General features: G+C 36.4%; 2 protein-coding genes and 1 long non-coding RNA gene across 3 annotated transcripts; 1 reads left to right on the top strand and 2 right to left on the bottom strand.

The window, feature by feature from the left end:
- Positions 1-71,156: 71,156 nt before the first annotated feature.
- On the top strand, positions 71,157-72,263 carry LOC308339917 (quinone oxidoreductase-like protein 1; the record flags this gene model as incomplete). The annotated part of the gene is given in 3 exon segments (XM_080798980.1): positions 71,157-71,603; positions 71,607-72,242; positions 72,246-72,263. Coding segments are annotated over 3 exon segments (1,095 nt in total). The 5' UTR covers positions 71,157-71,162.
- A 4,849-nt stretch (positions 72,264-77,112) lies between these two features.
- On the bottom strand, positions 77,113-96,083 carry LOC308340034. The gene is made up of 6 exons (XR_013966578.1): positions 94,490-96,083; positions 84,982-85,026; positions 83,142-83,243; positions 82,291-82,501; positions 80,765-80,841; positions 77,113-77,892 (listed from the first exon to the last, which is right to left on the bottom strand). It is a non-coding gene; the product is annotated as an uncharacterized lncRNA (long non-coding RNA).
- A 37,906-nt stretch (positions 96,084-133,989) lies between these two features.
- IKZF2 (IKAROS family zinc finger 2) lies at positions 133,990-278,569 on the bottom strand. Its single transcript, XM_080799527.1, has 8 exons — positions 278,392-278,569; positions 276,852-276,900; positions 275,944-276,048; positions 182,633-182,899; positions 176,047-176,214; positions 149,041-149,178; positions 140,785-140,928; positions 133,990-135,017 (listed from the first exon to the last, which is right to left on the bottom strand). The coding sequence occupies exons 2-8, from the start codon at positions 276,883-276,885 to the stop codon at positions 134,296-134,298; spliced, it is 1,578 nt and encodes a 525-aa protein (XP_080655653.1). The 5' UTR covers positions 276,886-276,900; positions 278,392-278,569; the 3' UTR covers positions 133,990-134,295.
- Between the last annotated feature and the right edge of the window lie 9,789 nt (positions 278,570-288,358).

The raw sequence follows: 288,358 nt of genomic DNA, 5'->3' as shown, positions 1-288,358 counted from the left end.
GATATTATAACTTTAAAAATTATTTTATGGCATCATCCTACAAAAATAACATTAGAAAAGCCTCAGGATTCTCATAAAACCAAACAAGTTTGCGACAGAAGGGAGGTGAGAATTATTCTGGTTGTATAAAAAACAGACACCAAAGGGCCAAATTACAGGAAGGGAGATAATTTAGGAATTTTATGGGGTCACTCATGCAAGACATGACGATGGCTTGGACCAGGATCCTAGCAGTGAAGAGTATGAAAAGTGGTTGGATTTAAGATACAGTTTGGAGGTGGGTGCCTGGGTGGCTCAGTTAAGCACCTGCCTTCAGCTCAGGTCATGATCCTGGACTCTACTTCTCCCTCTGATCCTCTCCTCTCTCATGTTCTCTCTCTCTCTCTCTCTCTCTCTAAAATAAATAAAATCTTAAAAAAAAAAAAGATATTGTTTTGGGGTGAGGTGATTTACTGAAGGATTAGGTATGGGGTATGAGGTAGAGAGAGAAGTAGAGGATAACACTTAGGGGCTGAATGATGAGAAGAACTGTGATGGTGATGTCACCTATTGAAATTGGAAAACTTTATGTTGCAAGTTAAGTAGATATTTGCTAAGCAGTCTGGAGAAAAATGGTATTCCAAACAAAAACAACATCATGTGCCAAGGCATAAAGGTTTTAAAAAGCCTGGCAGATCCATGGAAAGAAAATGGGTTGGTTATATTGTTAGAGAAATAGAAGACATGGGTAGTACCCAATAGGATAGGACAGGTTGTCATGCGGCTAAAGATATTGCCACGAATTAGTTTCCTGAGATTGAATTTGATCCTCTAGGTTGGTGAGGGATTATGAGTCTTGAAATGGTTTAAAACAACTAGCCTTCTATAAAATAAATCAAAGAAATTAAAAATAAAGAAGCTGTGGCAAAATAATTTGTTATGCTTATTGAATTCATTTATACATAGATCTCAAAGCTAAAAAATGGGTAAAGTCAAATTTATAAAACAGAATATGAAAATGATACAAATACGATAAATGAAAAAAATATGACCAGCAAGAGTCAAATCGAATGACTTTGAAGGGCAAAAGTGAATTATAATATGTAACACTTGCTCACTAGTTTTTCTGAAGCATTTCTAGGGACTCAATCCTCACAAAACACGTTGAGGTATCCGTTATTATCCTTGCAGTATAATACAGTAGGGCAAACCAAAACATGGAGAGCTGAAGAAATCTGCTCAAATTTATACACAACTTTGAGTGGCAGAGTAGAATTTTAATGTGGCATTTGATTTCAGAATTTACAACTTTTAACTATTATTCAAAGGGATAGTCTCTGAGAAGGATTAAGATCTTTTACAACAAGGATTCAATTTATACTGAGTGAAACTGAAGCATGATCTTAAAAGACCTTCTTAATGCTTTCTTTATGAAGCCATGTTTATCTGAAGTTCAATAACTACTACAGTTTTGGGGACGCCTGAGTAGCTCAGTGGGTTAAGCCTCTGCCTTCAGCACAGGTCATGATCTCAGGGTCCTGGGATTGAGCCCTGCATTGGGCTCTTTGCTTCCCCCTCCCCCTCTGCCTGCCTCTCTGCCTACTTGTGATCTCTCTCTCTGTCAAATAAATAAATAAAATCTTTAAAATAAAATAAAATTAAAAATTAAAAAATAAAATAAAAAATTAAAAATAAAAAACTAGTTTTAATCTGGTTTCTGTTTTTTTATATTGAATTCCTTTTAGTTACAATTAAATCAAATACATTTCCCTTAAATATTCCATTATTATAAAGTTACTTTGACAAATCTCCTTTCTCTCACTATATCTCATTTCTCTCTATATATGTGAGGTATACCTGCAATTTGGTACATTTGTGTTTGGGTATGTATAGTGATTTGTTGCTCTTTTTCTTCATATTTGTCTGTATTGATTGATTTTAAATAATGGAATTTGTATCATTTCAATAAATTATAAATTCATTATTATAATAAAAGAAAAAATGGTTGAGTGGGGATGGGAATGAGAAGATCATATCTTTCATGATATTCATTTATTCTATTCTTAAAACTGTTAAAAAAAAAAAAAAAAACTTGTCATCTCCAACCCAGAACAAATCTTTTTTTCTAGGTTATACATATTAATCCCATATGTAAAAATAATAACTGTCCAGTTTTATCTTCACTACTTGTAAAAATTTAAGTACTTCATCATTCACTAGTGGGGCACACATAGATATTGAGACAATAATGGAAAACACTTTATACAAATAGTGAACTAGGGAATGAATTTGCTATAGTCTTGTGGTTACTGAATTATTTAAAGAAGTACAGTTAAGTCCCTTGAGTAAAAATCTGGTCACTTGTGTAATCAAGAGAAAAGAATAATGGTCTGTAATGAGAGATAATGGTGCAGAAAAAATAATACTGAGAATTAGGGATCTGAAGTCTAGTCCTAATTCTGTAACTAGACTTACAATGATGTGGCCAAACTATTTTTTCTGGGATTTTGTGTTCCTACAAATTAAATGGTGAAACCAAATACTCTCAATTTTTGATCTAAAACTTCGGATTAAGCCTTGGAGATAGAGTATGTGCATTTACTTCTGCTTTTTCCCCAAAATGAACAATATGAAATAGGCCTATATCTTCACATGATACAGGAGAAGAAAGTGTAGCAAACAACAGAAGTCAAAATTTTGGAAAGTGTATGGATGAATGGTAACTGACTTAACAAAATACAAGGAGTGGTCAGGCAAGGTGAACAAGAAGTAAGCTGATACCCCTTGCAGAATGTTGGAAAGGTTTAGGAACTTCCCACTTCAGGTACTTCTCAAACTACAGGGTACACTGAAAAATAGGATTGGTTAAAATTTGTAAATAGTTACATCTCCGGATCCTCTCCCTTTATTTATATTCTCAGGCTACTAACCCATTTTTAGTCCAGCAGTAGACTTGAGAATTTCTTTCTGGAAATGTTGCCCAAGACAGTATCTGTATTCAATGAATCAGACACTGAGGGTGGAAGTAAAGTGACAAAAATATTAAATAAGAGTTCTACATACTGAATGATCAGGTTCTCAATACCCCTTCTACTCTAAATGTAGGGCTTTCAGCTTTTTAAGAGCTTACTATTTTTTTAAAGATTTTATTTATTTGAGAGAGAGAGAGAGAACAAGCAGGGGGAGAAGAAGCAGACTCCCCAGTGAGCAGGGTTCCTAATGTGGGGCTCAATCCCAGGAGCCCAGGATCATGACCTGAGCCAAATGCAGATGCTTAACTGACTGAGCCACCCAGGCACCCCAGAGCTTACTTTAAATAAACCTTATGAAATTACCAATTCTCAACCATTTCTAACCTACAAAAATAGCAATTTCATATGATTCAACTTTACACACACACAAAAAAATCAAAGGATCATTAAACATTTGAGAAAAGTCTCAAAAAAGTCCAAAACAAAAAGAAGAAACAGACAAAAGAAAATCAAAACAAAACATATAGAAATAATTATTAGCTATTACATCGAGGAAATGAGAATAAGACATATAATTTTTTTAAAAGCAAAACCAGAGATCATGAAGGAAATATTGAAAATTTAAAAAAATGTAATAGCATAAATTCAAATTTTCATGAAAATAAAGTTGGGGGAAAAGTGAGACAATTGTATAGAAAGTCTAGGAGATATAATTTTCAAAACTTGGAATTTTGATGAGAGAGAATGAATTAAAACTGTACAATATTTCCCAGAACTAAATAATGTCAGTTCCCAGATTGAAATGACTTTCAAGATTCCATACAATGATTTAGAAAAGACTTATACTAAGGGATTCTTGTATAATGTCAGAAAATTATGGATGAAGAGAAAATCATAAAAACTTTTGGAGACAGAAAAGAAAAAAATCAGACTATATGAACATAAAACTTATTAACAGCAACATTGAAAATTAGAAGGTAATAACACAGTTTCTTCAATGTTTTGAGAAAAAAAAATTTCCAATCTATAACTCTCTACTCACAGCAACTATTAATCAAGGATGAGTGTAGAATAAAAGCATTTTTTAGACACGGACTCAAGACATTTATCTCTTATGAATAATTCTTAGGAAGTTTTTGGATGGTATTTTCCACCAAAATGAGGGTGACAACCAAGAAAAAGGTGAAGGAATGTATGAGAGTGTTGGAAGCCTTGGGGTGCTACCATCACTGAAGGCCTGGAGATGAAAAGTCCAGACTGTAACTGGATAAAACAAGAGTCTAAAAGGCATAAATTAAAGAATAAAATGATACTTAATTTTTTTAGTATGTTAAGTGGAGAATTTTAGCTTTGTTAGAAAACTAAGAGATAAATTAATGGTTGGTATATAAAAAGTAAACAAACAGGAGTGCCTGGGTGACTCAGTCATTAAGTGTCTGCCTTCAGCTCAGGTCATGATCCTGGAGTCCTGGGATCCAGCCTCGCATCAGGCTCCCTGTTCAGCGGGAAGCCTGCTTCTTCCTCTCCCACTCCCCCTGCTTGTTTTCCCTCTCTTGCTGTGTGTCTCTTTCTCAAATAAATAAAATCTTTAAAAAAGAAAAAAAAAGTAAACAAACACAAAGGCAAATATAAACTTCAAGAAAAATAAAAAGTTCTATAAGAAAATGCAATTATCACTGTATTGTTCATCTCTAAATTATATTTACATAATAATAATTTTGATAATGTGAGCTCCAAGTATTTATGTAACTCCAAATGGTGAAATATCTCAAAGAACAGGAAAAAGTGAAGAAGGTGTAAATATGTGTTGGATGGAGTGATGGGATAGGGGTGCACAGAGCTAAATTCTTGTCTCTTGTAACAGGAAGTTCATAGATAGTGTCTAAAATTTAAAAATCAAGACTAGTAATAAAGCATGTTGCTTGGAAATATAGAATTAAATACCAGAATATATAGCTAAAAATGTTGCTGATAGTTGCCTTAGAGTACAGGGAAATAGAATAGGAATGGATATGTCAGGGTTCTGCTCTTTTTATTATTAACTCAGTAGTTTATAATATGACTTTTGAAACATACACACACTTATAAGATCTCTTCCAGCATGTGTATTTTACTTAAATATTCATATATCCATATAAGCAATAGCACATCTGAAAATGTGCCAGAAGAATGTGATCTTTGGAGGCAAAAAAACACAAAAAACAAAAAACCTGAAACATTCTTATGATATATCTTTAAAGCAAGAAAAGAAACATAGAATGATCAAATAGAAGTTAGATCAGCAAGCATCTAGCCTTTTTTTTTTTTAATATTCACCAGATAAATTCTGTGTCACTAGGAAATCCTGATACTAGTTCTAGAACTATAATAGCAGCAATCTCAACTTGTCCCTCATTTCCCCAGTAATCCACTTTGCTGAAATTTAACTGAGGTTGGAATCTGCCATCCGTTCTAAAATGATGACTTAATTTATACTTATTATAGGACCATTGCCTTATTCACCGATAATCCAAGTTGCAAGTGACAATTTGATAATAGATTATTTGGATATTTTGTCCTCTGATACCCTTCCCCATGGTACCACCTCATACGACCTCCTTTGGTCTAAGTGGGCTTTCACTGATGAGCTCATAAGGAATGCTACTATTTAATGACACTTAGGTTCTCAAAATACTTTTCTCTGTTAGAAGAACACCATACGCACATGTGCAGTTGCACACATGCACATCTTAGAAATAATATGTCAAAATGACAGTAAATCATAATGGAACGCATGGGCTCTATATCTTTTTGTTTTGTCTCTATCACCAACAGGTTACTTATGTCATTAATGCTTATAAAACTGTCTAATCCTTTAAGCCCAATTAAATTATTTGTTATAATTATTTCCTACATGAGTGATTTTTGTACATTATTTAATACTACCAAACACAAAATTACTCTTGTTACTTTTAAATTAATTCATAGACAACTTCATCAAGTTTTCTCTTGCTCTTTTATTTAATTAGGAAACATTAAAAATGTGCATCCTGAAAGGTTTTTTTTTTAAGATTTTATTTATTTATTTGACAGAGAGAGAGATCACAAGTAGGCAGAGAGGCAAGCAGAGGGGGAGGGGGAAGCAAAGAGCCCAATGCAGGGCTCAATCCCAGGACCCCGGGGATCATGACCTGAGCTAAAGGCAGAGGCTTAACACACTGAGCCACCCAGGCGCCCCCTAAAAGAGTTTTTTATTCATTTTTACCTCACACTTAAATGAGACCTTGGCAATATAATCATCACCTAGCAAATATTCAAAGTACACTGAAGGTTTGATCATTCTTTCACTAGCTATTGGTGTGGTTTAATCTGTATTAAAGATGAGACATTCTTACACTACTTGAATCATCACTATATAGTTATCTTAGAATATTTTGTGACCTTCAATGATAGTTCTTCCTTATAGGAATCATCCTCCTCCCAAAGGAGGTAAATTCAGAAGTTACTATTTCTTGCATCATATCAGTTTTTCTCTACATGGACCCAGTGTTATGAAAGTTTTCACAAAAAGAGCTACCAAACTGATATTTCCTATCTTTTGCAAATTCAGAATTCACTGAAACTTGGATTACCACAAAAAGAAATAATATCAAAATGTAGACACTAGAACAAGGTGTTCACAAGGGGATTAGATTGAGAATTGAGGGTCCAGCTGCTGGAATGTAAGAAAAACAGACAATAGATATGGATCATCAAAATATTCTGAAGGTTTAATGATTCCTCTACTAGCTCTCAATATACATTAATCTATGTTAAGACAGGGAAGTTCTAACACAACCTAAACTATTGTTATAAACTTTTAAAAGAATATTTTATGATTATGAAAGGCAAAGGGAAAAGAACTGTGTAGTCAGATAAATCAGTTATGGTAAGTGGAAATGCAAGAGCTGTGCTTCAGCAGATATTCAGGATCTTTGCTTAGAAAAGAACTAGAACAAGAGAAGATGTAAAGCAATAAAGGAAGAGGGTTTGTCAGGAGGCTTTTAGATGAAAAATAAGTTGGGGACAGATGGCTTACTTATTAAAAGTACATATGCTTAAGAGACTATGGGGCATAATATCTGAAATAAGAATTGACCTAAACCATCTCAGATTTATATACTTATTTAGCTTTAACACAAACACTAGAATATTAGCCTACTATAGTTCAGAAGCCAAACTGTCCCTTTATGTAGTATTTTTTTTTTCTTAAGTGTGTTAAGAGATCTTGCATCAAAATCCCATAATTCACTTGGTTTGGAATATTCCCTTTATGATTTACTTTGTAAATTGTAAGTGTTGGTTTGTTTTGTTTAATTTTGTTTAATATATTTTACTTATATTTCCCCTAAGGAGTGTACCCTATATTCTATGATACCAATAAAAATTGCTGGTATAGTCACTTCTTAAAGAAAGTGTTGACAGTTCTAATGAACTCTCATATGTCATTATCTTATGCAAGTTTCATTTTTGCGTATTTATCCTTAATAACTACAGAGGTAGAGATTATCAGAATTCCCATAACACATCTAATATGGCATAAGTTTCACTTTTGCATTGCCTATTAAATCATAAATTAGCAGGGTACAAAAATTAGACACATTACAATTTGAAAAAAGAAACCAAAATTGTTAAACTATTTTTTAATCACAGAGTAATATGTAATGATGCACTGGGACAAAATGAAAGGTAACTGCCTTAGGGGACTGAGAAAAATACACCACTACATTGCAAGCAAAGGCATAAATATAGACAGGCTGACGGGAAATAAAAGCCCACCTTCTACTTAGTAGCTCTGTCATGCTCTTAACTGAATTCTAGTAAGACCACAGCTCGTTGATTGCCAGAAGAGAAGAGCTACACACAGACCCATCATATAGTGAGGCACCATCTGTTGACAGAATGAATAAAAACCACAAATAGGACTGATTAAATCTGCATGAATTCCATACCCAAAGATGAGGGAGGAAGAAGCAGGGAATCAAGGTAAGGGCAGTTACACTCCCTCCTGTTTTCTATCTCTGGCACTCTCACATTTAATTCTAACAATTGTCTTCCAAATTAACTTTTTTCCTATCACCAGACTTACGGAATATCCAAGTGAAGAAAAATTAGATTTGTTTACTTTTTTGCAAGAAGAGTAAATACATTTTGAATGAGTCTTTAACCTGGAACATATCTCAAGATGTCTTCACTATCTCTTAGGACTCAAGAAGTCATTATTTCCCCCTTGTTAAAAAAAAAAAGAAAAGAAAATGAAGTATTTTAAGATTTTACCACCTGCAGCTAGAACTTTGTTTATAGCCTCTTTATTATTTAATTTTAGATTGCCTATATATCCTTAATGTGAAGTACAGGGAAAGATGCTTATAAAGGCAAAGAAATTAATGAAAGGATATTGGAGAAATAATTAACTGAGGATCAAACTACTTTTCAAAGATGCCAAGTAGAGTCATGAGTACAGCATAGGTAAGTTCGCCACAAATTCTATTCTATCAACATGAACAAGGGTAAGAAAAACCTTTTTGGTTTTGGTTTGGTTTGATTTGGTTCGTTAATGCAAATTGTCCCACTAACCTGCTGGTACTTTTGTTGTTACAGTAAAAGAACAGTGAAGTCTGTGCTTCCAAAGAGGCATTTTGCTTGCTGTTCTGTCCCTTTAAAGTCAGTAGCTTTTCTAAATTCTCTGGCCAACCCTAAATAAAAAATTCTGAAGGAGGTGCTCCTAACTCTTCAGAAATCCATTAGGCTATAGGACTGAGCTAATCCTGTAAGTGTTTTACTGCACAGCAGAAGTATGGTGGCTTTGGTGGATTATGTCTTAATGCCCTAGCGGAATTTCTCTGAGCTGAGTGGGGGTGAGGGAAATGTTCTCTGTGCCCTCCCCCTGAGAAGTTAACTGCTCTAAAGTCTAGAGAATATGATGATTTTTGTTTTCCTAAACAAACTCTTTCACCTCTTTCCGTTAGCTTATACATTACAGAAAAGCATGAGGGTGCACAGAGGTAAAAGTAACCTGATTTTATTCATTCATTCGTTCATTCATTCATTCACTTATTCAACTATTTTTTGAACCAATATAGGTGCTTCGCTGGGTGATAGAAAACACATGGAAGGAAGGAAGGGAGGAAGGAAGGGATGGAGGGAGGGAGAGGAAGGAAGGAGAGGAGGGAGGGAGAGAGGAGGAGCAAGGATGGGTGGGAGGGAGGGAAGGAAAGAAGGGAATGGAAGGAAAGAAAAGGAAAATAGAAAGAAAAGAGGGAAGAAGGGTGGGAGGAAGGAAAGAGGGAAGGGAGGGAGGAAGATGTGTTCTCTGCTGTCCTAAAGTCTATAACCCAGAGATGGAGGCAGACACTAAACATTGCACAAATATAGCCCAGTTCATTGTTTTTGAGTTGGATTAAGGTCTAAGAGAGAAAAGCACTCAGTGAGAAGAAAGTATATAACACAGAACCCGGGGCACCTGGGTGGCTCAGTCGGTTAAGCATCTGTGTTTGGCTCAGGTCTTGATCCCAGGGTCCTGGCACTGAGTCCCTGGTAGGGCACCCTGCTCAGCTCTGCTCCTTCCTCTGCCTCTCCCCCAACCCTGCTGGTGTGTGCGCTCGCGCTCGCTCTCTCTCATAAATAAATAAAGTCTTAAAAAACAAAAACACCAAGACCCTATCTGATACCATCTTTCGTTTTTATACAGTTTATAAAATGCCTTCACATGTGAAATCTCATTAAGTACAAAGGACAACGCTGTGAGGAAGGGAGAGTGGTTATTAACGTCATTGCCTAGATGAAGGGCCAGAGGCTCTAAGGCTAAGTGTTATTTCACCAGGTTGCACAAACACGGGAACACAGGGCCAAGAGCAGGCTCAGGTCTCTCCAAACTCCTTTCCTCCTATCACACTGCCTGTCATTTTCATGTGGCCGTTTTTGAAAATGAAACATTTGAGGAAGCTGTTGGTTTTGTTAGTTTTCCCATGCAAGAGTCTCCCCCAGAGAAAAAGTGCCTCTTAACATAGGTTTTTGTATTTAATCCGCTTGCCCAGAGTTACCCAGCTCTCTTCAACCTAAAAAAATAGTGGCAATTTGGCTATAAGAGTCTTCCTACTTCAAAATTTTTAAAAAGCTGCATAACTAATAGTGTAGTAAGAAATAGCACCTTCTTAGCTTTTCTACTCTTTTCTTCCCCCAAAATAGAAAAACATGAAAATAATCATATTGGTTAAGTATTATGAGTGGAATTGAAAATTTTCTTTGTGTCAAATTTAAGCTTGGAACAGGCAGGTTTATTTTATCCTTTTTAAATTGATATATTATAAAAGTCATAAATATATATCTGATTTTTTTTGGTAATAAATTAAAATGATGGAAAAAATGTGAGAAAACCTAGTTGTCTCACCTGGACCACTTTTTTTCACCACAGGTAAACACTGGTAACCTTCTTGAATAGGTTAACACTCTTTGGTGCAGATTACTCCAGAAATTTGTTTTATGTGTTAATTTTACTTTAAAATTTCTTGATATTATAAACAATCCCATAACAAATATCTTTTGTTCGTATTTTTGTGCATATACATAAGAACTACTGTACAATAGATGTCTAAGGGTAAAACTGCACATCAGTATTTTTACACATATCGAATACTAAAATTCCCCTCCCAAAAGTATGTACCATTTTATACTACTTCTTGCATGTGACTGTCATCCTTTTTTCCCCAGCTTTATTGAAGTATAAGGGGCAAATAAAAGTATAAGATATTTAAAGTGTATGATGTGATGATTTGATATACATATACACTGTGAAAGGATTCCCCCATCTAGTTAATTAACATAGCCATCCCATCACACATATACCTCGTTTTTTTTTTGTTTTTTTTTTTTTTTATTTGTTTGATAGACAGATCACAAGTAGGCAGAGAGGCAGGCAGAGAGAGAAGGGAGGAAGCAGGCTCCCTGCTGAGCAGAGAGCCCGATGTGGGGCTCGATCCCAGGACGCCGGGATCATGACCTGAGCTGAAGGCAGCGGATTTAACCCACTGAGCCACCCAGGCTCCCTACCTCGTTTTTTTGTGTGTGAGAACATTTAAGCAAATTTCGATTATACAATACAGTCAAATATACTCTCCATGTTATAAGAAGATCCTCAGACCTTATTAATCCTACAACTAAAAGTTTATACCCTTTTACCCAGCCTCTCCCTATTTTCCCCATTCTCCAGTCCATGGCGGCCACTTTTTTATGCTCTTTTTTTTAAATGAATTCTTTATTTTTTATTAACATATAACGTATTATTAGCCCCAGGGTACAGGTCTGTGAATCGCCAGGTTTACGCATTCACACACATTCACCATTGCACATACCCTCCCCAATGTCCATAACCCAACCACCCTCTCCCTACCCCGCTACCCCCAGCAACTCTCTGTTTTGAGAGATTAAGAGTCTTTTATGGTTTGTCTCCCTCCCGATCCCATCTTGTTTCATTTTTTCCTTCCCTACCCCTCAAACTCCCCACCTTACCTCTCAAATTCTTCATATCAGGGAGGTCATATGATAATTGTCTTTCTCTGATTGACTTATTTCATTCAGCATAATACCCTCTAGTTCCATCCATGTCGTTGCAAATGGCAAGATTTCATTTCTTTGGATGGCTGCATGGTATTCCATTGTGTATGTATGTGTGTGTGTATATATATATATATATATATATATATATATATATATATATCTCACCTCTTCTTTATCCTTTCATCTGTTGATGGACATCTAGGTTCTTTCCATAGTTTGGCTATTGTGAACATTGCTGCTATAAACATTCAGGTGCAAATGCCCCTTTGGATCACTACATTTGTATCTTTAGGGTAAATACCCAGTAGTGCGATTGCTAGGTCGTAGGGTAGCTCTATTTTCAACTTTCTAAGGAAACTCCATTCTGTTTTCCAGAGTGGTTGCACCAGCTTGCATTCCCGCCAACAGTGTAGGAGGGTTCCCCTTTCTCTACATCCTCGCCAGCATCTGTCATTTCCTGACTTGTTAATTTTAGCCATTCTAACTGGTGTGAGGTGGTATCTCATTGTGGTTTTGATTTGTATTTCCCTGATGCCGAGTGATGTGGATTTATGCTCTGTTTTTAAGTTCAACTTTTTTTTTTTATTTCCACATATAAGGAATACCATGCAATTTTGGTCTTGTCATATTTCATTTAGCACAGTGCCTTCCAGATTTATTGATGTTGTTGTAAGCAACAGAATTCCCTTCCTTGTTAAGGCAGAATAATATTCCATTGTGTGTGTGTGTGTGTGTGTGTGTGTGTGTGTGTATTTACATTGGGTGTATATGTGTGTGTGTGTATATCTACACATACATATGTTACATTTATGCATTCATTTTTTGATAGACATTTACGTAGCTTTCATGCCTTGGCTATTGTGAATAATGCTGTAATGAAAGTGAGGATGTCATCCTTTTTAATGTTTGTCATCTAATGGCAAAAAATTGTCATTTAATTTGCAGCCACCTGATTACTAGTGATATTAAGTGTTTCATCACATGATTCTTATTCCTGTATTTTTTCTTCTTTGTATCCTTTGCTACCTTTTCTACTTTTTGGTTGTTGTGGATGATTTTTGTTTCTCATGAATTTGAAAGGCCGCTTTATAAATTACAGATATGTATAACTTGCATGTGTATAAAGTGTATGTTGAAAATATTTTCTCCCTGTCAATTGTCAATTCATTATATCGTTTTTGCACCATAGCTATACTGTACATTTTTAGGCAGCTGTGTGGCTATTTCTTGGTTTTGTGTGGTTGCTTCTGGCTCTTTAACATTCATTCCACATATTTTAGGAAAACAGCTTGGTTGTCTCTTCCCCATTTGATCATTTGATGGCACCATTGATCAAGATGCCCTGCCCTCATATAACCTATGTGCTGAAATGAGACCTATTTTCTATTGGACAAAATCCATTTGCTTTGTACCAGGGAACAAGACTCTTTTTCTTCAATATGGCCATGAAACATCTGCATCATCATTAACCTTCCACAAGCTAGCGCCCATCTCTATGAAACTCTTCCATAGACCGACAAAAGACAATCAAATGTTCACACTTCCATAGAATCAGACAATTGCCAGAGAGTCTGCTAGATAACACCCAGTATTCTACTGAAAGGACACTCAGTAATCTTCTTCTTGCCCTTTTCAAGTCTTTCACAATAATAATCCTTGAGTCACTGCTTTCACCGTCTACACTGACCAATAGAGTTAGGTGGATTCTGTGATAATACATATTCATTATGAAAACAGTGAAATAAGTGATTCTTAATCTATTCTTCACAGATGCATTAATTCACACATTTTACAAATTCAGCCATGTGCAAGACAAATCAAAATTAGTTTTTATAATATCTTTTAACAAGCATAAATGGAAAGATTGTTTTATTTGTGTATAAAAATATGTACTTTAGACGAGTAAACTGATTTATTTTTTCTCTACTACTTTATTTTTAAAAAATGAAATAATTGCCATGATTACCTCAGAGAGTTATTGAAAAGATTACCTAAGATAACATATGTGACATGTTTCAATGTATAAATTACTTTACAAAAGCAAGTTATTTTCATTGCAATGAAGCCATATATACTAAAGAAGACAAGCAGGGGGCTGGGAGCCAAGAGGCTTGAATTCTAGTATTTTTTCTTTCATAAAATAATTGTTTAAATATGAGTAAGTACTAACACTTTCCTTATCTGTAAAATAAGAGAATTAAAATCTTTGATTCTTTCCAGCCCAAAATTAATTGCATTTTTTTAGCACATTAGTAGACAATAGAAAGGAAAAACACAAAGGTAATTTTTTAAAGGAAATCAACAAGCATTTATAAACTGCCTAGCCCTGCGTTCTAACAATGAATAGCACCTAGATCTTGTCCTAGAAGAGTTTACCCTATTCTTAAATCTGTGCCTAGTAATAAAGTACATTTGGGAAGAAGAAAGAGGATCAGAGTGGGTCAAGGCAAGGACAAGCTAGAACCTCCTGGCATCTCTGCATCTGTTCTTTCCCACATTTAAGTAACGACCTAAGGAGTTTAATGGTTGCTTCACTACTGACAGCCAAATTTCACATAAAATGTCTGTCTAGTAACCAATCTTAATCTGAGAAATATAGAAAAGATACTTTTAATTTAGCTAAGTTGACAGCGTGAAAGCACCATGATCATGTCAGTTTGGTGTCTATGTCCTCCTTTTAACCGTATTTACGTCCCAAGTAAGAAAATAGCAAAATCGTGCTTCCATCTAATATGATGCAACCATCAGTTTTACAACCAAAAACATGCTAAACCTTTCTCCAAAAGAGAATATAAAATCACGATGTCAAAATTTAGATGATGTCCATTCCTTTCTGAGTCACCTATTGATATCTCGTACTTTGTTTTTTAATTTTTTTTATTGTATTTATTTTTTTATTAACATATAATGTATTATTTGTTTCAGGGGTACAGGTCTGTGATTCATCAGTCTTACACAATACAGAGCACTTACCACAACACATACCCTCCCCAGTGTCCATCATCCAGCCACCCTATCCCCCCTGTCCCCCTCCCCTCCAGCAACCCTCAGTTTGTTTCCTATACTTAAGAGTCCCTTACAGTTTATCTCCCTCCCTGGTTTTGTCTTGTTTCATTTTTTGCTCTTTTCCCCTATGATTCTCTGCCTTATTTCTTAAATTCCACATATCAGTGAGATCATATGATTATAGTCTTCTCTGACTGACTTATTTCACTTAGCATAATATCCTCTAGTTCCATCCATATCATTGCAAATGGCAAGATTTCAATTTTTGACGGCTGCATAATATTCCTGTGTGTGTGTGCGTGCACACACGCATGTGCACATGTATGTACTACAATCTTCTTCAACCATTCATCGGTCAATGGACATCTGGGCTATTTCCATAGTTTGGCTATTGTGGACATTGCTGCTATAAACATTGGGGTGTAGGTGCCCCCTCAGATCACTATATTTGTATCTTTGAGGTAAATACCCAGTAGTGCAGTTGCTGAGTCTTAGGGTAGCTCTATTTTCAACTTTCTGAGGAACTTCCATGCTGTTTTCCAGAGTGGCTGCACCAGGCTGCGTTCCCACCAACAGTGTAGGAGGTCTTCCCTTTTCCTGCATACTCGTCAACATCTGTCGTTTCCTGATTTGTTAATTCTAGCTGTTCTGACTGGTTTGAGGTGGTATCTCATTGTGGCTTTGATTTGTATTTCCCTGATGCTTCCGGAATTTGAACACTTTCATGTGTCTTTTGGTCATTTGGATGTCTTCTTTGCCAAAATGTCTGTTTATGTCTTCTGCCCATTTCTTGATTGGATTATTTGTTCTCTGGGTGTTGAGTTTGATAAGTTCTTTATAGATTTTGGATACTAGCCCTTTATCTGATATGTCATTTGCAAATATCTTCTTCCATTCTGTCAGTTGTCTTTTGGTTTTGGTATCTTGTACTTCAAATTGATTAAATGATATATAGGGTTAAATCATATTAATATATCTTATTTGATAGGGAAATTAGAGGGGAGGTGGGTCTGGGCTATAAACAGTCTTGTTTGTATTATAAGTTGCTATATTTTTTCCTTAATTTTTATCATAGAATGTAAGTACTAAGGGGCTCTACAAGGAATCTCTTGAATTCCAGACATTCTCCTTAGCCACCTTATGTAGCCAGAGCCCAGTTTCCCTTTACAGTCATGATCAGTCACTCCAGCCAATAGGGGAAAAACCTGATTTTTTTGCTTTTTTTGTTCACTACATGGAAAGTCCAAGATAGAAAAGTGACATGTTCAACTTTTAATATAATGAAACCATTTCTCCATTCCCTGGTAAAAGCATTTCTCCCTTGGGAACAAAGATCTCTAGACCAACAAAGCCCAGAGTTGTGGAGATGGAGAAAGAATTCTGCTAGTGAATCATTTGAGTAAGAGTGAGAGGAGCTATTTCCCTTTCTACCCCTTAGTTCCAGAGCCAAGAATCCTGACTATGGAAGAAACAGCAATATTTGTCAGTGATTTAGAATATATACCACACCTTCAAAGACATTTCCACAGCCTCACAGTGTGCCACCAGCTGGTTTTTTGGTAAGAATGGTGTGTGAAATGTCATGGTTATAATTAATACATCCTGTAAGCACATGGATGGTGGTTTTCACTGAAGTACTGGAGAGAGGAAAGGTAAATCCATATCTAAAGAAGTGCATATTCCATTCCATAATGGAAGTAATACAGTGTAATCTACCTGCTACCATATGACTAGTTGATTTCCCTGAGGAATGATGCCATGTTAAAGCTCAATAATGGTTTCTGCTCTTGGCTGGTTGGACATTTAGCAGTGACAACAGCCAGATTAGCCTTGGTGAATGGAAGTTCATGTTGTGAATCCATGCATAGCATTCATCCAGCTGCTGTGTCACTGTGTTCATGAGCTCACTGGTCAATAATAGAGATGGCTAGAAAGAGGCTGACTGATATTTACGGAAGAAGTCATCTTGTACACCATCCTCTGCTAACGCTGCTCATTGGTGATTTTTCTCATTTGACACAACTATCTTCATACCTTGTACCCATTCAGAGAAATCTATCTATACATACGTTCCCCAGTCCTAATCTCCAGTTTTCAAAGTTCTTGCATTGTATTCCTTCCAAATCCATGACCATTCAGCTAAAATATTGGCCACTACTCAGGAAGCAATGTTGATCCACATCTCTGGCTATCTCTCCTTCTAGGCAAAATAAACAACCAGGAACACTGTTCAGCGCTCAGCCCACTGGGAGGATTTCTTTTCTCTACTGTCCTTTACAGTTCATCGCAGGACAAGGCAGTAGTGCTCCAGCTGGCCATTTTCAGGGAATTCTGGAATATTGTACAGAACCATCTATAAACTGGGCTTCACTTTTCTTTCTTTGTCAACTAGTCATTGAGAACTCCACATGAGATCATAGGTGTAAGTAGAGATGAAAGACAATGTAGCCAGTGTAGGGGCCATGGACATTTACCACTTACACATGCAATTTATTCATTCAAGACTTACTTGAGGCTGATATTTTATATATCACCTTTATTTTGTATCATGACGTGTGCCTCTATACACACTCAAGTTAGGGCTTGCTGGCTGAGTCACAAAACACATAGTTTAGTTTCTATGGTAACTTAGTGGCTCTTGTTCCTCCAAGTGGCTCAAATGTCCAGTGTCTACTAGGACTGAAATCAAACTAGAAGTTATTTCTCAAAAGAATAGCTATCTACAGACGGTGATATACCTTTCTCTCAAAATCCTAAAGGTCTGCACTATGATACATCTATATAGGCTTACTAAAGACCGTACCTGCCACAGACATTTCAGACACCACTGGATCTCCTGGTCAGATGGACCAAGTCACAGAATAGCTCACACAGTATCTTAGACCTGTGGCAAATACTTTTCTTGTTCTCTACACCATTCAAAACTGGCAACCTTTCAGGTTTCTTACTGAATGGGTTAAAGTAACATACCCAGATAAGCCCATCAGATATTGTACCTTTTTCTAATTGGTAGGAGATACTAAATATAGCAAATCTCCTTCACCTTGAGACAGTTATATGGATATGCTCCAGACCAGGGGATCCCTTGAAATTTCTCCAAGATGGCAGGGTTCTGAATTTTTGTGGGATTTCCCATGTTCTGGAACACATGTGTCTAACCAAGGGTCATAAATAGCTCATGCAAAACATCTTAAGTACTTCATACTTTCCGGTTCCCAACAGTATGATATTCTCAATGTAATGAATAGTGTTATGTCTCCTAGAATTGAAAGCTAATCAAAGTCTGAAAGTGAAATTATGAAAAAGAATTATAGAGTTGATAGAGCCCTAAGCTAGGACAGTAACAGTGTATTGTTGGCTGTGCCCACTGAATGCAAACTTCTTCTGATGGTAGCAAAATGTATCTTCAGAGAATATAGCATTGGCCTGACTGGTATCTCTGTGTGTGTGTGTGTGTGTGTGTGTGTGTGTGTATGCACTAGGGGATGTGTATGCTTACTCCAACAATAAAAACCACAACAGGAATAGTAGCTACCATTGGAGTCACCAGCTAACTAAATTTGTTATAATCCACAGTGATTCCTCTAGATATACCTATCCTCTGCATAAGACAAGTTGAATGGGGATATGGTAGGAATCACCACCTCTGTACCTTTCAAGTACCTGGTGGTGTCCCTAATCTCTGAAATCTTTCCAAGATTGCAATATTGCTTTTGGTTTACTATCTTTTTATGCAGAGCCATTGCAGTGGCTTCCACGTGGCCTCTCTTACCTTCATAGCCAATGTAAGCATTCCGAAAGTTGCTGAGTATATCCATTCCAACTGTATATTCTGAACCTGGGAAGAAAACTCACAGGGAGCATTTGAGAAAAGCCTTTTAAGCTTCTCAGTAAATGGGTTAGAATGCTGGGCTCATTGTATTGAGGACACTGTGGGTCCAAGTCAATACTCCGTCACTTACCTGACTTCCCTAAATCCCTATTCTGCATGTAGACCATTGGGTTTCCAAGGATTAATGTCATTTTAGAGACAGTATCTAGTAATCATGAACAATCTGATTATTTACCCTTCTCCAATGAATATTCATACCAGTAAGTATCCTTAGTTCCCTTTAGGGAAGACTAGGAGGGTGAATATCCTATAAATTTTTGGCTATGTAACAGTAGTTCTTCCTTTAGAGGATCTGATCTTCCCTTTGTTCAAGGTAATCTGAGTCTTAAATCAGCTCGAATCTGGAAATTGGTTGAAGGATTAATCATTCTTCCCTCTTGTGGTAACTCAAGTCAGACTTTTGTTCACAATACTTAGAGCTTTTCTACTTTATTAAGTAAAACTTTGGTAAACTTCCTTGATTTCAGTCCTAGGAACATTATCATCATCTAATCAATGCCAAAGATCTCTTGGTTAAGTCATCGTAATTACTACCTTAGCTCTGCTGCCCATTATGACCATCACATCCACATTGTCTTTGATGATTATGTTGCCACTTACCTGTTGCCATCTAGGAACTCCCATTATCTCCACTGAATTCCAGAAATTCAGTTTTATGGCAAGAATTCCCTTATTATTCCTGGCCTATAGACAATATCTAGCACAGAGCTCTTCTTGGATTCCAGAGCTCTTCTCATGAGTATGTGTTTTGCAGCTTTGGACAACCTTTTTTTTTTTTTTTAATTAAAATATAATGTATTATTAGCCCCAGGGGTACATGTCTGTGAATCGCCGGGTTTACACACTTCACAGCACTCACCATAGCACATACCTTCCCCAATATCCATAACCCCATCACCCTCTCCCTACCCCCCTCCCCCCAGCAACCCTCAGTTTGTTTTGTGAGACTAAGAGTCTCTTATGGTTTGTCTCCCTCCCGATCCCATCTTGTTTCATTTATTCTTTTCCTAACCCCCAAACCCCCCAACTTGAGCTTTGGACAACTTTGATAGAGGGAGTGTCCTCTTTACCTTCCCAAGTTGAGGAGTGTATGAGCAGGTCTTATATAATAAATTCATTTTACCTTTCTAATCTTCCTAAGCCTTTGGATATCTTTCTATACAAGTCATCAAGAAAGCTCTGGCATTACAATTTTATTTCTTGTAAATTAAATTTGGGTCTAGTTTTTAGTCAACCAATTAGCCAAATTGTTAGACTCCATCTTCACTGTTTAAGGTGTAACCATGAACCCAGAGTCTCTACACAGTGCACTCTTAGAAACAAATTCAGCTTGATTCACTAGTATTTCCTTCTACCCTAGTCCAATTTGCTTAGCTGAGAATTTAAAATTTCAAACACATCATTTTCTTTTTTTCCAAGTTTTCCAATGCATTTAAGAGCAAGTACTCCATCCCATTATGTACCTCATTTTCACTAAAATGTTCCATAGCAGAAACTTGATCACCATAAAGCCTTGTCTCCTATAGACACTTGATTATAGATGTCAAAAGTGAACATTTAAATAACTGTTTGTCAGTGGATTACTGGCATTCCTTTTACAGCAGTAAAAGCCCACAGTAACACTGATGCCTTTAAATCCAATAAGATCAGAGAACCAATTCCAGATACTCATCTTTAAGTTTCTGTTGCCCTGGAACCTTAAGGTTTTCATAACCAATGGCTTCAGCATTTAATGTGTAATTAGGGAAGCAGAACAACTTTATATTACAGATAAAAAATTTATTATGGTAATTACACCTTATACAATTGTGAAAGCAGCTGAGGAATAAAGGTCTGGAAAATACCAGAAAAAAATTTCACTGAATACCTCTGGAATGAGTGAACCAGCTAAGTTTTTAGGAAGCATGGTCACCGCTTCTGTGGACCATAAAGTAGGCTGGTACAAACGTCTGTGGAAAGCGTGTGGTCCTTTATGGTCGTTGTTTGTGTACTTTCACAGCAAAGCATCTGGTGGTGGGTCTGGCATAGCTCTTGATCAGAAGTACCAAGAGTTGGGAAGAACTTGATGCAAAAAGGGGGAAAGCAATAGCACAATGAAAAAAGTGCGTGCAAAGTTCCCAAGGTAGGAGAACAGTTTTTGGGTTATTTAAGACAGTGAAGAAGAGCAGTATGGTTGGAAATAGAGAAAAGAATAAAAGGTTAATTCAAGATGAGATTGGAAAGATAGAAATGAGTCAAATCATAGATAGTCTAAAAGATTTGTAAGTTATTGTAAGGATTCTAATAATGGGAAACCATTAAAGGGATTCTAAAATGTGATCATTATCACTATCATCATATTTACTTACTTAGTACCAGGGACTATGGTAAACATTTTATATAATTTTTCACCTAACATTTATTGAGCATCTGCTATGCTCTGGATAATATGCTCTGTACAGAGATTCAACAGTGAATGAGACTGTTGAACACAGATGTTCTTAAGTTTGTAATCTAGTTAAGTATTGCTGCTTTTAATCTTCACAGTAACCCTATGTGGTAGGAAAGTGAGGCATAGGAAGTATTAAGTTAATCCAACTTAATTAGGTTAACCTTAACTGAGGTTACCCAACTAGAAATTTATAGGATCAGTATTCGGACCATTCTCAGTCATATTTCCATGGCTACTTTTAAGCAGTAGTCTGTCTGTTAGGTAAACACTCAGATAAACCAAGGAATAAATCACCAGGATATGATTAATTTCTTAATCTCTTCATGGTCCTCAGATCTGTATTCCTGTGTCAGTGTGTTCATCTTCGGTTATGAATTTCACTTGAGCAAGGAAATGAGACAGCCTTGAGTATGCGAAGTGTCCTTTGCAGAATTCAGAACAATTACGCTTACCAGCTCTCTCGATTTTTTATGTGCGTGGTATGCACACAGAAGGTGCTTGGCTGTCCATCATGAGACTTGAAGTTTCACATTATATTGGACTGGGCATGCTCACTGGAATGACACATCCAATTTGGAGGCTTCTTCTCGGAATCACATCATTTTGTCATGTTCTTTTTCCTAAAACAGGAAGTGAAATCCTATGTACTTTTGTTTGTTTTGTTTGTTTCTGAAAGTTTTTCACCGAGTCTAAGAAAAAAGAGTTAATTTAATTCTGCATACGTTGAACCAGCATTGGGCAGATAAGAATCTAAATTTGATTGTCATAACTGTCAGGCCATTTAGAAACCAAATAACTCACATCCTGCTAATTGCTTTTATGTTCATTTATCCAAGAGACATGAGTCATCTCTCACAGAATCCCAATTATGAATGACTTACACCTTGTTGATGACAGAGCTCTGTGTTATTCTTATAGAAACTTTCCAAGGTGTATATCTTTCTAAATAATTTTAACTTTCTCTGATTTTAGTTTATCTGATAAACTTGCCTTTCTTTCTCAGAAATATGTGACCTAGGGGCTTAACCTTGCCTGCCTTTCTTTTCTGTAGCCAAAGGGTTGCTCAAAACCCAGGAAAACTGAGTTCCTAAACTTTTTGCTATAAAAAGTGTTGATGCTATGATGACAGATTAATCCAGGCACATGATTGCTGAAGATCTGTTTTAGAAGCGTGCAGTTTTAGTAGGGAATCCAAAAATACCATGAAAGACAATAGAGACATAAAAATCATGTAGTGCCTATTTGAGTCTATTGAAACAAGGGTCACCACATGCTAAAGCAATCAAGTATTAAGAGTCTAGATATACTTTTATTAATTGGGTATTAAATACTATGGGGAATTAGTCCAAGATTGATGAGGAAGAATCAATATAAATGTAACTCACAGAATATATTGTTTTCAATATTTTTCTTGCTATTTTATTTTATTTTTTTAGATTTTTTTTTCATTTTTTATTTCTTTTCAGCGTAACAGTATTTGTTGTTTTTGCACCACACCCAGTGCTCCATGCAATCCATGCCCTCCCTAACACCCACCATCAATATTTATTTGCACAAAATGTCTGCTGATTCAGATTCAAATGTTATCCACTCACACATGTACGTGAACGCACGTATGTGCATACTCCAGAATTCAGCAACAAAAATGTTTGATCCTTTGGTTTTTCTACATTTCATAGCACTGGAAATGACAACTTTAACCCCTACCATGCCAATATTTCTGTCCATCCTCATGCTCAAATCAATTCTAGCAAACAGAAGCTCAAAACCTGCAATATATGCTTGTTTATACTTGTTCAGGCCTATTTTTGACAAATATGTCTTGGTTTAAATTTCTTTTATACCATCAGCTGTCCATTCATATTAAGTTGTCAGAGAAACATAGGCACAAGGACAGCTTTCCAAGATTTAAGCTATAAGGACTAATCCTTGATTCTTCTAAAATAACTCTCAAAGACTTTCTATCCTACATATCTGGGAATTTCACATTAAGGAAAGATTGATGTATGATTAAAAACAAGGCTCATGTATTGATTCAGCACAGGGAGTGGTAGTACAAACTGTCTGGAACATTATTCCAAATGGGAGGATCTAGCAATAGGGATCAATCTTTCTGCTGAGTCAAATGTTGGCTTCTCTTCTGAGAATTCTGATATATGGGTATAAGTAAATGCTATATAAAGTGATAGTTTTTTAATGTGCAGATCTAGCTAGTAGGCACTAGTAAAACTATTAAGTTATTTTTCTTTAAATGAGCAACTTTTCTGGTCTTATTAACATTTATATTTATAAATTAGTATTTATAATTTATAAGGCACCCCAAGCTTTGATAAAATACAGGAGTTCTGTTTTCCGCAAGTGGAAATAAGAACATAGATAGATAACTTAAGGTTATATGGTTTGTTAAAGGCAGAACCAGTAGAAAACAATGCCTACCCTATTATTTTAAACTGACCACAGTAAATCATACCCTTTTGAAAAGAGTCATAAATAGGACTTCAACTCCAAGCCTGATATGATTTCTTTATCATATTAAGAGTTCTTAGGAGCTTAGTCAATTTCTCCCATTTAAGCCTCTCTATATTCTATGCAGTATAAGTTAATTTTTATTTGATGCTGCATTAGGACTCTCTGGAATTAAACAATCTCTACAGAGAAAATACTAAATTCTCTAAGTAAATTTTCAAATTATCTGAAATATTTGATTAATGGCTTTTATGGAAAGAGAATAATTTCTGTCTTTCTCTCTCTCTCTCCCCATCTCCCCCTCCCTTCCTTCCTTCCTTCCTGTCTTCCTTTTCTTTCTCCTCTTTCTATTTATCCTTCTCCTCCTCCTCTCTTCTTCCTTTTCAGCCTTATTGCTTATTAAGACAGGGGATCTCATTACCTTTATAAAAAGTGGTTGTCATATCAAACAAACTACCACATTATTATAAATTACTCTGTACACAGTAATATAGATTCCTTCCCTCACATCCCTACTCATACTCTCCCTGCTGTCTCATTCTTAACCAAGAAACAAGTATATCATGACACAGATAATAATTCTCCTACAATGCAGGGACTATCAATGTCAATCTAAGTCACTCTAGGCCATTATAAATTCTATATGGTAAAGAGGGCTTTATTATGATAAAAGACATAGGATACTGTGTTACTGGTGTATACATTTATACCAGAATCCATACTGCAACTCTGGTTAGAAGTTTAACTTCTGCATTTATAAGTAAATAAAAATCTTACTGCAGGATCCTTTTATCATAGTAAATTCACTTCTTAAAGCAAAAGTTTATTAAGAATATTTTAAAAACCAGTCTGTAGCTATGATCAGGAACCAGGAAGCATGGTAAAATAGACAACAATTGGTAAAGCAGGACTTCGTTACCTAGCATTGGGGCAGGATCAGACAGGCTAAGAATCTCTGGGCATCATGCTTCCTGGTTGTAAGAATACAAGCCAATCGTAGGAGCTCAGCGCTGGGCCCAGAGCAGGATGAGTGAGTGGGAGAGGTCAGGGCCAAGTTGGAAAACAAATGCAAGAGAAAAATACTTGATTTGTGACTCTTTCATGAAGCCACAGATACAAGGAGTTCTTAAATGCAATAAATTTTTATCACTATGTATGAAACAGCCTAGATTAATAATTTACATTAATTAAACATCTTTTGGCATTAACTGGAAATGTATTTGTGATGATTGGCATCAGAGTTCATTCTTTTCATAGATTAAAAAATTATAGAATTGGTATGACAAACTGTACAGATTATCTTTCATTGTTCCTGAAATATAAGGACAAATTATAGTGTATTATTATTATAGCCAGTAAAGGAACTTCACTCATAAGATGGCGACCACATTTCAGAATCTTATTGATAAGTTTTAACAAGGAAACACTTCTGAAAGTAGTTAAGTAAGCAAAGGCATAACCATATGCTCTAGATTTCCCTTACATTTAATGATACTATTGGTAGAACACCTAAGGTGAAGTGTAGAAAAATAAATTCATTCATTCATTCAGCCATAACTCCATCAAATAGGAGGTGTGGATTGGAGACACAGATTTGAGGTGATTAGGCAGTGCAGCTGTGGATCCTGGAAAAAAAATTGCACCATAGTTTCAACTCAGACAAATTTTAAAACCAATAGTGTTAATGCTACTAACAGTTTAAGTAAAGTGAAGATTGAGAATTGATCTTTGGATTTAGCAACATGAGGATTGTTAGCAGCTTTGATAGGAATAATCATTTCTTTCTAGTAGTGGGGGCAAAAGACTGGTTGGAGTAAGTTCAAGAGAGAGGGGGCGGAAGTTAGAGGCTGCAGATGTCTTCCACACTTCCAAGGACTTTGTCTAAAAAGGGAAGGAGAAAAATGGGACACTAGATGGGGTACATCAGGTCCTAAAAGAACTTTTAAAGGTGGGAGAATAACAGCTTGTTTGAATGCAGATAAAAAATATCCAGAACAGGGGAAAAATTGGTGATATAGGCAGGAGAGAGAACAACCACTGGGATGATATCCCTGAGGAGGCAACAGGGGACTGGCTCTAGGTCCTAAGTGGGACAGTTGGTCCCTGTTTGGAGACTAGACGGTAATAGCAGAGAAGACTTTCAATAATAGTTGTGAATAAATTTTAAAATGTTTAGTAGGTTCTTTCTCAGAATTTTATTATTTTTTAAAGATTTTATTTTTAACTAATCTCTATACCAAATGTAGGGCTTGAACTCAACCCTGAGATCAAGAGTCACATGCTCTACCAACTGAGCCAGCCAGGCACCCCAATTCTTTCTTGGGATTTTAATGTCTCACTGTCTTCTTGTATGTGTCTCTATATTCCAACTTGTTCTTTTGTAAAAGGGGCAATTTAAAATATAGTTCAGAATTAGTGTGAGCATCGAAAAGGAATGAACTTTCACCCTTTCAACTTTCATTAATGTTTATGGGACATGTACTTAGACTGTGTGAAAGGCAAATTGCTTTTCGTCTGATACTTCTGCAAACTATCCTCAAATTAAGACATCGTTAATGAAATATCCAATAACAGAAAGACACAGAGAATTAACTCTTTTCTGGGACGTTCTTCACAATAGTTCAGGGGATCCTGAAACAGGTAAGAAAAATAGGAAAATAATTTTCTCCCAAGATTATAATTCTTTATGCCTTTTTATCCAACAGACTGCGTGACTACGTGTAGATTGAGAATATGTTGTTAATAAGCATGTAGTGCATTATTACCAAAAAGTTAAGCATTGCACCACTACATGAGAGAAAAGATCTTGTATCTTTGAACTTTTCAATGAGGACTGTAGGATCATTTCCTCCCATGTGAATCGCTTTGACATTTACAGAGTTCATGGAAGCAAGAGAAAGGTAAGTCCCATTATTGTAAAAGGAAAATGCCATAACTCTCATGGAATGTTCCTGGATTTCTGCCATACAGAGGAAGGAACTTGCAGTGGATGGCAATAAGGAATAGGTGTCACTCATGTGATGAGTAGCTAACCAAGCCACTTAAGGTTTACAGTCATGAAGGCAATGAAGTGTCAGTCTCGGCACAGTTTGGGTTCCAATGCTAGTAGCCCTGACTACATTCTATCATCATCTATGCAATTCATGATCCAAAGGGATTAAGAGACTCAAGCCATTCCTTTGCTCACTCCCGAAAGAGTAAAACAGACATTGGTAAATATTTGTTTAAGAAAGATCCTTTCTGATAAGCAAACTGGATGCCTTTTCAGAGTAACCACAGAAATAGGATTAGAATTGTCTGGGTGGACTAGAGGAGGTGGTTAGAGAAGGGAAGTTGGGTGTTACCATGGAAGTCTGGAATCCTGCTCTACTGGTGGGTTAGCCTCTGCCACTTTGGAATCTTTTAATTGCCACAAAGCCCCATTTCTGGTTAAACACAATGGAACTCATTTTGAAAGGAGGAGAGAGAGGAGACAACGAACAGAGAAGTAGCTTTCCTATTCAGGGAAAATGGTAGGCAGCTAACACTTCAGAGCCTGGGAAAAGGTTTTACAATCTCTGGGACTTAAGGGTTAGCAGGGCCCCTGTACAGTGTCATAGGTTCTTCGAGAGAGTGAAAATACAGTATCTGAAACCTCAATAAGGCACGTGAAAAGACCCAATATATTTGGAATTACCAATTCTATAGCTCAGGCCACCACATTAAGAGAAGACGGAGAGAGGAGAGACTGTCTCAAGTTTCCTAGTTACGCATGGCATTTCTGGCTTAAAAAAAAAAAAATCAACGTTTTACCCCCTCCCCCCATTTTATTACAACCAACCATCTATCTATTTGTCAAAGCATTTCTAGCCTACAGTCCAGGCTAGCCAGATTGCGCTTAGTTGAGTGCCACTGGCTAAATTGAACACCCTGGCTTCCTTGTTCTTGAGTATGAAGGAGAATAGCAATCAGAGGTGCGATGCTCTAGTTCTTTTTAATCTGTTTTTAATTATAGCATAAACACAATACACACACCAATGGGGTGATTTCCATGGATTGTTCTGGCAGGTATCAGCTGGTTTCCAATTGAATGACTTATTTTCTTCCTTTCTTCCTTGCAACCCTTTTTTCTTTCCCTGAAGGAACACTTTATTTGAAAGGCCATTGTCCATATTATTAATTACTTTTTATAGGTATGAAAGAAGTTTTAAATTTAGAACAAGCAAGATAAGGCAAGGACTATCTCTTTTTGTAAAAATGATACAAAGATGGAGAAATAAGTAACGATTTTTATGCTTTTTTTCAAAAACGATTTTTGAAATAATTTACATGTTATGTTTTGGAAAATTTGTATTTCATAACGATGAGGAAAAATTAAACTGTAATATTAAACAAGTACAATAAGCAAATAACATGGGCTCAAATTCCATGATTTTTTATTTCATTATAGGTAGGAACTTCCCCCTTGTTCCTGTATTATTGTAATTATTATTAGTATATTACTATTATTATTACTTTAAATACATATATTTTAATTTATAAAATACTTTTATATTAATATTTTATTTTATCTTTATAAACATATACGTTCTCATTATTCCCACTTGATAAAGAAACAAGAAACTTGGAGATTAAATGACTTGCCAAAGGTCAGAGAGTTAATAATAAGTGGAAGAGTCAGAATGTGGATGTAAGACTTCTAGCTCCAAATTTAGTCATCTTTATGCTACAAACACTGTAAAATTCTCACTATTCTTCATTTTCATATTTTTCTCCAATTTCCATGCTCTTGTTATCATACATAAAAAGTAAATAGATGAATCCTGGGTTAATGTTTCATTAAGTCTACATTTATTAGCTATCTCCTTTATATATGCCTCTCATCAAATATTTCTGAAGTCTTTCAGGCAAAATTTAACTTATTCAGTTAGGATGTTTTATTCACTCTATCTCTACTCACTCTATCTAGACCTCGATTTCCAAATCTACAAAATGGGAATGATAACTGTAATTCTTAGAATTATTTCGATATGATTGAAACAAATATATCTTCACTCTTATGCTTTATTTTTCATTAGAAATTAATCACAAGCATTTACTAATTTAATTTCTTATTTTGTAAAGAGCTGACAAGATTATATTGCAAGTGTCATTAATAGTCTAGGCTCAGGGCATCTGGGTGGTTTAATCAGTTGAACATTTGACTCTTTATTTCAGCTCATGTCATGATCTCCTTGTTGGATCCAGCCGCCTCAGGCTCTGCTCTCAGTAGGCTTAAGATTCTCTCCCTCTCTTTCAGCCCCTCCCCTGGCTTGTACACCTGCTCGTTCTCTTTCTCTCAAATAAATAAATCTTAAAAAAAAAAAAATAGTCTAGGCTCTCGTCCAAATAACTTGGAGGTAAGTTTAGAAAGATTCATAGGGAAATATTTTTCAAAAATGAAAAGAAACAACACGAGAGAATAAAGGAATTCCTTGTTTTTCTACCATGTGACAATTAGGAAGGGTTAGCAAACATTTACATTTTTTAAGAATAATTACATTTTGGGATGTTGTGAAATTTCTAACTTAGCTTGACCTTTTGGTGTTTGAGTTTGTCTGCTTTTGGCATGAGATAATTTCCTGACTTAAAAGACATCAGGCAGTTCTTTCCAATGAACATTTTAATTATTCAAGTTGCATAAATGACTTGAAAACATATGGAATCAATTTCTAACACAATAGTCATTGGTTAAAAAATTGTGAGAAAAATGTTTTTGCTATAAATGAATTTAATTTTCTTGAACTTCAAATTTCACGGGCTTGAAGGCAGGCAGATTCCCAATAGACCTTAAGCAATTCAAATAGAGTTGACCATAATCTCAGTGCTAATATGAACTGTTTCTCATACTATTAGCTTATACTGTGATCAGTTTGTATCTACACAATATATTTATTTTATTTTATCATTGCCCTTTCCTTATCCTCTAAAACACATTCATATCAATTCATATCAATCTTGAAACTGATGCCAGAATTCTACAAGATAAATCATACATGCTACAATCCATAGAATATCAAAGAGCTAAAATATGTGATTTGTGCTGATGTTCATTTTGCATGGACTCTTAATGAAAAAGAAAATAGTTCGTTTGATAATTAAACCAAATTGTGATGGCCACGGTTTAATAACTCACCAGTATTTACTGTGCTCCAAACTTCTCCATTTTATGATTTTACTACTTGTCTTCTAAGTATAAATTCCAAGTCATTGGGAGCTATAACCCTGCTGTTTTCCCACTTATTTTTCTGTCATTTCACTTAATACCACTGAGCATCATGTGGATTGCGTGGGATTATTGCACTTGGTATGAAAAAGCTAGTGGGAGGACAGCAACAGTTATGTTGAAATCAAAGTCTGGCATAAATGCAAAACCATCTTCCAATTCTCTCCCATTTCCATTTTGGCCCTACTATCATATATTATTGCTAACACTGATTTTGTTATCACTCTGAGTGATTTAATTCTGCAACACATTAATTTTAAAAATCATTATATTTCAATTGGTTTATCCTTAGAACTTTAGTAGAAAATACATCATCAGATTTGAAATGGTGAGAGCAAAGCAAGGTTGACCATTATGTTAATCACTGGTCACCAAACTCTCCACTATAAAGATTCAGTCCATTGATTTCTCAGTGTGGATAGGAATATAAGTGTCCACAGGATTAAGACTCATTTTGTATTGTTCATTTGCATTTACAGTTGATTCTTATTGTTTTCAGATTCCATATTTATGAATTTGCCTCCCCACTAGAATTTATTTATAATCCAAAAATCAGGACTCACAGTGCTTTGTTATCACTTTTGGAAGTGCGTAGAGCAGGGACAAATGTGAGTTATCCAAAAAGCATATCCCCAGCTGAGGTGGAAAAAAGTGATATCCTGCCTTCTTATATCAGCTGTCGTTTTGTAAATATGCATCCTTTTCATGATCTATTTCGTGTCACATTTTCTACATTTTTGTGTTTTGCTGTGGTTTCATGTTTAAAATGACCGACCCACAAGCATAGTGATGAAGGGCCATCTACCGTTCCTAAATGCAAGATGGCTATGATGTGCCTCTGGAGAAAGTACATGTTTTATTTTTTTTTTTTAAGATTTTATTTATTATTTGACAGACGGAGATCACAAGTAGGCAGAGAGGCAGGCAGAGAGAGAGAGAAGGAAGCAGGCTCCCCACTGAGCAGAGAGCCCGATGTGGGGCTCGATCCCAGCACACTGGGATCATGACCTGAGCCGAAGGCAGAGGCTTTAACCCACTGAGCCACCCAGGTGCCCCCGAGAAAGTACATGTTTTAGATAAGCTTCATTCTAACCAGGGTTATAGCGCTGTTGGCTGTAAGTTCAATGTTAATGAATCAACAATAATATTAAACAAGATGTCTTTAAACAGAAACATACCAAAAAACAAGGGTATATATTAATTGGTTGATGAAAATGCAATGAAGCTTTTAGGAACCTAACCTTGTATTCTCCCTAGGAGCAATGGATTAGTATTCTTGGCCATGTTATTGGACGGAAATGCCACAAATAAGGAGAATTTATCATATGTAGGACATTTCATCATCTTGAAAAAGGGACACATGAGAGTTTAGAGGAAGATATTACTATATGTAAGTTTTTTAATGAGATGCTATGCCCATCATATCCTCCCTTTTAAAAAAAAATATGACTTTTAATTGCTTTGAAAAAAAAAAAAAGCAGTTCTTAGTTATTATTTTACCTGTTGGTAGGGTGTCACCTGCAGCTATTTCCTAATCTAAAGCTCAGCAGAGTGACTCGTTCAGAGTCCACTGGAAGCCAGCTGGTGGTCGTGGCACTTGAGTGCCCAGGAGTGCCCTGCAGTCTTCCGGATTGGCTACATCACTAATATGACAAGCACACTGCCACCTGCAGCGGGAAGAACATAAATGGGTCTAAATTCAAGCTTTACCCATTCGTGCTTATACAATCTAGAATGAGCTATATATACCTTTCTGAGTTTCTCTTTCTCTCTTCCTCTGTAAAATGAAGACAATAATACCGATTTACAAAGGAAATACTTTTTGTTACTAAAACCATTATCTAGAAACCCATAGCCGTGGAAGAACCTTGGGGGTGAGATGGGTGGGGAACCAAGCCGCTCAGCATTTGCCCCAGTTCTGTCTTTCTGGGAGGTTGTCTCTCTTTTACTACCACGGCTAACATTTGGGATCTTCTCATGCCTAACTTGTAATTCGTAGTAGTTAAATCAGAAATCTGCAGTGTGTAAACGAGGCTTCCCTTATGCTTTTGTCTTTTCCATCCTTGCGTCCTTTTTAAATTTTTTTTCCTTATTATTTAGTAAATCCCTTTAAAATCAGCAACCTAGGAAAAAACAAATTTCCCGTTGTGCTAATGAATTTAATTTGGGATTTCTGGCCAGGTAAAGAATAGAGCTGGAAATAGAAGGTAGACATAATATTGAGGGTAGCAATGTTAATGGGGCGACGCCCAAGAAACATTAGGGAACAAAGTTGAATTTTTTCATTAGGCATAATTTCCTACTGGTAAGAGTACCCAAGTGGTTGTCACAGGGACAGGATATAACAATAGATATAAAAGTGTTCAGTACAGTAATATGGCACATCCTTCTGAAACGTTTTGACAAGTTTAAACACATATGCTAAAGTTAGATATTTTAAAGTTTTTTTCATAAGAAACCAAATTGTACTAGAAAAAAGGAGAGTGATAAGATCATTTAAAAAGTGATACTGATTCCATCCATCGAGTTCAAGACAGAGAAAGTAATATAATCATATAACTTCTTAATGAAATCCGTGGCAAGGATAATTATCCCTGTTTTACCAGAGGCAAAGAGATGTGTGCACATTTCCAAATCATGGGTAGAGTTTAAATTAGGACTGAAAACTTTCAGTTCCCATACATAACCAATGCTAAATGAAACTTGTTGTGTGAATTAATGTTGTTGGTTGAATTCTACTGCTCCCTCAAATATGTCACATTTTGTAATTTTTAAGTCTCAGAGAAATCTGTTTGTGCTCTTTGCAAGACAATAAAGAAAAATACTTCTGTAAATAGTGTTAAATGACTCCTGCTGGCTGGTGGAATCAGGGAAAAGGGAATGTTAGCCACCAATTTATTTCCCGATTCAGAAAATGACTCACTGTGGAACTTCGTGAACGTTGCTTAACCTTTCAGCATTCCAGTTTGTACAGCTGAGAAACAGGGATAGTATTTGTCCCACCTTAGAATGGTAAATGCTCTAAAAGAAAAAAAAAAATTAATCTCATATCAAGGGACAGTAAAGCTGGTTTTTCATGTACTTGAGATATCACTGACACATTCACAAAACAGTTTCTGCCAAAGTTGTATGGTTAATGCTTCCAGATCACCTCCCTAAACACCACATTGTGCACTGAACTCTTTTTATCCTGCCCTGAATCAGAATGGTAATTGCCGTGGGGTGTGTTCAACATGACTGATGAGACGCATCCCGCAGCCTGTATCACCGCCTATGCCAGAGAGCTTTCCGCATGGTTGTCAGGGAAGACAAAACTCAACAGAAGGAGAAAGATCCATACGGTGGGAATAAACTTTCTCCTTGAATTTTGATTCTGGAAAATATGATGAAAATTATGAATGAGCCAATTTCATTTACAGTCTTCCTGCCATAATGTACAACTGTTCTGTTTCCCTCATATTCTGGATACCATAACTTAGGAATAAGATGAACATGTCCTCTCTTGTGCTTTTTTTCTCCTTCCCCTCCTTATAAATTTGGCTTTCTTTTGTTTCTAAAGAACAATTATTTACAATAGTTAGCTCAGGATCTTCTGGTAGCTGTCGCTTGACCAATCGATATTTTTGCCCATTATTCTCCCAGCTGGGAATTATTGGAGTTCATTAAACTAAAGTCCCTGTGTCCCTTCAACTTTTCTTCTTGATCATCTATTGCTTATATGGAGTTTTAGTTTTAAGTGACAAATTCCAGTATGCCTTAACTAGGTTGAGACAGAATGTTATTACCACCAAGAGACAACAAGCAGGCAGTAGCAAACCTCATGCTCTCTCCTTTGGCTAAAGTCCTCCTGTATGGAGTGTAGAAATGACACCAAAAATAGGTGTATGGAATAGGTGCAGAATTCACACACACACACACACACACGCGCGCACACACACACACACACACGCACACACATGCACACACATAGCCAATGGGGCTGTCAAACACAACTGGACAACGTCAGGACTCCAAATTGAAAAGTAGTGGAGAGAAATAAGGCTGTTTAGAAAATAATTAAGATTTCACATTATGAAAGCAAAGCAGACTTTTCCAAATGTAAAGTTGTACCTTGAGAGGGCAAAGAATAGAGTGACTTTCTGAAACACCATGTACCCATTGCACAAAAGAACGTTTTCTAATTTTATATTAAGCTACAATTTCATGCCACTGCTTTCAACGCACTGTGACTAGCCTTGTCTATAAAACCAGATTTGGATTTCGAAAATTTGGGTTCACAACCCGTCCCTGCACGTCAAAACAGAGTTGTTAGTGTTCATATGTGTGTGTCGTGAAGTATGGATATCTAAGCATAAATGTTAAATCCGTATGTGACTAGAAGTAAATAAAATGGATGGTCATTGTATAGCGAGCACACTATCAAGGTGTTTAGATATTGTTAACATGACATAACGTACCCAGAACACATAGACAAAGCTTCAAGGGCAATATTGTTCCATGCCAGGATTTTCCAACCTGTTTGCCTTAAAACATATGAGATATTACTTTGTACTGCCAAAAAGTTTCTTGTTCTGAGAATTGCTGCTTACTATGTACACCCTTCTCTTGGAAACTCATAATATATATTTGTCTATTAAATAATCCAAAATTATGTAGAAGGCAGTAACTTTCTTTAACTCAGCCTTCCCCAGAATTAACTTGACCAAGGACCATCTTTTATATTTTTTATTTTTCTGGGAATATCTAATAGAACCTCTCAGACCCTCCAAGACAGTTTGGAAAATATATTCTATAATTGAGGTTTCAATTCCCTAAATGTAGGTTGAACTTCTGACTCCAGTCTTTCACCGGTGATTCCTTCAACACATTCTAAGCTGTGTATTTAAATTTTAAATGCAACCAACTTCCCTATTAGCAGAGACCTATTTTAGGCGTGACCCTGGGAAAGGATTAACTAGAATTCCTTTTTCTTCTGAATCTTCCTTTAGAGAATTTGTGGGCAAGCAGTTTCCTCATTTTGATGGTGAGCAAGCAGAAAGTGTTTGTGTAATTGAATCAGTGTATACCAATATCAGAAACTTCTATTTTCTACAATAAAGAGTATTCCAAATGGCAAAAAGAAAGAGCTGATGAAATTATTTTTCCCTTCCTTTTTACATGTTCTTTTGAAAGAGTATCTGCCAAAGACAAAAACAAAAAGACATTGAAGCGTCTCATCTGCTTATCAGGTTTATCTGCCAGTCCTGTGCTTTGAGCGCAGAACTGTCCCAACCACACACGTGTCTCTGGAGATGTGAATTAACAGTGAATTTCGGTTGCAGGAGCTGGAATGTGGTCTAGCAATTCTCTTAAAAAAAAATAAAAAGAAAAGTACATAAAGTTTTCATACTACTTTCCTCGACGAATATTAGCGTGTTTTGTTTTTCCTCTCCCCACTCCTTCCCCTAGTCCAGTCTCTCCCTCTTCAGAATAACTGAGGTTTCTCTCTTAGTTTTGTTGTTAAGCATGAGTTTGCTTTCACTTTTTCAGGCAGAATCACAGAATCTCAAAAGTCCGTTTTCACGTAAATTTTCCTCTTCCAAACTCAAATCCTTCCTTCCACAGGTACATGCACTTCATTACATGACACTTGTGTATTTTGGAGGTATCTTCAGCGGAGTAGTGACATTCTCAAGTGTTTCAGCCCCTATTTTATTTTATTGTTTTAAGATTTTATTTATTTATTTATTTATTTACTTATTTATTTATTTGACAGAGAAAGCGATAGAGAAAGCAAAAACAGGGGAAGCAGTAGAGGGAAAGGGAGAAGCAGGCTCCCAGCTGAGCAGGGAGCCAGATGCAGGGCTTGATCCCAGGACCCTGGGATCGTGACCCAAGCAGAAGGCAGACTTTAACCAACTGAGCCCCCCAGGCGCCCCTCAGTCCCTGTCTTAAAGGTGGAGGACAGAACATGGAGACCAGGTGACTTATGCGTTGTCATATAGTGAGTCAGCAACTTCCCTGGAAGAAGGAGGCGTTTTCTCTATCCATTCACACAAAACTTTTTTTTTTTTTTTTCGTTTTCTGTTTTTGCCATGAACTTTGTAACCATCGTCAAATATGTTTAGATGAGTTAGAGAAACACACACACATATACACACACACATATGTCTTTGCAACACTGCAGCATTATCCTTGAATTTTTATGATCATTCAGTTAGCATTTGTACCAGGTCAGTGCTAGTTTCCCTGTTATGCAAACCCACACCCATACTAAGAGACTTTAGGTTAGGAACACAGTGATAATATGACTACTTGGTTTCGGTGTTCGTGCATAATAAGCCCCAGGTCATTTCCAGAAAAAAAATGAAAGATTCAGAGGACAGCCTCACCAGTGAAAATGAGCACTCTCCCCCCACCCCGCACCACTTCTCTCTCAGTAATGAAGAAAAAAAGCAACCATGAAAAAGGGTCAAGAGAATATTGAGTTATGGGATATCAACAGTAGACAATGAATTAATTCTCCATTAAGTCAAGAAAGTTGTAAAGCTAAATTTTCAGTGCATTGAATAAGTGGCTTCATGAGAATTCTGGGTGCTTAGGGAGAGGGAGTACACCGAGATTAAGAGACATGTCATCTCCATGACAGCTAGGGCCACCCTGCCCCTTGAAATTTAGATGATGCTTGTGCAAAATCCCACAATTTCAAGGCTTGTATACTTCCAGGACTGCTCCTGTAATTTCCATGGAGTAAAAGCTGCCTCTGTTTCTGGGCTCCTGTGACCCTACTGTGGTCCCTGCTAAGCACAGAGATAATATTCAGACCTTCTCAGATTTCCACCAAACACCTCCTCCCATAAGAGATGGATGGATGGGACCCAGCATATGGGTGGGTCTAGGGAGGAGTTTTTAATAGAGTTTACATTGAAGCAGTACAAATACTTCTAAATCAAACTTTAAGAAGCCCCATTCTTAACTACTCAAAAATATCTTTTATTGTGCTCAGACCTTCTCCTCCTCTGCGCCCCACCCTGCCCCGGAAATCAGGAGGCATTTTCGCTTGCCCTTTCAGCCTTGTAGTTCCCAAACATCATGTCACTCTTTTCCCTTTTTTGCACCAGTCTCACCCCACTGCCCACCCCCTTCTCATAAACCGTAACAACTACTTTTCACTTCCTCAAGCTGAGAGGTAGAACCTTCTCTCAGATGCCCACCCACCCCCTCAGGGTCTCACTTTCTATTCCAAGCAGCCCATGATGGGTTTTCCCTAAACAGTGGGGTTCTGGGGCCACCTCTTTACAGATGGAATGTCACCCATGTCACACAGTTTTGCCCAGGGCCACTCACTATTTCTTCTCTCTCAGAGGCGATGCCACTTAAAGGCAAATTTTGTGAAAAAGTTTTTCATCAAATTCAAGTACTCAGAGTGAGACTTTATTCTTCCAAAATGTTGCAATTTTGGTGAATTAGGTGAGAATTGGGATAAGAAAACTTACCCCACAAGTGACTCAATTATCCCCACCAAGCACACTGGCTGCCCTGTAACAGGGTCGCAAGATGGGGGTGGAAGGGTGTTACAAGAGACCAGAAGCTCTAGAGCTACATGGTCCAGGTGTGAATTCTGGCTCTGCTGTTGCTGTGCATCCTGGGGCAATTCCTTAATCTCTAAGTACCTCAGTTTCTCCATCTGTAAAATAGTAGGAACCCCCCCCCCTTGTTGTACAGACTAAATGAGTTAATATGTATGGAGCATTTTGAAAAGTACTGGGCACCTATACATGTGAGCTGGTTTTGTTTTAATTTGGACACATGACAAAAGACTAGAGAAAGGCTGGGCAAAACACAGACAGCAACAGAGCTCCTTTGGCAGAAGTTTTCCCCATGGGAGGTAAAAGAGATGGTTGATGTTACTATTGTAAGAGTTTGGAAAACTCCACTCAGGAATTAGTCCTTTGGCAGGTTCTGTGGTTATAAACTTTTGTAGGTTGAGATCCTAATGAGGAGCTAGGGGTCTCTCCAGCCCCAGTATTTTACAACTGGGCTTTTTTTTTTTTTTTAAATTAATAAACAAGGCTTTATTTTATGAATGAATTTGGGTATTTTCACAAAACTAGATCCCAGTTTCAATTGAAATGGGTTTCTATGCCTGTCATGTACTAATATTTTATTTTCTGAACAAAGTGAACCTAAAAGTCTTTGAGAAAAAAAATTAAAAAGCATCAATGCATGTGCCTAACAGAAGTCTTGCTCACAATCTCTCTGAAGAATGCCTGTCTTATAATCTCCCATCTATGGTGCCTTGCATATAGTACTGCTCAGCAATTACCATTTGGTTTGATGTTCATCCTGAAAACAAAAACAAAAACAAAAAAAAACCCTGAAAGATCTGTTTTAAAGACCTGTTTTTAAAAAACTAGCAAGTTCCACACAGGCTTAGCAGCAGCAGCAACAACAGCAATTTAGATAACTTTTCCATCCAATTCTGGGGAGACTTAATCACTTGGGTTCGTATGTTAATTTGCTGAACTCCTAACCACGCAGGAGCATTAGATCAGGGAGTAGTCAGTGAGAAAAGAATATGTTTGTTCTCATTTTCAAGTGTCCTAGGATAAATTGTATTCTATTCACTGGTGCCAGAAAAAAATCAATACAGATCATAACAGTAAAAATATTCATTATTTGTGAAGGAGAAAGAAGCAGAACAAAGCAAAACAAAACCCCACAGCGCTGGGGAACGACAGATAGTGAAAGCATACCAGGAGCACTATTTGTACAAAACATGTGAAATATCCCCAGATAATTGTTCAAAAGGTGGCCTTGAAGAATACCTTTGGTGTCTAAAATTTTAAGTGATTTGCTTAATGGTCACAGACAATTCGTTCATTTTTCTGTGTCTCATTGTTTGCCTGGAGTGATCACATTTAAGATGATAAGAACCAACATTTTTTAGACGTATTTCTATGTGTCCAACACAGTGTATGCAATTCACACATATTCGTTCCTTTCATTTTTACAAAAAGTCCCATTAGAAAACTACTCTTATGCCCATTTTACAGATGAGGAAACTCAAGCCAAAAAAATTTTTTTTTTTTTAAAGATTTTATTTATTTATTTGACAGACAGATCACAAGTGGGCAGAGAGGCAGGCAGAGAGAGAAGGGAGGAAGCAGGAAGCAGGCTCCCCGCTGAGCAGAGAGCCCGATGCGGGGCTCGATCCCAGGACGCTGGGATCATGACCTGAGCCGAAGGCAGCGGCTTTAACCCACTGAGCCACCCAGGCGCCCCCAAAAAAATTTTTAAAAAAACCTCATCCAAGGTTATGCAGGTAGTAAGTAGTGGAGGTAGGGTTCAAAGGCATGTGCCCAGGTTCTAGCATCAGTAGTACTACAATACTATCTGATTTATCAGGCCCTAGTACATGCCAGGGCACCATTGTATTCATGGCCGTTGTGGTTGAGGCAACATTTCCTGGTTGGGCAAACTGAGCGTGAGCTTTCTGGTTAGAATTTTAGGGAGAGTAATACAAAGGAGTCCTCTCTCCCCAAGGACCATGAGATGTCTAACCATTACAGAGACCTCCAGAAAGCCACTCACTGAACAAACTCAGGAAAATCTGTCTGTTAAATCTTAATATCTGACTGGACATTCTGGAAAACCAGAGACAGAAAGTTACACTCTCCGTGATAGCTATATTCAATCAGGAGCCATAAGGTCTTTCTATTTAAGTGCTGAGAGTTGGGGATTCTCTTAAAGACTGGGGCGCCTCTTGTCTCCAGTGCAAAAAAGTGAGCCAAAGTCTATATGGTCTTCTTCAGGTACAAAGACCCAGATGATTTCAGACTCCATCAGGAGGCCTCATTTACACCCTGGATTTTAAGGCATCATACTCCCTAGTCTCATTTCCCAGGTCCCATTTGTGGGGCAATTAGAAAAACTCTCCATGGATGTTGGGTGCTTTGAAATTCTCAGTTGGATGCTTCCTTGTGAATGTACAACAGTCATTTTACTTTAAAGCCATTTGATTATTCCCAAATCAGCAACTCTGTTTCATGACAACATCTTTGATTGTCACTTGTTTTTCTTTGAAAAGAGTAATTTCCAAAAGAAAGTAGGTGAAGGAGTTATTATAAAAGCATATAAAAATTTGGGATTGTGTGATGGTTATTTTTAAGCAAAAGGCATAGGAAAAACAAAGCAGAAAAGAAAGGGAGATTTTAGTTTCCTCAAAAACTACCTTACAAAGTCCCACCTTAAGTCCGGGAGTATCAGGTTAGAGTAGTTCTGAAAGGATTACCTGGCCCTCAGCCCTTGGGAATTCTTAGCTCTGTGGTGTTTGTTTTTGTCTCCCAACAGAGGTGTGGTATGAAGGGGTCAGGTAGAAGGTGAGCAAGACGTTAAATGCTCCATTTCCTCACTGTGAAGGAACACTGCAGTCAAACCAGGTGAGCTGAAATAACTGGATATGTTTCTCCACCGAGCTAGTGTTTTGATCAAACACTTCCTCAACAAATCTTACTCCCTAACTTGAGCATTCTTCGCTGCTGCCAGTTATAGGAGTATGAATGTAGTCAAAACACCTCCGAAAAAAGACAATGGCAAAGAAATAGAATGATCTCGTCTGTTTTCTGTAAAAGAGATAATTCATACTACACTATCTGGACTTGAATGAATTGGATATTTGCAGCTTGATTTCATAAAGAAATAACTTGGATGAGCTTTTAATATTTAAAAATCTGATGGTTATAGTAACTAGTAGTGATATAGAGACAACGACCACATATTTAGGGGGAAACAATTGTTGAGGAAACCAGGTAATGATGTTGAATAGATTCTAAGCCAATCTGGGTTTTAGTTCCCTAATCTGTGAGACAGGGGACTGGACTAAATTATTTCTAAGAACAATCTTGCTCTGAAAACTCCGACTGTATCTGGATATCTCTTAATTCATAAACATATACTATAAACTTAGTCACTGAACAAAAAAACAGTTAAGCAGTATTATTTATATTTCACTAAAACTGCTTTGAGAACCTACTTTTGGTTTGTAGACAGAATAGAGGAATAAGGGATTTCAAACACAAATGGCATTTGGGCAATGAAAGATGGACACCTATATTGCCTATCTGCCTTACCAGAACTTTCCTAATGGCTATTTATCCTTCACAAGTTCCCATATAAATTATCAATTACCTGTAAAAAGTATTTCTAGTAGGACACTTTTATTTTCCCTATTAAAATGAGTCCAGAAATTCAGACAGTCTAAGAAATGGGGACTACTTGGAGTTGCCAGTGTAATCAAATGCCCTTTGTGCAAGAAAACTTGCATATTCTGAAAGGATTGTATCCATTGGCTGACAAGTTCTTGAGCATAGGAACCCACTGACACAGACTTAAGTGGAGTGGAGTGTATTGCTAAAAGGAATTCATTCACCCAACTCTTTCACTCTCACCCAGTTCACCTCCTACGCTTGCCGCACCTTTCCACCTTTTTCCAAAGCTCCTCCTGTTCCAGTTAGGTTTCAAATAAATATTGGCATCCTCATCCAACAGCTAGTACTGAGTGTACCTGGAAGACAGTCCAGTTCACTGGAAAGCACATAGGCTTTTAGTAAAAATATATCTTCCTTTGACTTCTCTGCCATTTACAAGGTATGTGGCTTTAGGCAAATTACCCTCCTTGAGTTCAGTTTCTCCCCTACATAATGGGCATAACAGCATCTACTTTGCAGTGTTACTGTGACTAATAACTAATCTAAGGTAAATGGAATACTTGACATCATAATGGCATTCAGTACATTAATTATAGCTAGAATTAAGAAATTATCTTTTTTTAAGATTATATTTATTTATTTGACAGACAGAGATCACAAGTAGGCAGAGAGGCAGGCAGAGAGAGGGGTGGGGAAGTAGGCTCCCTGCTGAGCAGAGAGCCCGATGTGGGCCTCGATCCCAGGACCCTGGGATCATGACCCGAGCCGAAGGCAGAGGCTTTAACCCACTGAGCCACCCAGGCGCCCCAAGAAAGTATCTTTGATAGGATTTTGAATGAACATATAATTTGATCATGTCACTTCCTACTTTAAAATTTTAAAGAGCCCCTCCTTGTTCTGAAACTTCTAGTCTTCTTCATATAGCTTACAATGTCCTTCCTGCTCTGATTACTGACCTCTCCAGTCACGTTACCGAACCCACACCTCCCACTGCGCTCCATGCTCCAGCCATACTGAGGGCTTGGTTGTGGTTGTTTTATTATGCTGAGAGAAAATGCATTCATGCTATTCCTTCCGCCTGAAATGTGCTTTTCCTGCTTGTCTAACAACTAATTCCTGGTCACCTCTTAGCTTCATTTAGTCAATAGACTTCCTGAACCAGCCTAGATTCTGAGTTACCAAAACAATCTGCATTTCTTCTGTCATAGTGCTTACCGCATTGTTCCACGATCTCCTGGTCAGGTGTCTATATCCCTCTTACGCTGTGAGTTCATCGAGAGCTAAACTGTGTCTATCCTGTTACTTCACCATAGCCCAGTAACATGCCTGGCACATACTATGCAATCACTAAATAAGTCAGTAGACAAATGAATGCGTAGACTCCAATTTCCACGTCTCCATGTGGCCAGTTATATGGCTTCAGGCAGCCATGAGAAGGATATGAGCTTCCGGTTTCTTTCTTACTCACCACTTCCTTTTTGACTAGGAAAGGAGCATATGGATTAAGCAGAATGCTTAATTTTTAAGAGAAATTCTGCAAATTGGCAGAAGACTGTTTAAGATATTCTTTCCAGGAAGTCAAGCTTGAAGAAACAGCCTTGATCAATGGAAAGAGTTCATTTTTATCAATTTCATTATTAAAAATATATAGTATATGTATGGTATGATTTCAGTTAATAAATATGTGTATGCATACTTATCCAGGGGGGAAAAACTAGGTAGAAATACTGGAAAGAAAATTTGAATTTGACATCTCTAATGTTTGTTTTTTTAATTTTCTTCCTCATGTTTTTCTGTCTAGTCAAATGTACTATAATGCTCATGTATTAGTTACGTAATTTTTCTACTCAAGTATAATTAACATACAGTGTTATATTAGTTTCAGGTGTATAATATAATGATTAAACAATACTGTATATTACTCACTGCTCATTGTAAGTGCACTGTTAATCCCCATCACCTGTTTCACCCATCCTCCACCTCCTCCCCTCTGGCAACCACTCGTTTGTTCTCCATAGTTAAGAGTCTGTTTTTTTCATTTGTCTCTTTTTTCTTTGTTCATTTGTTTTGTTCCTTAAGGTCCACATCTGAGTGAAATCATAGCATTTTTGTCTTTCTCTGATTTTTACTGCATTTTCAGATCTCAATTTCTTTACAGTCTTTCCAGATAAGACACTTGGCCAAAGAGAAAGTTGCCTCTCTCACGTTGAGCGAAGCCCTTCAACATTTACACAGTCTGAGATTTATTTTCTCTATCCCTTACTATTATCTTGGGGTTTTCTGTTTCCTAATTTCCCTAATTGCATTAACTACTCTCTAAAATTAGAAGTTTGCTTTTAAAAGATTTCATGGTTTCTAGGATGTCATTGAACATTCTTCCAAAATACTATTGACTTAATGAATTTTGCATAAGAAGATACTTTCTACAGGAAATAAGCAAGAGTGCAGGTCTGTCCACTCAGAAGACACAGATAATTAGTTCTTGACCTTTTTTTTTTTTTTAAGATTTTATTTATTTATTTGACAGAGAGAGTGAGAGAGAGCACAAGCAGGGGAACAACAGGCAGAGGGAGAGGGAGAAGCAGGCTCCTTGCTGAGCAGAAAGCCCAAGGTGGGGCTTGATCCCAGGACTCTGGGATCATGACCTGAGCCCTAAGCAGACGCTTAACTGACTGAGCCACCCAGGCTCCCTAGTTCCTGACTTTTTAGACCATTCTAGCATTTGGAGTTATTTTACCAATTACAATGAATGACAAATTTTAAATTAGGAAAACAAAGTTCTCCTATCTTTTGACCAAATCAGAAGTTGTTTATATAAAGTGTGTTGCCTTTAAAGACAAAGGAAAAATACAATCAAATAATAATGTTGTGTTACTAGATCATCAGTGGGTTCTTTCTAGTCCACTAACATAATTTTTAAAAGAATATTTGAATAACTTTGATCTAATCACAGCAAATTTCCTGCTCAATAGATGATGAGAAATTTGCTTTTAAATGGGAAGGTCGGTAAAGATTTTTCTTTTTTCCTTTTAAGACATGCCAGTGTGTTAGAAATAGAAGAAAAGATAGAATAACACCGTTTTTAACACTATTTAAGGTTTAAACAGTACATCATCAGGTATTGTGCATCATCAAATCGATGTGTTTTGCTGGTGAGTATTGCCTGCTGACAATTCCTCTAGTTCATACCAATTGTTTTTGAAAATAACAAAAACAAAAACAAAAACAAAAACAACCTCTTAATTTTTGTTATTACCAGGAAGAGAACATCTCAGTTTTAGGAAGCTCTTGGAGAGGACAGAAACATTTTCATGGAATCTGGAAATGGTCAACCAGATATCCCCATAACATTTTAGAAATGACCAGCCTTCCCAGATGTAGACCTAAGTCCTGACCTAACCTGAAAATGACACAATCATATTTTCTGAGTTTTGTAATGCTCCTGTACCTGAGCTAACTGGCGAGGATAGGAGAAGTTAATGCCATCACTCTGACCCTCATTTAAATCTCATGCTTCCGGGATTCATGAAGAGTCAGAGCATAATTGTGCCTTGAACACACAGTAGGTACCTCAGTGGTTTTTTGTTTGTTTGTTTGTTTGTTTGTTTTATTTGTCAGAGAGAGAGAGAGGAGCGAGAGTGAGCACAAGTAGACAGAGTGGCAGGCAGAGGCAGAGGGAGAAGCAGGCTCCCTGCCAAGCAAGGAGCCCGATGTGGGACTCGATCCCAGGACGCTGGGATCATGACCTGAGCCGAAGGCAGCCGCTCAACCAACTGAGCCACCCAGGCGTCCTTTTTAAAGGTTTGGTTTTTTTTTTTTAGTTTTTTTTTTTTAATTTTTTTTTTATTTATTTGTCAGAGAGAGAGAGAGGAGCGAGAGTGAGCACAAGTAGACAGAGTTTTAAAGGTTTTTTTTTTTACCTCAGTGTTTTTTGAGGTCGTACTTTAATAATTGGAAAGCCAACCATGAGAAATCTAGCTAATGTTTGCCTCACTGCAGCTTGAAGCCACATTCAGCAAACCCACTCAGAATAACCAGGAGAGCCACTTAACAAGCAATATGAAGTCTTAAAAGAAAAAGAAAAAAGGTATGCGAGCGATGTCAAAGGCTCTGATTTCCAGATATAGATGTGCCCTGACTTTTTGTCACTTTTCCTTTTCTTTGAAAAATGGGAATAATTCTTATCACTGAACCATCGGAATATTGAGTAGACAATAAGTTAGCACTTACAAAGGATTTAAGGTGAAGGGTGCTATGTGGGTTCAAGGTATTTGTTAATGTTACTACTCAATCTATTTTGGCCCAACGTTGAAACAAAAGCAACTTCTATTACAAATAATATGTTGCTAAAATAACCTAAGGAAAGGAGAGTAGAGACACCTGGGTGGCTCAGCTTGCTAAGTGTCTGCTTTTGGCAGGAGTCCCACATCGGGCTCCGTGCTCAGTGAGGAACCTACTGAGAACTACTTCTCCCTCTCCCTCTCCCTGTCGCTCCCCCACTTATGCACTTGCTCTCTCTCTCTCTCGCTTTCTGATAAATAAATAAGTAAATAAAAAGAAGGAAAGGGAAAATAAATGAATTTCCAAAGACAGATAGTTATCATCTGGATTATTGAGAATTCATATTGAGGATATAAGCTTTGAACACTAAAAATAATGTTCTTTTAATTTTTAAATATCTTTAATCAAAGAAGAAACATTTGGGGAAGAAAAATAGGTAACATATTAGTACCTGTTTATGAAGAGGTGACATTTGTAGGTACACACTAATAAATATGTTTATAAAGATAGTTTTTATGGCAAGACTGTATTAAGCAGAAGTTTACTATAGCAAATTTTTAAAATGGTATATCTAACAAAAGGTGCATGTGTGAACTCAGGTAAACTTGAGCAGGTTCATTTAAGATCTTAGACACAGTCCAAAGTCCAGAAATATGTATGTATGTGTGTATGTGTGTATATATACATAAATTTGTCTAATATAGGTTATATTAATATGTCAATCATTTATCAGTATAATTGTATATCAAATATCAATGATATATTAATATTATATAGCCTATATTAATACATGAAATATGTTAATATATTTATTATTATATTTATAATAATGAACACTGTGTGTTGTGTAAGACTGATGAATCACAGACCTGTATGCCTGAAACAAATAATACATCATATATTAATAATTAAAAAATAAAATAAAATATTCTTAAAATAATAATTATGTGTGTGTGTGTGTGTGTATGAATTTGAACTGAAAACAGATATGATGTTATAACATCTGCCTTTATGTAGCCTTTCAATTAGCTCCTAAAGGCTAAACTGCTGCCTTTCCTGCTCACAGGTAGCTATTAATGATAGGATTGCATCCCCAGAAGTGCCTCATCTAGACTCCTAACATTTCCTTCCATGTAGAGGAATCTTCACTAGCATAGCAGTCCTGACAATTCTGCCCTCAGGAAAAAAACAATCACTTAATTTTATTGAGCCCTTCTATCTCCCCATTCTCCTGGGAGCTAAGTGCCTACAGAAAGCATACAGTCCACTCTGTTTTGGACCCAAAGTTTTAGAGGAGGTCCATGTTGTACAAAGCTGGGAATAGGGCAGGTAAGTCTGTCTCAATCTGAAGTTCAGTATTAGTAAGTCCATTTTCCAAAATCAGCTTTATCAGTGAGAAAATTTATAATTTGTTTTCCATCATCTTACTATCTTATTTTCATAATTTGATTTCCATCCATCTCACTGTCTTATTTTTTCATTGGTTCAGACTCAGCTGGGAATAGAAATATCCCTTATCTTGAGCCCCCTAAAGACTCCTCAAACCCACAATACAATGGGAGGTACACACATACCTGCCTTTTCTAAACCAAAGGAATGAAAGAAAGTCTAAGTCCCCAAAGGCTTAGAATAAAATATTATGGATATAAACTCACTAAAATTAAACTCTGCCATTAGAAAATGGAATTGGGTTAGTTTCTTGTAGTTACTGGAACAAATTGCCACAAACTCAGTGACTTGAAGCAACAGAAATTTATCCTCTCACTGTTCTAAAGGACAGAAGCTCAAAATCAGTTTCACTGGCCCTAAAGCAGGGAGTCAGCAGGGCCGTGCTGCCTCTCAAGACTCCAGGGGACAATCTGGTCCTTGCCTCTTCCAGCTTCTAGTGATTGCTGGCTTTCCTCATTCCTGGCTTCATCTCTCCATGACCACATGATTTCTTTCTCTTCTTTGTGAGTCACATCTCCTTCTGTCTCTCTTTTATAAGGATATATGTGACTACATTTAGGGCCCACTCTGATAATCTGGGAACATCTTTTCATCTCAAAATTCTTGACTTAATCACTTATGAAAGGCATTTTTCCTTTTTCTTTTTTAAGATTTTTAAATTTTATTTATTTGAAGGAGAGCAAGAGAGAACGTGAGTGGGGTGGGAAGGGGGAAGGGGCAAAGATAGAGGGAGAACCTGAGCAGAGAACCTAAAGTGGAGCTTAATCCTAGGACCCTGAGATCATGACCCAAGCCTAAGGCAGCTGCTTAACCAACTGGGCCACCCAGGTGCCCCTGCAAAGGTCATTTGTCTATCTAAAGTAACATTTATAGATTCTAAGTATTAGGACCTCATATCTTTGGGGGACCATTTTTCAGTCTACCATATTAATTTCAAGAGTCACAAATAAGTCTCATTTCCTTTCCCCCTTTTCTCTATATTCTGAAGTTCTACAATTTAAGATTTTTTTTTAATTTTTTTTAAGATTTTATTTATTTATTTGACAGACAGAGATCACAAGCAGGCAGAGAGGCAGGCAGAGAGAGAGAGAAAGGAAGCAGGCTCCCTGCTGAGCAGAGAGCCCAATGCAGGGCTCGATCCCAAGACCCTGGGATCATGACCTGAGCTGAAGGCAGAGGCTATAACCCACTGAGCCACCCAGGCGCCCTACAATATAAGATTTTAAAATACATAGTTTTACACCACAGTCTTAGAGAATCAAGGCAGTCAGTTCATTCTAGAGTTGGACCACCCAAATGATATTTACAAAGAATATATCATAAGATGATCACCTTTTCTGTGCATGTGTGTGAACTGCCAAATTTTCAAATACATGCCATGTAATTTTCTACCTGAAGTGTAGTAAAGTATAAACTTAAAAATGTAAATGATTTCTACATTTATCCATTCACATTATAAATTCAGGACCAAAGTTGTTTATAAACCTATTTTTAAAATCCTGGTCGAAGCATTTGCTAAAACAGTTCAAATATTAAGTCTTTTTTTTCCTTTACATAGAGCATATGATGGAATTAATCATAATTCTGATAGGAATTTATAATTTACTATCAAATTGTAAAAAATACTCATCTTACAGCTAAGAACCATTGACTTCTTAGATATACTCAATTTCATTTTACTCTACTTTCTTTTTTTTTTTTTAAGTCGTTGACTTTATGTTGTCACGTTCCAGCAATATTCAAAAGATTTGCCACTTGACAAGAGTTACTGCTTGCAGAGGTGAGAAGGAGACAAGTCCTGGTGAAAGGTAGGCATAGAGCTAAGCATTCTCACTGGCTAGGAAACTTATACTCAAGACCACAAGCGCACTTTTCAGTGAGGGAAGGCTATGCTGTGATAACATATACACCTCCAAATTTAATGTCTTAGGGAACAAGACATTTACTTCTCTTTCAGACAGCAGACCAGAGTGGGAGTTCCAGATCAGGGGCAGCTCAGCTCTATTCAGTCATCCAGTGGACCAGGATGACAAATCCTCCATCATCCTTTCAAAGTGGCCCTGGTCACCTCTCTCCCAGGAAGCCAGAAGGTAGACGTGCAAAAGCACATCAGTACAAGAACTCTAGCACCTTGGCACGCCACACCGCAAAAGAGACTGGGAAATGGAGTTTAGCTATGTGCGCAAGAAGAAGAGGAGAAGGAATTTTGGTGAACCGCTTTCAGTCTTTGCCGCATGCACTATACAGATTTCTGCCTCAACAAAATTAAAGATAACTATGTAAGTAGTAATCATGGGCATTTAGGGTTATTACCAGCATGCATACCTGTGAACAGTAAGGATTTATTCTACTCGAGCAACTATTTATGCTTAATCTCAGTAGGGAAAGGGAAAAAGATAGAAATGGTTTATTTTCTTTTAGTTATCTCATATATTAGTTCATATAAATTGTCTCAAGTGATGGTAGCTCAGTCTTTTTTCTAAGTAAACTTAAGTATTATATAATATATGTTGAGAAGTTTTTCTTTCCTCAGTTCTTCAGCCCACTGAGGAAGGAAATAGGCCAAGGCAGTTAAACTTCTTTTCTCAAAAGGCCTAACTATTGGTCCAGGCCGAGTTCCAAGAGCGGAGACAAGGAACGGTAACTAGTGGGACTGTCCTTTTGCCGAATGAAGAGACGAAAAGAAGAATCCCAAGTCTGTTTCCCAGGCACAGGAAGGACCGGGAAGCAAGGAAATCTCCAATTTTCAAGTCCACTGAGCAGAATACAAGAACAGGGTCCAAAACAAAGAGTTCTCCATTGAGAACCGGTGGGATGGAGTAATCAAGTCCCACAAACAGGCTGAGCCTGGAAGGAAGCCCAGAAGCAACGGCATTCTTGGGAGGGAAGTTTCTCTGGACCCTTAAGGAGCTGAGACTTTGACATTCCAACCCTGCCTTTAGCTTGCGATTTGGCTCTTCCTTCCATGTGGAGAGGAGTAATGAAGCTAAACCACTCCCAGTATGAGAATGCCGATTCATGACAAGTCATGAAGGGAAAATAAAACAAAGCAAAACTTTACAAACAAAATGAGTAGAACCGCCTGTAAGGCCTATGAGAAATTAGCCTTCATGGAAAAAAGGTATTATAGCATGGCTTGGGATTTAAGTACAGTGAATTCTAACTAAAAAGAGTTTGACTCAATTTCCTGTCCTTGCCACTGAGTAGCCTGTTACCTTAGGCAAGTGATTTACACTCTCCAAATCTTGGTTTGTAAAAAAGAGGTAAAAATACTACCTGACTCATGTTTTCTGGGTGTATGTGTGTGTGTGGATTTCTTCAGGATTTAAATGAACGAATGTTCAACTATACTTACTGAGGTATAGGTACCCAACAAATACCAGTTAAAAATATTTTGAAGAATGTTTGAATATTTTTCTTTCTGTGTTTCTGGGTATAAAAACTGCCTTTATAGCTATTAATTAATTGATTAATTAAACCATTTGCCATGACCTCTTAGGCTCTATTGAGGGTAGGGGTTAAGTTATGACAACTGACCTATCTAACAAAGTAATATGCTAATTTAAGAATGTTCCTTCTCGACATGAGTGTTCCCTGCAAACCTAGGTATAGTTCTAAGCTCTTAAGGAAATAAATACCAATAAAAAAAGATGACGTAGTTCAAGCAATGTGGAAAAACCATCCACAGTGATATCTCTCAGCATTCTTTCATATTTCTCAGCATATGAGTTGTATAATATGCCAAGAATTCATGATTCTCTGCAATTTATTTAATATTTCCAAAATGGGCCATCTTTCCTATCATTACTCTGTCTAGATCATTATGAATTTTATTTTCAAGGACTTCTAGTGCTTTCTTAGGAACCCATCATCACTGGGCCTGCCAGTGCATCTTCTGGCAAACTGTGAGAACAGCATTTGTTGGCAATTGTGAGAACAAAAGAAGATTTTTTTAAAGGTGATGAAGCAGAAAGGGAAAGCAGATGCCCCTGAGGAACAAGGAAAAATGTCAAGGGAATTTGTCTATCTTCTTGGCATCCTGAGGCCTGAAGGTAAGGGGGATGTGCCAGGTTATTGCCTCATGAAAAGCAGAGAGGGAAGGATTCCTCTGATTGCTCACAAAAGATGGCTTGGAAAAGGAAACGGACAGTCTTAGAGAACAGGAGTTGCCACATAAATTGGGAGGCAGATAAATCTCAGATAAAATTGGGAAGTGATAAGATAAAAGATTTCCTAAATGCCCTGGAAAAATTATTGGAATCTTCAAATTATTACAAAATTGTTTCATAATAATTATATTAACTAATATTTATTAAGTAAGTATCTGTTATGTGCCCAGTACTATGCTAAGTACTTTGCATGCTTTCCTTTAGTTAATACTGTATCCCTAAGAGGTACACACCAATATTGTCCCCACTACACCGACTGGGAAACTAACGATTGTAGAGGTTAAGTCCTCAGACTTATGTGACTTTATGGAATAGTATAGAGCAAAAATCACATATTCAGAACCTGGCTAGGAAAAGAAGTTGTTTATGAATGTATTTTTCAGTGATACCTAAATTGTAAGAAAACTTTGCTCTCATCCTCTTGGATGAATTGATAACTAGTTTTATGTCTGGAAAGACATGTTTCTCTGAGGTCACGTTGCAGCACTTTCAAAAGGGTTTCCCTCAAGGGTGTTTCATCTATTAGTATCAGCAAAAGTATCTCACAGAATGACTAATTTTTAGTAATTGTGACCGGCAAGTCTTTGTTGAGTCATTCTCTTCAGAAATAACACCCTGATTCATCAGATCTGTTTTTAACATTAATTATAGTTAACATCTGACATATTCTTTACCCTTTCTTTACATCACTGAATACTAGAGAGAAAATAAGACCAGCCTAGATCAGATTATTGTTAAAATAATAATTATTAGTGATTTAGGATGAAAATGGGATTACTTCAACAGCTCATGATATCAGATATGTCTTATATTTCATAAGATAAAAAAGAGCAGTAAGTACTTTTTCTTAATGCTTAATGTTAATGTTGTCCACAAATTGCATGGTACAAATTATATGCTTTTACATTAAAAAAATATTTTAATGCGATCATTCTAAGAAGTGAAATGATCAGTAAGGAAGCATCAACTTAAAATTAGCTGTCTTTCAAAAGCCTTGTGAAACTAACAAATGACTTACCATGAACAGCTGAGATTTCTAAAAATTGTCACTACCATTTGCATAATAAAGTGTGTTTTGGCCTTTAATTAAAAGCGGTTAGTTTTTGAACTTCTAATGTAGGTGTACAGAAAGATGTCAGCAACACTGGATCAAATAGACTAATTTTTTTTCCAGACTAGTCCCTTTATAATATTATTGGCACATCATATTACACTATTTTCAGGTGTACAACTTAGTGATCTGATAATTTTATACATTATGCTATGTTCACCACAAGTGTAGCTACCATCTGCCCCATTACATCACTATTATAATATCACAGACTGTATTTCTTATGCTCTGCTTTTTATTCCCATGACTTACTCATTCCATAACTGGAGGCTTGTATCTCCCTCTCCCCTTCACCTGTTTTGCCCAGTCTCCCCACCCACCTCTCCTCTGGCAACCATCGGTTTGTTCTCTGTATTTATAGTTCTGATTCTGCTTTTTGTTTATTTATTGTTTTAGATTCCATTTATGAATGTAATCATATTTGTATTTGTCTTTCTCAGCCTGACTTACTTCACTTAGCATACTATCCTCTAGGTTTATCTATGTTTCTCAAATGGCATGATCTCATTCTTTTTTACGGCTGTGTGCTATTCCTGTGTGTGTGTGTGTGTGTGTGCGCGTGCGCGCGCGCGCGTGCGCATGTACACACCACATTTTCCTTATCCATTCATCTACTGATGGACACTTGGGTTGCTTCTGTGCCTTGGCTATTGTAAATAATACTGCAATAAACATAAAAATAAACATAAAAATAAAAATTTTTTCTAAAACATTTCCTTTGAACCTCTCCTTTCCCCCCAAATACCATAAATCACTTAATCTCTCTTCTTTTCCTGCAAAGCCTTAGTATGTACCAACTCCAGTTTTAGTCCTTACTTACTTACTTACTTACTTCTCCATACCAGCCCTTTTTTCTTCATCAGTGGGCAGTCCCATGTTGCTTCAAAGGTGGAATCAGTTTGCCTCTTAGCTCCCTCCAATGCTTTTATCCTTTTGATGCATTTATCTTTTTGAGTTAGTGTTTTCATTTTCCCTGGGTAAATACCCAATAGTAGAATTACTGGGTCCTGTGGTATTTCTATTTTGAAAATTTTGAGGAACCTTCGTACTGTTTTCTACCCCCACCAACAGTGCATCAGGGTTTCTTTTTCTCTATATCCTCACCAGCATTTGTTTTTTCCTTCATTTTAGCCATGTGACAGGTGTGAGGTGATATCTCATGGTTTTGACTTGCATTTCCCTGATGATTGGTGATGATGAGCATCTTTTCATGTGTCTGTTCTGTTTACCATATATATGTCTTCTTTGCGAAAATATCTATTCAGGTCCTCTGCCTATTTTTTTTTAACTGGATTGCTTGTTCAGATAGACTAACTTAGAGAGAAAACTTTTCTCCCCCCTTGATAAGACAAAAGTGCCTGTGGTGAATATTTCTTGTTTTTTTAATAAGTTTAGCATCCCTTTCCTTTGGTTTGATAATGCCTGGATATTGTCTGATTTTCTGTGGGATCTGACCATTCCCTTCATATACTATTGTGGTGGGACCATCAAACTATGTGCAAAGAGTGGGTTGGCACTTCTCCCCATCCCTACTCTCACATGCCAAGACCAATGAGATAGAAGTCCTAGGACAGAACACGTTTGGAGCTGAGTCTTTTGATTACAACTCCCCAAAGAGATTGTCACTATTTCTTCACCCAGATCCCCGTTACAGCTCTACTTCTGTCCCTCTGCACGTCTGGTTGTACTTCCCGTTTCTCAGGTATTGGGAGCTAGTCTGCATTCTGGCACTAAATTCCACTCCTCTTTATGTTAGTCTGTTTCTGTTGCTTGACTTAAGTGGTATAGTACAATGTCCTTTCTTCTTTTACTGAAAATCTTGAACACATTTGCTCTTTTTAACCTCCTAAATGAGGTCAAACCTTTCCTGAAAGTGTTTTGATCTTAACAAATATAACATTTTCTGTTACAATGAGCTCTTTTTGATTAAAAGAATCATACCAGAATCTAAACTGTCATAACAAGTAACTACATATAGTAAAAACAAGAGTTCTCTCTCATTCTTCATTCATTTCTTCTAACCCTCATTATTTTGAGTTCTCTTCACTGGAAAAACAGTTAAACAGAAGGTTTAACTATTTTGTATGTGAATTTGTTTCCAATTCTTTCTTCTAGAGTGTTTGTAGAGCCAACAAGGGGTTGTTGAAGGCTCTCTTCTCAGATATTGAAACAGGTAAGAAATCACCTTTCTGTATTAGGCTAACTTGTGTCCTAAAGATATACCATAAGGAAGGAAAGTATGTTTTTAGACAATTTGGATAAAATTCATTTAGATCTCAATTCTTTGGCCACTTGGAGTTGAAAGAGTTAGCAGCTTAAGGTTTAAATTGATGAGTTCAATTGAACATAGATCCAGCCACTCACTGAGGAGTGACAGTTACCAGGTTGGGCATGCGGATTGTCTCCCCCATGAGCAAACGCACTAACGAGGCTGAGATCACCCTAGATGTCTCATTATATTCAAAACCAAAATCCATCATATCTAAGGTTTTTTAAAAATCACAAAATATACACACAAAGAAGTGCATAAAACTGGTAAGTACATTTTAAGAACAATTATAAAGGGAACACATTCAGAACAATTTTTACATTCATTATATTCAGTATTTTATATTGGCAAACTGAAAGCTTCCCAAGACTTCCAAGACCAAGGTTCCGTTTTATGACCCTTAGTCCTTGTCCTTACCCCGATCAAAGCACTTATCCTGTTTTTTCCTATCTATCCGGACCTCGCCCCTACCAGTGTTTACACATACAGCTCCTTAAGGATATGGATCATACATTATTACCATTGTATCCTCACAGCTGGGCACAGAGTTGGTCGCTTAGTAAATCATGATAATAAATGAATGAAAATAAATAAGTGACCCATCACTGTCTTCAAACAGCTCCAAGGAAAATGGGAGGAGATAAACTACTAAACAACAATTAAATACAATTTGCTAAGTGTTTTGATAAGGAGGGGGTGAGAGTCACGAAATTGGCACCCGTGTCAACCACAGCTTCCTGGAAATGGTGCGCTGAGCTTTAGTGGAAGAGCAGGTGTCAGCAGTTGAGAAAGCGACGAGAAGGAGTAAAGTGCAGGAGGAGCAAGAGACCTAGTAACTTGAAACGCTGTTAAGAGACTAAGGCACAGTCTAATCAGGGGTTCTTAATCCAGACTCTGCAGATCCTGAAAGGTCCCTGAAGAGAATATAGAAAGTTCACGAACTTGGATGAGAAAAGAAATAGATCTCTGCTTTCACTAACTTCTAACTGAAATTTAGCATTTCTTTTGATTATGATATAGGTGACAAATACAGTAGTAGTGATAACCTGTGACTTTGTCATGGAGACATCAAAATTTCATATCATGGTAGAGATGTTTGCAGATATCTTGAAATGCAGTTTACACTCATTTTTAATTTGATGTGGCAATAACAGATCTTTAATGTTTTAATACATACACATTAATTGTGCATATACAAATTTGTTTTTTGATGTTTAGATACTTATTTCTCTATAATTCATTTCCTTTCTAATTATATGTATTTTATTTTATGCATTTAAATGTTTAAAAATATTGTTCTGAGAAGGGATCTATCAAATTCTCCATATTGACAAAGAGGTCCAAGACAACAAAAAGGTCAAGAACCTTTCATGGTGGGAGTCAGGGAACAGGGTTTTTAGAGGGAAGGATAAACGGGAACCTTGGGGCCAGTCCTGTCACCTGAATAACGCACTCAGTCCTGGGAGAGAGATTTTCCCGCCTGTCATTATTTTCCCTTGTATGGGCCTCACCCACCATGGAGGCATGATTTGCACTTAACTTTATCTAGACAATCAAGGCACAAACTTGCTAACTAGTGATTTCATTATACCAGGATACAGTTTAAGATCTTTGAACCAAGTTCCTTTTGTACAAGTTACAAAGAAAATCATAATTTTCATCATAATAAATTACATTGAATTTATACATGATCTCTTCTTTTTTCTTTTAAAGATTTTATTTATTAGAGAGAGAGAGAGCACAAGAGAGTGGAGGGCAGAGGGTGAAGCGGATTCTCCGCTGAGCAGAGAGCTATGTGGGAACTGGATCCTGGGACTCCATGACCTGAGCCAAAGGCAGTCAGTCACTTAACCAACTGAGCCACCTCCAGGTGCCCTACATGACTTCTTTTCAACCAAGTTTTCCATCTACTATGTTTGTCTTCATAAACAGGTCCTTGAAATAGAATAGATATACAAGAGAACAAGAAAAAGAAAATATGACACAGAGGTTTTTAGAGTTGATTGACTTACTTAACAAGTGCTGAATGTCTGCTGTGTACTTTATATATTATGTTCAACAATGGAATGATAACTGGAATAAAAGACATAATTTCTAACTTCAAAGCTCATTTTATTCTATATATGGAGCCAAACTATGTGTCTGTGAAAGAGTATGAGACTGTCTATCAGTATAACTGGCTACAAACATCCAAAGGAATGTACTTGAGGAAAGTAATATTAACACACATAGAATTGGTGATGCTTCATGGGAAAGGTTTGTGAGCTCCCCTTTCAAGACTGAGAGTAATAGATGAACTAGCAAGTATAGAGCATTTGGCAAATTCTGAGCACTGTGCTAGTCTAGCATTTGCCAATTTCTCATTTAATCTTCTCTGTAATTTCATTAGACAGATATTGTTATTAATCTCATCCTGCCCAAATTTAGGAAGATTACATAAGTCCTTCAAGGTCTTATAGATGTAGATGACAGATCCTGCAAGTGAACACAACAGAGAGCTCTTAAATAATTAACCTCCATGGGGACCAGGACCCAGTCATTTTCTTCATGTTCTTCTGCAGCAGCTAGCACAGGGGTTGGTATACTTTAGGTGCTCAAAAGTTTGTAGTTGAGTGTATTTTAATTAAGTCAGGACAGAATGGCTATTAAGTGGTAACACTGAAATTCAAGTTAACTTCCTGTTCATTCTTTCCATTAAACCCAGCACTCCAGACAACTAACAGCAGAAACAGAGACACAACTACACTTCGTTACAGCCTCTCTTCACCCTAGCTCAGCAACGAACAACAGCAAATTACGTAAACATAGAGAGGGGGTGAGAGAAGCACATGCCTGCGTGTGTGTTTGTGTATGTTATTTACCAGACACTCTTATTGATCATTTAATTTCTTCTTGTCTTCAATTTCTTCTTATTACCCATATTTATTACGTACCTATATTTACATACCTATATTTATTACCTATAGTTGTATAGGTATCTATATTTATCACGTTGTACCTATATTACATTGTTGTTGTTGTGATGTTCTGAATATGTCCATGTGAGCATATGCTGGATTTTAGTCTCATTTTTATTTCTTTATATTTACTTTTTACTTTATATTTTACAATATCCTCTCTCCATAAATAATATAGGCAGATGACAAATTGTTTGTACCTTTTATTTGTGTCCAAAAAGACTATCCCCCTAAATATATCACTCACTTATGTTTTATTCTTTTCCACCTAGGGTCTGGAGAGGAAAACTGCAGCTCTTGATTTCAAAAGACTTGCCACTTGGTTTCCTTGGCATTCCCACCTCTATGATTCCTCTCCCTGGAGAAAACCCAGTTGTCAGCTTCAGGTTGAATTGCCTAAATCCTTGACTTCTTCCTATGAGGCTTTTACTGAGGCCAATTACAACTAATATTAGCATTTTATAAATAATTACATCAAATGCTTCTCAGAATTCAAATTTTAGGATGCCATCTCTCTTAATATTAGCAAAATGGATGTTCATATTGTTTCCGACAAACTCGTGATGCTTACCTATTCTGGATGAATTTTGGTTTCCTCTTAAATTTTGCTCTATGATTTTGCAAATTTTTGACAATCCATTCCCATGACAATATTTAGGAGGCCAACTGCAGGCAACTATTCAAAAACAATTCCGGAAGGTATTCTCTTGCTCCCAGCCCATGCCTTATTTCTTCAGTGGCTCCTTGATTCAAGCAGCATTAAGTAAACAAAGGATGTTCCCTACTCAAAGAGGGGTCCTCGAAACAGCGTCTGTATCACTTGGGAATGCAGAACTCGGGCTCTACCCAAGCCTAATGAACCGGAAACTGATCTACATTTTACCCAGACCCCCAGGTGATTTTTAAAAGGTTTAATCTAGCACGCTGAGACTAAATGATTGGTGGTGAGCACTCAGGGATGCATTGTTGAGATGAAATCCTCAGTCAGATTTGGGCTGGATGGAAAAGAGTAATAGAAGTGGCAAGTGATAATGTCATGACTTTAGGAGTGGGATACCTTGATCGCACCTGTCTTAGCTTTCCATCATCTTCTACTTGATCAAAACAACTTTATCATGAATTTCCTCACAACACATACTGTCTGATTTGGTCAGGCCAAACTTTGCATTTACATTATCCTGCAAATGTTGTGTGTTTTCACTTATTGTATTAGTCAGGGTTTTCTAGGGAAACAGAACCAGAAGGATAGAGACACGTAGGTAGGTAGATAGGTAGGAAGATAGATAATAAGAAAGTGGCTCATGGAAATTATGGAGGCTGGCAGGTCTTCCAGGAGCTGCAGGGTGAGTTAACGTGCTGGAGACCCTGGAGGGCTGATGGTTTGGTTCCAGTCTGAGTCAGAAGGCCTGAGAATCAGGAAAGCTAGTGGTATAAGTTCCAGTGCAAACGGCTCAAGACTCAGAAGGAGCCAGTGTTTCAATCTGAGTTCAAGATCAGGAAAAAAGCCCATGTCTCGGTTTGAAAGCAGTCAGGCAGGAAGAATTCTTTCTTTACTCTGAGGGGAGGCTCAGTGTTTTTGTCCTATTTAGGCTTTCATTGGATTGGATGAGACCCAGCCGTATTAGAGAGGGCAACTTCTTTACTTAGTCTGCTGACTTAAATGTTAATCTCATCCAGAAACAGCCTCATAGAAACACCCAGAATAATGTTTGACCAAATATCTGGACACGCCATGGCTCAACCAAGCTGACACATAAAATCAAACATCAGAATGTCATGTTTCCATACTCTGGGATTCTCCTCCTTCTACTACACATCTTTTGAGCCATAGCTCAAGGTCTGTGCTTCCTGGGAGGCTTTCCCTAACTTTCCTTTGTGAATTTCCTCCTGATTCCCATTGCCTATAGCACTTGAGGAGTCAATATCATATGCCAAGGCCAGGGTAATTTACTATCTTTCATTTTCTACCTTGTTTTTGCTGTGTTAGATTTGTCTCTACCTAAATAATAAAGGGGGAAATCTTGCCATACTTCCACTGCAAACTTCACAGTGCTTAGATTATCCCCAAATCCTGAGAAATTGATTTTTTAGTTTTCCCACTTCGGTTCATAAAAATATTTATCTTAGTGCTTTACTAATTAAAAAATACTTGAATATCTTTTCTACAAGAAGTGCTTACTGCTGAAATGAGCGTTGTTATTACACGTGCATTAACTGCGACCTTCTTGGAGATAGCCATGATGTTGAATTTGTATAGCATCATTTTTTTAAGTTCGTAAAATGACATCAATTTAGATTTTGTCTTAGCTTGGATTCCTTCACTGACACAGGTTTTGCTGAAAGAGCCTTGGGAGATAGTGTGTTCATACATATAGCCTACATGATACTGGGTAGGTAGCCATTTTACTGTAATGTCCTAGAGTCGCTACAGGTGGGAACTGGGAAAGGAGGTTAATGGAATTGCACAGAAAGAACCATGGACTGCGTAATGAGAAGGTTCATTTTTTCAGCCCAGAGTACATGCAGCCATGGACGTTTCCCTCCCAAAGGAGTTTAAAATGTCCACTGGTTGGATTGCTTCAGCAAGTCACAGTCTGACCATGGTAGAAGAAATGAAATAAGGGTTCCATGAGAGTCCACAGCTCTGAGCTTATAATGCCTGTGTCCTTTCACTCCAGGGCAGTCATTAGTTCTCCTCAGCACACCTGGAGGAGAGTGATGACATGTAGACGGAGAGTCAGGAGGTAGGTGAGAAGGGACAAATGGGTCTCTGTCAATATCAGACTTTTGCTGTTGATGAATCTTGCTGCTGAACCCAGGCATTGACACAGGTCCTCATAGCAGCTCTCAGGGCTAGGTTAGTTACATTCTCTCTGGCAGTGACCCCTGGGCATTAGCTTCCTATACTTTGATAAACTGATTCCCATGCCCATGCCTCTCTCCCTGGAACTTTGCCCTCTTAAAAGAACTTATCCTTACTTACCTAGATGGTCATACTTAAAGGAAAAAAGAGACACTGAAGTGCAAAGTGGGGGGAGGGGTCATATACTATATATCTAAATACTTAGAAGTTTAGACCAACAAATACTTGACTGAAATATATTCCTATCTATGTCCTTGACCTAGAAAGGCAGGTTCAAGTATAAGATGCATTGTAGCCCTTTAGGTACAGATATGTCTTCACTAAAAAACAGTTACCCTTAACCCAAAGCTTAGGAGATGGCACAGACTACTCTTTGGAGGATGGACAAGCCAAAGAGGCCAGTGATGTCCAGTAGGTTCAGTGCTTGTGTTAGGTGGGAAGTTCTGAAGACTCTGGAATCCAGAGAGTCGTCCTAGAAGAGAGGCCATGGACTCAGTGGAAAGGGATACAACCAACAGATAACTAGAGTCAAATCTCTAATGCAGAAACCCAAACTAGAGCATTGTCTAAGGTCAGTCTTGAGGCATGGGAGGCAGACGGTGGCTCTTGTACATTAGTACAAAACTTTCACCACAGCATAGCAAGGAGGATACAGAGAAGACAACCTAGAGGAAAACTCACACATACACCACTCAGGTCAGAGAGTTTAAAGCTTTAGTTTCAGGAAATGTCCACTCAAAAGCGTCTGGTATTTTCAGCTGATATCAGGACGAATTCAAGTCCTTCCCATAGGGGAAAAAACATTGGGGAAAAACTCCCTATATAAAAAGTGCGCTCAGTGTCAAATGTATATGTAAGAAGTCAGACTTCCAGTGATTTTTCATTAAAGCCCCTGAAGCAAGACGCAGTTTCCCAGAACAAGACAGGACCTAGAGAGGAGAATTTCCAGAATTTAGAAAAAGAAGAATCCAGACCATCTGAAGTCAGAAATTATGTTCTTGGTTCCGGATCCTCTTACATATCCTTATGGTTTACCGATAGCAAAATGTAGATCGTTCTCCTTTCAGAACCAGGGTTCAGTCATTCTGAATATATCCTGTTATCTACCTGAATCCCCCAAGTCATATTATTTATAGATACTTACACCAGCCCGGGAAAACCTCTCCTCTACCAGCTCAGGAAAACCAGTTATGCCCATTTTTTCTCTGTTTTCAGTGACTTCAGGATGGTTGCTCGAAATTGGCATGAGCGGGAGTACATTTTAACACCATGGAAATTGGCAAACACTGCAAATCAGGGTTTGTCTTTCCCTGGAGAACCTTGTGTTACAAATTGACTAGCATACAACTGTACCTAGGCCCAAAGTGGGCAAAAATATCAGATAACTTGCTATCTTACTTAATGATGACAAATAATTTCTGAGTAGGGTATGTACTTACTACACACAGAAGCCTAACTTATATACTTGTATCTAAATCTGATTCTAATGGATATTTTTCCAAAAATTCTTTAGATTTTGTTTTCAAAGGTTAAAAATGAGAAATATCAGTAATTAAAAATTGTCAGTGTTATCTCCCAGATTACTTTGTCCAAATGTGATTTTAAAAGAATAACGTGTTTCCTAGGAAGATAATAAAAACTAGTTCTGAGTTTTAAAAACACAGGGGAAAAAAATACCCCGAGCCTGGTCAGAAAGTGCTACTAAGCTCTTGAGAGTAATTTTGAACAGTACAAAGCCGTTCTAATATTGATGGTTTCACTCTAGGGTTTGTTTTCAGAAACTGCCTAGAGCACCAAATCCAAAAAAAAAAAAAAAAAACAGGTGTGTGTGCATTTCCTCTGGGAGTCTGTCATCCCTTTGGTTCCCCTCTCCTGAAAGAAATTTTTAAAAATTCAAGTTTCCTCCTTCGAGTCATGCTTCAACACGCTGAAGGCAGACGCGGCACACCTGCTTCACCTTCCCGGCACGTCGCTCACCAGCAGCGGGGAGAAGGCATGGAGAGGGAGCGGTGACATAATGATCCTGGTGATCAGCCCCTGAAGAACTGGGAAGGGCCTCGGCTGTTCTGTGTCTGAAGGCATAAAGTTGCAAAATTTGGGAAAGTCAGAAGTACGGGGAAAACTAGCTATGTAATTCCTTTACGGGGAAGAAGGACTGAAAATTGTTGTTACCGTTTGTCCGCTTTCGGATGTTTGAGAATACTAGATTCGCATGCCCTGACCCCGTCCCTGTTCTCATTTATTTGCCACATCTGTGGAGAAAACCACAGATTAGAAAGAAATTACCTTGACAACTTCTTTCACCCAAAGAGCTGTGTAGTATTTTCTCAGTGTTCTAGTCTATACTTGCTCCCAAAACACATTTGTGGTGTGGGATTGGGAAGTTTCTGATTTGAATTTAACAGTTCTGACGTGGCTGTGGTTCAACTGTCTAATACAAAGTAAATATCTTGATTTCTAATGAAATTTTAAAGAATAACTATCTCCTTCGGGGCAAGCATTACAGTGTTGACAATTCACTGTAGTGCTTTTTATTTTTTTTTTTAAGATTTTATTTATTTATTTGACAGAGATCACAAGTAGGCAGAGAGGCAGGCAGAGAGAGAGGGGGAAGCAGGCTCCCCGCCGAGCAGAGAGCCCGATGTGGGGCTCGATCCTAGGACCCCGGGATCATGACCTGAGCTGAAGGCAGAGGTTTAACCCACTGAGCCACCCAGGTGCCCCCACTGTAGTGGGTTTAATAACGGGCCCCAAAATGTCCATATCCTGATGTTCAGAACCTGTGTATGTATAATGGTCTGTGGTTAAAGGGACTTTGCAGGTGGGACTAAGTAAGGGCTTTTAAATTGGGAAGAGTATTCTGGATTATCCAGATGAGCGCAATGTAATCACAGGTGTAAGAAGGAGAGGGGAAGACCCGAGAGGTTTAAGTGTTGCGCTGCTGTCTTTTAAGATGCAGCAAGGGGCCTAGAGCCAAGGAAAGGGCGAAGAAATAGATTCTTCCCTCCAAACTCCAGGAGGAACGAAGCCTTGCTGAAATTTTGGTTTTAGCCTGGTGGAAGCCATCTCAGACTTCGGATCTCCAGAACTGTAAGAGAATAAATTTATGTTGTTTTAAACCACCAATTTATTACAACAATTGTAGGAAACTCCTATATTTACCAAGCAAAACTTAAAAATCTCTTCAGCTTTTATGGGGTAAATTATAGCTGCAGTCCCCAAGATTAGAGACCGTGTATGTCTACATCTCACCCCACACTGTTACTTGTCAAGGTTACATGCAAATCACTATTCAGGTTTTATACCCAAGGTACTTCTGTTTCAACAATGCTGTTTTGATTTGAATGCCAAAGGATAATTTTTAGACTTAAGGAAAAACATACGATAGCATCAGTAGACACAGACATATTTAAAACACTAACAGAGATTTCACTGTTGAAGCAGATAGGTTGTCAGTTGATTATGATGACTTTTCGATGAGTAAAATCTCACATTCTGTGGAAATGGAGACTGTGTTTGTGTGTGTGTGCAGTTAGCTGGAAGGATTATAGGAAGCAATAGAAACCTATTTTAAGAATGTTATCTAAAACTTCAAGGGAAGTCTAAGTTTGATTTCCACTACCCCACCTCACCCCACCCCCACCAAAGAAAAGAAAAAAGATGGGGAGCGGGGTGCCTGGCTGGAGGGAATAGCCCAACTCACTGGTGTACATGCTGCGGGGAGGGAAGCTGGTAAGGCACCAGCAGAGCGATCTCTTAAAGGGCCCGGGCAAATGAGGCAGGATACTTCAAAGGAACCGTAAAGCCAAAGAAGAATATAGGTTTTTAACCGACTTTTCCCGACCTGAAAAGCCATAAGACCAAACAAAACAGAACTTCTGTGGGCAAGAGGCATACCTTGGAGAGAAGCCAGAGGCAGCCACTGGAGCGATACTTGTTGTTTTTAATGTTTCCATACGGTGGGTGGGTATGGGTCCCTTGGGTGAATGAGGAAGGAACAGGCAAAGGTGGCGATCCTGTTTGCGGGGGGGGGGGGGGGGGAAGCGTTTCTGATGTTGACTGTGAAAAAGGCAGAAATAAGATAACAGAATCTTAGGTGTTAGATGGCTGTTTTTTGAAATCTACCTTGATGGGATTTGGGGAAACTATCCAGATTTGGGGACGGAGCAGCATAAATCCCAATTGGTCAGTTTCTCTTTAGCAAACAGAGAGCTTGTAGAGGTCTCTGGACACAAGCCTCCGAACTGTATGATGAGCCAAGTGCGATAGCAAGTAGGTCCTGAGCCCATTTGCACCTGGGGTCGAACTGGTGTGTGAGACCCTTAGAAAAGCAGTACCTGTTGTCGGTTTTCCAGTAAATACCAAAAGCTAGCAACTCCCCTCTGGTTGAATAAGATGAGGGTGTCCAGATGCCCTTTCCTGGAGGGGTACATTCATTTTCTCTCTTGATCCGTTCATTGCTTTGGACACCCTATTCTTACTTTGCAGCAGTGACCAGGGTTCTCTGTCTCTTCCACATCTACCTAGATGGCCAAGCTTTTAAAAAATTCTGTATAGGAACAGTATGCATCCTGCCCATGTTCTTTTTTTTTTTTTTTTTTTTTTTTTTTTTTTTTTTTTTTTTTTAAAGATTTTTCAAATTTATTCATGGACAGAGAGAGAGATCACAAGTAGGCAGAGAAGCAGTCAGAGAGAGAGAGAAGGGGTGGGGGGAAGCAGGCTCCCTGCTGAGCAGAGAGCCCGATGTGGGACTTGACCCCAGGACCCTGAGATCATGACCTGAGCTGAAGGCAGAGGCTTAACCCACTGAGCCACCCAGGCGTCCCCCTGCCCATGTTCTTTATCCACTTCTCCATCCACACTATTAAAACCACTCAATTTAGACCCCAGAGTAGTAGTTTGAAAACTGTATTATTTCACAGATCCCTTTAAAAATCTAATTTAAAAAAAACAACCAAAAAAAAAAAAAAAGTGCAACCCTCTCACCACACCCAAACAGGCAACTCTCCTTACGCACGTAATTATACACCAAATGCCACCTATATTTGCAGGAGTTCATGGACCCCCTCCAAAGCCCGTTTATGGAAGCCCACGTGAAAAAGGCCTGGCCTCAAAGGATTGTTTCACCCTGTGTTAGGGTTGCCAAGAGCTTTAAAACTGGAGAGAAGGAGTGCAGTGATGCATGTGGCTTTTCTTTTGAGATAGCTGGGATCTCTCCATGAGCAGTTGAGGAGTCGAAAAGCAAATAAACGTCAACAGTTCTGAATCCCAACATTGTTTAATGACAACCTTCCCATGTTTGCCGACTTGCTGCTTAACAACAATCCTGTTGACACTGTGTAAAAAGCTTTCCAGGTCCTCCCAGGTAAATAACCTACTCCTACTGATCACCTGGCTGCCCAACTGAACCTTTAATGCACCCAGAATTCATGAAGATGAGTCATTCTCTTTGCCAAATGTACCTTGATATGTAAACGATTTTACTCCTTCACGAGATCTTTTCATGCACTGATCTCGGCAAAGACGATGACAAGAACGCATCAGCTTTAAGTGAAACTCTGACTAGAATGAAATTTTTCCATGTTTGTGAAAACTGCGAATACCTAAAGTTTCGGAATCATTTCCGTTTGTATTGCTCGAATAGGTTTAGCACATGACATTCTGGACAGGTGAGAAGATTTTGTCCTGCTACTTCCTTTGCTGCTGAAGGGAAATCTCTCCCCAAGTTAAGTGAAACTCAGGGATGTGCGAGGAGGTAAAGTCGTGACCGAATCATTGGTTCGTTATAAACAAAGGGGAGAATGGTAGGTTTCCATAGAAAGAAAAAGAATGACTAACACTTAAAGGAAGCAGAACTTTGATGTAGAAAAGACAGTTGTGGAGGGGAGGGCAGATGAGTAGCCCTGTGCCCTTGCAGGCTGCGGCCTCCACGGCAAAGGTAACCTGATCCCTCTCAGTACACCTGGCTAGAAGCCCAAGGCTAGAGCAGAGAGCTGATGAAGGAAGCAGGGGCTGGGGCTCGGAATTTGTTGGATTGGCTAATCAGGCCCTTCCCTAACAGCCAAGAAGGAAACGGATTACCTGTGGCTGTGACTAAGAAGCCCATGGCCAACAGGACCAGTTACCTGCATAGTATTCTGCCAAGAAGTATAAGAATAGTTCCAGCCTTCACGGTGGTTTTACTCCAGTTTGGAAACAGGTGGGAATGCCTGGGGAAAAAAAGCCAGGTCACAGTTTTAACTTTAAACAGCAAATAAAGATAGAAAATATTTCCCAAAGTCAAAAGTGATTATATTGCTGGAAGTAACCTTAAATGGCAGAGCTCAGACTGGAGGTAGACACATCATCTAGGATTGATTCTGGCATAAAAATAAAAGGAGCCAGGATTGGAACTGCATAATGAAGTTTTTGAGAACATAAATTATATGTTCGATATAATTTAATCTCCCCCCTGCTCTCCTATGTTATAGATGAGGGGCTTCACAGAGTTTGAGTCACAGTATGAATGACCTATGATCCTATGGCCAGTGACAAACCTAATGGGCTCCAGAGGCCCCCAGGACTAGTTCGGGGACCCTGGAAATAGAGAAATGGATGTAAGAGGTATTGCAATGTAAGGCCAATTGTAGATTAATGACACCTGAAGAAGTGCCAAAATAGTGAGAAGTTGTCATATGGTAACCAGGTATTGGCAGACTTAGAATGAGTTTTGGTGCCTTTGTAGGGTTCTTTTTAACTTTCTTGGGTTAGGAGCCTCATTCTTAGAAAGCATATTCCAGTCTTTCTTCCTGCAACCATGCCTACAGGAGACCAAAAACAATATAGTGCAGAGGTTTTACCTCTACAATATCAGGAAAATGATCTATACCGTTCCTCTTGTTTAATAGAAAGTTCTTAGAAATGTCATTCAACAATTTGTCCATAATTTGACTGTTTTTAAAATGATGAGTTCTCATTATTTCTCACTATAAATTGAGCACAAATTTTAAGCTAGGCAGATTATTAGATTCGAATATCCACATGAACTTTAAGGAACTGAAGGTCTAAAAACCTATAGTAAAAAAGGACACCTTGACTTGGTTGTTAGTATTTTTTAAAAACTCAAGTGGAACCTTTTGCAAGGTTTTTAAAATATCATATTCTACAAAAGCACATAAGAGACTTCTAGGAATTTTTCTACGGTTTATTAAGGAACTTCGTTTACTGGAATTTATTATAGAATTAGGAAAAATTGAACTTTCTGGAGTATCCAAAAGGTCTCTGTTCTCCGAATTCAGAGTTTCAGAATTCAAAATTCACTTTAAATCATTATCCCAGATGTAATTTTTTTTTAATTTGCTATAGTAAAACCCTTTCGCCATAACTACTATTTTCAGTGCTCTGGATACAGCAAGAGTGATTAAGATGTGCTTTTATAAAAAGTGGATCCTAACTCAAGAAACTAAAGAACCATGAAATTAGTTCTAGATCATGTTACTACATGGTTATACGTGTTAATGCACACATGTTAATATGGTTGGTGCCCTTTTTAAGTATAGCTTCTTCAATTATTGTTTATCTACATTTATCTTTGCCTTACATTAAAACACAGTATCCACTTGGCCATTTAATGGGGTGATACACGGCCACAGGAGAATTACCTGGAGCCCAAAAGTGAAGCACTCTATTAAATGACTCCTAAAACAATGTACGAAGAAAGACGTCGACACTGTTCTTTTCATTTTTGTAATTTTCTTTTTATGTGAGAAATTAACTTTACATGACTGTCTAGGTACTTGAATAATCAAATAAACTAGTTGAAAATAATCCAGTGTAGTACATGAAAGCATTTTGACATGAAGTGTCTAAAGCATTTTAGACTCCTCTGAAGAGGAATATGATAAGTAGCAAGTGTTACATCAGTGTAATCTGACTGTTAATTACCAAAGGATAAAACCTAATCCAAACACTGACTTCACAAGAGGCAAAATGTACAGAAATATTATTGGAAATTTTATAAGCTATAAACTCAACACTGCAAGAGCATTTTCAGAGAAAAACACAACATATTGTATCACTTAGGTTTTAGAAATATGGTGGATGGACTTTCCTGTAGAGATTGAAATGAGAAACAGAGAAAGAAGAAAGTGTATTGCGGTGTTAAGGACGATGACTGTAGCTATTTAAGGACCAGGCCTTTTTTCCTAAGCATGAAAAAGGCAACAGCAATGACCAAGCAAGTGTCGAATTTGTTCTGCCAGGATTTAGGAATAAACTGATAAAGTTCCAAGCAGAATGACTCTGCATTATCACTCCCATCACCGAGAAACTGTTAGGACAAAGCTTCTCGATTATGTTTCCAGCTGAATTATCAGAAAGTGCTAATCAGAGCACTAACTTACCCTTCAGAGAACTTCCATATTACTTATGGTATTTAGACAATTCTAATTCCAAACAATGCAGAGCAGCTAGGAAAGAATCAGAGTTCACATTCAGTTGCTGGCCCTTGGAACTTACTGGAGCCAAACTACAAATGCCAACACCTTTTCTTTGTTCTCCTTTTTGTTAATCTGTACCAGTCATTTGATCACAAATAGGTTGAATCTTTTTAGGTTAATACAGATATTTAGGATTTTTGTTTCATTTGGTTCTTAGGATTATCAATTCCTAGCTTCTATTTTGTATTCCTCTGGTCCTATAAATTCTAGGCTTCTTCGAGTCTTCTCATGTCCCCATGCCAGCTGCAGCTTCTACACTCCTCTGCTGTTATGTATATCCATGGCAAACGGTCTAGTTGTATACGTTTCCATTGTACCAATAGATTGAAAGAAAAAGGGTAAAACCACTCAGAGTTGAAAGTATAAACTTTATCAGAAATCTCCTTAGGTATTAAAATCTCCTTAGGTATTAAAAACCTTAACATTTTATTCAGGTCATACAATGAGTATTAACTATTATGATTCCATTAGTGCTACACATGGCATCTTTTTCTGATCACAAGAATGAAGAAATATGACACATTCACAAAGTAATGTAAATTCAAGATTTGGGTGGAATAGAGTAATTATCTAATCACAAACACAGACCCAGTTAGAAAATTGTTGAGAAAGGGGAGGGAGGACAGAAAACTTCCATTTGGTCTCTAAGAAAGTTTCATATAATCTTTACCATTACTTTTGTGGGAAAAGAAAAAAACAACATTGTTAAAAGCACAGGTCTTATTAAAAATCAGAATCTCTATTTTATACTCATTTTCAGAAGTCAAGAGAGCTCAGATGAAAGAGAATACTAGCCTGAGTTGAGTATCTACATATTCTTTCATTTAATTAATCAGTACTCACTAAAGAGGAAGGCACTTGAAGTGTAAAAGCCGTTCCTTCTTCTTTCTTGTACTTCAACCTGTAAATCTAAGACTAGGCACTTAAAAAAATATTTTTTAGGTACCCACTTATCCAGACAAACATACAAACCCACTGGTGCCTTTGTGCGTGTGAACGTATCCAGTTGTTAGTGATGTTGTTAATGGAGAGGTGGTACCAAAGGTAGGCAGAGAGTAGAATTTTTACCTGTAGAAGTTGAGACTATTTGGCCAATTCCTTTGAAATATGGCCCAACTCTTGATATGTTCATTAGTTCATTCATTCATTGGTTCATTTTATTTCATTAAAATCTTTACTTAAAATCTTGATTGAGAACCTACTATGTCCTAAGCATTGCCTTTAGCAGAGTTAATCTCCTTTTAAATACTAACTAGCAAGCCATAAAATTAGCCCCTGTAATTCTACAGAGGAAGTAACTCAAATATACTTGAGTTTGTTTCACTAATATCAAAATAGTACCCTGTTTTTGTTTTGTTTTGTTTTTAAAAATACTGGCAACTGAATGAATAAAAAAGTGGCATATACATACAATGGAATATTACTCAGCCATCAAAAAGAATGAAATCTTGCCTTTTGTAATGATGTGGATGCAACTACAGTGTATTTTGTGAAGCAAAATAAGTCGGGGGAAGAAATACCACATCATTTCACTCATGTGGAATTTAAGAAACAAAACGGATGAACATATGTGGTGAGGGGGGTGGGGATGGGTAGAGAAGGAAACAAACCATAAGAGACTCTTAAAGATAGTGAACAAACCAAGGATTGCTGGACGGATGTGGGTGGGGGATGGGCTAGATGGGTGATAGACATTAAGGGGGGCACTTGTGTTGAGCATTGGGTATTGTATGTAAATGATGAATCACTGAATTCAACTCCTGAAACCAAGATTGCCCTGTATGTTAACAAATTAGAATTTAAATAAAAATTTGAAGGAAAAAAAAAAAATAATAGTAGAAAAAAATACTGTCTAAACTAGATACCCACCTGAGGGTTATTAGTGTTAAGTTAGTGGTTAAATTGTAGCACAGGAGCAAGCTTCTAGGCAGTTAAAAAAGCAAACTGGGGAAGAGAATGCAATGAATAAGTACACTGTAATTACCTTTACTTTGAAACTCCACCTAAAGGAAAGCATGTCTCCTTGTATATCTCTTCTTTGTCTCTGAGAAATAGGACCTGGTCTTTAATGAAGTTCTGTATCTCTCTTATCCAGATTGGGAGCTTGGAGTCTGAAATACACATCTTGGCAGTTGACAAATACTTTGAAAGGAAAATTTGATGAATTTTCCCTAGTAAAGTCAATTCCCTTTAAGAAACTAGAATTATGGGGCGCCTGGGTGGTTCAGTGGGTTAAGCTGCTGCTTTTGGCTCAGGTCATGATCTCAGGGTCCTGGGATCGAGTCCCACATCGGGCTCTCTGCTCAGCAGGGAGCCTGCTTCCCTCTCTCTCTCTCTCTCTCTGCCTGCCTCTCTGTCTACTTGTGATCTCTTTCTGTCAAATAAATAAATAAAATCTTTAAAAAGAAAAGAAACTAGAATTATGTTTTATATGTAAGTACATACACATTACAAATTGTATATCTTTTCTCCAGAAATGACTTGTTATTTTTCTTTGTGAGACGTGGACTGTAGAGTGTGATCTCTACTTTGCCATCAGAGTTTTGCTCAGGGAAATATGACCATATCTGAGCTTGCATGGCATCCTTCCTACTTCTAGTCCAGCCTGTTACTGCTGGAGTATCCCAGGCATAGTTAAGGTATGCTTTTCAATTCAAACAGAATGCATTTCAATCTTATCTCACATACAGCAAAAACCTCATGTTCCTCAGTTTTTCCAGAAATTCTGACAGGAGAAGTGAAGAGAGGGTAAAGGTGGTGTGTGTGCTTTTCCTGGTCAACCCTGGCTCTGAACGGCTTATTATGAATTTGTTATAGGAAAAAGGACTCCAAGATGGTGGTGGCGAAGACGCAGGCCGTTGGGGCAGCTCAGAGGCAAGTGACTATGAAAGGCTTATATTTTCAAAAGAATTCTACAAATGAAGAAATAACATTTGTATTTCAAGAAAGGGAAAATCTTCCTGTTATAGAGGATAACTATGTGAAACTTCAAGTTAAAGCTTGTGCTCTGAGCCATATAAATATGAAGCTTCTGGCAGAAATGAAGACGGAGAAAGATTTCTTTCCTGTTGGGAGAGAAATTGCTGGAATTGTGTTAGACGTTGGAAGCAAGGTGTCGTTCTTTCAACCAGATGACGAAGTCGTCGGAATTCTGCCCCTGGATTCTGAAGACCCTGGACCTTGTGAAGTCGTTAGAGTGCATGAGCATTACTTGGTTCACAAACCAGAAAAAGTTACATGGACAGAAGCCGCTGGAACCATTCGGGATGGAGTATGAGCCTATACAGCTCTGCATTATTTGTCTCATCTCTCTCCTGGAAAATCAGTCCTGATCATGGATGGAGCAAGTGCCCTTGGTATGATAGCTATTCAGTTAGCGCACCACAGAGGAGCCGAAGTGATTTCAACGGCAGGCAGCCTCGAAGACAAGCAGTGCCTCGAAAGACTTAGGCCTTCTATAGCCCGAGTCATCGATGTATCTAATGGAAAAGCTCACGTTGCTGAAAGCTGTTTAGAAGAAACAGGTGGCCTGGGAGTTGATATTGTCCTAGATGCCGGAGTGAGATTATATAGTAAAGATGATGAACCAGCTGTAAAATTACAACTACTACTACATAAACATGACATCATCACACTTCTTGGTGTTGGAGGCCATTGGGTACCAACAGAAGAAAACCTGCAGTTGGATCCTCCAGATAGCCATTGCCTTTTCCTCAAGGGAGCAACGGTGGCTTTTCTTAATGATGAAGTTTGGAATTTGTCAAATGTGCTACAGGGAAAATATCTTTGTATCTTAAAAGATGTGATGGAGAAGTTAGCAATCGGACTTTCTAGGCCTCAGTTGGATGAACCCATTCCATTGTATGAGGCGAAAGTTTCCATGGAAGTTGTTCAGAAAAATCAAGGAAGAAAATAGCAAGTTGTTCAATTTTAATTTTGTTCTTTCTCGGACCTCAGTTGGATAAACCCCGTCCAGTACTTGAAGCCAGAGTTTCCTTGGGAATTGCTCAGAAAAGCCAAGGAAGATAAAATCAGATTGCTCAGTTTTCCTTCTGTGAGTCAAGACGCTCAAAGTTATTTAAGGTTTTTGAGAAGTATTTGGAAAAATTATTGTATGAATGGTCAGGACAGTTCCGTAATTAACATGTAAAGGGAATAGGCTGAAATTCCTTTTTGCTTGTTTTGATACATTTTCCTCCATTATAAAATTCTTTCCATGAAGTTAAATAAATAAATAAATAAATAAATAAATAAATTTGTTATAGATTGTGATCCTTTCCCCAAGTTGTATCTGTACTGTCCCTCATAACCCCGAAGCAAAATACAAAACTATATCCTTGATGTCTCCCCTAAAATAGCATCCTCCCTAGTCATGTGAATATATAGACCTTTTTATGAAAGGTTTGGGGATAACTAGGAGATGGATGTAGTTAGCCTTATCATGTCTCTTTTTCTAAACTTTCCCCAAATTTCTGTTACCCTCATGTGATTATGTAGAGCAGTTACACTCTCTACCGTTGCATCACCAAAACCGCATCAATATGCCAGCCTATGCAATGGGCTGTCTACTCTTGCCCTTTCCTTGGACTGGTACCACAGAAATTCACTGAAGTTCTAGCCTTGGCTTTATTCTGCCCTCCCTTCCTATCCCTAATAGACTCTTCAGGGAAGAGAACAGCATTGCTGAATTTCTACTGATAAGACTTTTGTCATTCCCCATGGGAACCAAAGTAGCTCTTACAGTTTGGGTTTTAAAAACCATTTGTTTCTTTCTCCATTGTATTAGATGGTCCTCAACTTTGGAGATTTCTTTTTTTTTTTTTTTTCACCACAGGATCACAGATGAAACCCTTTCCATATAGACTGGCTTGCAGACCAGTTATGGGTTGCCCATAGTTATAATCTCAAGATCCAACTCTTACTGGTTATACCAAGATACTCTAATTAGGGAAGGGAAGGAAACTTGGAATTTCGTAAGTGTCTGCTCTATGCCTAGGATGACAGATTCACGAAAACTGAACAAAATAGGTACCAGTGTTTTAAATTTTATAGATAAGGAGGCTGAAATCAAGAGAAATCATTTATATAAAATCACATGGCCAAGGATTGGACCCAGACCTTGTGACTAACAAAGATGTGTGCCCTCCCATAATATCCCAGTACTAGGAGAAAAAAGATGTTAAACTGTAATTTCCAAAGTATTTGACCCCTCAGCTCTGGGAAACCTTGTTTCCAGTCTTTCTCAGCCTCTCAGATTCTCCCAGCAGGTGATAAAGGCACATTGTAAATTGGCCAGGGGCAAATAGCCTCAGTCTTAAAGAGCCCTTCCCTGTCCCAATCTGGGGCAAATTCAGACGTCTATTTCAGGAATCCACCATTTAGTACTGAGTTAAGAAAGATGCTAACATCAATTGGAAAATTATATATTTTTTAATATTATATTTTAATTCAGTTAGCATATAATGTATTATTACTTTCAGAGGTAGGATTTTTTTTTTTTTTAAGATTTTATTTCTTTATTTGACAAGAGAGCTAGAGAGAGAGTACAAGGAGGCAGAGAGGCAGGCAGAGGCAGAGGGAGAAGCAGGCTCTCCGCTGAGCAGGAAGCCCAGTGCCCGGCTCAATCCCAGGACCCTGGGATCATGACCTGGGCCAGGCAACTGCTTAACCAACTGAGCCACCCAGATGCCCCTCAGAGGTAGAATTTAGTGATTCATCAGTTGCATATAACACCCAGTGCTCATTGCCATATGCCCTCCTTAATGTCCATCACCTGCTAACTCCGTCGTCCACACACCTCCCCTCCAGCAACCCTTAGTTTGTTTCCCATAGTTAAAAGTCTCTTATGGTTTGTCTCTAGAAAATTGCATATTTGAAATAAACTGAAAACTATATTTTTGGATTGATAGTTTGGGAGGAAGTGAAAGTACAATTTTTTTGCAGACAGGGGGCATGAGGTCTGGTGGTAAATGTGTACATACATGTATCTTTAAGGAGATACAAATCCACTCATCCTGCCATGTCTTCAGGAAACCACATAAGCAAAAAATGGAGAAATGTAGCATTGTCACTGCCCAGGTGTTTGTGTACAAGTGTGTTGTGGTAAAATATACACAACATAAAATTCACCCTTTTAACCATTTTTGAATGTACAATTCAGTGGCATTATGTACAATCATATTGTTGTACAATCCACACCACTCGCTATCTAGAACTTTTTTATCCTCCCAGACTGAAATTTCATACTGATTAAAAAATAACTCTCCAGTCCCCCCCCCCAACAGCTTTCAGCCCCTCAGGTACCCCTTTTCTACTTTCTGTCTCATAAAGTGAAATCCTACAGTGTTTGTCCATTTGTGCTAGGCTTGTTTTACTTTGCATTATGTCCTCAAGGTCTGCACTACTGTTAAACTCCCCTTTGCCACCACTGGATAATGGCAGCAACATCCATAGGATGAAATGCTCATGGCTTGGTCCTGTCCAGGAATAACAGAGATGGAGAAATTTGATAAATATGCAGATTAACCAAGCAAGAATAACATATTTGTTCTCATAAACGTTGGCACTTGAGCAGATCAGCAGAATCCAGAAGGACAAAGAGTTTTGCCGATGCATTCTGCAATGTGTATGGCAATATTTTAACAGTAGGAATAAGTATTAAACTTAGATTTTTATTGATTAGCTTAACAAAGACTTAAGAAGCCCCTACTATATTAGAGCTACCAAGAGAACGAGATAAAGATCCCATCATCAATGAGAACAATGAAAATTTATGTTCTTAGACCTATCAGCCGCCATCCTTATGAGCCTCACTAGGAGATGATATATACAAAAAGATAACTAAAGGGTTAAAAATAAAGGTTTTACTGGTACTGTCAATGAATATTATTCCTAGAGAAGAAAGTCATTTTTATTAAAAAGGAAGCATTGTGGCTTAATGTAATGGAGACTATTAAGAACAATGTATTTCTGGCAAAACAGTGCTTAGAACCCAGTCAACAAAACAAGCCAGGCTGCTGTAAAAAGTTAAAATATTTCATCAATTCCAAGACACGTGCTTCTATCTCCTCTTACATCTCTAAAATCAAAAGGTATCTTATAATCTATAGATGAAATTGGGTAAATAGAATAAAGTAAATTATTTTTGTTTCTTTCCTGGGGTGGTTTGTTTGATGTTTTTTGTTTGGTTTCTTGGGGCTCTGTTTTTAAGAACTTGTTTATGAGTCTTCCATTTGCTGGTGTTTAATGGTTGTATGAGCCTAGAATTGAAATGGTGCAAAATCCTGACCTTTATTTTTATTCTTTGTTCTGACCATCCCTGGAAGAGTGCAGCCACTGAAGCAGAAACAAGGTCTGGACATGTGTACCTGAGCCCTCTCTGTGCTGAGCCCTCTCTGTGGAAGGCTCTGGAACTTCTCTGCTTGTGTTCGAAACTTGTATCTTGAACCTATCTAGCTGTGTCATCTGGGACAGATTACTTTAACTTCTCTGTGACTCCATTTCCTCAAGTGGTGAATGATGATATCTACCTCATAATGTTAGGAGGGTTGAGTGAGTTTAGTATAAGTAAAACACTCAGAATAATGCCTGGCACATACTCGTCCCTCTCAACTGTTGGGTGTTACCATTGTGTTTTCCTTCCTTACTATCTTGGGTCTTCCTTCTCTCTAGGTCCATGTGTTTAATTATGTCCCTTCTTTGGGACAACTTTCAAAATTATATGTTCAGCAGGGGCCTTCCCACTGAACTCCGGATATTTACTTCCTCGGATATCTAAAGGTATCTCAAAACTAACAGATCTACTAAATAGAATTCCTAATATTTTTTAACCTTAATCAGACTATTCCTCTTCCAATTTTCCCAGTTTCCATAAATGGTCCTAGATCATCCTTTAAATCACCCACTTGGTCTATCACACTCCACATTCAAGTTCTTAGTAAAACCTGTCCATTCTACCTTCAAAATCCCTCAAATCTGACCATTTTTCATGACCTCCACTGCATTTACTCTGGTTCATACCATCAGCTCTCTTGAAAAACTGGATGAGCGTCCTACTGATTTCTCCGCTTCCTTCTTCCTTACTTCCTAGACTCTTTCTCCACAGTGGTCCCTTTAAATTGTGGCCCGTTATCCCGTTTCTCTTTTGCTGAAGACCCTCCAGTCATTTTCCCTCTGCCTCCGGTTAGGCCTAAGGCCTAGCACAGCCTCTTGGCTGGTACTTGATCCGGCCCCACACTACCTCTTGTGTCTCCTCTTTCCCCTTCTTACTCCGCTCCAGCTGCTTTGATTCCTTCAAGTGGCTCGCGTACCATCCTACGCTTGCTAGTCTCCCTTCTGACAAACGTCAGGACGGCTGGCCCCTGTATTTCCTTCAGGTCTCTTATCACATGAATCTGCCTTCCCTGGTCCCAAGGTGGAAGAAGCATTCACTTCCCTCCCCCCACCCCACCCCGGTACACTCCGTTGCTTGCTTCACTTTCCTTTGTTCCCTTTCACTCATCAACGCCTGATACATTATCTATTTATTTGGATTTCTCCTAGACCTAGGACATTTTGTACAGCCTGTATCCCCAGGGCCTACAACCGTGTTTGGCACATAATAGGGGCTCAGTAAACATTGAATAAATGAATAAAATAATGCATCCCTTTGTAAGGATGACTTTGTTGGGATCCTTATTTGAGTGGCTGGATTTCCCATTGCCCATGGATTTATGTTTATTTGATGGATCTGGAAGATTTTAAGATTGGGTTAAGAAGGGGTTTGCTTTTTTTTTTTTTTTTCCCCCTCTCCCAGCTTCCTTTGGAGATTTGGACACTGTTTCTCTTACTCATTCAGAGCCAATCAATGTCACCCTTTAGTGTGCCAAAGTGGTTGCTGAGTGATGAGACATTTCATCCCTCTGGGAGCTGAAGATACTGCCTATGCAGCATGTACTGTTGCTGCTGGCTATGAGTGAAAATCTGAAATTGATCAAGCCACAATCCCCTACGAGGGAGCACAGGCAAGGAACATTCTGACTCTGGGTCAGTTCATAGGGCCTTTCAAGTCTTCCCTTCAATACTGACATGGATTTTTTAGTGCTCATGAAAGCAAGGCACCCCAGAGGGTTTGCTTCAAACACACGGAAGCATTCCCACAGAGCTTCAACCACAGCTCTGCAGAGAGGGAACTCGGTCTCTCCGGTGACGAAGCTCATCATATACCTTTACAACTTAATTTCCAATAAAATATTATTTGAACCAAGAGAAAAATCCCTTGTGAATTTTACTGTTAGAGCTGGAGCAGTTAAGAACTCTGCTTTTTCTCGTTAATGGGACTTTGTGCTTTAGAACCGATATAATGATTGTCTAGCGACGTGATGGTTTTAGTCTGTTCAGGCTACTGTTACATGTGGTGTAGACTGGATGGATTAAACAAGAGAAATTTATTTCTCACTGTTCTAGAGCCTAGGTGGTCCAAGATTAAGGTGCCCATAGACCTAGTTCCTAGTGAGAGCCTGCTTTCCGGGCGTGGAGAGAGTCCCCTTCTGGCTGTGTTCAGATGATCCTTCTTCACTGCACGCCTGTGGAGAGAGAATGAGAGGCTTGTCTTCTGATAAAAGCACTAATCTCATCATGAGGGTCGCACACTCCTGACCACATCTATACCTAATTACTTCCCAAAGGCCCTACCACCAAATACCATTACATGGGCGATTAGGGCTTCAATACCTGAATGAGGGGGAGGTGGTTACTAATACTTAGCTCATAATTATTGAGCTAATTACTAGCCAATAGCATTTAGGCAAGTTACTCAACTTTTCTAAGCCTCAGTTTTCTAAATCTGTAAAATAGCTACATCGCTGAAGTCCTCTTGATACAGTACTTAGGAAATTGTCTCTATAGAGCAAATGTTCATTTTTATCTTTTAAATATCTCTATTTACCTTTTGTAATCACTAAAAATATTCAAGAAAGTATTCTACTTACAAAGAAATATGCTCTAATTTTTACTTCTGATTTATAATGAATTAAAATGTAAAATATACTATCTCCCAAATGGAAAAGGGCTTTAGAGGTTTCCAAGCTCTTATTTTAAAGTACCAATTTTCATATTACATAGGAAATTTAGCAACTGTTATTTTATAAACATAGAGTGTAAAAATTCTACTTTACACTTAAATACTATAGTTTATTTTTATCAATCTAACATGAAAATAGAAAGCGAACATGTTCTGACAAATATATTTTTTTCTCTTCAGTGAAAAGCCTAGCTAAGTTGTAGGTATACTGATACTTAAGAAATGGTACCTTTACCTCATCCCAATATCTGTATAAACTTTAACATAAAATGAAGTTCATGACAAAAATGTTAGTATTTTAACTTTTTAAATATTAGTTTCTATTTTTAACATTATCACCTCCTTCATTTGCCCGATTTCTACAATTTTTAGTGCAGACAATAAGAGCTATCTTTACCTACATTCTGTTATCTGCAGTGGTCCCTTTAAGTTGTTAATCACTGTTCTATCACTCTTTTGCTAAAATAACTGTTCACTGTCTATAGAGATTCAGTCATTTATTAATTGGGGCTTTATTTATTAAATGCCTCCTGTACCAGGCACTGCTCTATGTGGTGAGTATATAGAAATCCCCTTGAATAAATTAAATTCCAGTGTGAAATGATAGATCATGCAAACAACCAAGACTATTTCAGATTTTCAAGAGTGTTTGAAAAAGCTAAAGAATAGTAAACAAGGGTAGTATATATTCCTTTAGATAGCTGGTCAGGCGAAGAGTCCTAGAGGTGGTGTCATCTGAGCCAAAATTTGAACTGAACTAACCAGCTAGGTTTCAAAAAAAAACAAACAAACCGGGAAGAGTGCCACGTTGAGGAGAGGAACAAACCTAAGGCACTTGATGGCAGATAAGAAGAGTTTAGCATGTTCAAAGGCCAATGAGTAGATCTGCAGAGTTGGGAGCATAATGAATAATCTGGAAGGAAATTGTGGGTGAGTTTGCAGGAACCAGATCATAGAATGTAATCCAAAAGAGAATATTGAGATTTTGTTAAAATTCAATCAGAAGCCAAAGAAGAGTTGTTTTGTTTTGTTTAAAGATTTTATGGATTTATTTGACAGACAGAGATCACAAGTAGGCAGAGAGGCAGGCAGAGAGAGTGAGGGGGAAGCAGGCCCCATGCAGGGCTTGATCCCATTATCGTGGAATCAGGAACTGAGCCCAAGGCAGAGGCTTTAACCCACTGAGCCACCCAGGTGCCCCCCAAAGAAGAGCTTTAAGAAGGAAAGGAGGGACATAATTTTACTACATATTAAAATGATGAATTTGACAATTGTGTGCTTAAGGTGCAACAGAGGAGAACAAAAGTGAAAGCTGGGAGCCTACATTTGTGACTATTTCCAGCATCCAGGCTATAGGAAATGGTAGTTTCACCACGGTGGTAACAGCAGAGATAAAGGGAGAAAGCACAGGCTCCTAGATTTCCAACTTGAGCAAATGAGAAATTAGTGGAGGTGTGAAGATAAGCCCGGGTTTAAACAAGATGGGAAGGTATCAGGAGTTCTGTTTTCAATGTTTGTTTAGAAGATACCGGTAGAAATGTAAAATATACTGTTAAATATGGGTCAAGGATAAAGACATAGTTAGGAGCTATTGGCATCTGGGTGAAATGTAAATTTGCTGGGCTAGGAGAAAGTATAACTAGAAGAGTGGGCACCTGATCAGACTGTGGAGCACGCCAGCATTTAGAGGTCTCCTTCATAAAAGGGAACTAGCAAGGAATGGAGATGGAGCACTCAGAAGTAGGAGAAAAACCAAAAGAATGTCTTTGAATAATAGAAATGATTATGAGCAATTCCTGGGCCAGATACTGTTGTAACTGCCTTAACCTAAATGAATCCTTAATTTCAAGATGTAGGTGCTGTTATTACCTGTTTATAGGCAGGAAACCAAGGCACTGTGAGTTGTCATTTTACCCAAGTTTACACAGCTCATAAATCACCGATCTAGGACTCAAAGCTATCTAATTCCAAAGGCCATATCCTTAACTAGGACCTGATATCGACTCTCTGACTTCCAAATGAAAAGTAGCTTTCCTACCCTCTTTAAAAATATGAATGTGTCAAATGTCACTGGGAGACAAGATAACAGGAAAGTATACTTTGGATTTGTAACACGGAGATAAGTTATTTCAGTGGAGATAATTTTTCAGTGAAACATTGGTAATGGAAGAAGGATAAATGGAGCTTAACCAGAAAGAAGGAAGCAGGAAGTGGAAACCACAGTGTTAAAGTTTTCTCATGCAGAGTTCTATTGCAAAGCAGAACAAAGAATTGAGGCTGTAGGGAGAAAGGGATTTGGGACGCAAGAAAGATGTGCTGGTTATGCGGTCTGGGAAGCAGACCGTGAGGTGAAAATAGAAGTACTAGAGACTTACTGGGATAAGGTCTCTGAAGGAAAATGAGGAGGGGGCAGGTAGGTGGGGAGAACCTCTAGATGATACATGTCTCATTCCTGTGAAAAGAGAGGGGAAAGAAAAGTGGGATTAGGTGGGGAAGAGACCATGGTGCAGCTCTGAGGAAGCCTCAGCTAGCCTAGCTGGAGAGCTCAGTCAGAAAGTTGCCTGTAGGGTCCTTCATGAGGCAGAATGACAAGTATTTAGGAGCCTTGTTATGCTTAGACATTGGCTAGGGTTATCTGGAAAGAGGCTCCCCTCGGCTTAAATGTAGGACATCCTAAAAGGTGCTGTGGCTATAGGCTGTCAGCTAACTGAGCTTCTAGCTGATCAGTAAGACCTTTTTTAAAGACAGACCTTAGTGACAAACCTCCATGGCTATCATATTAGGGTTATTTGTTTTGTATATGGGCTTTATAATATTTGTATGCTGATGGGAATCAAAGTATAAAAGAGAACACAGCTACTCAAAATGTATAAAAAGTAGAATGGGACTGAACTTTGTCTTGTTGATGCCTCTAACACCAACACTTTGGGTAAAAGAAAAGTTTATCCCAGTATTTAAATGGTGCCAATAAAAGTATTTTTAATGATTCTTATCCTAGGAGCTATCTCATTGAATAACAATTCTGATCACTCAACTCCTACAACTCAATAGCAAAAAAAAAAAAAAAAAAAAAAAAAAAGGAGGGGGGAGGGAGACAAAGGTTCTGAAGATAGACCTCCAAAAAGGACATAAATGGCCAACAGGTTCATTATCAGTAATCAGGGATATGCAAATCAAAGCCAGATAAGATATCACATCATGGCTGTCAAAAGGGCTATTATCAAAATTAAAAGTGTTGGCAAAGATGTGGAGAAATTGGAACCCTCGTATACTACTGGTAGGAATGTAAAAATGGTGCAACTACTATGGAAAACAGTATGGAGTTTCCTCAAAAAATTAAAATTCAGTTTTCCAAAATAATGAAAAGAAAAATCTCAAAGAGATATTTGTACTCCTGTATGCATTGCAGCCTTATTCATTACAGTCAAGCTATAAAAACAACCTAAATGCCCATCAACAGATGAGTGGATAAAATGTAGTCTATACATTAGAATATTACTCAGCCTTAAGGAAATCCTACCACATGAAACAACAAACAGGTAAATTATGAGGACATTACGCTAAATGAAATACTCCAGCCAACAGAAGGACAAATACTTTATGGTTCCATTTATATGAGAAATCCTTACTAGAGACAGAGTAGAACGGTGGCCAGTAGGGGCAGGAGAGAGGGGGAAATAAGGAATTACTTTCCAGTGGGTATGAAGTGTCCATTATAGAAAACAAATTTCTGGAGATCTGTACAGTATAGGACCTATAGTCAACAAAACTATATGGTACTTAAACAGTTAAGAAGGTAGATCTCGTGTTAGGTGTTTTTCTACAAGTTAAAAGTATTAAAAAAAAATTCTGGATACTCTTTAATAAATAGAGCGAAGGTTTATAAATCAGTGTTCCTCACCTGAACGCACGTGGCCTAACACGCAGGCGGTGAGAAATAAAATTCTGAGTCGAACATGCCCACGTGCTTAATTTGCATGTCTCAAACATCTGGAAAAATCACATAATCAAATACGAACTTGATGTTCCTTGTGAGTACACTCGGTAAATAAGTAAATGTCATCCAAAGCTTTTTCTTTCTGTGTCCATGGAATGGTGATATGAAGATGCAACTGAAAGTTTTAATGACAAGACACCAAGGTAAATTGTGCAAGAGGTCACTCAACGAAACTGTTCTTAAACTTTAGGAAACCCTGCTTGGTACTGAAATGATGATAAAGTGTTCAACAAATACAAGTCAAAAAGATTGAGACTTTATTCTGTGCAAAGCAGTAATCTTGTCTGCCTAATTGGATACAAGGTCAATTGTTTAGGCTGCAAAAAAGAATTAGGGATTTGTGTACACACACACACACACACACACACACACACACACCCCAAAATGGAAAGACCTTCACAGATTACCGAAAAACAGATGCAACTTTTTTATATTAGATCATAGTATGTATACATTTTTAAGTCCATACAGTGTTTGTGAAACACTCTTCTCTGAGCTAATGGGCTTCCCATTAGAAGTAATTTTAGAGGTTACCAATTGCTTGGGGATTCTTGGTGAAAATTATTCATCTGAGGAAGCATAAAGGCAATAATATAGCAGGTATATAAAAATATTCACAGTCACACTGTGTTCCTTGGGAATTTAGATGGCTAATCCCATAAGATTAATAGTACTTGTTATGTAATACAGAGAATGATTCCAAAACAATAGAAGTCACCAAGGAATAGTAAGAGGGAGTTAAAAATGAAGGGAACCTTGCTCTTCTGATGGACCTGGAGCTGTTGGCGATCTTGGCCGATGGTTGCCAGCACCATGTCCTCTTCAAACCAACTTAGATGCTAATTTTGTTGAAGAACCTGACAATGGAAGACTTTAGATTATTCAATCGCTTGTTTTGTTTTAACACCAGAAAGATCTCAATAGAGATGACTGACTCCTTACTCTGTGTTGCTATAGCTAGTTCAGCTACTACCAGGTTATCTGTGTGGGAATTACTAGTGGTAGTTTTAGAGGGGAAAACAAGACCGAAAAACCTTTAGGTGTCGTGGTTACAGGCACAAAATTACTACCTCTGTGGCCCTTAGAGAAAATTGACATTGCACACACTTGGAACAGCAATATGCTCCTTTGACTACTTTGCATTTGTGAGGGGATTTCCCTCCAGAAGGTGCAAGGAGCTCCGCATTCTGTCAGGCTCTCAGCAGCACCGTGAGTGCTTCATTTACATGAAGACCCAAGGAGTGAGATAAAATAGGTCTCAGACCTGTAAGTTAGGAACAATATTTCTGCAGAGCAAAACTGATTTTGTGTGTTCAGGCAACAGGATTAAGTTAATGCCACAAGCGCTTTTTGTGAAAGGTAAACTTCTCCTGGCTGAAGAGAACAGCAATAATTATTCAAAATTCCTGAAGTAGGCCAACCATTTGTCCAGAGGGCAAAGAAATCCTGCTTGACTGGCTTCCACTCGAAACCAGTGTCAAGTTCCTGACCTTATGAACTCCTCAGAACAATATTAGGTGGAAAAGGAGGGGCTGTTCTCTTTAGCTTCTGTCTCTCTCTGTCTCTGTCTCTGTCTCTCTCTCTCTCTTTCTCTCTCCCTCCCTCCCTTAACTAGAGCCAGCAATGTGGCTATGTTTGTATTGGCAGTCACAGATTATTTCTCAGAGGGAATCATTATATTTGATAACAGACTTTCATTCTTTATAAGTTGGATGGTATTTTTCTTATCCCCCCCCCCTTTTTTTTAACTGAGAATGTTCCTTAAGGAAATCCTTTCTTTCCTTACAGTGGGCAATGATTGTAGAAGAATATGTACATTGCTGAATCTGACCCTAAAAGTTTACCCTTAAGAAGACCTTGCTGTGTTAGTGATCTTTTGCCTTTTCTAGTGTTTTCTGGGTGGGACTGGTGACAGTTGGTCTCAGAACTGGAAAAAAGGGAAGAATTAAACTTGGTGGCTCTTAACATGTGGTATGTCACAGGTCTCACTGGAAGATACACTCCTGACGGAAAAAAAAATTATATGCTCATAAAAAAAATATAGCCTTGAGAATTTCAGGACCCCCTTGACATGCACCACTTGACCTCACCACAAAGGTTATGAATATAAGTCCTGTATAATGAAAGGGTGGAGAGTCTTACCCTACTCTATCAAGTTTTGGAGGACTCTGGATCCCCCACCATACCACAACTTATGGCTGAAGGCTTTGGGTGTTGTTATGTAGCTCCATTGCTCTGAGCTCTGCCATCAAGAAATAACAGCTGGGTCCTCAGTAGTAACTACATTCTTCATATGTGCTGGTTATAAAGCAAATGCTCTACCCTATATTTCTCCAAAGGTTGAGTTCTTAAACCTTCAACCACAATGCATTGCAAAACTCACTTGGAGCACGCAGGAGCTCACTTATGAGAAGACACAAATGATTTCAAAACTATCTCTAGCTGGGTGGTTTTGCAGTTGCCTCTATGAAATGATCTGTCGATTTTAACTTTAATCTTAGGGAAAGCCTAGCCATATCTTGATACATTCTTCATAATCAGCTTGGATAATACTTCTGAATTTAAAGATTAAAAGTATCCAAAGAATGAACTAACCTCTCACTTCTTGAGACAATCCCTCCAGGGCAGGCTGAAAGTATCCTGGGAAGAGCAGAAAGGGAAAGCTTATCATTTTTCTATCCAGAGTGTCCTGGGCTGTCAATTCAGCAGCTTTTACAAGAACTAAACCTGCTTTAAAAAGGGAGAGAGAGAGAGAGAGAGAGAAGTTTAAAAGTGTCGTACCATTAGCTATTCTGATTCTAGTCCATGCCAGGAAGCAAAGGTTCTTATTATACCACGTTCTATTTTTGATCTAATCCCTTCCAGCAGCCTGAAGTCTCAGCATAGTAATGCTGGGGAAATTCTTTGATGCTAATGGGAAGCTTCACTGCCTTGCCCCTTAAGTTAGACAAACTGACTGTCACTAGGAGTGTCATTTGGGCTCAAAAGAGCCAGGGATAGGAAAAGGGAGCATCTGAAGTAGTCTCTGTGGAGGGTACGGTAGCAAGTCAGAGCCTCCTGTGAAAGTTCCCCATGGTTAGGTTGGTGATACAGAATGAAGGTGATGTGTGTCCCTACTCTGATCCTTTAGAGCCTCAAGACAACCTGGTATACATCCTTCAAATGCCCAGATGGCACTACCTTTACTTTCTGTGCATGCAATAGGATATGGGAAGAAAAGTCACACTATACAGCAGTTACTGAAAACAGTTCAATAGAACACCAGGCGTTAAAACCTGGTACCCTCTTGTCATGATAAAGATTGTAACAAGAACAGGAAATGGCACAGCACAAATCCGTTTGCGTGATAATCATCTCATGAATGTAAAGAGCATAGGAAATGGAACAAATGTAACCCATTCCATTACCACCTTCAAACGGTAACCTCCTTGTCCTAGTCACATGCCCTACTTATGGTCCTGAGTAAAGAACAAAGGAAATCAAAAGGTCGACTGACCCTAGAGACCAAAACAGCCCCCACATGTTTGTGAGTGTGTGTGTGTATGTGTGTGTGTGTGTGTGTGCATCTTTCCTCCTCTGAACTCTGTTGCATTAGAGAATTCCTTATAGTTGATTCCCTAACTTTGACCTGAATGAAGCAGTCAGATGTGTGGGAAACAAAGCAATGTAAAATCCAGACTCATTTGGGAACCCACACACTCCTCATCACCGTTTCTCAGAGTTGAGGAAACCCTGACCTTCCCCTAAGCAGAAGCCATGAACAAAGAAGGTGAGCGGATGACTGACTGACTGACTTTCTTTCTTTCTTCCTTCCTTCCTTCCTTTCAAGACTTTATTTATTTGAGAGAGCTAGAGAGCACATGAGCTGGGGGAGGGGAAGAGAGAGAGGCAGACCCCACTCTGAGCAGGGAGCCCGATCCTGGGGCTCCCAGGACCCTGAGATCATGACCTGAGCCGAAGGCAGACACTTAATGGATTGAGCCACCCAGGCGCCCCTGAACAATTTTCTTCCTTCTGGTCCTCATTGCTTCCGCAGTTTGGTAAGGAAAATGGAGCTCTGACTCCCGGGGTGTCCTCTCTCCCCTTTCTAAAGATATTTGCAGCTTGATTTGGGCTTATCTAAAAGCAAAGAGAAGATCTCAGTAACAAAAGTAAGCCACCACTGATTGAGGTCAGTCAGGCCAGGGCAGAGTTGGTGGTGTAATCCTCCAGTTGTGTTCAACCTGGCCAAGTTTTCCAGGCGGTTCTGTTTCCCTTGGAAAGCTCTTTAAGTGACACTCTGTGAAATTTATAATAAATCCTCTTATCCCAAGATGACTGCTTTAGTTGTGAAAGGGAAGAGTGAGAAATGATGGCTGAGTTTATCAAATACCAAAGGAGATGAAAGCCAGATTGCCTGGGGTACTGTGTCCATACCCTGCCACAAACAAATCACTCACTCTGCTCAGCTGGCTAGTAACTTCTTACATGGCATCCAGGGAATTGTACTACACCTTTTCTTCTACTGGGAATTTGTTCAGGCAAGCAAGCCTAACAATGCATTTCAGGCATCCTGGATGCCTGTCCCTTCCTGATGATAACCTGATTACCAAATGGCTCTGGCTGGCTAATAAGGAATGCAACAGGGTTATATGTCAATGCGCTGTTGAGAGATTCCAAGTGATTTCATATCTTAACATAATGGTTGGTGGCTTCCTTATCAGATGCCATGAAAAAGTTTTCTGTGAGGTACATCCATTTCCTAAGTATCCTAGCCTGATGCCCAAAACAGATTACATTGGAATTATCTTTACAAAGGAAAGAATGAAACCCTACGTTTCAAATGGCCTAAAATTACAGTGGATTTCCTACATGGGGAAAAAAGGTGTACTGGAAAACTGGCTACATAGTTTCTTTTCTCTAATGCATTCCTAAGGGGGTTTAACTGATTTTATATGATTATGGTCAATCAGAACAATGTGTCTGTTTTCCTCATTTTAAAACATTCTATAATTTCTTAGGGATACCTGGGTGGCTCAGTGGGTTAAGCGTCTGCCTTCGGCTCAGGTCATGATCCCAGGGTCCTGGGATAGAGTCCCACATTGGACTCCCTGCTCAGCCAGGAGCCTGCTTCCCCCTCTGCCTGCCCCTCCCCCTGTCTGTGTACTTGCACATTCAGTCTCTCTCCCTGACAAATAAAATATTTTAAAAAATCTTTTAAAAAGTGATATGATTGAGATAACAAGCGTGTAGGCCAAATTATTAGATCAATCTATATCTTCTAAATTTTAATTTTACTCTTTTTATCCTTGTCTTTTTCATCCCCAAATGACCAGCTTATATGTATATCTTTATAGCACAACTATTTCTTTGCATTCTTTCACTATTCTATGGAAGACATTGTGGCTGTTTAGAAAAAAACTAAAGTGAGAGCAAGATGAGGAACCAGAATCTCAGTAGCTGGGTAGCCTGGGGTCATCCCTTGGCAGTTTGGAGCCTCAGTTCTCTCATTTGTAAAGTGAAAATGGGTCTACTTGATATCCAAGGTCCCTTCTGGCTCTGAAATCTAAGTAAGACACATTGGGTTTTTAATGAAGTCTAAGTCCATGACATGGACATCACCCATATTAGTTGTTGACATTGGTTTGTAGATTTTTAAAAAAATGTTTTATTTATTTGTTTGCCAGAGAGAGAGAGTGAGAGAGCCTGAGAGCACAAGCAGAGGGAGCTGCAGGCAGAGGGAGAATCAGGCTCCCCACCTAGCAAGGTGCCCGATGCAGGACTCAATCCCAGGACCCTAAGATCATAACCTGAGCCGAAGGCAAACACTTAACCCACTGAGCCACCCAGGTGCCCCAGTTTTGAGGATTTTTGATGAACATTACATTGATTTTTTTTTTTTTTGAGGAGCACATTATCTTCTTTTTCCATGAATATTAAAGCTCTGTCTCTTATTTCTTGCATATATTTCTTTATCTTTATAGGTGAGAGGTACTTAGTTGCCCTCCATGTGTATTTATTTGCTCAGTGTCTATTTTTAAGGACTAAAGACATGAGAATAGGAAAGAAAATTACAGAGTGAGTTATATGGAAAGTTTGTAAAGCACAGCGTGGACCTATGATAGAGACAAGGAGGGGGTTTTATTTTGTTAGTTAGGACACTGCACGTGAAATCTGCAGAGTAAGAGGGTTACATGTTTAGGAATGTAATGAATGAAAAAGAGTTTGTATATGTGAAGCTCTGAACTATATTTGGTGAGAGGGAGGCATCGACTTCTGCTAAATCATTGGGCCCCAGTTTTATATCCACGAATAATAAACCATTCTCTGGATTTATCATTAGAAAATATTAGAACCAACTGTGCAATTCTGAGGCATGAACTGCAGTCACCTTTCCTAAGATAGATCAATGCCGTCTATACATAATCTTGAAATACCCCTCACTAGAGCTATCCAACTGCCAGGCCGCTGCTGTTCTCTGTCATCTGCTCTGTTCCAGCACTCTCTTGGGTAACCCAAGTCTGTTTCAAAGGCTTTCACACTGCGGAACCAGAGATAAGAACTGTCTTAAGCTTGCACAGACAATAAATGCCGGCCACAGCAAGGTGCCATTTCCCACCCCAGAAGTGGTCTCAACTGAAAAGGGAACTTTCTTTGATCTTATCCAGGGACTTCATGCCATTAAAATTACTCCATTTCGGCATTCTATTTCCCAATGCTACAGTCATCTTGTTTGGTTGGCTATTTGAACACTTGAGGTCGCCTTATTTCAAACTACTTCTCACCTAGACAAATAAACTGGGAATTCAAAGCACTCATCTTGTGGTGTGCAAAGGATTTAGAGACCACCTTGTGTGCAAAGACAAACTGGTAACGAGATGTCATCTCTATTAGTAGCTTGTGACCAGCCTACCTCTCTGGGAATCAGGTGGTATCTTCTAGTAAGACTTTAGATATGTGATTTTCTCCTAAGTTAGTCTCTGGTACCAAGACACCTTTGACTAAACTAACAAACTGGTGGTGGTCAAGCAGATCTGACTTCATTAGGAAGTCTGTGGAAAGGTTAAGGTTAAGAAGGTTAAGAAGGTTAAGAAGACTGTGGAAAAAGTAAACCAAATGTTACAAGGTATACTACTACCACCTACTACAGAAATAACAACTAAAAGGATACCACTCCCCCCAAAAAAGATCCTCCCAAAGATTGCATTTTCATTGCCCCACTTGCCAAAGATGATCAGAACCCAGATGAGAAATGTTCCTACCACAACACAGGATAACAAAATATAGTATAAACAATAATGTAGAGTATCATATTGCTGTACTTTTGGTAATCCGTACCAGTCTGTTGGAAAGATAGGAGACCAAATTAATGGGAGTTGTGATGATGATGAGAGAGTTGTAGGCAAATAGAAGGTCAGTGTTTGCCATCTCAACTATGGATCTATGCACCTGGTCATAGGTCAAAATAGGTTATATTTATGACCCACATACAATATGTCTGAGTGTTTGTTGCTTATATGCATGCATTTAAGCTATGGGGAGAAGCCTAAGGTATGTTAGAGGGAAGTCTGTATATTTGAGATAATCTGATAAAAGTCAAATTAAATACATATCATATTCACATGTTTGTATGTAACATATCTCAATTCCTTTCAGTCAGGGAAAAGGGTGCATTGGTTAAATTGGAACCGCGTGTGCAATGTTACCTCTGAAAATGGCCCAGGGGCTCCATGTGTCTTTACTAAAATGAGAAAGTCTCTATGAATAAAATAGATTTTTTGAGCTGAGTATTGAAGAAAATTTAGAAATGCATGCAGACGAAAATGTGACTAAAGGAGAAACAGGGAGAAACAGCAGTAGCTAGGTATGACAAGGGGAATTTTGCTAGATGACCTCAAAACCCGAATTCTCAGAGAATTACAGGATTCCAGCAATGGAAACCAGTTAGTAGCATTTAGATGAACATATCTACAGAGAAGAAGATCTTGGATATGAATGGTGAACCAAGAAACAGCCCCAAATCAGTATAAAATAAGAAAACATAATACATACACTAACTCTGACATTATTAGGGAATGAAATTTACTGGGTTCTGACATCTCTGAATATTGCGGGACCAGGAAAGACTGCTGCTAGGGGTCAAAGGCTGGCTCTGTCTAGAGCTAACTAAATGAAGCATTCTTCACCTCTTTTTCCTCTTCTCCACTACATATTTGGAAATGGATTTTCTTCTGATGTTTAGTAAGTAAATTATGACATACAAAACAATGATGGAATAAATCCTCTTGTTTTTCTGATTCAAGAGGAACTTCCATTTCTTGCAATGTCTCGTATTAAAAATGTTAACAGAGATGATCAGGGAGAATACAGAATAATGATTAACAATTATTAGGCATCTTCGGTGTTGGGTACCATGCAAGGGGCTTTTACATATGCCTTCCTATATATTTAGTTGTTACTATTCCTATATAGATATTCCAGGTCATCTCTTTCTGTTTTAAATAAATACCACATATTATGTATAATATTCACCCACTTACTGAAGAAATGATTTAAAACAAAACCCAGTATGAAATGGCAGGCACATGTGAATGGAGGTCTTAAGAAAAACTGAGAAATTCAGGGATTTTTTGGACAAGTTTAACATAAAGATAGAGCTGGGTACCTGGTTAGTGATTTTATTAAACAACAGAAAGGATCTAGCAAAGGAAGGCCCTCATGCTGTTGTAACTAGAAAGTTCTATAAGCATACATGGTTGGATTTAAGAAACAATATTAGGACAGAAAAGCTAGAATTTTGCATCATTTGCTACAGTTCTGAGACATTACTGCAATTATTTCCATGGGGGTAATGAGCAAATTTTGTGGACGATTAGGAATCTTGAGCAATATTAGCATAGATGCAAGATAATCTTAAGCAAGACTCTTATTTCTGTACATAACTGGAAAAACTAGGTCTTTATCTTAAGATAACCTTGATTGGAAGATTCACTAGTTATAAAGGAATTTCAGGTCCACAAACACATATTAAGTACATAGGTGTATGGACCACTATGCCCATTCCCAAGGGGCATCAGACTGAAAACCCAAAAATCATTTTCTCTAAATGCTTCGCATTAAGATTGAAGATTCTTACCCCAGAAGAGAAATGCCAGTATATTAATTAACTCTTTTCTAGGCCCTTTACACGGGGTCTGTTTATGTAGCACCTAGGATCAGATAAGACAACAATTCCACATTGTGTTAAGTGAGTAAGAAATGTTTCCCATTTTTTCAGATTAAATTTGAGCCACAGTTGCCAAACACTGTCAGGTATTGTACCTGGGGGGGGAGGGGGGTAATATATATATAAATTTCTGCCCAATATTACATTCTGTTTTATCTTCAGTAGAGCAAGCTGAATTAGAATTTCTAAGATTGCTAAGTGATATTATAATAAAAAAAAAGAAAAGCGAAAAAATTAATCTGCTCTAGGTATGTGGTGTTCTGACAATGTTTTACTATTTGTAGAGCAGGTTTTATACACTGCCCATCTTTTAAATAGGAGAATAAATAATGTGGTCATAAGTGTGTAAGCAGGAAGTTCCCTGAAAGGAAGGCTTCAAATATGTGTTAGAATCAGCGGGGAGAAGTCCCCAGAAACTTTGTAGTTCTTTCTGGTCCCATCAAATGACATATTGTGTTGAGAATTTCAGGGCCTATCTCTGCAACCAATATAATGCAGTCAAAAATAAAACCCAAAACTGAGAATAGGCAAGACTACGAATGGCATCTGAAACAGGAGAATGGCTCTCTAGAAAACTTCTGAAAAATATATTCAAGCATTATTAATGCTTAGCAGTTGGATGAAAAATTCTTTAAGTTTTTCTTTACTATAATGCATCTTATTACCTTTTCAGTGCTATTTCTCCTAGTGTCTTCAAGTTTAATTGAGCTTAAATATATGATATGTAAGCATATAATTCATGATTTGGAAATGCAGAGAAGCAGAAGTTCACAAATTGTGGAGAGAATAGAATATCACTTGGCATTTAGATGAAATGTTTTCCCTCAGTGTACTTTCAAATCCATTACCTTGTTTTATTTTAACAACATTCCTAGGATATGGGTAATTTGGCCTTTAGAATTATTCACATTTTACTGTAGAAAATGAGCTTGCTACCTGCCCAAGGAGAGTAATACAGAATTTATATTCAGACTACAACTCTATCACCTTGACATTCTTTCCAGTAAGGGTTGCTGACTTTGAGAAGTAGAAGCAGGATGAACTTCAACCAAAATGTGGCAATGACTCCAAAAAGAAGAAATTATTTTAAAAAGAGAGACAGGTGGCTTGACAAGTGAAGATCATACAGTCTCATAATCCTCTGGGTTGGTTAGGTCAGCATTTGCAAACTAACCCCTCACTGATGCTTTAGAGAAATCACATTTTCTCTTATGGCATTTTTTACACATATTATATGCTTTCAAAAATATTTTTTCCTACATATATCAAAAAGAAGCTTTAAAATATTTGGGTTGAGATGAATTATGATACAAATTCCTCCGGACCCCTACCCCTGCTTTTTTTCCCCTAAACCCACCATTTTTATCACTTCCAACCAGAAGATATAAAACATTTGACAAAACGAGGTGGCTATCTTTGTAATATCTCCTATGTCCTTCTTAGAAATATTGCCAGTATGTGCCATGACTTCTGTGTGGCTGTGTCATGTGAATTTATACTACCTTCTCTTAAAAAGCAGTGGTTATTATGGGGCACCTGGGTGGCTCAGATGGTTGAGCATCTGCCTTCAGCTCAGGTCATGATCTCCAGGTCCTGGGTTGGGGCTACCTGCTCAGTGGGGAGTCTGCTTCTCCCTCTCACTCTGACCCTTCCCCCGCCTGTGTTCTCTCTGCCTACCTCTCTCTAAAAAAAGAGAAAAAAAAAGGTTGTTATGCCAGTTAAGACAGATACTACTGTGAAAGAGTTCTTTTCTAGGCATTTTCTTAGTTTTTAATTCTCTAGAGGAAAAAAAAAAAAGGCTTGTTAAAAAAAATAATAATAACCCCAAAAAACTGGTGGGGCAGGGGCACCTGGCTGGCTTAATGGAAGAACATGTGACTCTTAATCTCAGGGCCATGAGTTTCAGGCCCATGTTGAGTGTAGAGATTACTAAAAAAAATAAATAAATAAACTTACACTGGTGCCTCACCCATTTTTTTTTACCTTACCAATTTTTAAGAGATGTGCTATATTTTGGGTATGAGTATATAAGCTCGTTTAGTGAGAGTTATACTAAAATTTCAATTGACAATACTTGTGATTTCTGTTTCTCAAATGTGAAATCATGGTTTTACGTTTGAAAAATTATTGCTACTTAAGTTGTTAAAACGAACCAAAAAACCTCCTTCAACTGGTTACTGAGTAACTAAATTTTTCTTAATTTTTCAAGTAACCCAGGTGAGTTAAAATTAAGCTAAACATAAAGACAGTGACCTTTATAGTTGAGGTTCTAAATCTCCTTTCAAAATTATTTCCCATGGCAAGATTTTAAGTACTTGAAGTGTTAGGGGTGGTGACATCTTATATTTTTGTCGCCCCTCCAATAATCATCTGTTACAATTCCAGACCAATAATAGATGGTCTACAAAGGTCTGATGTTTAAAAAACAAATGCTTGTATCGTTTACCTCTTCCTTGCTCTCCCTAATGATTTATTTTTGCCAAGAGCGCACTGATGGGAAGTTATTTCAGTGTTCATCAATTAAAACATTTAAAAATTAAACATTGAGCTTAATGGGAAGGAAGAGGCTAGAACTGGCCAATAAGAATAATTCTAAAATAATGAAAGTGTGCAGCAGGAGTAGTTGTCAGTGTTAGGCTTGCAAGGAAATGATGAGTGGGAATTTTGTGACACCTGACTAAAAATCAATGCTCCAGGAAGTTGATATAATAGCTTGAAGCTGGAAAAAAAATAAGTACAGGGGAAATCAAAGCTGACATGGTAAAACTGCCCAGAAAGAAGTGGGTAGAATAATGACCGTGTCAAGAAACTAATGGATCTAATGAGGCATAACGCGATGGCCGAAAGATCTCATGTCTTCTAAAACAACTAGTTAATTTAGCTAATTTGCTTACTCACCTTCTCTACTCAGTCTCTTGGGAACACTGTGGTGGTCCTCTTCTATCACACTTTGTATCATTTCTCAGGAGACTCCTCAAAATAACAGTTAATATTAGAAAGTTCCCTTGGAAAAAAGAAATATGTGTTAAAAATAAGGCCTTTACCTTCTTTATTAAAGTGATAACCATCTAACTCCAAAACAAAATCCCAAAGTTGTTTTTTTGTACGAGAAAATACAAAGAAATGAGAAATGAAAGTAAAATGTATTTTTTCTGGCTCCAAAAGATCAAATTAAGAGGTGGTGCTTTGCACTTTGTTAAGAGAAAGGAATGTGAAAGGTCGGCATTTGTGTTATATTTTCTTTACGTTAAGTGATTCCCAAAGTCCTGTTTCGGTTGGAAAACTTGTTAGTAGCTTCCTTCAAGTCCTTCTGACTTAGAAATTTTGAAATGTGTGTAGAAATGACTAAGAGAACACTACTTGAAAGGGATTCCAAAGACTTTTGGAATCTGCCAAGCAAACTCCTTAAAACTGCAGTAGAGTCCCTTGTTTTCAAGGTGGCATTCAGTGTCTTTCTCCGAAGCTGGTTTAACTTGGCTGGAGGATAAGCATCTCTTAGTGAATTAAAGGGTCTCAAAATACAAGAGATGTTTTATCTTGGATAAGCTGATAATTTGTCCTACTTAAGCAAGTCATGCAAATTTCCTTACAAAACTCCGTGCTCGTTAGCTCATAATTAGGGTAATAAATCAGGAATCACCAAACAGATCAGTGAAAACATCATAGTGTTAGTGTGAGCATGAGCTTATCCGGTAGGACCCAGTGGAGAGTTTGCAGAAATCTATTCAAATTCTGAAGGCAAGGCTCTGTGTAATTATCATAAATTTAACCCCCTGGAAGAAGAGGAAGAAACAAAGGCCAGAGGAGGGGCAGGAAACCACTTTTTAAGTCCCTGTGAAAACTGAAACTTCTAAATGCATTTCTTAATATGGAGAATTCTGATAATTCATAAATATATTTTAGAACTATCTTCCAGTGGGTCTCCCATGTAAGTTGTCATACATGAACATTTTTGCACGTAAGCCTTGACCACACTGCTGGGGGAAACCAGTGGCCTGGAGCTACTAGCAGTTCGTCAGAATTCACATAGTGAGTCAAAATATCATGTCAAGAAGAAAGCCCTAGCACAGGACTCTGCAAAGCAGAAAGCCCACATCCCACCGTCAGTATACCGAGTTCTGGGCTGGACAGATAACTATTCTAGAGATGAGAAAGAACTGGAAAGTCTCAGGAAATTAAGCAATTCTGCTTTCTCTTTCTCTCAACACAAAAATGTTCACTCTAGGCAGCTTATCTGTACACTTTTAATTACACCTTTTGTTCTGCTTTGTTTTCAAACTGTTTGCAACAGCCAGTTTGCAAATCGTTTACAAATATGTCCCCTCCTCCCTTAAAGCTCACATTAACTGATACCAGTCTAAGTCATGCTTACACCTGCTGTGTGTTTTCTGTTCACTTTAGAGCTCCACCCAACTCGTCCATTTTCCTCCTCATTCAAGATTCAGAAAAAGTTGATTCATGTCAGTACCACACCATGTGATTGACTAAAACTAAATTCAACATTTGGGTAAACATGTCTTCTCGGTAGAAGAATTGGGAATTGCCCTTAGACTCCTTACACATGTATTCGTCCTAATCTGGGTGATGCTTAAATTAACTGAATTTCTTTGTGTTTTGTGTTACTACTGAGAAAAGTGGTACGCTAGACTCTGAATTTTTCCAGTCTTAGCTGAGGAAAGAGGATGGACTCTTCAGGGATTGGTTTGCTCCTTAAACAAGATGTTACCACTGAAATGGAAATCCTTCGGTTATCGATTTGGTTCTGGGGACTAGAATGCAGAATTTTCGCCAAGATGGAGCTATTAACAATTTAGAAAATTAGAAATACATGTCCTGTCTTGGAAGAGACAACAACAAAAAACCTATGCAAACAAGTATGACATCTTTTTATATATTATCCCGAGAAAGAAAGCTTCTGGAGAGAAGACGACAGTGGAATTTTAGCGTATGCTAATGGATGAACAGAAAGATACTCATCATGTAATATTAGCTGAAAGACCAAATCTGCATAGTGGGCACAGAAGTATTTTTTGTTTTGGAATTAACTCCTCAAAAGTTGCTGGTAGTCTGGCTGCAATTTAAAATACTTAGAACAATATATATGGGTACGAGAACTAAATCCAGTCCTCGTTAATGAATTGTGTTGGAACTTGAATTCTCTTCTGGCAGCTACCTTTAATAAAATCGATTTAAATATTGCGTGGTTCATTTCCCCTTTCTTTATCAAGGATGTGACTACTATCCTATCCTTCAAGAGCTTTTACCACTGATTTACACTTTACCGATCTATTCATATCTTGCTTCTTGGCCTTTCGGCAAAGTCAAAAATTGCTGCCAAATGTTCATCCATTGCCTAGAAGTCTCCAGACAAACTACAAAACAACTGTCAGTTTTTCAAACTGGATGAAAGACCCTGCTATTTTCCAAAATACAGCTGTAAGCAGCATTTCTCCCCACAGAGCCACAGGCACCATCCAGTGGTGAAGAGTTTATATCCAGATTGATATTGAACCAAACGGGAGGTGGGGGGGGGGGCAGAGATATTTTTTTCAGAGCTAATATAATGGAAAAGAACTGCCTTTAAATGCCTTTAAATACTACAGGCTAAATCATACACATGAAAGTATAAACGTGATAGAAAAAGTGTAGAATTTTTGTAGGTTCCTAGGTTGTGTTGTCAGCACTATGGCTTGAACAAAATGAGGGGCTAAATCCTGAAAATAGACCCTCCCATCCCCCAAATGCCCCCACCTCAAGTTTTCTTTCCAGTAGATCATTTTCCTATGATTTATTGTGTATCCTAAAAAGGAGAACATACAGGGACCTTTTACACATTTAGATACTTTGTATTTATTGTGGGGAACTTGGACAATGCACCGAAGGATAATCTAGGCTTCTTAGGGATTCAATCAGTGACTCCTTTTGTTATTTAGGACAAAAGATACTAAATGCGTGGAATCTTTTTAGTTCAGTAAACAAGAATCATTAAGTACCCAAAATTTGTCTTTGAATCTCCTCCCCAATTCTATCCTTTTCTCCTTCTGGGATGTCAACTACAAAACTCTCTGCCCCTTCTCCCCTTTACGCTTTCATGTGAGCCTTGCTAATATCAGCATGGTGTTTTCTTCAGGGGTTTTGCATTTCAACACTTGCATGGAACTCTGGAATGTAAAGCTTTGTTCCTGTGACATGTCAGTTTATACTACGCCTAACTTAAGGGACAGGCTCTGAAAGTAAACTTCCTTCGTTAAGTTTATGATGGAGGACGTGGTAGGTTTCTGTGCTCATCACCATACTCTTTTTGCAAGAGATGGCTCTACCCATTTCCAGGAGGTAAAGATAATAACGGGACTTGAAGGTGGTTCGGTACTCTTCTAGTCAAAACTGAGACATAGAACTCCTGGTGAACAAGAAGGGTTTTATTCTGCATTAAAGCAGGGCTCACCGCTTTTCTCTCCCTGTCATGGTGCCCATTGTCCTTCAGATACAGAAGCAGCTGGGAACATGTGGAAGATACATTGGTCCTACAAGGCTAGCCATGCGTAGGTCATGCGCTAGTGCAAGCGAGAGCAATTTTCTTTTTCATTTAGACCAATTCAGGAAAAATTTATAGGCCACGTAAAAAAGTCAACATTGAGTATAGCTTCATTTGGTCTTTTGTGAGAATAAGTATACTCACTCAACTTAGATTACCCATTTAATGTCAGTGGAAAAAACTGGAGCCACTTCTTAATTACTAACATGTTGAGATTTGTCATAATGCACAGCAATTTTCTAATTGCATCCTGAAAACAGGTCCTCTATCACATGGAAAAAGTCAGGAAGATTACAAAACTGAGTTAGGAGTTGTTCATCGTTGACCTGGAATCTGATCCTCTTTAAGTCATTCGGAACAATTAATGTCAGAATTTCTGTGAAGGGAGAATTAATTCCTTTGGAAGTGAGGACAGAGAGTTTCAAACTTGAGTCATGTGAGAAGAGTAGGCATTGAGGATGTGAACCCAATACTTAGTTTTTAACATGAGGGCAAATGTCAAGATTATCTGATTCAGATCACACAGACAAAGAACCACCAGCTCACTTGCATAACTTTTCAAGGCAGTTAGTAGCAAAAGCTTGGGAGTCCGACTACTTCAGTTTGATAACTAACTGGCTCCGGTATCTACCTACCTCTTTCCCATAGTTTTTGTGTCTACAGAATTGGGATGGTTTTATAATACCACCTCATAAAATCATTGCAAGCGATAAATGAATCTTCTCATACATATAAACCTCTCAAACCCTTTCTTGTAACTGAACTGCCCTCAACAAATGACAACTTCTTCAACTCTTCTTCAGTGTGAGGCATTTTAATTTTTCCTCAGAACTTTCCTCATGACTAATTTAAAGAATATAGAGATATCTTCCATTACTACAACATTTGTGAAATAGCATCCCTATGAGTTGCAGAATTAAAATATATTTTTATTCTTGTTAAAGTTTGGGTCTTTAACACGAACTTAGGCCAGACTTGAAAAGCTGTGGTAACTCAGCGTGTTGCACAAGCATTTCAGGCTTGGCTAAGCCTTGAGGAATGGGAAAAAAAGGAAGTGGAAAAGCCTTCCCCATTCAGAGATAATACTTCCCCACCCTGCTCATAACTCAGACAGATCTGTATTTGACTAGGAGAGGGATAAAAGGAAAGATAAGAAAAAATAAGACTTTTCTTGCAACTCAGCCTTTCTTAGAATTTCACTTTCCACGAATGCCTTCCTTTCTCTTTCTAGCGCTCTGCCTATCACTGAAGGCCAAAATCTTCATGAAAATTTCCCAAGTTACTCAGCCCACAGTCACCTCTTAGTCTCATAAAATTCTGGCATTTATTGTCATTCCATTTATTTGGATATTAATTTCAAGCCACACTCTGAGAACTCCTCTGCTGTTTTAATACTGTGTTATTACTTTTCCTGTGTTAATATTTTGCTTCCCAACTAAATTGTGAGGAACGTCAAGTTTCTGGAAGGTAACTTTTTCTTTTTTAATTTAGTTGACCAAAGAAAGAAAAGAAAAGGTAATACAGAAAAAGAAAAGTAAACATTGTAACTCAGAGGAATTTGCCAGAACAACTCAAATACCAGCTTTGCTCCATAAGCCCCACCCCAAAACTAAGCAGGACTGAAATGTCCAAAGCAAAGCCATAACAAAGCTCAGTAAATATTTAGCTTGTCTTGGACTCTTGCAGTAGATTCCTAACTAATCTGCTTGCCTCCAATCTCTCCTGTCCAATCCATTCTCCACACAACTGCTCCAATGATCTTATGTGAGGCACTCAATGATTAGTTAACTGAATTCATTAAGCATATATTTTGTGTAAGGAAAAAGTTACCTTGGTGATGCAAGCAATTCTATCAATGTTATGCTGTAAGTAAAAATGTAAAACTTTGGCAATTTAAAGCATAAGAAACTTAACTTAGAAAACAAGGTTTTAGGGGCGTCTGGGTGGCTCCGTCAGTTAAGCGTGTGACTCCTGATCTCACGGTCATGAGTTTAAGTCCTGCACTGGGCTCCACACTGGGCATGGACTCTACTGAAAGAAAGAAAGAAAGAAAGAAAGAAAGAAAGAAAGAAAGAAAGCAAGCAAAGAAATAGTACAATAGAAAAGTTTTAGTACAATGTATGCACTTTTTCTAAATTCATAAGGATGACTGCAAACTAGAGCTTGTTGTTTGTTTATTGGTTTCTCAGGCAGCATAGCAAAATAATTTTTTTTCTACACTAAATACAACATACAGTTTGATCATTAATTGTCTTACTGGAATAATACTGAGGTTAGAAACTATAATTCAGGAAATATTCTACATTATATAGATTCATTTACTCAATCAGCAAGTAGATATTCAGTACCTTCTACATTCCACATGCCAAGACTGACAAAATACAACAGAAGGAAATCAAGTAATGGGTTGTTACGAGAACCTTCATTTTTGCTACCTATGACAAAATGTATGCTTACCTACCTTTTGAATCAGTCAGAGTCCAAGCAGAAAACAGATGGCGCATTCAAATTAAGAAAGTTGGAGAACAGTACAACGTCCCTTTTATGATCTGGGTGGAAGGAGACAATAGGGCCAGCACAGGGCACCAGTATCTGAGAGGGTCTGCGCAAGCCTTACGCCTGCATAGGCAGTGGAGAAAGAAGGGTTACTGGGAAATCTGGAGACAGAAAAGACGCTTGTGAAGAAGCAGCTGGACAGAGCTGAAACCTTTGGGACCCATGGGGCTGGGACCTAAGGAAGGCTCCCCCCCTCTCTAGCATTCCCTCCAATGCCTGCTCAAAAGTCAGAGTGAAAAGGCTCACTGATGGCGTCCACATACTTCAGCGGCCCAGGGGACACAGAGCAGCAGGGGATGGAGCCTAGATCCAGAGGGTGAAGCTATCCATGCCTCTTTGAAACTGTATCATAAGCATCCCTTCCGTCTGCCAATGTTGGCTGAACAGTGCAAATCCTTGATGAATGAATGATTTACGCTGCATTTTGAAAAGAGCACAGTAATATTCTAAGATTCCTCAGGCAAGGTGTCAGAGAAGCTGTCAATGATGTTTATAGAAAATAGGAAATTAACGAAGTAAGAAGAAAAAGACTGATTTGAACTTGACTTGGCTATGTAAAACATCTACTAATTTTGGCTATATATATTAATTGCTTACCATTTATGCCTAATTACCGTGTAGCACAATAATGTGTATCATTTAACATGTGTCAAATTAACTTCATGAAACTAACTTTGCAATGTTAACTTCACACAATGGCTCAGTTCAAGTTTGGACAGTTTTTGTAGGTTTTGACTCATGTCGGATGTTCTTTCTTTTAACTCCAATAAAATATTTGCTTCAGTGATAGTCTGCCCAATCATGTGATCTCCAAAGACCCAGCAAATTGAAAAAGAAAATTGTGGCAAATCTTCTAGCTGTAATATGACTTAATTTAATAGTGCTTAGAGCCAAACCAAAGCCCAGGATTGAGTTATCAACTAATTCCAGCCATGATATAGAGCAGGGAAAAGCTTATGCAAGACCCTTTATAGCTCTTAAGTCATAGGACTCAGTATGCAGAGAACTGCCACCAGCAGGATCAGATGGGCAAGGGGTGTGCTAATTTTAGCAAATGTATCCTGATCACTAGGACCACATTCCATTTTTGTACTTGAACTAATTCTTGATTGTACCCTAAAACTGGAGACAAGCTGACCTGACCCCAAACACTACTGATGAAGGTTACCATGATATGTCACTACTATATACTTGTAGTTCCAGTAAAGATTTGTGACTGAGTGTATACATTCATTCTAAGCATTTATCATTAAAAAAGTTTCTTTCGCCTTGGTAAATGGAGATTACATTTAGTCCACAGATTCTAGATCCTTTAAATTGCCAGAGAATGCCTGAAATCATGCTACAAATTGTTCAAAAAAGGCACAGTTTCATTCTATCAAGAAGCCATAATTCAGCAGTGGGCCTGATGCTATAATTAGAATAGGTCCAAGGTACTATATGGTATGCATTTAGAGAATTAATTTGCTTTAAAGAGATGTTCCTTTCACCCCAGTGAACAGTTGAGTTACTGTTGCTTCATTTCTGGGTAAGGATCTGTACTCAGGAATTCAAAAGTTTGAGCATCCCCTGGAATATGGGCCCTATTTCATGGACCTAGAAAATACCAAGATTTTCAGGGATTCTATTCCTCTGTGGGGATTAGCTATCAAGGGTCATGAGACCTCTAAAAGTCACTGTCTCCTCATTTCAGGCCTTCACTTGTGATAAGAGGGAGAGAATGGTTGTATTAAGTCCCAGTACATACCAAGAGAGAAAGCAACATGGTAGCGTGGAGAGAGGGCAATCGTTTGCATTTTCACTTTATCCATGCATCCTGACATGTTATTTGACCTTCACACGGTTTGCTACTGTTGTATAGAGAGGATTGCTACGTAATCACTTAAGTGCCAACAGGCATCAATTAACTATCCATGGTAAACACATGATGAAAGTAAGATAGCTTGGAGTATTTTTTATGGGTTAAGGACACTTACTATATAATAATATAGGAAACATAGCTACCCTGTATTATCTGCCTATTATCGACTACATACTTAAAATATCCGGTTATTTAATTCTCAGAACAAGCATGTGAGGTAAGCAATATGCCCATTACATACATGAAGCAACAGATACTAATGGAAGCAGAAACATTTACCTCAGGTCTCATAGCAGAGGCAGGAAGAAAAGCCCAGGACTGAGACCAAGCCTGTCTAGTCCTAAAATTCTTATCTTTTCTACTTTTGTGTAAACCTTGGCAATGCCTTTCAGCCTTCCAGTTATGGTTCTGTTTTTCTCCACAGAGATTTCCCCATTATCTTGTATACACAAATCCGTAGCTTATCCCTGACTCTTCTCCTGCCCTTTGTTCCATCTTAAACATCTGACTCAAGAGTAATCTTCCTGAAGCAGCAAGACACCGACTAACGAAGCAGAAGTGCTATGATGGCGTTTGGGACAACGACCTCTAGGCTGTGGTCAGCAGATTACAGCCTGGAAAGTTCACAATTTGGGGGTCAGAGGTGATGGTTAATATGATGTCATCTTTTATCAAGATCAGTTTTAAGAAATGTCAGAATGTCTAGTCATCCAAGTTTTCTTAAAAAAAAAAACAAAAACAAAAAACAACTTCTGACAAAAGAATTCTTTTCGCAAAGTTTGAAGTAATCCACTTCAGTGCTCTATAACCCATGGTTTTGGGAGACAGTCAGGAATTAAAAATGACAGTTTTCTCCTTCCCCCGGGCTCATTCTGGCACCCGGGCCTTAGATCCCAGCCCTTCCCAATGCCTTAAGAAACTTGTTTCTACATGTTTTATCTTCATCTCTAGAGTCTTCAGTTTCTTCCTCCTCTTTTATTTTTTTCTGCCTTTAAACGTCACCCAAAATCCTTTAGCTCTGCTGTCCCCTTTAGCTGCCATCTTACTTCTCATTCTCATTGCCAAGCTTTTGACACAAGTGGATTCCATGTGCCGCCTCACCTTTGTTTCAGACTGTCTCCCTGCAGCCTCCGACATTCTGGCTCCCACCCCACTGCCCTTTCCTGGAGGTTCAGTGGTTTTCTGTTTGCCAAATACATCGGATGGGCTTCCTTCTGGGTGTCTCTGTGCCATGTTATTTTAACTGCTCCACTCCTTGAAACACTGGCTTCCTTCTTAGTCTCCTCCTATAACTTTCGGCAGCTTACTTTCCCATTTTTCCTTTTGTACTTTTAATTATTTTCTTCTGTTTTAGGGCTTCTATGTAATGGTAACTTAATGAGTTTATTCCTCTTTCTTCGAAGCTGTCTTGAGGTGTAATTGACATGTAATAAATGAAACATATTTAAAGTGCACAGACTGATGTTTCGATATTCTTACATACCCATGAAACCATTACTACAATCAAGATAGTAAACCATCATCCCAACGCTTCCTCATGATCCTTTGTAATCACTCTCTTCTCCCTCTCCAACTGCCTCGCATTTCAACCCAAGCAACCACTAATCTGGTTTCTGCCACTATAGTTTAGTTTTCATTTTCTAGAATTTTTACAAATGGAATGATATGCTATTCATTCTTTTTTGGACTGTTTTTTTCACTTCCCATAATGACTTTGAATTGCTGTTGCACATACCAGTAGTTCATTCCTTTTTATTGTCAAGTTTGAGTTCATTGTATAAATACACCAGAATTTGTCTACTCATTTCAATTCTGCCTAGTCTTTGATAGACATTTGAATTATTTACAGTTTTTGGTTATTACATATAAAGTATCTGTGAACATCTGTATGCAGCTTTTCTTCTAAACATAGGCTTTCATTTCTACGTGATAAATATCTAAGAGTAGAGTGCATAAATCATATGGTAGTATATTTAGCTTTTTAAAAACTTGTAAATTGATCTTCAAGGTGCTATACACTTTACATTCCCACCAACAGTGTATGAGAATTTCAGTTCCTCCAAATCCTTTCTAACACTTGGTATGCTCAATATTTTAATTTTAGGTATTCTGATTGATGTATAATAGTAGCTTATTGTGGCTTTAATTTGTATTTAATACCTAATGATACTGAACATTTTTCCATGTGTTTGCCCTCTGTATATTTTCTTTAGTGAATTGTCCTCCATCTTTGCCAATTTTTTTTTTAATTGGCTTGTTTTTTATGTTGACTTTGAGAATTCTTCTTCTTCTTCTTTTTTTTAATGTGAAAGACCAGGGTTCTTTTTTTTTTTTTTTTTTTAAGATTTTATTTATTTATTTGACAGAGAGACACACAGAGAGGCAACAGAAGCAGGGGGAGTGGGAGAGGGAGAAGTAGGCTTCCCGCTGAGCAGGGAGTCTGATGTGGGTCTCGATCCCAGGATCCTGGGATCATGACCTGAGCTGAAGGCAGCCACTTAACGACTGAGCCATCCAGGTGCCTGACTTTGAGAATTCTTTATTTATTCTGGATACAGTTACTTTAACAGATAGGATTTTCAATATATTTTTTTTTTACAGTCTGTGACTTTCTTTTTAACAGTGTCTTTCAAAAAGCTTTAAATTTTGACAAAATCCAATTGATCAGTTTCTCCTTTCTTTTTGTGTTTGTATCCAAGAAATCTTTGCCTCACCCAAGATCACAAAAATTTTACATTTCACTTTAGAAATTTCAGTCTGAAGTCTTACATTTAGGCTTGGGATCCATTTTAAGTTAATTTTTATATATAATATGAAATGTTCATTTTATAATTTTTATAATTTTCATTTTATGGCATTTGGATACCTAGTAGTTCTAGCATCATTTGTCAAAAAGACTAGACTTCCACCACTGAATTGCCCTTGAAGCTGTGTCAAAAGTCAGTCGTTCATATGTGTTTGGGTTTCTTTTATTTCATTCCATTGGGTTGTCTATTATTATACCAACATCCCTATGTCTTCATTATGGTAGCTTTATAATAAATCTTGAAATCAGGTGGTGTTAGCCCTCCAACTTTGTTGTTCTTCCCCTTGATTTTTAAATTCCCCAACTGTGCCTATTTCTATAGGTACTGCTATTTATATGAGCTTTTCTCTCTAAACATGACGGGCCTTAGACCTAAAAACATTCTCATGATTTCCATAAACACTTTTTTGCTGAAGGCTCTTAATAAAAAGCAGAACCACTACCCCCAGCTTCTCCTGTGAGTGGCAGGCCTCTAGGTCTGCCAACAGACAGGCAACTGTAGTTGGAAATCCCATTTCTTCAAGCTTTGAACTTTCTGTACTTCTCTGACATTCCCTGTTACCTTTCCATTCCCAGCTTCATTATGTCACTCCCACCATTCTTCTCACTGTTGCTCAGACTTGAACTTCATCTTTGACTTAGCTATGTTTTACTTCCCCTTATCCAATAAATCACTGTACCCTGGCCATTTTTTTTTTTTCACTCAAAATACCTTACGTATGTTTCTCTTCCCTATTCTCACTGTTAATTCATATGCTCATTTTTCTCATGCCCAAATGACTGATTGAATGCCCAACTGACCATCCCACTTCCAGAATCTTCTTGCCCAAACTATTTTCTCAGGTTTATATTTTTAAAGCAAATTTATCCCCAATCAGACCCCATCCAGAAGTTTTCCTTTCTAGGTTTGTTTCTTTTGAGCTCTCTTTTTCTAACTTGCTCCAGTATAGCTGGTGGGGTTTTTTTTTTTTTTTTTTCTCTCCCTTAACTCTCATTTTACTCACGAAACTGGCTAGTTTTCTAAAAACTATTTTCTAAATAGAGGGGAATTTTAAGTAACATTTATTTAAGTACTTTGTAGAAGGCTGTGATATCCAGAAACTATCAAAATGTTGTTCCTAGTCCTACTATTCTAATACTCAATCTTCTATCTAAGGGTGTGGGGAGCACATACGCATGTGAATCATAAGCCCAAGTCAGGGCTGGATCCCATTACCCTGTGATGAGGACCAGAGTTGAAACCAAGAGTCAGATGCTTAAGTGACTGCACTACCCAGGCATCCCCCTACTACTCTATTTAACTGTGCTTTTAGAGTTTTCAGTGAACCGGAAGACACCCAATCATCGGATAGTGAATAATTTCATTTAAGCTTCTCCCTTGTCCTGTAGACATACAAGAACCTACTAAAGGTTAAACAACAATAACAAAACAAAAATGAGGTCTAGTGAAAATTCTCTCAAGTCTCTAAGACAAGAAGTAGACCAGCTGGACTAGCATTCTATAGTGAAGTGGACACATTCCAGTGACTACAGGTAACGAAAAGAGAATTTTCAGAAATGACAGATTACTAAAGATCCCCTTTCTTCAATGAAAAGTTCAGTACATGCAGTTAAATTTAATTTAGGTAAATGCCCAATTACTCTTTAGATTTCCCAGCCCTCATCAAAAGTCATGGGAAAGTAACATTTATCATAACTGAAACAAACTTTAAAAGTTTGCTTCCTTATACATTGCCGAAGAGATAAAAAAGAAAACATTTTCTAATAAATTTGATCCTCCTTTAAAGGAAAGTAATATATGGAGATCAATTGTTTTGAAAATAAAAGAAACATTAGAGCCATGTTTATGGATACAGAGGGACATGAACTCGGAAATATATCTTCTGCTGGTTTCAAGAAAGTGGTATCTTGAATGGAATTATTAATATTATGAAAGCTCCATAGTTAGGGAAAAATATCACAGTTGATTATTCTGGCATAAAATTATTCTTTAAAGGCAAATATTTATCTTTTTCCAATTAGCCCCTAGTAAAATACCTTATATATAGTAAGCATTTACAATATTTATTTAAAAATTGAATTCAGTGATACTATTTCCCCAATAGTAATAATACAAACCTAGTTAAACAAATGACTTCAGAGGATCAATTGATTCCTAATTTGAGGGAAGAAAATGAAAAATGAAAAGCAGCAGTGTCATTCCAGATTCAATCTTATATAGGCTAAAAAAATAAAGTGGAAGACCTGAGTCAGAGTAGAGCACTTAATGATATAATTTTCTGATGTGTTGTGTAGATTTATTTACAAATGCTAAAAGGTAAAAACCAAGGGGGAAAAAAAAATACCAGCACACTGTATTCGTAGAATGATTTTCTTCCAAGGAGTGTAAGTTCTTCTTGGAAAGGCTCCATATCTTCAAGGACATGCAGGTTCAAGTATGTGAGTCTGTAGGGGGTAAAGGTGTCATAACCAGAACCTGGTGTTTCCAACACTGGGGCCCTTTATAATCTCACATACTGCAACTTTGTAGTTGCTTCAAAGTAGAGGAGAATATTGAGTTTCTTAGAACTCTTATGAATAGAAGGAAACTAGCTTATGTTTCATCTTCTTCATGTATAAGGAATAAGCGTCCAAGAAGGAGTAGTGCCCCAGTTAACTTGACATAACAAGCTTGCCCAAACATTGCCCGACTACTCGAGGTCTGTATTACATTAACTTTTTACCTGTTCAGGAAAGAGCAGGAGAGTGCAATGCTTTGTTTGGATGAAAACACAAGAATTCAGGTAAGCCAAATCAAACAGCTTAGCCAAGAAGATGATTCAGCTTATTAGGACTTGGGCAGGCAAACGGGGAGAAAAAAGAAGAGGAAGGTGGGTGGGGGGTCGAGTGGGGGATGGGAACTCTACTATTCCTCAGAAAACCAAATCCCCTTCCCCTCAAAAATCCGCAGTAAAGTTTAATTTTAAAAATATATGTATGTTGTTTTATAGAGTAGGAAGAGTCAACGTGGAAAAAGATTTAGAAATAAGTGTTGTGCATGCAACGTGATTTCTGGTGATTTTAAAAGAGAATTTGAACATGAAGAGGTTTTGAAGAGACTTGAAAAGAAAAGGAGAGGGATATGAGAGCATGAACTTGTCCATTTAAGCATGTTTTTCCCCCAGTCCTTACTGCTCATCTGAAAACAAGAAGTAGAGCAGGTCAGGAAAGGGGTTATGGTTAACACTGCAAGATGAAAGATAAGCAGCCAGGCAGTTAGAAGCCAAAGCATTTTATCTAGAAGAGCAGGTCTGGCCTTGTTTCCATCTTGATAAGAAGTAGATGGGAGAGCTTGTTTGTCCATAGACTAGGATGGGGCGGTGGGGTTGAGGAAGGGGGACAGGGAAGTCGGGGGCTTAGCTATGGAGTTGTGGCAAACCACTAATGTAGTGATAAGTCCCTCTTTTGTGTTCCCTGTCTACCTGAACTTTGAAATTGTTAGACTTGTCTGTTTAGATAACATGGCTGTGTTTCTTTCAAATGTGAAGGCTTAAAATATCCAGAAAGTTTAGGTGAACTGAACAGGTTTATTATCGTAGTCTGAAATTTTAAAACAATGGCCTCCTGGTTAGGCCACTGACTCAAAATTGGAAGGAAATGACATCTGAATTTATTCTCTCTTTAAATGGTAGATTTCTCTTTATTCTGAAGCATATGCACAATATACTCTGAATTTCCTTTTTTTTTCTTTAAATGGTGTTTTCATTTTCCTTCAAGTCCTTTTTAAAGACAGATTATAATTAGAGGGGCTTCTACTTTCACAGTGTTGTAATCTGACGACATACTGATTCAGAAGCAGTTTTTACAATTATTAAAACTGACAAAGTTCTGAGGTTGCCACGTTTTGTTCTTGGTGTTCTTGGATAAGAGCCGGGGGGCAGGTACTCCTGGGCTTTTATTTGCTATTACTTTTAGTATCTCGGTCTGTCTCAGAACTAGGAAATCAGAAATTCAAAATGGAATGAGTTGTTCGTATCTTTTTAAAAATAGGCCTTCACAATTATTTTCATGGCTAAGTGAAAGGATTTTAATGTTGCTGGGTTTATGCTGCTCATGCCATTAACTGTTCACGTAGAATTTATTGAAGATGTAAGATGAATAGCACGGGAGATAGCATTACAGAATAGATCTAACCCATAAATGTGTTGGGGTTTGTAATCTACACTGGGCGAGAGATAAAGCAGGACATTTGTAGTCCCAATGCTTAGATACTAAAACAAGTTTGTATAAATGACAGGTCAGAGGAACGATCCTTAAACTATGTGCTCTTAGTTATCTTGGCTACTTTCCAGATTGTCTAGTAACTTGAGTCTTATCTTCTCTCATCCTGAGGCAATTCCTATAGATACAGTGTCCAGAAGGCTCTACCAAGAGAGTTCCCTTCCTAAAATGCTCCCTATTGGGCGCCTGGGTGGCTTAGTCAGTTAAGCATCGGACTCTTGATTTCGGCTCGGGTCATGATCTCAGGGGGGGTGAGATGGAGCCCTGTGTTGAGCTCCACACTGGGCAGGGAGCCTGCTTAGGACTCTCTCTCTCTCTCCCTCGGCCCCTCCCCTGACTTGTCCTCCTGCTCTCTCTCTCTCTCTCTCTCTTCAAAAAAATAAAATAAAATGTTCCCTATTTAACATTTTTCTTCATTACCTTTTGCCCGTGGCTACTCAGAGTTGTACTGGTACTGAAAGTTGGAGGCCTGAAGAAACGTTGATGATGATGATGATGATGATGATGATGATGGTGGCAGCCTTTATTTATAGGAAGCCCTCCAGGTGGCAGGACTCTGTAAAGCCTTTTGCATATGCTGGTTCTTCATTGGTTACAAATATGCCCTTGTTACCAGACCCTTAATTTACTTTCTTTCACAGGCCAGTTTTGCCAAGGAATAATTACCACTTGCTATTCTATATCCTGACTTCCAGGATGCTTTTATTCATTTTTACCTATAAAAATAATGTTTAGGGACACCTGGGTGGCTCAGTTAGTTAAGCGTCCGAATCTTGGTTTTGGCTTGTGTGATCTTGCAGCCGTTCGATGGAGCCCTGCCTCTGGCTCCGAGCTCGGTGTAGAGTCTGCTTTAGAGTCTCTCTCCCTCTCCCTCCTGCTTACTCTGTCTCTCAAATAAATAAATAAAAATCTTTTAAAAATACTGTTTACATATATAAAATTTATAAATGTGGAAATATTAAAAATTAAAATTCGTAATCCAATTACCCACACATAAGCAGTTTGATACTTGGTTTTCTAAAATTTATTGTTCCTATCAGTACGTATATACGTTATTCACAAATGAAATCATTTTAATCATTTGGGTTATAACTTTTTTTGGATAATCCATTGATATCTTTGCATAATATTAAATAGTTAACTTGCAGCCATGAAAAAATATGTAATTATCAGAAGACATGGATATATAAGGTTTTTTTTTAATCAACCTTACCATTGAATATTTTGGTTATTTTTATCTGTATCGGTTTAACAAACAATATAAATACTTTATAGTATTTACTCACTTAATTGTAATATCTGATTAGGCTGCAACAACATTATTAATAATGGTAATCCTTTAACTATTTAATAGATAAAGAAACTGTGGCACAGAATGGTTAAGTAACTTCCCCATGGTCACAGAGCTAGGTAGTGGCAGATTTCAACTCAGGTTGTCTGGCTCAAGAGTGAGTGTTCTTTTTTTTTTTTTTTTTAAAGATTTATTTATTTATTTATTTATTTGACAGAGAGATCACAAGTAGGCAGAGAGGCAGGCAGAGAGAGAGGGGGAAGCAGGCTCCCTGCCGAGCAGAGAGCCCAATGCGGGGCTCCATCCCAGGACCCCGAGATCATGACCTGAGCAGAAGGCATAGGCTTAACCCATTGAGCCACCCAGGTGCCCCTCAAGAATGAGTGTTCTTAACTACTGAGGTACAGTTACGCTCATAAACAATGCTGCATTGAATGTCCTCATTTCATTTTTCCATAGGAAAAAAATCCCTAAAATGAGAATGCTGGCTTTTCAAATGCATTGGCAGTTAACCTTCAAAAGGTTGATACTTTTCTTTCCCCAGCTGTATATTTGCAGGCTATAGACCATCCTGGGTGTTAAAATCTAAAGTTAAATTGCATGCTGTTTTGACTTGTATTTCTCACTCACAATCCTCCTAATCTAGTGGACTTTTTTCAGTCCTCTTCCTCCATTGCATTTAACAATATTTGATCACTCCTTTCTCAAACAATTCTCCTGCTTCGGTGTGATATCACCTCTACTACCGCCTTCTAACTTGTATTAACATTCCTTCTCTTTCCCTCCACTGATACTTCTCTCTGACCTCCTTTTTAATTTTAGTGTTTCTTAGCTCTCCACTTGATTCTCTTCTCATGTTGCACTCTCCCTGGGAAATCTCATCCATTCCCATGACTTTAACAATTTAAATGCTAATGCCTCACAAATTTTTATCTCTTCTTAGACATCTCCCGTAAATTCTAGACTTACATATATAACTATCCATTAGATATCTTCACCAGGGATATTCTCCAGGCTTTTAAAACAGAATATGTTTAAAATTAAATTTACCATTCTCCCCTTAAACCTGCTTCTCATCTCATATTTACCATCATACAACCAAACACCTAAGGTGAGACTCATTCTAGATTTTGGATGCTGTACAGGGTAATGACAAATGGCAATGACTTTGAATTAGGTGAAGCTGGGTTTGAACCTTACCTATGAGACTTTAAATCTAGATGACCTTGGGAAAGTTGTCTAAACTCTCTAAACTCCAGTTTTATTATCTATAAAAGGAGTGTGAAAGTACATACTTTGCAAGGCTGTTGAGAAGATGAAATGGGAAAACGTATGTTCCTTGTGCTCTTTGTGGAGTTCCTGATACACTAAAAACACTTAATAAAGAATATTGCTTCATTGGGGATAATGTCTCACCTCTCACATCCAATCCATTTCTGAATCCTGTGGTTTCTCACTCTGTAACTTCACTCCAGCAATCCTTTCTGGTTGCCATCCCCATAATAATGCCTAATAATAATCCCCATAATAATGCCTAATTAGGATCTAGTCATCTCTGCTTCAGTGTTGCGGTTTTCTCTAACTTAGTGGTCCTCAACCTTTCTTCCTGGCGTCAACAAACATGATGAATGATGTTCACCTGTGGGATTCACTCCCTCAGGCAGAGTCAATGTTAAGTACAATTCTAGAATTGGAAGCTGTAATTCCATTCCCATACCACGAGAAAACACATTGGAATAAAAGAAAGAGCAACATCATTAAAGAGGTTAACTTGAGTCTGTTCCCATTTTTTTTTTTTTTTAAAGTCTTGTGCCAACCTGAGTACTAGATTTTTAGTAGCAGACTCCTTGTGGCACTTCTAGATGCTGTTACATCATGGGCGCAAGCTTTGTGTTAACCGGCTTCCTTTACCAAGTCTCTTGCCTCACACTAATCCCATCCTCCACACTATTGCCAAAGTGCACTAGTTTCTATCATGTACACTTTACAATGTGTCCTGCATTCCCTAGGGGATGAACCTCAACCCCCTTTAGTCTGGCTCTCAGAGACCTCTAGACCTGGCCCTTCTTAGCTTCTTCAGACTTTTTTCCTTTCTGTACTTCACCTTGCATGTGGACTTTTAAAACAGCAGAATAACAGCATTTGTCATCTCTTTCCTTACCACCCCTCCTTACTCCTCATCCCACAATAGTCTGCCATAGGGTCCAGATGCTCCCTCAGATGTGCCTTTCATCCTGGGCACTTATATACTGCTAAAGGTACTGGGTATTTTGCCATTCAGCAGCAATGGGCACTTTGAACACTCCTCTTCCTCCTAATTCTTTGGCTATTTCTTTATTAATCACATTTTTGTCCCCCCCTTTTTTTCCTGCCCATACTTCAATATTCTGCCTCAAAGACTTTTTCCTATGCAGTTTTCTCTTCTCTGTCCCTCTGTTCTTTATCTCCTATTAACCATCTTTGGGAGATCATGTCTACGTTCCTGTTCCAAAAATCCCTTTGTATGCAGATGTCCACCTGATGGTCTTATAAGTGACTTAATAAGCACAGTGTTTCCAGAATGGACTTCATTAACCCCCCACCCTCCCCAACCAGTACATTTTTCTCATTAAAGTTGCATACCTTTGTAAATAGCACTACTCATCCACCCAACTTCATAAGCTAGAATTCTATGAGAATATATATTTCACCTCTCCCAATCTTTTTGACCTCTACATCTCAACCAGTTATCATATTATATTGATTATGCTTTACAGATACCTTCAAATCCATTTCTACCTCCTTAATGAAGGCTGCCATTGTCTCTTATTTAATTTGTCTCCTTCCTCACCAACCCATTCTCCACACTCAACTAGTTATTTTACCTCAGTCCAAGTCAGATGACATTACCCCTTAATTTAATTCAAGATACAGTTCAAGGATTTAATATGATTGATAAGGCTTTCCAAGATCTGGGTCTAGCCCTGCCTACTAGCCCAGACTATTTGCCAACTCCATTCTCATGCTGTAGGGTCCACAACGTTGAACTTTTTCAGTCCCTCCTGCCTCTTTTTGTCTCTGGTTTGCCTGCATGAGATGTTCTCCTCTCCTTACTCCCTTCCTTTGTCTGGCTTGTTCCTACTTTAGAGTTCCTATTCTCTAGGGTTGATTATGTCTCCCCACCATAGATTTCTAAGATCCCAGTATTTTCCATATCACTGTATCACATTTCTTTACTAGAGGCTCTCATACTGTATGACTGTCAGTAATTAGATTCCAATTGAAGAGCTACAAAAATGTTATCTACATATATTAAACATTTATTTTAGCCTAATACACTTAAATCACCATTACTCACCAGTTTTTTTGTTTTGTTTTTGATGTAGGGCTATGGCTTTTAATTTGGAGATGAGTCCATTGACTGGAAATTTGTTGTCTTTATCATAGTATACCAGGTGTAAGTTCTAGTTTTACTTTATTTGAAGTAGAATGATAACTTCAAGGGGAATGGAAACTTAGACATTTGTCAACCAAACTGAATGTAGAATTCTCAGGATTATAAAGACTTTTTTGCCAAGGCTTTTCTGGTTGTCTCTCCTACACTTACTTAGTTTTGATAGGAAAGTTTTTACTGATTCTTCTTTGCTGAGTCTTTCCAAAATATCCAACCTAATTTTCAAAGAAACAGCTCTTTCATTTTACACTCTATTTCACTGAATTATATAAGCAATGTTTAATTATATTACATGGTTACAATAATAAGTCAACTGTCATAAATAGTTTGGGCACAAATACAACTAATTCTTGGCAGGCATGCAACTCAACCAATGAGAGAAGTGTGTAGGGTTACTGGAGCGTAGCCTACTGCCTGTGAGCTTTCACTAAGCCCTGAATATTAATCAGTTTGCTTTGCAAAGGCAATTGATAATATTAGTTAATTTGCCAAGTCAGTTAAGTGGAGGTCTATTAAGAGTGCTTTGTTATCCTAGTGTGTCTCTTTCACATTGACTGTAGGCACTGTGAGGACAGGAGAAACATATGTCTTAAAAAGGGACCATCTCTCTTTTTATTCATTATCATACTCACCACCATGTGCTGGATACACATATTTGCTGAAGGAATGAATATATTAATAAATATGTAGAATACATACCCCTTATAGTCTGTCCTTACAGTGTCCTCTCCGTTATAGCTCAAGTGTCAGTTGTCTAATACAGGCTGACTTTCCTGCCCTCTCCATTCTCCAAAGTAAAATGTGTAACTTGCTTTTACCTGCCCCACCATATTCTATACTTACTCCCAATATACCACTTAAAAATACTCTTACTAACATTTGGTTTTGTTTCTATGTCTCTTTAATCCATTACATATCTCCTGAAGGCAGAAGATTGTTTTTATTTTTATTCTTGTGTTTAATATACGAATGGCACATGCTATTTGTTCAAGAAAATTAATTAAAGGAATAAATAAAATAGTTCTGCCATGTGGGTGTTTTTGTCATCACTTTAGATGAGAATTGAGGCCACAGAAATTAAACAGTTTAGGTAATATTACAAAGCAAATGAATCTTGAGGTCTCCTTGATCTGCGGATCCCAAAGCTCGTGTTCTCTTTCAACACTCTTATGTCTCCTTTAATCACCTCGTACGATAAAACCTCTTCTAGGAATGGAAGTAAAGCATTTCCTGGCCCCAGTCAATTCTTCTTACCCTCCAGCTATTTGTGAATATTAATATTCTCTTTGTTCAATTTTTTTAATGGGCTCATAGGTAAATGTCAAGGAGGGAGGGCAGATGAAGAATGCTCAGGAAAAAGGGTACAAATCTGAGCAATAAGGGAGAGTGTGTGGTTTGACTTAGAGGAATGTGGAGGTTGACGTGGGAAAGAGATGGTATAAAGCAAACCAGACCCAAGGATATAGATTTGCCCTATGGCATGAATGAGAACATGGAATGAGAACATTTGTATAAATTATCCATGCCATTGTTTCCCTCTGTGGAGGATGCTGTATTTCCCATGTATGGTTTGGAAAGTCTTCCTGGAGTACATTAATTTGAACTAGTATCCTGAATGGTAGAGAGAAATATAGCTTTGTGTTTGGGAGAAAAAAAGATTCAACCTGTAGGTTAGAAGTCAGTGATAATAAAGGGATGGACAAAAATTTAAAATAGGCAAATTAAAAATAGGTGAGTAGTGAGAAGAGCTATTGCAATGTTATAGTGAGAGGTGGAGAATCTGTAGAATCTTTTTATTGATGATTTTCCTGGACCTCCAACTCTGTAGCACTGACCCTTGAGTTCACCTTCGATTTTGTCCAAATCAGACGTGCCTGGTACTCATTTTAGTTCTTCAGAAAACATATCTTATGCCAAATCTCTTTGCTCTTAAACTTGTAACTTCCTACTTTAGAAAATTCAGATATAAAATCAACTCTCCAATTTTTTTAACACTTTTATAACTTATTTTTTTTCAGCATACTTAATAAGGCAGAAGTTCAATCTTGTGTGTTTTACCACATATTTTCTTCCATATCATCTGATTAAAACATGTCAAAGATACACTACTGTCCTTCTTACCTTTCCTCATTTTCAGTGTTCTTAGCAAAGATATACATCTCTGTGGTCACTTTCTTCAATATTAGTCAATGTGGTCTCTCTTCAGTATCAGTCTTCAATATCATTTCTTCAATATCATTCTTCAAAATCATCTCTTATTCTTCTTTACTACTTACGAATTCTCTTAACCCACAGGAGGCTGGAAAAATGAGAGACCAATGACCCAACTACCAAATTACTTCAACCACTTTACCTGAATTTGCTTCCCCTAAAATCCAATTGGTGACCTTCACTGAAAAATAAAAATACAAGATGATCTAAAAACAAAACATAAATATCACTTCAACATGCTTTACCTTCGTGTTTAAATCCCTGGACCACCATTTGTTGACTCCACAGATTTAGGCAAGCTGCTAAGTCCTTTTAAGTCTTCTGTTACTCCAACTACAAAATGGAGTTGACAATGACACCTGTATTATACGGATATTTTGGAGATGAAATAAGAACACGGAAATCACCACACTGACTACCACCTAAGAACCTACTAAAAGGTAGCTGTGGACATTATAATAACACAGGAATATTTATATAGTTGAGTTTAATTGTTAGGATAGATCATAGATCTGCTGCTGTTGAGCCCTTGAATATGCGGCTAGTCCACACTGAGATGTGCTATATATGTAATGTGTAAACTGGATTTTAAAGACTTTATGAAAAACAAAGAAGGTAAAATATTTCATTAAGCTTTCATATGTCTACATGATGAAATGATCATATTGCCGATGTACTGGACTAAATAAAATATATTAAAATTAATCTCACTTTAATTTTTTAAATATGGCTACTAGAAAAACTTTACATAAGTTGTTTGGATTTGTAGCACATATTACATATCTATTGTGTGGACGTGCTACAGATATATAATCACAAACTCATGCATGGTTTTAATTTTACTTAGAAGTCCTGTCACAATCTTTCTATTTCAGGTGAAATGTCACTCATAATAAATTTTTACTAATTTTTTTTAAGATTTTATTTATTTATTTGACAGAGAGATCACAAGTAGGCGGAGAGGCAGGCAGAGAGAGAGAGGAGGAAGCACGCTCCCTGCCGAGCAGAAAGCCCAATGCGGGACTTGATCCCAGGACCCTGAGATCATGACCTGAGCTGAAGGCAGAGGCTTAGCCCACTGAGCCACCCAGGTGCCCCTTTACTAATTCTTATATACATATTTAAAATATTTTAAACTTTTAATTATAAGATTTATAGAAGACGCTCTCTCTTAGGATTATAGATTTTAAATGATCAACTTATTATAATTTGAAATTCTTTTTATGTCCTATATTTGTTAAATATTCTCCTTACATAACCTAAAACCTGAAAATAATAATGAAAATTTACTTAGGCATCATATATTTATGTACCTAGTTATTTTATATCTATGTGGACAACTTAAGATCTGTGTGATAATAAATAGGAAAACTTAGTTAATTTTACTATAAGGCAAGCAAGTTACTAGATCCATAAGATTGTTGTTAAAAAGTAGTCACAGAGAGGCCTATGCAAGTAAGAGAATTGTCAAAAAGCTGTGTCTGGATATAGGGTTGTTTTAAAGCTGTACATCCTGCCTCTTCATTGTGAGCTTGAACATCACTTGACTACGATGAAACCTCAGTACCCACTCGTTGTGAAGAGAAGAGGCTTGTATAAATACAGTCACCTTGGCATGAGGACCTCAATCTCTGTCTTTTCAAATTGGGATGATCTCCAATAACTTCTACATCAAAATAAGGTAATAGTATGTGGCACATTGAAATAAACATAAACATACACCTAATTTTTTATATTTATATATGCCACAGCCACAAATCTTAAAAGAATAATCTTAGATATCAGTCCACTAGACAGATCACAAAGAAAAACAAACTGCTCAAATATTCATGAGAGAAGAGACCCATGACCAGACTTCTCTCAGATCCACACCCCCATAGCTGGCATTAGTGGGGACTCCTTTTCTGGTCAAGCAGTGCCCTATGTTTGTGCAGGTTTAGCCTTTCTGGTTCTGCTCTTTGTTTCTTTCTTAGATACATTCAAATACAGAGGAAGTGAAAAATTGAGATACATGTCCCTTAAAATTCCTCTGTAACATCATTTTGGACCTAACATTCTACTGTCTTCCTGAAAACTTCAAAAAAAATTTTCAAAGTCTCTATTAAACATCACTTTTGTATGAGTCTATTTGGCCCCCAAACCGTCTTCTACTATGAGCCCAAGTTATTTGTCTTGACCCTTGGTGACGTCTTTCCTCTGTGGTCATTTTTATATGTTTCATTCCTTCTACTGTTGTGTGCATTCTTTGATAGAAATCTTTAATACTTTACATTTTAACCCCTTGAATTTGACTTTTATGTTTGCTTTCTTACTATATACTGTTCCCAGATGATCTCATTAACTGTGGCTTCAAAGACCATATGATACATAAAAATACACACTATATTATATCCAAGTGGTGTTTACAAAAACTTAGCCTCAGGGGTGCCTGGGTGGCTCAGTTATCTCGGCAACAACTCTTGGTTTCAGGTTAGGTCATGATCTTAGGGGTCCTGGGATTGAGCCCCATGTTGGGGCTCCGAGCTCAGCAGGGAGTCCATTTGGGGATTCTCTCTCTTTCTGTCCCTTCCCCAGCCCTCTCTTTCTAAAATAAATATATCTTAAAAAAAAAAAAAAAAAGAACTTGAGCTCAGATCTCTCTCCTGATATTAACCCTGTACCTTTAATTTTCCTTTAATTTGGATGTCATACTATCATGTCACACTCAACCTGTTCAATATGTTTCTCCTTTTTCTACCTCTCAGATCTGTTTCTCCCTCAGTGATTTTGATGTCAGTAAATGGTATCACCAAACACCTGCTTTTCTGACTCACAAACTAGGGTATCATCCTTAATTTGTCCCTCTTCCTCACTATGTGCATACAGTCAATCACCATTCTAGCAAATTCTACCTGTTAAGCATCTTTGGAATCTAACCACATCTCTTCATTTCCAGACCACTCCCATAGCACAAGCCACTGTTACCTTTTTCTAGGATTTACTGCAACAGCTTCTACTTCCAGTCTACTTGGCATCCCTCCAAACTAATTTATTGAAACACAAGCGATTTGGTAGATCTAATCATGTCACTCCCCAGTAGAACCTTTATTGGTCCTTGTTTCCCTTGGTATAAATTCAAACTCCTTGGGTTAGAAAAACAAAGCCCTAATATCTGACTCTTATCTCATTTTATCATCTGCTATATTCCTGTACTTATCCTATGCTCTAGTCATACCAAATATGCAATCCCCTAAAGGTAACTAGTCAATGGATTTATTCTCTTTCCTTCATTGTTTCTGACTCTCCTTTAACCTCTCCCCTATGTGTCTGTCCTTTCTAGGACTTTGCAGACGTCTTCCTAATCCTTAGTACACATGCTCCCTCTTCCCCTCTCTACTTTTGTCTTCTTCAAGCTTAGTCCTCTTTATCCTTTTGGACTCAACTTAGTTGTCATTTCTATCAGGATGCATCTCCTCATTCTAAGGGTAAATTAAGTTCTCCTCCCATTTGTTTCCATAAACTTTTACTTCCACATTTGTAGTAATAACTATCATATTTTGTTCCTAATTGTTTTCCTTCTCACTGTAAGATAATTTCCTTGAGTACAGGGACTGTGTCTTATTTAATATTATATCCTAAACACCCAGTATGGCACATCCGAAGTACTGAATAAATGAATTCCCTATAGTACTTAGCAAAATGGCAGCATGCAGTAGGCATTCTAATCCCTTGAATTTTAGATGACTTTACCAGTGAATTCTGTAACAGGGAGCAATCATGCAGAAAGAGATTGCACAGAAAGGAAAGGAAGAGAGCTTATGACCTCAGACTTTCCAAGTAGACGCTAATGCTGAAAACTAAGTCACTTGCACATTCTATCCTCTTAAAGTCTCATCCTATAGGCTAATTCTGTAGACCCTTCTTGAATTCCAAGGACATAAAATAACCTTGCCAAAAATCCCAGAATAAATAATGTTCACTAGGCCAGAACCCTAAAATGAAAATGTGACTATGTCGCTTCAAACATGTTCTTTAAGGACCACTTACTAATTAATTTCTTCAGGGTCCTCAAAAAAAAAAAAAAAAAGGATTCCATCTTTTCAAATGATAACAACTTTTTCCCTTCACCTTGACAAAATCAGTTTAAATTAAGTTTAAAATGTGTACATTCTTCAAATGCATCTTCTAAATACTCTTACAAATACTAGATAAAATAATCAAGGATATTTTTCACACTTAGACCCAAATATAAGCTTCCTTTACTTGAAGAAAAATATTAAAAGGCCTTGCTCTGTCATGAATTAGGTGTTACTCCACATATATCAGGCCTGCTTTTGTACATAGTGATAAATGGGGTGGGATAAGCCATTCAGTCTTACTGTCATTCAGATGGTCAATGCTGTAGCTGTCCTTGTTTCTCCAAATTAGTTTTATTATGGAGTTCTGCCATAATAGCTGGACAAATGGTATGAATTCAGATCTCATTGACCAAAACAAATTAAGAAGCTAAAACTTTCTTGTTTTCCCAGACTATTGCATTTGTAATTTACTCAGTCTCAAAAGAGCGAAAATAAGTCTTACTTAAAAATAAGAAAAGTGGGAAAAAGTCTTTGCTTCTGAGAAATACAAGGGTTATTTATAATTCAGCCTCCAGAGAACTAAGGAACAAATAGCCAATAAACAGAAACCAGAGTATCTACACATTAAAAATATAACACGTAAGGGGTGCCTGGGTAGCAAAGTCAATTAAAGGGCTGACTCTTCGTTTAGGCTCAGGTCGTGATCTTGGAGTTGTAAACTCAGGGTTGTGAGATCAAACCCCCATACTGGGCTCCACACTCAGCACAAAGTCTGGTTGAGTTTCTTTCTCACTCTCCCTCTGCCCCTCCCTACCACATTTGCGTACTCGTGCTCTCTCTCTCCCTCTTTCTCTCTCTAAAATAAAATCTTTACATTGTAACAAGTGCATAAATTATACAGGTTGTCCATTCACCCTGTGCTGGTATATTATTATAGGTGACACTTGTCCAACAGCAGGCTGATAGATCTCCATTACTGATATGTGATGCTTGGATGGGCTGGGTTAACATGGGACACTAGCAATTGCCCAAAGCTACTTATAAATGTCTATGTGGTGACTAATAATTGTAGTTGAGCTATACACACATTAGAAATGTAGTTGGCAAGACTTACTGATATTAATATGAGCCACATGATCATGAAAGAAGTATTCTTCATTATCTTGGTCATTTCTGGAGGGTTTTTTTTTTTTCCTTTTTTTCCCCTCTTTGTTTTCTTTTTTCTGAACTGGGATGATTATGATATGTTTTCTGAGTCAGATACAGGAGTATAACATAACTAACTCAAATATACTGTAGCAACTAACCCAAACTCTTCAGTGTTAAGTTTTTTTATAGGTTAGAAACTATGAACCAAGATAAATTGCTCTAAGAAGAATTCAAAACACATTAGTACAAATGAACATTTTATTAAAGCTGAGAAACACCATTTTGAATATGGTCTCTCAAGACGACATTTAATAAAAATTTTTAAAAACCAAACATTTTTATAATTAAGGCAGAGAATGTTTTTCAAAATATTATAGTTAAATGGGTGTTACGTGTCCCTTTTAAAAGTTTCTATTGAAAACAAAGAAGAGATGTAACACGATAGAGCTCACCTTTATTTCACAAGAATTGGGCAATAGCTGACTTCGTATCTCAAAGACCCAAGAAAGGTACTTGAGATCTCACAAATAAAATGCCATTTTTCCCTTTACCCATGCATGAAACAGTTTTTCCTCATAGTCATTATGTGATCAAGTGATCACATTATTAGCTATAATCAGTTTTGTCAAAACATTAAATAAGAAACCAGAAGACTCTGGGCTTAAATGCTTAGGTTGGAAAATATATCAGTGTTATGGTATAGCCAAAGCACCATTTGTTAGGATGACTACAAGGTAGTTTGGCTAAGAGTTTGGAAAAACATGAGTCATTTGCTGCCCCAGTTTTTTTCCCTTTAGTGTTATCAATTATAATAATATAGATGCATGTTACAATCTGATGAAAATAAACGAAACCATGAAGGGAGGGGGAGTAGGGTTAGGAGACAAGGAATAGATTGTTTGAAGGCCAAAATATCAGGTTACTTACTTAAATTGTAGAAGTCAAACAAGGAGAACATGATGGTAGGTGTAACTACAGCAATCATCCTTGAAGACTGGAGAAACTTCTCAGATCAAAGCCAAGAAATTCCAAGTGGTTGTACATGTCTTATTCCTGAGGGTAGACAGTATGAGGTTGGATTTTATTATAAATGTATCACTCACTTCACTGTGGATAGAGTAGAGACTGGGAGGGAATCTTGGAAATGCTATATGCTACAGAATTAACAGTAAAGGTAGATTTTAGCACCTAAGCAGAATAAGTATAATGTCTAGGCAGCTCACTGAATTCGGAAAATACAATAAAATGATAACTCATCATTGCAAACACTTGGATATCATGGCCAGAGCTTCCAGTATTAGTAACTTCATATTGTTCTTGATGACTTAAGATTTTTACATAGAAGACATCTGAAAACAAAGTGTAAGTACTAGAAATTGCATTCTGCAAAAAGGAAAGAAAATGAATATGGGGATAGAGATAGTGTTTTAGAAATGGGCAAAGAATTCCGTCAATGATGAAGGAAATTTGGTAAATAATCACGAGTCCACATTTAAGTATAAAAGTAGTCTTTAGGAGACCAAGATAGGGATAATTTATGCAGTTTTGAAATTTCTGCAGAAAAAAATTTAATTCCATGTTGTTGATGCCCTTCTACTTAATGCTGTATTTCTCAGCCATTCTGACTCTGAGTTCATTTGGGATCATTCTGTTTAAAAATTAGAATTAAAAAAATGTTACTGATAAGGTATGTCTGCTGAAACAATATTTTTTGTTGTCCACTACTTCGTAATATTTGCTGCCTTCGTCCTATTGGGCTGCTATACCAAAATGCCGCAGAGTGGGTAGCTTAAACATAAGAAATTTATTTCTCACAGTTCTGGAGGCTGGAAGTCCAGTATCAAGGTGCCAGCATGGACAATTCTGCTGAAAGCCTTCTTCCCAGTTCATAACTGGTGACTTCTCACTGCATCTCCATACGGTAGAAGGAACTAGCTTTGTTCCTTCCTCCAAAGGGAGCTTTGTGGGGTCTCTTTTAAAAGAGCACTAATCCCATTCACCGGGGCTCCACCCTCATAACCGAATCACCTGGCAAAGGCCCCACCTCCTAATACCATCAAATTGGCATTGAGATTTCAACATATAAATTTTGAGGAGGACACAAACATTCATGCTATAGACTTGCTATTCCTCTTTGTTAATGGGGCTTTTGCCAATCAAATGCTGAATAAATTTGTTTAGAAAATAAAACACTGGGTTAAGTATATCTGGAATTAGAATCTAGTTTTAGCTTTTTTGCTTGCTTGGGGTTTTTATGAACAAAATCACAACCAACCTGAACTTGTTTCTTATCAATAACATGAGGTATCAGATACCCTACACTTTCCACGAGAATTTTGAGAGTGAATTAGATAAAGTCAGTAACAATTGTCTTAATCTGCAAAGTGCTTGTGGAGAAGGTTGTAGTTTAAACTATATATTCTGATTGCATTAGACTACTAGTATTGAAAGAGACTGTATTTCAGATGATTAATCAGAATTATAACAGGATGAACAGCAGATAGCAAATGGTACCACGGGTTATGCAGAGAAGAAGGGAACAACAGAAAATACTGACGTGGACACAGATAAGGAGCGTGAGAAAGAAGCTAGAAGGAAATGTAGATGCATTACATGAAAAAAAGGAAAATAAGAAAAAAAAAGGAAAATACACGAAAAAAAAAAAAAGGTGGGGCAGGGGAGGAGAAAAGGACACTTACTCCTCCCTGGCCTAGGATATTCTACTTCTAAGATGTACATTCAATTTTACTGCTCTAAAACCCAAACGCCTTAGGTCCCCCATCCCTACTTTGAATGGGGGATGTTAGAGTTGAAAATTCCATCATTCATAAAAATTTGTGTTGGCCAAAGTCTTTTAAGCTTTCGTATCCACCAAACCTGAACCAACATGTGGTTTGACTATATTCCCATTTCCTCTTAGTTATATTCTCCTACTTCCTCATCAATGGAGTTCATGAAGCGCTCCCAACAGAGACAGTTAACTCTGATTACACTCTCCATCAGTTGAGGTAAAATGACAAATGATTCCTTCCTCTTCAGTCATAGGCTTACCCAAGTCCAGTACCCTTACCGTATTTCCTTTATACCTTTGATTCTTCCTGAAGCACTCAAAAATCTTGCTTCTTTGCATATGTTCCAATTGGTCAGATGATCAGGTTCATGTAGCTTTCTAGAAAAAACAACTCAACAGCAACATGGGCAGTACCTGCTTTTACTGTTTTGAAGGACTTTTCCTGTGCCTGACAAAATTCCAAGTTAGAAGCAGTTGGTCTGATCTAAGACATTGAAGAATTAAGGAGCAGCAGGAGGGACCAAAAAAAAAAAAAAAATGTTAACCTTTCTTTTTCTCAGATTATTATGTTTTTATTCCCCAGGATCTTCCTCCCCTCTTATTTTTACCCATTTTTTCCCTATGGGATTATGGATACTTAATCATCTTTGTCAATTTCTCCCATCTGCCTGTTAGGCTAATTTAGGGAAGCACTTCCCTCAAGTTTTGTGCCAAATGGAAGAAAAGCAGCAAAATTCAATTTCACCAGTTATTATCTTCATTGTTACTTCTAGTGAGAAGTTCAAATCATAATGGGAACTTTTAGTGGGGCTATTAATAAAATATGAGGTGTTGCTGGAAGTTTAATGGGTGGATCTTAGAGAGCCCCTAAGAGCAAGATGTAGAGTTGCCAAAATGCTAAATGAACTTCCTTTACCAGGTGGCTCTTACCCTAAAGACGGTCCTTTGTCTTGAACATAGTGATAAAATCTTAAAATCATATCGAGATTTCAAATATTTATCATTTCTCTGACCCTACTGCAATAGAAAAATCAAAAACATGTGGCATCTTTTCAAAAAGTCGTTTTCATTTTGCACTTGTCAACATTATAAATGGATGAATTTGGTAAATATTTCTTGTTGATCTTCAAGGAATTCTTCATAAATGTAATCCTAGACAGTAATTTGTAAGGCTCTTTTTTTCGTTTTGTTTTTGCCTTGCTACTTTTGTCTTTTCCCCCATGTCTTAGGTACTTGGAATTAAAAGACAGTTAAGGAAATAAAATGACACTGAATGTACAGTACTTTCCATTCTATGAGAAAACTATTGGGAAACGTGATAAATATCCATGAAAATCTCCAAATGCTTACTGACGGAAAGTTCTAATAACACTCAAATGTGATGGTGGGCTTGAAATTGGCATGGGGATAAGCAAATTGCTAAAGGTAAATGAGCAGCCACATGCGCCCTTTTACATTTCTGGTTATGAAGACGTTGGTAACAGAACAAACTTCTCATGGAAAGACACAAGCTGCATTTATAAAACCTGAGAAGTGTATGATTCCTATAGTGATAGTGTAATATAAAGCAGAACAGACATTGACATTTTTGCCATTTTGTCTATGCCTTAATCCTTATTTAATCTTGGTCTGACTCCTAAGAAATGTTGGTTTGCAATATGGTTATTGAACCATTGGTTGAACTGCTTGCATAATTTACTGTGTACTTTGGAGCAACCACCTTCTGCCCTTAGGTTTCTTCTATAAATAAAGGATAGTCTCAGACATACATACTTCTTAGATTTAAGGGTAAAATAAGATATATATGAAAACTGTTGGAAGAGTAAAGAGATGCCATCCTTAACAAATCATGGAATACTTTCTACTCTGCTCTGGGGGACTACATAGTAACAATGGGGTTTCCTGATCTCAAATGCATCCATATCTCTGGGTCAGGCAGTATGACGTGTATACACAAGGACAGCTTAAGCCTGATATTATTAAAATTTAATCTTCTGTATTTGGAAGATGTGTTTGTGTACAGAATTTTCACCAGAAAGTTTTTATAGCAAACTTTTTATGTCAGAAGTTTATTTTATTGGTAAAATATTAAATAATATACAGAATTAAAAACTGCACTTACACTTCTGAGAAGAAATAAATCTTGGACAAATTATATGCTTGTTCCTGAGATTCCCTAAATTTATTCCAGTAGCTGTGCACTCAGACAGTACAAACCTTTATAATATAATCCTTTTCACAAAGTATTACAAAGTTTCTGCAGCTTCTTTAGTTGTACACACATACAGACACACACTCACACATGCATATACAACACTCATACACGTATACACAGTACCCACATACATGCACAGAACATGTATGTGTGTGCATTAAAAACAAGAAAATACAAGTCCACATTTTAGTCTGCAGTGATAAAACTGTTTAGCAGAGGTCTCCAAATTGGTAATATAGCAGAGTGACTTCTCACACAGCTGCAAAGACTGTTTCAATATCTCCATAGTAAACCTCATTTTCTGAGGTATTGTATTTGAGCCTTAAAAAAACTACATTACACTGAGCAAACCTGACATACAAGGTCTGGAATTTTAATTTTACATATATATTTATATATATTTCTTTTTTTAAACAATTTTTATTTTCCCAAATTATTAGTTTGAAAAAAAATGAGGTTTACTGGTTTGACCTATTTTTTTTTCTTTTGCTTCTAAAACTCAAAATATCCTAGAAACTGTCAAGCAATTAGTTTTTAAAGTAGTCTAATTACCTTTGGTATTGTTAAAGAAAAAAATCTAAAATGGCCAAGACACATACTATACAAATGCAGTAACTGCCTTTAAAAGAAATGCCAAAGAAATGTTATTTTTTAACAAAACATGTATTTACAATACAGCAGTTTTACTACAGGGACACAGGTATAAAAAAAGAAAACCAGCATTCTACATATAAATATGTATGATACGAAAAATACTTCTTACTTAAATTTGTATGAAAACAGTGCTCCAAATATTTCTTAAAAATTGTCTTCAGTAGGTGATAGGTGTTTAAAATTGAGCTAAGTGCTTTGCTTTTATTTTAAGGTTCATTTCCAAAAGAAGGAAAATGAAATAAAAAGTATTAGGTTCTTAATTTAAAACACCGGGCAAGGGTAAGAAGGAAATTAAATCTTTAAAAATTGCAACTTTTTCAACTTTAGGACACATTTCTCAGGCAAAAGATTACCAATTCCAATGAAAATTTAGCCTAAATATAGACACCATAAGATTAGACTAGTGGTTTCAACATTCTCTAATCTTTTGACTATGGAGTGTTTTGTTCTTTCTTTTTGTTCTTTTTTTTTTTTCCTTTACCTGTTGTGTCCTTTAACTAACATACCATGATTTTCAAGGGTTTCTTTTGTCATTAACTAAAGAAAGAATAGGTTAGTTAAAAAAAAAAAAAAACATAGTTTTTAAGACTTCAAGGAAAGTATTGCACTTGTACAGAAAGAAAAATAACTTTTGAACTAAATAGCAGAAGCAATCATTGTGGGATTGCAAATAACACATGGTCTAAAAGATCCAACTATTAAGAGCAAATATGAAGCCTGGAGAGCCCCCTCCAAACCTGGAATATTATTATAGTAATGTTAAAGCATTTTCTCCCAACTGGGAGATAGTTAAGACTTTTTGCTTTAGACTTTTAACATCTTTCTAAATTCTTGCAAAAAACTGTTTAATCTCTCATACATTTTAGAAGGAAAACTCAACAAAAAAGGAAGGCAAACATACCATATTATGATGACATAATCTCTGAAGTCCTATTTTAGGTACCCAATATTTGAAAGTGAAAGTAGCACAAGGGTTATATACCTTACTATTTTTAATCCAACTACTTCTCTTTTTAATATAAAACTACACTTGAGTATAAAAATATGTCAGCAAATTATACAGCCAACAAAATCACACAAAAAAATGTTAAGACTTAAGAGACCGATGAATCAGAAGAGTTAACCTAAACTTCACACTAATGGGGGAAAGAGAGGCAGAGATGTCCAGAGGCAGTGATGGAGGCGATGCAGACAGGGGGGACAAAAGAGGGAGGGTACAGGGAGGAGACAAAAATTTAAGAGCTAACAAAGAATTTCGTTACACAGAAGAGGAAGTGTAACATGTTCAAAATCTGACAGTGCTTGACACTCGAAATGTTTTATCACAGTTTCAGAAATTGAACTACTTAAAAAAACGCACACAAAATAATAAAACAACCAAAAACCAAAACCCAGAGTCCTTCCCTTGTTACAGTGTATTCATTTTTTAAAAATCCATTTCCAGTAAATTAAGTAGAATCTTGATAAGTGCATAGTAGGGGATCTAGTGACCTCCACCCGTTTGAGAAGCTTTTCTTACTGTGTGTCACTTGAGGTAATTTGAAGGGCCCGGTTAACTGCAAACTGGCTTATCTGTACCTTTATGAAATTACATGCTATATTTTATGTGGCTTAGCAGAGGGCCTCTAAATTTTATATTTTATTCACAATAAAAAGGACATCTTAGAAAACTAGTCATTCACGTACCACTCTCTGTATGGGGTAAAGGTTAATTCACAACAAATTTATACAGAAAATATACAAATGCAATGTTATGGGAGAAAAACCCCACAAACAGAATTAGGAACTTATTTCTAAGAGTGCATGTGAAAAATATCCACAAACTTACAGTACAGCAAGAAAAAACTAAGAAGCTAGAAATATAATGTTACGTAAAAACTTTATGGAAATCCCAAAATTTTAGGTTTCTGCAATAAATGTAAAAATATTCAAGGTGTCATTATTTGGCCTAGCAATACACTATGATAAAAAGAAACACTAGCATATCACAGCTTCTTGGTCATATGACATTTGCTTTGTATAACAAGCAGCTTGTTTTTGTTTTTTTTTAAAAAGCTGTCATATCCTAACACATCCATTGCAAGTAATACACAATCATGGCAGGAAACCATTTGAGATTATGCTTTGGAGAATAGCAATGTGATATGACTGTTCAGTTTTGTTTTGTTCAAGGAGAATTAATTACCTGCTTCTTTACATTTTTGATAAAACATTAACATTAGGAGACAGAGGTTCTCAGACTAGTACAACACTAGTCTGTAAATGAAATTCTAAAACAATACTGTATTTTATTGACCAAAAATTCCACTAATAAAGCCTTGTGTGATACTAGAAACTATTCTTCCTTAAAAACAAACAAACAAACAAACAAACAAACAAAAACCACATATCATAATGCAATTCACAGCTGAAATTTCCCTCTATGCCATATTTTACCTATGTGATCTTGTAACGGTATTCAGAAATACTATCAAACTAGTAAGATTAAAATCTTGTTTCAAAGTTTCCTTTTATTTTAAACAGATGAGCTGAAATTCTCTGTATTGGAAATTCCTCTAATAGTTTTGCCCTAAGAACACAAAGATGTATTCTATAGTACTCAAATTTAAGTGGTTTTTAAAAATACATAATAAAAGTGTTTGTAGCACTACAACAGCTAACCAACACTCTCTCAATGCATTTTAAAAAGGCACCAATATAAAGAAATTTTATAAGTATTTAATACATTAAAGTCAGGATCTTAAGATACCAGTTACTGTATATTTTAATTATTTTGCAGAAACTGGAGGTTTAAAAACATTTCTAAGATAACTCTCATATATACAAACTTCAATTTCACCCCTACTCTTTTTTTCTTTTGCGTTTGGGGAATTTTTTTTTTTTTTGACAACCCCATACAGATAGTACTTACTAAAATAATATATAAAATATAACTAAAGATGACCACATATGTAACATATCCCTTTTTGTAAAACGAACTTTTCAAAGTAAAAAAAAAAAATAATGTAGCCAGTACCTCTTATAATCCAAGTTCTGTCTTGACACTAGGGACACGCAGATTTTTGTTTGTATTTTTGTAGTCTTTTCTGTTCTTTTTCTACTTTACGGAATCATTTTGGAGACAGGATGAAATAACATTTGGAGAATAAGTAAAACATAATGTTCATCTAAATGCTTTCACTAACGTGTATTTTGTAAAACCTTTATAACATATAAAGACTTCATAGTTTTGTGAGGTGTAGAACTGGTACACAATAACTGTAAGTAAAAACAACATCAAGCTCATTAAAATATTCTGGTCTTTCTCCATTTGCTAACAAGTAAAATTAATCATTTTTCTTTTCTGTATCTTCCTATTCAAAAGTTATTTGTGTTTCTTTCACTTTGGAAGTTACACCAAATCAGCTTAAAGATCTTTTTGTGTATTTTGATTTCTTCTGGAAATAGACTGTAAAGACCCAAGGTTTAAGTTTAATAGTTGAACTAGTCCTAAAGACACACTAATAACTTCTTTAATATTTGTTAATACAATCTGGTAAATTTCATAAATTGCTCAGGTATTATAATTTTAACTCTTTATGTGCTTTTGCAACACATGTGGTCACTAATTGCTCCTTTTCATTTTAAAAGAGTGTGTATGTATGTACAAACATACACTGTTGCACATATACAATTGGTTTTATGTATGTGGGAAAGACATACCCTACTTTGTAGCCAAATCCAAATCCCAGTTTCTCATTCTCCCATTTTGTCCCACCAGAAAATTCTCAACGGAATGTTTTAACGACTTGAAATCTCTTCCAATCTGCTTATTGGTCATTTTCACGGTTCTAGAAAGCCAGATTAGGATGGCTTTTTAAAAGTGATTGACCACTGTTAGAGAGAGGCAGCACACATCTCCAACAGGAGCTGGAGATAAATTTCTGGGCAAAATTAGGGCAAAGCAATGTGATGAATTTCTGAATTTTTGCCAAACTAGAAAAGACAGTCTAACCCATTTTCATGCCCCTCAAATACTCTGGTAATGTGAAATCTCACCTAAATAAACTGGGCATATAACTGTTATGTAAAACTTGATTTATTTGGTGTCTGACTCTCATATTTATTTTTAGGCCCTAACAACTTGCATATTTCCTTTTGTGAAGGAGGCATGCAAATATAGCCATTCAGAGTTTCCCAGAAAGCACTGTGCCCACAAAAATTCTTTCTAACCTGCACATTTGAATTGACCTCGTCAATTGACCTCGTCCTCATTTGTCCCTGAGCCATCTTTACCTCTTTCTGTTCCTCATATTGTGAAGTTAAGAAAGTATAAGTATCCACTTGTAGCAAATACACTCTCAACAATATTAAGTCCCTTCAGTAAAAGAGATTTCCAAAGAGGTGAAATGAGAAAAGGAGAGTACATTAGTATGGTCTTCACGGGGTATTAGACAACTCTTTAGGTCCACCTAAAATTCAGCTTCATCCCAGGGCAGTAAGGTACATGGTAGTTCATACACTGAAAAGAACAAACAGTGAACAGGAAGAAAATTCCTAGATGATGCCAGCAGAATCCACACATAGCCAAAGTGATGAACATATTATCTGCCATCCAAATGCTTCCTTAAATTGCAGTAAAACACAAAATCAGTAACCTTAAGTTATTTACCTTCCTCCAAAAAGGAAAAAAAAAAAATGAAATCCCAATCTTTTTGAGTGGTTAGGGTAGGGGCAGTAAGGGAGTCTCAAAAACATGCTTTACCTTTGGATATACTGTATGTTCACAATGTACCAAAGCACGTAGGGAAAAAAAAAAAAAAAGGTGACATTCTATTTAAAACATTTCATGTCTCTGTTTTGGTACATTCTCTTTGATTTAAAGGAACAGTTTGGATATTTCTCCAAAAATAATTACAAGAGGGGCCAGTAAAGGAGAGCTGAGTTGTAATCATTTTTGCCTAGCTCTAGCTGTGTTAGTGCTTAGAAGTCGCTTAAATCAGCAGATGATAAATGAGAAAAGAACAGTCAGTACTGGGGTCAGATTTGCTTCTCTGTCCATAGGTCTCTAACCTTGCTAGTTCTCACATCATCTGTATTACAGTTTCAGCATCCTATTTAATGATTTTTGTTGTTGTTGTTGTTGTTAGAGCAGTTATCAGTTACTGCTTAACAGAATCAGTATTCATAAATGGCTAACAAATAATCCAGTCATGGACAGGCCTGTCCTCCCTCAACACAAGCAGCAAGTTCTGCATCCAAGTGTGACTTGATCCAAATGACTCAATCGCATTTGGTTTTTCCCCTCTAATGCTGTTGGACTGCAGAGAAAAAAACAGCACCCTTATAAATGAAATAAAAAATTTGCACATGAAAAATGGCAACATATGTATGGATTAAAAGAAGAGAAAATTTTTACTAAGGGATTGAGATTCCTTTCTGACAAGGACTTACACATAGTTGAATGTTTTCAAGACAGAAAAATGTGCAGGACATGGTGACTTTCACTTGGAGGTTAGATTACCTTCTAGACTCCAAGAAGGGTAAAAATAAGTTTTGTTTTTTGTTTATCTGTAGTCTAATGTACAGGTTACAAAGAAGTTCCCTTTTCTTTGCACCAAAAGTGGTAAATATTATTATTGAAGAAATACTAGAATAAATAGCCCTAGTTCCACGACCTTATGGGGTTCAAGTTACCACATTCAGGTAGAATTAGTAATTGCTCCAAGATTTGGAAAGCAAAAACCTATAGCAAGATTTTTATGATCTTCTACTCAAATAGTAAAAGATGATGGATTATGGATAGAACACTGGGTGGTCACAGCTTGAAAAAACCCGTGAAAAGAGACATACCAGAAAAGGGATTTCTGAGTGGGTTTTTTTCCCCCTACTGTTAGCCTAATTATATTTTTCTGCTGACTGGTTAACACTGATTAAATGCTGATAAAGTGACGATCGTAAGCATACTTTTAGAAACAAACACGCATACTATGCTGCCATCACATTACGACTTTAAAAGAAAACTTCCCAAACAAATTTATGAAAAGTAGAGGTCCTTTCTGGAAACTACTGACTGCCTCTTAGCCACTCTTAGACCATATGTTATTCTTAAAACTAGATAAAAATTCTATTCATTAAAGGTGTTAAAAGTAAGGCTGCCAGGGTGTCTATAAAATGCCAGTCATCAAAACTATGGAAAACAGTGCTTAAGTTTAGAAAAATAAGATCATAGGACCTCAGATGTATTGTAGGTGTCCTTAACTACCTGTAGTTCAAAAGTTTTCCTATATGGTACAGTGTATAACATATCGTATTATAAATTCCATTGGGGAAGTAAACATAGAACCCACAACAACTCATCCAAGGAGTTATCACTGAAAGTAACAATGTGTTTGTGTTCCATGATCTATAGAGGGGGGAAAAAAAGTTTACATTTTGAAACAAAATTCTTCCTTGAAGAGTAAAATTACTTATACCACTTTAAACTGCAAAAGTTCTACCCAGAAACTCTAAACTTTCCTGCCTTCAATCATAATCCTCAACATCAGTGGCAACTTAGAATCTCTCAGGTGAATCTATATGAATCAAGTGATTTTTTTCTCAAAGCATGATATACCTTATATTTATGCATGGCAGAAATGGAACTGCTCTTAAATTCCCACAAAATAAACAAGCCAACTTATCAAGAAACAATATCCTTTGTCCCTTCTCTCCTCTGTTTCTTCCTTATTGTAATTAGGCAGAGCAAACGACACTGCGTCCACAAAGTAAGAATTAATGACAGTAATAATATTAAAAAAAAAAAAAAGGTATGTCAACATCTGAGGGAAGGTGGGATTGTAAGTGCAGTATTTCTTCATGTGCAGTTCGTTACTTCATAGGGGTCCCCTTTGGAATGAAAAGGCCTAGTGGAATGTGTGCTCCCCTCGAACGATGTGTGATGAAAACTCGTAACGGTCCTGGCTTCTGTAGCCACAGATGTTGCATTCCAGTGGGTCCCGGTAGCCATGGCAACCCATGTGAATGGTGTACATGACATGGTCTAGGAAAAGGACTCGGCAGTGCTCACATTTGAAGGCCCTAATCTGTTCTCCTTCCCCATTGAAGACCTTGTAGATGTCCTTCAGAGAGCCCTTAGGAGCCTTGGTATCCAAAGCCTTGACATCCTCCTTCATGTAAGCTGGGCTTTGTTTCCTCTTGGGATTTAAGGCAGGGTTTCCTTGGTAGGACTGGTGGTCATCATGGCTGCTTTCTGAGTCAGTAGAATCCAGGCAGCTATTGCTGGGAGAGGCCTCTCTTTCCTGGGGTCGACTCTTTGGTCTGATGAGGGAGAGAGGACCATCCATGTTGTTTTCATGACTATCGGAGGTTTCCCTGCTAATGGGTCTTTCTATCCTATTTGGATGATAGACCTGAGAATAAGCTGAGCTTATAACTGGGGCCACCTCAGCGATTGTGCTCGGCGGGTGCTGCATCAGTGGGTGAAGGGCCTCAGCTCCAAGGTAGGTGATTGCATTGTTGATGGCTTGGTCCATCATATGAGACTGCATTAGCTCAGCCTCCTTCTCATATGTTAAGTTCATATCAAAGTGAATGTCTGGGTAGCTGAATCGCATGAGCTTTTCCCCTGAAAGGAGGAGGGCGAGAAAAGTAAAAAACAAACAAAATACAACAAAATTAGTGACTGGATTAAAACATAAGTGTATAAAGTTAATCGTCTCCATTTTCTGTAATATGATAATCTTATTCTTTAGATCAAGCATTTGGGCTCTTTAATTCTGCTGAGACTCACAAATACTCTCAACCTGCAAAGAGGATTAGTAATAAGAATTTCACAAGCCATTTGCACTTGTTTTAATGCCATCATGAAAATGCATCTAGCCTGAAAGGTCTGATTGACTGCGTTATCTTATTTTCATTCTCAATTAAAATTTCCACTTGTCTACAGCTCAGTGACTATAGGTGGAAAAAGAAATACCAGGTGAAAATAAGTCAGAAACTATTCCTGTTTTGCATATTTTAGACATCGGTGACCAAGCCACAAAGATCACAAAAGCGAGAGTGATCTGCTTGTAACATCTGTCACCTCACTGTTATATTGGGTTAATTTGGTTGATTTGGTGGCTATGTTAGGAAAAAAAAAAATTATAGAGCCAATATATGTCACCCTGGAGAATTAAAAAAACTATCACCATTAAAATACTGTTAAAAGATGTATTGTTTGGGGGCGCCTGGGTGGCTCAGTTGGTTAAGTGTCTGACTTTTTGGCTCAAGTCATGATCTCAGGGTCATAAGATAGAGCCCCAGGTGGGGCTCTGTGCTGGGCATGGAGCCTGCTTAAGACTCCCCGTCTCTTTCCCAGTGCCTCTACCCCCTCCCATCTGCCTATGTTTGCACCTGCTCTCTCTCTCTCTCTCTCAAAAAAAGTTGTATTGTTTGATAAATTAAATGAAATTTAGGACTGTATACATATAGGAGTTATTTCCAAAAATAGATTATTTATAAACTTGGAAAATACTACGTTTTGTTGTTTTGCTTCTTGAAATGGAGAATTCATCTTTTTTTTTTTTTTTTTTTTTTTTAGAATGCAACATTTTTATACCACCCCTTCTTTATTCAGATATATGGGCAATGGTGCTGGAATGTACACCCATTATTAATTTTCAATACTTTATCTTGACTGAAGGATTTTTGTAGTTTTCCCTTTAATATTTACTTCAACTAATTTATACTTTACTTCAAGATTAACCATGAAGAGTTCTGTGCATAAAGCAGAAGTAATTTTAATTTTTCTCTTTTAAATACTGCCAGCTTTGGACAGCATATTTTATCTTTTTAAAATTCTGTCACTAAATGTGGTCTCCTACTAATTGCTTGTTGTGTTAATAGGTAAAGCTCACAGATAAAGACTTCTTAAAAATATATGTGGACTTCTTACAAATGTTTAGTATGTCATAGATGGAGGCCTAATTTGTAATGTTGATAAAAAAAAAATGTTGATCCACAGAAGTGTATTCTGGAAAAACACTTTCAGATAGCTAGCATTAATTTCAGGTTTGAAGCGAGGTCCCCAAAGTAAGATAAGGGAAATGATCAGAGTAATGAAAATGGAAGCAAAAAAATGATGAGACCTTATCTCATGGCATTCAATTTAAGATATCACAATGTTAAGAGTTTAAAAGGTGAGCTAGACAAATCTAACCTAAATTCTCTAAGCTCAGTTTAGAGGGAGTGACAGCAATTTAGGGTTCATTATTAATACAGTGTGACATATGCTATGAGGTCAAATAAAAGGAATACACAACTAGGGGAGTGAAAGAAGACTTCTTGAAGAAAGTGGCATTAGAGATAAGAACGTGATGACAAATAATAGCCAACTAAAGGAATGTAGGGGTGGAGCTGCTGGTAGGAAGGCTCAGAAGCAAGAGGGCATGACTTGTCAAGGGATTACTTACATCTCACCATATAGCTGAGAGTGGAAATAGATGAGAAAGATGGAAAAGATAATAAAGGGGCTTATTCAACAGCTAAGGAATTTGAATTTTACCCAAGGGCAATAAGGATTAAAAGGGTTAAACAGGGAAGTGAGTTGATTAGGCATTTATTTGTTGAGATGGTTAAGGAAGTTATTGCCATAAAGATCATGGTGACCTGAATGAGTATACTGACAGTGGAAATGGAGAAAATTGGATGGAATGGAGAGGCATTCAGAAAATATAGTTTCTAGGGCTTGGTGATTATCTAGACCTAGAAAATGCAAAGAGAAAGAAGTTAAACATGGAGCCCAATTTTCTGGCCTAGGAAACTTAGTGGATGGCAATGAGATAGAAAAGATGATGAGTTCACACTGGGAAAGACTGAGTAACAGTCATGGTGCAGTAACTACTAAAATATAGTCTCAAATTTCGGAGAGAGACCTCTGCTTGAGATGTAGATAAGTGACTTCTGAAGCCATAAGAATAGAAGATATAACCCAGGCATAGGTAAAGTGTGAAGAAGAGGTCAAAAATAGAACCTGGAAGAACACCAAGACTTCTAATGCCTGCCCAGACCAAGGCAAGTTGGATTCTTGCACTGGGCCCCATGTTTACAGAGTTTTTTTGCTCCTCATGGAATGAGAAATGTATACAGCCAAGGGAATGTGCCCATCTGGAGAGGACTCCCTAGACCATATACCCTAGATACCCATGACCCCAGAATTCCTTGCTCAAATGGCACTGAGCTTGCACGAAGGGTAAGCACAGTCCTTGTCACAGAGTCTCTCCTCCAGAGCACCAATTTGTGCTGCTGGTATCCGTACACTTAGGTCTGAGGAGTGGCCAACACACTACTCTTTATGTGCTGCATGTGGGGTCCAACGTGAGAAGAACTAGAATGCGCAGGCTGAGAAGTCTATATACATGTGCATGAGGCCCCCCTTTCAGTACTGGACATAACCAGAAGTAGGTCTAAGAGAGAGGCCTGGCTGCAGGTTAGGCGGTGGTTCTGCTCATGCTGTCAAGGTCTGGTGTGGAACTCTAAGGATTCTATATTTATTTGAACTCAATCTTCCAAGTTAGGAAGGGTAGGACACAATAGTTTTTCAGCTTGATTTAAAGTATTAAAATACTGAGGCACAAGAATGGAGGCCTCCATTAGTACCTTTGCTCCATTTGCATAGCTGTTAAGGGCAAATTCATAACGAAGACTGAGAAGGAGCAAAGAAGCTGGAAGAAATGCAAGGAGATCAATGTCACAGATACCAAGGAAAAAAAAGTGTTTCAAAAGGAAGTAATTATTCAAGAGTGGCAAATGCTCTCTAGGAGTTGTGTAAGATGGTCTAAAAAGGGTCCACTGCACTTGGCACTATAGAGGCTACTGGTGACCTTAATGACGAAGAAAGCCAGGTTGCATATACTGGGGAATGAGTAGAAAGAAAGAAATTATGGAAAGCAAGCATAGAGAGAGAACTCTTTCAACAACTCCCATTTTTGAAGAGAAGGAAAAAGTAGGTAGTAGCTAGAAGGAGACTTGAGTTTTAGGGAAGATTTTTTTTTTTTAATGATGAGAATTTATTGTATTAAATACAAAAAGGAAAACGCCAAGAGAGGGAAGAGGTTGAAAATACAAGTGAGAAAAAGGAATAATAATGTAAGATATTTGGGGGGCTGGGATAGAATTCCAGAGCACAAGAAGAGGAATGAACCCTAATTAGAAAGAGGGATACTTCTTTTATTGAAACAAAGAAGAAAAAAAGTATTCATATAAATACACATAATCTTTATCAGATCAGTGATATTATACTGAAACTATTTTGACTGATTTACTCCCTGTAAGCTGAGATATAATACCATCAAGGAGTAAGATACAATGTTTGTGGAGAATGAAGAAATGCTGAAATGGCCCCAGGGTTGAGTAGGAGAGAGGACTGTTGTAGGATGGATTAAAGGAGGACTGCTACACATCTGGATGGAACAAGTGATACTGGAGATTACTTAGTCATTGATTTAAGTGTGACACCAATTTGTAAGGCTGTGGGATTTTCTCCACAAGTACTAGCAGCCTTATAGATATGGGAAAAGATGCTCCTCTTCTCACCAGAGAGTGGAATTTCACCAAGAGAAGGTGATAGAAAGGCAACAAAATAAGAGAGTCAAGAATATTGTCAAGAGAGTGGTAAAAGTGATTAACCATGGAATCTAAGCTGGATACGAAAAAGAAAGGAGGATGCAAAAAGATATGCAGAAAGTACATGGATTGTTGGTCTGGAAGGCTTGGTAAGGTCAAAGAATAGTATTTAACTGAGGAACATGGTAAAAGGAATTTATTAAAAAGATCACAGAGACAGCGTGTGATTGTTTTTATATTTTGTTAGAAAGGATAATCCAAATAAAAAATACCATTAAATTCCTAATAACAAATCTAATGTTATTTTATTACTTCTTTTTTTAGAAATTTTTTAAAAATCAAAATGTAATTTAAAAAGAATCTGTCCCTCTTTTCTAAGGAATATGATCAAATCAAATTGGGACTAGTATCTCTAAGTCATAGGAAACAGAAATATTTCAAAGAGCAGAACTAAATAGATTCAGAAGACGTAAAGGCATATTTTTCCAACGATACTAGTGTCTAGTTGGGATATAGGCATTTTAATGGACATCCATCAAATTGATCAGTTTATAAAACCAATGAAATGGCAATTAAAAAATAGTTATTTATAAAAAGGAAGGGAGAAAGACAGAAAGAAAAGTTACTTGGGGCCCAAGGCAGTCGTTTGAGTATTCCTGGAGGAGCTTTAAATTGACCTAGGATCAACTGTGATTCCTTAGGGCTGGTCTCTAGCCTTTTTTTTTTTTTTTTTTTTTTTCCAATGAGCTCTGTCAGTAAATCTCTCCAGCTTGTCTTAAAATGATATTTTGATGATTTGTCAGTTCTTCAGTTTTAGATTGGAAGGAAATCTCTAAGTGATTATTGAAGTAAAAGAATTTTATTAGCCTTCCCTCCCTGAAATAACCAAAGAGAATACTGTCTCCCATTCACCACTCAACCCACAGCAGGATGTTCCGCAGTACTCTTTGACACTAGAATGTGAGAATCTATTTGAAAATCTTTCTCTTCTAATTTTTACCCTATATAAAGTCTGTAAGAATAGATATATTACATATATAATTAATGGCAATTCTTTATATAGAATCACTATTTTTAGACATTCTTAAAAAGCTTGGATGCTTTTTGCATCCTTAGAGACACTTTATGACTTAAAGCATACAGAACAATGCCAACTCTGAGCGTTATTAAAAATAAGGACTTGGAAGTGAAAAAGAAAAGTCTAAGTACATCATATTTTTAATCTTTTTGTTTCAAAACCATAGGCTGGATGAAAACAAAGATCCAAATATGAAAGCTCTTGAATGTGGGCTGCAGCATTGTTTTTCTAATGCAGAATTTTGGGGGGAAAAGATTTCTCTTAATTCCAGATCAAACAGAGAAAGCATTAATATCATGTAAAGAAAAGAGTTTAAAGACCTGGCACTAATGCAAACTGGAAAAGAGATTACAAAACTGCCTTCTAGGCAACATCATTTTCCTTAAGTATTTTTATTTTGTAAATAAATGAACATTTCATTTTATATACTACTATACTTTCTATATAATTTCATTTTGAGATATCAACTTCTATCAGTCTTTCTTTTATTTCCTAGGCCCATATACCTAAGGGTGTGTGTGTGTGTGTGTGTGTGTGTGTGTAAGTATGGTACCCACAGAACAGTGTAAAGTAGACATGAATAATGGGCAAAAGAAATGGCTATTTATCTCTTGAGCTGAAATATACCATCTATGTTTCTAATACATGGGGACCTACTTCTGCCCATTAAAACCACCTTTTAAGAAGTAAAATCATTTGTAATGCTTACCCACAAACTTTTGTGGAGTGGAGCTTTTACGTTTTCCCATATTCCCTGTGAGCTTCTCTATGACAGCAGGTCTCTCAAAAGGCACCAGAGAAATATTGTTGTCCATGATAGGCTCTTGTTCCTTACAATCTTCCATAGGAGGTACTACGTAAAACCATACAAAAGATGCAATCTGATAATTTCTTCAACACTTTAAGAGATACAAAGCTGGATATGCCACTCGATATGTGTTAAACATAAGCTAATGTGCTTGAATGAAAGTAGAAAGAATCATCTTTAGTGTTAAAGTACACGCTCTAATTTTACACACACACACACACACACACACACACACACGATTTGTTTTTATCTGAGTCACTCTCAGATCAATGACATAAACTGTTGGCCACTATTGGTGGCAAACATGTTCATCTTGTTTCTCATCTTACTCCTCTGAAAGTGTTTTCAACATTGATTAAAATCAATACCACTTTAAGACTGCACTATTTTCAAGGCTTCTGGAGTTTATTTTTCTAAACCAATTTAAGTAAGTCAACTTTATTTTGCAGGAAAGCTTAAACAGACACACGGAGTAACAGCACGATATTTAACCAGTTTTTTTTTTTTCTCCCATGTATTTTCCTGTAGCAGATTTCCTATTGATGAGCTGAGTGAGCTTTTAGCCCTATTGGCAGCAGATAAATACCTGCACAAAGCAGCCTCCTGCACAAAGCAGCACAATTCTGAGCATGTCTACACAAGTGGCCGCTTTATGACTGTAATTTATTTTAAACAGAGCTCTTCAGCAGGATAAGAAAATTCCATTTCCAAACTGGCATATTTGCTCACTAAACAACTGCTCTAATTCACTTGGCGTAAACTCTCCAGAGCTGCTCTCTCTTCATCCCATTTGTCTAAGTTGCTGTGGGCTAACAGATGAGCTCAGAGATACTGACATAAGAGATGGACATTTATAGTACAGACAAAGAACTTATGTTTAAGGGTACAGATACAGATGAGATCAATGACAGAAGCCAATGTTCACAGGAAAGACCATAACTTATTCTTGATTATGGTTGCTTCCTCTAAATTGTACCTGTGCCAGTACTGTTTGGGAGCCTAAAGGTTTCATATCTTAGACTACCTTTACTTGCTCTGCATATACTGTAAAATGATTTATTCTGCTCCTTTCATTTGTAAAGGATAGTTCTACTACATGAAAAACAATACATTCTCATGTATAAGGACGGACACTAAAATAAAATGAGAAAGCAGGAGAGGAAAGTTAAGAAAATCCAGTGCACAATTCAGGTGACCTACTTAATAACCAATACAGGTCGCTGATTTTGAAGAAATGAAAAATGGCAACAGAAAAATGTTTTCCTAATTTGGACATGTTTAAAGCAATTGATACTCAATCTAAGTTTTGGGTTAACCTAGTATAGTCCAGTGGATAGGAAAGAAAAATCTACTCTTCAATGTCTGTAAGATATGGCTACGATTGACAAGGGATGCCGCAATTACTGGATTTATATTGGAAGTAAGGAAACATTCAGGTCATTTTCTGTGCTGACATAATCCATGATATTATCAAGTGGAAAAATATATATTCCAAGATATTACATAAAACATTATGTTCTCTTTCAGCAACAACTAAAATAAAAACAAGAACTTAAAAAGAAAAGTAAAGAAAGGCTGACCAAAAAATTCAAACAAGGGTGGTCAGGAGGATGTAATGGCAGTGGAGAATGGATATGGTTAGGAAACATTAATTAGATACAGATTATCAGAATCTTAACTTTTGTTTCGGGTGGTGAATTTATAGGCACTTACTACATTATTAAATATAACTATAAAGCTAAAAAACAGGCCATATATGGACTGAAGATGAAAATATGTCACAAACTAGGATCCAAAATGAAAGAAGGAAAGAAAAAAAGATTTGTTGTTGTAAATTTTGCTAGAAAAACAGCAAAACTGGTTAACGGGGTTTGCCCCCAAATTGAATATATTAATTAGTTTTGAAATGAGTAGTCTAAAACTTGGCAGTTTTGCTCTAAGTCTAACCTTGAATTTTCATATTTGCACACATTTAACACTCAAAACGAAACCTGGGTGTGCGAACTGTCCCACACCACATCCACCTCAATTCAGATGACTTGTCCCAAGTTCAATGAAGCTCATGTGAACTGAAAACAATGACTTTGTCAGAGCTCTGGTCTGTCTTCTATTTTATATCAGCCTTTCACATATCAAATATTGATCCTGTTTCTACCATATCAGCAACAATAATAATAATAACTGATATATACTATGTGCTAACTACTGTTCTAAGACTGGATTTAATAATTCATTTCATCTTTTCAATAACCCCCTCGAGATAAGTATCATCTCCATTTTACTGATGGGGCAACAAAACCTCAGAGATTCCTTGGGGTTTACATCTTTTTAGTAGGGACTATATGAGTTTAACTTAGGTGGCTGGGCTCTAGAGTCTGGGCCCTTAATCATTATGTTACACTATTCTTTTGTAGGCATAATTTGAGTGCTGACTTTTCATAAACAAGTTCTATATATTTTTAAGGTCTCCCATTGGGAAAAGATCTGGTACATTTTCTCAATTACATAATTAATCTGATTTTTTTTTTTTTTCTTTCAAGGATCTGGGTATAGTGTTTGGGCTTGAAACCCAAAACAAGTTCTTAAGTTAACTCAATAAGGCAACAATCACATATAGAGATTTATCTAGGCTAAGAAAACACTAATAAACTAATCTTACTTGTTAGAGCAAACTTGATAACCAGATATCCTCCTTGACCTTACTTTTGATGTTATAACCAAGATACAAATAATTTCATATTTGTACTATTTCATTATCTCATCACATTGAAAAATCTTAAAGACAGAAGCATCTAAGAGTGTTCCCAACATAGCTATTTGTACCAAACAGTCCCCTGAAAATTCAAAATCCAAGAAGACAGAGGCTGAGGGACCTGGATTATAGGTCATATGTCCACCTTCTGGACAAGAGAGGGCAGGGAACCTAGGCTGACAGTTCTGACATGGCTTCATGCAATTCTTTAGACAGTTCTCTAAAGGAAAATGGAAACTTTGTTATCAAAAGAAGAAGGAAGGTATGTAGGGCAGGCAAAAATAATGGAAGTCTTCTACACTGTCATACATTTTCTCCATGTTGCCAAATTATATATAAAACAAATTCAGTTCTCTTATTTTATTGACAACATCCGATGGTGCAAATACTTGCTTGCTTTGGCTTCTGAAATCACTTCCCATTCTCTCATTCTCTGCTCTTACTCATCTTCATGGCTCTGTTTTCTTTTCTTTCCTTTTTTTTGTCTTTTTTTTCTTCCTGGTATGTTGTTATGTTGTTGGTCTTCTAGATGTTTCACTCTATAGTTACCCATATGACTTTAGAAAACGTATCACTTCAGGCTACCACCTATATAATGATGGCTCCCAAATATATATTTCCTACCCAGACCTCTCTTGAAAACTTGAGATCTATATATTCAACTTCCTCTCAGACAGTTTCACTTGGCAGTTCAGTCTCTCACAGGTCCCTAAAAGATAATGTGTTCAAAACCTGAAATCTCTGTTTCCCATCCCAAATGTTCTCCTGTTTTCCTAATCACCACCTTCTTGAATGGCACCATTATCTACCTGGTCATCCATGCTAAACACCTGCGGCAAATGCTAGGTTTCTTCCTTTCACCCGGTCTCCTTTCCCTTCTCTCTACCACCTCCTCTTCATGGACACACATGGAGGTACTTTGTATTTTAGGTTCTACATCTTCAGTTCTCAATTTTTAACTATATATTCCAGACTATTGACCAATCAGGAGATTGTTGCAATGATCTACTTGCTTTTGTCTTGACTCTTCTGATTGATGTCCTATATTTCTAGCAATTAAATGTTAATCCACAATTACTTTTTAGGGTAAAGTACAAAATTCTTTGCTTGGCACAACTGGCCTTTGATATTCTGTTCTCAGACTATTTCTCTGATCTTATCACCTTCTAATTTCTTTTGCCCTTACAACCTGTGCTCTAATTCTACTGGTTACTTGTAGGTCCTTAACTCACCATGCTCTTTAGGCTTCTATTTTTTCACACATGCTGTTCTCTCTGCATAAAGGACTCTCCCATTTATTTAGCTGCCTTCTTGCCTGTCAAAACTCCACTCAAACATAACTTTCCCCAGGAATTCCTCTTGGACACCCAGAGTCTGATTTGGACATCTATCCTATATGCCCCTATAAAGCTTGTCAGACAGTGTTCTGTTGGTTTACTGGTTTATTTCTTCCAGTGGTTGGTAAGTACCTTAGGGTAGGGATTGTATTTTATTTGTGTCTCTAGTACTTTTTATGATGTAAAACAAATATAATATTCAATATATTTTTACTGAATGACTTCATGAAGGAAATAATGTTACCCAATGAAAACAAGTTGAAGAAGTTTACAGGTTCTTAACAATGTTCCCTAAACTGCAATAAAGAGCTTCCCTTTCTCAAATAATTAAAAGCATAAACTTAAGAATATATGTTCTTGCTTTAAAGCTAGCTATCTTTTGGTTCATGTTTTCATTGTTCTCTTCTGGCAAGGGGGAAAAAACTAATTATATACTTTGATGTTTAAAGTTTTTTTCTTCAAGCTAAACAGACTTGAAAATGAGCATAAAGATAATTTTCAAGTAAGGTAATCTGTCATAAAATTCATTATTATTATCTTTATTTCCAAAACCACAAGACACGAATTTTCTCCTTTTCCCTCAAACTCAAAACTTTTAAATCTACCTCCTAAAATATGTCTTAAGCATTTCACCCTGTTCTCCTCTCCTGCTATTGCCTTTTCATCTTTTCCTTAGCATTCTCACTTCCAGTCTCTCTCCTCACACGTCAGTCAGGCACCTCTCCTATATTCTACACTGGTGACATTTTTCCTTATAAGACACAAATCAGATTACCTCAGTGGAATTCAAACATTGGATTAACATAAAAGAGTCCATTTTTGCATTACAACCAATTATGTCAGTGTCATTTCCTACCACTTCTTTAACTCCAACTATGTTCGATGTTCAGGAACCTGTTAATGTTCTTTTATACCTCCAAGTGTTAGCCTGTGGCAACTGCTCTGCCTGGAACATACATTCTCTGCGAATCTAATTTGTACGATTTTTTTTCTCAACCTCATGTGTGAATCAAGCACTGCATGTAAGAAGCTTTCCTTGATTTCTCCAGACAGAGTTAGGTCAGCTCTGCATTTGTGCTCCTCTAGAAGTGTGTACACGTCTTTATTTTATCCATCTTCCTTTAAAGTACATATTTCCTACCATACTATAAATGTAAGAAAGAAATTATGTCCATTTATCTTTATACCCCCAGAATGTTTTGCAGAAATGGGCACACAGCAAGCCTTCAATAAATGTTTCCTGAATGCAGTGAAAGAACATCTCTTTGAACTCAGACATCCCCTTCCCTAGAAGAGTCAACATGGGGAAGAACATGTTTTAGGAAAGAAAGGCTAGGAGACATAACTACGTCAGATATAAATGAAACAATAAAGAATAATAATTAATTTCAAGGAGCTAATGGCAACGACAATGATGGCAAACCCCACCTCTACCACTAAAAAAAAAGATAAAAAAATAGACAAGATACAGCAGGATAGTAAGAGAGGGAAGGGGATAAATACGAATTTCACTGTAACTGTCTTTAAAATGAGACACATGCCACGCTATGTATCTGAGACAAGGTTAATGATAAACTCTAGGAGTGTTTTGCCCATATTTTTTTCCCTCTTATGGCATTTATCAATTCCTACCCCATACATCCAATCCTGCATTAAGAATGTTAACAGAAGAAAAAGATTAAAGATAATCTCAAATTATTATTACCACATGCCCAAAGAAGTACAGCATGAAATGATATTAATATAAACTTATGTGGTTAAAACTATATCCAATATTGAATAACAAATATTTGGGTCTATAAATGATACCAAAACCTATCTTCTCCTCCCTCCCTTCCCATACACGTATCTTTGGCTTTGTCCACTGCTCTACCCAGTACCTGAGTGTCTTTCCCACTTTCCCCATTTTGTTTCAGTTTTAGAGCAACCTATAAAGGACTTCTAATTATTACGAGCTAAGCAATCTGGGAAGTGAGTGTTGATGCTACGGCTGGTTACAAGTCCCCCCACCCCAAACGGACCTGCTTAATTTTTCGTCAGCACTTATTCTATAACTGGTTAATTTGCCAACACAGAGTTCAATGTTGACTATTTATGTACACTTTACCACCCTATAACAACATAAAGTCTTTTAGAAGAGACTCTGTTTTTTATTCAGATGTGCATGCAACACACTTTTCACTGAGTTTCATAAAAATCTCAATAGAAAAGGAATTAATAGAATTAATAATCCAATCAAATGTCAAAACGGCAAGGAGAGAAACATTATATGGAAAAAAATAGTAGTACCACCACAAGGTGTCTTTAGAAAATTTTGGCATGCCCTGAAGCCTCTATCAGTTCTCCTGCCTCAAGCCACCTCTAAAAACGACAATTTAAACAGAAACGGCAAATGAAACCTCAAATGCCTAAGTTAATGCTGCTCTTAAGTAACACTATTTTATAGGGCATGGAACATTTAACATTTCTTCACAGCTAATGCCCGGAAATGTAAGAGTGAAAAGAACCATTTTTGGGGTACTTATTGCATATCCAATCACATTTAGTTCTTACACCAAGTCTGTGACACAGATGCCACCCAGCCAGGCCAGGTTTGCTGGACTCCTAAACCCACCATTTTAAATTCCCTGCTCTGGATCCAATGCTAACCTCATTAGCCGAGGTAATGCAAGTTGCAATGTCAAATTTACTAAGACATAAAACGCAGACAGGTTTTCCAAAAATGTTAGTTAATAATGATAATATAAAAACACAGGACTCATTCACAACAACAAGCAGAATTAAAATAGTTCTTTAGATTATATAAACTACCCTTAAGAAGAAATGCTTCAATTATTCAGGGTAACAAAATAAACATTTTAAATTCCCAACTCAAAAACAAATAATTACTTGCTGCCCAATAAACACAGTTTCACAGCATGTAAAACAAAACCAAACCCACGAATAATCCTTGAGCTGTCTGTAAGTTGCTAAATAGACATTTATATTTTGAAAATGACTATAGAGTTCTCCAATTATATCATTTGATACTGGCTAAATCTTTTTAAAATAAGAGATGTAAGTGCAACAGTAAGTTAAGATTTTTGTATGTACTTATATGAATGATAAAATTAATCAATATACAAATATAATTAATAGGACAGGACAGATGCTTCAAATCTAAAGAACTGAAGTTCATAACTTTCCTTTGTAAATCTGATTTACCAACATTAAATTTTCAGTAACATAGAGTTATTAATTGGTAAACCTTAGAAACCACCTTTCCACCTGCTACTGTATATTGTGCGATGAGGATGTTTTGCTTGGGTTTTGATTTTTGTGGAGGGAAGTGGTGCCCGATTTTAGTCTAGATTGTTCCCTACACTTAGTAGAAAGCAAAATGAGTAATTTCCAAGATAAATCACAAAAGAGATTAGAGATATTTCCAAATACATCAATTATATCACTGACCACTTACCTAAGAGAAATGAAAATACACAACCAATCTTTTAGGAACTGTACAGACTTTCCTAGAACCCTTTCTAACTATTTGGTGCCTCCAAGGAGCAAATACTATCTTCCTTTGGTGTATTCAAAGTCCACTGTCATTATTATGTTAATTCAAATGAGGTTATCAGAAATAATTTGGGATTTTCACAAAAACTCAGGACAGTTTGTTTGCCAAGCCTCGCAAAGCTCAACTCATTTCACATGCTTAAGAAGATAATCCCATTGGGGCACCTGAGTGGCTCAGTGGGTTAAGCCTCTGCCTTCGGCTCAGGTCATGATCTCAGGGTCCTGGGATCAAGCCCTGCATCGGGCTCTCTGCTCAGCAGGGAGCCTGCTTCCCCCTCTCTCTCTGCCTGCCTCTCTGCCTACCTGTGATCTCTCTCTCTGTCAAATAAATAAATAAATAATCTTAAAAAAAAAAAAAGATAATCCCAGGCAAAAGTTAATGTGATCTAAAATTGTTTTAAAAAGAGTAGAAGTCGATCTTCATGCTCAAAGGTAGAGAGAACTGTCTAGCCCCCAAGGAACTACAAAAGCAGTGAGAGGGGAATGAAAATGGTGAATGCCATTTCTACCCACCATGGTGACTCATGACCTGCCCCGCGGCCTCCATGCCGACATTCTGGAGATAGTTGTGGCAGCGTTCCTTGTGCTCCTCCAGTGAACTGCGCTGCTTGTAGCTTCGTCCACAGTAGTTGCACTTGTGAGGTTTACCCACTGCGAAGAGAACTCGAGATTAGTGGTGCCGTCAGTCTCATCTAAAGCAAAATTAACATCTGATTTTTGATAGTGTGGAGGAAGCATTTATATGCTTTTCAGACTCAAATCTCTTCCTCCTCCACACTCTGATTTAGGCAAGAAAAGCTAATAAATTTCTACCAAGACTAAAAGACAGAAGATAAGGCAGATCGTACCTCTGGTGATAGGGGAAATACTGAATCAAATTCATGCTCTGACTGTATCCTAGATCATGAGGGGCTGATGATCAGTCTTCAAATTATCTGACTGGTAACACTAACATTTGCTCGTACACAATTCTCTCAGCTTTGACTCATTCAAAAGACAAATCAGGAGTGTCCTAGATACATGGTGAGAATTTTTTTTTTTTAATTTATTTTTTAGGGGGATAAAGACAGAATTTTTACTGAAGGAAACTAAAATGCAACAAATGGAATGTCATTGTTTAATGAAAAGATTATTCACCGTACGGTACCAAGGGCCCAAAAAGAATTTAAGTGATGAGAAAAAGTACAGATAAAAGCAGAGTTTCTCTTTTCTTTCCATCTTGGTAATAGCTCTTCACACATGCAAAACTTGGCAGCAGATAAGTATTCTCCCACATCAGCACTGTTCTTACATTACCAAGAATTAGCCTACTAGGTGCTTTGAGTCAGGACTATTAACAATAACCACTGAAGTCCTAACCTATTTAGCTATATGATGATAGTAACATTTTCTTCTCCATCTTTTTTTTTCTCTAATGCATTTCACATTCAGGAAATGAATTATTTCCTAGTAGCCAGAGAGCCATATCTCAGTATACCAGGTAAAATACTTCGATGCTCATGTTAAAAAAAAAAAAAAAAAGCAAAACAAAACAAAATACCTTCAAAGAATTGATGAAGAAAAACACACTTATGGAAAAAGACATGTTTTACTGTATGCCAATTCACAAGGATATCACAGAGCACTTTGATTCTTGGTTTTGAATAAATACAGAAACAACAGGTCTGTGCCGAAGCCCTTGGTAGTAAAACATAGTGTGAATCAGGTCAGTGGCCCTCATCTGACACAGGAATCACTTTGTTTTGCCCAGAGGACAAAGACCACTCTTTTTCATAGTTAAAGATAGTATCCCTCACTCCAGTCACCTTACAAACTCACACTATGACACTGGTCACAAGTGGAATTGAAATACTGTAACAAGGCATTCAGAGCTGCATAGACACTTCACTATACTGATTAAGAACAAAACATAAAAACCCACCAAATTTTTAAAATGTATTTGAGGTGCACATAAACTCTGTTATTTCATGATCATAATTTTTGCAAATAGTTTTAAATAAAAGCTATCTAAAGCAGGATCAATCATCTCTAAAAATACTAAGTAAACAAAGATCTATTTTTCAGAACGAAGAATTTTTATATATTGAACCAAGTTTGGCTCTGATATTGTGAAGAATCTTTATCACTTTGAGAACATTAAAAACAACAAGAACCTACTTTTAGTGAAAAACATTTCATGTAAATGGTGTAAATATATTTGCATGTAGTTGCATTTTAAGATATGGAATTACATATTAAAAAAGCTTTTGTTTGGTATCACTGTTACTTAATTTTGGGTTTTTTAGTACTGTTTCTCTAGAAATAAGCGAATTTTCCCTAAACAAGTCTTCTAACTAATACTTATTAAGCACATACACTGTGCTCAATAGCCCACGTCAACTAGTTTCATCGTCTCCGTCTTCCTTTTTTTTTTTTTTTAAAGATTTTATTTATTTATTTGACAGACAGAGATCACAAGTAGGCAGAGAGGCAGACAGAGAGAGAGGGAGAAGCAGGCTCCCTGCTGAGCAAAGAGCCCGATGTGGGGCTCGATCCCAGGACCCTGGGATCATGACCTGAGCTGAAGGCAGAGGCTTTAATCCACTGAGCCACCCAGGTGCCCCTCTGTCTTCCTCTTTATCGGTCCTGTTGCATTGTGTCCTAAGATACCTGTTTTACTATGAACATATAATCCTATACTTTCTTCCCTTTATTTATATAAACCTGAAACCTTATGGACTTCATTTAAACATAGTTCCCTTCCACTCACCTTGGCTCACAGCCCTCAGTGAACTTCTAACTCACCCACTAAGGAAGAAAAGGGTATACTTATTACTGTTTTCGAAACTCATTTTTTACTAACCTCATTTTTTGAAATCTATCCATTCTGCTTTACTTCAGCTTCTCCCACTTGACATCTGTTTTAAAACATCACTCTTTCCTCTTCATCCCAATTTGAGTGAACTGTTCTAGAAGTATTACTTCAATTTCTCCAAAATCTTGATCTGGGTTCCACTATAGCAATCCACACACTGGGCAACAACGTATGCTGTAACTGTTTTATCTCTAGGACATTTACTCTGGAAATGCTCCACTTTATCCTTCTGCCTCTCTCATCTAATACATATTTGCTAAACACCTATTATGTACCAACAACCCTGCGATGAGGCTGGAATGTAACGTAGAGAACAAATTCTCATGGTGCCTATCCTCATGCAAATGACTGGTGAGGAAGATAGACATTTAACAAATATACAAGCAATATATTACAAATTGTGGTAAATTCTATAGAGCAAAAGAATGGTGTGTTAGCATAAAACAGGGAACCTAATTTAGTTCGAGAAGGTTAGACGGGAAGGTCTGCCTGAGGTAGGAACACTTCTACTCATAGCTGAAGGAAAAGTAAGTTAATCAGATAATGGCGGATGGGGGCGCAGGGTGGAGGAGAGGCAGTGTTTCAGGATTTCCGGGAACTGCCATCTCCTTGTATTTGTTTTCATGTACTTAGCTCCTTCAAAGTCTAAATCATGCTCTCACTACTCTTTTGAAAATGATTTTCAAACATCAACCACAATCCTTGCCAGATCCAATGGCTCTACTAGCCCCACAAGACCACTTCCTGTCAGTTCTTTGATTATTTCTTAAAAATCAAGTTCATGAAAATATTATTTACATTTTCTCCCTATAATCAGTTTATTTGTATAATACTTATAAACCATGAGTTAATATGTATAACACATTATCTTGCATTTATTTCTATAAATATTATATTCTCACCATCTGAAACACCTTAATTCTGATATTACAGACATTTTTATAAAGTCATCAATAGCTTCTGAATCACTAAATCCAGTGAACTTTGATTCTAAATCTTCCTAATTTCTTGGCCACTTTAAAATTTGCATTTGCCTTGAATCTCTTGTTTTAGCTTCTGGGAACAGGTTCTGTGTTCCCCCTCACTGGCTTCTCAACCTCTTCCTATCTGGCAAATAGATACATAACTTCCGATTTTTTTCTCACTATAATAGTCTCCTTCTGTTCCCTCTAGATTAAGCCCTCATTTTCGTGAAATGTCCAGATCCTGCCTGGAATAGTGTCCCATGTTTGTAAGCTGCTCCTGGTCATTTACACATTTATAGGATGATCTTGGTTAACCCAAAGATGAGTTTTCTCCTCTGTGCTCTCACAGTACTCTGTCCATAGTCTGATGGTGCATTACTTATGATTTCATTGTGATTATCCATATGATATCTATTCATCTGCCTAGTTCCAAAAAAATGAGCTCTTCCCTAAGGACAAAGGTCATGTTTTACTCAATTTTGAACTGATTGTGCTATGGTGGTTATTAAACACAGGGGATACTCAATATGTATTTGCTGAGTGACTGCACTTCAAACTCATACTTTCAAATGCCTTTTGGGTATTGCCTTGTGCTTATTCCTCTGAAATCTAAAATTCAACATATCCAATATTATCTTCCTCCACAAAACTACATCTTTATTCGGACTATTCTTTTGTCACTATTATCACTGTTACAATAACCTGGATTCGCTCCTTTTGTTGCCTCCTTATTCCTTTCCGACATTCAACTGCTGAATTATACAGACTCAACTCCTTCTATGTTTCTCAAGTTTATCCTTCCTTTTCAATCCCACAACCGAGAAACAAGTTCAATTCTTCATTACTAGCCTACACTGGCATAATAGATTTTAAACCAGGTGTTCTCTTGTGTAATTATTTAGTCCCCTCCTTAAAAACCCTTACCGACTCTTAACTTCTATCAAAGTCCAAATCCCTCTACCTGGCATCCAGTACACCATACTAACTGGTTCGAAAGCATACATCCCATCTTCTACCCCACAATTCAGCCAAAATCACCTTGAGCTTTCACACTTGTGTCTTCGTTCTTTCTGGAATGGCTTCATACAATTTGGGTTTCTTGAAATTCCATATATCCTTCCATTCCCAAACTCCCTCATCTTCCATCTAAAAGTGATCTTTCCCATGAAAGAATCATAACCATATCAACTCCACACCTAGGAAACATAACATTCTATTTGTGGCTGTTTATACATTCATTTTGATCTCCCATGTTAGACTGTGATCTTCTTGAGAAGCTGGAGCAATGTCTTACGTATTTTTGTAGCCTGCAACAAGTTGAGTATGGTGATTTGTTCACAGAAAGAATAGGTTGGCATTTCATTAATGACATCATTTCCTAACTCTTTAAATATTTTCCTCTCACTGGTTTTCCTTAAATTTCACATTTTCAAAGCAATATGTCTGTATAGAAAATCTCAAAATTCACCAAAAAATAACTCATAATTACACAATTTAGAAATAACTATCTTTTAACATTTTTATCCTCTTATATTTTTTCTGTACATGCAAAGACACATTTTGTTATGAAATTGGGTGTCTTTATACACTGTATTTATACTCTACTTATTTTACTGAATATGTTTGAACATTTCCCTATGTTATAATATTTTTGTTGCGGAAGTTAGAGGACAATTTTTTTCCTAAATAGAATTATGATAATGTTGAATTACTTAGCTTGCTTAGTATTCCTAGTCCTTTTCTTATTTAATAATTATTTCTCTTTTTACTATAGTTATTTATGCCCACACCTGAAAAAAATCAAGTAGTCCTAAAGGGCATTTAATGAAATACACAGTCTCCCCTTCTCTCCCCTGCCCCATCTAATCGTAATCTATTCCTCTGTCCTCTTTTTGGAATTTCTATTAGTTTGATATTAGAACTTCTGGACTGATTCTTTAAATTTCTTATCTTTGCCCCCCTCCTACTGATTGTCCTTTTACTCTTTTGACTTTAAAAAATGTCCTCATCTTTTTATTTGAATCTTTCCACTAAGTGTTTTCTGGTTACCTTGTATTTTAATTTCTAAGAGCTCTCTCCTGCTTTTTACTTTTTTTTTTTTTAAATAGAATTCTTCTGTTTTTTTTCCTGGGCACAAAACTTACCTCTCTGAGCCTTTTTTCTTTTTAAATTTTCTTCCCTCTTTATATTGTCTCTTTTCTTTTCTTTTTTTGTCTTTTTATATTGTTCTTTTTTTTTTTAATATTGTTTTTTTCTTTTTATATTGTTCCCTGTATTGAAGGACTTTCTTAAATGTCTGGTGCCTGAATATCTATTGTTCGTTCATATTGAACAATGAGGTACTAAAAAGTTAACTGGAAGTTCAGGAAACATAAGTGAAGTTTGTTAACTATTGCAGAGTGATCTCTTTATTATTAGACTCCCATGTCTTCTTCCAATTCCCTTAGAGAAGATGCCTCCAATTTCTAATCCCAAGGGTGATATAAACTGGATGTCTTGTGGCAAGGAATGGGGCCACAAATCTAAATGTTCAATTGTGCTTTTTACATAATCTCCTTGCTTGAATCCCTTTGTTTCCCCTCTACTCTCTCCTTTCTCTGGAGTTCCTAAGCCTGAACGTTTCCAATTCAATTTCTCCAAGAAATAAACATTTATTTTCCTGTGAGGGGAGGAGGAGGATTTCGTTGGCTGGCTGTACTGTGTGAGAGGAGTTCTGTGATCTAACAGTTTTGTATGCAGATTTTGAAATACCTTTATATTTAGTCCAAAGCTTCAACCCTGATTTCAACAATCCTGTTTCTTCTACTTTTCAGGATTCTCTGGTGCCAGTTAGCTTGCTCCTCATCCCTTATTCCCCTCTATAATCACTAAAGGTTTCAGTCTCGTCTTACTGTTACTATCCCTCCCTGTTTTCCATCCTCCTCTTGGCTGCTATTCTATACTTTCCCATTGTCCTTGATCTGATGAATTTAAGCTTCTGGAAATGTCTACTGTGATTTTAGTGGAGTTTTAAGAAGGAGTAGAGACAGATGTAGCTTTTAATTTCATCACGTTTAAACAGCAATATATATTACCACTTTTGTTGTTGGTATGATATAGTTCTGGAAGGATGTATCATACCTTCCCATTAAAAAAAAAAGTGATTTACAAAGTGATTAAAAAAAAGTGACACGATATATTAGGAAAGCTTAGCCACCAAAAGAGTAATCACACATTAGTAAGACACAGAATTTGTAGAAAGTAAAATTGCCTATCTCCTCTTTTCTATTCTGTTTTTATTTAACTACTCTAACACAAAATTCCCTACCTATCTTCAAAAACATTGTAGCTTAACCATTTGCAATGGATCTCAAAATGTGAACTGCAGGTTACCTATGTTAAAATTCCCTGGAGTGTTTGTTAAAATGGAGATTCTTGGGTACCGTGCTTGACCTACAACTTCTAGGAGTGCTACCTGGAGGTCTGCATGTTTAACAAACTTCCCAAGTGGCTGCTTACATACTGAAGTTGGAAATAGTGGTTTTATAGAAAATCATAAATCATCGTGTTCTCTAAATCTGCTTAAAATTTATTTTTAAGGTGAAGAATATTTTTTCTTCACCTTACTATTTTTTCTTTACCTTACTATAATGATCTTAATTGTATTATCAAACGAGTTAAAATTAACCTTATAAGAAATTTCGGGATTAAGATCTGAAAAGCCCTTGGATGAAGCTTAATTTTATTACTGGTAATAACACAAAAAAGAAGTATTTTGATATGGAAGTTTATTCCTGTATGATGATTATGTATTTTGAGGATAATGATACAGTTTAAACTAAACTTTGCATCAATTCTCCTTCCAACTGACCTGCGCATCTGAATTCTAAAATTCAAAGGGAAAGTTACACTGACCCATTTCTCTTAAATTGCAAATTGTGCTATTATCTTTTTAGAGGGATATATGATGTTATTTCACACTAGAGAAAACAGCATAGAAATTAATCATATCCACTAATAAAAGATAAATGGTTTGCCAGGGCACTGATCATGGGATTCTATCTTTCCCGATTTCCACAGCACCACAGCGAGTGCCAAAAAGAGTAAGTTGTTGGAACACAGCTAAAAGCCATTAAGTCATCTTTCCCCCCTCTCTCCACCTATAACTTACATGGAGAGAAAACAGTTGAATTAGAGTTCCCACTTTCCTTGATAAAGTAGGGCTCAATCACATGGTAACAGCTTTACACTGGCTCTTCTAAGCAACCATCTTCCTCACAAATATATGTTACTTCTGAATTCTGAGTCATGATATATGTCGATTTTTATTTTTAAAAAATCAGCATTATTGAAGTAAAATTTACATAAAATCCATCCACTTTACGCAATTCAAGAAGTTTAGAAGTATATTTAGTTGTGTAACCACGGCCACAATTAAAATACAGAACATGTCTGTTGCCCTAAACACTTCTTTGTTCTTTGCACCAAATCTCCCTTTGTAACCACTACTGTTTTGCCTTTTTTTTTTTTTTTTTTAAGGATTTCATATAAACTGAATTACGCAGTATATAGTCCTTTGTGTCTGGCTTCTTTCATTCAGTGTGATGATTCTGAGATTCATTCATGCTGTTACATGTATTAGTAGTTTATTAATTTTATGGCTGAGCAGTATTTCATTGTATGAATGTACCACAGTTTTTTATTTTATTTTTTATTTTATTTTTAAATCTTATTTATTTATTTATTTTATTTGTCAGAGAGAGAGAGGGAGAGCAAGCAAGCACAGGCAGAGGCAGAGGGAGAAGCAGGCTCCCCGCCAAGCAAGGAACCCGATGTGGGCCTCGATCCCAGGACGCCGGGACCATGACCTGAGCTGAAGGCAGCTGCTTAACCAACTGAGCCACCCAGGCGTCCCTAAATGTACCACAGTTTTTTAATCTACTCATTAGTTTAGGTTGTTTCTAGTTTATGGCTCTTAGGAATAAGGCTTCTACCAACACTTGCAGGCAAGTCTTTTTTTTTAAAATATGGATATCCAATTGTTCTAGCTCCATTTATAGAAAATATTATCTTTCTTCCTTAAATTGTCTTAGGACCTTTGTTGAAAATCACTTGATCGTATGTTGTAAGTATATTTTTAGTTTCTCTGTTCTATTCCATTGATCTCTGTGTCTATCCATAAACTAAAAGAATAGATACTACTAACAGAGTTAGTTTTTAAATTGGGTAGTTTGAGTCATATAACTCTGCATTTTCTTTTCTCTCTATTTTAGAGAAGGAGAGGGACAGGACAAGCAGAGGGAGAGGGAGAGAGAGAATCTTATGCAGGTTCCAAACCCAGCATGGAGCCTGACATAGAACTCAAACTCATAAGCCTGAGATCATGACCTGATCCAAAATCATGAGTTAGACGCTTAACCAACTGAACCACCCAGATGCCACATACTTTTTCAGAATATTTTGGCTATTTCAGATCTTTTGTATTTCCAAATTCTGTAATCAGTTTGTTAATTTCTACAAAAAATCCTGCTAGGATATGGATTGGGATTGTATTAAACTGATAGCTTTAATTTCCAGAGAATTAACATTTTAACAGTATTGAATCATTTAAACCACAATCATAACACCTGACCACTTATTTAGGTCTTTAATTTCTCTCAGCATTTTTTAAAATTTTTCTTGCACAAAGTTATATAAATTCATCTCTATGTAATTCATGTATTTTGGATCCTATAATAAATTATATTGCTTTCTAAATTTCAGTTTGCAATTGTCCATTGTAAGCATATAGATTTCTTTATATTGATGTTGCTTCTTGCAATCTTAATTAAACATTTAATTTTGGGGGGGTTGATTCCTTGCTTTTTCTATATAGGTGATTATATTACGTAAAACTAAATACAGTCTTACTTATTGCAATACAATATCTTATGTCTTTTATTTCTTTCTGTTGCTGTACTGCATTGACAAGGCTCCTAGTACAATGCTGAATAGAAGTGCAGAGGTCAGATCTTCTTGCCTTGTTCCTATTCAAAGGGTAAACTTTCATTTACTAATGGTATAATGTAAGCTCAAAATTTTCCAAAAATGGCTTTTACCATTTTGAGGAAGTTCTTTATGCTCTATTTCTGAGACTTTTTTTTTTTTTTATCATGAGTAAATACTGAATTATGTCAAATGCTTTTTCTGTATCTATGAAGATGATTATAATCAATCTTTCTTTCTTTCTTTCTCTCATCCTCCCTTTCTCTCTTTCTTTTTGGTCTCTTAATATGGGGAATTATGCTGATATTCTTCTAATGTCAAATCAATTTTGGATTCCTGGGATAAACCCCAGTTGGTCATGATATGTTATCCTTTTTTATGTATTTCTGGATCCTATTTGCTAAAATTTTGTTAAGGATTTCTGTTCCTGTGTTCATGAGGGATATGGCTATATACTTTTCTTTTATCGCAGTGACTTTAGTTTTGGTATCAGGGTAATGCTGAACTCAATCTGTATGGAAGCATTATTCCCCTTTCATTTGTTCCCTAATGTCTCCTTAAATTACTTCTTCCTTGAATGTTTGACAGAATTTACAAGCAAAGTTATGTGGAGTTTTCTTTGTGGGGGGGTTTTTAACTATAATTTCAATTTCTAGAAGAAATATAAGGCTATCATAGTATTTCTTTTTGAGTGAGTTTGGATAATTTCTGTATTTCAAGGAATTTATTTCATCCACTTGAATTTATTGACATAAACTTATTCATAATATACCTGTATTATACTCCCAATGGCTATAGGAGTTTTAGTGACATCCAATGTTCGTTTCTGATGTTGGTAATTTCAGTGTTATGTTTTTGTACTGATTGATCTTGGCTAGATGTTTATCTATTTTACTGATCTTTTCACAGAATCAGCCTTTGATTTCACTGATTTTTCTGTATCATATTCTTGTTTTCCCTTTAACTAATCTCTGCCTTTAAAATTATTATTTCCTTCCTTTACATTCTCTAGATTTAATCTGCTATTCTTTTGTACTATCTTAAGGAAGCTTAGTTAATTGGTTTTAGACCTTTCTTCTTTTTTAAAATATAAACACTTAATGTTGTCCATTTTCCTCTAGTATCACTTCTACTCTCATCATATTCACATTTTCTTTTATATTCTTGAACATATGGAGTGTATTTATAACAACTGTTTTATCAACCTTGTCTGCTAATCTCACCAGTTGGGCATTTCTGGGTCTATTTCTATTGATTGAGTTTTCTACTCATTATGGGTAATATTTTCTGCCTTCTATGCGTATCTGTTAATTTTTAGTGTCATTCTGCATTTTGTGAATTTTACATTAGTGGATTCTGAATTTTGTTGCATTTCTTTATACTGTGGTTCATTTATCCTGGTATGCCATTACATTACTTGGAATCAGTTTGACTTTTTTGATGTTTGCTTTTACACTTCAAGGCAGTTCCAGAGCATGCTTTAATCTAAAGGCTAATTTAGTCCCAGTACCAAGGCGATAAACTTTCTGAGGATTTTACTCAATGACTTGATGATTTACTCAATGACTTGATGATTACAAAGTCTTTCCATGCTGGCTGGAGAGAACTGACTATTCTCACTGTTGCATTAGCTCCAGGAATTGTTTGGCCTTCTGTTTCCTTCCTTTTCCCAGCTGTACATAGTTTCTTCATAAAAATAGGTAGATCACTATTTAGCCAAAGAGTCAAAGGGGCTTCAGCAAAACTCCAAAGTTTTTTCTGTGCATTTTCCTCCTGACACTCCGCTATACTCCAAGAATATTGGTCTCCATGAATTCTGATCTGTCTCCTCAAATCAGCAAGACTAACTGGCTCTTTTGGGTTTCCTGTTCCTAAGCATGGCTTGGAAATTGCTTCTAAGAAGTAAGCTCGGATAATCATAGGACTCACCACGTTTGGTTTTCTACTCTCAGGAATCCTAGTCCTGCAGTGCCTGTTGTTGAATGTCTAAAAGTCATTTAATATATTGTGTCTGGTATTCTAATTGTTGAGGGCAGGGGATAAATCTGGTTCCTAATACTTCATCATTATGTTTGAAAGCAAAAGTTATATATGTAATTGGGTTAAATATTTAAAAAATCACAGTAACCTTGTAAATTTTGTTACCAATACAATTCAGGTAACTGAAATGAAGTTTATTATATATAAAGTTCTACAATATGTATTATAATAAATAATAATATGTAGTATAATAAATATTTTGAGACAGAAGATAGCAGGGTTAGTGTTCCCAACTCTACTTTGATCTACTGTCCTTTGATCTACTGTCCCTCACAAAAATTCTACACTAACAAAAAGAGAAGCATCAATATAACCTGTCAGAGATATAGAGATTACTGAACTGACCTGAGAAATAAATTATAAATTAAAGATGCAGTAAAGCAAATTTGATAATCCTTACAATTCAATTCAATTAGAAAAAAAAATTGCTAGCATTTGCTAGTATTTTTCTCCATCTGTCATTATTAGGAATAGAGATAAATAGCTGCCCCTGTACTAAAACCCCCATATACCTACCAAAAGGAAGAGCAAAGGAAATAGCCATAAATAATTTTGAAGTAGGAATGTTTACCATAAATTCATAGGGTGTTATGAAGGTATATAGCACAATCAAGTCTTGTTCACTTATGTTTTCTTGAAATATGTCACTTCAAGAGTTATCCTAGTGAAACCTATAAAACAAATTACAATAGCACTAATATATGTGGTAAATGTTTTATTCTTTATATAGATGTATGTATGTTTACACATACAGAAACATGCAAAAAAGCACATCTATATACAGAAATTATATTTACCATTTGTCATGATACATATAAAATCAGCAACAGTATTATGCATATAGCACATTCATTTTCCTTTAATAAAACTAAAAGCACCCACCATCCTATAAATATTTATAATGCAAAAAATGGGAACTTGATATCTGATTTTACTTGACAATTGCTTACAGAATTAGAAATTAATCTGAAGAAAGATGAGCACTGAAATATGGTGCAATCAATAATTTTTTTTCAGTTTTTAGTACGTATAAGTTATACTTTGAGTTAGTTGTCTACTTTATTGTATGAACCCTTTATATAAACAATTTTAACGTTCTTGATCCCTGTTGTTCTACTGCTGCCTCAAAAAGGATTTTGCCAATTCATATTCATGCTACTAGTATATGGGAAAGTCTTTTGACCATACTCTCTACCAGAACTCTGATTAAAATAATAATTCTCTAATGTGCTAGGCCTGCGATCCTTAAATTTTAATGGGACACTAAAGCACACTCTTGGGAAGGATATTGTAAAGCAAGATAAGCACAGGATATTTTAAATTTTTAAGGGAAATAATAACATTCAACATCCCTCAGACACCAAACAAACTACTTGCTCACAGTTTCAACATATCACATTACAGTCTTTTCAATGATTGTCACATCTTTATGAAGCTAGGTTTCAGGAGTTGCTGCAACACAAAGCGAGTACTATGTGAAAATATATTTTTTCTATAAAAATATTTGGATACTAGTGGAGGTACCAAATTTGATTCCAAGATATGGGAAGTTGTGTAGTGTCCAACAAGGTGCACACTCCCATTAGTAAAAAATTGTGGCTGTTCAAGAATGAAATAAAAACATTATTTTGTCTTTCAATTTATGTATATTTTCAGATTATTTTTTCCATTAATTGGCAAAACTTTTTCATTATCTATTATGTACCAAGCACCATTCAAAGAGCTAGGGATACATTAATAAATAAGACAGAGGATGTCCGTGACCTCATAGAGCTTACATTCAGATGACAGTGGGGAGAGACAGGCAACATGTGCATGAACAAAAAATCCAAGATAATAAATGCAGATTCTGATTTAAGCTTTACAAAACTTTAAGATAGAGCAAGATCAAGAATGAGCAGGGGGATGATCTAGGTAGGGTGCTTATGGAAGTCCATAATAGAAGAAGCTATTTAAAGCAAATATCTGAAGGATAATGAGGCATCCATGCCAAGAACTGGGAAAGAGCTAAAGGAAGAGACCTCTAGGATCATCGGTGCAAAACCCCAAGAGAAGAAAGGAATAAAGGAACCAAGGGTAGCAAAAAATACAGAGCGATGGACAGAGTGGTGTATGATCAGACAGGAGAGGTGGGAAGCATTTCCCCTGGCCATGATAGGCAGTTTGAGTTTATTAGAAAAGCAATTGAAGGCCATTAAAAGATTTTAAGCAGAGAAATCACATGATTTAAATGGGGTTTCTACAGAGAATTCTGGCTGCTATATTGAGAATAGACTGGAAAGCAGGAGTATGGTAGCTGAGATCATAGACTCTGGGGTCAGGCAAAGCAGAGTTTATTTCCCAGCTTTTTCTGAGTAAAAGTTGAATAAAACATGCATATGTGGTCTTAATGATAAGATGTTTATTACATCAGAGCATAATTTTTTAAAAAGTACTCTCACAAAGATAATTTATACATGCTTGGATTTATTTTATTCTAAATTTCTGTATGTACTCAAGCTTTATAGAAATCTTCATTTATTTCAGTATGATACTTTAGTTTTATTATACTGAGCATTTTGGTGTATGGATGTGTGTGTGTCTGTGGTATGTTTAAAATCTAATCCAAATAGTATACATTGTGGGCAAAATATGAACAAAGACATTAGGTTAAAAATATAATAACCTCAAGAAGGTAAAGCTTTATAAGAAGAACCATACATATAATATTTAAAACTACAGAATGTAGGGATGTTAGGTAGCATCTCTTATTTATTTGTTTAAAAAAATTTTTTGAGTATAGTTGACACACAATGTTAAAATTAGTTTCAAGTGTACAACATAATGATTCAATTTCTCTATACATTATGCTATGCCCACCCTCTTTAAATTCAACTTTCCTTAGCTGTAAAATAAGGCTCTTAAAATAGTGCTTGTCACAAGATAAGAGCCCATTAAATATTAGCGATTTACTTTAATTTTTGTAATGGACTGACATTTATCATTTATTAGGAAATAGATATAGTCACCACTGACCTCTACAAATCTTAAACTAACTTTCTAGTTAATGAAAGAATGTGCAACTGAAAGCACCCAAAGTTTCATTTATTCATTTGATACAGTATAAGGGATACAGATGCAAAAGAGAATAAGATTTCTTCTTTTAGATACTGAACGTAGGATCTTTCATTCTTATCTATATACTTATTATCATCATGTTTCTGTATAAACTAAAGGGATTACTACTCGAATAAATGATTTATAATATCCTAAATAAAAATTTAATTATATTCTAAATATATATTATATGATTATAATGACTGATATTGGTTTTTATATACCTCATTTGTAAGGTTTTTTTTTTTTTTTTAACCATTTGGGAGTTTTCTTACAAGATTTGGCAAGATAGTACAGGCTGTGGATGAACAGGTTTTTTTGACTCACATACACGGATCAAGTAGGAAAAATAAAAGGAGAGGGTGGAGGTTAGCTTACAAAAAACCAAACCAAAACAAAACAAAAACACAGTGTGATGCGCCCTTTCGGACACTGAGTAATGATGCTAGCATGCTGCCTTTCCACTTCTGCCATGAATTCAAGAGTGCCAGTCCCACGGACTCAGGGACATGGAAGAGAAAATGTGAAATGGCCACGAATTCAGACTATCCACACCAACATCGACGCACAGTACAAAACTGAGCCAGTCAACTTGTAATGAGGATGATGTCTGTAGAAAACTGAGAAGAATGAGAAATAGGTCCAAAATTCTTGCTTATTTCTTTTTTTCTTATTTTATATTTTTCAGTGTTCCAAAATTCATTGTTTATGTTTAGCTTATTTCTTAAGAATTCCTGAAAATAGAAAAAGATAAGAAGGAAAGGTTCCAGCAGTAAACCAACCTAAGAAGGAACCAAAGTACTTTATCACATGAGTATGTATTATAAGAAGAAAGACTTCTCTTTAATAATTCCTTCTAGAAATGTATTTGAAATTTAAAGAAGCATGACGACTGATATTTGAAAAAAGATAAGACAATGTACGCTATTTAAAAAAAATTAATTTCTGAGGGATAGATAACGTAGAGTATATAATGATTATTGGTCTGGAAAAGAAAAAAGTGTTCTACTTACTGGATAGAAATCACATGGATCGTCTTACCAGCTAGCTTGACTGAAAGTGGTTTTTCCCTCCTGATCATATTTCAATGGGCAGGGCCATTAGGGTGTGTTTGAAGAGTCAGGAATGAAAATACTAATCCCATCCCCTCTCTCCAGTGTTTACTGCAAAGCATATAGAGAGGCACCATGGGCATCATTATCAGGACTTGGGTGAAATCAGCACAGCACAGTTATGCAAATCATGTGCGAAACTGACACTGCTTGTGTATTATCAGTGTAATCCACCTCTATGGAGCACCTCCAGGAAGGAAAGGAGGGGTGGGGGGTGGGGAAAGTTCACACTTGGGAGATCACCCAGAAAGTGGGCCAGATGCCAGGTCTACAATCAGGTGAAAACAGTTCCTTCTCATGGGAAGTCTGCAGGACAAATTATACTACACTTAATGCATCATCACGATTATGTACGAGCTACAATAGATTCAATTTCTGAACCAGCATAATTTAATCCAATATGTCCATCATTATCCTGGGCCATGGATTAGTATTTTTAAAATGGGTCTCTGACAAATCTGAGAGAAAAGTCATGATAATCCGGCTTCAAAATAATGTCAATATGAAAATAACTAATAATGATAATCTTTTAGGCAAGTACCTAATTTTCAGACATTTTTTATTCTTCACTCATTTCACAAGTTGTTAATATCCAAAAGTCTATCACTTGTATGTAATATAAGCTAAAGGTACTTATTTACATGCTTTTTTCTGGTAGTCACCTCAAAAAATGAAGCAATACTAAAGCAAACATTTAAGGATTGGGGGGGAAAACCTATGAAAAAGACAAAGAGTAGAAGGCAAAAGGAAACACAAGAGGAAAAGATTATTTGATGAAACAAGATGGAGAGTAATCACAAAGGCTATATACACTTTAGAATCCCTTCTAGTTTATGGAATTCCTGACCAGTCAGCAATAAAAGGAAATGATGTGGCTGTGGTAGTGAATCCCGTAGCAAGACATGACAATATATTTGAAAGCATTTCATTCTTATGATGAATTAACAGACTGTCCCATGTGAGAAGACTTAAAACTAGAGCATTTGACATTAAGTTGTTTCTTTAATAAAACGGTGAAAGGTTAGCTCTATCTCACTCTAAGCCAGATACTACTTCTGAGCTTTAAGAATCTGAAGATGAGGAGTGCTCTCTTCTTGTCAGTTTCTCTGAGAGGATGTAGTTTAAACTTTAAAAATGCCTGTTAGTTGATTGAATATTCTACTAAAGGCGAATGTTCAAATATATTCAAAAACAGGCGAAGTCATAATATTTTATAGTTTCTGATAACAGTTAAAAGCATAACTGAATAAAACATAAACTAGTGTTAAAAATAATAGAAATATGTAAATGAGTTTGTGGCAGTACAGTATTTAACTGATAATGTTTTTAAAAAAATCAATACTGGAAACTAATACAAGTATTCAATACTTCTGAGCTATTTTTATGGAAAAAAACTGGGATTATAGGATCTTTAAAAATAAAAAGGCAGTCCTTGTATTGTAAAATTAAAAAATGTAGAGCGAGGCAGAAGTTATTGTTTTAACAGTAGATATTTATATGGTACATCTGGTCCAGTTGTTTCTTATAAGACAATATAGTTTTAAACTGACAAATATAAAGCACAAACTTCTTGGGCTAAAAATTGTCAAACACTGAATAGGTTACAAAGTAATATTGTAAAAATCAACATTCCTAAGGTGTTTGGAAATAAGCTAGATATTTGTGCAGAATAACATAAGCTTATTGACCCTACATAAAAAGATGAAGACTTCATGACACTAGAAGTTTCCTCAAACAGCTCTAACTCCAGGGTTATGTGATATACCTGCATATAGACAGATATATGTACAGATATGTATGATACAAATATATCACATAAACTAATTTTACAAATCATTTATTTTTAGATGATATATCCCAATAGAGAATTATATAATAAGTACTGGTTTAACTGAAAGCTAAGGTTTTCCTTGGACTATTATAGGTAAGTTTTATTGAAACCCCAAAGGAATTACTTTTTAAAAGTGAGAAGAAAAAAAAAAAAAAGCAATTTTGGGGCCCTTGGGTGGTTTAGTAGCTTAAGTGGCTGCCTCAGGATTTTGGCGGGTCATGATCCCAGGGTCCTGGGATCAAGTCTTGCATTGGGCTTTGTGCTCAGTGGGGAGTCTGCTTGAGGATTTTTTCTCTATCTCTCCCTTTGCCCTCCCCTCCATAAATAAATCTTTTTTTTTTTTAATTTTTTTTAATTTATTTATTTATTAGAGAGAGAGAGCGAGCACAGGCAGGCAGATAGGCAGGCAGAGGCAGAGGGAGAAGCAGGCTCCCCGCCGAGCAAGGAGCCCGATGTGGGACTCGATCCCAGGACGCTGAGATCATGACCTGAGCCGAAGGCAGCTGCTTAACCAACTGAGCCACCCAGGCGTCCCCATAAATAAATCTTTTAAAAAAATAAGTTCCTACACTTACCTGCTTACTCAAAGATATTTTATTTAAATACTTAAACAATATTTCAGTGTTACAACAAGCAAGCATCTTTGAAAATATGAGTGTTAAGAAATTTATTTTTTAGAATATAAGAGACAATTAATTTCTTTAAGACATTAGCATTTTTCATTTTCATATTTTTAAAAGATTCCAGTTTTAAGCAATAAGTAATTTTTATAATAATCTGGATCCAGGGCAATTCCATGGATATCTGAATTTTAGATATGGCATAAAAATATTTGAGACTATGAAAGAGATATTCTTACCTTTTCCTCCTTGCAATTTACACATAACCATTTATAATGCATATATACTATATAAATTTCCATATATTAAAAATAATCTTCTATTCTGTTTTAAATATTTAATTTGGTCACATCATCATAGTATGTGAGACATATACTTGAAATGCTAATTAGGAAAAAATATGCAATTCTAGTTCCTCTTAGATTAAAAAAAAATAACAAGTATGCTAAGTATTATTTTGATTAATAGGGGTCCAAGACTTAATTGAAACACTATTTCCCCAGTGTATTGGGTATAATAAAGACAATTAAAAGGAGCAATATATAACATATGAAGCACACTAATCAAATTTCTAAGAATGAAAGGACTATAATTACTTGTTAAACTAAAAATCTAAAAGATAAAACTAATAAAAATTTTTGTAGAAGGAGTACTGATTCACTGATTCATCATTAAAAACTCACGTTTTAAATGTCATATGTTATAAATTTATATATAGCAAATCAGATAATTTGTGTGGTAAATCTTAAGATTAATTGGTGGAGGTATTTTTTTTTTTTTAAGATTTTATTTATTTATTTGACAGACAGAGATCACAAGCAGGCAGAGAGGCAGAGAGAGAGAGAAGGGAAGCAGGCTCCCTGCTGAGCAGAGAGCCCCATGTGGGCTCCATCCCAGGACCCTGAGATCATGACCTGAGCCAAAGGCAGAGGCTTTCACCCACTGAGCCACCCAGATGCCCCTAATTGGTGGAGTTTTAAATATAAACCAGTACCTTTTGTTTTCTTATATCCTTACATAATGTATACAAGAGTATAGATTATTTTCTCACTGGACCAAAAAATTTGACTGTGATCTTCAGCTGATACATTGTTGATACATTCCAATTCTTTATTTCTCTCCCCTTCACATTCCTTCCCACTCCCTCTTAGAATGTCATTTAAATTTCACATGTAAAAAGATGTTTTTCCCCCCCTTTCTCAGCCAGTCATTTTGTTTTGAGTGTTACAAAAAACAAAAGTAGAAGGACGGTTGCAATTGCTAGATATGTTTAAACTTAGCCAACATATTGCAATAAAATAAACACTGAAGACTGTCATACAAACAAAACTTAGATTCTATCATTTCACCTTTTTCTTTCTTTGTGAATGGACACTATTTCAGAAATAGGATACATCACTACTATAACCAAAGTAAGAAATGTTATGATTTCTTCTGTTATTATTTCAAGAAGTAGGGAATAAAATATGGGAGTTACTGACAAAAATTATCTACTACTGAAAAAAGACTATTATATTAATCCGATATGTTTTCACAAATAATAAACTTAAACTATTCAAAAATTATTGTAAGAAAACAAACGTTTCCATGGCAAATACTGCTAAATACTACTGAAGTATAATTATTCTTTAAGGGGTTCTGATTTGTTATTGTAAAACTGGACATCCTTCTAATTAAAAAAAATTATCAATGTCTGTAATAAAAACTTAAAGCACGCAATCAAATCAAGTAACCAGGGTTTTATAAACTTAAATCCATTTTCTATGCCAATGTAAAAAGTATTATTCAGGTACTAATTAGCAAAGGTGAGGGAGGGAAAAATTCAACATTGTTTTATACTTTTTCGGTGTTCAGCACAACAGATGGGGCTTTGTAAAAAGTACTTTTAAATGGGAATGTGTTTTAAGTAAACTTCTGCATCTCTGAAGCTAAAAGTACAAAACCAGAAACTGTCCTTATCAAGGCTATCTCTTAAATATAGGTTAGCAGACAGTTGTAGGGACGTAATAGTGGTACTGTGAAGATCATCTGAAAAACTTAAGACCTATTCCATTTTTTGAAAATCTATTTTAAAGTTAAAACAAACCACAGCAAACTATAAGACAAAAAAAGTGGGGTGTGGGGACTACTCTTTTACTCTTTAAGATTTGGTTGTAGTGAACAATCAGTAGCCAAGTCCAGGGAAAAAAGACAATACATTGTATTTAGCATCATATAATACTGGGGGTTTGGGGAGACTTAAAGATCAAATTAAGTGACTTGTCAAAGTAATATAACTAATTTGCACTGAGCCCATTCCAAACTCAAATGTTTTGACTTCTTCTAAATAGTACTTTGTTCTTTATCATTTTGAGTTAATTTAATCAAGTTTTATAGAAAAAAAAACATATGGGGCTGTATCATTTATCCCATAACATACAGGTTTTGGAGTTTGACTGTCTTGGTGTGAATCTAGGCTCTGCAAGTGCGACCTCTCTAAGCCTCCGTCTTTTCACCTTTAAAATAAATATAGTAACAGCAAAAAGCTTTCTCGACTGACGGCCTCTTCCCGAAACACTGAATTCCTGGAGCTTGTAGGCCCCTCTTTTCATGTCGCACATAAACACTTCCGAGTGGTTGAATTACAGAGTCACTAAGAGTCAGTTACAATTCTAGCCAAGCCTATTTATGCCAGCTGTACCACCTGTTATAATTAGGTAAATTATTTAAATATCCATATTTCAAGGAAGTAAGTACAAAAAGAAAATTGTTTCTAAAAACTAATTTTGTTACTTTGGAAAGATTCAATAAAGGTGAGTTGATTTTAAAAAATGCTAAAGAATTAGAGGTGGGCAAAGATAGTCATAAAAATTAGTGCAAAATCTTAAAAATTTAATAGAAGTCTGATTGCATCACAAGGGTCTAAGTTCTTAAAGACACTGAAAATGGAATTAGAGATGATGCACTATGTTTTTACATTTGAAAAATATAAACATAAGAACTTTTGTCAAAAGAATTTCTCATGTTGCTAGACTTACTGCTGTTAATTAATAAAATACCTAGCTTTGCTCATGTCAGATAAAAGGGCTTTAATTAAAGAAATAATCCTTGGGAAGTGCTTGCTGCAGTGCCTTATGTCTAAGGAAGGTTCAAGAAATGCCAGATATTATCTGTAAATAACCTAACTATTGGGACTATACAATCAAAACCAAGACACTACCTGGTGTCCTCTAAAATAGGCAAGCAGAGTTCCAAATAGGAAATTTCACCTTGTATGGGATCATACACGGGGTGGGGAGTGGGGGGGGGTGGAGGAAGGGTTAGCATTTATTGAATGTATTTTTCTAAATTTTTTTTTTCACTTAACACATAGGTGTATATCAATGCCAAGCTCTTTGTTACCAACCTAGTAGAGGAATAATTTCAAATCTAAAATATGGGAAGCAAAGATGCAATATTAATACTATACAGCACCATAACAAACTAAAACAATGGATAGTCGTTACCCAAAGTGGGGGAGAGGAAGGAGGAAGCAAAATACTTTGTACTGACAATATCCGTAAAACAGAAATTAATGTTAAAATCATTACATTAGCCTTAATACCCTATACTAGTAATTTTAAGCACTAGTTCCTAAATTTTAGTCTATCTGTGGCATATTCTGTGTCACCTTTATAGCCATTTGCATCCTTCTTTGCTCCTGCAGAAAGCTAATTTCTGTTGGCTTTATCAGTAGGCTCTTTTGTCCTCTGGCTTCTTGTTAGCCTTAGTGCATGTGAGGAATCAGCAAGAGACTAGGGGGTGGAAAGACTGAGGTCAAGGTGTTTATTCTTCAGCCACAGGTTAGCAGGGGCACATTCCTCATCAAAGCTTAGTGTTTAAGACCCATCTCCTACCTCTTCTAATTCTAGTGATCTCTTGATCCCCTCCAGACATCGGGTGTCTAACGGTTTCTTGCTATTGCTAGCCTTGTAATGCTTCAACCATCCTTCGTTGGTTTCCTTTATGCCTCACTATTCTCTTGTAAATATTACCATGACAGTCTCCAAATTTTTCCCACTGACTGTTTCATTGCTTCTGTCAGGGCCTTGGTTGATAGTTACTGGTAGCAGGAGTGGCCCAAGGCCTCAGAGAGTCAAAATGGCATTCTGGCACTGAGTTGCTCAATATGAAGAGAACGAGATGGCTTTCTTACTGGGGAGTTAATGGAATACTACTAATTCTAGGTATTTACTGGCAATATGATTACCCAAATTATCACTGCTGGTAGCATGTAGCCTTGCTGAAGCGACAGTGGTGGTGTGTAGAGTGAAGACTGTAGTATGATATGGCTAACTCTGATGACCCTAAGGATTGCACAAAGGAGGAAGGACAGTTTGAAGGTCTTGAATGCTCACTTCATGTCAAAGCAGAAGTTGGAATGTCAAAGTCCTCTGTCAGCTTTAAAAGAGTCCTTATTTACCTAAGCCTCAGGGCAAATGAGGCTAAAAACCAACTCCAGAATCTGATTTGAAGGGTTATAGAGTTGCCACACTAAATAAAATGGGCCGTACCAATACAACCTGGTCATGGCACTGGATTAGTGAAACATGGAATGGTACTATCTGATCAAATACCAAGGAGCAGAATGTTGAACCTGCAAACACTTCCAAACCGCCCTTGCTGGAAGACACAGTCCTCACTCCCCACCTTTCCATCTAAGGAAACTAATGTTCCATAAATCAGCATTCCCATAAAATAGGAAGACTTTCGATTGTTTCAGCTGAGGCAAGAACCCAATCAGAAAATGGCAATTCTTTTCAGGACTCATTCCTATTAACTCTCATTGTCCCTAGGCTCATAATAAGTTAGATTCTAATATAACCAAAATCAAGGCCTGATCCAGGAGGTGACAGCCCTATACACGGAAAGAATCACAAAACGGCCAATTGTACCAGCAGGAGTCCAGTTAGCACGTAAGGGAACGAATCGATTTTAAGTGTTTTACAACAAGAAGATGAAACAAAATACTAGATTGGGCCAAATTTTTATCAATATATATGCATTCACCAGATTTGGGATTTAATATATTGCCTTGAGCAAGTGGGAGTGACTGACTAATTGAATCCTTGATTCAATGATGGCTTATTAGTAAAAAGTTGAAATGCCAGGGTTTCCTGGCATAGCAAAGAAGAAAAGGAACAAAAGCTCAAATAAGTAAGAATAATGGAAAGGATCTATTATGAATCACCCCGTTCAGTCTGCCACTTATATACTTCTAGAAGGGCCTGTGGGAAACTCCCTTCACCAAAGAATTACACTGGTCATGAAAGAAGCCACATGCTTGAAAAGCTTTATGGTAATTGTCTTCTCTAGGCTGGAGAGAACAATGATAGATGCTGCAAACAGATCTGGCCTCCTTGATTTAAATGTATATGTGATCTCAGAGTGGCAGAGGCTCTATGGTAGGAAATGGAAATACCAGATCCTACCACAGATTATTAGTCTATTAGATTAGCTCTGAGTTGACATTAATCTCTGGAACCCAAAATGCCATTGTAGTTGACCAGCTCAAAGTGGGGGTATATGGAGGTCAAGGTATATATGTAGGCTTTACCCAAGTCCATCTTACAGTATTTGGGGAATAAATAAACTTAGTAATGGATAGAATCCTTATGTTGGTTCCCTGACCTACAGCTATCATGGAAAGCCAAGAACTGTGCTTGTCCAATACAAGTATGAATCAGACACATAATTCTACATTTTCTAGTGGCCACATTTTAAAAAGGTGGAATTAATTTTAATAGCTTTCATTTAATAAGAAAATATCATTTCAACACATAGCACTAGCCATAGGAGGCTAGTCGCTACCAGATTGGAGATCACAGACCTAGACTTAAAGATAGTAAACTAAAACTGAAAGATGTTGGCATGGGGATTCCTACTACATACCCATTTATACTGTTGATGAGGTTAATGCAAGCTAGATGGTTCTGTGGATGCATGCAGTCTTAATCACATCAAAATGCCAACTACAGATGCAGTTCTAGCTGTAATACCGTTACTGGTACATATTAACATATAACATAGCCCCTGATACCAGGTATGGAGATACTGACTTAACAATTTCTTTGGAAAATAATTCCTTATCAACAGATAATCTGAAGCACTTTGCCTTCACATTGCAGGGAGAGCATACTTTTATTATCTTAGCTTAAGGCTAGGTCAACTCTTCTGTTATAATACAGTCCAAAGAAATCTAGTTCATCTTGACAGCCCACAGAACATTGAGTTGGAACATCACATTCACGGTACTGACTGGACATGGTGAGCAGGAAGTAGTAAATACCTGAGATGCCTCCATAAGATATATGCCAGAGGACAGGAGATAACTGCCACAGAAAGTTCAGAGAAGCATAGTATTAGGGTTATGTTATGGATTTGGTGGTCTAGACATGTTGAATTAGGTCCTCTATGATAAATGAAAATGGGTGCACTTTGCAAGTTTCACCATGAAGGAGGCATGGTTTGTATGCTGCTCTGATGTATGTGCTAGGTACCCAAGGGAAGAGTCTTTATACCAGGGACTAGAGGACTGGAACTGTCATATTGGACTACCCCCTGGCTATTTGGGGCATCTCAAGCTGCTAAACTAAGAGGGAGAGAAGTGGGCTATTGGTTGGTAACTTTTCTAGACTACCAAGATGATTCTGGGTTGTTATGTTTGGAACTCAGGTACCTCTTTAAAAAAATGTTCCCAATAATCCTGGTTACTGAAAAATTGCAGTAATGCAAGAAAAACAGGATAGTCAAGTCCTCAGAATTTGTAAAAATTAATGTTTGGGTCACTCATCAGATAAAGAATCCTGTTCAGCCCAGGTGTTAAAAACGAGGGTAAGAGTAAGGGAAAGATGGAACTGGTAGCAGAAGAAAGCTATAATAACCAATTTGGGCTTTCTGAACAATTAGAGGGCACGGAATTTAGCAGCTATATTTTATGTTGTATCTATTACAAAAAGCATTGGCAATGGCAAATATTTTAGATTACAGTTAGACTGAATTCATATCACCTGTTGATGCAGTAGGTGGATGACAGCTTCCTCTCTCTCACTGCTCTGTTAAACTCTCTTTAATTAGCCAGTTTGAGTATACTATCTATTTATATATCTACATAATCATGACTTTGTATAACAAATTGCAAAATAATAGCATGATTGCAGTTACAGGATCCATGTCTTTATTTTTTTTGAACCTCAAAGTAGCAGTGATTTATTTACAAAATATGCAATTTCACAGAAACAGCTTCACTTTATACACACAAACTTCATAATTACACAGAACCATGTAAGTGTTGTCAAGTGTCTGGCCTGGTGAAGCCCAATGGGAGTGGCCTGCTTTTGGAGTAACATCTTTCTCATTCCTCACTTCATTAGCCACCAACCAGGAACCTCTAGATGACTCGTGACTAATTTGCAAAAAAAGATGCTGATTGCAACTACCCAGAGTTCAGTAGAAACAAAAACCAAGGTGTCTTCTTAGACACCACCCACAGGGATGGATGTGTTAAAAGAACAAAAAGGAAATCAAGACAACACAAATTGAGGTATTGAAAGCCTTCCAGAGGTTGAGCTTTGAAGGTTTTGAACCTTCTAAGGGCAATATAGCAATCCCAGGTAAAGTAGCATGTGTACATTATATCATGATATTAAAAGCAACACAATTTTGCAAAAAATGAAATAGATGTTTAAAGTTATATTTTTTCCTCAACTTCATGTAATAGATAATGTTCATGAAAATTGATGTTTTACACCATCTGTGGTCAATTCAATAACGCTTTAATAAGCCAGAGTACATGGCTAGGTGAAGGAATTAACTGTCATGTCTTAAAAATATCCTTCAACAAAGAATAATTTTTATAATAAAGATGTAATTTTCATAGCATAAGTTAAAATAAAATATAAAATGTCATAGTTGGAAATAAGGGAATTACTTTGAATCAAAGAGGAAAGTAACTATATATACTTAAAATATTTTGTTTTTATGTTTGCATTCATTTTATTTTTCTATAACTGCTCCAAATTTACAAGTTAATGCCTAAAATAGTTTTACACATTTCACATTCACATTAAAAACCAAGTAAAGCCTTAAGGATTAATACAGAAAATGTAAAAAAAGGTAATACAAGCATTACCTCACAATCCATAGCACTCTCTAATACAATTTGTCAATGTAGATGAAAATATCACTTCCATCAAATCTTCATATTAAAATTAAAATTTAATATGTCATTATGGACAGAAGGAGGATATAAAACTGGCTTGAGAGTATTCTATATTAATTTTCCACCTTTAACTTCTTGGTTATGGCAATTCATGCTAAAAGTCAAATGAGATTCATTCAGATTTCTAATCATTCTTTGTCTTTTATGTACTACATCCTAGCATTTTAAAAATATCACACTTACTCTAGATTTTTTAATCATGATTTATGAAGCAAAGAAAAGTTTCAGAGAAAATCCAACGACTACATTTTGAGAGTTAAAGAAACAAGGCGTGTTTAAGGGAAATATAAAATACTCTAACAGCCAATTTTCTAATAAGCATAATATTTTCAAGCTTAAAAATAGCAATGTTTGTTTTCCCACTGAGGTCCCAGCCTGGACACTCTATCTGTTGAAAAGTACCATAGCTTTCATCTCCTCTATGGTAATATCAGCAGGTAACTATGGTATTTTACTCGATTTTCCATTATCCAGGATTAACCATAATTATTGAATTAATAATTATAAAATTAAAAATCATACAGAATCTATAGAACAGTTGTTTCCTTACTTCAATAGCTTGAAATAAAAGCTTCTTCAGTTGATGGTGCTATTTTCTGCCAAGTCTGTAAGTCTAAAAAAAGGAAGGGCCATATGCATCTTGCAAGATTTATCAGTTATTCAATGTACACAAATAAAAATATTGTTGAGCTCATTCCTAGCTATGTACCAAAGCTGTAAGTTATTCTGTATTACTCTATAACACTTTCCTGAATTCTTATATTTTAGCTTCCTTCTCAAAGAGTCAGTGACACTTACCAGAGTGGGTCCTGAGGTGTCCTGTGAGGGCGTCCCTTCTTCTACAGGCATAGCTACAAAAAGGACATTTGAACGGCTTCTCTCCAGAGTGTAACTTTATGTGTCTCAAAAGGTTGCCCTTTTGAGTAAAAGAGGCTCCACACTGGTTACAGTGGAAGGGACGTTCACCTGCCGAAAGGAAAAGAAGTGGGAACAATCGAGTGGGTTATGTGTAAGGGACTGATCGGCTGTACGCTACTAACTGGCGGCGGTTCTCTGTGCTGAGAGTCTTCTCCCTCCTCAGACTTCTGAACCTTTTTCTTCCTAAAATTTGTAAATACTGAAGGCTTAAACTTTAGGTCAAGCACAGTTTCCTCTCCTCATACAATTTTACCGGATTCCTGTTACTGGCTCAAAAGAAATAGTAATTGCATTGACCACTGTTTGAACAACTAAGTGCCATCACTTCACTGACTTTACTGGTTGCTTTACATAGAATATTTAAAACCTTATAATGATATTACTAATTAGGCATCTATAATTTCAATTTGCAAATGAAGAACTTAAAGTTCAAGTATCAAAGTATCTGATTATAGTTACGGAGCTAATAAATACTCAAATTGATAGGAATCTTGCTCCGTTGGACTACAAAATCTTGCGCTATTGAACCATGCTATATCTCTTTTAATATTACAGAAATTTTGAATTTGAGTTGAATTTTGAATCTTTAGTATAACTCTCTGATTTAGCCTATGATTTTGTCCCTGGGGGCCAGGTTACAATGTTCATTATCACAAAATCTCCCAAAATTAGTCCAGGCCCAGGTCTCTCCATTCTCCTAGTCACTAACAGTGAAAGCTTTGGCAAAATTCCCTGACATAAACAGGAAAAGTCCAAAGAAAATTATTCATCCAGATATTTCCTGTATATTCTTTTTGTTGTGAAAATAATTTGAGAGAAACATTTTCCCTTTTTCCTCCCATTACTGGATACTACTATAAAACTGTTAAGCCAGAATTATCAGTTTAGTCTATTGTCATCAACTGGCTGTCACCAAGGTCACTGAACATAAAAATATATAGTTGGGGAAGCAGTAAAATTAGCATTTAGGGTCAAACCACGAAGAAAATACTATTATTTTAAGTTTGCTGATCTCTAAAGATATTCATGAACTAAGTTATAAATTAATATATACATAGTATAAAATAGTAAAGTTCAAAGTTTAGAACGGATATAAAATTTTAAAAAAATGATCTTTTGGTTTAACTGGACTATTTCTGTACTTGAGGTCAGATGAAGATTATAATTTTCATACTTAAAAATTTATACTGAATTCTCATGTTTTATATCTTTAACTGAAACATTTGAAAATAGTGAATAATGAAACCTCATTATTTTGGGGGAGGCCTTTAATTAATGCAAACTCAATGATTCCTTCTATTAAAGGAAGCTAGGAGTCATAAAGAAGATAAATTGGCCATTTTCTTGCAGTTGCCACTGCACATTCTATTATATAGATTTGTTATAAAACCTAAAGAAATTAAAAAATGGATAAATCAGGTGTATCTCAAATTCTGTACTATTTTCTCATTTTGGAACTTTATGAGATACATAACCAAAAAATTGTAATCTATATGTTCATGTAGGAAGGGTAAAAGTTTTTCTTACAAAATCTGGAGATCTGAATTACATTTACAAAAAGGCCTTGTACTAAGTGTATCATGAAAAAAATTATTTTAAAGTCACCTTAAATTTTATCTTATTTCATTTGTTTGATTCATTTGATGAAATTGGCAAATTAAATCAACACTAAATACAGCTTAAAAGAGAAATACTTTACTGAGAAGCCTCTTATATGAAGTCTTACAAAGTAATCAAAGTTTGAAAATAAATCTAAATTTGGTAAATCTTTACACACATATGCACACACAAACACACACACATAACAATTTGTTGGCTTTTTCTTTCAATGAAATAGCAGTCTACAGCTCTTTAAAACCAGAAATTTCTACTTCCCACCCCTGCCATGGAATTACTAATAAAAAAGAAGAATGCACTTTCTTCATGAGAATTTTTATACCATAGGAAAATAGCAAATGCAAATTATACTTTCCCCTCCAAATACTTGATTTTACTTTTGAAATCTGTCTTGGCCTTCCAGGCAAGTAATAAATTAGTATGCAATAACTTTAAAATGAATTAAATCAGTTTGGTGAACAAAAAACATTTGAAATCATGTTTGCCTTCAGAAAAAACTCCTGTAACATGCTAACTTAGATTTTCATTAAGCCTCCTACAATTGAAATATTTTAAAATTCTTAATTTAGAGTACTGAATTTGTCATTCCAAGTAATGCTAATCAAAAAAGAAAAAATAACAAGGATAACTCTCTTTAAAAAGAATTTTGAAATTCACCTAATTGAGTTTATGAAACCAATGGCAGGGTAATTTTATTTTTACATTAAAAAATATTCCAGATATCTTCAAATATGTTTTATCAGAATTGCATCTGAATTTATATGATCATCCTTAAAGGGGCAGGAGAAATGAAAAGGGGTCTAGGTATATTAGGAAATACTGTCTGTTGCTGAGTGTGTCTTAGTGTGGAGTCTTTTGCTAACTATATTCCCATGGCCCTGAGAAATAAAGAAAGGCATGATGAAGGTTTACAAACCCTGTTCCCGTTTTTGATAAGAGGAAAGAAGCAATCATAGTAATGCACTTTGATTTCAGCTGGATGAAGTTTTGAGAAATACTGATCTACATGGATTAAGTCTTGAATTGGGATTATGAGGGACATATAAAATGATCTGATATTTAAGTAAAAGGTTCATATATTCTGTCTGTGCCTTGAAACAACACATTTCAATTATTTTTAAAATAATTTGCTTTTTCTTTAATAAATAGGCTTAATCAAATAGTTCTTCTCAAATCAATTGAGACTTTGCCTGAAAAATATATTAATCATGTTCTTCCGATATAAGAAAAGCAAACTTCAGGAAAACACCACAAAGGTACTAAATACACTATACCCTAATCCAACTGAAAAAATCAAGTAGGCTATTGTATCTGTGATAACCAATTCCCCCATGGGTGGGTACAAAAGTCTGGATTAACAACTCTGAATCCAGGAGAACAATTAATATGTAGACATGCTATCATTCATTTCCATTCTTAATCTGCTTTTTGTTTTGTTTTTTTTTTTGTTTTTTTTTAAATCTACTAATCTGCTCAAGGACCTTTTTTAGTTATTCCCAGAATGAAGTTATTTATTCTTATTTTGAAATAAATTGTATTTCACTATTTTATGTACTTTCATAAACACATTATTTCTAGGTGTGTGTTTAAAGATTCAACTGAAATACAAGTATACATGCATCAGTTTGCTTTGGTGAATCAACGACAGGGTGTTCCTGTGTTGGATGGAACAACCACCTAAAAATATGAAAAATCCCGTTTACCTGTTGAGAGGGCCTTGGAGCAAAAGAATGATTCCACAAAGCTACAATGTACACAAAGTCACAAAGATGGGAGCACTCTACCCCAAAGAAGGGCAAAGTTAAGGACAGGCTATCTTTATAATGGTCCACATCAATTCATGTTTAAGCATGAATTGATTTACTACCCCTACTTCTTTAACTCTGCCCCTATAGCCGTGAAGAGTGCCTGGAGTATCCGATGACAATATTACCTGATTACCTACTAAAGTAGCAACACCAAGAAATAACACCAAGCCATTTATAAGACACTGGAATTGGCACTTTAGTAGAGTTTGAAAGAGAAAAAAGAAGAACTGAATTAGATATGATACTCCACATCATTTAGTAAACTGGGTGGTTGTGTATCTTTTTCTACTATCCATTTTATAATGGATATTCTATGACACACAAATATGTTTCCCAAAGGCTTTATAAGGATTTAAGACAGTGCCTTGTACACTAGCTATAAATAATTGGTGAAAGGGGGAAATTCTGAAATGAAGACAGTAGTTCATGGCATTAATGAGAAAACATTTCGTTAATGACTAGATCTCAACCACATTTTTTCAATCTAGTTAAAGTTACACACACACACACACACACACACAAAGACTTTGTATTCTCAAAGAGTACTAAAAGGGAGTTGAAAAGGTCATGACCTATTCAGATGTATAAACTGGGTCATCAGAAATAATATAAAAACAGCTATTTTTTAAATGTTATTTTTTTTAAGATTTTATTTATTTACTTGACAGCCAGAGACAGCCAGAGAGGGAACATAAGCAGAGGGAGTGGGAGAGGGAGAAGCAGGTTTCCCTCCGAGCAGGGAGCCCAATGAAGGGCTCAATCGCAAGACCTCGGGATCATACCTGAGCTGAAGGCAGACATTTAACGTCTGAGCCACCCAGGTGCCCTAAAAAATAGCTACTTTCAAGATATATCACAATTTCAAGGTCAACATGTGTGGCAGGTATCCCAAGCTCCTCCATGAATGGCTATTAACTTTAACAAAAACTTTCCAGATCTGAGGAAAGTAAAATTTTTACAATACTCCAATAAACATTTATTAACAATAAAGTTCACCAATTTGCAACAGGACTTTAGTTATTTTGTCCATTCTCCTTTCCTTTACTAGTTGAGTGAATCCCATATTCATAGAACTTGTGGAGATCTGTATAACTATTTTAGGAACATTTTCTGTGTCAATTTGATGATTTTTCAGAATCAAAATAATTCAACTCTACTATAGTCGTAAATATTAAATATACAGTAGAGTCAGTATATAATTACTCTTGTGTTTACAAACCAACAGCCCTCATAAAAATCACTACAAATACAGTGGAACATTGATTAACCTAAATATTCAAGAGAGTACGCTCAGGTTCTTTGAATTTTCTTGGCTCAGACCATAAAAGGTTTATTAGAAATCTTACAAAAAATTGTTGCTAGTATACTTTTCAGCCTTAAAATGCACACTATATGCAATTCAACTGAAATTGGCTACTTTAGTTTATATGTTGCTAGAAGGGGTAAGTTACACATTTGAATGGGTATTATCTTCCTCAGTATAATCACTGTGAGATAATGAATACATTATAACTTTGTAGAACTCTTCTTTTAGAACTGCAGTTAACATTACTTCATGAGCATAGAAGAAAAGTAGACTCATTCTTTTATAGTCTTTTCATATCTTATCGAATACCAAACTTAATCTTTTAACTTTTCTAGAATTTTTTTTTAACTAAGGGAAAAAACACCTGCACTAGTAATATAAATATTTTAAAAATATCTTGTTTAAAAAGGAAATTAAAAACAAAACCGAAAGTAAACATGTAGCTGTAGAATTAGAATGAGGATACAGGATCCAAACCTGATGATTTCGTTTAAGATAACACTGATTTTAATGTGTAACTCCTTACTATAATTTTTAAGCCTTATAATCATATCTCATCATTAAATGTTGGTGCATTAAGATACCAAGAATAGTACATTTCAACAAAACCAGTCTGGGCATCAGGAAACCTTGATTCTAGCCTCATAATGTCCTAACTACATAAGGGATAATGGACAAATCACTTGACTGTAAATGTGTAAATGAGAGATTTGGGTTAAAAAGACTTCAGTGTACCTCGTATCTCTCATGTTTTAAGCATTCACTAATTAAATTGATTTATCTCTCTTCCAAAGAGAATCATATTTTAAAACTCTGGGAGTATTAGTGATTAATATTTTGCTACCTAACACTACTTTGCATTATAGGTAAAGGCACCATCTTTAAATCAATTTTCATATGAACTTAAAACTTTTCTAACAGTCAACCATCTGTCTTTCTTACACATAATCTCATTTCTGTTTTTTTTTTTTTAAATTTAAAAGACTTTTTTGTTTCATTTTGCCAAAGGATTTGAGGGATTTAAATAAGGCCTTCCTCTCATTTAGCTGTATTTTTACGTTACTCTAATGTCTAAAAGTATATCTTACATTAATTGGAGGCCTCTTTCCTCACCCTATTCACTGATCCCCATTCCTACCAGCATACCCACCACCCTTGGCTATACTGCACCCTCCGTATCTCTTGCAGGAGTTACAAAAAAAAAAAAATTACAGGAAGATGATAACATCCTCAAACTAGGGGAAGTACCTGCCCAATACAGAGACCCATGATGGGCAGAGATTGATTGGAAATTGTATTCCAAGAAGTTAACCAGATAAGGTGAAAATGATCCACCTCTATATAAATGCATGAGTACCATTTTATAGTATAAACTCGTAGCTAGCAAACTATATTACCTGCCCATGGGTATGGTAAAATATGTATAGAAATACAAAAAGATTAAGTTACGCAATGAGATTCTCCTATACCTTTTGAACCCTTATCCTATCATTGCTATATTAAGAACTGTGGAAACTGAATCCCAAACTTCTTTTCTGATACGCTATTCAGATTTGAAGGCTGGAAGTCAAGACCCAGGCTACTCTCTGCTTTTCAGCAATCCAACACTAGCAGAATTCTGAAAAGGTGGTTTCACCACTGCCACCCCTGAATAAAAAGGAAAGAGAATAGGTGTCAGGTAATATCAACATCAGATGTCACAGGCAGTCATCAGGTTATTCTTTCAGCTGCTTACCAGTGTGACTCCTTTTATGTACCATAAGCACATTGGGCCCAATGCAAACCATGCCACAGACGTCACATTTCAGTTTACCATTCGGAAGCCGGATTCCTCCCTCGCCTTGTAGCTCCTGGACTTTCCTGTTGTCAGCCACCTCGCTGCTCTCAATTAGGGGTTCTTCCAGGCCGCTACCTTCATCATGGCCCCTGATCTCATCTTCACGGCTCAGGGGTTTCCTGTCACACTCTTCATCACTCTGCATTTCTAGCTTTACTGAATTTGCTGTAATTTAAAAAAGAAGAAATGAAAAAAAAAAAAAAAGAAATGAAGGAATTTTAAATGCAGGTTGTGGTGTCACTGACACCTCTTCTCCACCCAGTGCCATTCTACGAACACGGATGGAAATCACCAATGAGACATTAATACAGACTGTGCTCAAAACTATATGAGTGACTTTGGCATCAAAGTGAAGATGGCTCAGAAAAGCTCTAGTAAACAGAATGACACTTTATTTGTACACTCATTTCTTTCTTTAACTTAGTTATATGCGTTTAATACAAGTCCTAGGGGCACCTGGGTGGCTCAGTGGGTTAAAGCCTCTGCCTTCGGCTCAGGTCATGATCCCAGGGTCCTGGGATCGAGCCCCACATCGGGCTCTCTGCTCACCAGGGAACCTGCTTCCTCCTTTCTCTGCCTGCCTCTCTGCCTACTTGTGATCTTTGTCTGTCAAATAAATGAATAAAATCTTTAAAAACAAACAAACAAACAAAAAAAACCCAAGTCCTTAATTCTGGTATGGGCTTTTGATTTTGTCGCTACCGAGACTCGGCATATTGCTTAACCCACTGAGCCAGGCTTCTCCTTAACACTCATATATATATATTTATATTTATATTTATATTTATATTTATATTTATATTTATATATATATATATATATAAATACACATACAATATATACATAATATATATACCTATATATATACACACACACAACATACGCATACAACATATACATATATAACACTTCTGTCTTACATCAGAATACTTGTGTAAACCTGCTTCAGAGCTGAGCAAGAGAAACAACTTGGGATCTCAATCTAGCAAATGTCTTAGATGTATGAAGGCATACCATCAAGGCAAATACCCTAAAATCAGCTTAAAAACATATATTCAGTGAAGAGCTATATAAATAAAGGGCAGAGTGCACAGACTTCACACGCTCTTAAGCTACTCTTTTTTTTATATGAAGAAAATTCTCTACGGAACATATTAGTCTGCAAATCAAAGTATTCCAACTTTAATCTATGCACACCAAAAAGCAATGAATGACAGGAATGGCATAGCATGCATGCACGCACTTCTGACTGTTAAGAAATTTAATGCCTTCTGTTTGCTGTTTTTGGATCATCCCACAGAAATGTTGGAATTTTGTTAGCACAGCCCTCATTCTGGATTGCCGACAAAGTCTTTTCACAAAGCAGAAAGAGGCTTTAAATGAATACCAGTTTTTTATCCCCTGATCTTGAAAATTCTTCAGAAATCATATCAAAGTTCCTGTGCAAAACAAATTATTTGGTACTACTTGAATGGAGGAAATACATTCATAAAAAGGAAGTAAGTTTTTTTGCTGCAATTTTCTTAGAGAAACCACGCATTCTGTCGATTTGTCATTAGGACTTTAAACAGGTAGTGCTATCAAAATGGCTCTTCCCCTGCTCCCCTCCCTTGGAACTCCCCTAAGAATAGAGGCAGCATGGGTACAAAATGAGATCACTGCATTTAGTCCAAAGACCATGGCTGTGACATTTATTAGCAGTATAAACTTGAACTAATTATTTAATGCCTGAACCTTTTTTGTCTTTTGTTTGCAAAGCAGAATAAATTCAAATCACAAAATGAAGTTTAAGTAGAATAGTTCAGCTATTAGGAGTGAGGATCCTATAACCAGACTGCCTGGATTTGAATACCAGCTCTGGCACTCCTTGGAAGCAGTGTCACATTTTATAAGATACCTAAATCCTCTGTGTACTTTGTAAAATGAGGATGATAATGGTACCCACTTCTCAGGCTGATGTAAGCATTAACTGAGCAAATACAGAAAATGGGCTTAACTACTGTTTTTTTGGTGGCAGACAGCGCTCTATTTTTTCCATAAAGTTTCGTAAAGATCAATTATGGTATGTATGTACACTACTCTGAGATGTACAGAAGAGTATATAGCCTTTTTGGCCCCATTTCTAATAGAAAATCTCCTACACTGAGTTTTATCCTACTTACAAATTAGTACCACTTTACCAGTTCTTGAGAAGAGGAGACACGATACTTTATCCCTCTTCATTTCCCCAACATGTTCAAATAATGTGTGGCCTCTAGGAGGTGTTCAGGCAGTATTCGCCTGTGAGCAAATTGTCCTACATATTTAAGTTATGTACCAGAGGTTATAAACTGCACAGCAAAGTCATCATTTATATTCCTGAACTGGTCGACATCTGATAAGCTGCATTTAATAAGTGTAAAGTCTACCAGCATTTCATTTCAGGAATTGAAGAAATGTATCTTAAAAGAGTAGGTCTGAGTTTAAAACTTCTGGGCCTCTTAAATTTCAAAACAGCACAAAATTATGAAGAATATGACTTGATGTTATATTTAATGATCACCTTTCCCCTAGTGAGAATATTATAATATGGACATCAAATATAATATCCAATGGGTAAAATGTCATTTAAAAATTACTGTGTATTAAAATTATAGTTAGAACTTTGTATCCACAGAGGAATATAACTCAATATCCAAAAAAGTATACATTTGTTAGAACTAAAATACAGAAGAAATGGTAAACTTTAGCAATCTTTTCTCCAACAACATTATACTCTAAAATATGTTTATCACATATGAATGTATATACTACTGCTATAGTAAATATAGTAATTTATATTCATTGATATAGTAAATCAATAAATGCAACATTTTATTATACATTATATTTTATCACATATGAATGTATATACTACTATAGTAAATATAGTAGTTTATATTCATTGATATAGTAAATCAATAAATCCAACATTTTTAGTATATATATATATATATCATAGATGAAATTTTCCATTAATATGGTGGTCTATGTACAAACAAAATCCCATCATAATTAACTTTTATTCTGCTTCACTAAAATTAGGTTGAAATTTAGGATTAAAAGCAATTAGTCTTTGAATTTCAATTGTTAAATGAAAAAAGCTTCCTTACTCAAAGAATATAAAGAAATTCCCTCACAATTTATTTTCACTATTTAAGATGTTTCTAAATAATGCAGAATACTATATTTTAACTCATTAATGATTAAACTTAAGTCTTCAGTAAATTTATGTACACTCTAAATTACAATTTATATACCAATTAGTTGTATTTTGATTATTGTAGCTTTAATATATAAAGCTACTAAAGCTACTATAAATATTAATCATTGTATAATATTCATAGTATATTTGTTATCAAAATTTTACTCTTTATTATTTGTTATTTCTTTTACTGTTTGGTAACAGGAAAACATTGTCATAAATGGGCTAATTTCTATGAAGATGAGAATTTGTTAGTGTGAGAGGGCTGAATTCTTGTTATTACAATCTCAACACCAAGAATTATTTTTTAGACTGTTTCCTCCTTACACCCGAATTTCACATTCTTCTTTTCTTATCTATAGGAATTTATACACATTACTATCTAATGACAAACTAGTAAAGACAATATTTTGTAACAACAAATTATTAGCAATGAAAAGGGATGTGAAATAAGATTTTTTATAAAGAATTTATTTATTTGACAGAGAAAGAGAGATCACAAGTTGTCAGAGCAGCAGACAGAGGCGGGGGGGGGGGGGGGGGAGGAGCACGCTCCCCGCTGAGCAGACAGCCCAATGATCCCAGGACCCTGAGATCATGACCTGAGCTGAAGGCAGAGGCCTAACCCACTGAGCCACCCAGGCACCCCTGAAATAAGATTTTAATTAATTGATCGGTTTGTTCTGTTATTCAATACTATAGTCACAAATAACTATAATACACAGATATTTGAATATTTTAATGAACAAAATAAAGATGTTTAAATTAAGTATTTTTAAGTTAAAGGAGATAATATGATTTTAGAGTTTATTTTTTTTTAAGAGATATTATTTATTTATCTGACAGAGAGAGACAGCGAGGGAACACAAGCAAGGGGTGTGGGAGAAGAAGAAGCAGGCTTCCCACTGAGCAAGAAGCCCAATATGGGGCTCGATCCCAGGACCCTGGGATTGAAGGGTGACCTGAGCTGAAGGCAGATGCTTAATGACTGAGCCACCCGGGTGGCCTGATTCTACAGTTTAAAAAAAGGACAAGTCAAATTTTAAAGCATTCACAATTTTGAAGAAAAAGTTAACTATACATATTTTTAGTTGACTCGGAGATTCATGAACATGGGTAAAATAATAGTTAATAAAAAAGAATTTTACGATCAATTTTACATAGAAGCTTTGAATATATCTAAGGACAAAAAGTACAAAATTTATCTTTAAGCAAAAAGTTGCTTCAAAATGCAAACAGGTTTATAAATTTAAAATATCCCCCCCTCTTCTTTATGCTTTTAAAGTACTACTGAACTTTAGGATATAGCTTTTAGATGCTACAAAAATACAAAATTTAATTGCCTCCATTTACAGATGATCACACCAAGGCAGAGAAGTAAAGAGACTTACCTAAGGGCTTATATTACAAGTGAATCCCAGGCTAAACAATTTTCAATTATAAAAGTTTCTTCAGTAACCATACAAGGCTCTCCACACTCAAAGGCTTCATAAGTATCCTTGTTTTGAGATACATAATAGTGAATGGATAAGGTTACATTAGACTTGCCTTTAATTTACTAAGATGGTATTAAATAGGGGGATAAAAGAGTAAGAATATTTACAGAGATAACACATGTAGATCACTATTTTAAAAAGGTAGCAAACTAAATGGGGAAAAATTATATTTTGTGAAGCTGTTAAAAATTATTTTAAGGAGTCCCTGGGTGGCTCAGTCGGTTAAGCATCTGCCTTTGGCTCAGGTCATGATCCCAGGGTCCTGGGATCACACCCTGCGTGGGGCTCCCTGCTCAGCGGGAAGCCTGCTTCCCCCTCTCCCACTCCCCCTGCTTGTGTTCCCTCTCTCGCTGTGTCTCTCTCTATCAAATAGATAAATAAAATCTTAAAAAAAAAATAACTAATTCAGCATATGTCATAACAAAAATTTCTTTGCCACTATTATTGCAAAAGACAATTCAAAACTTGAATTTCAAAACTTGAATATATACCATGTAAAAATGAGATGGAAAAGAAAACGTGCACATTGTTACATATACATGATGCTCCTAGAACTCATCCATGTCAGTCAGTATGAAACAAAGACCAAAACTGAATTCTCTTTAGAAATAAACAAACTAGCAAATATTTATTAAGTACTTGCTACTTGCCTAATCATTTGCTAAAAGTGATTATGATGGTTTAAGACTAAGAGCTGGAGAGTATTAAATAAGAAGTCCATATCAACAGGATAATATACACTAGGAACAGGTCATGAAAGAGTTCATGACTAAGAGGAGGGAACTATTTTACTAACACATATGCTTTGGTTACATAATTGTTACATTATTAACCCAAATGGTACATAAACGGAAAGAGACTTTTTCTTAGAAATTGGACATTTACTACTTTTTACTCCATGCTTCCCTCAAGCCACCTACCTATGCAATATAGCATACAAGTCTGCAATGTCTGGCAACTGATGTCATCAAATAATAAAATTCTCAATTTTTAAAATTTTGGGGGAAAAGATCATTTTTAATGTGTATGGTAAAATACATTGAAGTTAATTCTGAATTATCAAATTAAAGGAACAAATTCTATCTTAATCCTTACAATGTCACTGTCACAGATAATTCTGTCATTTTAAAATGTCAGCTTTGGGAAATACCACAGTAACCAGAACCTTAGATATAATTATTAAAATATTTTTAATATATCAATTAAACTTCCTATAACTTAAAATGTTGTTATTAGTATGACTTGATTCTACTAATCCACAAACAGATTATTAAAATTTCATAGCTAGGGAAATAATGCAAAGGGATTATGATTTATTTGCTGTATTTAAAAGGATATATTTATTATATGGAGTATAAATAGGATTTCTAGATTAATTACTTATCAAATAAGTGATTTATACCTGTTCAGTTTCCAATTATATTTTTTAATTTTTAATTTTGAAAGGACATAAATACTATGAGACTTAAAAGACACATTTGTTTCACAGTAATGAATAAAAGACAGTTAAAACCATTCTTTAATTACTAAATTTGGGGAGAAAAGTCTTCCAGGTGTGATATATAAGTGGACTTTTTATATGCTTGGTTTCTGTTGCATAAGAATTCAAGAGGACACTTAAGTGGTGTTATTACTTACAAGCATCAATTTCTCCCAGTCTATGCCAGCTACTTGAAATGGTGTTAAACACACTAATTGAATCAATATGTCGATCTAATAATCTGTTGAAGTTGCTTCTGAGCTAATATAACTCTCTCTCATTTAAACTATCGAAACAGAAACACCAAACATGATTAAATCCACGTTAACAGCCCAGCAGCTGTTTAAATACCATGTTAGAAAAACAAACTGCCTTCAAAAGTCTGATGTAAAGCACAATTATTTACTAAGAACTTAACAGTCTAAACAACTAAAGTAAAATCACAACAAAAATTATTTTAAGGTATGTGCAATCATTTTGTAAAAATCCCCTCAACAAAATTTCACACAATATGAACGCTTTGTTTCTTGCAACTGTGAATAAATAAATGTGTAAGCCCTGCAAAACAGCTCCTCACAACATCCTTCAAGTGTTCGTTTTATAAATGGCTTTAGACAAGTCCAGACACTGGTGTCACTAAACTGCAGCTGGGCCATTCGTGGGTAGCCTTTTCAGTGCGTACATCACAGCACCGCATTTCCTTTCCCTCCCCACATTCTCTTCTCTAATAAAGTGACATTATGTATTTCTTAAACCTACTAGAATAACTACATCAAGACAGTGCTGATTTCTGATATATTCTCATTCTAAGAACGGTGCAGTAGAAAGTTTCCCTGTACCTGAGGTAGGAAACCAGGGTCTTTACCTCCCCCTCTGCTCCCTAACTAATTGTGGGACCTTGGCATATTTGTTTCCTTGGATTCAGCCACCTGCACCATCTGAAATATGGGGAAAATAACACTTGATGTTCACGAAAACTGCACACTAGATAGTCTCTTTACACTAATAGTAGTAATAACGGGAAAACAGCAACTTCCTATAATTCTTCATGATTTATAAAATATATACTCTGTCTCAATTGATACTCAACAATGAATGATAGGGCAGTTACGGATAAACAAATGAAGGCATCAGGTGATTTTCCCAAGAACACAAACTTAGTAAATGTTAGCCTGATATCAATTCAAGATCTTCTGCCTCTTTCTATGACATGATACTGGTTCTCCAATTAAACAAGTAACTAATTACATTCAGGGAAAATATTGTATTTAGGACAAACAGGTCTTTCATATGCTATAAAACTATGTCCATTGGCTGAAAAAATACTAGTAATTCAAGTTTATGATGGTCAAATAAAATAATAATATTATTTCCCTAAAATTAACTCTCAAATTAATATTTTGCATCAAGTCTGGAATGTTTATTCATTCCACTCAAAACAACTACCTCTTAAATTTTACATTTGCTTTGGTCTTAATGCAGGGATAGGGTTTGTATTCCTGAAGAATTTGTCAATACATAATCCTCTACCCATCCTCCGATTTTTTTCTATAGTCCTTGATATGCTATGACTTATCAGTGGTAGGTAAAGACAGCCATTTGGGGAATAAGTCAATATTATCAGTTTTAATCTCTAAACCAACAGTTTATGCTGGATGTCATTTTAGGACTTCCTTTGTGGTCAAATTTTGACAGTTTTGTGTCAGTTGTTAAAAGATAAATCATACCCAAAAGCAGCCCATGTAGTATTTCATTTCCATTTAAAGAGGTGTTCACGACAAAATAAATACAAAATATATATTCTCTCTAAGAAAGAAAGAAAGAAAGAAAGAAAGAAAGAAAGAAAAGAAAAGAAAAGAAAAGAAAAAGTAAAGAAAGAAAGAGAAAAGGGATGACCTTAATGGTCTTCCACAATGCATGAAATCTTATATAGGATGCCCATCATCAAACCACACACCCTTATAGCCCAGCACAGTGGCCTCATTGTAGCCCAAGGATGAATTTCAATATTTTGGCAGACAACTTGTTCATGAGAAATGTACAGTGTGGAGGAAATAAGCCTACTTTAAACAGAGATACCATAAGCAAACAATAGTCTGCCCCTTTATCCATCCTTTAAATGAATGATTAGCCAAGTCCTAAAGATTCAGTATATGACACTTCTTGCATATCCTTTTTTTGCATTTTCATGCAACCCAGAACAACTTTAAGATCATCTGTGCCATTTCGCCCAGAACAGCTAACTGATCTCTCTTGTCTTTCGCTACTTTCCATTCCTCTGATTCATCCCATTATATTCACTTGTGCAATTAATCTTCCTAAAGCAGAACTCATATTACTCTTCTAAATGTCTTCAATGACCGCCCACTGTATATAAATTAAATACAAAGGTGTTGGTATGGAATTTAAGGACACCCTCAGCATAGTTCCATCATAGTTCTCAGCCCTATGTTCTACGAGTCCCTTAGTCATTTTCCAGCCATTCTTCCTGGAACACATCCTATACATCTCTATTTATTAGTTTTTCTTCCTGGCTCCTATTACTATTTTCTGGAATCCTTTCCCTATTTTTATCAATATTAGCATACCATTCAAGGCCATTTATCTCCTACTTTTTTAAAAGAAGATTTTATTTACTTATTTGACAGAGAGATCACAAGTAGGCAGGCAGAGAGAAAGGGAGAAGCAGGCACCCTCTGAGCAGAGAGCCTGATGTGCGCCTCAATCCCAGGACCATGGGATCATGACCTGAGCCGAAGGCAGAGGTTTAACTCACCGAGCCACCGAGGTGGCTTTTTTCATGGAGTATTTCCTGAGCACAAAGACACATTCTAGTGATTTCTTTAGTGTTTTTGCCTTACTTCTACATTCCCTATAGTATATGATCCTTGAAAAAAAAAGTGCTGTCTTTATTCACAGTTGCAAAACCATTATACCCTTGCATACATCAGGCACTCAGTAATTGCTGAATTGTTGCTAATTTACATATTACACTCCTCTTTGTAAGTTATAGAGACCATGCATAAATTAACCCCAGGTGACAAACAAATACATCAATACAGAGTTGAGTTTTAAACACAAAACATCATCATCATAATATGATTAAAGGACCACTGTATGATAGGAAAGACTATAGGTGCATAATGCATGTCTCCTGTTTGATCATGATTGCCACTCTGTGAGGTACCTAATATTACCCTCATTTTACAAATGAGGATGCTCAGATGGGGTGAAGTAACATGTCCCAGTCACACCTCTACTCAGAGCCAAATCTGAGACTAGAACCCAGAGTTGCTATTACCTTATGTCACCAAAAACAAACTGGTTACTAGTTACCAGTAAAGAAATAAAGAAAAAAGGAATGTTAAAATGTTAATGAAGAACAACTCTGCATCAGCGTGTGCCATCTGACATATTTTTTTGTAAAAGTCTAATACAGGTGTAAGTAGTGTGCCAGCTTTGAGTAAAGCGAAATTTGTCTGAGAGCCTGTTTTGGAAGAAGACCAGCTTATAGTGCCAGATTTTCTGAGCATGGATTTTATTTCATATAAGAGCAATCGACTTTGAACTGGTGTTTGGCAACCGTCTGCTTAACATAGCTGTGGGAGGTTTGTGAAGCAAATTACATTGTGAAATTATCTCTTTAATAAGGGGAGTACAAATTTTTAACCAAACTTCTCTAAGAAGTAAAATCATTACTATAAAATCCAGCTGAGTGGGCATATTCCCAAAGGGACCCAACACACTGGACTGCCAGAGGTCACTAAGGACGCTTAAACCAGGTCAGAAGGCAGTGCTGCCGGCACGCTGAAGAGAAACAGATAAGAAATGGAGCAGGGTTTCTATTACAGGGCAACATTAACAGAGGAGAGAACCAAAGCCACGCAACACACTTCAGCAGTTTTACTGAGTCTCTGAATTGAAGTGACAGAGGAACTCAGTAGCTCTTCACGCTCTGGGTTCACATATCCTCAGTTTCCAAAATCTGGAGCCTACGTACTCCCATCAAGGCCACAGAAATTCTTTCCCTGGTGTTCTTGCATAAATACTTCCCTATTTGTGTGAAACAAGCAGAGTTAACATTTGGCCCCGAGACGCAGGACTGGTCAGTTGGAAATGTATAACGAATGAAATATGTCAAGTAGTAACAAAGAGGAGAAAACTCATAGTGGTGATTAGGAAAATGAATATGGAAAACCACCTAGTAAATTTTAAAAGATCAGTGCCAGTTAGATACTTATTTTCCATAACGTAGCAGCAGCAATTGTTTTTTTTTTTTTACAATGTCCTAACGAATAGACATTTTAGATAGTTATATAGAGTACATATATTAAAAGGTTAAAAAAATAATTATATTGCAACTAGGAGGTCCAAGGTGAATAATGGAAATGTTGGATTCAAATACCTGTGTTGAAGTTCTTCACACGTGTGAATGTTAAGTCACTTAAGGTCTCCCTGTTTCCTACTGTGTAAAGTGAGGATAATATCTTCTATGTAAAAATCCTGAGACTGGGAAGGCACACAATCATTTAGAGCAGGCAGTATAGCCTGTAGTTAAGATTATGGGATCTAGATTCAGTGCCCTTGGGTTTAAGGCCAGATTCTTTCATTTATTAGCCACATGACCTTAAGAAACCTCTCTGTCCCATTTTTCTCTTCTATAAAATCAAGATAATGATAATACCTGCCTTCTAGGGCTGTTCTGAGTATTAAATACAATTGTATATAAGTACCCTTAGAGCTATTTTACTTATTAATATATTTATCAAAATATGAAAGCATATCATAAAGTGTAGGACATCAAACAAATATAAATGTAGAGGTATGTGTACTGTGGGGAAGCACAAGGATGATACAGAAGGCTTCATGAAGAAAGTTGCATTTAAGATAGTAGTTACAGGTTGGATATGCTTTACATAAGAGAGAAAATAGATGGCACTCAACATTGGAGGCAATCATAAAGAGAAGAAAAGGCATGATACATGTTGGTCTGAGTGACACCATTTTCTTTTCTGTAATGCATACATTCAATGAGTAACATAAATAGAAATATCCTAAAATCTAGGAGAGTTTAAAATGGAGTAAGCCATAAAAAATTAATGTTTGTAAGGCAGTAATTTCAAAGCAAGTACTGTCAACTTATTAACAGATGGTGTTTCAACAATCATAGTATGAAAGAGGAAACTCTAGAATTCATTCATTCAGCCATTCAAAATTACTAAGCATCTGGTTTCTACCAGGTACTGCAATGCAGCAGTGAACAAGATAGCCCTTGTGATTTACACATATGTGTGTGTATGTGTGTGCATATATGTATATGTACAAATATCTTTTTTTTATATATGAGCTCAACTATGCATAGTAAAATATTGTGGTGAGAATTACAATGACTGGTAATCCCTCCCCCCAGAATATGCTACTACTATAAAATTTCACTGCAAAAGGGAGAGCATAAATAATCAGACACTCTCATAAGATCACTATTTCAAAAGGACAGCTTCTTCTGAATTGTAAGTAGTTACTTTAAGCATGCCATCTATCTGCGAACTGAAGTTTTGATTATTCAATGAGTTGTCTCTCTCCATATCTGGAACATCTGTTAGCCAGCTTTCTAAAGCTCATAACTACAGTATACAAAACATTCTTAAAGTGATGACCTAGTTCTATGTATCATAGAGAGCAAATGAGACATGCCAAATAAAGGGTACACCAACAGCTTTTTTAAAAACTAGCAAAGGTAAGTTATTACATTTGTTAAGTGTAAGAGAATTCCTTATTCATTTAAATATACTTCTTTTAAAATACTTGATATTATCTGGTCACAACGAAAGTAAAGTAAACTGTATAATACTGGGTTTTATTTCTTCTTCTATTAACTTATGATTTAGTGCTGACATCGTATCTCTGTCACCCACAACTGGGCGTGTTACCTTCTAGAGACTTAGCTTCCTTAACTATGAAATGGAGATAATGTTACTTACTTGTGCAAGTAATATAACTAAACTCATACGAGCTTGAGGCCAAGGCTCTTGAGGTCCCTTCAGTGTGTGGTATCCATGATTTTAGGATGCAGCCAAGGTATGCTTGAAATTTTATGTAAAAAAAATTGTGTAATTGGTAATAATTGTTAGCTACTGAATATCTCAATATAAATTTCTTTATGCAAAAAAATCTGACTGATTTCTTGGCTCATTAGCCAAAATTGATGGCGAGCAGCCTACCATCTACATTTTCTTCTAGGAGTTTTACAGCTTCAGATTTAAATTTAAGTCTTTAATCCATTTTGAGTTGATTTTTATGAATGGTTTAAGATATGGGTTTCATTTCAGCTTCATTCTCTTGTATGTGGCTGTCCACTTTTCTCAGTACCATTTACTGAAGAGCTTATACTTTCTCTATGTGTCTTCTTGGCTCCTTTGACATAAATTAATAGACCATAGATGCAAGGGTTGATTTCTGGGTTCTCTAATCTGTTATATTCATCTGTATCTATTTTTTAATGCCAACCATACTGTTTTGATTACTATAACTTTGTAACATAGTTTGAAATCAAGAAGTGTGATGCTTCCAGCTTTGTTTTTTTGTTTTGTTTTGTTTTTTGTTTTTTTCCTCAAAGACTGTTTCGGCTATTTAGGGTCTTTTGTGGTTCCATACAAATTTTAGGATTGTTTTTTCTATTTCTGTGAAAATGTCATTGGAATTTTGAGAGAAATTGCAGTGCATCTATATATTGCTTTGGATGGTATGAACATTTTAACAATGCTAATTGTTCCAACCTATCAGCACGGAATATCTTTTCATTTATTTAGGTCTTCTTCAATCTCTCAGTTTTCAGCATACAGATCTTTTATCTCTTGGTTAAATTTATTCCTAGGTATTTTTTTCTTTTTGATGCAGCTGCAAATGACATTGTTTTCTTAATGTCTGTGATAGTCTGTTGTTTAGTATATAGAAACACAACTGATTTTATATATTGATTCTGTACCCTACAACTTTAATTTGTTGGTTATTTCTAGCAGTTTTTTAATGGGTATCTTTAGAGTTTTCTATATACAATATATCATCTGCAGATAAAGTCAGTTTAACTTCCTTTCTGAATTAGATGCCTTTTATTCTCCTCTTCGCACAACAGCCAAGATACGGAAACAACCTAAGGGGTCTGGTAATGAATGAATGGATAGGGCTGTATTACTTACACACACATACACACACACACAGGGGAATATTATTCAGCCATGACAAAGAAGGAAATCCTGTTGTTTACAACAACATAGACAGACACTGAGCGCATTATGCTAAATGAAATAAGCCAGCAAGGGAAAGACAAATACAAGTAGTTATCACTTATATATGTATATGTGGAATCTAAAAACAAGTCAAACTCATAGAAACAGTAGTAGAAAAGTATGCTTCTAGGGGCTGGAGGATGAGAGAAAGAGGGAGAGGTTGGTAAAAGAGTACAAACTTTCAGCTATGAGATTTTTAAGTTTTGGGGAGCTAATGCATAACATGGTGACTATTGTTAACTCTGTACTGTATAACTGAAATTTGATAAGAGTGTAGAACTTAAATATTCTCTCTCACACACAAAAGATAAATATGTGAGGTGATAGATGTGTTAATTAACTAGGTGGGAGGATTCCTTTCACTATGCATACATGTATCAAATCATCACAATGTACACTTTAAATATCTTACAATTTCATTTGTCAATTATACTTCAGTAAAGCTGAAAAATTTTCAGGATGCATTTAAAAATGAATATGCTTCTTTATACCAAATCTCTTCCTAGTGTGGGGTTCAGATAAAGATCTATTTTAGATCATATATTTTAAAACTCTGGCTTAAAAGCAGCATTCCTAAATCTATGTACTAACATATTTCTAAAGGTCATAAGTAAGAGCATATTTAAATGTTAATGTACATTTATACATATACACAGTATATAATACTGGAAACCTAGTTGGTATGTGTTGAGGATGGTCTTTATTAAGCAATAAATGTTAGCTACTTAAGCAAAAGATAGTGCAACATGATTAATGGGCCATCCCCATGAGTTTCCTTCAGTTGAATATTGGCGGGCATCCAGGAGGGGGTGGGGGAAGCAAAATAACACAACATACACAAAACTTGAAAAAAAAAAAAAAGAGTGCTACAACCTTCATAAAAAGCATAAAGTCCTTGACTCAAATAATGTTATGAAGACCCTTCTGAATTTTTCCTTTTTTCTACTTTGTCCCTGTCAGGATGTGAACCCTGCCATTACGTATGGCTTGCGGCTGTTTGCAGGTTTCCTCCCCATCTGGGACTAAGAGGCAAATTACAGGTTTCCAGGGAGGGGGAATGCACTTACAGTAGGGATTGCTTCAGCACTTCACATGGACGGTGCCAAGCCCAGTGATACTAGCTACCTTGCTCCCTGGGACAACCAGCCACCAGATTTTGTACTTAAGTTACTGAAAATATACAAGTTGTAAGTTTCAGAAGCCTGAAGTCTTTCTTTGCTTGAAGACCATAATAAGTACAAGGACCATTAAAAGTCATTTTACTCTTTCCACCTGCAAAATGAATGAAATTATTTCAGGGGCACCAGAATACCAAATCTACATTTTTGTCACATTCATCTCAATGCTCACTGTCCTCTTCCACATCCCTATACGCTGCCTTTTTTCAAAGCAGCACATGCTTACTAAAAGCACTTCATTCCATGGGAGCTGTCAGCAATTACTGCAATGAACTTTAAATTTCTTCCTCTAACCACTGTAGTATTCTAGAAATAATGACACAACTTCTCCCGGCTTTAAAATGTCAAGCTGACCACTCAGAAATGTAAGCTAGGTTTCTCCAGGAAGGCCCACCTGATAAGACATTTTATAATTCTTCCATTTTATCTCCTTTTCCATTACTATAGTGCCTAACACCTTCACAGTGTAGCAACACCTTCTGGGACAAGCTGAAACTAAAACAAACCACGAAAGCTGCCACCTTAACGAAGTTAACAATATGTGCTTGGCAAGAATAAGCTATATAATTTATTTTTTATCTGACACTATCTTTTGAATTAATTCTACTTTCTTCCTCACAGTGCTATTTCTAAACAATTTAAACCCATTACATAACTAATTTACCTAATGGCAAAATAGCTTTCCCTTAGGTGTGCAATAGTATTTTAAAAATATATATACCCAGTACACTATACTATTTTCATACATTTTAGGATTAAATTTATTTTCAAATATCTGGTTCAAGTTTTACACTCAGAAAAAAATTTGAATTAACTTCATTACTCCAATGAAGCTTTACATTCCCAGCTGACATCAGAATTACAGATTTATAAGGTTAATGGGAATATAATAAAATCTCAATATAGTTTTTCAGATAATATAGAAAGCATACGACTTATATCTTTAAATGTGCTCAATTTTAGCAAAGGAAGGTATATTATTTAATAAAGAGCCATAGAGAAATCAAGTAAGGTTTAAATGGCATATCTTTGAGCATACAAAGGAAAAACAAATTAAGACACAGGATCCTGAATAATCACTTTACCAACAGAAAAGTTAGCTTCTCTCTTCAGATACCAAAATTCTTGTTACTGCTTCCATCAAATATTTACCGCATGCTTGGGAAGGCACTGGGTCGTACTCCAAGATCAGAGAATTTGCTGGCTTTCATAATACTGCTTTCATATCATTACTTCCCCATAAAAGTAGATAAATAAGCAAGTCCATTCATGCAGTACACATGTATAGGGTGCAGTCTATACACCAGCTACACTGCTAAGTGTTGGAGGTACAGGCGTGAACAAGACAAGCATGGGTTACAGTCTGGCTGGAGATGGACAGGATCCCAATAGTGCAGGAAGTTCTCTGACAGGGAGTACCAGGGTAACACCTGTCTCAGTGAAAAATATAGGAAGTTTGAGAGGAGGAAAAAGAAAAAAGGCAGGAAAACCAATGATAGTGTTCAGGTCTCTTAAAGTAATACCACTAACAAAGAAGGAATCAAGGATCTTAAAGGCAAAATCCAGTGCCAATGTAGCCATGGGAATGTATTCATGACGTGGGGCAGTTTCAAATGGCTAGTAATGGAAAGAGTAGACGAAAGATGGGGAGAAGTACTGACATTTTAGTGAAGTTCCATTTTGCTGCGTGTCCTTCAACATTAGCCATTTGATTCCCAGAACTTTCTGGTAGGTATTAGTTTTGTTTTATACAAAAGGAAGCTGAAGATCTGGACCACATGATAATGCTGAATAATACCATGACTCTGAACCAGCCAAATACCCTCATAATATACTGACTACAAAGGGAACCAAATGGGGAAAAAAATCTAACTTCTACAGATATGGGAATTTAAAGTTCATTTTCTATTGATGGTGTCATCTTAAGGCATTCATATTTTACTAGGTACTATACAAACAAATATTTATTGGTAACTGACCTCAGAGTAATACAGAATAAAGATATGTAGTATTAAACAAAATATACACCCATTCACTAAGCAGCATGCAAATGAATGTGAAGCAACCTAATAAATTAAAAAGTGCAAAGAGAAAAGGAACTAGCAGAGAAAAGGAACTGAACACAATAAATGGGTCTAAGCACTAGACTTTAATGCCTGATTTTAAGGTGGCAAAAGTGTGAGTGTTCATTCACTCCACAAAAAATGTCTGGGGCACAACTGTTGCACCAGGTACTCTACTAAGCAATAAAGACATAGTGACAATCAAATCAGATATAGTCTTTACTTTCATATTCTGCCCATATCTGGTAGAGACAAAGGGAGATGACAGCCTTGCAAGAGTCTATTTGTGTGAAAGGAGGAGGTAGTGTAAAGGCAAAGAATCTGGAACAAGAAAGGCCCAGAGAATTCACTAAAATTCCTACAATTAAGTACCTGTAGCCCTACCATATAACCCTTTATCAGAAATAACTTCATTAATGTTTTATTAATTTGAATTTTTGTTCTTAGTATGTAAATAACTAACAAAACAAAATATTTATTGTTGAAAATATACATGTAAGTATCAGCTGGCATTTTCACTAATAATTCTTAGGTTGTTTCCATCACAAATATAGACAAAGTAGCTAATTGCTATTTTTTTTTACCATGAATGTAGCTTCACAATGTGAGTGAACCCTGAAAAAAATAAAACATATACACACACAAAATTTGAATAAAAATCTAAAATGCAACCTCTTCAACCCATTATATTCACCATCATTAGATACAAGATTGCTCTGACAAGTAATAGAACATTTGGTCAAAAAATAATAGCTTGGTTAAAATTTCTATGTGCTGATAATAGTTGCAAGCTTTCACTATGCTGCCATATTATCAGTCTTAATGAAATTCACTTGTCAGTTCCATTTTGGAACAGTGAATGCTCGCACTGCATGACAAGGGTAAAATTAAAATCTCTTTTCTTTTCCTAATCAAATCAGCTAACGATGAATAATAAGAAAAAAGAAATAACCCAGCAATTTCTGTCACTAATTGGTCAAAAAAGATTAGTTTTCAGATTCCTTTCCTTTTTTTTTTTTTTAATTTCCACTGGTGATCTCTTTAAATATCACTAGTCAGCTACTTCTTTTAAGCTCACTGTTGCCAGCAAGTATATTGAGTAAAATGAGCCAAAAATATGTAAGATAAAATACAATGGTAAGGAATGATGCAGTAGATAGTCAAGAATTTACTTCTACCCAGCTGCTGGTTTTATTATCATTATCATTCATTGGGTATTGAATACATACTGTTGTGGAATATGCCAGTGAATGGTTCATTATAAAATAAAGAAGGCAAAGATACCTGTCTACATATCTTAACCTTAATTATGAACTCCTATAAGTCTTTTTTTTTTTTGAACTCCTATAAGCTTTAGTGAATTTCAATACTCTTGAAAGTAAGTCTTCTAAGAGAAGAGGTCATATTTATTTATCTTTTTATTTTCATTTGCAGGCTGAAATATCAAGCCTAGTGTATTAGGCACATTAGACTTTGTCTAGTGCTCTTATTTTAAGCTTTTGCTGAAAAGTGTTAAACATGGCAATCCAATAAAAATTAAGTATAGTCTAGAAGATGAAATGAGAATTTAACTCAAATGACACATGAACCTGATGAAGTATAGGCAATGAAACCCATCCACCTGGACCCCAAATTTATGTTCCATTCTTTAAATTCATGCTGCTTAATGTTGTTCTATACTCTCAATGTCCAACTTTTAACTTATTAACTCATTTAATAATACAGATATTTAACAAATATTAGAACACTACCACCCAGTGCAAGTACAGAACTGTCCTGGCTATAAGACAGCAGAAGGTTTAAAGGAATAGATATAAATATTTTCCGCAAAAATCTTAAAATCTACTTAAGCAATATATCATAAGCCCATACACTTCATGATTTAGGGAGAAGACTGACATAAAGGCTATTTTTCCATTCCTTGAGAAACATCACAAATAAAGATTAATAAAGAAAATTAATGTAGTTAATGTGGTTCTAGGAAATGATACACAATAAACCAACCACAACTAGAAGATGCCTAGATCCTACTGCTGGTTAATAATAGACTCCAGTGAATAACAATAATCATTATGTATCAGTTTCCCAATGAGTAAATGGCAAACTAACTCTGTATTTATCACAGAATAACCCTATAAAAGTCAAATGGAAAATATTTCCAGGGAAACATTATACAAGTATTTTCCCATAATCATAAAAACATTTAGAGTTATGACAGAGAATTATTCAACACTTGATGGGCAATTGATAGATAGCATGTTCTGTCCTTGAAGGATGTACCTCTTACACCACAAGAAAAGTAGCAGAAAAATCAACATACGCTTATATCTTTCCAAAATGCAAATTTCATATTAAATATATAAAGCTCAAATCAGGGAAGTGAAAACCACATTAACTTCTTAAAGAGAGATCTGTACAAACTGATAAATTATGTAAATTAAAGAAATTCAAAAACATTTGAAGAATCTCTAACACAAAATCTGGAGGCTGAGAAAAAGTAAATTTCAATTTCACTTATTAATCCCTGGGGTTCAGAAATATGTACCCATTTGACCCAATTTCTGTAATCATATTTCCCTAGTCCCTTGAATGTATGTATTTTTATATCCTCTCAAACTTAAAAAAATGTAAAAATATTTTCCATTATTTTGTTGCAAATGTCCAGAGCACTGATCTAAATATCAGACCAATTAACAGCAAAGCAAAATAGCAAAAAGTAAGAAAAAAAGAACTTTGATGAGACAGGACCATCTCAAACTAAAAACATGAACACAATAATAGTATTTGTTTGTCATACTTTCCCTTCCCTGGTAACCCAATATAAAGGTAAATCCAAAGGAATAAAATTATTCTGGTATAAATATTATATACAAATATTTATGTCAAAGATTAAAATCCAGACTGAACATTAGTTAGAATTCACAAAAGCAAAACAAAACTCTTAAATCCAGTAGACCAATTATGCGTTCATGCTTCGTGTGTGTGTGTGTGTGTGTGTGTGCATGCACATACACAAGATTGGCACAGCATTAATGAATGCAGAAAAGTTATGGTTTAAATTTCACTTGGAATTCAGATTTTGTGCTGTACTTCAATATTTACTAAGTTTTGTTGTAGTAATAGTATACTAAATTTTTTGAGGTTGTTACAATTACCAAAAAACCCCAAAGCCTTCCCCTTCTATCGTCTGCAAAAATCTCACTATTAATATGGTGATACAGAAAATTATTACTATAATTATTAATCATTACAAGTATTACAAATTATTATCCTAAGTATAAGCCTAATTTACTTGTTTTTTTGTTTTCCGGTTTTTCGTTTTGTTTTGTTTTGTTTTGTTTTAAGAAGAGAGAGTGGTGGGGAGGGTCAGATGGGGAAAGAGAGACTTTTGTAGGCAGGCTTCCTGCCCAACATGGAGCCAAATAGAGGGCTCATCTCAGGACCCTGAGATCACAACCTGAGCCAAAATCAAGAATCAGACACTTAACCAACTGAGCCACCCAGGCCTCCCCCACCACCACTTTTTTTGAACTCCAAGTACAAACTTTATTTCTATTATAAAGATATAGTGAAACAGCTGTTGTTTTCTTAAAAATAACTTGTAGTGATCTGAATTATGAGTGTGGTTTTCTAGGAAACAATTCAAAAATGGCATACAAATTAACTGTTTCTCAACCATCTACCATGCTGATACCCTATTATTAATATGATTTAGTCTCACCTAAAGTGGAATGTTTAAGTCCATCCTGACTTAATTTTGTTCAGTTACAGTCTGTAACTGTGTCTGCTGGCTTCATACAGCCTTCTCAATATTTCAACATATGGTTCATTCCCATTCATTAGCATTAAATATGAAATAGTAAATCTCGGGGCACCTGGGTGGCTCAGTGGTTTGAGCCTCTGCCTTCGGCTCAGGTCATGATCTCAGGGTCCTGGGATTGAGTCCCGCATCGGGCTCTCTGCTCAGCAGGGAGCCTGCTTCCTCCTCTCTCTCTCTCTCTCTGCCTGCCTCTCTGCATACTTGTGATCTCTCTCTCTGTCAAATAAATAAAATATTAAAAAAAATAGTAAATCCCACTGGGAAAAGTTTCCTAAAAGTCGTGCCATGTATTACTGAAACAATCTATTGAAACATGCTGTATGTGTTTATATTCATTAGCAAAATGGTCATTTAAACATTTAAGCAAATCAATAGAAATATTTACAGTTAATCATGAAATAGGTAAAAAGGCCAACTGTGTTTGGGTTGTAGTCAGTAGACTATACATATAAATTTTGTCATATGTAAATTCAAATGTAGATGTTATTACAATATCATTAGTATAAATTTATTTTTTAATAAATTTGCTGTGGATGTTATCTAAATACATATTTATCAACACTCATTTGAGAATTCCAGTATAACTATTGCTTGTCAGAGGTAGTATAAAAATCTTCTTTAAAAATACAACTAGTTAGGGGGTGCCCGGGGGCTCGGTTAAGCTTCTAATTCTTGATTTCGGCTCGGGTCGCAGGATCGAACCCCACAATTCTCTCTCATTCCCTCTGCCCCACCACCCAGCCCCACATTCTCTTTCTCTCAAAAACAAACAAACAAACAAACAAACAAATAAATAAAAAATAAATAACTAGTTATCCTCAAGGGAAACATTTCATTAATTTTTCATTAACTGATATTATATGTTGACATAATGACCATTAACTAATTTATATTAAACACACTAAGTATATGTATTACTCATCCTTGTTTGAAAAAAATGCACATAAAACATTTTCATGTGACTTCTATCTTTGTATAATTCAAGTACTGATATGCAACCTAAAGTATATGAAAAGAAGATTTATGATCTTTCTTCACCTGGGATGAAAATTATCAAAGGACCCATGGGCATAAAACAATCACAAGCAAGCACCAAGAATATGCCACCACCCAGACACCAGACTTGATCAAATTTAGGTGAATGGCACGTAGCAAAGAGCATCATAGTAACTCATATACAGATATTAAAACACATGGACACACTAATAACTATGGTTTTTAAACAAATAAGTTTGTAAGAAATAACAGGTTTTTTTCCAACCCTTTTCTACACATCAAATCATTTAAACTAAAATTAGACTTTTGTAAACAGGCAGGAAAAAAATGAATTAAGCCTCAAATAACCCCATTACAAACTTAAAATTTTTGCAAGGATGAAGTTGTCACATGAATTACCACACAGTTTTTCACTTACATAGGAAAACTTAGGTATAGCTGTTCCATTTGTTCCAAAACACTAAAACAGGAAAGGGTTCCTAATATATAATGTCATTTCAAAAAAATAAATTAACCATAATAAAATTCCTAAATAAAGATATAAACAAGATATGAATAAGAGAAGTATTTGTATAAGTATTGGGCACTAACCAGTTATGCTACTGGACTCCAAGACAGAATGGTTTGGAGACAAATAATGTATATCAGGCATATAATATTTATATGAAAATTATATAAGATGGCTTGTAATATAGTTATATTGACATACCATTTGTATTTTGTCCTCTATTTAATGTAAATGAGATATTGTATGTGAAGTGTTTTTTAACTCCAAAAGCCAAATGCATGTATTAATGATGGTTATGATATACTGGAATTAAATATTTGATATATCAATTGGATACTTCCTTATATTCAACACTACAGAATGGTTATTCATTTTCAGTTATTCAGGAAAATTTCTATAAGTTACTTTAAATTAGAAGAAGCTTGAAAGATATCTCACTTCTATATCTAAACTATACAATTCACTAAAAAAAAAGTATATGAACTTAGAAAATCAGGAGGCATATAACTAACGTACATATCATTTCAAGAAAAATTCTGGTTATCATAGAATAAAAGATTGTTACACATTGGCACAAATTTACCAAAAGGAGTGTGAAAAATCTTTATGCAGGCTGCTCAAAAATGACAGAAATTTCCATCTTACATATGTGAGAATCGCCAAATCTGGTATAAATAAGGCTTATTTTAATGACTTCCCAGTGACTTAATTCTCCATTTCAAGAATTCCAACATCAAATGAATATCAGAATGGAGGACAAATATGTATACCAATTGTCATTTGTTTACATTAGTGCCTTTTAAAATGTACTTCCAAAAAGCACAAATGTTCCGTATGCTAAGTTGAAATATTCTACAGCTAAAGTAAAATAATACTGTTTTTTCCTCACCACAGAAAATCAATTACTAGAGCTTTCCAAAGTTAAAATCTTTTAAAATTTTTTTATTAAACTGCCATTAATTATATCTTATCTACAGTGAATGCTTGCAAACAACAAAATGAATGAAAATAACAAATGCATATGTTCTGTATGGGACAACATCTTTCATGGTGAATACTAACTTGTGAAATATCAGTTTGATATAAAAGAACAAGCCCATCATAGTTGAGGTTAACTCTATGAAAAAAACATATATATGGCATTTATTGTTTTTGTTTTCTTTAGTTTTTCTTATTTTGAAGGGTGAGGTGAAGGAGTATTTATCAGCAACAGGTTCCTTACTTATACCACCAACAGAAATTTCTTGCATATTACTAAGAGAGGAAGCTCATACTGTCACACTACAATTGGGCAGAATATGTTTGTCAGTCCAAGTAAAACTGTGTAAAGTAACAAACAGAAAAATAAAACAAAAACCAAAAACTGTATTTTTTAATACAATGGACAACATTTCTCATCTCCTTATTTTTTTCAGCTACTTCCATTTTCTCCAAAGTACTCACTTAATTGGTGCCCATGTTCTTCTGTCCTCCATTTTAACATCCAATTTGTCCTTTCCATAGCATATCCTAAATGAGCAACATTCTGTATATGCTTTCCTATCACCTCCCCCAATCAAAATTCACCTATCATTTCACCCATCCCTTGGAACTATGACAAAAGCTTTTAAGAAACCAATTACCTAATATGATAAACTGACAAGTGATTTCTAGCAAAAAAACAGATTAACATTTAAAAACCATATGTACCCCAATTCTACTTCTGATAACTTAGAACTAGAAAGATCAAAGGAACAAAAGGAATGAAAATACTTTTAAGAAGAAAAGTAGGAAGCACGAAGGCTGAACTACTATATATCCTGGCCAAATATATGTGTGTGTGTGTGTGTGTGTGTGTGTGTGTATATATATATATATATATATATATATATATATGTGTCTGTGTGTGTGTATCACATCATATATATATAGATCACATCATATATATATATCACATCAGTGTGTGTGTGTATACACACACACACAGTTCTGATGTGATAAGCCAGAAAGAAAGAGTCTGTTGCTCATCCAGTAATTCATAAACATTAACTTTTAAAGAAGTTGGAGACCTGCCTTAAAATAATCTGTGAGGGAAAGTAACTTGGGTATAGCTAAGAAAACACTAACTATGAACTGATAACTACTAAAGCTGGATGATGGATTCATGAAGGTTCATTAAAAATCTGCTTCTCTATATATTCACATTTTCCATACTAAAAATAAAGAGAAAAAAGGAAAAGAAGAATCAATCAGTCAATCAATTCAGTGGCAACAGTAATGAAAATGCATCAAGTATATTTAAGAAATTTGAAATGGCTGAAACAGAAAATAAGTGATCAAAGAAAAAAAACCATTTAACAATGCATGACAATAAGAAATAAGGGTAATTGCAAATGACATATCAGATAAAGGGCTAGTATCCAGTATCTATAGAGAACTTATCAAACTCAACACCCAAAGAACAAATAATCTAATCAAGAAATGGCCAGAAGACATGAACAGACATTTCTGCAAAGGAGACATCCAGATGGCCAACAGACACATGAAAAAGGGCTCCATATCACTCGGCATCAGGGAAATTCAAATCAAAACCAAGGTGGGATACCACCTCACACCAGTCAGAATGGCTAAAATTAACCAGTCAGGAAGCGACAGATGTTGGAAAGGATGCAGAGAAAGGGGAACCCTCCTACACTGCTGGTGGGAATGCAAGCTGGTTGCAGCCACTCTGGAGAACAGTATGGAGGTTCCTCAAAAAGTTGAAAATAGAGCTACCCTATGACCCAGCAATCACACTACTGGATATTTCCTGCAAAGATACAAAGGTAATGATCCAAAGGGGCACCTGTACCCCAATGTTTATAGCAGCAATGTCCACAATAGCCAGACTATGGAAAGAGCCTAGATGTCCATTAACAGATGAATTGATAAAGAAGACATGGTATATATATATACAATAGAATACTATGCAGCCATCAAAACCCCCCAAAATCTTGCCATTTGCAACAACTTGGATGGAACTTGAGGGTTATGCTAAGCAAAATAGGTAAATCAGAGAAAGACAATTATCATATGATCTCATTGGTATGAGGAAATAGAGCAACAAGACAGAGGATCATAGGGGAAGGGAGGGAAAAATGAAACAAGACGAAACTAGAGAGGGAGACAAACCATAAGAGACTCTCAATCTCAGGAAACAAACTGAGGGTTGCTGGAGGGGAAGGGGGTTGGGAGGTGATGGACATTGGGGAAGATGTGTGCTATGGTGAGTGCTGTGAATTGTGTAAGACTGATGAATCACAGACCTGTAGCCCTGAAACAAATAATACATTATATGTTAATTAAACAAACAAACAAAAAGAAAGAAATAAGGGTAAAAGGCAAATGATTAAGACTGTGTAAAATAAGTGAAAACTGAATGTTTGGAAAACACTTCAAAGAATTTTTTAAATCTAGTAAAGTTTCAGAGATCTGATTAAAGATTTTTAAAGGAACAGTATTAGTTTTCAAAACAATGACAAATTTAAGACGAAGAATAAGTTAGCCCTAGCAAGAAATGTTTTGATGGCAACGAAACAAAGTATATGATACCAAACACATCATTGACTCAAAATCCTAACTAACTCTAATAGATTTGATATCTGTAAAACACATGGTGGGGGGAAAGGCCACTTACTAAGTTCTCTACAGAACCTATTTAATAGGAGATGGAATGTTTGGCAAAGTCCTGATCTATTCTTAAATTAGTCCAAATCATTAAACATCCCTTTTATAAAGTTTTTTTTTTTTAGGTGTTAATCTGGAATTTTTTAGTATAAATCTACTAAAACTGATAAAAAGCCAATTCCAATTTGTCCAATTTCTACTAAGTTACATAGAATCATAAGCCTAGAAGCTAGAAAGATGAATAAAGTAGAACCATTGCCCCTGCAACTCAAGTGGAGACATAACAGGCTATGGGAGAGCACAGGAGGTAGTTCAGGAAGACTCAGATCCTACAGAGCTGTCCAGTGGTTATCCTCACCATCAACCAACTGAAACATGGCCCAACGGTACAGAATACAATCAAGATATTAGCTGGAACCGAAGGAAAAATAACCAGATATATGAGTATGATATTATTACATTCAACTTAACTCCAATACCCACAATATCCTCAAGACAGATGAAAGACAGGTGACTGGCAATAATCCAAAATGAGCAGCAGAAAGCATTCATTCCTTTCAATATTTATTGAACTACAAAGAGCTCAGTCTAGTAGAGATAGAAAGTCAACAAATAATGAGAATATTGTGGGATGAGTACACTTTTAGATATGTGTACTTAGGGGGATGTCAAAAGTAGTTTGAATGGGTTAGGAAGGCTTCTCAAAACCTTCCTGACTAAACTCCATCTTGAAACATGGGTCTGTAGGCAAACTGGGTGGAAGGACATCCAGGCAGAGGGAATAACATGTACGAATGCAGTGGAATATGAAATCATGGAGTATACACGCTTAGTGGTCAGAAACTAGTCATAGAGAAAGTGGGACTTAAGGGCAAGAAATTCAAAACCCTGGAAGCAAACGACAAACTAATGTAACTCTGTACTCAACCAGTGAGCCACCACACAGCTCCTAATTTTCTCCTCCTTTAGGGCCTAGAATCTGAGTTCATTAAAGATAACTGTTAAGGTCAGTGGTCAGGCTGCAAAGTCAGGCAGATCATTAAATATATTTTAATAAGAACTAAACTAGAACTAAAATATAGACCCAATAAAGGTCTATAAGGAACTAGCAAAATGCAAGATCAAGTTAAATGTAGTGAGGTTGACTACAAGTTACCAATAATTCGACAGAAATCTAAGATTTCTGGTAACGTGTCAAATGGGAATTCACTTTTCTAGTTTTGTTCTACTCAGTAATGTTGTGTACTATACATTAAAACAATTTATCGGGATGCCTGGGTGGCTCAGTCGGTTAAGCCGCTACCTTTGGCTCAGGTCATGATCCTAGAGTCCTGGGATTGACTCCCGCATCGGGCTCCTTGCTTGGCGGGGTGCCTGCTTCTCTCTCTGCCTCTGCCTGCCACTCTGCCTACTTGTGCTCTCTCTCTCTTTGACAAATAAATAAATAAAATCTTAAAAAAAAATTATCATGAACTCCAGGAGCAACAAATATATAAGGAAGACATGTTATATAAAAATTTTTGTGCTAACTTTAGTATATAAGGAAACAACAGGAATGATCTTTAAACTCAAGAAGCTTACAGCCATAGGAAGTAGAACGCACACCTCTTGATCTCGGGATTGTAAGTTTGACCCCCACAGTGGGTATAGAGATTGCTTAAAAATAAAATCTCAAAAATGTCTTTAAAAAAGAATCTTAGAGCCAAATTAAGGGAGTAAAACAGTCACCTAAATATATGAACATATATACAAAGTAGGACATGTGTCAGATAAGGGCTTTCCTTTATTTACCAATGTACTTTTTTACTAACTTATCCTGTGATGTTACATTCATGTGGTAAGTGATGAGACTGATAATAAAAAATACTGATAAAAGGAGAAAAGGGCCATTATGGAATCAGTATTAGTAGTGGCAGTGAGCAAATTCTTTGAACAAGTCAATTCTAAAACTCAAGGTTTACAGGGTTTGGTTATATATGCAGTCAGTATCCCACATCATTCAAATTACTCAAAGTCCTTAGTATAAAAGATGTGAAAGAGTATTTAGACTGCCTGAACTCAATTATTATGAAGCAAGAGTTAAAAACATTCTTTTTCAGGGGTGCCTGGGTTGGTTCAGTCAGTTGAGCATCTGCCTTCAGCTTGGGGCATGATCCCAGGATCCTGGGATCGAGCCCCACATCAGGCTCTCTGCTCTGCGGGGCGCCTGCTTCCTTAAAAAAAAAAAAAAATACAAGATAATAAATTTCCTAACCTTCAGTTAAAATGAACCATATGGGTGAAAACTATCAAAAACTACAGCATAGAACTCTACGACCCAGCAATTGCACTACTGGGTATTTACCCCAAAGATATAAATGTAGTGATCTGAAGGGGCATGTGCACCCGAATGTTTATAGCAGCAATGTCCACAATAGCCAAACTATGGAAAGAACCTAGATGTCCATCAACAGATGAATGGATAAAGATGTGGGGTACACACACAGGAATATTACTCAATCATCAAAAAAATGAAATCTTGCCATTTGCAATGACGTGGATGGAACTAGAGGGTATTATGCTAAGTAAAACAAGTCAATCAGAGAAAGACAATTATCATATGATCTCACTCATCTGTGGAATATAAGAAACAAAACAGAGGATCAGAGGGGAAGAGAGGAAAAAATAAAACAAGATGAAATCAGAGAGGGAGACAAACCATAAGAGACTCTTAATCATAGGAAACAAACTGAGGGTCAATTGAGGGGAGAAGGATGGGGGGATGGGATAACTGGGTGATGGGCACTGAGGAGGGCACATGACATAATGAGCACTGGGTGCTCTATAAGACGGATGAATCACCAACTCCTACCTCTGAAGACAACAGTACATTTTGTTAATTAACTGAATTTAAAAAACAAAACTAAAGCATAGACAGCAAGAATATTAAAGTTAAATAAAGAAAACACTCCACTTTTATAATGTTTGAAGTTCAAGTAACCTGCATACGCTGTCATGTAAAGAACAGATTCTGAAGTAAATCGGGCCTTGGTTAAAATACCCAGAACAACACTTGTCATTTACCAATTACTCAAGTACCCCTGTCTAAGCCATAGTAAAGTGAGCACATGCTCATCCTGATTTCAAATTCCAAAGCTGTCATTTACCGTTGCATATCACAGGGCAAGTTAGTTGGCCTCAGTTTCCCTTTCCCAGACTGCTTCCCTGATTTAAAAAAAAATAATAATAATAAGTAACAACAGCTACTTCTCAGAGATACTTTAAGGATGAAATGGTATAAAATACATGAAATCATCTCATATAAGGCCTAGCACATAGAGGCACTCAATAAATATTAGTTCCATTCCTTGCTCCTCTCCAAAGAATTCTCCTAAACAGTTTGCGCACACAATATTAGTTTAATTTCTATAGTCACTATTAGAAAAGTGCTTTTTATTATAGCTTGGGACAAAGAAATGAGTATCTGGAATCTTTTGGATTACTTGTAGATAATATAAATAAAGTATACGGAAAGTATTTTTGAAACAATCATAAAATGATAAAATACATGAATAAAAAATAACCTATGTCACTTTGAAACAAGAATATACTCCAGAAGAGAAAAATTACGGCTTTCCCCTACCTTAATGTTCTGTGGTGGCAGGTATCACATCTACCTTCATCATCTGAGGTCTTCCCAACACCAAAGACAGTATTAGATATGCAGTAGGTCATCCATTATTATTTTGTTGTACATATAAATGAATGAATGAATGAATGTGCAAAGGATATAATTCATTTTCCTGTCAAATATTAAGGGATTTCAATCTCAGGAAATTCTCTTTGTTATTCATTTGAAAACCTTTGCAGCCTATATCATTTATTTTTAATTGTTTAAAATGCATTAATTTGAGGGGCACCTGGGTGGCTCAGAGGGTTAAACTTCTGCCTTTGGCTCAGGTCATGATCTCAGGGTCCTGGGATCAAGCCCAGCATCAGGCTTTCTGCTTGGTGGGGGGCCTGCTTTCCCTCCTCCCCCGCTGCCTGCCTGCTTGTGATCTCTCTCCATCTCTCTCTGTGTCAAATAAATAAATAAAATCTTTAAAAAATAAATAAAATAAAATAAAATGTATTAATTTGAGATGACACACAATGTTAACACTGGTTTCAGGTATACAACTAATGATTTGACAAGTTTATACATTATGCTATGTTTACCATCAGTACAGCTACCATCTGTCCCATTACATCCCTATTACAATATCATTGATTATATTTATGCTTTGCTTTTTTTTTTAAGACTTTATTTATTTATTGATAAAGAGAGATCACAAGTAGGCAGAGAGGCAGGCAGAGAGAGAGGGGGAAGCAGGCTCCCTGCTGAGCAGAGAGTCCCATGCAGGGCTCCATCCCAGGACCCTGAGATCATGACCTGAGCCGAAGGCAGAGGCTTTAACTCACTGAACCACTCAGATACCCCTCAACTGTCTCTTCTTTAAGTATTTTCTAAGTTGCTACAAAGTGTCAAGCTCTTGTTGGGATGTGCATAACTTAAAAGCCTTTCATACATGAAAAATATTAGCATGACTTCTCTAATTTGAAAAACAGCAATAACAGTAACCTTTGTTGGAGTCATATTTTGCAAACTTTGCAGCACTTTCCTGTTTCCCCATTGCACTGATAAAATGCTCTTTGTTCATGCAATATTCCTTTTCATTGGATGTCCTTTTTTGCCCTCATTTTCCTGCCTTCATAACCCCAGCTGGACCCCCAATGTTATTTCCTCAAAGGATATCCATTTCTGACCGATTTCAGCAAAATTAATGTTTTCTATCAGAGCAGTGAACCCCAATTCTAAGGGGAGTGACATGATTTCACTGTCTCTTCTGTTGAACTGTGCACTGTGACCTGAGAACAATCTTATTCATCTCTGCATTCCAAGAATTTAACACAGAGGCTGGCACATAGTAATATTCAGAAAATCTTTACTGAAACAAATTGAATCCTTTCCCAAGTTACTTTTCTAATTGGTTATAAAGACACTTAGAAACAGGTATAAAAGAAATTTTCAGTAAGAATTTTTTTAATAAGATGAGATATTTCTTTTTTTAAAAGGTGCTAAAGAGCAACAAAATATTTCCCAGATTACGTATGTTATCAAACAGAAAGGCTTTTGGACACATGCTCATTTTATCAGCAAAATTCACCACAAAGGTAAGTGATATCATGACATATTACAAATTGAATGGCATGTATAACAACATGTTAATGTCATATTAACATATTTAAATGTGAAATCATTTAAAGGAGGCTTTGTTTTTTAAAAAATTCTGGTTTAGGTCTTTATATACTGTATTCTGATTCCAGAAACTATTTCTAAAGCTTATTTACAAAAGCCAGTAAAACTGGAGTTTATTCAGTAGGCCATAAGAGTCAGAGTGCTGGTTTCACTGTGGTGTAATAAAAGAATGAGAGAGTAGCTATCTACTCAGCAAAGGTGTTGCAGCATTAATGATAGGGAAACTGACCTGAGAAAAACATCCGAAACCCACAACATAATCTGTAGAATGAAGGAGGTGACGCTGACAGTCAATACAATGCACTCTATTTACGAATTACCTTATTCTGATGTATAACCTCTTTATGTTTTGCCATGTATACAGAAGCGCAGGTCTCTATTCTCAGTTATCCTTAAGGAGGTTGCACCCTTGTTAATGATAGGTGTCAAGATCTCCCAAAGAGATGGACTTTACCCACTGGAAAATGTTGAGACTTTCCGGGATCACTCTGGCCAAGTTCTTAAACTTGAGAAGGTGGTGATTAAAAGTTAGCAAGTGGCTCTGTTGTGGTGAGATGAGGGGGAAAGAATAATTGCTAGCCCCAACTGCAGGCAGCACCAAATACTAACTTTACTGAACTACAGAACTCAAGACTGCTTAGTATAGGAATCACCACCCCGATAAAGAAGAGGAATTACTTGGATTTAGGAAAACTTTTGAATTCTCACCTAACCGCTATACTAATGAACCTTACGTTCTTCAATATTCAGCAATTCTTCTTACTATTTAAATATAACTCTGAATGTAGACACTGTAGAATCCAAGGAAAGAATCTCTGGAATGTTGTAACTGTTTGAATAGTTCGTACCCTGTAAATACCTGCATCCAAAAGAAAAAGGAAAGGAAAGAAAAGAAAAGAAAAAGATAAGAAAGGAAAGGAAAGGAAAGAAGATAGGCAGGTTGGAAGAGAAGAAAGCTGAAAATGTCACTACTTTATCAGTACTAAACTGACTGAAAATATAGTTTTAACAATGCAAAATTGCATATGACATGAGGTATAATTCACAAAAATCAGACTAAAATAGCACTAAATTTCTGTGGATAAGAATGTCCCCTGTGGCTGAGGGGAAGCAGAAGTGATTCTGATGTGGTATTAAGTTAATTCAGGTGAGTAACAAGAGAGTCCACTTATTCTCACACATAAACACTAGCCATAGTGGGGGCAGCTCACTTTTTTCCTATATCCCTACAATTGTCTGGAGATTTCTGGATTCCCTCAGCAGGAACCACAGAGACTAACAACCCTTTCAAGGACACACCCCCACCCCTTTTACAATCAGACACCAGCCCAGCAGCCCCTGGCTGTGCTCAAGCAAGGAATTTTAGGAATGGAGAAAGGAATGGCATATTCCCTAGAGAGGCTAGCTTGGAACAGGAGTAGAAGGGGGGAGGAAAAAAGGGCACCCTTCACATCCCTGTCAGTCAACTATTATTAACTATTATGCTGATGGAATGGAATCTAACCTTATACTGGCCATGTCTGGCTTTCTTCCAGATTCAACATGATTGCCAAAGAAGAGACTGTGGTTTTATTAAGTGATCTAGCCTTTGCTCCTTAAAGATCTCTGTGTTAATGCAATAGGGAGCATCTCAACATTAAATTCTCTGTTATACATTTACTCTGTTCCAAACAAAACAAAACAAAACATCTTTCATAATACCAGTATACCTAAAAGTAGTAATCACAGGTTTTAAAACAAAGGGTAGGGGAAGTCAAATCAACAGACAACCTGAGCAAATCAAAGGTCTTTGATACACAGTGTATGGTGAGATTAATCTTGGTAGAACAGAGAAAAAAATGTGATTTGAACAGTGCCTGTTGCTTCAACTTGACTCATTATTTCTGTGGGAGTTTTGATTTGCATAAAGGTATGGGAGACTTCATGAAGTACCAAAGATTAACTCAGATCACTAATCATATTTACAATTCAAAAAAATCCCACATGTGCTTATAAAATTCAAAATACTGATTTTAATATTTTGTAATTCTAAAAGGTGTAAAAATGCAACTCATTTAAATGAGAAAAAATCGCTTTATATAGGTCTATAGAAAAATGACAATCCATTATTATTTGTTCATTTATACCCTCATTCCAAAATATCTAAAATCAGCTTTAAAAATGATATTCCTTTTCCAAAAATAATAAGCAAAACTGAAGATATTTAATAGATATTAACTGCATGCTAGGCACTATCCTATGAGTTTCACAAACATTATCTATTGTAATCAGCAAACAATTTGATGAAATAAGTGATATTATCCCCATTTATATTGAGAACACCAATTAAAAAAAGTAAGTAGCTTAGCCAAATCTTAAAATTAGTAAGTAGCAAGATCTTGGAGAGTAAAGATTTGTAAAGAAGAAAAACATATAAAGATAGGAGAAAAAATAAGAGTGTATCACACATAAAAGATCTGCCATACATATCAGGAGTAAAGAAAGTCATGCATGATGTTCACATATCTGGCAGCTTTGAACCGTGATTACACTGTAAGTAATTTCAAAATTGCTCTACGCTGCAAGAGCATTCTGGCTCTCCTATCCTTTGGTTAAGACCTTTTGGTTAAGAGTCAAGATCTCTATCTGCATGTCTTAGAGAAACGAGTCTCAAACTTGACCTGTTCAAAACAGAAATTCTCACTCCAATCTCTAAATCCACTCCTCCCTCCAGGCCTCCCCATATCAGCGAATGACATCACTATTCACAGGGTTGCTTGGGCCAAAAACTAGCAGTAATTCCTAACACCTCTTTTCGCTCACATGCTACTTCCAATCCATCAACAAGTCAGATAGGTTCTACTTACACAATACATCTGACCTCTTCTCACCAACTCCACTGTTCTCACTTCCAGTTGGATCCACCACCATCTGTCATACAGATCACTTTCACACAGGCTCCCTTCACAAGCTGGCTTGCACTACAGCTCCCTTTGTCTACACTCCACAGAGTATCCCACAGAGTGGCCCTACTAGTCTCCTTATTCACACCAATATCACCACACCGGTCTTTTTGTTCTTCAAATATACCAAATGAGCAATGTTTTACAATTCTCAAGAATGATCCTGATACATCTTCATTTGGTAAATCTAATGCTTTGTGTAACAGAACATTTTTGGCTGCCAGATCTGGGGCCCAAAATGTAATCTCCACTCTCTAGCCCCAGTTCTCTGCATGACAACCTTTATTTGTAAAGGGAAGAAGAGGGAGGAAATTGAACTAAGGGTAACAGATAAGTATAGAGGTGAAAGTACAGCCTAGTATCTGTCCCCTGTGGAAATCCTTGTCTGAGATTAAATGTTTATAGTAGAGGAATGAAGGCCACAAAATGATGGAGCCTTGTTTCATGAGAAATGAAAATCTGGAAAAGAGATTACAGCTAAAAACAGATCAAAAGGGACTTCCTGATATTCTGGGCACTAGAGTTTTTACTTTTTTTTTTTTTTTTAAGATTTTATTTATTTGAGAGAGAGAGAATGAGCAGGAGGAGGGGCAGAGTGAGAGGAAGAAGCAGACTCTCCACTGAACAGGGAGCCCCATGTGGGGCTTTATCCCAGGACCCTGAGATCACGCCCTGGGCTGGAGGCAAAGGCATAACGGAATGAGCCACCCAGGCACCCCTAGCAGAGTTTGTTTAAAGCCCAGAGGATATGGTATGGCAGAGTTGGGGAAAGGACTCCCTATTAAAAAAAAATCTCAGAAGACACATATGGCATCCTCCATATAAGAACTGGTTTCCTCCTCACAGGCAGTGACAACAAAGGATCTTTGTCAAGAACTTCTTGAGCCATAGATGTGAACATTCAGGAGCCAGGGGAGGATGGCAAGGCAGTGCGTGGCAGTGACAACTAAGGGAATGGTTTTCAGACACGTACGAAGTGATAGTAGGTCCTAGCAGTAGCTTGTAACACTGTGAAGAAGGCTAATTTCCATGAATCAGGCCAGTGGGGTTGCTACTAGGGAGCCTGAACTACATTAATCTGCTCAATGAAGTATATGTGTCTTTATATGAAAGTCACAGGCTGGTGAGATCTGTAACATCCAGGTTTACCTACAGGCATCTATGTTCTGCCTATAGGTGGAACCCAGTTTTTTTTCTTTTATTCTATTTCTTGTATTTTTTTTTTCTTTCTAACAGAAACTAAACAAATATGATCTTTTGTGTCATCAGCTCTAGACTCATTTACTTTGACACTTATACTTTTATTTGATGCTCTGCCCACACGTAGACAGAATTATATAATACAATGAAATGATTTTATATCATTCTTCATTTTTACCAAGAAATAAACCAATTTAAAAATTGAAGCTTTTTTAAAAAAAATTGGATATGTAATTAGTTAAGATGAGGTATGACTGGTAATTTTATTTAAAAAAGGCAATTTGGACATAGACATGCACACGGGATGAAACCCATGTGAACATGAAGGTCAAGATTAGGGTAATGTCAAACTACCAACACCTACAACAGAGGCCAGGAACAGATTCTCCCTCCTATGTCCCAGAAGGAGCCAACACTGCTGACACCTCGATCTTGGATGTCTAGCCTCCAGAACTGTGAAACAATAAATTTATATGGATTAAGCCACCCAGTTTGTTGTACTTTAATACAGCAGCCCCATAAAATTAATACAAGTTCAGATGAGATACATTCCAGGAACTTCAAAGGAAATGCACAAGTGATCAAGAAACTACTGTAAGAAACTTTTGAAATACGTAAGAGACTAGGAAAGGTGCCAAAACACCAGAGATGGGCTATTCTTATAATTTTTAAAAGCAAAGGATGTGAATTCTGCCAATCTCAGATAAATAAACTTGCAATGAACCCATTAAAATTAGTAGGCAAATGTTTATGTAACAACTTTAAAAAGGGTTTCAATGTGGTTTCACTAAAATTAGTATTTTTATTGTTGATTCAATTATTAGGCTGGTAGATAAAGAAAATGTGAACTTCGTCTATCCTGAACTTAAGTACACTTTGAAGAAACCTTTCATGATATTCTTGAGGTCAGAACAGAGAAACATGCAGGAAATAATATGAGTTAGGTACATTTATAACGGGTTGAACAACCACACCCAAAAAGAGTTGATTAAGGAAAGATGTTAACTAGAAGAGAAGTCTCAAGTCCTGCGGCACAGGGCTACTTGAGCAGGAATGGAAAAAAAAAAAAAAAAAAAACACCCCAAAACCATGCAAGGCCTATTTATCAAACCTGTGGATGACACAAGCTGATAAGGATACCTGATCCTCTGAATGGTTAAGTCTGGATTCCAGAAATTATCTAACTGAGGAAACACTGAAGGAATTAGAGATGTTTAAATAGGACAGAAAGAACAGAAAGATGGATATGAAAGCTGAAGGTTAAATATATGGAAGATTCAGGATCAATAAAGTTCTTGCAGGAAAGATCTGGATCTTCATAAAAGAAATAATACTTCACTTCTCTCTGCTACCATCACTCTAGTTCTAACTAATAATACGTTTACTTAACTATTACTGGTTTCCTCATGTCCACTAATTTCCCCATTTCTTTTCCTGTAATTTTCTAACCCATGCTCTAAAAAACAAGTTAAGCCACCTTTTGTAAACTGTGACCATGGTAGCCTGCTCTGACATTTCAAGGTACAATTATGGCTATATTAAATGTTTACTTTAAGTATGACTGATTAGCATTCTCACTTGCCCTAGAAGTCCATTGCAGTCTGTATACCATATGTTAAAGAAGAGTAGAAAGTACTGATTATTTTGCTATCTCCAAGGCTACTGGTCAAAACCACTCATCAGTGCTGGTCCAATACTGGCTCCCTATTCAAGACACAGTGTTTTACACTTACCATTATCAACCACTCTTCTTCAGAATACAAACTACCCTCAGGACATCTACACTACTTTCCAGCATCAGTCTCAGGAGCACAAAAGCTCTTCTGAGAGTTGGTCCCCAGCCTGGGTTCCACTTTTGTGTCCTCAAGTAAATTTTTCAAGTAATTTTTATTTCAGAAGTCTTATTGCCCTTTCTTGAGCCCAGGTTTTCTGGGGGCAGGGCCAAAGAGCTCCATCCCATCAGAGAGCAGGTATTAGTTTCTTCTCTCCCAGAAGGCCCTGAGCATCTTATGTAAATTGACCTCCTCCTCCCCAGAAACCAACTTTACAGAGCAGAACATACCTGCATTCCCTGGAGGTAGCAGTCTTGTATTAATGAAGTCAGAAAACTTTCTACTCTAAGATGATGGCTGTGTACTTGCTCTGTATTTCCATAACTAAGAAAGTCATTTAAGTAATACAGAAAATCAGCCTTTCTAAAATTTAAAAATCTCCTCCCCTTCCCCCACATAAAAACCCATAAATCAAATCCTGCCAAGTCAGTGTTCAAAATCTTTCAGGAGCTGCTCATTTGCATTAGGATAGAAATGCAAACTTCTTCTATGATCTACAAGAAAGTATAATGGCAAGAGGCTCCCTTCCTACCTCCCCAGCAACCAGTCCCATCCTTCACCTTGCTTGGAAATACAGGCCCACTTGTCTTCTTTCACTTCATTGAGGAACACAACAACTCTTGCCTACCTTAGGGTTGTTGCACACTATATATCCACTAATCTCTCACACCCCACAGCTCTGTGTATATACCCTTCTTACTGACTCTTCAGCTTAAATTTCACCTAAGTATTAAATATTAATATTTAATATTTCTAAATATTAAATATAAACTAAGGTCTAAATATTAAATATAAACTAAAGTCCTAGTGCTCTTTTTCATTGTCCCCCTGTTCTTACACTTTGCAGCTCCTATCATAAATCATTATTATACATTTCTGTATATGCTTAATTTTTAATGTTTTCTCCCAAATTGGACTACAAGCTCTATAAGGACAGAGCCATGTCTGTTTTGTTTAATCACTAGACAGCAAGTTCAGTGCCCAGCACATAAAACATCAGGAAATATTTCAAAACTGAATAATAACTAGAAGTGGCCAACAACAGAACCACCAATGTTCAAGGCTTGGAAAAAATCTTCAGTGTACGTCAAAGGTTTTGCAGAAGGAATTCCTGAGTTAGAAAGTAACATCAACTACACAAACTCTACTTTCTAATTTTGAAACTAATACTTGATAAGATGTAGTCTGCTATATGGATTCTAAGAAGAGGAGGTCATTATAATCTGGGAAGTCAGTTCAAGGAGAAATTACCCAAGATAGAAGTGACATAGAACTTAAGAGAAATCTTTCACTTGGAATGGCACAAGACAGAGAATTTCAGGTGTGAAAGTGAGCAAAGGCAAACATAGAAATGGGAATTAGAACATCTTATTTAAGAAGATCAATTTGACTCATTGAGAGAGGCATGGAATAACAACAGGTTAGGCAGAAATGGTAAGGTCAGTTGATAAAGGGTCTGAACTGAGTTCCATCTCTTGATCAGAAAAGTAAAGATATTAGGGACAGTCATCTGTATATGATGAATTTGTTAGAAGGAAAGTAGTCAAAGATAAAGGGCCAGTAAGAGGTTACTAATCCACCATAATAATTATGAAGCTCAAAGTAAAGACGGGAGTAACACTCTTCTACATATCACTTATATAATCCGGTTCACTGCAAAGAGACCACAGTTCCCATAAGCAACAGCAGGACAGAGGGACTACCACAGATAGCTGTAGGAGCCCAAGGGGATACTCAGCATTTGCTGAGGCCAGGGGCAGGGGGTGACTCAAGGGAACTGGAGAAAAGGCTATTATTTCTCAAACCCATATAGAAGCATTTTAATATTTTAGCAACCAGTATAATGTACCTGTGAGTGCTGGGCAAATTATCAGCCCCAAGTAAAGAAAGCCTAGATGAGACAAGGAACAGTAGGATAAGAGAGGATAGGATCAAACCAAGAGAAATCTTAAAGAAAAAAGAAAATAAGAAACTAGAAGACTAAGTATCAGAAACAAAGAACATTAAGTAATCAGTAAGTTCAAGATTTCAAGCCTGAAGAACCCTAAAGAGTAAAGGATTATATTAATGACAGGGATAAGATATTTTGGAAAGAGAATAAATTTAAGTGAAATGGCATAAAAGAATTCTGAGTTTTTAATCTGTTGAGCTCAAATGTTGTTTACAGTTATTTCTAAACATCCTAAAGGCAACTAGAAACATAAATCTTAAATTCAGAACTCAACTCAAAGTTGTAGACTTTGAGAAAAATTAAGGAAAAATCAGTACAAATGTGATAACTACAGATAAGCTCTTTAAGTGAACATTATAATGAATAATTGGTAGAGATTTTACAATCAAGTAAATTAAAACTGACCAAAATATACCATTAAATTAAAAATTAGGGTGTTATATAATATTGCAAACTGAACAAATCATTCAATAAACCCAAGATTCATTTAAAACAGTGGCCCTCAGGATACCTAGGTGGCTCAGTCAGTTAAGCATCTGACTGTTGATGTTAGCTGAGGCCATGATCTCAGGGTCCTGGGATCGAGCCCTGCATCAGGCTCAGCATGGAGTCTACTTGTCCCTCTCCCTCTGCTCCTCCTCCTGCTCGCACTCACTCTCTCAAATAAATAAAAACTCAAACAACAACAACAACAACAACAAAACAGTGACCCTCAATTCAGGATGCATCCTATAATCATTTGGGTAATTTTTAAAAAAATACACTGACCGTGGGGGCACCTGGATGGCTCCGTCAAGTTAAGTGTCTAACACCCGCTTTTTGCTCAAGTCATGATCTCATGGTAGGTTGTGAGATCAAGCCCTGAGTCAGACTCCATGCTGGGTGGGGGAAAGTGGAATCTGCTTCAGATTCTCTCTCCCTCTCCCTGCCCCTCCCCTCTGCCCTCATTCTCAATCTCTAAAATAAAATTTTTTAAAAATCTTAAAAAAAAAAAAAGGTACTGATTGCTATGGACTGAACTATGAACTAGATCCTTGCAAAATGTGCCTGTTGAAGCCCTGATCCACAGTGTGATGGTATTTGGAGATGGGGCCTTTTTGGAGACCATTGGGTTTAGATGAGGTCAGGAGGGTAGGGTCTTCATAATGAGGCTAGTAATCCTTTAAAAGATACCACAGAGCTACCCCTCTCCGTCTCTCCCCCGCCACCTCCTTATCCTTTCTCTGCCTTGTGAGAGTACAGTGAGAAGGTGTGTAAAAGCTGGAAAGAGTCCTCACCAGACCCAACCATGCTAACATACTGATGCTTAAATGATTAAATGAGAATCACTGAATTAAAAAATATTCTAAGACTGCAAAAATATCTATATCCAAGTTAGTCACCTGGCTAATTTAATTGAAATATTCTGAAGGAAGATCTGTGACCTAGGAGAAATGTGTTCCACACATAGTAAATACTCTATAAATGTTTGTTACATGAACAAAATATATGAATGAATGAGAAATGCATGTGTGACTAAAGGAATAAAATGATCTTGTGAGAGAAAAGTCAAATATCACAAGCTGAGAAAATATAAAAATTTAATCTTCACTGAAGAGGTACAAAACGATAAAGGCTTACCTAGATCATAAAAATAGTTTAAACGCTGAAGAGCCAAAAATCTAAAACCATGCTTATATTACTTATTGTAATTATACAATGACCCCTTTGATTTTTCAATGGTATATAATAAACATTTCAAAGATCAAATCCAAAAATATTTTTAAGAAAATTAATATAACTTTGAGGTTGCCTTTTTATTTAGTTTTACTTAAGTTTCACTTGTTTGTTATGACAGATGTCTACTAATGAAAGGCTGAAGAAGAAGTGGACATTTCAATTTATGCTAAGTTGTACACTTTGCTTTTCCACTAAATCTAAAGAAAAATAAGTTTTTACATGTATTTCAGCAGAAGCAAAACTCAGGAAAAATTCCTAATTTAGTATTTTTAGCTCATCTAAGGATCTTGTTTCCATTTACTAAAAACAGAATTACAGATACTTAAAATAACATATAAATATAATGACTTGGAGTAGAAGAATTTCATATGCAGTTTCCTTAATATCAGTTGATACTTGTACCAAACCCATGTCTAGGTTACAATGACTCCGTAACATCATGCCTTTGAGAAGATAATGTGGAAAATACACCCAGGAAAACTTAAGAGAGGAACTGAAGAAGGTGTAGCTGAAATCACTAAAAACAACACCCCATTTCTGAGAATAACTTGTTTGATAAAGAGAACACCACACTCTAAACTTGATACAAATTCACAAACTTAATAGTAAGCTAAAAGATCGACACTAAAAATGTCTAAGAATATCTAAAAATATACAAGAATAGCAACTCAAGCCAGGCCCTCAAAATAAAGCTGCCGATAATTACATGTAAAATTTGTTTGATAATTTTTCTTTCTGATTAGCAAAGCAACAAGCCCTCACTACATAAACCTGGTAAACACAGAGATACATAAACACCTGCAAATCTACTCCTACTTTAAACATTTTAGTATGTCTCACCCTGTCATATCTTTTCAAGGAGAGTTGACACCCTATGTATATTAATAAACAAATTATAGACATATATAATATATATTATATACTATTTACTCCTCTAAATTGGTATAAGCATTTCCCATTTCATTAAAAAACTTTTCATCAACATAATTTTCTAATTTTACATAATATTTCATCTAAAGAATAACCTTTACTCAAGCATTGTTTCCAAACATAATTTTCAATTATAAACCTTAGCAACCATTTTTATACATAAGGTTCTGTCTGCATTTATGATCAGTGTCTTAAGATTAGAGTGTTAAAAGAGGAACTAGCATTAAGAGGTCAAAAACCTGTGTGGATATGATAAAGGTCCTGATAAATACTACAAAACTTCCTTCCAAATTGGGGCACCAATTTCTGTTTCTATGAGTATGAGTACTAGGTTAGAATACCAATGTTACCAATAGTGTTATCAATCAAACCCATACAATGTGAGCAATGTAAAATAATCTCAGTAGTTTTAATCTTCTTTAAGATCATGGGCGAAACATGTTTTTTGTTATAATGTGTATTTCACGTTTGCAAATAGGGATGGACACTTTCTTCTTTTTCTTATTTTTAAAACATTTTTAGATGAGTTTGTTGTGTAAGCTGTTAACCTGTGATAAAAATTTTGGAAAGCACTAATTTAATTATCACTCGCTGAAAAACTAAGCTATTGCTGTCTTTATACTTTAATAAGAGATAATGCACTGGAGGTAGTAAAGTCAAGGCCAATGGTATAATTTATGTAATAACATGGTTTACTGTGCTCATTAATACAACTGTGGAATCATTCAGATGTTAAAGTGAACTACTGTGGTTCTAAAACTATGCAATAATTAGAAATAATCAGACTTATAATGTAAAATGACATAATATTTTAAAACATTTTATTGGTAAATAATCATATCTAAATAATCGAAGTAAAATTCCATCTCTGCTATAATTACCAAATAGAGAAAATAAAAACAAAATTCTGCACAGTTAAGCAAATACTTATACTATACAACCTGTAAAATAAAATGTAATACCAATTATCTTTCTCTGTGTTTTTTTTTTAAACTATATTTACTTTTGCCGACAATAATTTAAATCCCAAGGTTCATTCCTGACTTGGTATTTCTCAACTGCCCAGGAGTCTCTACAGTTAGCCTTTATGTCCAGTGGATAAGTTACTTGGATGACTTTTAAAATCAATCATATCCATGAGATTATACAACAGAACAAAATATAATAATTTTAATTTAAAAAGTATTTAAGTCCCAATTTCTTTATGGGTGGGGGAAGAGTGATTCCTGTATTAGAGGTTATTGTGTTATAGAACCTGGCAATAGCCTGCAGAGGTGTTCAATAAACATTACTCCCTTACTTTTCACTCCTCCCTTTCCCACCCTTCTATCCATATACTGTTGACAAATAAATTTATTTGTAATTAGATGTGTGATAAAATGGGATATAATTACATACTTAAATATCCATCACCAAACATTTTTATACCCTATAAACAGTTGAACATAATCTGCTACAGGATCATGTGAAAGGACCCTTTTCCAACTCAATATTAAAAAAGAAAAGACACTTTGCAAAAGAATACTTTTTGCAAGGGTGATTAAATTAGTTAATATGTATTAATTAACCTCAAAATATCCCAGATGTTAGGTCAGCTGTTATCATTCTATACCAGTGGTTCTAGACTTTCACTGTGCATCAATTTATTTAGGGAAATGCAATCTATTCTATACAAAAATGAACAGATAGAAGGAAAAGATGTGAATAGAATCATGGCCTTAGGTGATGGGCAAAGAGTCTCCAAAGCAGAGCTCTCTCTTACACTGTCCTGGTTAAAACCTGTTTGTCTAGGGATTGGCTCAGATGCTCCAGTTCCAGCTTCCCAGCCTTCCAAGGTGCTGACGTGACCTCAGTCGTCTCTTTGCTGGAGCTGGATCCAACTAACAAAATCCAACACATGCAGGCACTTGTTTCTCCATTATCCAGTGCCTTTGAGGGCAGCAGAGAATCAGGAGTCAGTCACCTCTGCTAGTTCTGCCCTCGATAGTTTCTACCCTTAATCTTTAAACACTGCTCAAAGGCTATCAGGCAGATGGACACATCAATGATCAGTGGTGGAATTAACCAAATAAAGACAAAATATAAATCCAACTATATATTAACTAGATGAATAACAGAATTTTAGAGAAGGAAAGCATCTAGCAAACGAACCAAGTTTACCCATCTGCTGATGAAGATCCAAAGGCTTATTTCATTGAGGACTCTACATGAGGAAAGTCACCCTCCGTCCTTTTCTTCCCACCTGACTCCCTCTCTCCCTTCCTTCCTGTTTTTCAATTGCAAAGATAAAGAGAAAATAGGTTATTGAAGAGCCAGGGAAAGGGAAAATTATCTTAAGTATTACTTTACTTGATGCAAATATGATATACATGCTTATGAGTTGAGTATTTATGTCCACATGAAGAGTAGAGATGTTATTGAAAAATAACTTCTCGAGGCACCTGGGTGGCTCAGTTGGTTAAGTGTCTGACTCTTGATTTCAGCTCAGGTTGTGATCTCAGGGTTCTGAGATCAAGCCCCACCTCAGGCTCTGAACTTAGGGCAGAGTCTGCTTGAGAGTCTCTCTCTCCCTCTCCCTCTGCCCCTCCCCCTGCTCTCTCTCTCTCTCTCTCTCTCAAACAAATAAAATCTTTAAAAAAGAAGAATCACTTTTCATCTCCCTTTTGGGAAGGATTCCACTTGACAAACAGTATCGCCTATAACATGAATGCATTATCCTTAAAACTCTGCATTATCAATAATTGGTATGTCAAAATCAACATGTGTGATGAAGCCTCATCTTAATCTCCTGTGACCATTTACCACTGAAGATCTGCAAATACTTGAGCTTTCTTCTTCTACCTCTAACTAGCTCCTCATTTTAGAGGACTATGCACATAACGATAATAAAATCTAATAAAACATAACATATTCTCTTTTTTCCTTCTATTACTAAAAAAAAAAAAAAGTCCTAAAAATCTGGAATATAAATTAGAAAACACCGTCTCCTATCCTAAAATACAAAATTTACACATTTAACAACCCTTCCCCTCATTCTAAAGATGAGAATGAGGATAATATAGAACCCACTCCAATGTGCTTTTATAGCACAGAGAGAAAGCAAACTTGTACCTGGCACTTTGGAATCACTTAATAAATGATATATAGATATATGAATAAAAGTTCTGCTACTTCAGATGCAATAAAAAGTTAGCTTTCATTTTTACTATAGTATCCTTTATAAAATTATACAGTTATTTATACAAGTAGGTTAGTTACATAAGTTGGTTTGGGATATGTTTTACATTTTAATGTACAGTGCATAAGATCATTGATGCTGGGCACATAGATAACTCTCCTCATGTCTTCTAAAACAGTCCTTGTCAAACAATCTGTGAAGGACACTTTTGTTTTAATTTCCAATTTGTCAAATAAATACCTTCATTAATGCAAAGAAGTAAAATTTGAAAAATATAAAATATAAACTCACAATTTTTATTACTGTGTCAAATCTTTACAAAAGTTTTATGCAACACTTACTTAATTCCTATATTTATTTCCAGACAGACAGGTAACAAACATTTCCCAGACCACATATCAAGTAGGCTGCATATCTTTGTTACAGAGAATACACTGTTGATTTTAGAAATGATGGACAGTGACTGCTTTGTAACAAATTAAAATTAAAAATCCTTCTCATTAATGGTGTTTCACCTATATGGACCTCAATTCAAATTAGGTACAAATTTTAAAAAAGTAAAGTAACCAGTATACTTTATTCACCCCTTTGTAAAAACCACATACTTAATTTATGATTTTAAAATGTCATTGAGTGAAGAAACTGGATTTTAAGTGAATATGGATTTAGAACAGAGCAGTATAGTACAGAATAACTTCCACACTGTAGAACAGTCACTAAATAAACTATGAAAAACAAACAATAAGAGTAACATCACAGGTTTACATTTAAATAATTAAAATAAGTCCCTCACACTAATTTAACTATAATGTATTTTGGACATTTGGCAACTTGAACAGAACCTGTTGCTACTTCAGGTAGTACTGAAAGAAAAAAAAAAGTGCTATGTACTTGTATAGAGTTAAAGAGAAGTCCCAATAATGTAAAACCAACAAAGTCAAAAATATGGTAAAACGTTTAGTTTCTCTTACTGAGGAATATATAATATTTATTAAGTATTTTCTCTTCTTTTATGGTTTCAACACAATCTCTTATCAGTTTTGGCATTAATGCAAGTAACAATACACAGTTGAACTTTCCTAGGGTTGATCTTTTATATACTTCTATCCCTTTACTGATGAAAGAGTATCTCCTATATTCCTATCCCTAAACAAGTTAATAATACAATAAAACAAAGTGAGGAGGACAGAAAACTTTCTTGTGTCTGTAATGACAAAGTTTGGTTTACCAGCAATATCACTTCATACGTTTCAAACCCATCTTCAAAAAAAAAGTTCAGAATCATGAAATGTCTTCATTGGTTATTTAAAACACTATTATACAATGATTAGGATTAAAGATGAAAGTGAGGGGCAGTCTCTAAATCAACATTACAAGTGATTTCTCCAATCTGAAAGACTTTTTCTCCTTTCCTATGTCAAACTAAAGGTTTCCTTACATAAGGAAGTCAGCAGAGGTATCAGAGATGAAATGGATTGGACAGCTTCACTCCAGTCTGCTTTAAGAAAGCACTAGCTTTCTCCACATTAAGGTTTTCCCGGTGATTGACACTACCTACTAGGAAGATGATTCTGAGATTACAAAAGCAAATTAGTTTCAAAAAGAGAAAAGCATTTCCTAAGCCCAAATTAAATTCATATTTCACTTCAAAAAGCAATGTTTAAAAAATGTTTACCATCCAAAAGTGAAAATAACTTTAAGACCCAAACATAGAAGGCCACAGTTTTGAATGAATAATCCAGTGCCTTTCCGAGTACTTTTAATCACTGTCTGTATTCCAACACACATGAAATACAGTACAGCTTGTTCCACGTTTGATCCAAGATGCTAATGATAGTAGCTGTGGCAATCAAATCAGTAGCACAAATGATAGCACGTTCACACCTAAAGTGCAAAGGAACATTCTTACCACTTTATTCTCACTTCAGCTCAGTCTAAAGGACAGGAAATAATGTCATTCCTCCCTTAACAAATAAACCTGCCATTTCAGATAACTGATCCATGACGGGTTACTAGTATTCAAAACTGACACTTGGAACAGTGTCACCATGCAAGCCAATATGAAGTGATTTCCAGGCTGGACACCTGAAGCTGCTCTACAGATTCTTCACTCTCTAGATAAAACTAGGAACGAAGCCCATAGGATACATATTTTTAAAGTTATAGCAATTTTCTTTTTTTTTTTTTCAATTATCATCTATTCTCACTGGAATTTGTGAGTGGCATCTTTCAGCTGGGACAAATGTATACTCCCAGAAATAACTGACTACTTTCTGTACCCAGGAAAGCCAAGGTGTGGTACTGTTAGCAGTTGCCAAGGTATCTGTTTGCCCAACTTTTATGCTGGAGCAAAGGTAATAAGTAAGCTCTTGAAGCATGAAGTGAAAGTGGAAAAGAAAATTTGCAGATTAGATTTCCAATACTGAATTAAAATGCACAGTGCTGTACAGTACTTGATCATTAAATGCAGTACAAATAAAAACAAACCAGAGCAGTTCATAATTCACCAAGGCAAGCTTGGAGGTTGTCTTTGCACCTCTCCTTTGTTTCTGACATACAAGCAATAAGAAATTTTAAGAAGTAAGATGTCGGTCTCTTAAGATTTCAATAACTCACTACCAGAAATAGCAAAAGGAGTACATAAAAATCCACAGCATACAGCAAAATGAGTTTCAATAAGACTATATAAAATATTTAAGGGAAAGGGCCTCAGTTATTTTGAATCTACAGAAAAATGTACTCTTTATTTAACTAATAATGAAGTATTTCATTCGTTCTGCCATATTCCCACTACAGCAGAGGAAGGGGGCATGGAGAGGAAAGCAGAGCTTCTTCAGCATATCCCTGCTGATGTACAAGGCATGTATGAGGGCAACAAGACGGGAGAGTGACAAGTGAGGTAGATGGCAAGATCTTTTTCACTCTAGAATATTGGGGGTAGGCAATAATGGAAGAATGAGAGAGGCGACATGGCTAGGAGGCACAGAAATAATCTGAGGCTCAAATCCATAAAGTGGTCACAGTAATGATAACATAAACAATAACAATCAAAAGTTACTAAGTGCCCATCATGTTCCAAATACCATATGGGAGGCTTAAATACACACTTAATCTAATTCTAATTGTCTTAACAAGTAAGTGTTATCATTTCTCTTTATATAGGCAAGTCAAGTGAGGCTCAGAGATAATTAATTTATTCACACAAGGTCACTCAGTCAGTAGCTGACTATTCTTTGGGTAAATAATGATAGACTGTGATAACTACTGACAGACAGACATGTACACATGTTTATCACAGCTAATGGAAACTCTTAGATTTTAACCTGTGACTGTCTGTCTCCAAAACCTGGATTGATGACTTAATTAAAAAATCATAAAAGGCTAATCAAAAAATATTTTATTAATCCTTATAGAAGATAATCCTCTGATTTGTCAAATCAACAACTAAAAAGGAAAGACTTAATATAAGCTTAGTGGGCACTTAATAAATGTACATTGAATGAACACAAGATGACACAGGTTAGGCTTTTTTTTTTTTTTCTTTTGAGGAAAGAATAGGAAATCTCTTTAACCTTTCTTATTGCGATTTCTGTTCCCTGAAAGGGAAGTGTCTTCTTAAAATTAAATTACATCTTGGGGCGCCTGGGTGGCTCAGTGGGTTAAGCCACTGCCTTCAGCTCAGGTCATGATCTCAGGGTCCTGGGATTGAGCCCCACATCGGGCTCTCTGCTCAGCAGGGAGCCTGCTTCCTCCTCTCTCTCTCTCTGCCTGCCTCTCTGCCTATTGTGATCTCTCTCTGTCAAATAAATAAATAAAATCTTTAAAAAAAAAAAAATTAAATTACATCTTAATCTTCAATAAGTTTTTTTTTTAATAAACTTTGGATAATTAGGGAAAATAAGAGCATAATACAATATTTGAAGGGAGCTTAAGATGAGCTATTTTAAAGTATATATAGATTTGCTAAGGATGCTAATTGTTATAACTTAGAACAACTATTACAAAAATATACATTTTAAAATTATTAATCAAAAACATAGTGATCAGATTTATAAGGAAAACATTAAAACTACTTTGAATTTTCTAAAAAGAGTATATTTTGAAATGTATTGCATAAAAGGAATGCTAATTATGTCATATAAATGATGTATATTATTTTCTGCATAAAAATCATTTCCTTTATTTTAAGGCTCACACACTTCAGATTCTATTTGTAATAGAGATAAAATAGGAGGAGACAAAAAGAGTTAACTATTCTGCAAACTTTCAGAAATGCCCAACTAGTAACAGTTAACAGTAACAGTTTTGTTAAAACAAAACTTGTTAGTCTCTTAAACTACCACACAAGTGTTTTAAAAGTTTTGTTTTGCTGTGGTTTTAAAGCTTAGTGTAATCTCTCTACCATTGCTTCCAACGGGCAAAAAACAAAGAGTAAAAACTCAAATACAACAGTAAACCACAGGACAGAGACACGGCTCTCTCAGCCCATTCCTTCACAAACTTGTTGATGGTCCTGTCTGCACCATCCTAACGCCTATGTTTCTCTGGCCTTGGGCCAAGAGTATCATTTTACTCTGAGTGAAGAGAAAGAGTTTCATTCTTCCAATCTTGTACTACTTTCACCCTGACCTTGTAATCTTGTTTTTCCACATTTTCTAACTACTCACACAAAAGCTTTACCCCTAAAATATTCATACAGGATAGGAAAAGAAAAGAATGGGAAGGAGGAGTTCTCTTTATAGATAGTACTCCTAGTACTGGGCACTATTTTAAACACTGATAAGGGCAAGCATGGAAGCAGGGACTCTGCTTGCACCCAGTGAATTCAGGTAATGTATCCATTGTTCCACATTGCTATGGTCTGGTGACAGGAACCCCAACTAGAACAAGCTTGCCCTGCATTTTCCTTTGCATTTAGATGCCAACTTTGATAAGGTCACGCCTTAAAAGATCCACATAGCATGCAACACACAGATAGCAATAAAGCCTTCAGCTATTCCCATACTCAGATAAGACAGTAAAAAGAAGAGGAAATCAGAACAACATTCACATACACAAATAAGATTTACACAGCCAACCCATTTGTAACTACAGCTATCTCAATCCTTCCTCACACCAGGGACTAAGTGGAGCCAACAAGAGTAGTGAAGAGATTCCACCCCTCCTCCCTGCCCCGCTTCTAATTCCAGAACTTTCTCAGAGGAGCTCATTGTTTTTCCTCACTAGGCTCTTTGAGGAGTATCCAAAAAAATTCCTTCATCCTTTCGTTTCTTTCGATTTCAATGATGCCCTAAAATGTCCAATTCCTGACCCTTAGTTCCCCTGAAGCTCCCAAAAGATTTGACTCTTCTCCTACCCTGGAGCTCTCTCCCATGAGCTACCCATAGAAACCAATTCCCCTGATTGCCTTCCCTCCCAATCATTCCCCAAAGATCCAATCCACTTCTCCCCTACTGTTTTCCTTTCCAACTGCTCCCAAAAGAACCTGACATCACTATTAGTTAAAACACACAAGAGGTTTGGGAAGGAGGAGAAAGAATACCACTGTAGCAAAGAAACACACACACACACACACACGCACACACACACATACACACACACACACACACACTATGAAGAAATGACATTCTAATTCTTGAACTGGTTTTTCTCTTATCAGAAAGTTTTGCTTATATAGAATGCATCATATCATCTCTGATACAGTCAAACTTTCCCAAACTGCTTGATGAAACAATTTTATCTAAAACATTTAAAGAAGTGTAATATATGTGTGTGTGTATTTTCCTAATAAAAACAACACAACTGGGGCGCCTGGGTGGCTCAGTGGGTTGGGGCCTCTGCCTTAGGCTCAGGTCATGATCTCGGGGTCTTGGGATCGGGCCCTGCGTCGGGCTCTCTGCTCGGCGGGGAGCCTGCTTCCTCCTCTCTCTCTGCCTGCCTCTCTGTCTGCTTGTGGTCTCTGTCTGTCGGGTGGATAGTAGAATCTTTGGAAAAAAAAAAAAAACACAACTTACAGAAAGCTTACTAATATAAAATTGTGACAAAAATCAACACTGGAGTGCAAAGACTGAAGTGTAGAAGACCCAGGTTACCTCTTTTTTTTTTTTTTTTAAGATTTTATTTATTTATTTGACAGACAGAGATCACAAGTAGGCAGAGAGGCAGGCAGAGAGAGGAGGAAGCAGGTTCCCTGCTGAGCAGAGAGCCCTATGCGGGGCTGGATCCCAGAACCCTGGGATCATGACCTGAGCCGAAGGCAGAGGCTTTAACCCACTGAGCGACCCAGGCGCCCCGACCCAGGTTACCTCTTATCAAACACTGGAAATCAGAATTTTGAAAACAAACTTCTTCAGCCAAAACTATTGATAGATTGGGATCATGCTCAAAACTCCTGCTGGAGAATGCTATGCTCTAGCTCATAGTTTAACCAACTGTCAGAAATTCTTTATTTCATAATAATATTTACACTAAGATTTAAGAGTTCTGAAACAACTTCATTAACAGTATTTAATTTTTGCTTACTTCAGATAATAAAACAGCTCTGGACAAAAGATAAATGTATAATTTGTTTCAGACCTTTTTTTTTCCAGTCTATATATTTTTATAACCAGAAACACAGTGATAATAATTAAATGATTCCATTTTTTCCTTTTAAGATATGTTTACTTAAACATTCTTTATTTAAATTGTTGAACTTCAAAATTAACTACTTTAAAAACAAAACATGAAAAAGCATTACTATGATGACTGAAAATAACTAATCAAATAATTAGTATTCAAATATTTTAACACAGATCCTGTAATTTTTTTTTCCTGTGGTTTCTAAAAAGATAACTTATGGAAAAAGGAGATCAAACTCTTCCTGGTTAATTTAGGACATCTTTCCTTTTTCCAAAGGATGGTCTAACTACCTTTAAGAAAAAAATGATTGTTTTTAGGTTTTCCATTCTGATACCAAATTTCTAAAAGCCTTTTGCCTCATGGAAAATATAAAAGTAAAGGGTCCCCAAATCTCAAACTCCTATATCTAGCTCATAATACTATGATGAATATACTAAATGATGCCCATGTTTAAGATATAGTTAATATGTAAAACTTGGACAAGCTTACTAAAAAATATCTAATTTATAGATAATTTAGCATTGAAAGATTTTTAAAAATTTAATGTAATTTTTTGTTTCAAAATATCTCTATCTAATCTAATCTCTATCTAATATTTCACCAATCAAGTCAGCATATGGTAAAGAATAGACACATCATGCTTTATTGAGAAACAATCATCTATGTAGAAATTAACTATGTCACATGGAGGGGGAGCAAATTAGCCTGCCCAGATTCAGAAACAACAGTTAAGGTTCCCTCAGATACATAATAAAAGAGCACCATCACAAAGCACTTGGACTGTCCATAAAGGACTGTCAAAATAATGGTCCTCTGAAGACTACAGTCCCTTGCCCTCGGAGAACTTTAAGGTTTAACAAGGCAGAAAAACAAAAAGTTATTTCTTATTTGGGTGAGGTTTATTATATTTATTTCAAGAAAGAGATGATAATTTATAAGGTCTCATGGCTTCAAAGTTGTAGCTTTTGAAGGAAGGGAATCTGAACTCCAGACAAACTGTATGCCTCATTTTAAGTGTGGGAGTAAACATTCATTTTTCCAGTTTCCATTAAAATTTCAAATTCTAGAACTGTAGAACCATCTCTACATGTTTCTTTCCCTACATAAAGAAAGATTTGGTCATCTTGTAGAGAAAATCTGAACTTAATGGGTAAGGTGAATTATAGTTCAAGTTCAGTTATTGCCATACCTTTCATGTACCGGAGTTTTCTGTGATTATTTAGATAATTTATCCTGATATAAATACACATTTTTTTATGAATACTCAATAGAGGAAAAAAAATCAAACATATTTTACATATATATATATATATATATATATATATATATTTCTATACTCTTTGGAGAGATATGACAAAAATCCTAGACCTTTCTTGACAATATTTTAGAGAATTTTCCAGAATAACTGGAACATGGAATAATACATGCTGAAATGGAAGTTGAGTGATGAAGTCTGTCTATTTACTAACTGTATAGCCCTGAACAGTTCACTAACTTTTCTGTGTCTCTGTTCTTACACCTCTAAAATGAAGGGTATTGAAATATTTCTGAAAAGCTATGATTAAGTGAAATGAAAAGAATAAGGAACAGGATCCTAAGTTAGGCAAAAGGTAACATAAAGGGAACAGGGACACCAAAATGAATTGCTAGGAGGATGGAGTGAAGATAAATTGAGGAAAGATGATTGAAATGACTCAGTAGAAACCCACAAGACATCCTTTTCAGTATTTATCTCCCTAAATATTCTCCAAAGTATTCACAATAGGTGTTAATGTATTATGTCAACTAGATTAACACCAGCTGTTAAAAAAATGAAATAATGAAGACTATATAAGATACAGATTTCATTGGAAAGTTAGGGTTTTGTTTTGTTTTTTTTTTTTTTTCAAATTGAGCAGAAGTATGACAGAACTTTATACATTTCTTTTCGATTTCTCCTACATTTACATAGCACAAAACAACCTTGCTTAAATTAGCTTAATATGCAACTTTTACTCTCCTCAATGTCCTATGATCTGTATTTGTTCTCAATAAGCAGATTTACTTGTGTGAAAAGACACAAGGATCACCCTCTAAAAATCCCTGAGTTGTGGCCCACAATTTCAGAGAGCTGAGCCACATGCTGAGCTACTGAACTGATGTGACCTGAGATCTGATCCCACTGCAGTAGCCACCAGGCTACAGTGGTAGTGTTACTTTACCAAAATAAACCCCTCCCCAATACAAAAAAGTGCCAAGAGTCCTTCCAGGTGCCAACTACTATTCTTCTGGAATAAGATTCCACCAACAAAGTTAGTATAGTTTGAAATATTTTCTTTTTTAGAAGTACATATATTTAGATTCTACTACCCACCCTTAATCTATTCTTAAAGTATCTGCAAAAACACATACATATATACATACACACATATGTGTGTGTGTGTGTGTGTGTGTGTGTGTAAGCAATATAGAGTCATTGCAGAAAATTTGGAAAACTAGAAAATATAGAATGAACAAATATCATAATTCCAACACCCAGAAGACATCCACCATTAACATTTGATATATATTCTTCCCGTCATCTCTCTATGAAATAGATACACACACACACACACACACACACACACACACACGTTTATTTATATATAGTGGACTTTTGTTGACAAATCTGAGGTCCTACTATATAAACTTGGGCAGCCTTTTAAATTTCCATATTTTGCAAAATTTCTATGCTGAGGCACCTGGGTAGCTCAGATGGTTAGGCCTTCAGCTCAGGTCATGATCCCAGGGTCCTGGGATCCAGCCCCATGTCAGGCTCTTTGCTCAGTGGGGAGCCTGCTTCTCCCTCTCCCTCTGCCCTCCCCTCATGCTTTCTCTCTCTCTCTAGTGCTCTCTCTCTCTCTCAAATAAATAAATAAGATCTTTAAAAAAAACTTTATGCCATAATCACCTTTATACCACATGATTTTTAATAGCCGCATCTTACTCTATCCAGTGAAAATGCCATTTTAAAACAATCTACCATTATTTAAAAGTTTTCAAAGAATTTAAATCTAATAGTTTCCCATATTAAATATTTAATTTGAGAAGATTATTTTAAAAGTGATTTTAACAATTGATTCTATCAAACGCTGAGTAAAGGAAAAAGGCAAGTAGACACAAGCTTATAGCAGTGAAAATACTGTAATCAAGCCCTCCATTTTATTCAAATAAGTCAAATATTAGGTAGTGGCAACTGTGCATATGATCTTGTTAACATTCACCTTGAAATTTTAGGTTTGCATATCATGATTAACATAACCACAGGAATAACAAATGCTTGTATCCAGCATCTATTATGCTAAGTGTTTCCTAAAGATATTCACTCTGATCTTGACCACAAACTTCAGGGGTAAGTACTAGTATCCTTTCTTAAAAACGGAGAAACCAGCTTTCTGAAAGATTAAATAATACACACAGCTAATGAATCCTACCAAAAATTAAGATGTAGCTCTTGAATCCCATATTGAATACATGTTCGAAGTTCTAAAAAAATTGTTAACTGTATTTTAATGAAAATAAAGCCCAAGACTATTACTATTACTATGCTGTTATAGCATGGCCATTTGACAATGTTCTACCTCAGAGAGATAAGCACACAAGCAAGGTAAAATATATACAAGAATTTTTAATTATATTATAATTTTGGGGGCGCCTGGGTGGCTCAGTGGGTTAAAACCTCTGCCTTCGGCTCAGGTCACGATCTGGGGTCCTGGGATTGAGCCCCACATCAGGCTCTCTATTTAGCAGGGAGCCTGTCCCCCCTGCTACTGCCTGCCTCTCTTCCTACTTGTGATCTCTGTCTGTCAAATAAATAAATAAATAAAATATTTTTTAAAAATAATAATAATATTATAATTTTCAGTGTTGCATGTTATATATAACAATGTCTGGTAATTTTTAAGATAAATTCCAGTCCTAATTTTTGTTCAATCTTATTTTTTCACTGCCACTTACATACATACATACATTGATGGTATTAAAGTGTTAAGATATCAAGACATAGGGGCACCTGGGTGGCTCAGTGGGTTAAAGCCTCTGCCATCGGCTCGGGTCATGATCCCAGGGTCCTGGGATCGAACCCCGCAATCGAGCCCCGCGATCGAGCCCCGCGTCGGGCTCTCTGCTCAGCGGGAAGCCTGCTTCCCTTCCTCTCTCTCTGCCTGCCTCTCTGCCTACTTGTGATCTCTGTCTGTCAAATAAATAAATTAAAGATCTTAAAAAAAAAGATATCAAGACATAAAATGCAATTAAAATTATTAAATGTCTACAAGAAATAAAACTTCCACCAAATGATACAAGTGTAAGGGATCTGCATTGAAATTGTACCTGGGGAAAGCAAACTGATGGGTTATGCTAGTCTTTTACAGTTCCATTTGCAAGAAACTGGGGTTGACATTTTTAGTCCCATTTCATAGGAAAATTAAGTTCTCTAGGAACATATATAAAGTGGCATAGTTTGTTATTTTGTGTTTATCATTTTTTTGGTTGAATGGATCCATAGTTTCACGGTTCAAAATTTGAAAACATATAAATAGAGAAATGTCTTGTTTTTTTTAAAAAAGTGTATAGTAAAGAATCTTGCTTCTATTCCAGTTCTCTACCTACTCAGCTCCCACTGCTCTACCAACATACCCCGTAAACAATTAACCAGCTTATTGCTTTCTCATATATATTTTCAGATCTTAGCAATACATTTTGGAAATCTTTCAAATTCATAATTTTTCCTCATTTTTTGTACACCTGCATAGCATTCCATTATGGATGTACCTAACTTACTTAACCTTTCCTCTACTGATAGATGCTATCTGCAAAGTAATTCCCATCTTTTGCTCTTAAAGACAAAGCTGCAATGAATCAATTTGTACACTTAACATTTTATAAGTATATAAGATAAATATATAGAAATAAGAATATTAAATCAAAGCTTATATGCATTTGTTCCATTTTACATTCATAACAACTTACATTCCCATTAAGAGTGGAAAGCCCTCATTCCCTTGGATCCTTGCCAACAAGCAGGCTGTTACACATTTGGATTCTTGCTAATGTACTAGATTAAAAATGTTGTTGGTATAGTTTAAGATTTCTCCTATTTTGAACCAAGTTAAAAAATTCTTCACATGTGTAAAACCCGATGGTATTTCTGGTGAAATATAGTTCACCTATAGTGATCTATAGGCAAGGATACTTTGACACTTTGACCAGATTGCCATTAGGTCTTTTTTGTCAATTATTATGAGCTGTTGCTATCAGGGAGATTAGATCTTTATTCATAATGAGTTGCAATTTCCACCTCAATTTGTCACTTATCTTTTGGTTTTGCTTCTGGTATTTTGTTGCTATAAGTACAGAAGTTTTAAATTTGTAAAATTTCAAATATATTCATCTTTACATTGACTTTTGGATTTTGAATTTTCTTTTATTAAAAAGGTTTTCCTTATACTAAGACCACAAGGAATCCATATTTTCTTCTATTACTTTTATGTTTTCATATTTCACATTTAAACATTTGTTCTAATTCAGTGCTTACCCTGATGTTCAGCATAAGATAGAAAAGATGTCCAGTATACTTGTCAAAGAAAACAGTATTACTTTCCATTTTAAAAACCTCTCTTGCAGATTATTTAATATAAATAACATTCAGTTCAATGAAATTTGCATGTCAATTTTGAACTTTCCTATGATTCCATTATTTTGTTGCCAACATTTTTCAACTGATTCTCTGAAATTTATGGGTATTAAATCTTCTCATCTGTAAAAAGCAACTATTCTGTATGTCTTTCTAATTTTTATGCCTTGTTTTCTTTTATCTAACTGTACTGGCAACTTTCTTCAATGTGATACTAAATAATAGTGAATAAAGTGAACCAAATTTGTTCTTGTCTTTCTGATGCTAGTAATATGCCTCATGTGTTTTCTCACCAACTGTATTAGCTTTGGGGATAAAAGAAGTAGTTTTTATCACGTTGAAAATGTCTCTTTCTAATTCTATTTTACTGAGTGTAGAGAATGGTTGTTAACTTTTTATCATATGTCTTTTCAGTGTCTATAAAGATAATATTATTTTTCTCCTAATATGATAAATTGTAACAATTTTCCTACTATTGAGTTATCCTGACATTGCTGAAATAAACCTCACTTGTTGGTAAAATATTTTTATTTTAATGGAAACTAGACTGTTAAATTGTTTTTAGGAATTGTCACTTATTTGGGACTATGATTATCATTTGACCACATTAAACTACAAAAGGTCAAATCTTAAAGCAATAAAAAATAACCAAAAAGATCTGGAGAGGAGAACTTGAGTTTAGTTTGGAGGTTGCATATAAATTAATTGATTATATTGGGTTGTTACAATTCCATTGGTTAGAAACTGTGGGACTAACATTTTTAGTCCTGCTCCACAGGAAATTATATGTTCAGCAAAGAAGGCTTTTATTCCAACATTGTGTGGATTTTATACTTTAATAATACATTAATTTGACCTAATAAAGAATTACTGAATACCAATTATTTTCTAAGAACTGAGTGGCCCTATAGTGTAGTTAAGTGACTTGCAGACGTTTTTTGACCTGAATACACAATAAGAAATACATTTTTTATTACAACTCAGTATAATGTATATCTATGTGTATCTAAATATATATTCTTATGTTTATGAAAAATGGTTTCATAAGACAATATTTACACTTACTACACATAAGGTACAATTAATACACACAATGTTAGCTTCTATCCCATTCTTTTTTTTTATTCCATATCATTTTTATTAAAGTGCTACTTGCAACACACTATATTGGTTTTCTAATCCATAATAAATTGCAATCTATAGTTTGGGGAAAAGTGTCATACTAGCTACTAGAACTAGTTGTTGGCCACCAGAACGAGGATTCTAAAGCCAGCCTGCCTAAGCTTGAATCACAGTTCTACCTCTTAATGACTTTTCATTGGACTTCTGTGTCTCATCTACAAGACAAGGGCAACAGTACATACCTCACAGAGGTCATATTAAATTAGTGAATACTTATAAATATATATTTCAATAATAAAGTTGAATAGTTGGATGAAATACTTCCTTGAGCTTATACGCGCCAGAAGAAAAACAGCATCTGAGGAAAATACATTCTTAAAATATAGAAACTAAGGAAAAATCGGTAAAAACATGGACTTCCTATCATCTACTATAAATGATTATGAGCATTCCAATATGATCTCAAAGTCTGATCTGGACCACGTCTTCTCTTCCAAGGCCTTAGAAATTATTAACAAATATTTGCTTAATTACATAAGCATTATGTTCTCCATTTTATTCTCTCTTTACATACAGATGCATACAAGTCGTTTTAGGGGTTACATGGAACCAATATGCATGCTAAAAAATTATAATTTACCAGGACATTATAAAGAAGTCAGCAGACATTATGATTCTTAATTACATACTTTTTAACTATTCCACAGAAACATATAAATATCTCTGATAGATACAGTCTAATGCTCCCAATTTTCAAATCTGTAAACTAGATAAAGAAACACTTTGAAGCTATGTTTCTTAAGATACTTACTTAAGATAGGCTTATTACCTATCCCCTACTCCTTACTGCTTCTGATTGAGTAGTGAAAAGGTAATCGTACCTGCAACATAACTATAAGTATGTCCAAAAGACCTCAGTAACTAAGTTCCTGGAATACAGGGGTTCAATGTCTCTTACCCATAACTCCTACAGAAGTTGGTAGCACTAAGAGAGGTGATGTGAACAAATATTTACCTAGGGAGTAGAGAGAGCTTGCCCTCCTCAGATCTATATGCTAATTCTTAGGGAATTCAAAATGAAATGGACACAGGAATGTGGCAAATTCTATAGAAAAGGGCAAAGGTATCCTACGATCATTTCCATGATAACAAAAATTAGCTTATTTTATCCACCAAGACTAATGTACACTCATGCTGGCTCTCGGCACAGCTATAGCAAAGGACAGTCCAGGTGATAGCTATATCATGGTACAACTCTTTTTTTTTTTTTTTCCTTAAAGATTTTATTTATTTATTTGACAAGGAGAGAGAGAGGCAGGCAGAGAGAGAGGGGGAGGCAGGCTCCCTGCCAAGCAGAGAGCTCGATGCAGGGCTTGATCCCTGAGCCGAAGACAGAGGCTTAACCCACTGAGCCACCCAGGCGCCACTCATGGTACAACTCTTAACTCAGTTTGAAATGGTAGGCAGAGAGTACTGTAATCGCTAGAGTACTAGGTATAGAAACATCTTAAATCTAGCCTGCAGGAAAGAATCCCTTTACTCCCTCCTTAACTTTCAGTATTCCAGGGCCTCTCCAAAACAAACTTTGGAACCAATGAAGAATAGATATTTATCAGCCATAATTTCACTCCTCTGTCACCTTGCTAGAATCTATACTTTATACATATCAAATATTAATATTTAGGCTGCCTCTGGTAAATATGCTACATTAGTTTAAATTCAATCTCGAGAAATCCCCTAATTATGCAAGTGTCTGTCTCTCCAAAAACGAAAGAGAGTCATGTTTGAAAGTTAGTTTGCTTTTTTTTTTTTTTTTTAGTTTTTTTTTAAGTACCCTCTGTACCCAATGTGGGGCTCGAACTTACAACCCCAAAATCAAGAGTTGCATGCTCTACTGACTGAGTCAGCTAGGCACTCTGAAAGCTAATCTACTTTTGAAGTAAGAAATTTTTTCTCTATTCCTTCCTTCCTTCCCTTTCCTTCCACACCTCCCTCATCCTCTCTTTTTCCAATTGTACCTATGACATTTGGCTCATTTTTTTTTCCTAATTGTGGTGGAGGGATAAAGAGAGGTATTTGTTTAGTTTTAACATGTTCCTAAATCTGACTAGGATTGTATTCCTACATCTGGCATCTATTCACCAAGGAGCGGCAAGGTACATGAGTTTGACAGAAATAAAGGTAAATGAATATTTTTATACTTATCACAGGGACGGCAAGTGCTAGCAGGCTGGTAGGACCCCATCTCCCACTGAAACGGTAACACCACCCTCTTCCTGAGATACCTATAGCAATGAGTCCTGCCTAATACATCTGCCAGAGCCTTGTTCTTTGCCCTTAAATGACTTCCTGAATTCCTTCAATATTGATACTAACTCCAAAGTTTAAGTTCAAGTAAGAGCTGGCTGAAAATTTTCAATATATTTTCAGTGTTTGTATTTGTGAACCTGTGTGTATTGTAAAGACAAAGGTGTTTTTATTTTTTTTACTCAGACAAGTACTCTGATAGTTTTATTTTGATAGATCCTAAATGTAAATCATTACAGAAAAATCTAAGAGTACTTTGGTTACATAAAATATTAAGTAAGAAAAACTAGCTTTTGTTATTTTTTTGTTATTATTTTTTTGCCTTTCATGTTTCACCCACTGATTTACTGTTGGATAGACTTTAGAAACATACTTTATCAGTGAGCATAGTGATGCATACACTGTATGAACTAGACACATTCACACACATTAAAAAAAAACTTCATGAAAAAGAATATGAAACCCAGGTAAGAGATCCCTCAAAAAGAGACAACCTGCCCGCCAAGTGCATGAAGATCTGATGTTCCACAGTATCTAATCTAATATGGCATAAACCTGTTTAAAGCATAAACCTCTCAAGAAACAAAAGCATAAACCTACACAGGGAAAGCCTTCTAGAATTAAAGCAAATGTACATCAACTCTTAAAAGCCACCAAAGAGGAATTTCAACCAGATTCTAAGAAGACAAAATCACAAGTAAATTAGGTAATGCTGGGGCAAAGTAGCTGTGGAAAAGCTGGGTAATAATGTGTACAATCTCATACATTATCTCATATTTTATGTTGCTATGTAGGTCTTAATCTAATTTCACTTACTTGATACTCAATAAATGTATTGAACTTTTAGTTTATGCAAAACACAGGCCTACAAAAAGAAAATTATACATTTTTATGCCTCAGATATGAACAGTCCTGATATAATGGAGTTGTGGCGGGGGGGATACTGATTGGAGAGAAAATAAGACTTATCCCCTCCTGAATAAACATGCTATCTTATTAGTTAGATGAAATTCTATAGGCTTAAAACAATGGAAGAATTAAATCTCAAATGGAATAGTTCCTCTTATTTCTCTGCCACCCTGGGAAAACGTCTGTTTTCATAGTGAGGTCTCTCCATATGATAGCAGACTAATCGGTACAGGTTCTTGAGATAATGGAAGCTCGCCTGGCTAAGCAGGCAGCCTGCCCATCAACTTCAGATCCACATATCTCCCGAATTACAATCAGAGACTGGTGTTCACACCCTGAAACCAATCCATCACTCTCATCTCCTGCCTTAAAAATATATTAAAGGGAGAGGTGAAGGCAGTGCATGACTCAAACCATGTGGATCTCAGCAAATATGTTCCATTAACTCTCATGGAATAGTCATAATCGGCATTAGACCAAGTTTTCCCCACCAAAACCAAAAGATAATAGAAATGCCACATGCCAAATGTCAGTAAACCAAGAAAATCTAATTACTTACATAGCAAACTTAATACCTAGATCTTATTTTACTTTAAGGCATTTTAGAAAAGAAACAGCTATCTCAGAATCATCATTTGAGTGTATCATGGGAAAAAAGTAGCCGCGTAACACTGACCGTTTTGTAGAGCAGGTACACAAAAACAGGGTAAAATTCTTACACATACCAAAGCACTGCCTGAATCTCTTTTAATATGAAAGAATAATAGATGATACATTATTGATTTTCTGGTTAATAACACTATTTGTAGGAAAAACAAGGTCATTTATTAAGATCTTAAGTGGTAAACTCTCACTCAGTTACAGGAACACAAAGAGATGCACCGGTAGGTTCAATTACCACAGAATAAAATATTTTGTGGTTGTTAAAAATCACAATGAATATATGTGCGGAGTAACATGAGAAAGTGTTCAGAGTGTGTATACTGTTAAGGGAAAAATAATCATATCATAAATTATTTTTATTATATGATCCCAGCCATTCCTATGTTTATAGGGGCATAGAAAATGACCTGGATAGATAGACTTTGTGCTGTTAAATAAATTAGATGCAAATCACTTAGAACAATGTCTGATATATAGTAAATGCTATATAAGCATTTCTGCTATTATTATTTTGCATAGTAATTGGTTCTGATTGTGAGATTGAGTGCTTTTCCCCTTTTACTTAAGCATATTTTCTTTTTCCCCTTAATTAACCTGCATTCATTCTATTTAAAAAATTTACAGTGAAGTATATACATCATTAAAATATACTTTACTAAAATCATCATTTTCACATCCAATAATCACAATGCAGGAAAATTAACCCATATAACAAATCCTTCACATAATGAGTATCCAATAATTTTTACTCAATGGCATTGAAGGTAAAATTCAGTAGGAAATAAGCTCAGAAATAAAGGTATCTAGAAAGGAAAAGAAACAAACATTTGAAGTTTAGACATCAGAGTGTTCTGTGCTGTTCTATTAATGAAATTAATTTCAGAGAAGCTCTTGACCCCAATAAACAAACCAACATCCAACGAGTCATCATTATTCAACACTGCCTCCCTAACTTAGACAGTGACAGGAACTACCGCCATTCATCCCACAGTTCTTCAACAGCATTTCACATTCACAGGAGCACTTACTAGGTGTGCCAAACTCTGCTACAGCTTCATGCTTCATCTCACTTAATTCTCCCAACAGCCCTATGAGAGAAGTGTGCTTCACAACCTTCAGGGCCGAGGGAGATAAAGACGAGGTTAAGTAACTTATCCAAGATCACATAGCTGACAAGTGGAGGCAGGATTTGAACAGAGGCAGAACTTAGGACCCAGCTTCTAATCAGCAGTTACTGAGCATCTACTATGTGCAAAATGTTAGGTACTTCAAATAACTGATCGCTGCCCAACTGCCAACTTGCCAGGGTCTCTAACGATTATTCTCAGTCAGCCCTCTTCCAACTCTCAATCTGAGTCCCTGCCTCTAGCTCCAGAGCCACTGTAACTGCATTTATCACCGCCATCACCAGAACTGGGACTGCCATCACTCTGTTGTCCATTCCTGACTACATATGGAAAAATGCATTCCTCAAGTTCTGATCTGTGATTTGAAATGTACTTCCTCATAAATGATGAGTCTGAATAATACTATTAAAACGACCAGTCAGATAAATGTCACAATAACCAAGCTTTTTCATTGGTTATTCTGGAAATTTAACCATGATTTTACCATGGTTCCACATAGAAAAATTCTTTTATTTCTTAATTTTATTTTTTATTTTTTCTTGCCAAAAAAATTGTTTTTTTTCCCTTCTAGCATCCAGTTTTATAATATCAGCGATTCGTGTAACCATGACCATAATCAAGATACAGAACAAAACTACATTCTTAATAAAAAAGAAAAGTGGCTTATAAATGGATTTAAATGCAATTCCTGTTATATCATTCCAACTGATCAGGTATTCCCTCCTTCTAGGACAAATGCATTGGATACCAAATTAGGAAGGTTTGGTATATTTTTGCAAAATATATTTTTATACCTGTGTATTTTCACTTTACAGATATTTAAAGTTGTGGCTTTATGGGGGCTTTATCAAAACAGCTATAGCGCTCTTCCATGGCAGAGTTTAGACAACTGTGGAAAGTATTAAATGAGCACAACTTTTCTACACTGTACATGACTGAGCACTCCTTATCCACAGACAAGGGATGGGTGGAGGTCTGTGGTCTGAGAATATCAAGTGCATATTTATACAGTATTCAAAGACATTTGTAAATGTGTTCTGTATTTATGAAACTGTTAACCAGAAGTTTCTTATATCAAAACAAAACAAAAGTAAACAACATCAACTCCAACAAACTAAAAAAGGGAGTTTCAAATCTGATCATTAACTCAAGCTAGTATGGCTTTACAGATACATTCACCTGAGAATTTCCCCCACCTCCAAAATTAATTGAAAGAGGGTCAAAGAATGGCCAAGGAGTCCCTTCCAGATCCTAATATACTCTAATACTTTTCAACCACAAAATTAGTCTTTACTGCTGATATTTAGTACTCGTGGAATATAAGTCTCCACTCAGGTCTGGTACTGTGGTTGAGCTGGGAAAACAGTTACATTGATGACATCAATTTGGTAGAAAATAAAAGAATATTTTTCAAGGCCCCAAACATCTTCTCCATACACTCCAGTGTGACTTGGTGCTTGAAATTTCCTCTACTAGATTTTTATCACAACTTGAGAGCGAGTTTCTAGAAAAAGCTCTCTTAAAGCATATATGTTACTATAAAACAATAATAACCCACTAAAAACAAAGTCACTTCCTAAAATCTCAGCTTGAATGAGTTTACTTGAATTGTTCTACAACAGGACAGAAAGCCGAGAAAAGGTTTCCTAGGGCCATAGACAGGTTTTGATGTGGATGAAGAGGAGTTGTGGAGACACATAAGAGAATCGTGCAACCCTGAAAGGAAGGCAGGACAGAGTGGGAAAGTAAAGTAGCAAGAAAGCACCACACGGGAAGTGGGTTTCTAAAGAGGAGTGCTAAGGAAGAAGAAAGAATAGCAAAAGGGGCCCAAAGACAATTCAGGTACTTCACGACAGCTAGTCTTATCTACATAACCTTTGCTGGGGCACCAGCGGCATGCCCCTTCCTGCCTTCTCAGTACTCATCCCACCACAACCTCATTTTTTTTTAATGAAATAGGTCAGCTTGACAAAGGGCAAATAAGTGAGCTGAAACAAATTTCCCGAGGTTTAGCCAGAGGAGATTTCAACAGAAGTCTAAAATCATGAGCCAGCATAAACAGGATAGATGCAAGTGTGGGAAAGAAGAAATATGAGAAGGACAAAGAAGCGTGTACATGTTACAAATGACACATACAAGGAAGTCCATTCGGATTTTGCTTATTAATACTCCAGCCTACCACGCGGCCCAGCCACAGAGGGACCCATCCTGGCTAGCTCCAAATGACATGAAGCATGACCTGAATAGCCTTGAGCGCTGATTGCATGACTATCTCCAGAGTTCTGGGTTCAGAGGTGACCACCCTAAATGAGTCCTTACTGCAACCTGTTCACATATGGGCAGATGAAAACTGGCCTTTGCTGTTTGATCTTTTTCCCCCCCAACTAAGGGAGCCACCTCTACCTGCCTTTCCTCAAAGGCAGTCCCCGCTTCACTTCATGAAAACCCATTCCCCAGTGTTCACAAAACATTGGGAAAGGTGCACCTACTGTGTGCCACGTGCAGGGGCAATATTGCAGGTACACCAGTAAACAAGGCATGGTCTCTACCCTAGAAGAGCTCAGGCTGAAATGGGAGAGACAGAAGACATGCAATCATAGAAGGTGGTAAATGTTACGGTGGAGATACATACATACTCAGTACTACAGGAATATGCAGAAGTAGCTCAAGTTTTAAAGAAGCAGTAATATTTGCTCTTTAAGGAATGGGACTTTGCCTGGTGGAGAAAAGGAGATAGAAATTCAAGGAAAAGGGAAGGGTTTATGCAAAGAAAAGGCGATATGAAAGAGCGTGCTGTTCAAGACCTGAAAGGCTTTGCATGGGGTAGGTGAAAGGGAATTTCAGGAAATGAAGATAAAAAGATTGTGTTGTTTAATGAAGGAAGTAGTATAAAATACTAAAGATAGCTTATTAGCTCTTTGTAGCTCCCCGAAGGGATGGGGAGTCGTGAAATTTTTAGGAAGAGAAATGATTTGTATCATATGAATAGGTGACAAGACTACAGAAAGATGATTAATTCTATGAATATAACTAGAACATATACGACCTCCAATTCTTCCTGAGAAATCGGTATATCCTCTGCCTTAATTATATGGATATAATTGGGAAACTCTGTTATGTTTGCCCGAATATCTCACTCATGTCTGAAATATTCAACTGATATTTAACCTTTTATTTATTTATGATTTTTACTAAATTTCATTCTCTTTAAAGGAGGAATGCATTTTTCTTCTCTGTCCTACACATAATATTTTCATAAACCAAGTATCCAATAAATACTAATTGATTAATATGCATAATAACCCTATATGATCTCTTCTGTAAATCAGTTTTATGCTTTCTGATTTTATTTCTACCCATTGTATTATTTTTACCAATTTTATTATGTCCTCCAATTCTATTTCTAGTCTATTTTTCTAGACTACTGAAGAAAAATATAAGGTCAACCAGGTAAGTGTTTGCACAAGTGCATTTAAAACATGCATCTCTTCTTTCCTTTTGGCTCCAGCTCGTGGGGATACGGCTTCCTATCTTAGACAAATCAGTACTTGGGTGCCACACTGATACCATTAGCTATATTTCTTACATGCAGTAGTAATTCAATGTGGAAGTTGGAACCCCCATGAAACTGCTTAACAGATCACATAGAATGTTTCTGGAATTTCACCAATATTTTTTCTAACAACCACAGCAGATAAGCAAAAGGACACTAATGAAATGTTTGTGATTACTTTTGTAATAATTGGTCTTAGCTGACTGGTTACTAAATTTTTTGACAGCATCACGGAGGTACAACAAAGAAAAAGTTAACTATAGCACCGGACTTCTATAACTTTAAAATGATCATTATGATTTTTTTATACATTATACATATATTTTTATACAATATACATATATTTTTATACAATATACATATATTATAACATTTTTGTAGAGACAGCTAAGAATAATGTTTGTTACCATTCTTCATAGTTCCTTCTCAATTTGGTTAGAACTGAGCACTAATCAGCTGTTGAAAACTAGATTGATTATTTCTGAAGTGTCAACAGATACATAAGCTCCCTGGCTGAAACAGGAACGTGTATCCATTTTTCCTAAACAGGCTGAAGGAATACAACTGAGAAAGAAATGAAGAGAAAAAAACGAATCTCATCAAACCCAGTGTGAAAATGTTGCATATAGTTTTATAAAATATCCCAAGCAAAATTAACAGGAAGGCCAAGAAAAAGGAAAATGACCAAAGGCAGGTAGAGAAAAAGAATACAGACTTTTGCCTATTCCAATAAAACAACATAAAATATCTTTACATTATCCTTTTTTCTTGAAAAGAGCATCCACAGGGCGCCTGGGAGGCTCAGTGGGTTAAAGCCTCTGCCTTCAGCTCAGGTCATGATCTCAGGGTTCTGGGATCGAGCCCCACGTTGGGCTCTCTGCTCAGCGGGGAGCCTGCTTCCTCCTCTCTCTCTGCCTGCCTCTCTGCCTACTTGTAGTCTCTGTCTGTCAAATAAATAAATAAAATCTTAAAAAAAAAAAAAAAGAAAAGAGCAACCTCACTCTCCCACATCCTGCAAACCCTAAAGATACAGTTCAGTCATATCCCTATACTAGCACTGCAAAGTAAAGAACGTTTTAGAGTCTGGTGGTGGTAACAAGCTGCAATTCTTTGGCTCCTTGGAGCAATCACATCTTCCTTCCCAGTGCAGTCCTTTCTAATTCCCTACATTTATGCTATTTGAAAGTTTCCTAAACTTGCCTCATCATTAGTATTATAGAATTACAGATTCCTTCCTGGAAGATCTGGACTCAGTACACCTATGGTGAGGTGTGGGACTCTTTGTTTTTACATGCAAACCAGATGATTGTTAGGATCAAGCAAGTTTGACCAACAGAGCTTTAAAATTGTTTTTATTTTTTTTATTTTTTAAAATAATTTGGTTATAAGGATTATTCTTCCCCAAGAATTTCATAATGTCCTTGCCATGACACTGGTAGCATGTGAACTTGCTGAAGCACCCTTATCAAATCTGCAGTGACATGATTAAATGGGCCAACACATTTCCTAAATGTACAGCCAATCATTTCTCAGCCAATGAGTGCCCTAATTAGATAATTCTCTAAAATAAAGCAAAGACAGGTCTGACAAAACATAGCCTGACTCATCAAGAGAAATTTCCACCCTCCATGGCAACGTTTTGCCACCAGTGATCTGGAACACTGGTACATCTCTGGAGTTAGGGTCAGCTCCTCCCCAAATGTTCACAAAAAGACAAAGCAAGCTAATTTCCCTATTAAATCAGAGTGAGTCACCATCCTAACAATTTAGATTGTTAAGGTGCGTATATCGAAATATATGCTTCTGGCAGGGAATTCCATATTCCATATTGTAATTCCATATCCTATTGTAGTATTTTGTAATTCCATGTCCAATTACAATAGTAAACCCAAAAAAGGCACAGCGGCACTGTCACTCGGGCAAGGGAGAAATAAGAAGTCATAAGCCAATTCAAATATCACTAATGTCCTGGGAGGAACAAATGGGGATGCCTAAAACTCCTGTCAGGGAATTTCATTTATCTTTTTCACCTAGGAATCTTTCCTAAGAAATTTCACCTGGAAAATTAAGCTTAAATTTCCACATCCAAAGCTAAATTAATCCCTGAAAGATGACCCAATCTCCTTTATATGAATTTTGCAACATTTCCCTATACGCCTTACTTTTAAGTCCCATTTTTAAATCTCAAAGCATTAAGATTTAGATAACAAAGTAACTACTAAAACATCTATGCACAAAGTTAAAATTTTGCATTCCATTTGAAATGGAAACATAATCGGTGGATGTCTGTCTTGAAAACGTGTAGTTTTCTGGCAAAATATCATCTTAACTATGATTTAATTTGAACTGTCCAAGAAAAGACTTAAAAAGTTATTTAAGGGTAAATAGCTCAAAGTACCATTAAGATGGAAATTATTGAAAATAGAACCAGGGATTTTGGGGGTTTTTGTTTGTTTGTTTGTTTGTTATTTAGCCATTCTTAAAGACAGTCTACTTGTAGCTGTTTGGGCGAAAATGGAAAGGCAGGGCATTTATGTTAAGTATTACCCCTGTGGCATTATTCCTCAGAAGAAATCCTGATAGTCTTTCAAATATAAGGGTCAATGCAAAACTCTAAAAACTTACATGAAAACCTAGCTTACAAGCACTAATATAGAACAAAGCATCTAAAATTCCCTTTAGATCCTTAGTTTCTGTCTTTGTAAAAAGCAGTGACATTCCAGAGAGGCAGACGAGAACTCAATATAAGAAAGAACTTTCTAAGAATTAGAGCCGATCAACAATGCAACAGTAAGCTTCCTTCCTCTAGCACTGGAAGGAGTCAAACAAAATCCCAGAGACCACCTGTCAGGCATGCTGTCAAGGATATTCTTGCTTTGTTTAGAAAGTTGTTCTAAACGACCCCTGGGGTCACTTCCAAGTAAGTGTTTGATTCATCAGGGTTATTTTCAGTGGTGAGATGAATGGCGTGGGTACACACACACACACACAGTAGCCCCAGTAGAAAACTTGGAAGCCTGCTATTTTTAAATGTGATTTTGTAGGCAAAAAGCAGAGGTTGAATCAGCTATGTCCTCCTCACACCACCATTCCAGGGAAGAGAGAAAGGGAAAGAGGTACAAGTTTGCTCTACCTTAATATTCTCTTTGAATTAAAGAACAACCCCAGGTGCTGGTGACCTCTAGCACATTCTGTAGCAGGCCACAACAATCTAGTTCTTAGGACAGAGTAGGAGCTACAAAACCAGAAAACAAAGTTGGATACATAATTGCTCATGGAAAACATATTTGTCATGTAATAAATCTTCTCAGCTCTCAGTATATTTCAGTTCCCCATGTGAGTAAATCATAGGGCAAGTCTAAACCCAGGAGTTTCCAGAAAAGTGTACGAGAAAACAAAGAGGACTAGACTCCAGTATTTTTCAAGATTAGACTTAGCCTCTGAGCTTCTAGGCAATTCAAATTGCTTATCGACTGAAAGGCTCAGAGATCTCCACCAGTCTTGAAATAGGAAAGGAGAAACTGGCTCCTACACTTATCCCCTTCTTATCCCCTTATATCTCACCTAGCATCTTAAATGTCACAGTTAATCAAATAATTTTTAAGTAAAACCTTATTTTTATTTCTGTATTCTTTGCTTGCTACTTCTGCCTTTTTTTCCCCCCTCCAAGTTTTTACTTGGAGTTTCAGGTGTAGAATTTAGTGATTAATCACTTACATACAACATCCATCACAAGCGCACTCCTTCATCCCCATCACCTATTTAACCCATGCTCCCACCCACCTCCCCTGTGGTAACCATCAGTTTGTTCTCTGTAGTTAAGAGCCCATTTCTTGGTTTGCCTCTCTCCATGTTCATTTGTTTTGTTTCCTAAATTCCACATATGAGTGAAATCCTACAGTATTTGTTTCTCTAACTTGTTTTGCTTAGCATCACACTAACTCCATCCACGCCATTGCAAATGACAAGATTTCGTTCTTTTTGATAGCAGAGTAATAGTCCACTGTATGTTGGTGTGTATGTGTATGTGTGTATGTGCCACTTCTTTATCCATTCTTCAATTGATTTCAGTTCTTTCCCTAATTTGGCTATTGTTAATAATGCTGCTATAAATATTAAGGTGCATGTATCCTGTTAAAGTATTTTTTGTACCCTCTGGGTAAATACCTAGTAGCGCAATTGCTGGATCATAGAGTAATTCTACTTTAAGCTTTTTGGGGAAACGCCATACAGTTTTCCAGAGTGGCTGCACCCGTTTGCCTTCCCACCAACAGGGTTAAGAGGGTTCCCCTTTCTCCACATCTTCAGCAACACCTGTTGTTTCCTGTGCTGTTAATTTGAGCCTCTCTGACGGGTGTGAGGTGATATCTCATGATAGCTTTGATTTGGATTTCCCTGATGATGAGTGATGTTGAGCATCTTTTCATATGTGTGTTAGCCATCTGTGTGTCTTCTTTGGAAAAATGTCTATTCATGTCTTCTGCCCATTTTTTAACTGGATTATTTGTTTTCTGGGTGTTCAATTTTATAATCTCTTTATATATTCCAGATACTAATCCTTAACCAGATATGTCCTTTGCAATATCTTCTCCCATTCCACAGATTGCCTTTTAGATTGTTTCCTCCTTCTACTTTTTAGATACACATTCTTTCCTCTCAAAATAACTGCTGCTAAATGGATAGCCAGGTTTCATCATATAACGAAGTTTCATTAACCTCTGAACTTTACTGAAGTGCTGTGCTAAATACCTTGGATGGATTTCTTACAGGATGGGCCAAGATGAACCAACCGGTGAAACAAAATCTACGTCTTCCACTATAGTGTATTCAACATTCTGAAGTTTTACAACATCAAATGATAGACATTCTTTCATCAAATCTGCCTCAAAACACGAGCCCCAAAATAAAACTTTTTTCTTCCTTTCTCAAAGTTCTTATTAGAGCTTTTAATTATAATTTCCCTGCATGCTAAAATGGAAATGAGCCTTGGGGACAAAAATTAGACACAGATATCCCCACCAATAAATATATGAAATAATGTTTAGTAACCATGACTAAGAAATCTCAAACATCCTTACCTACTATTTTTCCCCATCAGACTAACCAAAATCGATAGTGAAATGCAATGTTGTGAAGAACGACAAAACAGAGACTCACAAGCTACTTGTAGTGTGAACTGGTGATCTTTTCAAAAGGCACTTTGACCACACTTTGTCCACCAAAATGGTCACTCCACAGATTCCCTGACATAGCAAATCTACAGCCAAATTAGCGTAAGGATGTATGTAAAGGTGAATACATGGACAAGGAGAGTCACAATGACACTGTATGTAAGATCAAAAACCTAGAAACAAAAGAAATGATCATCAGTGAAGGACTAGCTAAATAAATCACAGTGTATCCTTGGTGTATAACAGAATTACACGCACTCAAGAACAAAGTGTTGGTATAAAAAAAGAAACCAACCCCTAAATGAAAAATCAAGTCCTAAGTCAGTAGGCACAGTGTAATCTTACTTGTATTAAATGAAAAAATACATAGAGACATGGTGATCTATATTCCAGCTGAACTACCACTGTACTGAACATGCTAGAACGAATATATGAAAAAATTATGGAAAGACAATTCAGAAACTAGGGATGGGGATTACCAAGGCAGTAGGGCCTTTACTTTTCATTTTATGTCTTTCTTCACTGTTTTAATTTTACACTACATTCCTGTATCACTTTTCTTTAGAATCTTTATGTAGACTACTCTTCAGCCCGATCATGGCAGAATTTGGTAACACTGGCCACATCCCCTGTGGGATGAAGCTCACTACCCACACCCTATCATCCCTAGCACTATCATACCCTAACACCAAAGTTCCAGTTCGGAACTTACGTAATGGATGGTTTCAGAGCTGACATTTCCTCCACCACCTTCCTTCTTTCTTCACATCCTTATGTTATTTGTGCTGATTTGAGTCCCTTTCTCTAAAATATACGCTTTTCCGATAGCAGGGTCAATGTTGTCCCAATCCTTCCTTCCCCCCAAAGCATCTAGCACAATGCTTAGCAGGTGCAAGTTAAAAACTAAACTTGTTTTTTATGAGAATATCAGAACTTCTTGGTTAAAATTTATTTTAAAAGGAAGAACCTACCACTTTTCTGATCATGTAGATTTGGTAGTAAGTGACCTTCATATTACAGAAAGAAACACTAAGGTACTTTAAATATATAAGCAATTTGCCATTAAACAACTAAGTAAAAGATGAAGACAGAAACAGTAAAGAGGTCTAAAGAATTTTTTTAATGTTAAGAAAATAAACAGCCATAGGGGGCAAGAGAGCACAAGCAAAGGAAAAGGAATCTGATTGAAGAAAAAAATGTTGTAATAATGCCCTCATTTCCAATAGTGTCAACTATAATTTCAAAAAAAGGGGGGGATTGGTTTCAGCTCTGGCTACACATTTATAACAGTGAGTAGGAACTACACATCAGAATGGAATGATTATTGATTTCTTAATGGATTACAGCTGCACAAATTTACACTCACCAAAAGACCATCAATCTTTAGGTAATAATTATAAACCTATCACAGTACATACAGCATTCTGACTGAATTGAAACTTACTGCTATCTGCCGGGAAATGACCAATTTTCTATTTATCCAGCTCCAACCACAATACAGAATGGTGAGCAGCTACTTACATCAAATGCTATTATAGGACATAGTTTGTAACAGCCACAGTATGTACCATCTGTAAATTGCTATTAGCGAGGTAAACAATCAGGTCCTGGTGGACTTTTTTTCTTATTATTCATTAGCTATGAAAACTGTAAATAAAATGGGCATAAGGCAGTTACACTTGTCAAACACCTATCATTACTAGCAAGTTGTGGAGAAGGGGTCAAGGGCAAACAGTACATTAGCTAAAGTCATGCTGTTCTGATTTTATATCCTAATTTTAAACCTCTCCCCAACTCTGCATCAGAGGCACTAAACCACTAAGCTACAGAGGTTAGATCTCTTTCTACACCATAAATGTGTTCTCAGTGAATTGCATTTTTACTAAATGCCAAGTGGAAAACCATTACAATTAAGATATTATTTTCCAAAAAGAAAACCCTCACCATGTCAGTTCTACCCAGAAGTCTTTAATCATTGGATAATGACATGATCTATTATTAATCAATTAAGTTTCTAATTCTCATATTTTCCAGCTGTAGGGTTTAGATAACACCATTTCCTTCCAGATAGTTAATCCCATTCTTAACACCTTATTGATCTATATTATGCACATACAGCCATAGAACGAAGGCAGTTAATCCAACCCAAATAAAGGTAATTTGGACTCAATAATATATTTGTTTCCATTTTCTCTCTAGATTCTAATCTATCATCAGAACTTTTGGGTAGATACATCAATTTCATTTTCTAAAAAATTATAACATGATTTTTCCACTCAAATAACAACAACCAAAACATGTATATCCAAAGCAACCTAGGAACTAAAGAAATGAGATTTGATTGTTATTATAAAGCATTCCCTTTCCTAAGTACTCAGAGACTATTAAATCACCATGATAATCAACCATAATAATTAAAATACTATTAAATATAATGTAAAATCAAATAGAAAAAAATAAAGTTACCATTATAAAATAAATTTATGAAACACCACAATTGATTTGTGAAACAGTGAAATTTATAGACGTCAAACTTCTTGGTTGTTTAATGGAAAATATTCTAAATGTTATAATAATCAAGGGGTGCCTGGGTGGCTCAGTGGGTTAAGCACCTGACTCTTGATTTCAGTTCAGGTCATGATCTTGGGGTTGTTAAGATGAAGCCCCGTGTTGGGTTCCAGGCTTAGTGGGGAGTCTGCTTAAGATTCTCTCCTTCTCCTGGGGTGCCTGGGTGGCTCAGTGGGTTAAAGCCTCTGCCTTTGGCTCAGGTCGTGATCCTGGGGTCCTGGGATAGAGCCCCACGTCGGGCTCTCTGCTCAGCGGGGAGCCTGCTTCCCCCTCTCTCTCTGCCTGCCTCTCTGCCTACTTGTGATCTCTGTCAAATAAATAAATAAAATCTTTAAAAAAAAAAAAAAAAAGATTCTCTCCTTCTCCCTCTGCGCCCCCCCGCCACTCATGTGTGCTTGTGCTCTCTCATTCTTTCTAAAATAAATAAATAAATAATAAATATATGTACACATAAATACCATAACAATCAGGTCAGAAAAATAAACTTATTCTCTAGAAGGCAAGAAATAACTTGAGGCTGAGTTGACATTCCTTATATTTCGAGTAATACAGCGTATGAACCATGTCTTATAAGTATAAAATTATAAGTATAAAAACCATACATAAATATTTATAATCTACAAATAATAACAATTAATTGTGCCAGAAAATAGCTAAATGCTTTATATAAGTTATTGTATTTATTTCTTAAAACCTTATAAAAGGTTTAACTTCTTAAGGTAAAACCTTAAAATCTATTATTTGAAAGTGAGGTAAGTGAATGTAGAAAATCCAAAGAATATTCCCAAGGTCACACAGTTGAAAAACAATCAAATATCAGCAATTCCTAAGGCTTAACTTTAAAGAAGCAGAGAGCCAGGAGTCAAACCCAAGTCTATGTAACTTGAAAGTCAGTACTCTTAACCACTTCCACTGGATCTCACCTCAAAGTATAAGAAAAGCTGCAGCCACAGGGACTGCTATGTTCCAGAGCAGACAGGTACCCAATATTTGCTTTAAATGGAGCAAATAAATGAATAAAAAGAAGGAATGAATGTCTTATGTAAGGAACACCAAGCCAAAAAAGCCAGAAGACAAGGTTAATTCAATGTTCTACTATTCTCTCCCCAGGTGACCAGGGGCCTCAATACACAGATTTCTAAAATACAGGCTTTAGAATGGGTGTCTCAATATAAAATACTGTTTTTACTATACAGGTGTGCATGTGCACACATACACACACACACACACACAGAATTCTATTTATGGAAGGCAAAGGATTGGAATTCAATTGGCCTTTGAGCCCACATTTGTCATCTACTATGTTCCTGACTCTGCTGTGGCTATGTGGGTAACCTGTACAAATGCTACACAAGTCTGTGTTGGGAGAAGAGACAAACAAATAAATTAGATAATTTCAGAGACTAAGTAAATATAGCAAAGACAACAAAATAGAGTAATGTCATAGAATGACTATGAGGGGCTTACTTACCTGGGGTGGAGGAAACAGTTGAATTGAGAAAAGAAAAGAAGGAGGCTTTCACCCAAAGTGATGAAGGACGAGTATTCCAAACAAAAAGAACAGTAAATACAAAGAGCCTCGAAGGAATGAATTTGCCATGCCCAAGAAGAAAGACAGAGGATATTCTGAAGGTTTTGTGAACAGGAAGAATGAAGGCAGAGGGGTTCAGTGATGGAGGCAGGGACCACAACCTTTAGGATCTTGTAGACTTTGGAAGGAATTTTAATTTTAGTCTACTCTCAGTGGAAACTTTTGTGTTTAAAGCAATGGATTGCTATAATCTGATTTAGGTTTTAGAAAGTCCAATTCTGCCTATTTGGTAGATTATGGGGAACAGAGAAGGAATGGAAGCAGGAAGGCCAGATAAAAGTTTTTGCAGCATCTTAGGCTTAGGAAATTGATAAATGATGGTAGCTCAGACCAAAGTCGTCGAAATGAACATGGTGAGAATTATGTACATTCAGGATGTACTTTTAGATGTGGAGCCAATGTTTTCTGAGGGACCGGACTTACAGTTTGAGTAAAGGAACAATACCACATACAGATTTGAAAGCCAAAGCATCATCAGTATCTAAAGAAATAAACTAAGAGACGAGGACTGGCAGATGGAGATATAAGGGCTGCGAGATGAAGGTGAGCACCAGATGTTTCCTGTTCACTGAGTAATTGGCAGCCACTGATTATGCCACTTCTAATGAAGCCATTCCTTCTCTACATTGTTCTCTTAGAGGCAGTACATACTTCTCACATTTCTACCCAAAGCTTCTAGCTTTTTGATTTCAACTAACTGGATCATTTCCTTTAACTCAATAGCCAGTAACCTAGAAAATCAAAGCACATGATAAAAGTAGAAACTTGATAATAAATACTAATTTCTAAGCCTAAGGTCTCATAGGCAACAGAGAAGTAAAAACACAGAATTCAAAGCGTGAGAGCATTTTAAAATAATAAAACACTATTATAAAGTGATAAATACCATGAATAGACATCAATTGCCAGCATTGTATCCATCCAGATACATGATCCTGAAAATATATTAACATCCAAAATATCCATGAACTCCACACTTGAAAAGGAACCATTTGGAGGAGTGAAGTTTGCCACCATCCCAAAGAGCCACCCAAGTAGGTAACAATGCTCATTAACTGATTAAAAACAAACTTGCTAGCAGCTAAAAATATTTCACAGCAATTTAATTTAAATCCAACCACTCACAAAACAAAGCGGAAAAAAATGGCGAATAGAAAATCACAGATTGATTACCACCAAAGGTTCCTTCCCAGCATAAAAATGCAGATAACCTGTTATCATTAAATTGCTACTATATAAATACAAGAACTTTCATTTTAGTTAGGATTAAGTACACTGTTTTCCTATATGTGCCAGTTAAATATAATGGACTTATTTTACAGAATCTTATGTCAAGAGAATTACATTTCACGAGCTTCCAAATAATATACAATTTTGTTGTAACTTAAAAAATAAGTAAACTCAAAGGTAGAGAAGTAATAAAAAGACAAGAAGATAATCTTTTACAATGTAAATATGGAGATTTAGTATTCTCCAGGCTATTAAATATACTGCCTTAATTCTTGTAGCTACAGGAATGATTACAAACAAATTTGCCAAAACTAGATAGCCATTGTTCATCTAAAATTTCTTGGACACATTAAAACAGGATTTCATGAAAGGATTCAGATAAAAACTGGAAGAAAAAAAAAAAACTCTTGTAAAGATTGCATAACTGATCCTAGGTACTGTTATTATACATCATACACATCAACAAATGTGATAATTAATACTAAGAAAATTGAAGTTTGGCCTCACAATCTAGCATAAGCAGAACTATGTACAGTTTCAAGGAAGAGTCATTTGATTGGTAAGTTTTTAAATGATCTTTGGGACTGAGCTACTGGATAAGAGTTCATTGAAACAACAGCAATATGATATCCCATTTTCACATGTGTCTAGTAAATGGACATGTTTATGATTTGGAAGATCTTAGATCATGAAGATTAGAAATCTTCAAAATAATAATAGTAATAATAACTTTATAACTACAGACTTTCTAAATAATGCCAACAAATAACCAAAATGTCTTGGGGTGAATTTCAATTCTTTATATATATATATATATATATATATATATATATACATTCTGTACAGATCTTTTAAAGTCTTTTATAAAACCTATCTCTATATTCTAGAGATCGTGACATTGGCCTGAAAAGATGTATTTTTATGAAGCCATGTGAAACTTCTAAGTACTTGAAACTTTTAGTCCAATGTAGTATTCTGCAGTATTCTGCCTGAATGTGTTGAGAAGAAAGAGTCTAAGCTAGTGCTAACTTTAGACCATTTATTTTAAAACTGCTTTGTGGGTAAAAAGACTAGCTGGGTGATTTCGTCTCTGGTATCCACAGCACACACAGTGCTGAAGTGACCAAACCTGTGGGGGTCAATCTGAGTAATAACTTACAGGAATAACTGAGATATGTTTCTAATGTATCCAGTCAGATAAGCCACACCTATTAACTTCAAATGTATCTAAAAATTAACAGACAACTTTCTTAATTGAGAGACTACTATGTGTAAGACACTGTGCTAGCTCACTTCTATAGAAAAGAGTAACTGATATTTCTTGAATTATTTCTCTAAATGTGTTAGGGCAGTATGATAAAAGCTTTAACTAAAGTCATTTTACTAATCTTCACAATAACCCCAAGAGACAAGTATCAATTTTCCCTCATTTACAAATGAGGGAGTGAAGGCTAACACACAACACAGCTAATATAAATTCAAACCCGTTCATCTCCGTCTGCTATCCTTGGGCTGCAGAGATTATGTCATTTCCCCTGCCCTCAAGGAGTTTCCAGTCACACAGAGGAGATAAGATGAACACCGGTAAGGGAGTCTCGGTAAAACAAGATAGGAAGTGATAAAGGCTTCCTTGTTTTTAAAGAAGAAATTACTTTTGGATAATAAGGGTCATTTGGCTTGAAAGAGTGATTGTACTGTCGCTGTGCTAGTAGTAACCCTGACCCAAGAAAAGTTAAACTTGGACATGAAAAGCAAATTGTGTATCTTTAAATGATCTCATTGGGATTTACAAAGATTTCTGCGCCTTTTAACCAAATGACCTATGAGTGGCCGGTTTATACATACTCTGCTACAAAATCTTTTAAAAAGAATATCCACTTTCCTCCTTGATTGTCCACACAATTAAAGGGGAAAAAATGGATCAGACTAGGGCATGATACATAGTTGAGAATTCCAAATATACAACAGAACAATGCATTCTGATGTAGGACACACAGCACCATGAGTATGGAATTCATGAAATTACAGAACCATATTGGGAATTCACCAACACGTTAGTAAACAAGTAAACAAATCCCTGCTAAAAGATCACTCTGGGCCAGGTCAAGAAGGAGACACACCCTACAGTCAAGTCCTTCTGAACTGCCATCCTCACACAAATGAAAGACATCACTACTGCGTAATTACCATTTCAATTATAATCCTCACAAACAGAGCAGGTTTATTTGTGACTCGCTTTAATTAGGTAATTTTAGTTTCATTTCTTTAGTAATTGATTTGAATACAACAGAATTAATAATTGCCTCATATCTGCACACACATTTCTTTTGGAAACAAGGACTATCTGACAGCACTCAGACAGATGAAGAACAAAAATATCTAGTCAGTGATGTAGATATCTTGTGTTTTATAGGCAATGCTTTTCACTCCTCTTTTTTTTTTAACTATTATTACAGTTGTTGATTAAAAGGGATCTCACAGCATGTCCTTTCTAGAAGACTTTAATATAACATGTTTGTGGGATCTACTTCTCAGTTACTTGATTCAAGTTTTTTTTCTTACACTTTTTTTCTCTAACAATAAAATAATAGCTACCATTCTGGTTTACTTCGACGTGCTAGTCACCATTCTGGAGACTTTATCTATATTCTTTCTAAAGCTCACCACTCTCTGACAAGGCAGATATTAGCACCCCTGTTTTATAAACTGAGATGCTGGGAGATGAAATATCTGACTAGGGGTCACAGATTTGACATATAATACCAGGGCTCATTTTTATACTACGGAGGAAGGGGAAGGAGAAAATTTATTCAATCCTGTAATTTTTTTTAAAAATATATGCTTATTTTTTTCTAGTGACAAGTAAAATGCTTAAGTATTGCCAGGAAGAACAAATTCCTCAGGGACTGCTTAAATAAATATTTAAGTTAAAGTTTTAATGAGCACATTGTATGTTAGATGTGAAAGCATTTCAAATAGCATAAAGTGTCTTAAAAATAAAATGTTACTTAGGCTTAAAAAATAGGCTTAAGAACAGTTTGTTTTCTTAAGCAAGTTAAACATATACCCTGATCTTGTTTTTATTATTTATGGGCTTAGCAAACCTTTCATTCAACAATAATACATGTGTAAACTTCATCTCATGTCTGATAAATTTTTACTGCAGTATTATCACAAGGTTAATTTTAGAAGAGTGTTCCAGCGGGGAAAAGCCAACCTGGGAATTCTAAATCTCCGACAGAGTATGCTCTTAAGAAAGTCTTTTAAAACACTCAGTGCTGTGTCTTAGATACTTCAGGAGGAAAATGGAAAAACAACAGATCAGAGAACAAAAACTGGATGCAAAACCCCATCTCATCTGCTCCATATCAAGTTCCTTCTTCATTGCCACCTCCCAAGGGGGAAAAAAAAAAAAAAAGAAAGCAGAGAAAGTTCTTACTGTTTCTGATAGGACTACAGCTTTCCCCAAGTCCCTAAACCCTTGCCCACTGAAGTGAAGTAAAAACGCAGCTGAGGGACAGGAGCAAAGTTTACTGCATTGGTGATAATTCAGAAATACAACCAGTTAAGGTGTCTCTCACACACAGAGTGTTACACAATCACTTCTGCAAAAGATAAAAGGAATAGATCAGTCCGAAGTAGGACCATCAGTAATACCACTGTTTAGGACAGCAAGCAACCTATTCTCGTTCTACCAACCTCCGTACTGCTCCCATCGGCCCATCTCCCTGGACGGAAACCCGTAGTTCTCCAGTCCTTCTAACAGTCTGCCCCTATCATCAACTCTCTGCTTCTCAGATATCCGAAGAAGTAAACTTCTTTCTACTGAATCTCAGTATTTATCATTTATCTTCTACCAGAAACCATTCTCACCTCATTGCCACATCTCTCATCACTCAAACAGGTAGCGTCTTTAATTAGCTTATAAATTCAGATCTTTATTTACACTTTCTGAAAGAAGAAAAAAAGGAGGGAAAGATCCTATTTTTCACTTGCCCTAGTCCTCTCTCTGGTAGATTAGGAACTCTAGTGGGTTTTGTGGCTTGCCCCTCACTCCTGTATTTATCAATTTTATTTTCTTTCTTCTTGAATTAGCTCTTCTGTGTTCCTTTATACTTCACACCTCTGCTCTTCCCATTCATTTGCCTCAAGTTATTTTCACAGGTCCTACTCCCATTAGCAATAAACCACAGTTGTCTTGCTAAAAAACGGTGTATCCTTAAAAGATTTAATGTAAACATTAGCAACACTCAGTGGAGTTTTAAATTGATGAACATGAAAAAGAGACGAAGGCACTTTTTAAAGTAATCTTGATTATCATATACAGGGTACAAGTTTTAACTCACTCTACTCAGATTTATTTTGGTATCATAATGCTGTGTCTCTTTACCACTGCCAGAAGTACACTGATACATACACTATTTACAGTATCTCCTGCTATAAATGACTATCACTCATATAAAAATGCAGAGTATTTACTTTATCTGGAAATTCCACTGTATTACAGCAATTAGTACCTTCTATCCAGACTAAATTTAAAATAATATTCAAAGAGTCTACAGACACCATTTGTATACAAGAATACCCCTGGCTTCAGTATGTATCATGAATGCCAGTAATCCATTTTCATGACTCTATAATATCTCTGAAATTTCAAGGATAAAACCCATGTGATCAGAGCTATGACTAGCTCTTTTATAGAAAAGCTTCTGACCTTATTTCTTTGAGAAGATGTCTGACTGAATTAGGGGGTTTGTCATTTGTTAAAATTATGCAAGTAAAAGATCCTTTGTGAAAGATCCAAATAAAACAGAACTATTTGGGATAAATGATAAAATGCCCTGTTTACCCTCCCATACTCCAAAGTGAACTCTATCAACAGTGTGATACTTCTTTCATGTCCTTATTCTTTGCAATGCACACATATGCACATACACAAGAGTGCACACAAGGGCATATATGTCTTTAAAATACATATGGCACTTTCTTGTACATATAGTTGTATGAAAGCAATTTTTAGTTAAGCTTCTCTGATTTGCTGAAAAAATAACTATCTCTTCAAATTTGTTACCAGCTATTGTATTCAAACTGTGAAACCAACAAAAACTACTCAAATTCATTAAAAAATTTTATGCAAATAGCCTTACTATAATAATAATTTTGTAAAAATAATTCACTTTAAATTGTGGGGGTTTTTCGAGGGGAGGGGAGAGAAGGGTGTTTCTTTTTTGTTTGTTTTGTTTCCAAAATACTGAATCCAAAAACTGTCATTAGGTCATTAATGTGTCATAGTTCAGACAGACAGTGCTGTGTAATTCATATTTTGAGAATTTAAAAACAGCAGACACACAGAAAATACTTTTTTTCCCCTAGTTTTCAGTTATGTCCAAACAAAATCTATTACTGCTCTCAAATATTTTGTGAACATTCAGCACTATAATAGAATTCATTTCATATTTCAAAACACTATATTTGAATCACTGTTTTTAAAGTATTTGAATTTTACAGCAATACCTAAAAATGACTAGGTTTTACTTGTTACAATATTTATTTTTTTAAACAAGGATCTTTATGAAAATGACCATGACAGAAAATATTTCATGTAGTTGTAGAAAAAATGACAACCTCTTTAGAAGTCAACCAGAAATTCTTTAAGTTAATTCAAGGGAAGCAGAGCAATGTGGCATCTTAGCACTTCAGAATATGACCAAGCCCTGCATACAGATATCTTAGTAAGGAGAAAGTAGAGTTGACACAGCCAGGTGTAATAAGAACTATAACTTCCATGATAATAAGAGAGCAATGACAAAAATGTCAAAGGTGTAGACACCCAGAATGTTAATTTATTAGAACGTGACTTTACACTGATTAATTATATGCTCCTCAAAATATCTGGAGTGCATAAGAAAAGTTAATTGAAGCATTTCATTTTGTACCTGCTACTAAAATTAGTTTTAAATAAGTGATAGAGAACGGATTTCAAAATTATAAGTATGTAGAATTCAATCTGTAAACTCTAAATGTGCTATCTAAAGATGATAGTAACAAAGATGATGATGGTGACTGTAAAATATTCATGGAAACATTGACATTCACTTAATTCCACTGAACATGACTGTATAGAATCAGAAAACTTAAAAGCTATTTAGAATCTCAGAAATCATTTTTGGGGGGCTAATCTGAAAATCACAAAACCTTTTTTTGAGTGAGGCATGATTAAAAACAACGCATTCCCAGAAAAAATCACAAGTTAGGATTTCAGAATTATTTCAATACCTAAAAACTAAAGTTTTCAAATTTCCTCAAATAGGTTGGAAACACATTATTTAAATACATATGTGCAATATAATCATAAGTATTTCCTTAATTCAACAAATAATGACCAGGGGCTGAAGAGATAGATAGGGCATGGTCATTTTCCTCAAAGATTCACATCTGAAAAAATCCCCTGATTAGCCTCTTTGTAATCAATGTGTGGCCCCAAAGTAAAGCTGTATGGGGTAGAGGGAAGGTAGAGGGAGAGAATCTTAAGCAGGCTCCACGCCCAGTGCAGAGTCTAAGCTGGATTTGGGGCTCAATCTCATGACCCTGAGATCATGACCCAAGCTGAAATCAAGAGTCGGATGCTAAAACAAGTCACCCAGGCACCCCAACAAATATTCTTAAATTCACATTCAGTAATTAAGATCACCTTCCTTATTAAACTAAAATACTATAATTGTCTATAAGATCTCATTTGCCATCGTCAGACTACTTCAATGATTTCATGAAACTGATGTAGTGTTTGTTTCTCTTGACCTATAATGAGGAGCACTTCTAGATCTCCAGCTAACTTAAGGTATCTTTCTTGGGTGGCAGTGCTATTTCCCATCTTCATTTAGAACTAATTTTCAGAACTCTTAAATTGCTAACCCTATCACCTATCAACACTTCTTTGAATAGAAGTTTGAATTTATGGTAATAGTAGTTGGGGTACCCTTACAGGCATTATAAGGTTGCTCTTATAGGGTTAGGCTATAAAATCAACAATTAACAAATCTAAAGCAAGAATGTAAATTAACACTGAAGAAAATTGGTTGTAACCTGATTATATGTATTAATGTAAGTTAAAGACGAATCTAGAGGATTTAACTAAGGACCCTGAAGGGAAAAAATGACTCCCAGTATTTTGGCTGCACATATATTCATGAAATCTAAATCCATGTCCATCCAGGGGAGAAGGAATTAGACAAAGGACTTACAAAGGACTTAACCATAATGACACCAACGGCAAGGCTATCTCTATTGTGATGCTGAGTATATTAGGCTCTCTTAGTGGGACGCCACTAAACATTTGAATTACATAACTCCTTTTGTTCAGATCCTTTGCTCACCAAGTGACCTTTGCTGATCACCCAAAATGATCTCCTCAAGCCAAGTGGAGTGATCCAGATTCTCTATTAGTTGGTTGCCGTTTTTTGTTTTTTCATTTTTATCAAGGTATAGACAAAAATTGGCCTCCTGATTTTAAACACCAATTTTGTAAACTTGTTTAATGTAAGTCAATCCTGAGATACGGATCCACTCTAAGTGTGAGGCCAATCATGTTTCAGAACTTGCAAGGCTTATGGCCAAATCCTACATTATAATTTTTTTTTAATTTTTAAAAGATTTTATTTATTTATCTGACAAAGAGAGAGTGAGAGAGATAGCACAAGCAGGGGGAGTAGCTATAGGGAGAGGGAGAAGCAGACTTCCAGCTGCTACTGTCAGTGGGATCCCAGGACATGACCTGAGCAGAAGGCAGACACTTAATGGATTAACCGACTAGCCACCCAGGAACCGCTATAAAAATTTTTCTTGGGGAAATGTTATTCTGTGGGAACCTATCTTAGAAACTTATTGCATTTTTCTCTCTGTTTCATTGTGCATCTTCAAATTTATACACTTTTGAACACCTCTTGGTGGTAAAAGGTGAGAAGGAATCATTCATCTATAATTGATATAATTCATGGTAAGTATACCACAATTATTTGCTTCTAAATGTAATAGGATTATTGATATCTCAAATAAAATATGGATTCATTTGGACCCTAAAGACAACATCCTTCTCTACAAAAACCCTCACATACTTTTTAGGTCCCAGCATTAGCAGTGCATCACACAAAGTAACTCCTTAATAAATGTTTGCCGGATCAATGATTGAAAGATGAAGAATATCTCTCTAGAGAGTTCTGAATCTCCATATACAGGAAATCTCAGATGAAGTACTTCTATCATTAACATTCACTTGGAATTCTATGGTGTCTTATGTAATCAGCACCTACATTTTTAAGATGGAGTTCTGTAATAGATATTTTGAGATAATAAATTTACTAATTAGGATGTTTTTTATATCATACTATATCACACTCTAGGTAATTTTACCCCAACAGGCACAGTATTATAAGCTTAAAAAAATTAAGTAGGTACTAAATCATTTTCAAATAATATATATCATGTATGTACATTTACCCTAAAATTTTCAAAAAAGCTCTGACAAAAGTATTAAGTATCTTGGCTATTAATGTGGCAGAACTAACCAGCATGTAAATAACAAATCATTCCTCATATATCTTAAATTATGTATTTATAAAGAAATAGGTATAGAATAAAGACAAATCATTATAGTAAAATCACTGCAACACATGGTATACATTAGCTTTATGATTTTTTAAAAATAAATAACCATAAAAGTTAAGATATTAAATATGCCACAAAAATTTAAAGAGAAGGGCTGGTATATTTTGTTCAAAATTCGGTGAGTCAATCATATCAACTAATCCAACATCTGAGACTAGCATAAAAGGACTCCAATAAGCAGAGAGAGGTCACTAAAACTTATACTCCTACATTTCAATACAGAATTTTGATTTAATGGGGCAACAAGGAAAATAAAGTCACTGATCAAATGTTGGGACTTACTTAGGGAAGAATTTTTTAGAAATACTACACAATTGTTAAAGACAGTAGCGAAGTAACCAAATCATAATCTACCTAGAAAGATTTCACTGGAAAATTCACACTTGAGTCTAATCTGTCCATAGGCCTGATCACCACCTTCTCCCAAATCCCACAGGTGATTCAGACTCTCTGGATCCAGAATCAAACTAAAGTAAATCTTTTTCTGGAAACCTCTCCAATATTCCCTATCCTCCCTGATGGAACCTACTACCATTTTATCCAATAATCTAAGGATCATCATCACGAACTTCCTTCTCTCCTTAACCCTACTATCCAAGTCCTATCCACTTTGAGCTATGAAATATTTCCCAAATCCTTCTCTTCCTTTTTGTCCCCACTACCACTAGCTCTCACAACTCCTCCCTCAACCACTCCAAGAGCTGTTAAAAAATACTCCTGCCTCTAGACAGGTCCCCATCCACAACTTTTTTCCCCAGCAGTATAGCCAGTGTGATCCCATGACAATCAAAAGACGGAAGTCATCTGCTTTGTTAAATCCCTTGGCTTCCTTGAAAATGAAATCCAAGTTTTCTCTTATACAAGATATTCCATTATCTTGCCCTGATTAATTGTCCAGAGTCATCTCTGGCCTCAAATCCTAGACACCAACCTCACACTCTAGAAAAACCAACCTGCTTTTATTTCACAGAATATGTGTTATTTCCCAGCTCCCACTGTGGATGTGTCCTTTATAATGAAAAAGCCCTCCACTTCTCTCCTAAATTCTATTCCTTCAATAAGTTTCAGCCCAACCAGCCTCTCTTTCTAGGAGGATTTCCTGAACTAGTACCACTGTATCCCCATAATAATCAGAACACTAAACATACCATAGTATAAGGCCCTGCTTAAATGTCTTTCAAATTAGAGCATGAGCTCCTGGAGGACAGGGTACTTACTCACCTTTGGATTAGCCTTGCAGTGCCTGACACATTAAAGGTAGCCTATAAATTTGCTGAATTAATCAATTAAAATGATACAGCAACATGGGAAACGGCTTGAAGTGATAATTATATATTTTAAGCTTACTTCAAATTTAAAACAAATCAATTACCCCAAAATGTACAATTAACACAATCAGGCTTGCAATGTGATCAGATACCATCAAATAAGAATTTATGGTACTACCAAAAGCATCAAGTGAGATTGCAGACCTTCTAAGAAAGGATTGATTACAGATATGAATAGGTTTATCTATTAAGTGAACTTTTTCTTTTACCATTCTTAATGACTGGTATCTTTGGAGCACCAAAGATAAGCAATGATTTTCTTCACATACAACCAAAAACATAAAACTATACTCAGGAACACTGAAACTCTATAAAAAGAATTTCTAACATACAGACAAATTCCGCTTCTTTGTTAACCAAAATCTTCATAGATGTTAAATAACAGAAAGGCTTTCCTTTAATTTTTACTCTAAATTATTAGAAATCCCTATCTCTGTTCCACATAGTAAAAAGGAAAGACCAAAAGATCTGAATTTCAAGCAGAAATAGATTTGAAAACAAAGTCTTTTTATTATGAGTCACTGATGGATGATAAAGTAACCTGACTGCTCTGAGTGACAGCGGCAGTGATTCTTTCCTGGATCTAAGCGTGCACCAGGAACCGTGCTCAGTATTTGGTGTGTATTACTTCATTTACAGCAGTCCACTGAAGTAGGTATGACTTAGCCCTATTCTACAGATGAGGAAATTGGAGCTCAGAGACATGAAATAACATGCCTAAGGTCACACAGCAAGTTGATGGCAAAGCAGGAATTCTAAGACAAGCCTGTATAACTCCAAAGCCCATATTTTTAACCACTTACAATCTGTTGCTCCTGTGCCTCATTTTTCTGTATTATAAAATGGAGTATGGACTCCCCAATCAACTTGGAGTCCACTTGGGGTTCTCCCTCTCCCTCTTCTCTCCCCACTCTCTTGTGCTCCCTGCCCCCCAAAATAAACAAACAAACAAACAAATAAAATCTTTTAAAAAAATGGAGTAACTACTTCCCTCACAGAGCTGTTGGGGAGACTAAGTGAAGTAACATGAATGCATCTAGATAGTGCTGGACTTCCTATACACACTCAATAAATTATGTTCCCTGTCCTTTTCTCACTCCACTGCTGATTAAACATTTATAGTAAGGAATCTATAGATCCTAAATACTCCTTACCTCTCTCAAAGCATAGATACTCTGAGTCTTGATTAATTCCAAAAGGAAAATATTACTAGATCAATAAATATATTGGACCTAAACAGATATAAAGGGAAAAATCAAAGAAAAACAACACATTCTACCTAATTTTATGACTACAGCCCTGCTATTGATCTTTCAGAACACCATAAGATCAAAATTTATCAATATTTAAAGTTAGGAGAAAAGAGCATAGGACCCAGAGAGCTCAATTCATTACAGCTTGAAGGAAGACTCCCAAAAGAACCTAACCAATCATGTTATATTTAAAAAAAAAAAAAAAATGTACTTCCAGTGGGGAAAACAGATTTGGACAAAGACAGAGACAATAAGGATAACACTTCTACAGTAAGTTGCCTTGTTTGTTGAAGACAGGACTTCATTCTTATGTTGAAGTAGCCTAAAAATGCCAGGAGGGGGAAATGAGGGGCAAAGGAAAATATAGCAATTCTGCTGTTAATTCCCTGCACACACATATTTCCTTTAGTTTAATTTTGTTTTGTTTTCCTTTTGGTTCATAACCACGGTATTTACCTTTGATAAGTGTAAAGAAATCAAATCAAACTTTTCTCTTAATTTCCCAACAAGTAAAAACTAAATGTATGTTGGGTATACACATAAACCTAAGTACAATTCAAAGCATAGTGAATTTTTATATCAAGCCCATCTGGTGTTATATTAGGGTGTATCCCATGGAAATGCAACCAGGGGTGACTGCCAAACTAAGCTACAGAAGACAATTCAAAAAGCTGGTGAGTCCCATAATACAAATGATATTTTTAAAAGTACAAGAGAGCATCTACTTAACAAGATTATCTGCTATCACTCCACCCTAATAATAACCCTCCTTTACTTCTGGAAGACAGTTTTGTCACTAAAACATGGGTCAGTATTGGACATGGTGGGCACCCTGAGATAATGACATTATAGAGAGATATCAGTTAAGTGATCTAACTAACCCACAAGGTAATATCACAGTTTTATGTCCCAATCCTGACAATTCCATCCTTCTGTTAGGGGACATAAAAGACCAACTGATCTCTTCAGACCTCCATTTCCACATAAGAAAAATGGAAATTATAATATACTTCTGCTTCACTAGGCTCTAAAAATGGAAACTTGCTAAGAAAAAAAATGAATGTGAAGCACTCAGAAAAGAATAAACTAGATTTCCTGACCTGATTATTGGTCAGAGTCCTGTAAAACTAGAATTACTACTTCTTCCAATTCCATACATGCCACCTGGCCATCAAACTGGTGAATAGTATTGACTGGAAAGTTGATCCATGTAAAAACTTTTAAAGTAATAGCAACAAAATTTGTGTCACAATGTATCTTCATCCCATTAACTATCTCCAACGAAAATTTACTCATTGGCATTATAAAAGTAGAAGATAAAGATTGATTATAAATTTCTGAACCTGAATTTCTTAAAATAGCAAGCAGCATGTATAGATAGAACAGTCTGAAACCGATACTACAGCAACAATGCAAGAACTGGAACTGAGCTAACCTAGAAACATAAGGAATCACAAAGTAAGTCTCATCCAATGGGCCAAAATACAATATGGATTATTTTTATATTGTTCTGTCTGAGTTCTCTGTCTCAGATTCTTAACTTCCAGAGTCTATTTTTAAAATCACTTAACACTGTGTATTTCCAGTAGCCATCAAGGCATATACTGTCATCCCTGACACCGTAGACTGTCAGCAGACTCAATATGTACACTAACGATCTCAGGCAACACTGCCCATCTTCTTATCAAAGGGATCTTATTCCATAATAAAAAGTCTAAAGCTCTCCAAGAAAATTCATTCTAAAACACAGGAAGTAGTTACTGTAAAATGTTAAGATCGGTATTACCCTTTACTTTTTAAGATTTTACCTTACACGCTAAATTTTAAAACCAAAAGCTATGAGACATTATAACATTTTTTAGTTTTTCCCCAAGTCGCCGATGCTCTTTTCTAAAGCACTGTCAAATAATGATAGCGGCTGTCATTATTTTTTATGCAATAGCTGGCAGCAAGTTGTACAGACACTCTTCTTCTTAGGATAGTCATCAAATAACCCAAACAAATGACTTGGACCTTGTGGTAAAACTGACCCCTTTCCTAAAACCAAAATAAATGGGCTATCACAGGTTAGTGACACTTAACTGCCAGAATGTTACTTTATTAAAAAAAAAAAAAAAAAATCAAAAGTTTTACTTCTTTTATTTTTTTTTTCTAAGCTGTTTTAAAATAACTTTCCCCTCTTACACCTACAGTCTTGTCCTCTCCTTGCCGTCCCTGGAGGCTATCTTATTCTATCATAAAGGTGTTCCCATTTACTTTTGGCTTGAATACTTTCAATCAAAATCGCAATTCTGTTTTTGGACACAACAGCCCTTCAGGAAGTATATTTGAAGATATTAAAAAAATTTTTTTCAGAAAATAAGTAAGCTATTTTCATTTGATAAAGTTCAACAATGCATTTAAATGGGTTTAGGAAAACCAATCATCTCAGACACAAGTATTTTTGACAGCACCCCCCCCACACACACACATAGAAATTATTCCAAGTTACAGAAAAACATTTGAGTGAACCGATTTTAGGTCTCTTGTTCTAAGTAAGAGACAAGAGTCCCTCTTTACAACTATTTGCTAGGGCAATCTAAAATGCTGATATTCTCCTAGATCTAACAGAAAGAAAAAATGGGTATCTTCTCCATCTCACACCAAAGTGGGTAACCTAGATACTGTAAAGAGAGGCTACATAAAGGATGCAACAGACAGCTCTGAAGTGAGAGCCAAATATTTCACCTGCAACTCTTCGGAAAAGAACACGAAAACGCGTGCAGCTTAGCCAAAACCCGTATCAACATGGAATTGCCACAGGCTAGTAAGTTTGGGGGAAAAACAAAACAAAACAAAACAAAACTCTACCAAACGTAATTTTACTGTTGTTGGTTGGGTGAGAAAAGCTCAAATGTGAAAAAGCACAGCTCTTGTTTGTTCAAATTGATCATGCCCACACTCTGCGATGTTTACTTAAAATAAATGGGTGAACTGCTTTTTTGAAGAGTACTTGCAAAACCAGAATCAAATTCACAAGGAAAGGAGCCAATTAACAAGCATTTTCCTGCTGATATTCTAGTGGTGGCTAGGGGATGATAGCTAAAAGTCTATGATTATTCCAAGTTTCTCAAGTTTCCAAGCCGATAGCTAAATATTAAGCTAAGAGAAATTTTCCTGCCTATCTTTACTCTTTAGGAAATGAAACAAAAATTATCAGAGAAATAAAAATCTATTCTAACAAGGAACTAATAACATTAAATGTTAAAATATAAAAATTGTACTGCCTACACTGAAGTAGTAGTATAACTTTTGTCAAATTATAGCCAACTAGCCAAAAAATAAATTAATGTTACAAGATCCATCATAAGAGATTAACACTATAATTTAATATACATTCAGTCACTCACTATTAATTTTTCTTTCTATGTGATAAAGGAATTTTAACAACTTCCAGAATGAAATCTCCTAGGAAATACTTCCCATTAATAAAAAGAAAACTTTTATATAAGTAAATTCATATAGTTCAATCAAAGCTTCAAGTCAATAGCTAGAACCACTTAACGTTAATGAACTACAAAATGTATTCAATAATACTTTATATACTTTTGCTTATACTTCAGAAGTCTTTACTATTTACAAAGCTAGTAGCTTTAGAATAAGCTCAAGTTTTGAGAACTATTAAGAGGGAAATGGAAAGAAAATGTGTTCTTTCTGGGTAATCAGAATTAACTTGAGAATATGTTCATAGTTTAGCAGCTGATTCAGTTTCCTTTAGTTTTTAAATCTTTGTTTAAAAAAAAAGGAAAGAAACTGCCTTTCCTTCACAGATCACCCAAAGAGAAAACTTTTAAATTAAGTTATATTTACATAGAGGTCAGATGCCCTTTCTAGACAAGAATCTAACACATACAAAAGTATAAGGGAAACACAAGATTTCAAATTATGTTTGAAGAGGAGTAACAGACCATTTGCACTTAATAACTAAACACTATAATTAAGAGAAAACCAAACAAAATCTTAATGAAGTACTTTGTCTTCTGTCACGGACAGCATATAAGTTGCTCTTTTATTACATAAAAACAATGTTTACTACATCAATGAATGACTCTTTCTCAAAAATAGTAGCCCAAACTTGTCTATTCCTGCAAGTTAAAAACATCCTTCCTAATTTTCACAGCTCTTCTGTGGACAGTCTAAAACAAAACGCTTTCACTTTGTTAAGGAAATAGATTTAAATCAGGTCCATAAATTTTCAATTACACTTCACTTCCAATGCTTTGGAGGAGAAATTTGCACATAGTTTAAAAAAAAAAAAAAAAGTAACACTGTAACTCTACCACTGATGGATTAGCTTTGTACCAAGGCAATATAAAATTATTTCTTTTTTTTTTTTTTTCCTATGAAGAGTCCTTTGGAAATGACTTGTTTCCATATTCTTTTATCCAACAACAACAACAAATCTAGTCATAAACCTGGCAAGTCAAAACAATAACCAGCAAAGTCTAACATTTCTTACCTGATACAGGTAAGCACCAGCTCCCAAATGCCACCTTGGGATAGGTCAGACTAGTAAGCAGGCTCATGTTTTATGATACTAGAATGAATAGGAATAAATCTGTGTTGTTCTTTCTTTAGCAAAATCTATGGCAGCAGCTACACCACAATAGGAGAGGACCCTAAAGACCTAACAAATTCAAGTGTGTCGCTAGAGAAATAGGAAAAAAAAAAATCATAAAATGAAGACTTACTGCTTGTCATGTGACCTGGTGAGGCATGCTGTCCATTGGGTGTGCTTGAGGTGAGGTCAATTGCCATATTGGAGTGCTCCCTTTCAGGTGAAAGCTCATTGTCACCTGCTTTCACAAAATAAAATCTTTTGGTCTCTGTTCATTGTCATATAAAATCTATTTACCAACTTTGCTTCATACATGCAGAGGCATGCATGGCCTTGAAATTTTAATGTTACATATTTTCCCCTTAAAAGAACTATAATTTAGAAATATATAGGAAATGAATGAAATAATGAAAAACCATGACAGCCCACAAAAAAACCCAAAATTACAAAATTTGATTATCACAATAATCTTAACTGTAAAATAAGGGCAATTAGAAGAGTTGATATCTAAAGTATTTTTCTGTTGAAAAAACAAGTTTTCTTTTAACATCTAACTTAACCATTAAGCACAGAGTATTTATAGTGAGCATTTTCCAAACTCTATCAGAGAGCTGGATGTTTAAAAGGAAAGTTAGCTAAAAAAAAAGTCAACTTCAGGAGCTTTCCCATTATGTGTCAGAAAAATTAGGTTACAGAGTAGTAAATATTCAGTACACGCCATATTAGTAGACATATATGTAACCTGACTTATTCTAAACTGAGAGTAAAGTAAATGAAAAAACTCCAGTGCAAAAGTGTTGATCTGCTAAGCTACTTACTACTGACCAACATACTAACATTAATAGAGAGTTAGGTATATTCCTGTATTTCCTTCGTTTTGGCTCTATGCTATTACTTTCTCAAATTCATTTAAAGGTGAAATTGTGAACAGACAGAAAATAAGAGTATAGAATTCCTGATGAAAACGTAATTCAGAAATAAAATGCAGGTAACAAATGTAATTTTATTACCAATAACAAATTAATGAAAATGAATACTTACACGTTATATAGCCATCAATAGCCTCTGTTTCCATAGTCAAAGTGCAGTGCTGCAATACAAAAGATGATACCCTTAACACAATGATTCCTTTCAGTATCTGCCATTAAATGCTTAACTTATTTGAAGCTCCAAGCGGTTAGCCCATGTTGCTGCTCCTGCAACCTGGGCCCAAGAAACATACTACAGTGTACTGTATGTGCTCATTTGCAAGTCACTGAACTCTTTCTGCAAATGATCTGATTCCTGCTGGAGATAGGATAGGAAAGATAAGTGTGCTGTGAGATGGGCTGTAGCGAGAAAGGAATAACTCTCTTAGTCAGAATTCACTTGAAGAAAAAATAGTGAGGGTACACCTCAAATGTGCCAGCTTTCACTGGGATTTAAGTATTTTACCATTCACTACTTCCCACAATCACACTGCAGTTTGAGGACTTCCCTGGTATACAGATAGCTCTATTCACAATTGTTGCAAGTTGGTTCATCATGTTCTAATAGGGAGGGGGGAGGACAAACAAACATAAGAAAACAAAACAAAACAAAAATTTAGTGCCCCAGTGTGTCTTGAAAGTCTCTGCAGCAGTCACCCTACTCCCAGACTTGTATTGACATTTTAGCCTACACTAAGTTCTGTGTAAGCACCTGTTCAATGTAACCTTAATTTCCTGCCAGATCAAGGTTGGATACAAATGCCAAACCAAGATACATTCTGATTTTTAAAATTTCATCAACTTTTTGCTCTTAGGAAGGGGATCACTTTTTTAAAGTTTGGGGAGTTATTTTCATGCACCAATGACACAAAACAAGAACTTAATTCTCAGAAACAAAAGTAAATTGTATGAGATGACACCCCCTAGCTTTGATTTCACATAATGAAAAGATCGATAAGCTAACTGTATTCTTTGAAGGAAAAAGTTTAAAGAATTGACATGTCCGGAGGAGATTTTTACTTATTTTTTTTTTTCCTTTGGCCCTGGTCCTTTTTGCCTTTAGTTTCAAAACTCTCACTGCACCAGCAGCTAAATTATTCACAATGAGCCATTTCTGTATTGATCGCCAAGTATATTTAGCCCTGGCTCCTGGAATTTCTCCATTACTTACTGGAAAACAGGCAGCTTCACTTCTTGTCTCCAAAACCACTTCCCTTCTCCCTCCCCTCCCCTCCTTCACCACCACCCTCCCCACCCCCCCAAAAAACTTTTGTTTCTTTCTTTATGGAATAATCAGATCAAATTCCCAACTCAGTCACTACATAGCACTTAAATTTCAACCTGCTGTACTGTTATCAAATTCTTTCAAATTATGATTACATAAGGCTTTCAAGAAAGGCATCCGTAAAGTTTAAAAGGGGGGCAGTTTCTTCGGATATTTTACAAATGAGTTTATCTCTTTAAAAATGTACACATTTAACACACACATATTAAAAAGAAAGAAACGTCAGGAAGAAGCGAAAGAAGTCTGCCCCATCAATGAAATGGTTATTAACCCTCAGAAAAGGAAAGAAAGAAAAAGAAAAGGAGAAAGAGAAACGAAATGTACATACAAAAGAAATTGTCCTTTGATTAAAAAAGATTCATCACCATTTCCAGCTCTGTCGGGAGATCTCAGCTTCTTCTAACCCCTCAAAGAGGAGGTGACAATGTCGGGCTGAAGATAAACGGAGGGAGAAAGAAAGAAGTTTTTTGTGTTTCCCCCTTCTCTCTTTCCCTCCCTTGCCCCTCCGAGCCAAGCCCCCTGCAGAGTTCAAGGCGAGGAGGAAGGAAAAGCACTTTACAGGTGGGTCATTCCGAGCCCAAATCCTGCAAACAGATCGGCTGATAAACAAAACCAAGAAATGAGAGAGAAGGAACACCCCCCTCTCCTCCTCCTCCTCCTCCTCCTCCTCCTCCTCCTTCTACCCCTCCCCCTCGTCCCTTTGGGATGGTCTAGTAGGAAAAGTCACTCAGGAATGGCACCACGTACTTTCAGGAAAGAGGAAAAAAAAGGGGGGGGGGGGAGAGAGAGAGAGAGGTCAGTCAGTGCTACAGCATTGCGATTAACAAGAAGAGAAAAAACTTGATCCACCGGTTCCTTAAGAATCGACCAAAAGCTAAGACAAGAAAACTGAAAGAAAAGGGGGGGGGGGTAAGAGGGGAGGGACAGTCAGGCAGAATCCAACGAGGAACCTAGGCCAACTTCACAGGACTGTTTTTCGCCCTTGGCAAAAAAAAAAAAAAAAAAAAAAAGGAAAAAGAGAAAGAAAGAAAAGATAAAGAAAAAATAAAGAAAGGAAAGAAAAAAAATAAATCTTAATTCCATCTCTTTCACCCATACTAGAACCTGTCAAAGTGATTTAACTGCTGCCTTTTTACATGTGTCATACCAGGTTTTTTGCTTTTTAAAAAATTCCAACAAGGATCTGAATATTACCTTCTACCAGGACAGCTACAATTTATTCCAAGCTACCCAATCTTTCTTGGAATTCAAGTTAAAACAAAGCAAAACAAGTCAAAATCCATGACAGCTACAGAGATGAGAACTGATTAATCGATTAACATCCCCGAAACACATTACGAGGAGGGGACGATAAATTAAGGCAGAGGACATCATCTTCAACCCGATTCCCTGAGCGTCCTTTACAGAAATCATTATCCTAATCATAACCACAATCCATCCCGCCCAGAGAAAAATATCTACATTATTATTATTACTGGTTAACAGCAACAAGTCATTTGATCACATCACAGTGCAAAACGAGATGCTATATAATTACACTTAACTTTGAAAACACTCCCCCCCTTTGCAAATCAGATACACATATTTATATATAATCTATGAATCAGAAGACAAATAAAACAAGAGCTGTTCTTCACCACGCAAAAGCCAAGCGGAGATTTACCTCAGCAGTGCATGCAGTAAAATAATCCCATCACCCTTTTGTTTGTGTTTACTGTTAGTGTATCCTCTCTCTTTCTTTCTTTCCTGTGCCTAACGTGTGTTTGTGCACTGCAGTTGGTGGTGGAAACTAAGGCAGTGGATCTGTAGCTAAGGGTAATCCTGTTTTTACTTCCTCCATCTTCAGCGAGGAGCAGGGTTAGCCCGGGACAGCTGGTCAAACCCCGAGAAACCGATCCGCCGGAGCCCGAGCACATCTCCCCCGCCGGCCGGGCTCGCGCAGACGCCCGCGGGCGGAGGGCGGGCTGGCGACGGCGGCGGGCGGCGGGCGGCGGGCGGCGGGCGGCGGGGCTCAGGGCGCGGGCAGGCGGGCGGGCGTGCGCGCGCGCGTGTGTGTGCGTGTGTGCGGGGCCTGGACGCCTGAGCCTGTGCGTGTGTGTGTGTGTGTGTGTGCGCGCGCGCGCGTGTGCGCGCGGGTTGGCGAGGGCGCGTGTGCGCGTGTCTGCGCTCTGGGCCGCTCGGCGCGCTCGGCAATCGATTACAGGACAAGTGCTGCCCGGCGGCTCCGCGACGCGCGCACTCCCTCGCGCCCACCCGCGCGCCCGGCCGCGTTGTCCCCGGCCCTGCGGCCCCCCAGACGGCGGACCCCGCCCCCAAAGGGGGACCAGGTAACCTGCTTCCGAGAGTGCCATGGCGACACCCCACCCGCTCCCCCCAAGTCTTAATAAATCTCACGTTTTCTGCCGGCTGGGAAGGAAGGATTGGAGCGGGGAGGGGAGGTTCATTTCGGCCGCTTGAAGTTTTCTTTCAAACTGGGATTTGTGACGAGGCCGGGCGGAGGGAGCGGGACGACGATCCAGGCGCCCGACGCGGAGCTCAGGCATCGGCGTCCTGGCCGGAGCCGGGGTGTGCGCGTGGACCCACCCACTCGGGCTTCGCAATAAACTATGCGGTACAATTCAGAAAACGGCACCGGGGAGACCAGGACACGAATCAGGATGAATTGAGGGAATGAATTGAGAAGGAAATTCAGTTCTGAGATGAAGCTCAACTATTTTGAAAGTGCTTTGCAGTGCAAGTTTAAAATTAGAGTGTTGACTTGCTTTTACTCCCCCGGGCTTGTGCCGCATTCACCAAAGTCAGAGGAACGGGTGAGGGTCCAAAGTTGGTCCGGGGGAAGTGTTGCCGTCACTATCAGGTACAGCCCAGCTTTTTTATTTGGGAAAGTCGTCTGTGGATCGTCATGAAAAAAAGCAAATGCATATTTCGTCTACAAATAGTAGCATTTAGCATTTAACTTGACCACATTCGCAAAAAGAGGGAATAGAGGCTTCTATAATTAAAGGGAAAAGGAAAATGAAAGGAGCTGAAAATACTGAACTGTGTAGTCTGGGTGGCTTAAGTTTGAAAACACATGAAATTATCAGGACTGCCAAACAGCATTTCTGAGAAACCATATCACAGATTGTGAAGAAAATCAATGCCGAAAGAGTTAGGAGGAGGCTTCGTACTCCTACTCCTTTCAAGAATCCCAAAAATAGTTGCTGAGTTTTGGGTTGGTTTTTTTTTTTTTTTCCCCCACCCCTGCTGTGGAAAGAGAAATGCTACACTGAAAATAAAATCATCAACTATATCTTAAACACTAGTCTGTAGGTCTATAAAATTTTGGACCGTGTATTTTCTTTGGATTTGGGGGTGGGGAAGGAATTCATTCACATTAATAAACACCGAACAATGGATACCATGGGACTTGTATAATAACTATATTTAAGTTGTATAATGAATTACTTCTTAAGAGTTTATTTCATGCATTGTATTTTTTAAAAAATTGTACAAATAGGCTCGTTTTTAAATTATGGAAAATCAAAGTTGGTGCCTTAGTGCAAACAAGATTAATCAATTTTCATTGGAGAACAAATCATTTGGACTTAGGTCAGCAAGAACAACTTTATGACAGTTTTAAGTAAAATTGCAGGTCCTGTGACTTATATATGCTTTTCCTCCCTTGTGAATTATATATTCGTAAGGCAGATTTTTGTGGGTTTTTTTTAAGCCTAACTATTATCTAAATAGAATTAATTTTCCTGAATGCATATTTGGAAAAGAATGAAATTAGAATTCCACAAGTCATTCTGATCATCCCAGTAGATAGCAAGGGTTTTAATCTTAAATTATCTTAGAAAATTGGAATGTTCGTTATATATATATAAATTACCAATATATAAGGGGAAACTTAACTTCCCTGAATTGCCACAACTCCTTCCTAAAAATTAAGCCTGAGTTTAGGTATCTGCAAAGTAATGGAGGTCCTTGGAGAAGATGAATTAAAACATATTCAAAATTAAGATGAAATATCTGGATATTTTAAGCAGCCTAACTGCTAGTAGAAGAGGGTCCATTGTGAAGTCTTAAGGAACCATCCTCAAATTTCCCAAAGCTACCAGAGCTGGAATAGCCCTTACCCTTAGCTGGTTGGAGCTTAATTTAGCTCCCTTGAAAGCCTATCCTTTTCATGAGTTACTTTCATTGGCTCCAGAATCACCAGAGGCACACTCTCTCCCTCTAGTGGCTAAGCATTCCGACACTTTACCTTTGGTGACCAAGAATGGGGGATTTAGGCAGGAGTAAATAGCTCCCAAATTTTAGAATGGCAAAGATCATATAACCACTTGTGAGAATTAGACTCTTTGGGGAAATTTTTCCTGTTTTTAACATCTTATGTTTCTTTCTCATTTGCAGATCATGGTATGTCCAACTCACTCCAAAGAAGTCAAGGTTATGTTTACATACTAAACCAGGGGTTCTATTTCATCCTCTGCAGTCGAATAATCCTGGCTCTGAGACTCACAATTGTACATGTAGAAAGGAACCTTTGTATAAACTATAGTAATTCACTGCGTTCACAGTTTTTCTCTACAGTATTTTTATAGTGGTTAGAGGATGTATTTATTTCCATCCTTTGCTGTAACTACTCTACACACATTTTAAAAGTATGTATATGGTTATACTATGAATAAAAATGTATCACTAGGGAAGTGCAGTACCATATAAATATTCGCTTTGGGGGATTAGCGAGGCGGTGGGAGAAAACATACCCACACCCACTGTTTCTCAAATAGCTGCTTCTTTCTCATTTCTTTTTGTCCCATCCTACCGGAAACTGTGCCTATCCAGAGCCAACCCTTATCTTAGCTCTTTGCACATTTCTTTCATTATACAATTTGTAAATTTTTTTTATTTGTTGAGATTTAAAAGGAAATATGTCTCCACCACTAGAATGTCATATTTTTAAGAGCAGAGATTATGTCTGTCCTGCTAACAATTGTTTTCTCAGAACTAGCAAAGTGTTTGGCACATCAATCCTCAATAAACTTTTACTAAATGGATGAATGTAGAGCTAATCACATATTCACCTAGCTTTGTGTGTTAAACTGTTTTTAAGGGACAAAAAGTGTAGGGTAACAAAGATATATTCTAATTCCATAAAGATTTTGGTCAAGTCTTGACTCATAAGTAATGTTACAAACATCATTAACAGGTCAACTCTCTGGCTTATGTTCATGTGAAGAGTGTGGATACCTTCATAGATAATATAACTTTTAGAAATGTAAAGAGGAAGAGTGGTTAAAATTGCATATCAAATATAATTTTGAGTAAAATGCCTTTATGTTACTGCTCTGTTTCATAAACAAATTATTTCATGTTAATGCCTGATAATTTGTAAACTAGGTTGACAGGATGCAACAATTTATTCTGTAATCACTAAATGCAATTAGCAAAAGAAACTTTTTAAAAGGCAGTGTAGCTAAAAGGTGCATTATGAAGTATTTTGTTTTCTTTTGGTGGCATGTTTTATCTGTGTTAGGTATAAAAGTCCTAGTACCCTTTAAAGAAATTTTAATAAAAGTGAATTTAACAAAAATTTGTTCAAGGAATTCATTCCATGTTTTTAACTTTTGATTTTGTTTTTAGCAGAGGGCAAGAGGGAACATTCTAAACATTGTAATACTTTCCTAATATTAAAGGAGAAATTTTTGGAAATTACTTATATATTAATTATTTTTATTTAGATGGCTTTGTTGTGCAGATATAGAACATAATCATCCAAAGTAGGTTCCCTAAAGTAACTTGAATCTCTGAAAAAGTTAAAATTAACAAGCACACAGGCACAGTGTTTTAAAACTGATTGCTTGTTTTATTTTTGTCAGGTGTTGTTCTCTTTGAAGTGGTGTTCTCTTTTAAGCGGGATATGGAACAATGGTCTCATATTCTCCTGTCGACCTAGATTGGCACTATGAAGAAGCAAGCAAGCCAGAAATAAAACCATAATTTCAAAGAAAACATTTGAAGATACCAAATCCAGTTCATATGTAAGGCATACTAATACCTCCCTGAGTACACTGATAATCTGGGGTCTGTCTGTGTGGCATGTAAGTCCCACATGGTTAGGGTCTTCTCATTGCATCCACACTGAACAGTAGTTTCTTTTAACAATTCTTAAGAGTGTCACTTTGCAATTAGAGATAAGGCTCTTGTGCAAATACCCATGTCCCTAGAAAAGGTAACTTTGTGACTTAAATTCACACTTTGATAGAATAATATCAGATTTCTTCTAGAGAGTATGTTTTAATGTAGAGCAGAAGATAAGCTATCTCTATCCCAAATGAGAATTATAAATTGTGGGAGTTAAACTTAGACCAAGGGGGTGAGGATTGAAGAAGTTTCTGAATAAAAAATGAAAGAACACACTTTTAAAGATGCCATCAGAATATATCAGAGTTGCTTTAGAATGCAAATGTGTGGGGCACCTGGGAGGCTCAATGGGATAAGCCGCTGCCTTCGGCTCAGGTCATGATCACAGGATCCTGGGATGGAGCCCCACATCAGGCTCTTTGCTCAGCAGGGAGCCTGCTTCCCCCCCACCCCCTGCCTGCCTCTCTGCCTACTTGTGATCTCTGTCTGTAAAATAAATAAATAAAATCTTTTTTTTTTTAAGTGCAGATGTGTTCAGCATTTGAGGAAATGAATTCTATTAATGCAAAAATCAAGGAACTTTGAAGCGGTTCAAGGGTAGATAGCTGATGCTCAAAAAACAACTCTAAAAGGCATTGAGGAGAACATTCTTCTAAAACACCCTAAAATTTATGAACACAAAAAAGTATAATGAGGTTATTGAACTCTCCAGTAAAATGTTAGCACGAGAGAAGAAAAAGACTATTCAACTTTCTGAAGACACAGCTTTCAAATAGGATAATAATAAAGAGAACACATTGTCTACTGGGCATTAATTTAGATATAAAATATTAAACACCCTCTGGGGATAGGAATTTAACTTTGGAATTCGTAAGTGAAATTAAGGCATGTTAGTCTAAAGATCTATAATACCAACAGATTCTGCTAGAAATATCCATAGTCTAAAGCAGATGACAGGTTACATCTCAAGGGAAAGACTTGGTAGCTTAACCAGTGCCAATAAGAGTGTGATCCTGTTTTATTTTGTTTCTTTTTTTAATCCTATGAAAAGCTCATGGAATACATGTCCAGTTTTTGTGAAAAGCCTCAACTCATTGTAAACCGAAATTGTTTCACAGTATAGCCGAGTCTAATCACATGGTTAAACAATCCTATGTAGATTGAAGAAAATAGAAGAACACATTACCAACAAGAAAGTGAAGGAAAGAATCCTGGGATTCAATCTCCCCCCTTTTTATGGCCAGATGGTGACAACCTAGGGAATTAAAAGCCACATAGGGATAGAAATGGGGAGCCATTTCCTGCCTGGTAACTCTGAAAGACGGCTGTGGTTTGGAAGAGAGAAATTAATCAAAGAAAGGTCATTTACAGGTAGTAAAGTCAAATGTCACCTCCCCCAATTCTCATGACTTGTGGTTTAGAGAAAGGTTAGCTTAATGTAGAGGTTAGTGTGGCATTCTGAACTGTCTCAAGACGTGATATATGAAGATGAGAATATCACCATCAGTTCCCCTCCCCCAACGGCTAAGTTCAGGCTTCAAAAAGATATTTAAAACGATGTCATAGTGAAGTACTAGACACCTGGGAAAGTCCCACTTAATAGACTAAGGATATCATCAAAAGTCCTATAAACCACATTCCAGAAATAGCCTTATTGAAAGACTATGTTTTTGAAATATTTAATTTTTTAGAAATCCTTATGCAGAATCTACACTGTAGATTGATGGTATAACTGACTTTAGTGTAGTATCATCAGTGGGACCAGCTATATACCATCATTACCATTATAGGCATTTACTTTATGCCAAGGATCATGATAAGCATGTTACATGCATTCTCATTTAACCCCCATATTCATCTTTAAGAGATAATATTAACCCTAATCTCCACATGAAAAAATTCAAGTGTGGATACGTTATTATCTTTTCAGAATAGCATAATGTCAGAGCTGGACTCAGAAACATATCTTAAATTCTAAAAAGCCCATAATAATAACCACCGTGATGTATTTATCAACCATACAGAACTGTTGCTGCAGTTAACTCGAGCCCTTTGGGAAACTGCTGTCCAATATCGAACCACTTGGTAGAAAACCCAAATGTCCACAATGTTCTTAGAAGTTTATTCAAATGTGGTATCCACATAGAGCACTACCAGATCCAACATGACCTATTTGACATCTAACACTCTAACATCAGATATCCATTGGTACCTTCTTCCTTGAGCTCTTCTGAACAAGTGAATGACATGAGAGAACCATTGAGAGTGAATTAAAAGGTAACCACCCCATAAAGAATTGAGTATCAATTAATGGTGACAAAGAGAGATAGATAAGATCTTAACTTTAAATTCTGGATCACCAAGCATATTTGCACTTTTCTTTCAAAGGGATTGCTTCTGGTTCATTGCTCCCAAAAACATAAGCATCACACTCCTTCCTTTTGTAGACTTACTTCAGCTATGTGTGCAAAGAATGAATGACTCAGTTTGTGTAGTGAACATTGTGATTTTAAATGGTTATGGTATTCTTAAATGACATTCTGAATTCAAGAAACAGATTTTTTTTCTAGTGGAGAGCAACTCTGAGTTTATAGTAAAGGTCAATTTGAACATTTTGCTAGGATCCATTAAACAAAGCCTATGAGATTAGGTTTTTTTCTGTTTTAATTTACAAATTGAGTACTGGAATAGAGATATAAAATTATACTGTTTTAATTCGGTTTTTCTATCCACTTCGCATAGGTAATAGGAGTTACATATCTGTTCTCTCATAGCAGGGTGTTTTTTTTTTTCCAAAAACAAAAAGAAATAATACCTTTATTTGATAACAGATATACTATTTATGAAGGAAGCTAATTGGTGGCTTTGGGGGAAATTTGTTTCAGGACATTTTGAATGACCTGTCCTAAGGCAGGTTCCCAAAATATCTTGAAATAGCCAAAATATGAAATGAGCTAGGGGTCTGATATCTTCATAATATATTCTTTTTTAAAAAAGGTTTTATTTATTTGAGAGACAGCTGAGCAGGTGGGGGGATTTGAAGGGCCGCTGGGGAGGGACAGAGGGACAAGCAGACTCCTCGCTGGGTGCAGAGCCAGATGGGAGCTCCATTCCAGGTCCTGAGATCATGACCTGAGCTGAAGGCTGGTGCTTAACCGACTGAGCTACCCAGACACACCATTCATAATATATTCTTTCTTTTTTTTTTTAAAGTTAATTTAATTTTTTTCAGTGTTCCAGTGTTCAGTGTTCCAAAATTCATTGTTTGTGCACCACACCCAGTGTTCCATGCAATACATGCCCTCCACAATACCCACCACGAGGCTCACCCCATCCCCCCCCACCCCAACCCTCCAAAACCCTCAATAATTGGACATCTCCTGATACTTATGTTTGAGAATAAATACCTACAGAAGATTCGTTAAATAGTCAAATAGGAATCCTTTCTCTTCACAGTCCATTATATCTGAGAGAGGGGTACCCTTCGTCAAGTCTTTGGGAATATTACTTTCAGAGTTCATTCTTGATGTGGAGGTGGACAGTGCAGGCTATAGGCCTGATGCCATTAGACAGTCTTTTACACACAGACTACTTTGGTCAATTCCAAGTCCACCATTAGCCACTTGGTGATATTTTCACTTTCCATGTCATTTTCCTATGTGGAGAGAGTATACTTAACAACTGTTTTCCTTTATATAAATGATGTTTCTAGGTTTCATACAGCCATGTTTTATAAGTTTAAATATTTTTAGTTGTTCTAGGTGCACCCATAAACTTGAATTTCTGTAACCCCACATGGCTAAAGGCCAGACCTTGCAGAGTGAAGCTCACTAAGATTATTCCATTTTGCATGTGCACATGAAATAAGCTACCTAAATGGACCATTTAGAGATCTGAGAGGAAAAGAAGAAAGAAAGAGACAAACAGCAACAAATGCTGCCTGTGAGAATGATAGCAGAAAACAGATCAGAGTCACTGAGGAGAGTGTGAGAAAACAGAGAGGCCATGAGTATAGAACAATAATCTTGACGAATTTGGCTATAAAAGGAAAGACAGTGGCTAGAAGCTGGAGGAGGAGGTGGGGTTGAGCGAGGTTTTGTTTTTTAAGAATTCAGCATGCTGATCAGAAAGTGTCAATAACAATTTAGAGATCGGAGATAGAA

The sequence above is a fragment of the Martes martes genome, assembly GCF_963455335.1.
Source record: "Martes martes genome assembly, chromosome: 3".
Taxonomy (NCBI): domain Eukaryota; kingdom Metazoa; phylum Chordata; class Mammalia; order Carnivora; family Mustelidae; genus Martes; species Martes martes.
This window is presented reverse-complemented; position numbering and strand designations above follow the sequence as displayed.

Coding starts and splice junctions, on each gene's coding strand:
- IKZF2 (XM_080799527.1), bottom strand. CDS start 276,885: ATGGAAACAGAGGCTATTGATGGCTATATAACGT. Junction 182,900..275,943: donor ACCAGGTCACATGACAAGCA/GTAAGTCTTCAT, acceptor TTTAAATTACAG/CAAATTCAGTAAAGCTAGAA. Junction 176,215..182,632: donor ACATAAAAGGAGTCACACTG/GTAAGCAGCTGA, acceptor TCCTTTCGGCAG/GTGAACGTCCCTTCCACTGT.